We start from the raw sequence: 264955 nt of genomic DNA on the forward strand, positions 1-264955 counted from the left end.
TGCTCCACCACCTTGTAATATGCTGGAAAACTAAAAAACGTGTTTGTACAATACAAGTCTTATCTTATACGTATACTACATAAATATACGAAGTAGTGGTTGCGACCTCGGCGATGATTTGTAAGAAAAGGGTTTGCTCCCCACACCGGAGCTCGCGCTATTCCGCCGACTTTACTTGACACTTGACTGACTCACGACTGCCATCCAGAGCACACGAGAAGTCCATCGAACCTTCGACTCGGCAAACCTGCAAGAAAGCACCACTCCCTGCTCAATACACAGTGTTTCGGGGAATTCACCCCTCATCAGTTGAGCTTGAGTAGGCTGAGGAAGATTGTGCCTGAAGAGCACCACTTATATAGTGCTCTCCAGGCACGACCATCACCAGGGATACAAACTTACAGAGACGCTCCGTTTTCAGCGCGACAAACACCTCGTGAGCACCAGATAGCAGCGTGAGTCAGTGTCGCTCCTGGACGGTGAGACAGACGTCGAGGACCCTCGGTCATTCGCAACGCTGTCACCTCCAAACCAACTGATGGACTTCTCGTGTGCTCTGGATGGCAGTCGTGAGTCAGTCAAGTGTCAAGTAAAGTCGGCGGAATAGCGCGAGCTCCGGTGTGGGGAGCAAACCCTTTTCTACATAAATATGTCCTTTCTTTCCTTGACCGTGTCAGCTGACCTGGGGCCTGTTTCCCAGCACAGTATATTTTGGCTCAGTTTTCTTCTGTTCTTCTTTTGCTAAACATCAACACAAGCTGTATCACTTTGTTTTTGCTCGTAAAAGAGGGGGTTGATGTTCTAAACAAAAAATCCAAGAACAGTGACCATGTTACCATGGCAATGTTCTTCAATGTACACATACCTGTACACTAGCTAGGGGTGTGCGGATAATGCTTGAAAAGGTGGCAGATTCTGCTCGAAAAGCAGTGAAATTGGCATAACCATACAAACCTTATGGCGGGCAATTCTTCGAATTCTGCTCCATTTCTTTATCCACATACCAAACATGCATGAAACTTACCAGAAAAAGTACCGAATTCTGCCAATTTTTTAGGTCCAAGCATCAGCAGCCATTCCTTACGCGCCGGGGGAGCCACACACATGGCGGATCGAGGTGCACCAGAGTATGCCCTGATGGCTGCAGGCCGCTGGTACAGCAGGGCATATCGCACGTACATTCTCAGGCATGCCACAGCACTAATAGAGCCTGCGTGTCGCAAGCCATTCGGTACCTTTATTGGAGGCATGGGTGCTGCCGATGGGCGCTGAATAGTGCACGCACATCGGCACCATTGAACTATTCATGTTTACTAAGATTTAGTGTTCCGCTGCCATAGCAACCTAGTAGTACACATAGCTGTTCTGACAGCGCAGGACCCCGCGTGTCGCTTCTGCTGTCCTTGCCCCTCTAATGTTTGATATGTGTACATCATTTATAATCATAACCTCATACTGAGTACATGTACGTCATACTTGATTGCCGATCACAGGCTCATGATTATTCACGCTGGAATAAACGCTTGCGACGCCCCACAGGCTCGTCTCTGTTGTGTGGCATGATGGTTAACTGTCACTTGTCACGTGTCACTTGCAACTGAGTACCTAGAGGCTAGACCTACAACTAACCTGCAAGTAGTAGTGTACAGTGGTCATGTACATGTGAATTCTGTACTAACTCTTACAGTTCTAGTCAATGTCAGCTCACTGCCTCACAGGCACAGCGTCCCAGGGACTTCCCCTATCTAGCCCTGCTACATTTGCATGTGTCTACTTCCTATACTGCACACGTACAATGTCTACACGTCATGCAGTCTGCCATCACGTGATCACTACAACCAATCATGCAGCACCTCCTTGATCCATTATGGATCACCGGTGCGATTCACTGCTAGTGCTGCAATCTGGAGACAGAGCCTCAGAGGTAGCCCTTTCCCAATGGTGCTCGCTCTTTTGGGCCCTTTTTGGAATAGCCCGTTTCTTTCGCCCTTTCTTGCGTTTCTTTGTGAATATCGCCCTTTTTGAGCTTTTTTAGCTAAAAAAGTGCTACAATCTGTTTGCTCATGCATGCGATCACAGTTTCCGGGTGCTCGATGGGCCTTGGCACGCCGGTTTTTGGGGGGGGGGGGGGCAACAAGTATTAGTTAGTTGGTGAAGCTTGTACCCGGTGTACACAATGCTGTAAAAAGTGGGTTTTTGAACTTTACTTCCTGTTTTGCCTTTCGTGGACCCATAAATAGAAGATTGCGTATTCATTTGCATACGTCCACACCCTCAGTTCTTACTATTTCGATAAGTATGTCCGGCTATTTAACAGGTGTCTAAGAATAGTTTTTGGTTTCGATAACTTTACCAGTGCCTCTCATATTCTTAGCCTATACAATCTCTCTCACATTTCTGTCCGAGTCAATTTGAAGCTTTTTATTCTTGTATTTCGCTCTGTCCATAGCGGCACATGTAGCTCCCTCCTAAAAGAAATTTTCCATACCCGCTCCTCCAGTGCACATACTACTTCCGTCACTAGGTCCCAAATCTCTTTTTCTCTGGCCTTGCCTTCTGCCCACACTAAAGCTGGTTTTTCTCGTCTTGGCTACATAGGTTCTGATCGGTGGAATATGCTGCCTTCCACTGTTCGCTCTTGTACAGATTATCGCCCATTTGTTCGTTCATGCTTAACCTTTCTAGGGGCTCCCGTAAGAAGACCATAGGTCTGTGGGAAACACCCTAGTAAAATAAATAAAATAATAATAATAATAATAATAATTTCTCAGCTTGGGTTCATATCTGAATATGTATCATGGCTATGCTTCACTGAAAAAAGAGCACTTTTGCCTGTTTTCACAGAAAAAAGAGCACTTTTTCAGCATTTTGAGGGACGCGAAAAGCACTACAGTCCATTCAGAAAAAGATGGACTTCTAGCTTTTGGCCATAAATGGGTCAAACTTTGAGTTTTTTTAGAATTTTTTCTGCAATCCCCTATGGAATCCTCTTCCAATTATGTTTCTGAAGTTTTTTTGTCCAAAAAACAAGCCATAACAAAAATAGGATTTTGGCCAGGTTTTGCCCCAAATGCACTGAATTGGGAAACACCATAAAAATCCAGGCCGTTTGACCCCGCCTGCAACAGCCAACAGTGCATTGTGTGGTTCGAAACCCCAGTTCAGGTACCCTTTTTGGACCCTTTTTCAAATTTCAAATCTTGCAGCACTGCACTGTGTACAATGAAAATCACGAAAAATCGCCAAATACGGGAGCTCACCAGAGCCCATCTTTTTATGAATGGACTGTAAGTGCGAATTAAAAGAGCACCATAGCCATGATACATGTTCAGATATGAACCCAAGCTGAGAAATGAATACGCACTCTTCCATTTATGGGTCCACGAAAGGCAAAACAGGAAGTAAAGTTCAAAAACCCACTTTTTACAGCATTGTGTACACCGGGTACAAGCTTCACCAACTAACCAATACTTGTTGCCCCCCAAAAAGCGGCGTGCCAAGGCCCATCGAGCACTCGGAAACTGTGAATGTGATCGCATGCATGAGCAAACAGATTTTAGCACTTTTTCAGCTAAAAAAAGCTCCAAAAGGGCGATATTTAGGCCCCGGCGGATAATGCTAGCATTATATCTAGCATATTTAGCACTTTCTGGAAACTAGCATTGCACTAGCATAATCAGCAGGTTTTGCAGAAAACTAGCTGTTGTGAACCCTCTAAGATTCTCTAAATTGTCAGGATCGTACGACCACACGGCACGAGGACAACTCTTTTCCTTTAGACAGTATATTTCACTTCATCGAATAATTAAAACAATGAACACTAATAACACCAGCTATTTATAGCATGCAAAAACAGCGTACATGCAAAAACATACGCATATAAAACTGGACATAACAGCGTATACAGCAAAACACACACAGCGCATATAGCGTATGCCATGCAGCAACATCAGCGGTACGGCGGAGTCGAAAGACAACATTGCGACGAATACAATGCCATAAGCGCGAAGGCCTTTCCCAATTGAGAACTGGTGGTTTGCAACATTCTCCCCACCAAAGGGCTTCTCACCGCCGTACAACAATGCACACAAGTCAAAAACGATCCGGGGCTCTGACTATGCGCCCAGAACGTGTCATCTCCTGCTGCCGTGGTGGTGGTAACGGTGCTGACGGTTCATACGCTGGCTGCTGAGGGACGATAGCAGGTTGAGCGGTATCTGCAGGCCCAGGAGCCACGTCCTGTGACGATACTTCTAACGGCACTAACCTTTGGATCGGCCTCAACAGGGTACTGGTACTCAACTTAACCTTGGCAACACGACGCTTACCATCTCGACCAGGGAATAACTCGATGATCCGTCCCAAACGCCAGAACTGTTTGCGCTTGGTATCATCGAGAACAAAGACCACATCAACCACAGCTAAAGGGCGCGACATGGTCTGTTGGTGTTTGTTTAGCTGACTTAGGTACTCCACCTCCCAACGATTCTTGACATGCTCCAGTGTCCGACTGAGGTAACGCAATCTCGATGACATCTGCGCAGCGTCCAGGGTGCCTCCTGGCTTCTCTGACGACATCCAGATGTCACCCATCATCATTGCAGGGGTTACTGGTGGCTCATCCAGGCTATCAGACACATAAGTTAGCGGACGACTATTCACCACTGCTTCAACCTCATACAAGAGGGTCTCAAGCTCCTGGACCTTCAGAAACGCTGTTCCCATTATACCTTTTTCAAGGCACTCTTCACTGTACCAACCATTCTCTCATAGAAGCCTCCATGCCATGGTGCAGCTGGAGGATTGAACATCCATGGCACACTCAGTTTGTCAGATGCCGCCTTGAACGTTGTAGCGTTGTCAGACCTGATCCGAGACGGCAAACTACGTCTCGCGACAAACTTCCGAAATGCTATCAAGAATGACTCAGTACTTAAACTATCGACCACCTCCAAGTGAACTGCTCTGGTGGTGGCACACACAAACAATGCTATCCATACCTTCGGAGATGACTCACCACGGCGCACGTACAACGGACCAGCATAGTCGATGCCGGTAGTTGCGAACGGCCTCTCGTGAACAACTCGGTCTTCCGGCAGCGGCGGGCAGACTTCTGAGGCAGCCTTAGCCTTGTAGCGGCGGCATGTAACACATCGCTGAGTAATGTTGCGTAGTGCCCGTCGACCACGGATAATCCAAATTTTCTGACGGATGAACGACAAGACTCCTTCTACACCTTGGTGCAACCTTTCAACATGCATTTTCTCCAACAGCAACTCGGTCAGATGATGTTTGCCTAACAGGACTGGGTGCTTGGCTCCATACGCCAACTCGCTGTGCTGAAGTCGTCCCCCGGCTCTGAGCACTCCATGCTCATCCAGAAACGGTGCAAGCTGATACACCTTCGACCCAGGCTTCACTGGTTGACCTTGCTTGATCAGCTCAAGATCCTCAGCGAAACATGCGGCTTGAACGATGCGGTACAATACGTTGTCTGCTGCAAAATAGAGTTCAGCACGAGGCTCAGTGTGCTTCCACTGCAACATCCGAGTCACCATGCCCTGTGCCCTCGACCATTTACTGAATCGGAGCCACCATTCCTTATCAGATTCTCGACTACAGGTGGTGGCTGACACTCGTACCTCTACACTGGACTCATCTGTAGCTGCGGTTGAGGATGCGGTGGGCCAGTCATTGGGCTCCGTGATCCAGGTTGGTCCGCCCCTCCAGAACGGACTACTGATCTGCTGTGCACTACTCCCACGCGACGGTAAATCTGCTGGGTTGTGAAGGCCCGGGCAATGGTTCCACACAATGCCGACCTTCTTCGATATCTCTTGGACTTGACTGATGCGGTTAGCCACAAATGTTTTCCATTTGTACGATGGATTACTGATCCAATGAACGGTAGTGAGACTGTCAGTCCAGCCATAGACTTGCGTGACGGTCACACGCAGCTCCTTCACCACAAACTCAGCGTAGCGAGCCGCTAGACATACTGCTTGTAACTCAAGGCGGGCTAACGTGGGCGGAGACACAGGTGCCACTTTGGCCTTGGCAAATACCAAGTGCGACTGTCCATTGACGACGGCATACAAACAACATCCAAACGCTTTCTCACTGGCATCGGCGAAGGCATGAAGCGCAATCGGCGTGTCAAGATTGCAGCAAATCCAACGTGGTATGTCAATGCTCACCACTTCGGCCAACTCTCCCCACCATTGCGCACATGCGGCTGCGATGCCATCAGGCAACATATCATCCCAGTCGCCTCCGACTTTCCAGGCTTGCTGTAGCAGTATCTTTCCCGGCACAACTGCCGGTGCTGCTAGACCTAGCGGATCAAACACTGATGCAACACACTTGAGGAGGGATCGCCGGGTCCAAACAGACGGCCTATCGGACTCGCCTAGCGCTGCTATGCTGAGCAAGTCATCACTGGTTTTCCATTTCAGACCGAGGACTTTATCTCCGGCCCCTGGATCGCACGGGATTTCGTTGCCTCGCCACTTGCGTAACTCCATGCCAGCATCCGTAAGCACACGCACGCTGAACTCTTGCATCTCCTTGGCTTCCGAGGCATTTGAGACACTAGAGACCAAATCGTCAACGTAGAAACTCGTGAGCAAGAGATCAATACGATCTCTCTCTTTGGGTGCAGACAACGCCCGTAGCTCCTTCAAGTGATGCTGAATCACCGCAGTAAGCATGTGTCGTATCCGGACGGCCCGGGGTTAGACCCCAAGGCTGCGGTCGTCGACATGAACTAACTTACTAATAAACCTTCACATTACAAGGCCGTGCAGTGGTGGCCACTTGGAGAGAGTCCACCAACAGAATTACTCTTACGCACGCACGCACACATACCTAGACATATTCTCATACACACACTCAGGCATATACAGACACGTACACTCACACCAGCGTTCAGCTCAGGTTGACTCACATCTTGAAAGGAGCTAACTGATACTTAGTTCAAGAGCCGATCTTGAGAGCACAAGGCAAGAGAGACGGAAGCCGAAGCTTCCGCCTGAAGGCGGAAAGCAAGAGAGAGAGAGAAAAGCAAGGAGAAGGCAATATGATCTAGTTGCGGCCATGGAAGTCCATGGGCCATGGCCACGAGATTGCTGGTCCCGCATGCAATAGCGTATCACCGTAATCAATATGCGTACGAACTGTTGCGGGAGCCATGTGGGGAAGTATAAAATAAAGAAGATTATGAACCCGTTTATGGGAGATAGATAAATAATAAAACAACTAAATAAGGCATACTTGTCCCGTAGAGGCCTAAAAGGCACGTGCCAATCGTATGGATACGACATATCCCCCCGCTTACACGGAAAAGAACACGTCCTCGTGTTATAAGTAACGTAATAAATTAGACTAAGATTATGGCTAACAATTTAACTAAACGAGTGCAGGTCACAATTTGAGTTCCGATCAAAAACTGTTCAAAGACTAGCTGTAATATTGGCCACAACCAATCCAGTCAATACCACTGAAATCCTTACTCATGCCAGACGGGACTCCCAAACAGCTGAGGTGGATGGCGGGAACGCGGGGTTTGCCTTTCCATCACGCCAACTGGCGGAGCACTGTCGAATACCCGAGCGGTGTCCTCCTCGTCTCGGGCGGCGGCATCAGTGGCATCAGGCTGGTAGGACGGAGTCAGGGTGGATGCCATGGGCTGCGGTGGGTCCGACTCATCTTGTTCGTGAACCTCCTGCAGCCGACTCGGTCGATGATGACAACCTTTCAGCCGGTTGACGTGCACTATCAGCCGACGTGCCGTGGGCTCGGACAGCTTGATGCGGTAGGTGACGGCGGAGAGCTTCTCCTCGACTAGGTACGGTCCGTGCCACAGTCTAGAAAACTTGGCGGTTGTACCCGTCGGAATGGCCGGCACCAGAAGCCACACTGCATCACCAGCTGCAAACACGGCCTTAGCGTTACGATCACGGATATGCGCTTGATAGCGGTGCACGTTGCCCAAGTGCTCCCGAATCTGCGCATGAGCGTCCTCCAGGCGTCAGGCGGAGAGCACTCACGAATTCCGGCTGGGACGCTACTGCGGATGCTGCTCCTGGCGGTAATCCAAATGCCAAGTCTTGAGGTAGGCATAGCTCCCGACCAAAGAGCAGATAGCTTGGACTGTAGCCGGTACTAGTCTGCGGCGTCGAGCGGTATCCCATCAAGAAGGCTGGCAACTTGATGTCCCAATCTCGATGATTCCGGCAGACATAGTGCGCCAGGCCACGCTCAAGCGTCTGGTTGAATCTCTCAACCAGACCGTCACTCTGTGGATGGTACGCAGTTGTCCTGGTCTTATCTATGCCAAGCAGAAAGCAAACACTGCGAAACAGAGAGCCATCAAAGTTTTTGCCCTGATCGGTATGCAACCGATCAGGAGCACCAAAACGTGACACAAACTCATTAACAAACACCAAAGCAATAGTGGAAGCATCCATTCTCGAAAGCGGAAAAGCTTCCACCCATTTAGTGAAATAGTCAACTACAACCAAAATATGGCGGTTCCCTTCCGCTGTCTCCGGCAAATTGGGGATCAAATCCATTGCTACTCGCTCAAAAGGATACCCCGTCCAGGAAGACTGCATTGGAGCGCCAGACCCTCTGCCAACAGGACGCTTCAACTGGCTACAGGAAGAACAACTTGCAACCCAATCCAAGACACCTTTCTTCATGATAACCTTGAGATCTCGTAGAAGTCCGGTCATTCGCGGATCGGGCAGCGGAAACTCCATACTGCCCGTCCATTCGAACAACCGGGGCATCACAATGTCTTACTCATCAATGTCTCTCTCGTTGACAGCACACAAGGTGTCGGATCCTGTTCACTGCGCCAAATGTCGTATCCGGACGGCCCGGGGTTAGACCCCAAGGCTGCGGTCGTCGACATGAACTAACTTACTAATAAACCTTCACATTACAAGGCCGTGCAGTGGTGGCCACTTGGAGAGAGTCCACCAACAGAATTACTCTTACGCACGCACGCACACATACCTAGACATATTCTCATACACACACTCAGGCATATACAGACACGTACACTCACACCAGCGTTCAGCTCAGGTTGACTCACATCTTGAAAGGAGCTAACTGATACTTAGTTCAAGAGCCGATCTTGAGAGCACAAGGCAAGAGAGACGGAAGCCGAAGCTTCCGCCTGAAGGCGGAAAGCAAGAGAGAGAGAGAAAAGCAAGGAGAAGGCAATATGATCTAGTTGCGGCCATGGAAGTCCATGGGCCATGGCCACGAGATTGCTGGTCCCGCATGCAATAGCGTATCACCGTAATCAATATGCGTACGAACTGTTGCGGGAGCCATGTGGGGAAGTATAAAATAAAGAAGATTATGAACCCGTTTATGGGAGATAGATAAATAATAAAACAACTAAATAAGGCATACTTGTCCCGTAGAGGCCTAAAAGGCACGTGCCAATCGTATGGATACGACACATGTACGGCGAGCAGTTCACGCCAAATGGCAGTTTCGTTAGCCTCCAGGTTAACAGTTCATCGCTGTCGCTTCGACCGGGCCACAAGAAACGCAGGTACGGACGGTCTTCGGGATTAACCGCGACCATGAAGAAAGCCTTGCGGATGTCCGCTTGCAGCGCGCTCTTATATTCACGGAACCGTAATAGCATACCTGCGAGACTCGGCAATAGCGACGGTCCAGGGTCAACCATGTCGTTCAACGACTTGCCATCTGGAGCCGTCGCCGAGGCATTGAACACCACTCTTAACTTCGTGGTTGCAGCGTGCTCGCGGAATACACCATGATGCGGTACATAGTACCCGGCATCGCTCTCACATGGCTCCAGCTCAATTGCTCCAAGCTCGCGGTACTCCCTGATCAGCACATCATCATAGAGCGCACGCTTCCCATTCCTCTTCAGTTTTTCAAGAAGCCGCGTTGCGATGACTCTAGCTTGAGCAAAGTTATCCGTTGGGCGACGCTCATTTCGCCACAAGAGACCCACTTGGTACCCGCTGCCCTGGCGACATAGCGGGAACGATGGCAGGTGCTGATGTTGTTCTGGAGGTTCATCCAACTGCCATAGTTGTTCAATGTGGGCTGTGACACATGACACGGTCACCGGCTGACTGTTTCGACTTGGTGCAGACGCTGGACCAGATAATACATTACCTATCTCTGTGTTCCACACCGTCTCACCATTAACTTCCTTCTTGCTGTGCAGTACCGCGTTGATATAGTCTGCACCAATCAGCATATGTATTTCGTCTGATGTCCCTTGTTGAGGCTTGTCACTCAGCTCGACTCCCCAACTGTGCCACTGCGCAATGTTCTGCGGACTTGCGCACTTCAGGTCCAGCTCAAGCGTTGGTTTCACGAACGCGCGTACCCGAATGCTAGCGGAGCTACCCTGGATCGTGATGGCGTACTTATCCATGCGCTGTTGGGTTGGTTCCGCGCCGAACGGCTTTACCTCTACATTTTCAACCCCAACGTGTTCTGCATCGATTGCTGACACCAACGCTGCAGTCACGAATGACGCCTCAGCACCCGAGTCCAGGAACACGCGAACCTTCGCGTTTCGAGTTCTTCCCTCAACTCGTGCCACTCCGGTCATCAGCCGCACACTTGGCGAGTGTAGACAGCACGACCCAACATTCTTCTCCGTAACTATCTCAGTCGGTTTCTCCCGGCTGTAACCTGCTCTATCCAACACATCATGTATTAGCAGGTGGTGTTTCCTCTGGCATTTCGTGCATCTCGAGCCTGACCGACATTCTCTGGCCATATGGCCATACTTAAGGCAGTTCCAGCAGAGTCTCTCTCGCTGCAGAAAACCCTTTCTCCCTTCCTGTGGCAGAGACTTTAGCTGCTTCTCTGCATCTGCGACCGATATCGCCATGCACTGTGCCGACGCCGTGGGCCTTGGCACGGATCGTTCTACTGGCTTCCTGGCAGTATCACCCTGTCGTCCGTGCGCGACCTGGTAAGACGCGCCGTGCTCCTGTACCTGGCGCAGTGACATCCCGTAGCACTGCCGTTCGACCAGGTACGTCTTCAGCTCAGGTCTGCATTGCTCCAAGATTACCTGCTTTGCCATTGCTTGCAGCACCGGGGACATTTTTCCTATATCGGCGCTATACTTGGTGTCCACCTCGCCATCTTCTGTCATAGCGAGTGTGGCCCACACCTCTACCTCTCGGTAAACACGGACAACGTATTGATGAAACGACTCATCTGACCGCTGCTTGCCTGTCAGCAATGTCTTCCACGCTTTATCCGGAGTCTTTCCGAGCGAGGCAAGCAACTCTCGTTTTGCTTCCTCGTAATTATTGCATCCAATACATATCCTCTCCGCTTTGCTACCCGCTAGCGCGATGCGCAGTCGCAGCAGCCATTCACTTTCTTCGAACTCGTTCTTGGAACAGATGTCCTCGAACAGGTCAAGATAACGCTCCAATGGCTGCGTTCCATCATATGAGGGGATTTTCATCAACGGTTGACCCCCACCGCTGTGACTGGGAGATTCCTCTGTACCTCCCATCGCGGCTTTACCATCACCCTCATGCGCATTGGCGATCCGCTCGTTATTCTCCTTTAGTGTTTTGGCAAACTCGGTGCGGAGCGCCTCCTCTCGCCGTCTGGCACTGCGCTCCTCACGCTCCGCGTACTGTTGGAGCCTCTGCTCCACATGTACCTTCAACAACTCGCCTTCTAATCCTAACCGCTCTCCATTGTCGATAAAGCTGGCTTCCAAATTGTTCCATAGTTCCTCTGCCATGCTCGCTCCAATCCTGGCGTGGTCGCCAAATGTTGTGAACCCTCTAAGATTCTCTAAATTGTCAGGATCGTACGACCACACGGCACGAGGACAACTCTTTTCCTTTAGACAGTATATTTCACTTCATCGAATAATTAAAACAATGAACACTAATAACACCAGCTATTTATAGCACGCAAAAACAGCGTACATGCAAAAACATACGCATATAAAACTGGACATAACAGCGTATACAGCAAAACACACACAGCGCATATAGCGTATGCCATGCAGCAACATCAGCGGTACGGCGGAGTCGAAAGACAACATTGCGACGAATACAATGCCATAAGCGCGAAGGCCTTTCCCAATTGAGAACTGGTGGTTTGCAACACTAGCATATTCTTGCGAAAACTAGCATATTGTTGCAAAACATAGGATTTTCAACTGTGTTCGCATCCGAAAACACTGGTTCACTTCAAATCTTCAATGTCTAGCCCTCTACTACTTGAACTTGTACTTGTAGTAGATCTTTGACTCTGGCTGGGAGTCTGGGCACAAGCGTTGGGAAAATAAACTTGTGATGGGTGTACATGAGAAGGCGGTGAGAATGTGAGGGTTTTGTTTCCACCAACGTTTGCCGCTTATTATTCTTTGTTAGCTGATGAAGAACACACGTCATGGCTATGTCCGAGCAAGCAGCCAGAGACATTGTTGATCTAGTAAGCAGTAGCGATGATCACTTTGATTTCGAGTTTGACGATGAAGACGCCTCAGAATCAGAGTCCGAAGAGGACGAGGTCAGGACAGCGTGTGAACGTCTTCCCGAACCAGCCAGAGTAGCGATTTCCCGAAAACGATCTTTCCAGAGAAGTGGGAAAGAGTCCGTCGCTAAGCGTGGGCGAATTGCCGGTGGAAGTTCCACATTGACACCTCGTGGCAGCGTCCACCATCGCGTGCAGCAATTTCCAGGGGAATATTTGACCGTGTCCAGTGGGAAGATTTACTGCAGTGCTTGCAGCCAGACAGTTCAACCGAAGAACAGCATTGTGAAATCACACATTTCGAGCCAAATCACAAGACGGCCAAAGAGCGAAAGGCACGAGCCCAGCTACACCAGCAAGCCCTAACAGCTTCGTGGGAGAAGTACACTACAGACCATAAGAAGGAGCTGGTAGGAACAGGGCTATCTGGTGATCATACGGTAGCCAATTATGTCCTCATTCGAAGAGCCAACGTTGTAGAGTCTTTCCTCAAAGCAGGTGTGCCTCTGAGTAAGATAGACCACCTTCGTCCGTTGCTTGAAAGCAACTACTGTCGCATGACGTACAGCACTCACATGGCACATTTGGTGCCATTCCTGTTGCAGAATGAGCAGTCTACCATCAAGAAGGAGATTGCATCTGCAGCTCATCTCACCGTTATTTTCGATGGTACTTCACGCCTTGGTGAGGCACTTGCTGTTGTCCTCCGCTACGTCGATGGCGATTTCAACATACACTGTACACCAACGCCTTGTACGTTTCTCTATACTGTCCAAAAGCCTAGCTGGTACCGAACTAGCTCGAGAGCTCATCACAGTTTTGTCAACACAGCTGCAAGTTCCAAGCCACACGGTTCTTGCCTTGGTCCGAGACTGTGCAGCTGTTAATGGTGTTGCTGTTAGGGTGGTAACAGATCTTTTTGACCCCATATATAGTGGCATTAAATTGAGCATAACGAGCATTAAAACTAGCATAATGTGCCACTTTTACTAGCAGTGCTAGTAGCATAATTGCCGAAAATAACTAGCATTATCCGCCGGGGCCTAGCGATATTCACCAAAAAACGCAATAAAGGGCGAAAGAAACGGGCTTTTCCAAAAAGGGCCAAAAAGGGCGAAATAAAGGGCGAGCACCTCTGTGCTTGTTGTCAAGCCACATGCCTCCGACGACGCTGTGCGCCTCTTTGCTGATACTTTTTTTCTTTTTTTTACTATTATTCACAAGCCCAACTCGTAAAATAAATAATTATGTGGACAAAAACAAACAGCTACTGAGCAGGGGCTGCACTGGGCAGCAGTGTTGGTGAGGTACCAGGGGCTCCACCGACCAAAGGTCTCGACTTCAATGCCACAAGCACCCACCAGGAAAAAGAAGCAGCAATGTAAAGCGAAGCTAGATCTAGCAATGGGGAAGTAGAATGGGTAAAGGTACCGGTTGGTGTTTAGAAAAATAAAAACAAGATGAAAAGAGAATGTAAATTATCAGTGTTTGGACTGATGTACCATGTACATGTCAACCAAAACTTATGAACTTTTTCAATAGATCTGACACGAAACTCGCACAAAGAAGTGTCAAGAAAACAAGCTAAATAACAGAAAAATAATAAGGCACCCATTTTGATAGTCCAGGGGATGGCCACGCCTGGTAAAAGAATAAACAGAGTAAAGAGAAGAATCATAACAAGGTTTTTTCATGTATGCAAAACACAGCTGAGCACTCTGAGCAAGGCCAGGTACGCGGATTAGCGGGTCCGGCAAGCGACGAGCTCGAAACATTACAGGGAATCTGTTGCCCAGTACCAGTTGTTGTCTCTCAGGTGTCGGTAGACCTTTGTCTTGAATGACTGAAAACGTTTTTTGTGTGGGCACTGCGACAGCAGCCTGTCAGGAAGGGAGTTCCATGCGTCAATACAGCAGTACGGGAACGACCGCTTCACGACGGATGGAGCTGAGACAGGGAGCGTGTCTGACAGTTGATAGGCGTGGCTAGTGGCATTATTGTGCTCGTTCCTGGTTCTGGGGTTGGCTGGAGAAACGCGATGCGGTGGCAATACAGCAAGTAGCTGAGGAGGACCAGTGATGAAATGCAATTTGTACATGCACGAGAGAACAGCAACAGTCCGGCGGACAGCCAGACTGGGGAGAATTGCACCAGGGCCAATGATGCGCAGTGCGCGGCGTTGAACATTATCCAGACGTTGGATGTGGCTGGCTGGCGCGCCCATCCACACAAGCGGGGCATACTCCATAAGGGGTCTCACGAATGCCGTATAGACGGTCGTTCGGCCAGGTGGCCTTAGAATGTGAGCCGCTCGTCGGCGAAAGCCGAGGCGCTGCTGGGCGCGGATGGCCACGGTCCTGAGGTGACTAGCGAAGGACAATTTGGAGTCAAATCGAAAACCATGCAGTGATATGCTGGTTTCCTCCGGTACAGGGGTACCACCAAACAGGATTTGGGGTAGGTCTAGGTGAGTGCGTCGGAGGGTCGCAGTAATAGCCTGTGACTTGGTGGGCTCGAAAGATACTTTCCACCGGCAACCCCACTCATGCAGGCGGTTTGTAGATACCTGCAAGGTGTGTGCAGCGTCCCGAGGGCACTGAGCTGAGGATACTAGACTGTATAGTGTTGTATCGTCCGCGTAGGCCTCAAGCTTAGCATTACCATCAAGAACATCGGCAGCGTCATTTACGTATATAAAAACAGCGTAGGGCCCCAAGATACTGCCCTGGGGCACCCCTGCAGAGATTTGGTAGAGAGAAGAAATTTGCCCGCCGACTAAGCACTGGAGTGAACGGCCGTCAAGATAAGACGACAGCCAGCTATGGAGAGTGCCAGTAATGCCGAGCTGCTGGATCTTGTAGAGGAGGCCCACGTGGGAGATCCGGTCAAATGCCCCAGCTATTTCGACTGCGAGAATTCGTGCCGCGCCACCTTGGCCAACGATGTCCACCCAGGCGTTATGAAGCGCCTGTAGTGCGTCTGCCGAGACCTCTACGGAACCCAAAATGGTGGGGAGTGAGGAGCTGCTGGCGCTCGAGATGGTTCATCAGTTGGCGATTGACAATAGTTTCCATTACTTTGGACATTATGCATAATAAGGAGAATGGGCGGTAGTTCTTCAGAACAGAGCGCGAGGACCGTTTGTGGATCGGCACCACGTTAGCTGTCTTGCAAGATTCTGGTTGAACTCTGCACCTGAAACAGAGGGCGAACAGCTGGGACAAAGGCTTCGAAAGTTCTTTGGCACACTCCTTCAGGACCCGGGCTGAAATACCGTCAGGAGCAGTCGCCTTTGATATGTCGAGTCGCGCTAGCAGACGGTAGACAGTGGCGGGGCGAAAATGAACGGCTGCGAGTGCCGGTGCTCCGGTTGCAACACGGCCAGGTAAATCGTCAGCAGTAAGATCCTCGCCAGTGACACTGCACTTCCTGGAAAAGGTGGCAAAGGCCTCCGATTTCCCATGGCTTGTTGCCAACTTCCGTCCGTCCGAATCAACAATGAGGGGAATGTCCGTGTTACGTCCGTTCCCACTAGCATACTTTAACTTGGTCCACCATTCTTTGTCCTTGAGTGAGCCCGTGGACAGGTTGTGACGGATACTGGCCTCTTTAGCTTCCTGGGATCGCCTTAGGATGTTGACGGCTGTGGTAACGGAGCGGAGGAAAGCTTGTTTGAGTGAAAGATCGTTCGGGTGTTTTCTCCAGGAACGCCAACGTTTGTCCTTTTCCCTCATAGCAGCTGCACATTCCGGTGTCCACCATTTTGGATCACTCGGCCTCGTGGTAAGTATACTGGCATCCAAGTAACATCTGACGGCAACCGCTACCTGGGTTCCGCTATTGGTACGCCCGACTACATCCACGGATACATCCAGGAGAAGGCCAATGAATGGTGCAAGCAGATTGAGACACTCTCATCTTTCGCTCGTACCCAGCCCCAGGCAGCGTACACTACTTTTGTTCGTGCTCTCTCATGCCCCTGGACATTCTTGTATCGTGTCCTGCCGGATGCGTCCAGTGGTCTTGATCAATTGGAACACGCCATTGTTAACAAGCTGCTGCCAGCCCTGACTGGAGAAGAAGTCAGTCTGGAGCTGCGACGGCTGTTTGCCTTCCCTTGCCGGGATGGTGGCCTGGGCATCGTCAATCCAACATCTCTGACAACCCAATACGCCTCATCCCGCGCAATCACAGCGGCGCTCGCCACCAACATCCTCGACCAAGATTTCAGTGTGACGGAAGCTCTTGCCAGCGTTGCCTCAGCCAAAGCGTCACAGCGTGTAGATCACCGCCAGAAAGCGAAGACCGACATCCGTGGCTTCGCTGCCGACGCATCGCCCACTTTGCAGCACAGGATTCAGTTGGCAAGTGAGCCTGGCGCTTCCAGCTGGCTCACTTGTCGTCCGCTATCCCGTCATGGATTTGTGCTATCCAAAAGCGAGTTCCATGATGGTTTTGCACTGCGCTATGGCTGGCGGCCTTCTCGCTTACCGTCAACCTATGTCTGTGGAGCCAGTTTCACAGTAGCCCATGCCCTGACATGCAGCACTGGAGGTTTCCCGTCACTTCGACACAATGAGGTGCGGGACATCACTCCCTCGCTATTGAAACGTGTCGCCAATAGTGTCGCCATCGAGCCACCCTTGCAACCGCTCTTTGGTGAGCAGCTCCGCTACAAGACTGCCTCAGAAGACCAGGCTCGACTTGATGTTGCGGCGAGTGGTGTTTGGGGAGGTCGATTTGAGAGAGTCTTTCTGGATATTTGGGTTTTCAATCCCTTTTCTCCCTGAACTCGATCCTCTTCCATCACCGCTTGCTACCAGCGTCAGGAACATGAAAAACGGAGGCGATACGAACAGCGCGTCAAGGAGGTCGAGCGCGAAACCTTCATCCCCGTGGTTTTCGCAGCAACCGGTGGTACTGGTCGAGCTGCTGCCGCTCTCCTCAAAAGAATAGCTGCAATGGTCTCCGACAAATCTGGTGAGCCATACTCTGCAGCGATGGCATGGATCCGCTGCAGGTTCAGCTTTGCCCTTCTTCGTGCCGGCGTGGCTTGCCTGCGTGGTGCACGACGGCTGTATTCGCACCCGGAGGTGGCTGAGTCATCCGCTCGACTCGCGGTCTCGGATGCTGCCATACAGCACTAGACACTTGCTTATGACTCGTCATCATTGCGTTTCTGGTATGGCCCATGTTTTTATTGCACCATTGTGATTTTTCTGCGCGTGCAAGAGGCCGGCCAGATAAATATTTTAAAAAAAGGAAAGGGCTAACGAGCGGGCGTTTTCTCACAGACTCCCACAGACCCGATTCAATTTTTGAATTTTCTTAGGTTTAGAGCGTGCTACGAGGTCGTACCTTTGATAAAACATCCAGTGCTGGGACCTCCACAGCAAGCCATTTTCACAGCGCTGCAAACCAAATCCAGGATACCCTCAAAAATCGGCAGACTACCACTCACGTTCCACTACTGCATAGTACTGAATCCTACCTGACTTCTTGACACGACTCAATCTTGCCAAAGTCACTAAATCAATGTCAACTACAAGTTTGTCTCGATCTGACCAGCCGTTCAAGAGTTATGGCCGAAAATGTGGCCTTGCAAGGAAATATTTTTTTGTTGCACGCTGTCATTTCTTGGCAGCACTGTATTTGAATGTGGGCAGACCGTGCGCAACTTGTCGTATAATGGAAAGACGCGAAAGTGTGCAGAATTTAGCTCCAAGTCCAAAAAATCACGTTTTTTAGCCACGTATTGGTTCGCCCCGCCGCCGTGCAGCAGGACTTTTGCCAGCACCCTCGTGACGTTGCAGGTATGTGGCTTGATTATTGTAGTTGACGTTGATTTAGTGACTTTGGCAAGTTTGAGTCGTGTCGAGAATTCAGGTAGGATTCAGTACTAGGCAGTAGTGGAACGTGAGTGGTAGTCTTTGCCGATTTTTGATGGTGTCTTGGATTTGGTGTGCAGCGCTGTGGAAATGGCTTGCTGTGGACGTCCCAGCACTGGGTAGTTGTATCAAAGGTACGACCTCGTAGGACGTGATAAACCTAAACAAATTCAAAAATTGACTTGGGTATATGGGAGTCTTTGAGAGAACGCCCACTCGTTCCGTTGTGACAGATTCCAGGGCCACCTTGAGGGGCCCTACCCCACCACCCATGGCTGCTTCAGGACTTGTTTTAGGTTTGGATCCCGCGCACGGACAGGATGGGCACGAAAATGTGAAAAAATTGTTAATGCCTTTTTTGGCTCCTGGATGGCTCGCACACCGTGGTACTATGCCGGAATTTTGCGTTTTTCCGGCCTGGAAAGCCTGTCAGTGAGGCGCAAGAACTTTTAAATCATGTTCAGAAGGCCAGCATCGTGGCAGGAGTGTGTGGTCAAAATTGCACTCAAATCCATTGAGAGACACCAAAGTTACGGTCAATTGAATGCCATATGAAATTTTTGGGTGATATGCCACCTTAAAGTTTCATGCTTTCACTATCATCAGGCAAGGTTGCCTAATGATAACTTTATTAAGGCGATAAATAGTATAATTGAAGCGGACATTAGGAAATGATCAATGAGAATACATGTACATGTATGTAAGAAAAGAGAGAGATTGGAAGATTTGTTACAACTCTGAGTTTCACGTATTACTACCAGCATCAGGTAACTGATGGATCCAAAACGGGCAGACAGAACATAAGGGGGAGCAAGGTGGGAAATTCTGGGGGTATCATAGGCGACGCGTATCATAGCGCAAGAGTCAGGTGCAGGCGTGAAGTTGCCAAGTCTTCAGACTTGGGGCTATGCAGCAGCAGCTCCGGCGCGAATGATAATTATAGAATAGAGCTGGGGACTTAAATGCCAAATCCACATATGCCCACACCATTACACACACATACACCCACACTCTCTCCCTTTTCTCACATACACATACACTTGTACGCGCATGCACACACACATACACACATTATCTAAATATCTCTCTCTCTCTCACACACACACACACACACACACACACACACACACACACACACACACACACACACACACACGCTAGGCTCCGGCAAATTATGCTAACGAAATCATGGAATTATGCTTTATGAATTCTCGCATTATGCTCGCAAAATCCTCATATAACTCTTCGACATGCGGGGATACATATCCACTTTGTTGTACTTATGGATCCTCAAAGTTCGCGAAATTGTGCCTTTTTCGTACTTCCAGGTGGCCATACGTACAACAAAATACGTGAGTATCCCCATACCAAGGTACTAGGTGTCCATGCATGCTAGAGATCAACATGGAAAATAGAAAACATTACTTCTTAAATTCATTAGTTGACTCCTTTTTTTGTAAAAAGATTTTTTCATTGCCGAATTAGTTTGAGTTACCTTTGAAAATTATTATCACGGTTCAACTGTCTTCGCAATCCTCATACTCGCCCAAGCGTTGTCAACCTCACCCTGCGATTAATCAGCTCTTCTCTCCCGGAGCTCCATCTGTACTTCCATCATGACCGAACATCAACTATACCTCAATTTAAAGAACTCTTCCTCTCCTCTCCTCCATGCGCTCTCACAGCCGACTCACTGCTACCCTCAGTAGCCATTACACACACACCAAACCAAGGAAGGGTTGCAGGTAGATACTGAAATTCCTCCTGACAGCTGTTTCGCCTTCATAAGGCTCATCAGGTGATGGTGATATTGAATAGGATGAAACAGCTGTCAGGAGGAATTTCAGTATCTACCTGCAACCCTTCCTTGGTTTGTGTGTGTGTAATGGCTACCGAGGGTAGCAGTGAGTCGGCTGTGAGAGCGCATGGAGGAGAGGAAGAGTTCTTTACATTTTATGGGCCGAATAGTACCGTTCACCATTTGAAATAATACCTTAATTTGTTAAAATTATTTGAGCTACATTGTATATCCGTCCCGGCTGCGCAGTCATGGCTGCTAAAATCCAGACTGAGAGGTCATGACTTCGTAACATGCAGAACGTACACCTACACGACTGCATGCAGCGTTTTGCCGACTACCCGTCAATGTCTCGTTCACGCCGGGCCGCGGGCTTGATAAAGGCGGATTTACTGGCATCTTCTGCTACATTTAGAGCTACTGTATCAGTGTGAGAAAGAACTTTGAAGGAGACGAGTTCGAGCATACAATAATGTATTGCTATGATTTCTGCCCTGCTTTTCATTGAAAACACTATCTGCATGGCCTCCAAAACCTTTACTGAGTACCATGCAGACCACCAGCACTACTCAAGTGCATTGAACACAATTGTGTAGCCTACATACTAGAACTGTAGTACAATCCGAAGTAGTTATGCTACTACCTCCGAAAGGATGCCAAATTATGCTCCAAATTTTCAACCACCAAATTATGCCAATAATTATGCCGGCATAATCCGCCAGTGCCTAACACACGCACAAATGCATTCTCTAAATCTCACACACACACACACACACACACACACACACACACACACACACACACACACACACACACACACACACATTCTCTAAATCTCACACACCATGTATCCACACACACACTCATTCTCCAAATCTCACACACACATTCTCTCTCTCTCACACACATACACACAAACACACACACACACACACACGCGCGCGTACGCCCACAGTACTCATCCGTTCATTCTCACATCTAAGACACACATACTTGCACCCGCACATAGGCAGCGGGACTACCAGCTAGATTCACGTGACCTTGCGGACAAAGTTACAGCGGTAGAACTTGTTTTCATGACGGCACTTGGACACAAGCTCTGACCTCTTGTTGAGGGAGTGGTGTAACAGGTTTAATCGAACTTGAAAAGTAAGAGGCCTTGTTGAGCGTGCCTCGACCAGTTATATGCAAAAGGCGATAGTATACATGTGGCAATGACGCCAATGAAGGTGCTAATAGACAGGCGTAAGACGCATGAGGTGCGAGGGAGTGTAAAGTTATAGCGAACAGGGGAAAACTGTTACAAGCGGGTCTTGTCGGCCCAGGCAATCTCTAGCTTCTTGGCCAGACACAGTTTGCAGCGCTTCGAGATGTTAGAGTATGGTGCGGCTCTCCTCACAACGAACCACCTGATACTGTAAGGTTTGTTTTCAGCCTTAAGTCTCCAGATGTGTCTGGACAGTCTCGTTGCGGTTTCATGCTTCTGTTGGCGAAAGGTATGTTGATGACCATTGAATCGTGTCTTGAATGTCCCTTCCGTTAATCCAGTGTTGTATATATTATGTTATAATGGTATACTTCCCACTATCCTAAGAGGGACTAAGACGTATAAGTAGTTTGTTTCTCCGCATAGCTTCTATTGTGAGACGATTTTTCCTCATGATAGTCTCAAGAAAATCGATGAAGAACACCAATTTTGACATACATGATTGTATTCTCATTGATCATTTCGTAATGTCAGCTTCACTTGTACTATTTATCGCTAAAGAGTATATCTAGCAGATCTCTGCAACCAGTATATCTAGCAGATCTCTGCAACCAGTATATCTAGCAGATCTCTGCAACCAGTATATCTAGCAGATCTCTGCAACCAGTATATCTAGCAGATCTCTACAACTAGTATATCTAGCAGATCTCTGCAACCAGTATATCTAGCAGATCTCTGCAACCAGTATATCTAGCAGATCTCTGCAACCAGTATATCTAGCAGATCTCTGCAACCAGTATATCTAGCAGATCTCTGCACCCAGTATATCTAGCAGATCTCTGCAACCAGTATATCTAGCAGATCTCTGCAACCAGTATATCTAGCAGATCTCTGCAACCAGTATATCTAGCAGATCTCTGCAACCAGTATATCTAGCAGATCTCTGCAACCAGTATATCTAGCAGATCTCTGCAACCAGTATATCTAGCAGATCTCTACAACTAGTATATCTAGCAGATCTCTGCAACCAGTATATCTAGCAGATCTCTGCAACCAGTATATCTAACAGATCTCTGCAACCAGAATATCTAGCAGATCTCTGCAACCAGTATATCTAGCAGATCTCTGCAACCAGTATATCTAGCAGATCTCTGCAACCAGTATATCTAGCAGATCTCTGCAACCAGTATATCTAGCAGATCTCTGCAACCAGTATATCTAGCAGATCTCTGCAACCAGTATATCTAGCAGATCTCTGCAACCAGTATATCTAGCAGATCTCTACAACTAGTATATCTAGCAGATCTCTGCAACCAGTATATCTAGCAGATCTCTGCAACCAGTATATCTAGCAGATCTCTGCAACCAGTATATCTAGCAGATCTCTGCAACCAGTATATCTAGCAGATCTCTGCAACCAGTATATCTAGCAGATCTCTGCAACCAGTATATCTAGCAGATCTCTGCAACCAGTATATCTAGCAGATCTCTGCAACCAGTATATCTAGCAGATCTCTGCAACCAGTATATCTAGCAGATCTCTGCAACCAGTATATCTAGCAGATCTCTGAAACCAGTATATCAAGCAGATCTCTGCAACCAGTATATTTAGCAGATCTCTGCACCCAGTATATCTAGCAGATCTCTGCAACCAGTATATCAAGCAGATCTCTGCAACCAGTATATCTAGCAGATCTCTGCAACCAGTATATCTAGCAGATCTCTGCAACCAGTATATCTAGCAGATCTCTGCAACCAGTATATCTAGCAGATCTCTGCAACCAGTATATCTAGCAGATCTCTGCAACCAGTATATCTAGCAGATCTCTGCAACCAGTATATCTAGCAGATCTCTGCAACCAGTATATCTAGCAGATCTCTGCAACCAGTATATCTAGCAGATCTCTGCAGCCAGTATATCTAGCAGATCTCTGCAACCAGTATATCTAGCAGATCTCTGCAACCAGTATATCTAGCAGATCTCTGCAACCAGTATATCTAGCAGATCTCTGCAACCAGTATATCTAGCAGATCTCTGCAACCAGTATATCTAGCAGATCTCTGCAACCAGTTTATCTAGCACATCTCTGCAACCAGTATATCTAGCAGATCTCTGCAACCAGTATATCTAGCAGATCTCTGCAACCAGTATATCTAGCAGATCTCTGCAACCAGTTTATCTAGCAGATCTCTGCAACCAGTATATCTAGCAGATCTCTGCAACCAGTATATCTAGCAGATCTCTGCAACCAGTATATCTAGCAGATCTCTGCAACCAGTATATCTAGCAGATCTCTGCAACCAGTATATCTAGCAGATCTCTGCAACCAGTATATCTAGCAGATCTCTGCAACCAGTATATCTAGCAGATCTCTGCAACCAGTATATCTAGCAGATCTCTGCAACCAGAATATCTAGCAGATCTCTGCAACCAGTATATTTAGCAGATCTCTGCAACCAGTATATCTAGCAGATCTCTGCAACCAGTATATCTAGCAGATCTCTGCAACCAGTATATCTAGCAGATCTCTGCAACCAGTATATCTAGCAGATCTCTGCAACCAGTATATCTAGCAGATCTCTGCAACCAGTATATCTAGCAGATCTCTGCAACCAGTATATCTAGCAGATCTCTGCAACCAGTTTATCTAGCAGATCTCTGCAACCAGTATATCTAGCAGATCTCTGCAACCAGTATATCTAGCAGATCTCTGCAACCTGTATATCTAGCAGATCTCTGCAACCAGTATATCTAGCAGATCTCTGCAACCAGTATATCTAGCAGATCTCTGCAACCAGTATATCTAGCAGATCTCTGCAACCAGTATATCTAGCAGATCTCTGCAACCAGTATATCTAGCAGATCTTTGCAACCAGAATATCTAGCAGATCTCTGCAACCAGTATATCTAGCAGATCTCTGCAACCAGTATATCTAGCAGATCTCTGCAGCCAGTATATCTAGCAGATCTCTGCAACCAGTATATCTAGCAGATCTCTGCAACCAGTATATCTAGCAGATCTCTGCAACCAGTATATCTAGCAGATCTCTGCAACCAGTATATCTAGCAGATCTCTGCAACCAGTATATCTAGCAGATCTCTGCAACCAGTATATCTAGCAGATCTCTGCAGCCAGTATATCTAGCAGATCTCTGCAACCAGTATATCTAGCAGATCTCTGCAACCAGTATATCTAGCAGATCTCTGCAACCAGTATATCTAGCAGATCTCTGCAACCAGTACATCTAGCAGATCTCTACAACTAGTATATCTAGCGCATACGCCTTGTCTATTGCATCTGTAAACGCGAATATATAAGAGATGGAGATTTTCGGTGTTTCGATGGTGCTTGGACCATCTCCATGGTAACCAACAAACCGACAAACAAGCTTTGATTTCCCTTGTTGTTTTAAGCAACGAATGTTAAAATAGAGGTACTTCGAATTACAAGTAACAAAAATATTACTTATCACTGCCTGTTTGGAATAGGCACCGGCTGACTATGGCGGCAGAAATATTAGCAAAATGTCATGCATGTTTGGTATGTGGATGAAGAAATGAAGCAGAATTCGAGGAATTGCCCACCATAAAGGGCGATCCACTATACAACTTTCTGCGACGCTACACACGATTTGCGACAGCTGCGACAAGAAACTGCCTGTCGCAAGCTGTCGCAAACTGTCGCAAGGCACCTGTCGCAGAAGTTGAAGAAAGTTCACCTTTTGCGACATGCGACACGCGACATACACAAATGGAGTACAGTTTCGACCATGGGTGTAGCCCTTTCCCAACGATGCCAGAATGTTTCGCAACTTTTTTTCTTTTCGCAACCTTGCCAAAACAGGTGCTAGTTGCTGAAATCGCTACCATATTTTCAGAAAAAGCTCAAAAGTTGCTAATATCGCAACTTAAAATTGGAGAGTTCTTGTGCAAAAACCACCAAAAAGGGAGCAGAAATAGCAGAAGTCAAACTTGTACATCCCTTCCTGCTATGAATCACCACTTTACACAATGCCAGTATCCTGTTGCATGTTTCCTACATCACGGTTGCAGTGCAAGGCAAAGGGAATGCACATTATCCTACCTACCGTTCATCTACTGTTTCTCTGAAATGAGCATTTGTCCGACATGCAGTCCGTGACTTGACCTTTTGACCACATGCCATGGGGCGAAGGTTGCGGAAAAATTGCGAAAATTAATAGTTCGCGAAAAAGAAGGAAGTTGCGAAAGTTGCGAAATTTTTGATTTCTTCCTAAACAACGAAAAATTGCGAAAAAAGTGGCGAGCATCTTTGGGAAAGGGCTACCTGGGTGCACGTGCAGTGCACGTGCATAGTACTACTTGTGCATGGGGATGTTGCAAACAAGAAGAGTATTGTGAACCGTGTGTCGCTGTCGCAGCTCGTCGCATGTGTCGCAAGTCGAATGTCGCGTCGCAAGTACGTTGTATTGGGATTCGGCCTTAAGGTTTGTACGGTTCTGCCATTTTCACTGCTTTTCGAGCAGAATCCACCGGTGCCTAGCAAGCACTCCTGACAGACACCGTTTCACCTCCGTAATCATTATTCTACTATTCTTCATTCTTTCACTTCAGCAGATTGTGAGTTTCTGTTCGTTCTGCATTCAAATATTCTGGCTTTTCTTTTCGTTGCACCTGCACTCCGCGCTGCACGCGGACTTTAGCAGTCGCCATATTTAGTATCTCTATGGCTACGATGATTCATGCATTTTCTGTACGCTGCATTTTCTCTCTATGCCACGTACCCCCTACGTTGTGTGCATGCATGTCACACTGCAACACTGGCTAAAAGCGAAGGGTCCCTGGTTCGAGTCCTGTTGGTGACGGTCAATTGTTTCTTCAGACTTTTCCCGTTTGTCTCTTTCCCTCAAACCAGTTAATATGTTATGACTTGGGGCTCCCATCGTGCTAGTTTGTACGTGAAGTGTGTGATTGTCTATTAACTGGTGGTGTTAGTGGTAGGCATGGGCGGGTAATGCTAGCATTATGGCTGGCATTATAGTCCCTTTTTTCCAGGTGACATAATGCTGGCATTATAACACCATTTCCCATGCGAAATTGGCATTAGAAGCATAATTGCCGGTCGACAACGGTGTCATGCATGAAGCTGGCTAGGTCCAGTTCCGAAAATCGTGCATCTGAACCCGAGAGTTGACGTTCCAAATCTACCTTCTCAGTGGATTGTGTCAGACAACATGCTCACTGCTGTTAAAGTTTTTCTTCTTTTATGCTTTGGGCTTGATCCGAGACGGCCTTCTTAAATCGACTTTCCAACTTTCCAACTGGCATTTTGGAGTAGTGTGAGCATTATAAGTGGCATTTAGTCCTCGGCGGGTAATGCTCGCATTGTAACTGGCATTACGAGCATCGTTTTGAGAACTAGCAATGCTCCAGCATTGTACCCGGATTTGGAGCCAAAACAAGCATTAGAGCCCAAAAGTGTCATTTTCTCACTTCATGAGTGTGTATTGCTGAATAAAACAGGAGCTCTACAATGTAACGTACACACTGTACTTTGTACCAGCGGCTTTTGGCAGTTTTGCTTAAACGTTAGCCTGCGACTTCGCAACATGCGACTCTTGTTGCGAATCTTAGTGGCAGCTGCTAGGTATAGACGTACCACGTTGATGCCATCATGGGAAACGGAAAGAAACCTTGTCTTTCCTTTTCACAGAGTCATGCAGTGCTGGCTTGCTTGCACCATGAGAACTTCAAATGGAAATGTATTGGAAGTCTCTGATTCTTCGGAGGAAGATGAGTACGAGACAGAGGAGGATAATAAGGAAGACGAGAACGAGGCAGAGGTGGAGGATGAGCCCGGTGAGGCATGCGCACGACTGCCCAAAGCCAAAGGAGCAAGCATATCGGGGTTAGATCACTCATATTGTACTTTTTCATACCACACAATATACTAAATTTCCAAATTGCATTCCGTATGTACCCTCAAAGTACTTTGAAGACTGTCGACGTAGGGTTCTGATTTACAATTATTCACTGCTAGTTCATGATAGCAACTTCAGTTCCACATCATTTTGAAATAGCATCACCATTATAATCTACTTTCAAAATACTAGGTACTTCCAATAGCAGTATTCCGTGCAGTGTGACTTACATTATGACACAATGCCATATGAGTGGTTCACATTGCCTTTTCAACTAGCATTACAAGTCCAAATTAGCATTCTAACGAGCATTATATGACCGAATAACTAGCAATGCTAAAAGCATTTTGAGCTGAAATAACTAGCATTACCCGCTGAGGGGCCTAGTGCCAGTATATCCTCAAATGATGAGCATCAGCTGTGCTACATACTAGTAAGCCCTGGCTGGCATGGCCCAGTAGTCCAGTAGTCAGTACTGTACTGTACTGGCAGTATAAAACAGTAGCCGGTGTAGCCCAGTAGCCCTGTAGTCAGTACTGTACTGGCAGTATACAACAGTAGCCGGTGTAGAACTACTTTTCCCAAGTAAAGGTAGAGCCTAGAGGTTGCAACTACTACAGATTGTTACTATTAGTACTTGCAACAAGCCTGCAAAACAACTCATCTCCCAGTGATGACGGTGCGCTGCCTGGAATTTTGACAAGCAGCTGCCAAAAGACAGACTTTTCATGGTGTGATGTTCGCACCTGATCAGGAGGAGGGGCAAGCCGGTTGGCAGGCAGAGCGGTACGTCGCATGCTCAGTCACGTACAGTCAACTTCGCTAATAACGACTGCGGATATAACGACAATTCGCTAATAACGACTGCGGATATAACGACAATTCGCGAATAACGACTGCGGATATAACGACAATTCGCGAATAACGACAGAATTTACATGCCCGGAGCAAAGTCCCATCCAACTGTAATACAATGGGACTTCGGGTATAACGACACTTCGCGAATAAGGACACTTTTCTGATGCCCCGCCGCCGAGTGTGGTTATAAGCCAAGTTGACTATACATGTAGAAATGTAAGTGCGGGGGAGCCATACCAATACTGTACAACTTGAACTGGGACAAGCATTTGGAAGGATGCTGACCTAAGTCCTTGTATTGGCCTTTCATTCGTGTTTGGAGCGGGAAAGAGACTAGTGGAGTCACGGCCGCTAGCGCTCCAGTGCCGCGATTATGACATGCGAAAGGCAGGAAAGCAATAGTGACCAGGGGTGAGGATCTGCCTTCTTGCGGCTTGCGGTGTGAGCAAGTGACTTTTTTGATATCAGCGAAGCACACGCCGTGTACTGGGTCTGTACATCATGATCGTGTGACCAGTGGTGACGGGTCGTATGTTGTTACATTCTTCAGTCCTAGCACAGGGCACAGGGCACAGGGCACAGGGCACAGGGCACAGGGCACAGGGCACAGGGCATGTGTACAACTACAAGACACTGCACACAGCAGGGAGTCATAACCCTGGCCTGGTATTATCAGTGGTAAGGGTAACAGCAAGAGTAAGTACATGCACAGTACATGCCAATGTCAGCGTATTATCTATTGTGCTATGACAGTCTTGTGTTGCACCTTCTCACTCCACTAAGTCTTGGACAGTACAATGGTCATGTACAATCATAATAGAGTAAGTCAGTGCCAGCGTTGGACAAACTACGGATAACATCAAGACTAGCTCGACAAGAGTCCATGCGCAATGGCAATAAGGAGGACAGAAGAAATACATTGTCATTGCACAGTAACCATGGTTACATGTATCCGGGGTAAGGAGAAATAGCGATGGAAAAAAGAGGATTCGAACAAGTTTGCGTACTGTTGTACGAAAACTTGTTCGAATCCTCTCTTTTCTTCTTCAGAAATCACCGGTTTACTAACGTTTTTTTATTTTTTTATTTATTTTTTTATTTTTTTATTGAAAACCACAAACCTTCAGACATGTGAATGTGCACATGATATACAGTGTACATACGTATGTATCGAGAAGGCAGCACGGAAACGGCAGTGGTGGTGAGGCCTGGGCAGCTCGTCCGACCATGGGTCTCCGAGTCAACACTGGGCAGACGCACCGGGGGGGGGGGGGGGGGGGGGGTGGTAGCTTAGGAGATAAGGGATGGAGCCAGCATGATCATAGTATGTAATGCATTATGCAGAAGTAATAATTATGTGAATCTTAAAAACAATAGTGCGGTCGACCTGCGCAGAGGAAAGGCACCATGGACATGATCTACGTGTATAACATAATAATAATTCTAAGTGAGCTAGGGCACATCATACACACACATATGCGCATGTTCAAATAGGAGATCAAGCTGATAGGCGTTCGCCGGCGTTGGGTAATCTAAATAAAGATATTAATATTATTGAAGAGATTATTATCATACGCTCACATAAACACCACATACCAACCATGTGCACCCACCCACCCACACACACACACACACACACACACACACACACACACACACACACGCGGGCACACACACACGCACACACGAACTCGTATTGTTCAAAGTTCTTTCCCAAGCTGATACCGATCATACCATACATGTAGCACTGAGAAGTTCGAGTGAATCAGCCTTTATCAGGCATTTCGGGGCGGCGGACGAGATATCGACGGGTAGTCCGCAAAACTCCGCGTACATGTACATGTACATTATGCATGATACGAAGCCATGGCATTTTGAGTTTATCAGGCATGACTATCCAGGCTATAATCTTATCGACAAATACACGTATCATTGCAAACATCGATACCGGTGTATGCACTTGATCTAGTAAGTGGATATTACTCTAAGAGTAAGAGATAATTTAGGAGGCACAGTTGATGTTCGGTCATGATGGAGGTGGAGCTGAGGGAAAGAGGGGCTGATTATTCGCAGGGTGAGGTTGACTTGTTGGCAATGAAAAAATCGATTACAAAAGAAGTAAACTAATGAATAGAAGAACTCTCATTACACTGGTATGCAGTATTACCTCCCACATAGTCATTAGTCTAGCATGGCGTCATATATTTATCTCAATTCAGTGTTTTCCGAAGAATAAAAAAAAAGTAATGTTTTCTCTGACAGAGTACTGAGACACTCGACGTCCTGACACCTAGCTTCAACACATCGCCGTAGCGCTAACCGACAGCCTTCAAACTTGGAAGGTTCAAGTTTACCGAAAGACCAAAGAGGGGAAGGCAAGCGCAACGAAAACGAGCAAATACTACAGTCCCAAGGGAACAAAGAATGTCGATTGTTACTGGTTTCAGGACCTCGAGTGTATCAGTACTCTGTCAGTTTTGTGACTAGTTATTGCACTTTCCGAGTTTCAAAATGTTTTCTCTGTTCAAATATATAGCTATGAATAGGATGAAGGCCGCAGACATCACGCAACTACGTTACTTGTTTCACATGTATTACTGTGTATTTTATAACAAAAATATTATTGAAAACCCAGAATCGATTTTCTCGTTCCTATCATCAGTGGGAAAAACGGAACTAAGGATACAACCAAAGAAACTGAAGTTAAGTACTGTAAATAGAAAGGTGGAAGAAATAACATCAAGATACAAGTGCAGTAAAACCACTAGAGGAAACGAAAAAAAGGTAACAAGATTACATGACCAAAGGCGAGAAGGCACTGAACGAAGTGTCAACCTTCGAATACAACTTCAGTGCAACAATGTGCTCTTTCTGCTTACACAAAACAGGCTTATGAATACGTATACAAACTGCCTCTAGGACTTGTTGTTGTTGTTGTTTTTTATTTGAATTCGCAATACCAAACGGGCAATAAGCCCAATTACATGGAAGCGAATAAAAGAATGCTAAGAATGAGGCATTGGGGTGGATGTTATTTCAAGTGGAAAATACTGATCCCGGGAGGTACTACAAATACGTACAATGAAAATCTGAAAGGCCATGGTACTGTCGTGTACCATGCTGGAAGCAGCTACATGGAGAAGGAAAAACAACAAGAAAGACGTTTTATCTCATGTATTGGACAAACAGAGCTAACAGGAAAAGACCGTTCGTTATATTATCCCTATACATACTGTCCGTGTGTGTGTGGGGGGGGGGGATGTCACTGTTTCTCTTCTTTTAAAAACGTTTATGGCCTGAGAGTGTACGGGTACACGGCTGCTGCGAAATCGGCCACGGCTTTGCAGGAACGTACACTGGCTGGCAGAGTGTTCCACAGCGCAGGTCCACGGAAGAACGGTCGGCGAGTGCCTGTATTCCTCCAGGCCAGCGGGAGAATGAGCCCGGCGTTGGCTTGATGTCTAGTTGGGGCCGTGGTTGCGGGCGTCAGCTGCTTTGAAAGCGCTGTACTACATTGGCCGTTCAGGCCGCGCCAGATGAGATCGAGGAGTCGGTGGTGTTGTGTCTCCTCGATTTTCCGGAGGGATATGCTCTCCCTTTGGTGGCTTACCGAAGATGTGGGTGGTAGGCTGAACACAGCGCGGACGGCACGGTTCTGAAGACGTTGGAGTTTCCCTAGAGCAAAAGCTGAGAGGGACGTGCTATAGGCCACACTTCCATATAATAGGTCGGGCATCACAACGGATTTTAGGTATTGGACCCTGGCCTTCTGGGAAAGGGATCGCCGGGCTCGCCACAATGCTCCGACTTTCCTGTTCACCTTCGCTGTAACATCGTGGATATGATGGTCCCAGGTCAGTTGCTCGGTGATGGTTAAACCCAAGTACTTGGCCGCAGTACAAGCAGGTAAGCGGGTCTGATGGCAATTTACAGCGATACTGGTTTGCGCATCCCTCCCACAGATGGACAGAACTTGACTTTTGCGTTCATTCAATATCAGGCCGCGGTTTTCGAGCCAGTCGGCCAGCGCAGTGACGGATGACGAGAGTCCCAGTGAAATAGTTGCCGTGTTGGAACCACTTTGGTACAGTGCAATATCGTCAGCAAATTGTATGCTAGGGGTCGGGTGAGCTACTGCACCTACCGCTCGGGTGTATATATTGAACAAGATGGGCCCCAATACAGATCCCTGGGGTACTCCACTTGTGCATACTGTGATGTTGCTCAGTTCGCTACCGATGCGGACTTGTTGTGTCCGGTTTGTAAGGTAGCTAACGAGCCATTTCATCACCGTACCGCAAACTCCAATTTCAAAGCAGTCCTGGATCATAATTGCATGCCGCACTTTGTGGAAGGCCTTCGACATGTCAAGGAAGCACACTCCAGAGGAGTCCTTCTTGTCGCGAGCCATTTGCAGCTGATCAACCAGTAAGGCTAGTGCATCACCCGTCGAGTGCTGCCGGCGAAATGCAAACTGAGTTTCGGGGATAGCGTCGGTGTGGTCGAGGTGCCGTACAAGCTGCCGCTGGACCAGCTTTTCCAGCAACTTTGACAAAATCGGAAGTAGCGACACTGGCCTATAGTTTGTCGGCTGAGACGGATCCCCAGACTTGAACAGCGGGCTTACAGCCGCCAACTTGAAACCGGCAGGCACTGCACCAGATTTCAGTGACGGGTTGAAGAGTGTGGTGACAGATGGTGTGAGGACCTCGGCACAGGACTTCAGGAGGAATCCTGGGACACCGTCGCTGCCCGTTGCTTTCGCAGGGTTGACTTGACTTAGTAGACGGACTTTCAACTGTTGGACATAACGCGCAAGACACAGTACAGAAAAATGAGAGTCATCATACACACCAAGACAGTCAGGACGAGATGACAAGTGTAGATACACAGCTGACGTCTTACGATCAACACATTCATCCGCCTCATCTCGCTCCTTCCCACCCGACTCCTCCTCGTCCATCTCATCGTCCTCAGCCTCCTCGTTCCGCTCGTCATCCTCACGATCATCATCACCACCATCATCTGCCTCGTCCTCTGTCTCCTCACCAACCGTTTCGTCATCCAATTCCTCTTCCATCCTTTGATCATCCGTCTCATCCTCCGTTTCAGTACAGACCACTTGTCTCCCATTTGCTAGCTGCTCGTCCCGTGAGCGGAGTTGTTCCTCCAGATCCGCTTCACTCACTGGCTCATGATACTGCTCGACCCTCCTCCTGTTGGTACTGTCCACAACGCGCGGTCCTTGGCCGTTTCTGGCATAGATCTCTGTGGAGTAGTTTGCTGTTGCCCTCCGAGGTCTCTGGATTAATGTGGGCGGCGTGGCAATTCGTGTGAGAGTTGGTGATGCCAGCGCGAGTGTAGGTGGGTCCACCCCAGCCCCCGCCACAAGAAGAGCCGGTGGCGGTTCTGGTGGTGGCAAGGGCGACGGTGGTGCTGCTGGAGTTGGCAACTTGGGCAGCCTAGCTCTCCCACACGGCACCGCATTTTGTGTTGGCTCAGTCTGTACCACTGGCACAGGGGGTGGGTTCTTGCGCGGTCGTCCACGCTTCGGCCGCTTGGATTTAGCTGCATCCGGTAGAATATGCAGCGGTACATGCTGTTTGATACGTGCGGTCAGGTGTTGAAGGGTCCTACCAACGTACCGGCTACCACAATTCCGGCACTCAAATTGGTAAACCAAATGGCTCAAAAGATGGGATGGTAGGACGTCCTTTCTCACCATGAACGCACGTATCGTCGTGAATACAGGAATGAAATGTGCTGCGAAGTATGTTTTCATTACTAGCGGCTTGACTGCGCGGCACATGGTCAGCGATGTGTTTCCTTTCCAAGGCAAACAAAGATAAATTGGGCATCGAGCAGGACCAACACTCACTTCTTTCGATTTGTCTGCTGTTTTCATTAGTTTATTGAGTACATCTTCAGGGTGTCCGTTCTTTAGAAACACAGACTTTAAGTATTGTAACTCCTCGCTGAGTTTACTTGGCGAGCAAATGCGCCGTGCCCTGTCAACTAAGTTCCGCACCAAATTCACTTTGTACTGGTAGGAGCAGTACGAATCATACACAATATACTGCCCGGTGAACGTGGGCTTTCTGTATACGGAGGTAATGATATCATCATTCTATTTCTCAACCAATACGTCAAGAAACGAGAGTTTATTGTCGTGCTCATGCTCGTATGTGTATTTTAGAGACGGATGTAAGCTATTCAGATGATGAAGGAAGTGGTCGCACTGCTCCGTGGAATCAAAATACGTAAACGAGTCGTCAACGAACCGGACATACAGCGCTCAGCTTTCTATTTACAGTACTTAACTTCAGTTTCTTTGGTTGTATCGTTAGTTCCGTTTTTCCCACTGATGATAGGAACGAGAAAATCGATTCTGGGTTTTCAATAATATTTTTGTTATAAAATACACAGTAATACATGTCAAACAAGTAACGTAGTTGCGTGATGTCTGCGGCCTTCATCCTATTCATAGCTATATTAAAATTATTATCTCCACGTAGGTTATCTGTTCAAATATGTTGATCTTTAGCAGGCATGGGCAACTTGGTATGGTATGGGGATGCTCATGCATTTGCTGCACTTGTGGCCACTTGCAAGTACGAAACATTTTCCGAACCTTGAAGCTCCATAAATACTTGTACGGTACTTGTTCATGATTGTACAACAAAGTGAATACGTATCCCCGAATCCCAAAGCATAATAGTATGAGGATTTTGTGAGCATAATGCGAGCATCCATCAAGCATAATACATGTACTGTACAGTACAGTACAGTACAGTACAGTACAGTACAGTACAGTACAGTACAGTACAGTACAGTACAGTACAGTACAGTACAGTACAGTACAGTACAGTACAGTACAGTACAGTACAGTACAGTACAGTACAGTACAGTACAGTACAGTACAGTACAGTATAGCACAGTACTGTACTGTACAGTACTGTACTGTACATGTAGCATGATTTCGTGAGTACAATCCACGGGAGACTTGTAATATTGTCGGCCAAGAGCGCAATGTGGAGAGGTGGAGTGTTTCAAAAAAAAATTAAATGGCCATGTTCGTAGCGGCTTCTACTTTATTGAACGTTTCCAGTACTCAATAGTATTAATATTAATGCAGACTAAAAGTACGAGTACTGTACCTTCAGTGTAGGTCGAGCCACTGGGTGAGCTTTCCACGGAGCACCAATGATTATGTGGTATGGGAGCACAATCATGTACATGACATTGTACATGTACAGTCATGTACATGTACATGTACATGTAAATGTACATTGTACATGTACATGTACATGTACATGTACATGTACATGATTGTACATGTACATGACTTGTACAATGTCATGTACATGTACATGTAAGTAGAAAGTATTATGGGCATACCAACTCACTGACGTCATCGATGACGTCATAGCGATTTAACCCTAAAAACCGGGGCGTTTTAACCCTAAATTTTTGCGATTTACGGTAAATTTTTGCGATTTAACCTAAAATCGGAGCGTTTTACACATGACGTCATCGATGACGTAATGCGATTTAACCCTAAAAACCGGGGCGTTTTAACCCTAAATTTTGCGATTTAACCCTAAATCTGCACGTTTTAACCCTAAAAATCGGGGCATATTAACCCTAATAATCCCGGTAACCCTAACCCTATCACCATGACGATAACCCTAACCCTAGGGCTATCACCATGGCGATAACCCTAATATTCCTGACGATGATAACCCTAACCCTATCACCATGACGATAACCCTAACCCTAGGGCTATCACCATGACGATAACCCTAATATTCCTGATAACCCTAACCCTATCACCCTGATGATAACCCTAACTCTAGGGCTATCACCATGACGATAGCCCTAATATTCCTGATAACCCTAACCCTAACCCTATCAACATGACGATAACCCTAACCCTAGGGCTATCACCATGGCGATAACCCTAATATTTCTGATAACCCTAACACCATGACCCTAACCCTAGGGCTATCACCATTATTATTATTATTTAAATTTTGAACACCATGGCAATAACCCTAATATTTCTGATAAGACCATGACCATAACCCTATAACCCTAACCCTATCACCATGACGATAACCCTAATATTCATGATTATGATAACCCTAACCCTATCACCATGACGATAACCCTAACCCTAGGGCTATCACCATGGCGATAACCCTAATAATTCTGATAACACCATAACCCTAGGGCTATCACCATCGCAATAACCCTAATAACCCCATCACCATGACGATAGCCCTAATATTCCTGATAACCCGATCACCATGAAGATAACCCTAATATTTCTGGTGACTATAAACCCGACAATAACCCTAATATTTCGAGAGACGATAACCCTAGTAGCCCTCGTAACCCTATCACCATAACAATCCTATTGCCATGTCAACCCTACTCTTTTTATGTCTGCAGGTACTACAGATCACAACGACAACAACAACAACACTCAGCAAACCCTAATAATCATCTTATGTGTGTACAAGTCCTATATGCCCTATTAGCAAATCTTGTTGTTACGTACACAGATCCTATTGTTATTCATCTTATGTGTGTACAGGTCCTATATACCCTATTAGCAAATCTTGTTGTTATGTATACAGATCCTATCGTTATGCTAACACAATCACCATCGCAACCCCCATCAACACTTTGATGACGACCGTAATCACCCAATCACCATCACATACGGGTCTACAGGTACTGGAGAGTTGTGGAAAAACATCCTCCCCCCGATTTACCTAACAGCAAGACTTAGTAAACTATTTTACTTACCTTGCACGAATTCATACAACAATTCAATCGGGGGGAGGATCATGCTCATCACCAGGTAAGATGCACATGTGCATTCACACGCGCAGATGTATGACGATAGTGTTGTAGCTGCAAACGACGAAAAATTACGAACAAATAAATCAAACGCTGCAAAATTACGAAAAAATAAATATGTCTATATATGGAATCAGACTACGAGCAAGAATTGTGTACGATCCTAATCGGATAGACATGCAATGGCCGACGATCACATACCTTGTACGAAGCAATGCTGCAAGGAGATGAAGAGGGATGTCCGTCTCTTGGCCGACTAAACGACTAAGCGAAAATAACTCCAGGACTACATGAAAAAAGGAACACTGTCACTACGAAATGATTTGAGGAAATGAAGATTGCTTCCATATACGTGCACACCACTTGCTCCGACGAGTTTGAAATTTTCAAGTTCGTACGCATCAAACCACAAAGCCAGGCAAAACAGGAGTCGCGTACCGGATACGCATCAAAAGCTCGCCCGAGCCCTCGCGTACGCGGGTCAAAAGGTTAAGAGGAGTGCGTCGTACGCGCGCACGCGCTGTCTGCATCAGGGAGTAGTAAAATACTATACCTTTACTACTCTCCGGTCTGCAGCAATCAGAGAGAGTAGCAAAATGCCGATAGTTTCCTACTCACTCCTACTCTACTCCTACTCCTCGCGATGCTCAGAGTACGCGCAGCGTACTCGGATCAACTAGAACCGACGACAAGTTTGAACGGGTTCAAACAGAACGCGGGCGAAGGACTCTAGATGCTTTTCCTTTTACTTGCTCATAATTTATTTTCCTTCGATGAAGAAAGGTGAAAGTAAGTTTGTTTAGTTGAAAGTACATTTAGCTACAAGATGTCCCAACCAAGTCGAGTGATGCGAGTGTTCGAGTTCGAGCTCGAGCATAATGCGAGAATGCTCAGGAACTACGTCTGCAATCTTGGTGCTGGAGAGTACCAGGATGCTAGCGTTTTGTTGCAGCTGATGGACAGGAGCCTCAGTGAGCTGCTTCGCGATGACGTCCTCGAGTTTGGGAGATACAAAGTAGCTATTGTCCTTCAACTGCGTTTGTTGAAGCAGGATGGTGTCACCGGTGACAAGGTGTTCATCAGCTTCTTCGTGCGCACGCGAACCACCATCATCCTGAATGATGATGATGTTCGTTACAAATTGGATAGTGCTGCAGCAGAGATCGATGCTCAAATCGATGAGTTTGTCCGGAATGGATCGGGGTGGATCGTGGATCACGTCGAAGCCGTATATCTGGAATTGTCGAAATTTGAGCCGATGGGAGGTGGAACGTTCATCCATCTCCCCCAGCACATCAAGGCTAAGACAGCCTGCCTCAACGTCATCAACAACGACGATCGGTGTTTGCAGTGGGCTCTGCTGGCCGCAAAACATCACGAGGATGTTGGTCCAAACAACACTCGAGTATCGAAGTACGTTCCATACGTCGACGAGCTGAACTTTGCCGGTGTAGAGTTTCCAGCTAGTATGTGTGCCATCACGACGTTGGAGCAGAACAATGTCGATCTCGCCGTCAACGTTTTCGGCATATCGGATGATGGGAAGACTGTCGTTCCGCTTCGTCTGACCAGAAAAGGCGATCCTCAGGAAGCCATCAATCTGCTCCTGTTTTCTGGTCAAACTGAGGACGAACGTAACGTGCAGCACTGGGTGTTCATCAAGAACATGAGTCGTCTGGTACACAACAAAAGTCATCATTCACGGAAGGTGTGCTACCGGTGTCTGAACGTGTTGAGTACTCAGACGGCTCTGGAGAGTCACCAGCTGCATTGTAAAGACCATCTCATCGCGCGGGCGGTGATGCCGCAGAAGGGTGAAAAGCTGCGTTTCACGCAGTACGAGAAGCAGCTTCGTGCACCGTATGTGATTTATGCTGATTTCGAGAGCATCATCACACCTCATGCTGAGCCTAAAAGCATTGGGGGGAAGACGAAGCAGCACTCGGAGCACATACCCTGTTCTGCCGCATACATCGTCGTGCGCAGTGATGGCACCGTGACGGATACGTTCCAGCATACGGGCGAAGATTCAGTAGAGCAGTTCCTGACCTCCCTGGAACTGCAGGAAGTCTCCATTCGTGAAGACTTGGAGAATCGTCGCCCTATGAACCTGACGCCTGATGAGGAGGCTGGTTTTCTCAGCGCCAGGGATTGCTGGATATGTAAACGTCGTCTCGGAGGGGATCGTGTGCGTGACCACGATCACATGACGGGTGCGTTTCGCGGAGCAGCGCACAACTCCTGTAATCTTCAGCTGCGCATCGTACCCGGCAAGGTGAACATCCCGGTGGTGTTCCACAATCTCAAGGGGTACGACGCGCATCACATCGTCAGTCATCTCGGTAAAACGAAGATTGACGAAGTGACGTACCAAGATGCTGGAGACAAGGAGCACACGGAGCAGCGCGGCTCCATCAACATCGTTCCGTCCAACACGGAAAAGTACATCGCTATGATGTGGCGGCAGTTCGTGTTCATCGACTCGTACGCTTTTCTCAGCACTTCGCTGGATAAGCTTGCGAAGGCAACACCTGGAGAAGCGTTCGTCCGCATGCGGGATCTGCATGGGGGGGATCCCGAGAAGACGGATCTTCTGCTTCGGAAAGGTGTATACCCGTACGAGTACATGGACTCGTTCAGCCGCTTCGACGAGGAGAGTCTCCCCCCACGGGAGAAGTTCTACTCGTCGCTGTCCGAGGCACACATCACCGATGACGAGTACCGTCACGCGCAAACCGTCTGGAGCAGGTTTGATTGTGTCACTCTGCGTGATTATCACGGTCTTTACCTGAAGACGGACGTGTACTTGCTGGCGGATGTATTTGAGAACTTCCGCACCACCGCCATCGCCACGTACTCGCTAGATCCGGCCAACTACTACACGCTGCCCGGGTTTGCGTGGAGTGCGCTGCTCAAGGTGTCCGACGTCAGTCTGGACCTGCTGTCTGACGTGACGATGCACACCTTCATCGAGCACGGCATCCGCGGTGGAATCAGCATGAGTGTGCAGAGGTACGCCGAGGCTAACAACGATCTTATCCCAGACGGGTACGACCCCTCGAAGCCTATGACGTATCTGCAGTACGTCGATGCAAATAATCTGTACGGCTGGGCCATGCAGCAGCCCCTGCCCATCGGCGACTTCAAGTTCGTGGAGGACATCAGCGATGATCTCGTGGACGACATCGTCATGACGCACCCCCACGATTCGCCTGTGGGATATATCGTGGAGTGTGATCTCACGATTCCCGATGGTGTGCACGATGCGCTAAACGAGTATCCTCCTTGCCCCGAGAACATGTGCGTGACGGACGACATGCTGTCGCCGCATCAGCAGCAGCTGGCGCAACAGCTCGGCTTGGGCAAGCAGAAGGAGAAGAAGCTGATGCTCACTCTGCTGCCAAAAACCCGCTACGTGTGCCACTACGTAAATCTGCAGGCGTACGTGGCGCTTGGCGTGGAAGTGAGTGAAGTGCATCGCGTCCTCCAGTTCACGCAGCGTCCGTGGATGCGCTCGTACATCCAGCTGAACACCGATCTGCGTACGAATGCTGCATCGGAGTTTGAGAAAGATTTCTACAAACTCATGAACAATGCAGTGTTTGGCAAGACGATGGAGAACGTCCGGCGCCGCTTGAACCTGAAGCTTGTCCGCTCGGAAGAAGAGGTGGACAGGCTGCGGCGCGCCATCGTCAAGCCAACGTACAAGCGCAGTATCGTGTACGACAACGACCTGGTGGCGGTGGAGTTCTTCAAGTGTAAAGTTCACTTGAACAAACCTATCTACGTGGGTTTCTCCATCCTAGAGTTGTCGAAGGTGCTGATGTACAGCTTCTTCTACGACACTCTGAAGCCACGCTATGGTCAGAACGTACGGCTGTGTTACACGGACACCGACTCGTTCATCCTGCAGTACGCCACGGCCGACCTGTATGCGGACATGAGTGACATGATGGGTCAGTACGATACGTCCAACTATCCGACTGACCATCCTCTGCACTCCCTCGCAAACAAGAAAGTCGTCGGCAAGTTCAAGGATGAGCTGGGTGGACGCATCATGAGCGAGTTCGTGGGGCTTCGCTCAAAGATGTACGCGTACACCGGCGAAGAGTCAGCAAAGCGTGCGAAGGGCGTGAAGAAGTCCGTCGTGAACGATACTCTGCAGTTCTCGACGTACAAGAACTGCCTTCTACGCGATCAGCAGAGCATCGAGAGAGAGATGAATGTGCTGCGCAGCCGGAATCACCACATCTATGGTGAGACCATCCGCAAAGTGGCGCTATCACCGTTCGATAGCAAGAGGTACATCCTCGACGACGGTGTGAGCACACTTGCGTATGGCCATTATAAGATACCGGCATAACACATCTTAGCGTAGCGACCGACCATTCGCTCACTTCATGAAATACATAGTGTTCTCATAATATTTGATTCTCACAATATTTTATTCTTACGCAATCGATTAACTTCCGATTTTCTTAGCCATTCATCCACCTTGGCCGGATAGCCTTTGAAAGATACTAGAGATGTATTGCGCTTCGTTTTTATCACTTTGTTCAGTCTCAGTCCGGTTTCTTTAGCTCGTTGCAATTCATTTTCATAGAAACCGCCTGTAAGTTCCTCACCTTTTAGATCTTCCAACTGATACGTAACCGGATCTGTGAATAGAACCTTCCTGATCTGAAACACTTACTCACTCCAAAAATTGCATGCAACCTTAACCCTGTTGACGAGCATAATGATGCATGACGAAAGCAAGCAGAGTCTTTTTATACCGACTCCTACGGCCAATGAACACTCGTCGGCTCTGCATTATAGACGGATGCAGACGGTGCATCGACGCCATTTCTCGAACATCATGGACCTGTGCGATCAATTCGATGCGCTCATCAATTACGTTCGACAGCCAAAGGGCTCTCCGGCACGTGATGATGGTTGCAATCACGTGACCGAGGCAGTGATAGATGGACACTACGTGTGCACGTCGTGTGCGCACGTGATCGATCAGCACGTCTACGCACCGGAGCATGATTTTCAAAAGCGGTGCATGCCAGAAAAAAGATGCTATCAATCTCGACAGCGCCTTCTAGGCGTCGACAGGCATCTGATTAGTTTTCTGAAGAAAACAAACATTGGTGACTTTCTCTCAGCTCACTTCAACCTTCATCCCCTGCAAGAAACGTTACATTCTCTGAAGAAATCCTGTTTGTACAAAAGTCTCAATTATGCTATTGCACTATCGTGTTTCCTATTCGATTGCAATTATATCGTTCAGAAGCGTTTACGCGCCTTCCTTCCACGCAGCAACGTTTCCTGGCTACGGTTTGCGCGAATGTTCAAACCCTTGCCGGTGAGATTTTCTCTCCTTTGGTGTCTTCATTTCATGGAGAGCTCGCGCCAGCTCACACCGCAACACGCGACGACCGCTCGTAGAAATCTACAAAACCTGAGCGACGGTGATGCTAAAATTCTAATGTCTATCGTCGGTGCCTATTGCTGGGAGACGTACCCTCTATCCCATCTGATCGACAACTTTCACTCACAGCATCAAGACTTGCAGTGTATCCTATACGACTATGCGAAAATCGCATGCGATCGACAGCCATCGGCACGACAGAGGCGCGTTCGAGCGTGCCGGAGGCACGTCCGGGCAGCCGGGAGCCAGGCAGCCAGCAGCCGGACAGCCAGGCAGCCGGGGGGAGGGGGGGGGGCAGCAGCCGGGCAGCCCAGCCAGAATGGGGCCAGAATGTGCTTTAGAACGAGAAGTCGTTTCTTCTTCGGTATTCTGAACAACCCCTTTTTATTTATAGCTCTTATAGTGCTCGGTAACCCCGATGAAAATTGTAAGAGTAAGTGGCCCATGACTCGCACCGAGCGTACTCAAAATGTATATGAGGTTTATTTTATTATTTTTATTATAATTTTTTTTTTTTTGAATTGGCCAAAATTTGCGCTAGATTTTGGGGTGGTTTTCAGGCTAAATTTTAGGCTAAGTTTTAGGCCAAAAGTAAAGGAGTTTACAAAATAGACCGACTCATTCGAAATTAACTTTATTGTTTTCTACATCACAATAAGTTGAGTAGGTGTTCTTAGAACAATCTATGGCAAGAATTGGCCTCTGACACATAGTCAACAGTTTTTCATAAAGTTTGAAAGTCAGCGCAGATTTTAGGGTTAGGGTTAGGGTTAGGTTTAGGGTTAGGGTTTGGTTTAGGGTTTTGTTTAGGTTTAGGGTTAGGTTTAGGGTTTGGTTTAGGGTTAGGGTTAGGGTCCTGGCCGCCCGGGCGTGCCTCTGGCACGCGCTGCCCGGCTGCCGGGCAGCCGGGCAGCTGGGCAGAACACCTACTCAACTTATTGTGATGTAGAAAACAATAAAGTTAATTTCGAATGAGTCGGTCTATTTTGTAAACTCCTTTACTTTTGGCCTAAAACTTAGCCTAAAATTTAGCCTGAAAACCACCCCAAAATCTAGCGCAATTTTTTTGCCAATTCAAAAAAAAAAAATTATAATAAAAATAATAAAATAAACCTCATATACATTTTGAGTACGCTCGGTGCGAGTCATGGGCCACTTACTCTTACAATTTTCATCGGGGTTACCCAGCACTATAAGAGCTATAAATAAAAAGGGGTTGTTCAGAATACCGAAGAAGAAACGACTTCTCGTTCTAAAGCACATTCTGGCCCCATTCTGGCTGGGCTGCCCGGCTGCTGCCCCCCCCCCCCCTCCCCCCGGCTGCCTGGCTGTCCGGCTGCTGGCTGCCTGGCTCCCGGCTGCCCGGACGTGCCTCCGGCACGCTCGAACGCGCCTCTGTCGTGCCGATGGCTGTCGATCGCATGCGATTTTCGCATAGTCGTATAGGATACACTGCAAGTCTTGATGCTGTGAGTGAAAGTTGTCGATCAGATGGGATAGAGGGTACGTCTCCCAGCAATAGGCACCGACGATAGACATTAGAATTTTAGCATCACCGTCGCTCAGGTTTTGTAGATTTCTACGAGCGGTCGTCGCGTGTTGCGGTGTGAGCTGGCGCGAGCTCTCCATGAAATGAAGACACCAAAGGAGAGAAAATCTCACCGGCAAGGGTTTGAACATTCGCGCAAACCGTAGCCAGGAAACGTTGCTGCGTGGAAGGAAGGCGCGTAAACGCTTCTGAACGATATAATTGCAATCGAATAGGAGACACGATAGTGCAATAGCATAATTGAGACTTTTGTACAAACAGGATTTCTTCAGAGAATGTAACGTTTCTTGCAGGGGATGAAGGTTGAAGTGAGCTGAGAGAAAGTCACCAATGTTTGTTTTCTTCAGAAAACTAATCAGATGCCTGTCGACGCCTAGAAGGCGCTGTCGAGATTGATAGCATCTTTTTTCTGGCATGCACCGCTTTTGAAAATCATGCTCCGGTGCGTAGACGTGCTGATCGATCACGTGCGCACACGACGTGCACACGTAGTGTCCATCTATCACTGCCTCGGTCACGTGATTGCAACCATCATCACGTGCCGGAGAGCCCTTTGGCTGTCGAACGTAATTGATGAGCGCATCGAATTGATCGCACAGGTCCATGATGTTCGAGAAATGGCGTCGAAGCACCGTCTGCATCCGTCTATAATGCAGAGCCGACGAGTGTTCATTGGCCGTAGGAGTCGGTATAAAAAGACTCTGCTTGCTTTCGTCATGCATCATTATGCTCGTCAACAGGGTTAAGGTTGCATGCAATTTTTGGAGTGAGTAAGTGTTTCAGATCAGGAAGGTTCTATTCACAGATCCGGTTACGTATCAGTTGGAAGATCTAAAAGGTGAGGAACTTACAGGCGGTTTCTATGAAAATGAATTGCAACGAGCTAAAGAAACCGGACTGAGACTGAACAAAGTGATAAAAACGAAGCGCAATACATCTCTAGTATCTTTCAAAGGCTATCCGGCCAAGGTGGATGAATGGCTAAGAAAATCGGAAGTTAATCGATTGCGTAAGAATAAAATATTGTGAGAATCAAATATTATGAGAACACTATGTATTTCATGAAGTGAGCGAATGGTCGGTCGCTACGCTAAGATGTGTTATGCCGGTATCTTATAATGGCCATACGCAAGTGTGCTCACACCGTCGTCGAGGATGTACCTCTTGCTATCGAACGGTGATAGCGCCACTTTGCGGATGGTCTCACCATAGATGTGGTGATTCCGGCTGCGCAGCACATTCATCTCTCTCTCGATGCTCTGCTGATCGCGTAGAAGGCAGTTCTTGTACGTCGAGAACTGCAGAGTATCGTTCACGACGGACTTCTTCACGCCCTTCGCACGCTTTGCTGACTCTTCGCCGGTGTACGCGTACATCTTTGAGCGAAGCCCCACGAACTCGCTCATGATGCGTCCACCCAGCTCATCCTTGAACTTGCCGACGACTTTCTTGTTTGCGAGGGAGTGCAGAGGATGGTCAGTCGGATAGTTGGACGTATCGTACTGACCCATCATGTCACTCATGTCCGCATACAGGTCGGCCGTGGCGTACTGCAGGATGAACGAGTCGGTGTCCGTGTAACACAGCCGTACGTTCTGACCATAGCGTGGCTTCAGAGTGTCGTAGAAGAAGCTGTACATCAGCACCTTCGACAACTCTAGGATGGAGAAACCCACGTAGATAGGTTTGTTCAAGTGAACTTTACACTTGAAGAACTCCACCGCCACCAGGTCGTTGTCGTACACGATACTGCGCTTGTACGTTGGCTTGACGATGGCGCGCCGCAGCCTGTCCACCTCTTCTTCCGAGCGGACAAGCTTCAGGTTCAAGCGGCGCCGGACGTTCTCCATCGTCTTGCCAAACACTGCATTGTTCATGAGTTTGTAGAAATCTTTCTCAAACTCCGATGCAGCATTCGTACGCAGATCGGTGTTCAGCTGGATGTACGAGCGCATCCACGGACGCTGCGTGAACTGGAGGACGCGATGCACTTCACTCACTTCCACGCCAAGCGCCACGTACGCCTGCAGATTTACGTAGTGGCACACGTAGCGGGTTTTTGGCAGCAGAGTGAGCATCAGCTTCTTCTCCTTCTGCTTGCCCAAGCCGAGCTGTTGCGCCAGCTGCTGCTGATGCGGCGACAGCATGTCGTCCGTCACGCACATGTTCTTGGGGCAAGGAGGATACTCGTTTAGCGCATCGTGCACACCATCGGGAATCGTGAGATCACACTCCACGATATATCCCACAGGCGAATCGTGGGGGTGCGTCATGACGATGTCGTCCACGAGATCATCGCTGATGTCCTCCACGAACTTGAAGTCGCCGATGGGCAGGGGCTGCTGCATGGCCCAGCCGTACAGATTATTTGCATCGACGTACTGCAGATACGTCATAGGCTTCGAGGGGTCGTACCCGTCTGGGATAAGATCGTTGTTAGCCTCGGCGTACCTCTGCACACTCATGCTGATTCCACCGCGGATGCCGTGCTCGATGAAGGTGTGCATCGTCACGTCAGACAGCAGGTCCAGACTGACGTCGGACACCTTGAGCAGCGCACTCCACGCAAACCCGGGCAGCGTGTAGTAGTTGGCCGGATCTAGCGAGTACGTGGCGATGGCGGTGGTGCGGAAGTTCTCAAATACATCCGCCAGCAAGTACACGTCCGTCTTCAGGTAAAGATCGTGATAATCACGCAGAGTGACACAATCAAACCTGCTCCAGACGGTTTGCGCGTGACGGTACTCGTCATCGGTGATGTGTGCCTCGGACAGCGACGAGTAGAACTTCTCCCGTGGGGGGAGACTCTCCTCGTCGAAGCGGCTGAACGAGTCCATGTACTCGTACGGGTATACACCTTTCCGAAGCAGAAGATCCGTCTTCTCGGGATCCCCCCCATGCAGATCCCGCATGCGGACGAACGCTTCTCCAGGTGTTGCCTTCGCAAGCTTATCCAGCGAAGTGCTGAGAAAAGCGTACGAGTCGATGAACACGAACTGCCGCCACATCATAGCGATGTACTTTTCCGTGTTGGACGGAACGATGTTGATGGAGCCGCGCTGCTCCGTGTGCTCCTTGTCTCCAGCATCTTGGTACGTCACTTCGTCAATCTTCGTTTTACCGAGATGACTGACGATGTGATGCGCGTCGTACCCCTTGAGATTGTGGAACACCACCGGGATGTTCACCTTGCCGGGTACGATGCGCAGCTGAAGATTACAGGAGTTGTGCGCTGCTCCGCGAAACGCACCCGTCATGTGATCGTGGTCACGCACACGATCCCCTCCGAGACGACGTTTACATATCCAGCAATCCCTGGCGCTGAGAAAACCAGCCTCCTCATCAGGCGTCAGGTTCATAGGGCGACGATTCTCCAAGTCTTCACGAATGGAGACTTCCTGCAGTTCCAGGGAGGTCAGGAACTGCTCTACTGAATCTTCGCCCGTATGCTGGAACGTATCCGTCACGGTGCCATCACTGCGCACGACGATGTATGCGGCAGAACAGGGTATGTGCTCCGAGTGCTGCTTCGTCTTCCCCCCAATGCTTTTAGGCTCAGCATGAGGTGTGATGATGCTCTCGAAATCAGCATAAATCACATACGGTGCACGAAGCTGCTTCTCGTACTGCGTGAAACGCAGCTTTTCACCCTTCTGCGGCATCACCGCCCGCGCGATGAGATGGTCTTTACAATGCAGCTGGTGACTCTCCAGAGCCGTCTGAGTACTCAACACGTTCAGACACCGGTAGCACACCTTCCGTGAATGATGACTTTTGTTGTGTACCAGACGACTCATGTTCTTGATGAACACCCAGTGCTGCACGTTACGTTCGTCCTCAGTTTGACCAGAAAACAGGAGCAGATTGATGGCTTCCTGAGGATCGCCTTTTCTGGTCAGACGAAGCGGAACGACAGTCTTCCCATCATCCGATATGCCGAAAACGTTGACGGCGAGATCGACATTGTTCTGCTCCAACGTCGTGATGGCACACATACTAGCTGGAAACTCTACACCGGCAAAGTTCAGCTCGTCGACGTATGGAACGTACTTCGATACTCGAGTGTTGTTTGGACCAACATCCTCGTGATGTTTTGCGGCCAGCAGAGCCCACTGCAAACACCGATCGTCGTTGTTGATGACGTTGAGGCAGGCTGTCTTAGCCTTGATGTGCTGGGGGAGATGGATGAACGTTCCACCTCCCATCGGCTCAAATTTCGACAATTCCAGATATACGGCTTCGACGTGATCCACGATCCACCCCGATCCATTCCGGACAAACTCATCGATTTGAGCATCGATCTCTGCTGCAGCACTATCCAATTTGTAACGAACATCATCATCATTCAGGATGATGGTGGTTCGCGTGCGCACGAAGAAGCTGATGAACACCTTGTCACCGGTGACACCATCCTGCTTCAACAAACGCAGTTGAAGGACAATAGCTACTTTGTATCTCCCAAACTCGAGGACGTCATCGCGAAGCAGCTCACTGAGGCTCCTGTCCATCAGCTGCAACAAAACGCTAGCATCCTGGTACTCTCCAGCACCAAGATTGCAGACGTAGTTCCTGAGCATTCTCGCATTATGCTCGAGCTCGAACTCGAACACTCGCATCACTCGACTTGGTTGGGACATCTTGTAGCTAAATGTACTTTCAACTAAACAAACTTACTTTCACCTTTCTTCATCGAAGGAAAATAAATTATGAGCAAGTAAAAGGAAAAGCATCTAGAGTCCTTCGCCCGCGTTCTGTTTGAACCCGTTCAAACTTGTCGTCGGTTCTAGTTGATCCGAGTACGCTGCGCGTACTCTGAGCATCGCGAGGAGTAGGAGTAGAGTAGGAGTGAGTAGGAAACTATCGGCATTTTGCTACTCTCTCTGATTGCTGCAGACCGGAGAGTAGTAAAGGTATAGTATTTTACTACTCCCTGATGCAGACAGCGCGTGCGCGCGTACGACGCACTCCTCTTAACCTTTTGACCCGCGTACGCGAGGGCTCGGGCGAGCTTTTGATGCGTATCCGGTACGCGACTCCTGTTTTGCCTGGCTTTGTGGTTTGATGCGTACGAACTTGAAAATTTCAAACTCGTCGGAGCAAGTGGTGTGCACGTATATGGAAGCAATCTTCATTTCCTCAAATCATTTCGTAGTGACAGTGTTCCTTTTTTCATGTAGTCCTGGAGTTATTTTCGCTTAGTCGTTTAGTCGGCCAAGAGACGGACATCCCTCTTCATCTCCTTGCAGCATTGCTTCGTACAAGGTATGTGATCGTCGGCCATTGCATGTCTATCCGATTAGGATCGTACACAATTCTTGCTCGTAGTCTGATTCCATATATAGACATATTTATTTTTTCGTAATTTTGCAGCGTTTGATTTATTTGTTCGTAATTTTTCGTCGTTTGCAGCTACAACACTATCGTCATACATCTGCGCGTGTGAATGCACATGTGCATCTTACCTGGTGATGAGCATGATCCTCCCCCCGATTGAATTGTTGTATGAATTCGTGCAAGGTAAGTAAAATAGTTTACTAAGTCTTGCTGTTAGGTAAATCGGGGGGAGGATGTTTTTCCACAACTCTCCAGTACCTGTAGACCCGTATGTGATGGTGATTGGGTGATTACGGTCGTCATCAAAGTGTTGATGGGGGTTGCGATGGTGATTGTGTTAGCATAACGATAGGATCTGTATACATAACAACAAGATTTGCTAATAGGGTATATAGGACCTGTACACACATAAGATGAATAACAATAGGATCTGTGTACGTAACAACAAGATTTGCTAATAGGGCATATAGGACTTGTACACACATAAGATGATTATTAGGGTTTGCTGAGTGTTGTTGTTGTTGTCGTTGTGATCTGTAGTACCTGCAGACATAAAAAGAGTAGGGTTGACATGGCAATAGGATTGTTATGGTGATAGGGTTACGAGGGCTACTAGGGTTATCGTCTCTCGAAATATTAGGGTTATTGTCGGGTTTATAGTCACCAGAAATATTAGGGTTATCTTCATGGTGATCGGGTTATCAGGAATATTAGGGCTATCGTCATGGTGATGGGGTTATTAGGGTTATTGCGATGGTGATAGCCCTAGGGTTATGGTGTTATCAGAATTATTAGGGTTATCGCCATGGTGATAGCCCTAGGGTTAGGGTTATCGTCATGGTGATAGGGTTAGGGTTATCATAATCATGAATATTAGGGTTATCGTCATGGTGATAGGGTTAGGGTTATAGGGTTATGGTCATGGTCTTATCAGAAATATTAGGGTTATTGCCATGGTGTTCAAAATTTAAATAATAATAATAATGGTGATAGCCCTAGGGTTAGGGTCATGGTGTTAGGGTTATCAGAAATATTAGGGTTATCGCCATGGTGATAGCCCTAGGGTTAGGGTTATCGTCATGTTGATAGGGTTAGGGTTAGGGTTATCAGGAATATTAGGGCTATCGTCATGGTGATAGCCCTAGAGTTAGGGTTATCATCAGGGTGATAGGGTTAGGGTTATCAGGAATATTAGGGTTATCGTCATGGTGATAGCCCTAGGGTTAGGGTTATCGTCATGGTGATAGGGTTAGGGTTATCATCGTCAGGAATATTAGGGTTATCGCCATGGTGATAGCCCTAGGGTTAGGGTTATCGTCATGGTGATAGGGTTAGGGTTACCGGGATTATTAGGGTTAATATGCCCCGATTTTTAGGGTTAAAACGTGCAGATTTAGGGTTAAATCGCAAAATTTAGGGTTAAAACGCCCCGGTTTTTAGGGTTAAATCGCATTACGTCATCGATGACGTCATGTGTAAAACGCTCCGATTTTAGGTTAAATCGCAAAAATTTACCGTAAATCGCAAAAAATCGACGTGGAGACAACAATTTTATAATAGCAATAAAAAGAACAAATTCTGCAGTCATCGCCACACTACAACGAAGTCATGAAAGTTTACCAGAATTAATTTTCTTGTCACATTCATCAGTGGGAAGTCGTGACTGAAGAGTAACCATGCTGAACAATGATTAAATATACATTCAATGATGTGTTACGAGAACAAAATACAGTGCCAAAATAGAAAGAGGGAAGGTGAGACAATAGCAGTGAAGTGAGAGCTAAGTGCAACGGTGGGTGAAAAACTAATAATTATAACGCTAAAACTGTGTAGTGAGACAAACAATCATGCTGTGCACCTACGAAAACAATTTTAACGCAACTACATGTTTCTTCTGCTTACAAAGATCAGGCTTATGCAAACGAATACAAACAGCCTCAAGTACTTTCAACTGACTAGCATACCGTGCACGACAAAGAACAGAAAAACTAAAATCATCATACACCTGCAGGCCACGTCTCTATGGGCTACCAAAAATACATAAACCGAACTGTCCGTTGCGCCCCATATTATCCATGGTTGCATCACCACAATATAATATCTCTAAATGGCTGTGTGGTTGGCTTGACATCGTGCAAACGTTCTATTGCAAACATACAGTTAAAGACACCTTCGAATTCATTGACGTCCTTCGCTCCCACCCGGTTCCGGCCTCCGCGCATATGTGCTCGTTTGATGTTGTTAGTCTGTTCACGAACGTCCCGTTGGAAGAGACTATCAATATTTGCCTAGATGTGTTGTACCGAAATGATGAAGTTGACACGCCATGGATATCGGAGGCGGCGTTCCGGGAACTGATGTTGCTCGTGACGACTGGTGTGGAGTTTTCCTTCGGTGACATTATGTACAGGCAGGTTGATGGGGTAGCCATGGGCTCTCCATTGGGTCCAGTTTTAGCGAATGTGTTCGTTGGTTACTGCGAGTCACTGATTGCAGAACAGTTGTGGCCAGCATTGTACGTTCGTTTTGTTGATGATTCCTTCACCTGGTTTGATTCTCTTGAAGATAGCCAAATCTTTCTTGGTATTCTAAATGACCTACATCCTTCCATACGTTTTACGTGTGAACACGAACAAGCCAACAAACTTCCCTTTCTAGACGTCCTTGTGGAAAAGTCTAGTCAGGGTACCGTAACATCTGTGTACAGAAAGCCTACATTCACCGGCCAGTACATAATGTTTGACTCGTATTGTTCGTACCAATACAAGGTGAATTTAGTGCGTAACTTGGTGGATCGAGCAGAGCGTATTTGCTCCTCTTCCAAACTAGCTGAGGAACTGGACTTCCTTAAGTCCGTTTTTCTAAAGAACGGGTACCCTGACGATCTACTGAAGGAACTCATGAGCGAAAGGCTGGATAAAAAGGAAAAACGTTTTGGCCCGGACAAATGTCCCACGTATCTTTCTCTCCCCTGGAAAGGTAACCTCTCATTATCCATGAGTCGCTTGGTACGGAAAATTGTACAGCAAACTTACTACGCGGTACATTTTGTACCCGTTTTCACAACTGTACGTGCGTTCACGGTGAGGAAGGATGTCCTACCAACCCAACTTGCATCTAAATTGGTATACCAATTTGAGTGCCGACAATGTGGTAGTCGGTACGTTGGTAGGACTCTTCAACATCTGAACGCACGTATCAAGCAGCACGTCCCACTGCATATGCTGACTGGCTCGGCACGGGCACTGCGACCAAAACGCGGCAGGCCACTGAAGAACCCTCGGCCACAGCCATCGTTAGCACAATTTCCGTCATCGGCAATAGTGCCTCCATTACCCGTATCGAGAGCCTTGGAGTCGGGTAATGGGCATATTGTCACCACAACACAATGCACCATAACAACACAAGATAACACACCACAACAACATTCAGCTCAAGACCAAAGTGGACGCTGTGATGAGGTAATGCCCTCATCGCCGTCTTTGCCGTTGCCTCCCCCAGAACCGCCACCTACATCTATCATCGGCGGTGCTGGGGCTGAGTCTGTGGTGTCGGTGGCACGTGCATATATGGATGAGGCAAGCACTGATTGTGAACAACGAGAAAGAAGGCTGAAGGGAACGGAATTAAACAAAGAAAGTAACACAATCAACATTCAAAGACCTAGACGATCAACGGCTAATTATTCAATGAATTATTACAGTACTGGAGATCAAGCACCGGCGAGGACACTGGGAACACAAGATTTAACAACAACAACAACAACAACAACAACAACAACAACAACAACAACAACAACAACAACAACAACAACAATGGTAACGAGTTGCCATCAAGATCAAAGGAGGAGTCAACGAACAGAGGTTAAACAACGTCAAACGAGCCTAGGACCGATCAGTGTTGATGAGGAGAATGACACGGAGGACGACACTGAGGACGAGTTGGGAGATGAAACGGAGGACGAGGTTGCGGTTGTTGGAGACGAGGAATCAGATGGTGATTGTGATCGTAAGAAGTCTGCCGTTTTTCTTCACTTGTTGTCTCACCCTAAGTGTCTGCAGGTGTATGATGATTTTAGTTTTTCTGTTCTTTGTCGTGCACGGTATGCTAGTCAGTTGAAAGTACTTGAGGCTGTTTGTATTCGTTTGCATAAGCCTGATCTTTGTAAGCAGAAGAAACATGTAGTTGCGTTAAAATTGTTTTCGTAGGTGCACAGCATGATTGTTTGTCTCACTACACAGTTTTAGCGTTATAATTATTAGTTTTTCACCCACCGTTGCACTTAGCTCTCACTTCACTGCTATTGTCTCACCTTCCCTCTTTCTATTTTGGCACTGTATTTTGTTCTCGTAACACATCATTGAATGTATATTTAATCATTGTTCAGCATGGTTACTCTTCAGTCACGACTTCCCACTGATGAATGTGACAAGAAAATTAATTCTGGTAAACTTTCATGACTTCGTTGTAGTGTGGCGATGACTGCAGAATTTGTTCTTTTTATTGCTATTATAAATCGCAAAAATTTAGGGTTAAAACGCCCCGGTTTTTAGGGTTAAATCGCTATGACGTCATCGATGACGTCAGTGAGTTGGTATGCCCATAATACTTTCTACTCATGTACATGACATTGTATTGACTATGACTGTAGTGTAGTGTAGCCCCCCCCCCCCCCCGCAGCTACATGTACATGTACATGTAGCTGTAAAACCTGTAACTAAAGACCACTCTGACTAGCGACCAGCCTGGTACTACAGACCACTTCGCCAGGCACGGACGGTCTCACATTCATAATAATTATGGTTGTCTGGTGCAAACCTCTATTAGATACTTAGTATGGTTGTCTGGTGCAATGTAATAATAATTATATTCGCGGGATCCGCGTTAGCATCACTTGAATGTTCAGAAACACACGAGCTATAGCCTTCGCTTCCGCAGGCCACCACTATGCCTTTATACCTTAGTGGCGAATGCAGACCTCACAAGTCTGGTGCAAACCTCTAACTTAAGGAGCACCTGCCACGAAAGACCGCTTTCACAATAATATTTACATCCCTGAAACTGTATTCATAATTGCATGTATATGTACTGGTAAACACGCACCTCGCAATATGACCGCTTTCTCTGGTCCCAAAGGGTGGTCGTTAATCGTAGGTTCTACTGTAGTTGAACTTCTCACGCTTGAGGAAAACCCTCTTTGTCAGTCACACCTGAGCATCTGCCACCGATGGTCAAGATCTCCAGGTGCTGATGAGTTTTAATAAATGACCACATGCGTGGGCCCCTCGAAGCTTATGTTTGGTCTGTGCGATCACGAGCTACCGATGAGTAGGGCCCGCGATCCGGCGGATTCTGCCGCCAGAAAAATTGGCAGAATTCGGTCCTTTTCTGGCAAGTTTCATGCATGTTTGGTATGTGGATAAAGAAATGGAGCAGAATTCGAGGAATTGCCCGCCCTAAGGTTTGTATGGTTCTGCCAATTTCACTTCTTTTTTAGCAGAATCTGCCACCTTTTCGAGCAGAATCCGCCGGTCCCTACTGATGAGCCGATGGCCACGCGCACTGTTGTCATGTAACCAGAAGTACAATTAATTCATGTACATGACATGATTGTACTTCCGCAGCCCCGGCCCATTACCTACCTTTAAGTCTTATTCATTTCTTACAGGCAGTGTCGGAAGCCCACTTCTCTCGAGATTAGTTGCCATTAAATTTTCTCGCTTCCCTCCTGTGCGTTTGTTGCTTACCATGTTCTTGTTTGTATTCAATAAAATTAATATTTGTTTTGTCCGTTTTCTTTCATTTATTTTGGGAACACAGCCACCCCATGCTGTGTGATCAGTGGTGTTGAGTAGAACTTACAATGGCATTAGGCTGCTGAATCGGGGAGCCCTCCTACATGTACATTGCACATGTACTTGTACATCAGTGTATTGCTAACGTTATTTTGTAGTGCTCCCTGGTTTGTGTATTCTACTCTAGTCCCACTGAAAAGTCATGGTCCTGTTGAATTCGAAACAGGACGACTGACGACACATTATCCAGACATTACAACGGGAACAGGTAGGTTGGGGGAACGACATTTATTATAGACGACGAGACAAGAGACTAAGACGAACGAAACGACTACATTGAAGAGTGAGAAAAGAGAGAGAGATCAAGTCTGAACGGCAAGATAAAGGGCCTGGGTAGCTATGGCAAATATGGGCGCGCAAGTAGCTACCCAGGCCAACGGAACAAAAGGAGACAAAAGGTGAGTACGAAAGTGCATGCAGGCCAGCTACAAAAGGTACGGGAGGAGGTACCTAACATACCACCCCTCCATGAAAAAAAATCCCGCGTCCTCGCGGAGAGAGAAAAAAAAGAGAGAAAAAGATTTAAAAAAATGACTGGAGAAAAAACACACACACACACACACACATATTGCACGCGCGCACGGATCTCACGAAAGTGTTTACTAAAAATGCACTACAGCTCATTCCTGTACTACTTACAGTGTGTAATAACTATTGGAGTTTGACGAGGAACGTGAATTACTAGTATTTTGCACGGCTAATACAGCCTAGTTACACTTTTGCTAAACATCCAAAAATTAGAGCGTGGCTCACCATGATCGGACCCCTAACTTGGTAATGTTTTACGAACACACGCGCGCGCACACACTACAAAAAAATTCAGGAAAATAAATTTGACGAAGAAGCATACAAAAAAAGAAAGAGAGAAAGGTAGCTGACCTGCATGGCTTGAACGAGACGAGGTGGACATAGACGAGACGAGGTTGGCGTAGGAGAGACAAGGTTGATAGAGACGAGACGAGGTTGGCGTAGGAGAGACGAGACTGACATGGACGAGACGAGGTTGACATAGACGAGACGAATGGCGGTTGAGGACGGCTGGGCATGGGATGATCTCAGGGTCGTGGGTCGATCAATAATCGGGCACCAATGTTGAATTCGAAACAGGACGACTGACGACACATTATCCAGACATTACAACGGGAACAGGTAGGTTGGGGGAACGACATTTATTATAGACGACGAGACAAGAGACCAAGACGAACGAAACGACTACATTGAAGAGTGAGAAAAGAGAGAGAGAGATCAAGTCTGAACGGCAAGATAAAGGGCCTGGGTAGCTATGGCAAATATGGGCGCGCAAGTAGCTACCCAGGCCAACGGAACAAAAGGAGACAAAAGGTGAATACGAAAGTGCATGCAGGCCAGCTAGAAAAGGTACGGGAGGAGGTACCTAACAGTCCTTTAGATTCGTGACTTTTCACACCGACTCCACTGTCTGTGAAGTGTGAGCTTTCACACTAATTGGTTGAGTAGATAGTTCCGGAATTAATTCTGTGTTCGATATTGTTTATTTTTTACATATTTTTATTTTATTTTATTCGTGTTCGATATTGAATTTTAATTTTAATTTATTTATTTTTAAAGAGTCGGCGTGGAGAAAGCAATTTTATTAGTGCAATTAGGAGTATAATCGATGCAGACATGGCCAGACAACAACGAGTTCATGGAATTTTTAAGGATTTTTATGTTATTCAAAATCGATTATCGTGTTCCGCTCATCAGTGAATAGTATCGGAACTGAGGGTACTGTGTACAACAATAGAACATTTTATAACAGCATAATTAATTAAAAGTGTGAACAACAAAGGAAGTGCTACAGCATTACATAATAGGTGTCAAACATAGTGCTAACGTATAACTGAGTGCAGCCACAAAGCAAGAGGTGATACAGTGCAACATGACACAACATTTACATCTGATAACCAGCTACGAGAACAACTTTAGCGCGACTACATGCTTCTTTTGTTTACAAAGAACAGGATTATGCACACGAATACATACAGCTTCCAGAACCTTCAACTGCTTTTAAAACATAACTTGCACGGCACAAAACAGAAAAGTGAGAATCATCGTACACACTAAGACAATCTGGACGTGATAACAAGTGACAAAATACAGCTGACTTTTTGCTCACGTCGTATCAGACAACATGTGCCGTTGCACTTATTACCGCCAGCAGCCAGAGCAAAGAGGCCAAAGCGTGGTAGGCCGTGTAAGAACCCAGTTAGCTCAGTAGACAAACACGCTGTGCCGACAGCGCCGCCTGTTCCCGTGCCACCACCGGCCCCACCACCTGGGGTGCCGTGGGTGGCTGGGGCTGGGGTGGGGTTGCCATCATTGACCTGGCCACCACTTCTCGACCCACTGCAAACGGCAGCGGAGCCTACTCTAGCACAACATCATCGTCCTGGAATGGAGGAGGGGCCACCGAGAGACACTGAACCTTCACCTCGGCAGTTGCCCTTGCCTCCGCCTGAGCCACCCCCTTTACCTTTGGTGACTACCGAGACGGTGGTCCCCCCCGGTGCTGGGATCCACGGTGCCGACTGTGTCTGGACAGAGAGGGAGATCATCGACAAACCAAAATGAAACCAATATCCTCACCCATAGACCCAGAAGAAGCACAGCAAACTATTCACTTGAAATTTATGCACGGAATGGACTTGGCCCACGCAAAATGGACAGTGGAAATGGGTGTGCAGTAGCAGAGAACCCAGCAACGGTGACGCGGAGCAGCGGTCAAACGACTTGTGATGCTGGTGGAGATGATGGAGCCATGTTGGAGGCTGATAAGGAGTGCAGTGAGACTGAGCATCAAACGGATGATGAGGAAGTGACTGATGATGATGATGGTGGTGATGAGGACGATGATGATGAAGATGAGACGGAGGACGAGGATAAGGCGGAGGAGGTCGAAGGAAAGGAGCGGGATGAGACGGAAGAGAGCGACGTGAGCAAAAAGTCAGCTGTATTTTGTCACTTGTTATCACGTCCAGATTGTCTTGGTGTGTACGATGATTCTCACTTTTCTGTTTTGTGCCGTGCAAGTTATGTTAAGCAGTTGAAGGTTCTGGAAGCTGTATGTATTCGTGTGCATAATCCTGTTCTTTGTAAACAAAAGAAGCATGTAGTCGCGCTAAAGTTGTTCTCGTAGCTGGTTATCAGATGTAAATGTTGTGTCATGTTGCACTGTATCACCTCTTGCTTTGTGGCTGCACTCAGTTATATACGTTAGCACTATGTTTGACACCTATTATGTAATGCTGTAGCACTTCCTTTGTTGTTCACACTTTTAATTAATTATGCTGTTATAAAATGTTCTATTGTTGTACACAGTACCCTCAGTTCCGATACTATTCACTGATGAGCGGAACACGAAAATCGATTTTGAATAACATAAAAATCCTTAAAAATTCCATGAACTCGTTGTTGTCTGGCCATGTCTGCATCGATTATACTCCTAATTGCACTTATTTATTTTTTTACAAATATTGTTTTGATTCCATTTCACATTTTTCATTCGTGTTGGGTTTAACTACTCACTGTACTGATACATGGTGATGATTGTGCTTTGCTTTGCCCGTAAAAGAGGCCTTTCCTACCAGCTGTATTTCGCACACTAATTACGGTGTCCTGAAGGAGTTGCATAGACCTACATGTACGTGATTATATGGAACTCCCTGAGTGTCCTCAATCGCCAGGTACAGGTGTCCTTACACACAGGTTCCACTGTATACATGTACAGTGATCCCTCTATAATCCGGCACCATTTGTGCCACGGAAAATCTGCCGGATTAGGGAGGGTGCTGGATTAACAAATCTGATTCACTGCTGCAATGTGCATGAAGAGGACATTTTGGCTACTGAAAATCGTGCTGGTTTTTCGAGGGTGCTGGTTTATAAAGTGCTGGATTATAAAGTGCCGGACCAGAGAGAGACGACTGTACAATGTACAATGTTCAATGTACAACGTACAATGTACACACACTGTACGTGAACAATCACAGTCTACTGTAATATCGACATGACAGTTGACAGTGTCTTCCTCCATCAGCCACCACTCTAAAACTGCGCTCTCCAGGCGACCTTGACACGTGTACATGTACACGTACTGTCGTTGTTATGCCACAGACTCCACAGTTGGCTTTTGGCCGTTACTTTATCGCCATCACAATATTGGGCGTCATTGCCCGTTTGGTCTGCGATACAAAAATAGAATCTCAACAACATCAATAACAACAACAACAAAATCAACTCCAGACGGGATTTCTAAGCAAACATCCTACCACTTGTCATCTCCTCCGTATGTACTTGCTCACATTGCTCAGCACATCTATAGCTCCATTGCGCCCAGATTATGTGATAAACTCCCCATTGCCATCGCTACTGCCTCAGCAAGCAGCTAAAATTTGATCTCTCTGTATCTGATCCCCGTGCCTGTAATTATTTTTCTCTTATTGGCCACAGGCCATCGTGAGAAGAAAAGATTTCAAACAGCAACAACAACAACTCAGCAGCCGCCGTACCCTCTCCCATATCCTTCTTGCACATAGCCTGCATCATAGATATGAACCACCACATCTTCTTGCAATTCACCTCCCCGGATACAACCCATTCGCACGCTCAGGTTCCCCCGAACCGTTGAGCTACCCACAACACGTACAAACCGGCTAAGAGACTCCCCCATCTATGCTTCTCTTGATCTCTTTAATAGCATTCCACTCCGACTCCGGCAAATCCACCCCAGACGATATTTCAAAGCAAACATCTTACCACTTGTCATCTCTTCCGTATGTACTTGCTCACATTGCTCAACACATCTATAGCTCCATTGCGCCCAGCCTATGTGATAAACTCCCTATTGCCATCGCTACTGCTTCAGCAAGCAGCTAAACTTTGATCTCTCTGTATCTGATCCCCGTACCTTTAATTATTTTTCTCTTATTGGCCACAGGCCATCGTGAGAATAACAGATTTCAAATTTCAAACAACAACAACAACAACAACAACAACAACAACAACAACAACAACAACAACAACAACAAAAACAACAACCAACAACAACAACAACAACAAGACAATCTTCTGCAATCTCAATGTGCAAGTCGCAACCTCTGGTCGCTTCCTGGTTAGCTACGTTGGTGATCCAGGGGGAGTCTCGTCCTTCGTGCGTAGCAGAGTGAGGGGTTGGGCGACGGTGTCGTTGATCATGACTGTCTTGCCAAGGCAGCAAAGGCGTACCCCAGCCAGCACAGTCTGCGTATACGAGATCCGTCTCGTGCTAGTAGTGGACGAAACTGTAGCGTGTGTTGGAAGGCAACGGGTCTGACTCTGAGTCTGAGTGCACCCCCATGCGGGACACTATCCGGCATGTCTTATCCCCTAGCTTGCTCAGTACTAGTAGTGTGGTGTTGGACATCGAGCAAGATTTGTTGGAACGTAGTCGAGTCCTCCACGCTGCACTTCCGCCTCACCAACAGCGGACCATCAACGGCATCGTTGACGGCAACGCGTCCGGCTGGTTGACTGTGCTTCCTCTGGGGCAGGAAGGGTATGACATGGAGCTGAATGACCTCCCGTCGCATTGCGATGGCTGCGGAGCTGCTTTCTCTCTACAGCTAGCATGGGCTGGACTGTATTATTTAATCAAGGGTGGGCTCATCAAGCGCGGGTACAACTATGTCCGGGACTTCGATGCCCCGCTGGCAGACGTTGCCTGGGGTGGTGTGGCTGCATGATTGTCGAGCCCGTGATGGTACTGGTGCAGGATGGCAACAACCGTCCCACACTACAGACTGATTGGCTGGTCCGCGGAGGTTAGGAGGGAGACAGGGTGGCGTACTTCGATAACCGTTTGCAGCATCGTGGATGCTGCCTCACCCAGTTCCATGTACGTTCGCTCAACCCTTTCATGGAGCGCCTTGTCCAACAGTGCTGCCTCTAGCAAGAAGAGAAAGTACAAGGCGGCCGCAGAGGAGCTGAGAGCGTCCTTCAGCTCGCTTGTCTGCTGAACAGATGGTGCAATGCACACTGATTACTACTCTGCGTATCAACAGCCGCGTCAGCGACTCGCTATGTGGCTAGCCTCCAAAAAGGACCAATGATCCAAGTGGGACAAGTCCTCCAGTAACGTCATGTCCTGGGTGCAGATGCACACAGTTTTCCCGGCTGTCGTCCACTGTCGACCTTCGTCTTCGGGGGTCACGTTCTTGAATCTTTGGGCTGGCAATTTGCGATGGTGTCGGCCCTGTCGGCTAACTTCCATGTGTATCGCACTATAATTTTTACTGTACAAGTATACTGTACACTCTTCTATCTCCCTGCTCTCTCTCTCTCTCTCTATTTTCTCTCTCTCTCTTCTCTCTCTCTCTTCTCTCTCTCTCTCTCTCTCTCTCTTCTCTCTCTCTCTCTCTCTTCTCTCTTCTTTCTCTCTCTCTCTCTCTCTCTCTCTCTCTCTCTCTCTCTCTCTCTCTCTCTCTCTCTCTCTCTCTCCTCTCTCTCTCAATCTCTCTCTCTCTCTCTCTCTCTCTCCGAGGCTGTATCTTTGTCTCTCTGTCTCTCCCTCTCTGTCTCTCTCTGTCTGTCTGGCTGTCTGTCTCTCTCTGTCTCTCTGTCTCTCTCTCTGTCTCTCTCTCTCTCTCTCTCTCTCTCTCTCTCTCCTTCTTCCCCTCCCCCCCCATCTCCCGATAATTATTAGCTCCCCGTTTTCTTTCGACGCGATTGCTGTGCAGTGAAGCCGAGATCCTAGGTCGGTGGAGCACATCAGACCCCGTCACCACGTCCACGATTCTTTCCTGCGATGCTGCACCGCTGCTTTGCATGCCTCATTCAAGACGACTCCAAACCTTCAAGGTCAACGTATGTAAGGATCTAATCCGAAAGAGATGGCTGTGGTCCACACAGTACCTGTGACGACGATATTGAGATTTGAGACCCATTTAGTATTTACCTCTCTACTACTACTTGCTTGTTGTGATTATTGTTCTCTTTCTTCATTTTCCCTTCTGGTTTAGTCATTACACGTATTTATATTATTTGGTGCAATACTAGCGCCCCTTTCTCGCACCAAATTATTATTTTTGCTACCTGACCATGCAACCCCCCCTTTTTTTCGATGCCAGGTTGCAACGCTAACGCCGAGACCCCTGGTCGGTCGAGTTGCTCCCTGTACATCGGCACGTCGTCCCTACATCCCCTGTGTTTTGTCTTGTGTTTGTCTCCACATGTCTCTTTGTAGGGCTGTGTTCCCAATAAAATAAATAAATAAATTAAAAAATGTCATGATTGGAAGCTGTGGCCTTAGTAAAAAACAAAAACAAAACAAAACAAAAAACTCGCTTTTTAGTTTGACAGCATAATACAATGTGGTGGAACACCGTGTTGGGAAACACGCACTACTTCCCAACACGGTGCTCCACCACCTTGTTATTAATATGCTGGAAAACTAAAAACCATGTTTGTACAGTACAAGTCTTATCTAATACGTATACTACATAAATATGTGCTTTGTTTCCTTGACCGTGTCAGCTGACCTGGGGCCTGTTTCCTTGACCGTGTCAGCTGACCTGGGGCCTGTTTCCTTGACCGTGTCAGCTGACCTGGGGCCTGTTTCCTTGACCGTGTCAGCTGCCCTGCAGTCCATGCGCCAAGGGCCAAAAATCACCCGAATCTTTATGCAAAATGAAGATGACGACGCCGCTTTTTTCGACTTTTCTGTGACCAATTTTGAGCAGAATCACCATTTTGATCGTCTTCGATTTGGCATGGAAGACTTTCATGAATGCTGTTGTAACTTGGCCTGCTGAGGGCTAGGATAGTCCCTAAACAAAATCTGGAAGCCGGAACGCCAGAGATTTGTCCGTCATGTTGCAGGAGAGCCACTTTTCTCAATTTTGCGTCCTCCAGAATTTATGATTTTTGGATGCCGAAATACTTGATGGCGTGAGAACCAAAAAAGAACTACCGGACACCACCCAGACCTCAGGTATGTATAGTCCATTGTCCTAGGCTGCTCATAAAGCAAAGATTGTCTTGATAGTAACTTGCCCAAAAATTTGGCGAATTTTTCCTAATACCCTAGTTGCCAATGCACGAGAACCACGAAAACTAGTATGGCTGATGGATTTCTGATTTTCTTCTCGTAAACTTGAGAAAAATTATCTACGATGTTACAAATATTAATAGGTGTTTTGAATGTGAACAGATACACTTCAAAAGGCTGATCGCGTTCTCAAATCAGGTGCAAACGAGGGTCAAAATTGTAGCTCAGAGCGATGTCCATTGAGGCACTTCACCCGATTTCGCAGTTCATGCATGGTAGTCATGGGAATGTGTGTAGAATTAAATAAGTATGTATGCACTCTTATTTACTCCATAGACAAACACATATTCTGGAGTCTCATGGTGTTTGGCAGGCGCAATTATTACCTTCATCGTTTCTCGGTGAATTAACTCGCTCCACCATTCCACACTGCACTCTTAGCCGGCCCACGCCGCTTGCACATCACCAACACAACGGGGACATTCCTGCCCCGTAAGCCAAGAAAAAAAGGACAGCATAACAGTGAACAGACCCTGACAAGAGGACCATATCGTAATGTCCCATGCGCATACACACGCTTTTGCCGTATTTGTAACTTTTGCAGGTCGATTGGTCTCACATAGAGGTGCGCGCATGTGCTTGTAGTTGTGTTACCAGTATGAAATGTGGAAGCTGTGCATTAAACCCTGTAAAAATGGCATAATTATGGTGGTATCAGCGTGTCGTGGCCCGTGGGATTGGGTTGACCTATGAAGTACAAGTAGGGCTGAAACGATTATACTGATTACTCGGTCATTGATCAATAATTCCTCACAATCAACTCCATAATCGTTACATTATAGATTACTCGTTAGGGATGTTAAGTTCAAAACGTACTGGAAACCCCGTTTTGTGAAGTAATAGTTTGAATTAGTTTCCACCGAGAGTATGCAGTTGCCAGGGGTATGGCTTATGTTCCGAGGTTCAATTGCATTCAGAATACATTGTAGTAGTTTACATGTATACTAATCACGATGCTTATGACTTGGTGTGGCTTTTCATTTTGTTTTTGTCCATGCAGGAGTCAGGATTATGCCGTCTACTGAATATTGTCGCATGCGTTCATAGAGCAAGCTGGCTGCTCTCCATCTTGATTATGGACCTCAAGTGTGGGCCCAACTGGTCAGAGAAATGAAGGAACAATCGTCATGGTGTACTCTCAGGCCAAGGATATGCCTTGTGAAATGGGCGATATGCAGTGACTAGAGGGATTGTCTCGTTCTTTTTCAAGCTGTTCGGTCACAGGCAATACTGTCACATCCCATGCACGGCTGAACTGGTTAAGAGTACGTGCACACCCGTGGTGTCCTTTGCCGAGGAACGTGGTCGAGCGTTTCGAACACAGCACGCTGACCATTTACAGCTCGTTTGTAGTGGATTGTGTAAGTTTGGTCTGGTGGGATTCGTAGCCGTGTTTGAACAAGCCACTGGAGACAGATTTTCAGTGCCGCTGTCTTGGTTGAGGTTTTTCCAATCATATTCTGTGCACATATGGGTATCCAAGTGCCTATCGAGTATCATGGTCATGGTCACTGCATACAGATCCAGGTGGCTCTCGACAACAGTCTTCTGTTTGATGGCCAGGCCTGGTGATGTTGTCTTAATTTGGTCACTCTATCTTATGCCGACATTCAGTGTGTAAATGCTGGTGCTGGCTAGACTGTGAAGTATGGGGAATGACACAAGTGCTTTTCTCAAGATGCTCGTGTAGAATTCATTCCCTTTGACCGAAAGCTTGTGTTCCCGGATCCTGTTTGTAGCTGTACACAATTTCTCCGTTCTTCCAAGTTGTGGTTAACTTTCGCCTCTGACTATCCCTAACCATCATCTCATTGGTGCGTCTGTCCATGATGTGGCTGGTTGGCATCGGAGTTGGGCACTGCCCTGTCATCCACTGACATAGTGTTGAACCTAACTGACTTGTATGTCACATACTAGCTGGAAGTTGTTTAAAGGGTTCGGTTTCAGTCTTTTTTTATATAGTAGCTTTACCATTCCTATTACTTAGCTATTTCCTTTTCTCGGCCTTAGGACACTTTCTTTACCATACACTGTGTTTCTTTGGCCGTAAAAGAGGCAGTCTGCACTTGTATTGAGTTTCCTCATGATGAAGGAGATGGAAAAGAAAGCACACATATAGCACTTCCTGCCTGTGTCTCAGCTATAAGCACTTTTAGCTGCTACCATGTGGTTGACTGAAACCAGGGTGTGCCAGATTATTGATCAAGAATGCATGCTGCAGCTCGGCTGTTTTGTTCCTTTTCTTATGTAGATCTACAGTGAAGGAATCGAAATCGCACGTAACGTGCAATGTGTTTGCAAGTGAAATAATGTAAAGTTCCCCCCCCCCCCCTCCCCGGAATACCTGCGCTCGAATGTACTATCATGTGGTCCATGTGCATAGTCGTGATAATTAAATTGGTTCAGCGCTGTATTCCGGTGTATGTGCTCAAGTTGTTTACAGGTAGAAATTGACGGGGGGGGGGGGGCACACCAAGTTCTTTACATTACATGTACCGTAAAGTACCGTTGATCCGCCCCCTCTCTAATTCCCGCCCCCTGTCGATGTTCTCCTTGTGAAGCGACTTCGGCGTATACAACGAAATACGATGTTGAGCCGACGCATGCACTGCTGTACACAATACTTGCCAATCCAGGATCAAAATGTGCACAATCCAGCGCATCGAGTCTGAACTTCTACGTTGTTGTACATCGTACTGCACTTGACAGCCTTGATCTAATTCCCGCCCCCTGCCGAAAACCCAGCTGGGAAGCGACATGGCGTGGGGGCGGATCAACGGTACTTTACGGTACACGTACAGTAGAGCCACGTCAAAGGGGAAGTTAAGCCTAAAATCAAAATGTTCACCAGTTGTAGTCTTCGGGGTGCTGAGTCGAATGGTCTTGGTCCGAGGAAGCTGAGACGCTCCCTTCCTTCTTTATTCCCAATCGAACTCGCGCACTTCCACCGAAAATGGGTGACTGCGCCCTACTAGATGGGGATTTGTATGCGAAATGTCACTAAAAGCGCCATTTCGTTCTTATAAAAGTACGACGGACCGTGATTGGCTCATATGTTGTAGTCTTTTGGATGCTGAGTCGACTGGTTTTGGTCCGAAAAGGCTGCGATGCAGCGTTCCTCCTTTATTCCCAATCGAACATGGCTGAACAAGTGGTCACGTGCTCGTGCGTACACCAGTCACTTGGTCACCATGCCTGCAGGCTACAACTTACAGCATGTTTGAGCGAGTTTCTGTCACTCGAGTTGAACCTTTGAGTTGAACCTTGGTGTGAAAATTGTTGCCTGCTGGCGCGGTGACCAGGTGACTGGTGTACGCACAAGCACGTGACCGCTTGTTCAGCCATGTTCGATTGGGAATAAAGGAGGAACGCTACATCGCTGCCTTCGGACCAAAACCAGTCTACAACATATGGGCCAATCACGGTCCGTCGTGCTTTTATAGGAACGAAATGGCGCTTTTAGTGACATTTCGCATACAAATCCCCATCTAGTAGGGCGCAGTCACCCAGTTTCGGTAGAAGTGCGCGAGTTCGATTGGGAATAAAGGAGGAAGGGAGCGTCTGAGCTTCCTCGGACCAAGACCATTGGACTCAGCACCTCGAAGACTACAACTGGTGAAAATTTGATTTTAGGCTTAAAGGGGAAGTATACCCTAAAATCAAATTTTCACCAGTTGTAATCTTCGGGGTGCTGAGCCGAATGGTCTTGGTCCGAGGACACTGAGACACTCTTTTCCTCCTTTATTCCCAATCGAACTCGCGCACTTCCACCGAAACTGGGTGCCTGTGCCCTACTAGATAGGGATTTGTATGGAACAAGTCACTAAAACGCCGTTTTGTTCTTATAAAAGCACGGATGACCACAGTTGGTCCATATGTTGTCGTATTTTGGCCGCTGAGTCGACTGGTTTTGGTCCAGAAAGATCGCAGCGTTTGGCCCTTATTCCCAATCGAACACGGTTGAGTAAGCGGTCACGTGGTCATGCGTACACCAGCCGCCTGGTCACCGTGCCTGCAGGCTACAATTTTCACATCAAGGTTCAACTCAAAGGTTCAAAGCAAGGAGTCGTAAGAGGCTTTTGCGACTCCCTGGTTCAAAGGTTCAACTCGAGTGACATAAACGGGCCCAAACAGGCTGTAAGTGAGCACGTGACCGCTTACTCAACCGTGTTCGATTGGGAATAAGGGCCAAACGCTGCATCGCAGCCTTTTCGGACCAAAACCAGTCGACTCAGCGGCCAAAAGACTACACCAATCGCGGTCATCCGCACTTTTATAAGAACGAAACGGCGTTTTTAGTGATTTTTCCATACAAATCCCTATCTAGTAGGGCGCAGTCACCCAGTTTCGGTGGAAGTGCGCGAGTTCGATTGGGAATAAAGGAGGAAGGGAGTGTCTCAGCTTCCTCGGGCCAAGAACCATTCGACTCAGCACCCCGAAGACTACAACTGGTGAAAATTTGATTTTAGGGTATACTTCCCCTTTAAAGAACACGGAGCCCAAGAACACGCAGCCTGAAATACTAATAATTAACAGAACGCCAGAAACCAAAGCTGAGAACGGGGCATATCATTTTCTACCGTTGTATAATTCAGCTTTTGTTATACATGTACACGTGTTATAAAGTGCACACTCCAGCACAATAAGAGTCTAAGAATGTGCTATAACTCAGAACGCACACATATTGCTAAAACAATGACTCAACTGCAGTTCTTTGCGCACAGATCATACTAAGAGTCCATCATACATTTCCCTTGGGGTTGTGGACTCTTGGATCATATTCCCATTGACATTCACAATGACGGTTTAAGACCTTTGCCCTTCACCGAGAATTGAAACCTACTTCAAGCTGTCCTGAGAGTACATTACAACTTTCAGTTTCGCACGAATCTTACAAGAGAAGGTCATGAGTAATATAACATGATTGCAAACCCGAAGAACACGCCAATGCTTCATGAACTACATACAGGCTGTTGGCTAGGCCATTTTTTTAAGGGACCAAAAAATGACATTGAAATTACGGTCTGCAGACCCTGGTTAGAACTTTGTCATTTGAACGAAGATGATGTGGGCTTCTATCTCAGGCCCCTCAAGAGTGAATACGGGTGCTGGTGCGTTTCTTTGCCATGTAATACGTCTCCCACTGGTGACAACAGACAATGCATTGATTTTGTTAAGGGACCAAAAAATGACATTGAAATTACGGTCTGCAGACCCTGGTTAGAACTTTGTCATTTGAACGAAGATGATGTGGGCTTCTATCTCAGGCCCCTCAAGAGTGAATACGGGTGCTGGTGCGTTTCTTTGCCATGTAATACGTCTCCCACTGGTGACAACAGACAATGCATTGATTTTGTTTTGTTCCAAACCGAGGAGGCCACCACGACCCCATCAAGAACCGGACACCGATGAACGCTTCTGGAAGTGTTTCCACATCGGTGGAGAGTCAAAGGAAAGCATCGATGTCTACATACTATCTTGCCCAAAAATTTGGCGAATTTTTCTTTGCCACTTGCCTGATTTTTACGAATATTTGACAGCTCCCACAAGAACACTCCCAGCGACGTCGAGACAATGAGTAACGACCACTACAACTGACATCCATAAGGTCAAAGGCCCAATCAAGGTGTCCGGAAAGCAAAACTTCCGCAAACAAGCACTGATGGAGAGAAAATTGCAAACGACTCGAGACATCTAACATTTTCTTGACAATTTTTCGACGAAGATTTGAATATATTCAGCTCGGAAAAGTGGCTAATCTGCATAAAAAAGTACAACTTTTAGACGACTTTTTCGGTCTTGGCGCATGGACTGCCTGGGGCCTGTTTCCCAGCACAGTATATTTTGGCTCAGTTTTCTTCTGTTCCTCTTTTGCTAAACATCAACACAAGCTGTATCACTTTGTTTTTGCTCGTCAAAGAGGGGGTTGATGTTCTAAACAAAAAACCCAACAACAGTGACCATGTTACCATGGCAATGTTGTTCAATGTACACATACCTGTACACCCGCTAGGGGTGTGCGGAGTATGCTCGAAAAGGTGGCAGATTCTGCTCGAAAAGCAGTGAAATTGGCAGAACCATACAAACCTTATGGCGGGCAATTCTTCGAATTCTGCTCCATTTCTTTATCCACATACCAAACATGCATGAAACTTACCAGAAAAAGTACCGAATTCTGCCAATTTTTCTGCCGGCATTATCCGCATATACCTAACACCAGCCTTGCACCTTGTTGTTCTGTGTGACAAATACAGTAACACAATGTCAATGACAACTGTTCACGGATAGGGTCCAGCGGATAATGCTCCGAAAATGTTCGTATAATGCTAACCATAATGCTCCAAAAACTGCCTTTTAATGCTGATTATAATGCTTCAGCAAGGGATATAATGCTCTAGGTTTGGGACAATAATGGAAGAAAGTCTGCACATTGTCAAACTTCCAGGAAATTATGCATATCGTCGACCTGCATCTGAAGTTGCCACCTTATCTCTCACGACACGTCCACAACTAACTGTACGTGCTTCATCAGGAAAGTAAGACAGGCGCTGCTGAGCCATTGACTTGGTACTGTCAGAGTCCATGAGAAATTCTAGTTCTTTTCGAGCCTCCTGATCTGGACTCGACAAAGGCAGTTCATTTGAAACGAGCTCTTTCTGTTTATAGCCACTCCTTCATCCTGGTCCAAATTTAGCAATGCATCAGTGTTTACTTCAGTATCGCTAGAGATGCTATCGCCAGAGCCTCTGGCACAACTAGAAAACTCTTCTTCGTCTGTTTGATATTCACTTCGCGTATGTCTCCTCCATAGCTCTCCATTATTCTAAAAGTAAAAGAAACCTCGTAAATAATTTCTCCGGATTTGTGTCACTTGAACTGCCTCGGCCTCGGTTGGGCATGCTTCACAAATGGCTTGTATACATTTACCTGACCACATCGCTACAATCATAAGTTTTTTTATGTAGCAATAGTTATGTAGCGTAGTGCTAAAGGTGTTACGTGTGTACACAATCACAACGTCATGCGCCGGTACAATGCATAGTGCTCGGATGCCCGGAATGGGCGGAGCGTAGTACGCAAGAGGAAGAGACCGGCGGATTCTGCTCGAAAACGTGGCAGATTCTGCTCGAAAAGCAGTAAAATTTGCAGAACCATACAAACCTTATGGCGGGCAATTCCTCGAATTCTGCTCCATTTCTTTATTCACATACCAAACATGTATGAAACTTACCAGAAAAAGTACCGAATTCTGCCAATTTTTCTGCCGGCAGAATCAGCTGGACCCTAGCAAGAGGTACACAAAAGGAGTACAGTAGGGCTGTTTCGTTGTCACCCAGAGTTTTATGGCAAAAACCAATCATCAGACAACATCTCATGATCATGATTGTAGCCGATTGTTGCCAAAAACCTGGGATTTCCCGATATTATCCACTATGAAACTCGTTATGCCGCTCAACCCTCACATAATGCTCGTTTTGTTCCTTTCTAATGCTCTGGTGCTCGGATAGTTGTATAATGCCGAATATAATGGCGGCATTATCCGCTGGACCCTATTCACGGAGCACTTTCGTCACACACACGCACACACACACACACACACACATACACACACACACACAGTGACACCACACACACACACACACATACACGCGCGCGCCTTTACCATTATCGCAGCAAATAACTAGCATTACCCGCCCATGCCTAGGTAGTGGACAGTATAGCGCAACTTGTAGTTCCATGGTCTTTCTCTTTTGTATACGTTTGAAGTAAACACCGATCTTTTTGCAGCTTTTCCGCACTGGATTCGCCGAGAATCCATGTTTTAGGGTCTAAAAAAAAATCACGGTTCGCGTGAGACTCGGCCAAAGGCCCAGTTTCCCGCATCCGCAGGAACGCCACCACCCTCTTGGATCAAGGCGCAGATGCAGCTCCTAAGCGGTGGGAGGTGAGTAGATCAGACCCACCACCAAGTGGTCAAAGACCGAAATCCCATTCACTGCATCCATGTTTCCCTCGTGCCAGGCCACGAGTTCCCAATTAACTGTGGGTCGCAGCACGGCTGGAAAAAATCCTTCCGCTTCCAAGCAGGACTTGAACCTGGTACCCTCAGGCAGGCATAGTGGGATGGTCTAAGACCATGATTGAGAAACAGAGGGTACCAGGTTAGGACCTAAACAGCATGCAAATACAATTTCTGTAGGCATTATGATGAATATCTGCTAAAGGTGACAGCGACTTTAGGGCATTTCCGAAAACAGTCAGCAGGAAAAGACGCCGAAATCAATGGCTGTCAATAAATCGCCGACAATTGCACCGAATTTACCAATTTCGCCCTGAATTCGCCGAAAATGTATGTTCTAGAGCCTGTAGAGAGTGCGTGTAAACGTACATTTACATTCACACTGCGAGAGGTGACTTCAACTACTGCTTTGAGCCGAATTCTGACTTTGGGGCTCATAATATGGCCGAATTTGGACATTTTCTTAGCCGTTCAAAAAGCCGATTAGGCGACAGAATTGTGCAGATTTGGGAAATGCGTAGACAACAATCATGTAGTCATGCTGTGCTCCTACAGTCACGTGACGTGTAAGTGCCCAGGCAGAGGCCGCTGAGCAGAGGTACTAGTACTAGTCTATAGCAAGGATAGTATACAATGTACAGTCCCTTCACCTGATACCCATAACCATGGAAACATGACGTCAAAGTGTTTTCACGCACTCAGTCCATATACATGTATGATTGTCAGTCGTGCAAGCTGACAAAGCGCCATCACGTGATTGTGTTGTGTGGTGCGTTAGAAGAACAGGACGTAAAGCATGTGTATAATAATAATAGTTACAGTTCGCATGTCACTCATGGAAGGATCCATGGGCTTAACGCATCTGTCAACGAAATCCAGGCAGAAGAGCCGACAAAAGGCATCTCATTATTGTTAGAACGTATCGCAGTAAGAACAACTACGCAAGCGCAGCACATTTTCCACATGCATCAGCCATTCTTTCTTGTCTAGAGCCAGTTCAAAACAGTCAGAAATATCAATATTGGCGTGCTTTAGATCACTTTTAATATTGTCAATCCATCTGAGATGGGGTCGGCCACGTGGGCGCTTGATGTCCCGGGTATTAATTGCCATCTCCAGTGCTTGGTAGGACGCTGAGTTACGTCCTTCGCGAACAACATGGCCCAGCCAGAGCAGCCGACGTCTGCGACAGGTGGTGCTGACTGGGCCTTGTCGCGTTGAGGCGTACACCTTGGCATTCGACATGTGGTGAGGGTACACCACACCAAGCAGGTACCGCAATTTTCTGCGGTGCCATGCGTCCAGCCGATTACTGAGTTGCTGTGTCAGGGCCCACAGTCCGCAGTTATACAACAGGATAGGCAAATTGAGGGCAGAGAACATACAAAGTCTGGAGCTCAGTTTATGACGCTTCCACGAAATGGAGCCGAACGCTTTATTCGCAGCACCTATTCTTGTCTGAATATCCTCTGCGGACCCCAACAAAGAGCCAAGCAGCTTGACAGATCGCCAAGAGGAGTCGGCTTTAGTTACTGTAATATATTGTGTTTTCTGAATATTTAACATTAGGTTATCTTCTTTGAATTTTTCACTTGAGCATGTGTGACTAGCTGTAATCCTGGACTAGATCACATACATGACTACATGTCTGGGAATATGCTGGTTGAAAGAACAAACAACAACAACTACTCCTAGTCCTCATGATCATCCTAAATAAATTATTGACACAGACGGTGAAGAGAACAAGTTGCCCAAACACTGCCATCAGAATCAAATAATTACTTGCCTCTGTGTTCTATTTTAAAAAAGCTGTATCTTTCCGGGCACAACTGCCGGTGCTGCTAGACCTAGCGGATCAAACACTGACGCAACACACTTGAGGAGGGATCGCCGGGTCCAAACAGACGGCCTATCGGACTCGCCTAGCGCTGCTATGCTGAGCAAGTCATCACTGCTTTTCCATTTCAGACTGAGAACTTTATCTCCGGCCTCTGGATCGCACGGGATTTCGTTGCCTCGCCACTTGCGTAACTCCATGCCAGCATCCGTAAGCACACGCACGCTGAACTCATGCATCTCCTTAGCTTCCGAGGCATTTGAGACACTAGAGACCAAATCGTCAACGTAGAAACTCGTGAGCAAGAGATCAATACGATCTCGCTCTTTGGGTGCAGACAACGCCCGTAGCTCCTTCAAGTGATGCTGAATCACCGCAGTAAGCATGTATGGCGAGCAGTTTACGCCAAATGGCAGTTTCGTTAGCCTCCAGGTTAACAGTTCATCGCTGTCGCTTCGACCGGGCCACAAGAAACGCAGGTACGGACGGTCTTCGGGATTAACCGCGACCATGAAGAAAGCCTTGCGGATGTCCGCTTGCAGCGCGCTCTTATATTCACGGAACCGTAATAGCATACCTGCGAGACTCGGCAATAGCGACGGTCCAGGGTCAACCATGTCGTTCAACGACTTGCCATCTGGCGCCGTCGCCGAGGCATTGAACACCACTCTTAACTTCGTGGTTGCAGCGTGCTCGCGGAATACACCATGATGCGGTACATAGTACCCGGCATCGCTCTCACATGGCTCCAGCTCAATTGCTCCAAGCTCGCGGTACTCCCTGATCAGCACATCATCATAGAGCGCACGCTTCCCATTCCTCTTCAGCTTTTCAAGAAGCCGCGTTGCGGTGACTCTAGCTTGAGCATAGTTATCCGTTGGGCGACGCTCATTTCGCCACAAGAGACCCACTTGGTACCCGCTGCCCTGGCGACATAGCGGGAAAGATGGCAGGTGCTGATGTTGTTCTGGAGGTTCATCCAACTGCCATAGTTTGTCGATGTGGGCTGTGACACATGACACGGTCACCAGCTGACTGTTACGACTTGGTGCAGATGCTGGACCAGATAATACATTACCTATCTCTGTGTTCCACACCGTCTCACCATTAACTTCCTTCTTGCTGTGCAGTACCGCGTTGATATAGTTTGCACCAATCAGCATATGTATTTCGTCTGATGTCCCTTGTTGAGGCTTGTCACTCAGCTCTACTCCCCAACTGTGCCACTGCGCAATGGTCTGCGGACTTGCGCACTTCAGGTCCAGCTCAAGCGTTGGTTTCACGAACGCGCGTACCCGAATGCTAGCGGAGCTACCCTGGATCGTGATGGCGTACTTATCCATGCGCTGTTGTGTTGGTTCCGCGCCGAACGGCTTCACCTCTACATTTTCAACCCCAACGTGTTCTGCATCGATTGCTGACACCAACGCTGCAGTCACGAATGACGCCTCAGCACCCGAGTCCAGGAACACGCGAACCTTCGCGTTTCGAGTTCTTCCCTCAACTCGTGCCACTCCGGTCATCAGCCGCACACTTGGCGAGTGTAGACAGCACGACCCAACATTCTTCTCCGTACCTATCTCAGTCGGTTTCTCCCGGCTGTAACCTGCTCTATCCAACACATCATGTATTAGCAGGTGGTGTTTCCTCTGGCATTTCGTGCATCTCGAGCCTGACCGACATTCTCTGGCCATATGGCCATACTTAAGGCAGTTCCAGCAGAGTCTCTCTCGCTGCAGAAAACCCTTTCTCCCTTCCTGTGGCAGCGACTTTAGCTGCTTCTCTGCATCTGCGACCGATATCGCCATGCACTGTGCCGACGCCGTGGGCCTTGGCACGGATCGTTCTACTGGCTTCCTGGCAGTATCACCCTGTCGTCCGTGCGCGACCTGGTAAGACGCGCCGTGCTCCTGTACCTGGCGCAGTGACATCCCGCAGCACTGCCGTTCGACCAGGTACGTCTTCATCTCAGGTCCGCATTGCTCCAAGATTACCTGCTTTGCCATTGCTTGCAGCACCGGGGACATTTTTCCTATATCGGCGCTATACTTGGTGTCCACCTCACCATCTTCTGTCATAGCGAGTGTGGCCCACACCTCTACCTCTCGGCAAACACGGACAACGTATTGATGAAACGACTCATCTGACCGCTGCTTGCCTGTCAGCAATGTCTTCCACGCTTTATCCGGAGTCTTTCCGAGCGAGGCAAGCAACTCTCGTTTTGCTTCCTCGTAATTATTGCATCCAATACATATCCTCTCCGCTTTGCTACCCGCTAGCGCAATGCGCAGTCGCAGCAGCCATTCGCTTTCTTCGAACTCGTTCTTGGAACAGATGTCCTCAAACAGGTCAAGATAACGCTCCAATGGCTGCGTTCCATCATATGAGGGGATTTTCATCACCGGTTGACGCCCACCGCTGTGACTGGGAGATTCCTCTGTACCTCCCATCGTGGCTTTACCCTCACCCTCCTGCGCATTGGCGATGCGCTCGTTAATCTCCTTTAGTGTTTTGCCAAACTCGGTGCGGAGCGCCTCCTCTCGCCGTCTGGCACTGCGCTCCTCACGCTCCGCGTACTGTTGGAGCCTCTGCTCCACATGTACCTTCAACAACTCGCCTTCTAATCCTAACCGCTCTCCATTGTCGATAAAGCTGGCTTCCAAATTGTTCCATAGTTCCTCTGCCATGCTCGCTCCTATCCTGGCGTGGTCGCCAAATGTTATGAACCCTCTAAGATTCTCTAAATTGTCAGGATCGTACGACCACACGGCACGAGGACAACTCTTTTCCTTTACACAGTATATTTCACTTCATCTGATAATTAACAATGAACACTAATAACACCAGCTATTTATAGCATGCAAAAACAGCGTACATGCAAAAACATACGCATATAAAACTGGACATAACAGCGTATACAGCAAAACACACACAGCGCATATAGCGTATGCCATGCAGCAACATCAGCGGTACGGCGGAGTCGAAAGACAACATTGCGACGAATACAATGCCATAAGCGCGAAGGCCTTTCCCAATTGAGAACTGGTGGTTTACAACAACCCCTGTGGCAGTGGCTCTACGGTACAGGACAGGTGTGTGTGTGTGTGTGTGGTGTGTGTGTGTGTGTGTGTGTGTGTGTGTGTGCTTTCTCGTACCTGAGAGTCCAATTCAGATTTCTGTTACAGAACTCTATATTGGATAGCCAGTGCTCACGTGTTGTCGTGTCTTTGCAGCTGGCAACGGTAACTATAATGTCACATAGAGCGTAGTGGAACATAAAATGGAATATGAGAGTCATGTTGCTTATCATCCTGAACTGGCCTGGCCATTGCTTGATCAATTCCAATCGTAGTAACCACTTCGCCTTGACTCCATGTTTGTGTGCATCATAATAATTAGTATACGCGCGTGCGCGCGTGTGTGTGTGTGAGTGAGTGTGTGTGTGTGTGGTTGTGTGTGTGTATGTGTGTGTGTGCGCGTGCACGTGTCCCATATGGTGCAGTGGTATGTGCAGCGATTTCGAATCGATAGGTTGCGGGTTCGATTCCCGACCATTATGGTCACACACATCTTTCTTCTCTTTCTCATACTCTTCCTGACTTTTCTTTCATTCTCCTGGGTGGTTACCAACAGCCAGTGCATGCCAGAGTATGTGGTGTGATGTGTGTGCGGGAAAAAAAATGAAAAGACCAAAAATAGGGATTCACTGACCAGAAAAAGTCACTTCAAATAGCTGTATGGTATAGACCAGGCTGAATAGTGACGGTCAATTCTTCAGCCTTGCAAGCTGTTGAATGGTGCAATCCCAGCACAAGTTGGTATGGCTTCTGCCGTAGTATTGCTTTCATCGCCTCCGGCGATGGGCGTCAAAAGGTCAAGGTGTGTGTGTGTGTGTGTGTGTGTGTGTGTGTGTGTGTGTGTGTGTGTGTGTGTGCGCGCGCGAGAGAGTGAAAGGGAGAGTGAAAGAGGGAGAACGAGAGAGAGAGAGGGAGAACGAGAGAGAGGGAGAACGAGAGAGAGGGAGAACGAGAAAGAGGGAGAAGAGAGGGTGAAGGAGGAGAGAGAGAGTGAGAGAGAGAGATTTGAGACAGATAGATAGAGATCTTGTGTACAACAGATTTAGTCCTAGTCAGTCAAGTGACAAGTCTGTCGCCAGGGAGCGATACTGACTAACGCTGCTGTCTGGTGCTCACAATACTCAGTAGGTGATTGTGAGAGTAGAAATGAAGTGACACTGAGACCTGTCACTGTGTGTTATTACATTTAGTGTCTACGCCTAGACCCTAGTAGTGTTAAGTCTCAAAGAGCACTACATCATGTGTACAGTGTCAGTGATCCTGGAACTCAACTGATGACAGGTGTATTCACCCAAACACAGTGTAGTTAGCACAAAGAGTGGTGTTTTCTTGCAGATTTGCAATTCATGTTAGAAAATTGGGAATGAAAACTACCGCAAAAGTCGGTATGAAGTTGATACAGGAAGCCTCAACTCGTTTGTTTGAATACACCACCTCGCTATGTCACTGCTTCACCATATCACCATCGCACTGCCTCGCTTTTTCACCATATCACCATCTCACTGCCTCGCTGTTTCACCATATCACCACCTCACCGCCTCGCTGTTTCACCATATCACCATCTCACTGCCTCGCTGTTTCACCATATCACCATCTCACTGCCTCGCTGTTTCACCATATCACCATCTCACCGCCTCGCTGTTTCACCATATCATCATCGCACTGCCTCGCTGTTTCACCATATCACCATCTCACTGCCTCGCTGTTTTACCATATCACCATCTCACTGCCTCGCTGTCTCACCATATCACCACCTCACGGGATCGCTGTTTCACCATATCACCATCTCACTGCCTCGCTGTTTCACCATATCACCACCTCACTGCCTCGCTGTTTCACCATATCACCATCTCACTGCCTCGCTGTTTCACCATATCATCACCGCACTGCCTCGCTGTTTCACCATATCACCATTTCACCGCCTCGCTGATTATCATCATCGCACTGCCTCGCTGTTTCACCATATCACCATCTCACTGCCTCGCTGTTTCACCATATCACCATCTCACTACCTCGCTGTTTCACCATATCACCATCTCACTGCCTCGCTGTTTCGCCATATCACCATCTCAATGGGTCACTGTTTCACCATATCACCATCTCACTGCCTCGCTGTTTCACCATATCACCATCTCAATGGGTCACTGTTTCACCATATCACCATCTCACTGCCTCGCTGTTTCACCATATCACCATCTCAATGGGTCACTGTTTCACCATATCACCATCTCACTGCCTCGCTGTTTCACCATATCACCATCTCACTGCCCCACTGTTTCATCATTGTCGTGATCTGCATCCCGATGTACCACTTGTAGTGTAGCAGATCATCGGTTGGGAGTCGGTTGGGCGTTCTGGAGCTCTGACGGTGTGCTGGATTTGCTTGGAGGCTGGAGGAGAAGCTGGAGAAGCTGGAGAAGAAGACTCGGATGAGATCGCTACTCTGCTGTTGTTTTCCCGTGTTGTGTTGGGTTTTGTTCTCTTTTTTCTTTGGTTTCTGTTCATACTTTGTGTTAGCAGAGTCTCACCAGCTTCTGGCGTCCAGGTCTGAGCGAAATCACCAGTCTTCGCGCCTGTATGACGTGCCGGCATCCCTACTCCAGCTGGCGTCTCCTGTAGCAGTAATGCCTTGCTGTCAGTGTCAACTAACAGGGAAGTGCCAGAGATGTGCGTGCAAGATTTCTAACAACCCATGTGTGGATTGCTATCCAAGTCGCAACGTTCCATCAACGTGTCGAAACAGGACAAGAGGTGTCGCTGCCCCTCCTGGTTTCGGAGCTGGCTCTTCCTACAGCCAGAGCGATGGTCTGAGTGGCAGCGCTAATGTCGGCGCTATTATTAACAGCCGACCTGATAGTCTGGGTGGTGATAGCTCAGCGCTTCAGCCTGCCAGTCATGGTCATGGTGTGACTAGCGACCATGACCGAGGTGCTGACTGGCACAATCAGCCCCCTGCATGGCTGAGGAGAGTGTACCCCAGCAGTGAAAATTCTGAGCCGCAAACACAGCGCTATGGAGTACATGCAATTTCATCTTCGTCAGCACCAGCGTCTTCGCCAGCGTCAACACCAAGCCAGGACATGCCACCGCTAGTGGCTACGGCACCTTCAGTTGATTTGCTGGGGAGTCAGGCTAACTCTGTGCCCGATCCACCTCCGGAGAGAGTTTCCTCCAACCATTCTAGCCAGTCCGGCCCGTCGGGACCTGCACCTCGGCTAGATCCGCCCAGCCCAGCAATCAGTTCTGCGTTTGACGAGGTTGTACATTGGAGGAAGAGATTTTTCAAGATTCCAACAGGGTCCGTTGGAAAGGATTTTGTCAACCTCATTGCCGCACAACTTCGCAGTTTCGTTGACTCGGCAGGCACCAATGCGAGTGCTATGTATAATCTGTCGGTCTTGCCATCGTTGATGTTGCAGGTGACTCACAGTAAGAGCAAAGCTAAGGCTAACGCTGACCATCTTCAGAGGCGGATGGCTTTGTGGCGGGGCGGTGATTTGGATGCGAGTGCTATGTATAATCTGTCGGTCTTGCCATCGTTGATGTTGCAGGTGACTCACAGTAAGAGCAAAGCTAAGGCTAACGCTGACCATCTTCAGAGGCGGATGGCTTTGTGGCGGGGCGGTGATTTGGATGCACTGCTTGCGGAAGGCCGTTGCCTGCAGGACACCTTGTTTCGCTCTAGGCCGGGTGGCAAGAGGCAAGGAGAGAGTGACAGAGCCCGCATGTTTGCTGAACACATGAGGAAGGGAAGAGTACACGATGCACTGCGCTCATTGGATAGCGGGAATGATGACAGTGGAGTGCTCAAAATAGACGACATGGTCACTCTAAAGGACGGCACCCGAAGCTCTGTCAGGGACCTTCTTCAGGAGAAGCACCCAGAGAGGCTGGCTGCCAGCCCGGAAGTCTTGTTGAGTGGACAGCCCCCCGAGGTGGACGGCATTCGATTTGACCCATTGACCCCGGATCTCCTCAAGTCTATCGCCGAGCACACAGAAGGCTCCGCTGGCCCTTCCGGTCTGGATGCTGCTGCCTGGCGCCGCATGTGTTTGGCGTACAAAGGAGCCTCAACACGCCTTTGCGAAGCAATGGCTGATTGCGCCCGCTTGCTTGCGACCCGTGTCATACCATCGGAGGGCCTCATTCCATTTCTTGCTGGTCGGCTAATTGCACTGGACAAGAAGCCTGGGGTCCGCCCAATCGGGGTTGGCGAGGTGCTGAGGCGCATTGTTGCTAAGGCGGTACTTCGTGTCGCAGCCCCGGATATTGAGAAAGCCTGCGGATTTATCCAGAAGTGTGCGGGCCAACCAGCTGGGATAGAGGCGGCCGTGCATGCGGTGCAGCAGATTTACAATGACGAGGAGACAGATGGAGTGCTGTTGGTGGATGCTCGCAATGCATTTAACAGCTTGAACAGAGAAGCGGCGCTACACAATGTCCAGCGGCTATGTCCTGCCCTCTCCAGCGTCATCATGAACTCCTATCAAACGGCTGCACGTTTATTTGTTGCAGGTGGAGGGGAAGTCAAGTCGAGTGAGGGAACCACTCAGGGCGACCCCCTCTCCATGGCCTTTTATGCAGTTGCCACCATACCGATCATCACTCGTCTCCAGGAGCAGCACACATCAGTCCGGCAGAGCTGGTATGCGGATGATTCCAGCGGAGCAGGTAGGCTGAGACAGATCCGGTTGTGGTGGGACGAGCTGCAGGCAATTGGACGGCGATACGGATACTTCACGAACTCCGAAAAGACCCAGCTCCTTGTCAAGCCAGAGCTGGAGCAGGAAGCACGCCAAGTGTTTGCCGAGACAGGGATCCGGATTGTCACGGGGAGCTTGCGTTATCTCGGCTCCGAGATTGGATCGGAAGAGGCTGTCGCGGAAAGTGTGCAGCAACGGGTGGCGAAGTGGAAGGAAGAGCTGAAGAAGCTTACAGAGATTGCAAAAACGGAGCCACATGCTGCCTATGCTGCAATATCTCATGGTTTACGTGGTAGGTGGACCTACCTATTGCGTACAGTACCTTTCCCTGCACAATGCCTTACCGACCTTGACAAGGTGATCACAGAGGAGCTTCTACCTGCTCTAGCGGGCCGTGATTCCTTCCTACCCGAAGAATTGAACCTTCTCCGCCTGCCCTGTCGACTGGGGGGGATGGCCCTGCCGTGTTTTCAGCAAATGGGTACGGCAGAGCTCCCTGCGTCGAGAGCTGTAACGGCCCTTCAGGTGGAGGAGATTGTACACCAGAATGATCAATACACCCATAGCTCCACGGAGGATGTTCGCCAGGCAGCCCTAAGCGAGAAGACACGGCTAGCGCATGACCGTCGTCAGAGGGAGCAGAATGATTTCGTCACGATCAAGAGCAGTGCGTCCCCTGCCCTGGCTCGTCGGCTGGAGAGTTTATCCACGAAAGGCGTGTCGAGTTGGCTCGGGGTATTGCCTCTGGCAGACCATGGTCACCATCTGTCCAAGGGAGACTTCCGCGACGCTCTAGCTCTCCGCTATGGTTGGTCTCTCTTGGACACACCAGCGAGCTGTGTGTGTGGGGAGCCGTTCGACGCCACGCATGCGATGATTTGCCCCCGCGGAGGTTTCCCGACAATTCGCCACAATGAAGTAAGAGATATCGTGGCGGATCTTCTGACGGAGGTATGCTCAGATGTGGCAGTCGAGCCTGTACTTGCTCCGATCACAGGCGAGGTGTTTTTATCGGCATCAACAAACACCGCGAACGACGCCCGGGCTGATGTCCGAGCTCGTGGGTTCTGGACCCGGGCTCAGAATGCGTTCTTCGATGTCCGGGTCTTCCACCCGGATGCAGCATCATACAAGAGCAAGCCCGTCAGTGATCTTCTGAAGCAACATGAGCGCCGCAAGAAGAGTGAGTATGCCGAGCGTATCAACAATGTCGACCGTGGTTCATTTACCCCTCTAGTCTTTACCACGGCGGGTTGTTGTGCTCCGGAGTGTACTGCATTCATTAAGCGGTTGTGTGCATTGCTGGCAACTGCCGATCGACCGTATGCCCAGCTAATGGCCTATGTGCGGTGTCGCTTGTCCTTCGCTTTGCTCAGGGCAGCCATAATGTGCATTCGCGGTGCACGTTCGGCCTACCATCGTCCAGTTAATGCGATGAGGGAGTTGGCCATTGTGGAGAGCGGCCTCTAACTAAATCTAAGCATGTGATTGAGTGGTCTCTGCATGTTGATCGGGTAGCGGAGTTCCATCACTGACGCAGTGTGCGGGTATTGCATTATGAATTGGTTGAGTAGATAGTTCCGGAATTAATTCCGTGTTCGATATTGTTTATTTTTTACATATTGTTTATTTTATTTTATTCGTGTTCGATATTGAATTTTAATTTTAATTTATTTATTTTTTACAAATATTGTTTTTATTCCATTTCACATTTTTCATTCGTGTTGGGTTTAACTACTCACTGTACTGATACATGGTGATGATTGTGCTTTGCTTTGCCCGTAAAAGAGGCCTTCCCTATCTAGTCAAATAGTAGTAATAGGTTTTTCATTTGACCCGACGAGACCACACGACGCTTGTCACATGTTGATTTGTCACATATGTGAGTTAGTTGAGTGTTTACGCCTTGCGCCGGTATCTTCTCTATAAAATAGCATTATTCAGCTTAACCCCTTCATTCAACAACTGCTTCTCCTCTGATGAGTTCCCCGTCAACTTTATGGACTTGTAGTGTAATGACTGCTGTCATGACTCGGCCTGGTCTAGTCGTGCATAGCTGACTCTAGTTACTCTTGTCCCCTACTGTCGTACTGACATTGTGTTTCACCATTTAGTACACTTTGCCTCTACTCTAGTCGGTGCATGAATAGCCGTTCCTAGGGTTAAAAAATGTTCCATCGTGCAGTCCGTAGTGCACGCGACATTCTCGGCTTGACTTCCGCTGCTCTTGCGCATGCCAGTTATTATTCCTTTGTGATGGTAGAGAAAGGTTACATTGTCTTGGCTCGTATCCAGTAACTCTTTGGGAATGAGGGTACGGATTTGAGAAGTAAGTTGGAATCACTAACTGTAGTTACTTGTGTGACTGGATTGGTTGGGATTAGTAAAGTGAAACTCTCTCGAGACGTTTTGGTTGTGCGTCAATCGAGACATGGTGCTGTGACCAGGATGTCGTCACCCAACGAACAAACAACCTCTGAACAGGAACATCCTGTCGAGTCAACCGGTGCAACTGCTGCAGAATTACCGGTGACCCAAGCCGCTCAAACGAGCGTAGATCCACGAGCCGTGGATGGTACAGCGGATGAGTCCCATGAGGCCGGTAATGAGGACGCCAGCAAGGACCAGACCGATGGCACGGACGCTGGTGCAGGAGATTCGGAGCGGCTGCTAGTCTCGTCCACCCCCGAATACAAGCAGATGATCCAATCGAGGTCCAACATGAAGCGTCGACTGACGAGGGTGAGGCAAAAGATAAAAATTCACCTAGACCTGCTAGGAACTGATTGTTTCAGTGCAGACGCTCTTGGCCGCCTAGATGTTTCTGCCGCACGTTCCCTTTACGATGAGGCGTCCGGTTTGAAGTCAAACATCGAGGGTATCCAAGACAATATTAGACGGAGCTTAGAAGACGCAAACGAGGATAAGAAATTAGATGAACAAGACGCGTGGGAGAATAATTTCGAACTTGAATGCGTGTGTTTGTTGAGGCTCGCACAATGTTTACAACAATGCGACCACCATTCTCGCACTCAGTATGAAGCTGAAGACGAACGCCGCACCCGACTCCGATTACTAGAAGAGCATGGGCCACGCGCGCTAGATGTTCTTGATGCGGCCATGTCTAGCCCTCGCAGCGGACCAAAACCAACATGTCATGCGTCGCCAACACTACATGCGTGGAGTGAGAAGAGTGCCGACACGGATATCGACACTGCTACTTCAAGTGCTTGTGACACTGTTGAGCCACCGCGACAGTCCCAATGTGAGTCGGCTGAACAGTCACACGCACAAAGTGCAGTGCTTCATGACATTGTACATGTAGTAGATGCAACTGAGTCTCCTGCCAGCGCAGCAAATGCACAGGAAACCAGCGCAGCAGTCAGTGTCAGAAGCCAACCAAGATCACCAGTGCCACCAGTCCCCAAACCACGTGTCAGGCATGCCATTGGCCCTGGCACTGGTAGAACTGCTGCCACTCCAGCAGTGCATGCGGTGCCCAGCCCAAGTCCCACCTATGGCAGTGGTGAGGAGGACAGGGCCTATGACTATGAGCATTACCTCCAGCAGGAGACCCAGGACAGACAAGCAGTACAACAGCATCAACCAGATGCAGAAACATTCTATCCACCAGACCATTCTGTCCCCGCCAGGACAGCCCCTCCACCAGCCACAACCTGGCCACGCGATGCTATTGCCCCACTGGAGCAAGCTCTTCAGGGCGCAGTTATGAATGTCGCCCAGGCTTTGAGCCAAAACCAAACGCCACAACACACCAGCACATCCGCTGCAGCCGGCCCAAGCTCCGTTGTGTTCAAGCTAAAACCGATGGAAATACCGAGCTTCGACGGGCAGGTCACCAACAGGCCCGATTTTTGGGACCTGTTTGAAACTGCCGTGGACAAACAGCCAATGTCCGATGTCGTTAAGCTGAGCTACTTGAAGAGTGCCCTCACTGGCCGAGCTGCCCACACGCTCGCTGGTCTGGCTATCACCAACAACAACTATGCCACGGCCGTACAGCTACTGAAAGAACGATACGGACGGACAGATGATATTGTTGCTGCCCTGTATACCAAGGTGCAGCGATTGCAAAGCACATCGTCCAAACACCGTGATATCCGGAACACCATTGACAACATCGAACGGATACTACGACAGCTGTCTGCCATGGGCATTAGCGTTGAACAGCAGCCACTATTGGTGCAGCACATTTTGTCCAAGTTCCCTACGGAAGTACTCACCAAGCTAGAGGAATGGCGAACATCGAGCCATCAGTCGTGGACGGTCGCCACCCTGCGATCCGCCCTTCAGCGGTATGCCGAAATCCACCGGAATTTGCGGGAAGGTTCCGAGACTTCTGCCTCTCAGTCTTCAAGGACACCGGCCACACAGACACAGCACGGCTCACCAATGACCATGCAAGGAACTGGACACGCTCTTTCATCTCAGTCAACGCATAGTGCGCCTCCACGTCTATGTGTCTTCTGCAAGGGGACTCACTTCAACGACCAGTGCGTCACCTACAAGCTGGCTCGGACAAGACAACAGAAGCTCCGAGAACAAGGTCGTTGCTTCATTTGTCTGCGACGGAGCCATATGGCGTCCCAGTGCCCAGAGAAAACCAAGGCGTGTTTTCACTGCAGCAAGACCGGCCACAACCGAGCTATTTGCCCAGCCCATGAGAGACGTGAGCCCTCCAAAGGCAGCTCAAGGCCACAACCAAATGGCTCACAACCTGCCAGGGCCGTCTCCACACAGGGTAATGATGAGGAACTTGCAAATACGTGCTCCGCCAGTCTCGTGTCAGAGGGTCCCAGTGACAAGACTGGTGCAGTATTCCTCCAGACAGCACAAGTGCAGATTCAAGCTGCCGATGGTAGCTTTATCACCGCGCATGCGTTACTGGACACCGGCAGCAATCGCACGTACATGAGTACCCAGCTCAGCAAGCAGCTTCAGCTGCAGCCGGAGAGACAAGAGTCATTGACCCTCATCACCTTTGGAGTGACACACCCACGCAGTGTTGTTACATCGGTCGTTCAGACGTCCATCTCACTGTCCGACGGACAGAGGTACCCCATCAAAGCGAATGTACTCGACACCATTACACGACCTATCCAACGCTACCCTCTTCCATCTGAAGATGCGGAGTTCCTGGCAGGCGAACCATCCATTCAAATGGCAGACACCATACCATCAACAGCCGAGACAAGGGCCATTGACATTCTCATTGGTTCTGATCATTACGGAAATCTTGTGCAAGGATCACCGCAGCGTCTACCGTCAGGTTTGTACGTGATGGATACGCTCTTGGGTCACATCGTCACAGGACAGTGTTCGTCCAAGTCGGATGACAGCAACAGCTCAACGCTTCTTGTCATGACACAGGCAAGCACCGGTCTACAGCGTCCGCTATATGACTACATGGCAACCGCCGACTCTGCTCTGCTTGCTGAAGTCGAACCAAACTTGACGGAGTTTTGGTCGCTAGAAAGGATCGGTGTGGAGGACCCAGCAAGTCTCCCAACAGATGACGACACAGTTCGACAGTTCGAGGAGACCGTCACGTTTGCCGACGGCCGCTACACAGTCCAGTTTTCATGGAAGCCCGACATGCAGCTTCCACACAACAAGGACCTAGCCTACGGAAGGATGAAGTCACTGGGGAAACGGCTTGCAGCAGATCGAGACCTGCTGACCAGGTACAACGACGTGCTGCTGCAGCAGGAACGGCTTGGCATTATCGAGCGAGTCACAGAGAAAACCAAGTGCGGTCAACGCTCGCACCATCTGCCGCACCATCCAGTGTTGTCTCCTTCGAAGGCTACCACCAAACTCCGAGTGGTCTATGACGCCAGTGCGAAGATCAATAAGACAGCACCGAGCCTGAATGACTGCCTGAATCAAGGGCCGTCCCTCCTGCCTAGCCTCTGCGGCATTCTGCTACGATTTCGCCTGGCCCCGATCGTGCTAATCTCAGATATTGAGAAGGCATTCCTGCAAGTAAGGATTCAAGAGACAGACCGTGACGTCACCCGATTTCATCTACGTGGATAACATCATGCTGACGGCTGGTACTGCAGAGGAAGCCGAGGTCAAGTACCGCGAGACTCGGCAGGTGTTCAACTCCGCGTCCATGAATGTACGTGAGTGGTCATCCAATGACCCTGCTACCTCCTCTGTGTTTGACCCGAGTGTGACGGCGACGAACACGAGCCAGAAAGTTCTCGGCCTGCAGTGGGATACCGTCGCCGACACATTCCACATTCCAGGTGTGAGCTCCGAGTCGCCTGACGTCGACAGCATAGCATCCAAACGGCGTGTTTTGCACAACGTAGCACGCATTTATGATCCACTCGGACTCTTCAACCCAGTCACCTTCCATGCCAAAGTGTTTTTGAGAACGCTTTGGAGGGACGACCTATCTTGGGACGACGCTCTACCCACAGAACGACTCGAGCAATGGCAGTCCATAGAGGGTATACTTGAGCCGGTCGCAGACATCCGTATCCAACGCCGAACCTCCACTCTGAAGTCAGTCACCGATCGACAACTTCATGTCTTCTGTGACGCATCAAAGGACTCCTATGCAGCGTGTGTCTACCTCCGTGAAGCCAACGGACCTGATGCGACATCGACACTGCTCTTCTGCAAGATGCGATTGGCGCCAGCAAAAAGGGAGCTCACCATACCCCGCCTAGAGCTCATGGGCGTAGTCATTGCAACCAGAGCTCTGCTATTTGTGCGCAAAGAGCTCGGCATCGACATCACGAAGAGCTTCCTGTGGTGCGACTCACAGTGCGTTCTCCGCTGGCTTGTTACGCATAAAGACATGAGTGTGTTCGTCCGTAACCGTGTCAAAGAAGTCCAGCAAGTAGAAGATCTGTCATTCCGGTATGTTCGCAGCGAAGACAACCCTGCAGATCTAGCAACGAGAGGCGCCACTGTGCCTGACCTCAGTGACATCTGGTGGCACGGACCTCACTGGCTGCGACAAGCCGAGGACAACTGGCCCACCTGGCAGCGACCTCCCATCACTCCAGAAGATTTCAAGAATGTGATGGCCGAGTGCAGGGGACCCAAGGCTGTCTTCGAAGCATCACTTGTCGCCAACACGGAAGACACACCTGTCGTACAATCGACTGGTCTAGCTGGGATTGAGCCGGGACACCGACAGCTGTCAACTCTATTGCGAATCACTGCCAATTGTCTGGTCTTTCTACGAAAGAAGATCTGGCAGCGACTCTCCAGTGACAGCCAACAGAAGCTGAGGACAAAGCACCCACTCCTCGCAACAGTCCTGTCTGAAACGCCCTCCATTCGCCTATCTAACTGCCTTTGGGTGAGGCATATCCAGCAGCAAAGCTTCCCAGACATGGAGTCGAAGAATAGCAGCATAGTGACGCAACTCGGCATCCACGCAGATCAGTATGGTGTGCTCCGGTGCCACGGAAGACTTGGCAAGGCATATGAGGCTACGGATTCCACACCTCCCGCGCTACTGCCACGGAACCACTGGTTCACTACAGCTGTTGTCGAGGAGATGCATCGACAAGCTCTCCACGCTGGACCGGCACACACGCTCACCCTGATACGACGCAGCTACTGGCTTCCAAAGGGAAAGGCAGCGGTGCAAAGGATTCTTCGCCAGTGTACCACGTGTCGTCGCCATGAGGGCCAATCATTCCGCCTGCCGCCGATGCCGTCGCTTCCAAAGGAGCGAGTTTCAAGGTCCAACCCCTTCCAGTATGTTGGGACGGACTACTTTGGTCCGCTGCGAGTCAAGCAACCTGGAGGCACTGACAAGGTCTGGGTGTGCATATTCACTTGCTTCACTGTACGAGCAATCCATTTGGAATTGGTTTCAGACATATCAACATCGCAATTCGTCATGTGCTTTCGCAGATTTGTGTCTCGCCGAGGTGTGCCGCACATGGTATACTCCGACAATGCCAAGCATTTCAAACTCGCCGCATCTGTGTTCCGAGATTTATGGCACACGGTCATCAATGATCCCGATCTCCACAGCTACATATCCTCACAAGGGATAACCTGGCGCTTCACTACTGAGCTTGCCCCCTGGCAAGGTGGCATCTATGAACGTCTGATCGGCACAGTTAAACGGTCCTTTCGGAAGGCCATCGGTCGTAGCCTACTGACCCGTGACGAACTGCAGACTTTATTAACTGAGGTTGAAGCTGTAACCAACTCGAGACCGCTGACCGCAATACCATCAGACGAAGACTCGCCGGATGTGTCTGTCTTGACACCTGCACACTTCTTGAGCCCAGGTCTGTCCCTGATGGCACCATTCGGAGCGCTGGATGAACAAGAGGAGGAGTATAATCCCACCAACAACGAAGACACCTCGCACATTCTATTGCGACGATGGCGTCATCATACACGGAGATTGGAAGACTTCTGGAAACAATGGAAGGAAGAATATCTCATGATGCTCCAAGAGAGATCAACGCCACTACATCGACTGCAACGCCATCAGTCTGCTAGCCTAACTTCACGAATCGGCGACATCGTCATCGTGAAGCAGGAAGGAACTCCGAGAGGTTTCTGGAGAATTGCAAGGATTGAAGACCTGCCGAAGAGTACAACAGACAAAGCCATCAGAAGTGCTAAAGTTCGCCTGCCGTCGAGGAATATCGTCTCACGTCCACTGTCTCATCTGTATCCGCTGGAAGTGTCAGCAATCCAAGAGCCATCATCTCCCCAGGACTCCAACGATGCAGCGACGGAAGAGCCACAACAGCGAAAGGGCAACGCGCCAAATCGACCACTTGTACAGCGACCAAGAAGAAAGGCAGCAGAAAGAGCCGCGAAGAACATTGAATCTTGGCTCGCATGAACCCATTTCGGCAACAGGTACCCGGTATAGTTGCCTATTAAGTGAGAGAACACTCCATTAGCCTCACATGTTAACTCTGATAGTTTCATAGCAGCCTTAGCTCAAAACACGCATTACACTAGGCCCTTTCGTGAGAACCACCCCGCTGTGTTTGTTCATTAGATCCAAATTGCTTTCTATTCGTTATCACCCTTTCTTCTCTTTACCCAGTAGTGTAACATTTTGCTGGCCGGAGTGTCGTGATCTGCATCCCGATGTACCACTTGTAGTGTAATGACTGCTGTCATGACTCGGCCTGGTCTAGTCGTGCATAGCTGACTCTAGTTACTCTTGTCCCCTACTGTCGTACTGACATTGTGTTTCACCATTTAGTACACTTTGCCTCTACTCTAGTCGGTGCATGAATAGCCGTTCCTAGGGTTAAAAAATGTTCCATCGTGCAGTCCGTAGTGCACGCGACATTCTCGGCTTGACTTCCGCTGCTCTGGCAGCCAGCCAGTTATTATTCCTTTGTGATGGTAGAGAAAGGTTACATTGTCTTGGCTCGTATCCAGTAACTCTTTGGGAATGAGGGTACGGATTTGAGAAGTAAGTTGGAATCACTAACTGTAGTTACTTGTGTGACTGGATTGGTTGGGATTAGTAAAGTGAAACTCTCTCGAGACGTTTTGGTTGTGCGTCAGTCGAGACAATCATATCACCATCTCACCGCCTCGCTGTTTCACCATATCACCATCTCACTGCCTCGCTGTTTCACCATATCACCATATCACTGCCTCGCTGTTTCACCATATCACCATCTCACTGCCTCGCAGTTTCACCATATCACCATCTCACTGCCTCACTGTTTCATCATATCACCATCTCACCGCCTCGCTGCTTCACCATATCACCATCTCACTGCCTCGCTGTTTCACCATATCACCATATCACTGCCTCGCTGTTTCACCATATCACCATCTCACTGCCTTGCTGTTTCACCATATCACCATCTCACTGCCTCCCTGTTTCACCATATCACCATCTCACTGCCTCGCTGTTTCACCATATCACCATCTCACTGCCTCGCTGTTTCACCATATCACCATCTCACTGCCTCGCTGTTTCACCAAATCACCATCTCACTGCCTCGCTGTTTCACCATATCATCATCTCACTGCCTCGCTGTTTCACCATATCACCATCTCACTGCCTCGCTGTTTCACCATATCACCATCTCACTGCCTCGCTGTTTCACCATATCACCATCTCACTGCCTCGCTGTTTCACCATATCTCCATCTCACTGCCTCGCTGTTTCACCATATCATCATCTCACTGCCTCACAGTTTCACCATATCACCATCTCACTGCCTCTGTAACAGTTCCCTGTTAGCGCTAACCTTATCTGCCCTCTAGCTCTGTATTTTGCACCTTTCCCTATCCTGTCAGCACTCGCGTTATCACCTTAGGGCACGAAGTGCCCTATATCAGTTGTGTTGCCTTGAGCAAGCATTGTCTTTTCCAAGAATACCTTCAAACGGTTACACTGGTAGCGGAGGATGGTTAACTTGGTGTTCTTGGAGCTCGCCATTGTCGTGGCGATCCTTGTTCTTTCTGTGTTGCTATTCAAGTTGGCCAGCGAGGTCCGTGAAGCCAGTCGCCAAGTCAGCGCCCGTCTGAGCAACCGACAACAACCGCTCCCTGTGCCGCCCGCTTATTCGTCCGGGAAGCCTCGGCACGCTAAGGAGCCGCCGATCTTCGATGGCAAGCCCTCGCAGTTCAAGGAGTGGGCTTTCTCCATTGAGCTGGCGATTCGGTCACTGGGAATCACCGACTCGTCGGTGATGGTGGATTACGCAGCGGGCTTCCTGAGCGGCAACGCCAAGCTATGGCTCATCGCATCGTTGGATACGGGTGTGGAGTTCTCGTCGTGGCCAGCGCTGCGTGAAGCCCTCGCCAAGGTGTACGGTCCGTTGCATCATCAAGAGCGGGTGCGACTGGATCTCTTCGCTGTCAGGCAGCACTCAAGCTTGGAGAACTATGTCACCGAGTTCTTGCGCCTAAGCCTACAAGTGCCTGAGATCGACGAGCTGACCCGAGGACTGCTGTTCGTAAATGGACTGCACCCATCTGTCAAGACCCGGGTGCTGCGAGAGCACCCCACTGATCTGAGCCAAGCGATCAGGTCAGCGCAAACGGCGGACCAACAGCCGAACCCGATTCAGCACCGAAGTCAGCCCGTACGACCCCAAAGGCTAACACCGGAGGAGAGGCGTCACCTGAGTCGGCAGGGTGGATGCTTCGCTTGTCGGAAGCCAGGTCACCTAGCTCGGGATTGTCCCAGCAATCAACACCCAAACGCTGGTCGCCAGTGAAAAATGGCGTGCGCTCGCTGGCGACCAAGCGGAAAGCACCCAACGGTTACCCGGTTGACATACGCAACCGTTACAGCGTACTAGAGCTGGAAGAACCGACGCTGCAAGCTGATTCGGAAGATGTTGCCGAACAGGAATCCCATGTCAGCAACGTTGATATCGCAGTACAGGACACGGAGCTTCCTTTGGAGCATGACCTTCTCCGTGTTGAGGGCAGGATCAACGGCCGCCGGGCAATTATGCTTATTGACTCGGGATCGACGCACGACTTCATATCGGAAGCTTTCGTGCAAAGAAACGGCCTTGTTACGGAGAGCAAGGACGAAACACTGAAGGTAACCCTGGCTGATGGCTCATCGACATCATCGGGACTGCAGAGGACCGGTTCGGTAAAGGTTATCGTGAAAGACTTCAGCGACACCCAATCTTTCACAGTTTTTCCGTTGAGCCGCTATGATGCTATCCTGGGCAAGCCATGGCTGACCAGACACAATCCGAATATCAACTTTCAGACCAACGAAGTGAAACTGAACGGAGAGCCGCTCGTTGCTAAACCCCCTTCCGGCCAAAATAGTGATACGGAGCGTCAGGAGTCGCCGCCAATTGAGAGCATGCTCATATCTGGTTCTCAGGCTCGCCGCGAGTTGAGGAAAGGCGCGCAGGGTATCCTGGCGTGGGTCAACGCTACTGACGACGAGGAGGAGGACAGCAAGCCATCAGCCGCCAGACAACACCCAGATCATCAAGAGCAGCTGGCTAACCTTCTGCGGCGGTACTCGGACATCTTTCCAGACGACCTGCCGACCGAGCTTCCGCCAGAGAGGGATGTCGACCATGAGATTGTGACTGAGGAGGGTGCCGTTCCTCCATCACGGGCTGCCTACCGTCTCCCCAAACACGAGATGGACGAATTGCAAGCCCAGCTCACGGAACTCCTCCGCAAGGGCTTCATCGAACCCAGCAAGTCACCATACGGTGCCCCAGTCTTTTTCGTTAAAAAGTCTGATGGCTCATTGCGCATGGTTTGTGATTGGCGGAATTTGAACAGGATCACCATCAAAAACAAAGCTTGCCTCCCAAACATTGATGACCTGTTTGATACCATTCAAGGTAGCTCATACTTCAGTAAGCTGGATTTACGCTCGGGATACAATCAGCTTAGGATCCGTCAGGAAGATGTACCTAAGACGGCTATCAATACTCCCTTCGGTCATTTCCAGTTCCGGGTCATGGGCTTTGGATTAACTAACACCCCTGCCACGTTTCAGTCACTGATGAACAGTATTCTCCAACCGTACTTACGGCGGTTTGTGGTAGTGTTTCTGGATGATATTCTTATCTTCAGCAAATCCTTGCAAGATCATCTTGAACATATCCAGACAGTTCTTGAGACGCTCCGGAAAAATAGGCTATTCTGTAAGCAGTCGAAATGTGAGTTTGCTGTCAAGGATGTTCTGTTTCTAGGGCATCGCATCGACGGTGAATGTATCGCTCCAGATCCAAAGAAGCTTAAAGCAGTGAGGGATGGCAGCCACCGACGACAGTTACGGAGATGAGACAGTTCCTTGGTTTTGCGAACTACTTTAGAAGATTTATTGAGCACTACTCTACTATATCGCGACCATTAGAGGAGATCACTGGCAAACATGCCAGGTTCGAATGGAGTGGCCCCCGTCAGCATGCATTCGAATCCCTGAGACAGGCCTTGTTGAGTGCACCGCTGTTGAAACTAGCAAACGTGCAGAAGCCTTTCAGAGTTGCAACAGACGCAAGTGATTTTGCAATAGCAGGCGTCCTTCTCCAACAGGGGGAAAGCGATAGTGCTTGGCATCCTGTGGCATATGCCAGTCGTAAGCTGTCGCAAGCGGAGCGAAATTACACTGCTGCAGAACGCGAAACCCTGGCGGTGGTGTTTGCACTGCGATCCTGGAGAATTTATCTATTCCAGCATTTTGAAGTGTTCAGTGACAGCATGGCCGTAGTCTACTTGAGCACAAAAGCCAATCTCACTAAGCGCGAAACTAGATGGGTTGAATTTCTTGCAGACTATGACTTCACAGTTAATCACAAACCCGGCAAGGAAAATATGGCTGATGCGTTATCCCGCCGCCCTGATCTGCGCGGGTCAGCAATTGGCAATGTAAGTAGTAGGTGCGGGGCAGGTTCTGGCTCACTTTTTGACCTTTGACCTTTGGGCCAAATAAGGCACACTGTGTCGGTCGTGCTTGGTCTGGCCCCGGGACTTCCCCCAGGGTTTGACCTTTGACCTTTGGGTTAAATAAGGCACACTGTGTCGGGCGCGCTTGGTCTGGCCCCGGGACTCCCCCAGGGTTCGACCTTTGGCCCTGCCATGTCATAAATGTCGTCATGTTCTTTTCCGTGGCGACCGTGCACTTGTGCACGTTCGGTGCATTCGCACCAGGGAGTAGTAAAATACGTACTATTCCCTGATTCGCACATCATAGATGTGCATTGCATGCAGCGAATGACATATTGCGCATGCGCGCATACGCACGCGGAGCATGTGACCTTCAGTGGTCCTATGCGTGTGGAAAAGATGCAGTGCAACCGTACAAGGTGTACTAGTACACGTGTCATTATACTACTCCCTGATTCGCACTTCGTAGATGTGCAGCAAACAAGTTCACGTTCCGTGCATTCGTTTTATTCGCACATCGTCGATGTGCACTGATTGACAAGTTGCCCATGCAGAGCATGCCTAATCGGCTTTTCGATCGGTTAAGAGAATGTTCAAATTCGGCCATATTATGAGCCCCAAGATCAGAATTCGGCTCAACATAGTACTTGAAGTCACCGTTCCCATTACGTCATGTACATTTACATACACCCTGTAGAAGCACTGAAACATCGGTTTTCGGCGAATTCAACATGCGAATTTTTGAACATTCGGCGAAAAGATGGGTAATTTCTTCAAAACCACTGTTTTCGGTGAATTTTTCGCCCGGCCGATTAGGGAAATGCCTACTATCCATGCAGGTACATTAGATGCATATTTCTATTTTGATCGGGATACAGTTAGAATCAACCGGCTACGCCCGGAGTATCATGCATCAAAACAATTATTGAAGGGGTGTCACAGTGAAGCAGTGTTGCTACGCACCGCAAATCCCCTCTGCACTGCACCGAATCCATACTGGAGAATCCAGAGTGACCAGCAAAGAGTCACAACCCGCGGGTATCCAGTCACACTAAGGCATGTCCACCATTCCCCACATATTCACTGTAACAAAACACAATACTGTTTACTATAATACACTTTTATTTAAATGGACTTGGATGAGTCTGTAGAAGAGAACACAATGCACGCACACGCACGCATGCGCGGACACACACACACACACACAAACACACACACACATCTAGGTTATAGTGCTATACACGTATCTAGGGTTTAGGAAGCACGAGAATGTGTCGAAGCACCCACACATACCCCTTCATGGCGTGTACTTCAGTAGCCCAACACATTACGACCGCTCAGGACCATCACAAAACACATTACGACTGCACTGTTACTACATTACACACACAGTTACTACACTACGCCTGTTCCAAGTACTTACACATAATTTTGAAAACAAATGGCACATCCCGAAGACGGCAGCTAGCTCCAGACCTTCATACATACATCATCATCATCATCTGTAAAACCAAGCATGAGCGCACACAAACACTAGTAGTGTCACGAATACGGAAGCAGGGTAAGACAAGAGGATACGAAACAAGTAAGTATCGCTATAACGAGGGGGATAAGTATACATGTAGACAGAGCAGTGCTTACTTACAGGGTCCTGATACGCTCCATGGCGTCCCGGTAGTCGGACTGCAACAGCAGCCCGACCTGCCGGCCCTCCCAGTAACGGGCTCGATGGGCCGCACCCGCCAGGTGTGCGGCCACGGCTTGGCCCCCCACCAGCCTTTCTCCACTGTAAAAACGAAAGAAACCGCAGGAAGCACAGTGTAATAGAGCTCTTTTGTTGGGGGAGAGAGCTAGGAGCACTGCACACTTACCAAGTATCACAATATATGATAAGAAAGAGGCGGCGCTTGACGCACCGCCTCAGGTGCTGAAACAGGGGTATTACCCCTGTAAGGCGAACACCGCAATGACACGTGAACGTCATTTCTACAGACTGTTTTTCAGGATAATGATACTGAAGTGAAGGTGTGAACCGCAAAGCAAGACCTTTACCTTCTTCCTGTCGAATCCGCTCCCCAGCTGCATACCGACATCACCCGCTAAAACCCAATCATACCAAGTAACGCAAAGGTCATCAGTTGACCTTTTTGACTTTTCAACTCTTATCCAAAACCACCAAGAGGAAAAAACCAGGATGAAGAAGACGTCAGTTGTAGAAGCGTTTGTGGAGGAGTTGTTACATTATTCTCAGTAAATAGATATGGCTGATACATTCGGTGTAGACGTGGACGACCGGTCGTGGTCTCTCACCACGGGTCCTTTACTAATAGAAAGGCGGACGCCAATAAGAACTGTTGTGGAGTTGGCAGATCAAAACGCGCAGCAAGAAATTTGGCACGTCGATGGTAGACTCCATCGGGAGGACGGACCAGCTCTTGTTGATAGTAGGGGAGTGTCCGCCTGGTGCTATGGAGGTCGCCTTCATCGCGTCAATGAACCTGCTTGGATAGGACGGGGTAGCATAGAGTACTACCTCAACGGCGCCCGTCATAGAGCCGGCGGTCCTGCAGTCAGTTATTATGACGCCACATGCGGTATTCTACGGTGGTATCACCACGGAAGACTCCACAGGTATGATGGCCCTGCAGTGGAAACATTTTCAGACCTTGGTGAAGACTCTGAGGGGTTTTACCGACACCGCGAAGAGTGGTATTGGAATGGCGTCAGACAAAGGATCGGCGACGGCCCTGCTCTGACGGAGAGATTTGATGGCGCCTATTTGCTGGAAGCCTGGTATGTCCAAGGGCGTCTACACAGAGTAGACGGACCAGCCAGGATCACTCGGAGTGATGATGGTATCACCATCCAGTGGTATTATCACGACCGGCTCCACAGGGAGAATGCGCCAGCCGTGATACGCAGGGAAGGTAACAACCGTGTACGGGAGTGGTACCGATACAACCTTCGGCATAGGGAAGATGGGCCTGCTTTCATCTCTCAGGAGGAGGAGGGTATCTATCAGTGGTACCTCAACGGGGTGTATTACGGTGACCACCATCAAGACCAGGCAATACACCCCATGGAGCTGCAGTACATCAATGTAGTGCCTACTAAGGTAGACTCGCCAGCAATAAGTCATGAGTCCATTTGTGTGATTTGTCAGGATACCCTGGACCGTCCTCCATCCAAGTTGGAGTGTGGTCATGAATTTCACTTCCACTGTATCAAGGAGTGGATCAGTTCTGCCCCCAGCCCAACTTGCCCAACCTGCCGCTACTCCATGACTGCTGAGGACTTGGTTGAGTTCTTGTAGTAATACATCACACAGTTGCATGTAGGCGACTACGAATGACCAGTCATGTGCTACAGACGGACACGGACATGCCACCCTAAGTAGCCATGAGCGGCTATTTGGACAAGGGCAACAAAGCACCCCGTGGGCGGCCAAGGTTGACACTAGCCACAAGTCTGGTCGCTCAGTTGAATAAGCTGGGTGTGCTCATGAAGACCATGGAAGACCTTTCCAGGTGTCGGCAACAAGCAGAGGACAAGACAGACTGGAAGAAACTGTGCAGCTCGACGCTCGAGGACAAATCAGTATCGGCAGCTACTACACCTTGCTGTTGATGCTCACAAGACAGAAGTGGGAAAAACACTGAATTTCTTTATTTAATGCTCAACTACACGAAATGTGTTATTATTATTATACATATTCAACTGTACTCAGTCTGGCTGACTGCCATTCTCTACCACACATTACCGGACACTGTTGCGGGTGTTGTCGTTATCGTCGTCGTTGTTGATGTTGTTGTTGTTGGTTGTTGTCGTCGTTATCGTCGTCGTTGCTGATTTTGTTGTTGGCTGTTGTTCTCGGTTGTTGTCGGTTGTTGTCGTCATTTGTTGTTGGATGTTGCTGGTTATTGTTGGTTGTTGTTGGTTGTTGTTGGGTGTTGTTGTTGGTTGTTGTTGGCTGTTGTCGGTTGTTGTCAGGTGTTGTTGGTTGTTGTTGGTTGTTGTTGTTGTCGGTTGTTGTCGGTTGTTGGGTGTTGTTGTCGGTTGTTGGGTGTTCTTGTTGGTTGGTGTTGGTTGTTGTTGGTTGTTGTCGGTTGTTGTCCGTTGTTGTCGGCTGTTGCTGGTTGTTGTTGGTTGTTGTTGTTGGCTGTTGTTGGTTGTTGTTGGATGTTGTTGTCGGTTGTTGTCGGTTGCTAGTTGTTGGTTGTAGTTGGTTGTTGTCGGTTGTTGTTGGTTGTTGTCGGTTGTTTTCGGCTGTTGTCGGTTGTTGTTGTTTATTGTTGGCTGTTGTTGGTTGTTGTTGGGTGTTGTTTGGTATTGTTGTCGGTTGGTGCCGGTTGTTGTTTGCTGTTGTTGGTTGTTGTTGCCGGTTGTTGTCGGTTGTTGGGTGTTGTTGTCGGTTGTTGGGTGTTGTTGTTGGTTGGTGTTGGTTGTTGTTGGTTGTTGTTGGTTGTTGTCCGTTGTTGTCGGTTGTTGTTGGTTGTTGTTGGTTGTTGTTGGCTGTTGTTGGTTGTTGTTGGTTGTTGCTGTCGGCTGTTGTCGGTTGTTGGTTGTTGTTGTTGGTTGTTGTTGGCTGTAGTTGGTTGTTATCGGTTGTTGTTGGTTGTTGGATGTTGTTGTCGGTTGTTGTTGGTTGTTTTTGGTTGTTGTTGGTTGTTGTTGGTTGTTGTTGGCTGTTGTTTGCTGTTGTTGGTTGTTGTCGGTTGTTGTCGGTTGTTGGGTGTTGTTGTTGGTTGTTGTTGGTTGTTGTCGGTTGTTGTCGGTTATTGTGTTTTAATCATTATTTTGTTCATTATCCAGGAGGATGTTGCTATGATCCAATACTATTTTTTCGCATATATGAGACAAGTTTGTGTAGCGTTAGTGTGACGTGGGGTATGCCGATTGGATGTGAGGTGGTGAGAGTATGCTGATTGACCGATAACAATTAGTGGAAGGGATAAAGTAATGCACTGCTTGTGCAGCGTAACCAAACACATGGTCTGTGGGAAACACCTTAGTAAAATAAATAAAATAATAATAACATGAATTGCCACCGGCACTTGAGAGACTCGAGCCTCGCCGCCTTGTTCAAATCGGACTTGGTAGCTTCGTACTGGAACTTAATCTTCTTCTTTTTGAGGTATGACCGTACAAAACGCGCTTGGATTTTTTCATTTATTTTATTTATTTTATTTTATTTTTTTCATTGCAACATTTTTAGCAGATGTCCACTCGTGAAACAAAGGTGAATCTGGAACGAATAAATGGGCCATGTCAAAGGCATGACGAGTCTCGAAGTCTTCACATTCACGATGGAACCTTGTCATGATTGACGCATTCCTTGATGGTGCGCACATGAAATCACCCTGGCTCATCTTTTCCAACTCCATTCTTTTCACATCCTGCAACCCATACCCTACTAGTATCAGTGGGGACGCTAGAATCAGAAGAGGCAAGGCAGCACTCTTCCGTGGATGTATTACTCGACACAACACCACCCACACTTGTTTTCTAGAAGTTTTGACTATAATGATATATTGCAGCAGGAAGTAGTATACAGTCAAATAGGATAGGATAAGAATGAATGATCAACTGTCTGATAAAGAATGCAGTTCATTAAAGACTTATTGGAAGGTCTCTACCAGCTGATCGTCATGTTGGACGGCGACACTGCATAATGATATGAAGCTCTCAGTTAGCTGTTTCAGTTCCGTGGTAGAAAGTGTCATGTGTGCGTCCAAAGAACGATGAAAACATCTGGGGTCCACGTTGATGCAGACGATTGGAGCAACAGCAAGACGTACCTTCAACGCTTGCTCGTCAATGTCGAGGGAGACTGCCCCGGGGTAGATGAAAACATCTTGTTCCACATCCAGTTCGAACCAGCTGGTCGGGACTAGCTTGCTTTCACCGTTGATGTACACCCGACATTGACCGTAGGACGAACATGATGGGTAGAAGTTGGTCTTGATCTTCTCCACACGTCCTCTTCGGAGAGTGTCACGGAGCGATGGACAAGTCTTGATCAAGTTCGTAATGATGAACTCAGTGGACTCATTCAGTTCGATGTAAACCTGTCCTTGAGCATCTTTGCGAGCTGTTGCCGTACTACCACAGGCTGGTAGAGCTCCTGAAGGGAAGTACATCTTATAACCAGGCTTGTAGAAGGATCTACCTGATGACTTGTAGGACAGTTGCATGTCCTCCTGAAACCCATCTACCACAATCTCTTTGTGGAGCTTGGTAGGAGCAGGTGACACATAGCGACGCTTAGCCGGTACTGCCTTCGAAGAGAGCACAACTTGAGGAGGGTCAGCAGGAAGAGCGGAATTCTTCCTCACCCGCCGCTCGTATAGCTTATCCATCTTCCAGGAAGCGAAGGGAGAACAACTCATCAGCACTGTATTCGATGAACGAATGACTCGACTACAGGACAACCACCCGTATTTATACAAGGCAGAGACGGAGGCGGGTTGAAGTGATAAAATATGTGTCAGCTAGGTCAACCAATCACCATCAAGCCCGCCAAAAACATTTGACCACTCAGCATTGAGCCCACCAAAAACATTTGACCAACCAGCATCAAACCCGCCAAAAGCATTTTGTCCAATCAGCGGCATGCCCACCAAAATCATATCTCATCTTAAAGATTCCTTACATGATACCGCCACTTTAGTGAACTGATACAGTATGGAAATAAGATCAGAGTCAAACGTGTGCAAGTTCTGAATCACGTGATCAAGTGAATAGGTTTCCCAACAATAGGCATCAATCAATGATACCATAAGAGATGTATCAGATGGAGATAAAATCAGCAAATTCGTACGCAACGTGGACAGTTGAGAAGAAGACACCATCCTGGTCGACTCCATGAGACGAAGTACATATAGGAGTGGAAAATGCTGAGGAAGAGGTTTCATGATTCGACTGAACCTCAACCATGATACATTGCTACGAGGTAAGTAGGAACGCAGTTTACGTAGTACATCCACATTCGTATCGTATACTATGCAGGATAATGCTATAGCATAGTTTATACTCTTGTACAAACAGGATTTTTTCATCGCAAGTATCTGCTCCCGAAGAGTGTGTACGCAAAGCTGATCGGATAAGAGTTCAGTTTTCGAAAGAAAATGCAAAGGAAGACGATCCACACCGCTTAACCGCTCATGTACCGCGTAAGGCTTCTTCATCAAACTACATCTCCTATGCACATCATCTTCAGGGAAGTAAATCACCGCCATGACAAGTCCACACGAAGAACACACGTATCTTCCTTCATGTAAAACATGATCAAGATGTTGACACTGTTTTTCCTCCCCGTATTGCTCTTCTTCTTCTTCTTCTTCTTCTTCTTCTTCTTCTTCTTCTTCTTCTTCTTCATCCTTCTCATGAAGTCTCCTGTCACGTACATAAGCAGGTAAGATCTTAAATTCAGAATCCATCTTCACTCCTCACCAACATCCTCATTATGACACTATATCCAGCATGATATCTACTTTATATAACCAATCCTATCCAGGGCAATTATCAGGTACAACCATTGGGGTAGAGGACCTCATACCCTCTCCGACACGCGGGTGAGGAAGAATTCCGCTCTTCCTGCTGACCCTCCTCAAGTTGTGCTCTCTTCGAAGGCAGTACCGGCTAAGCGTCGCTATGTGTCACCTGCTCCTACCAAGCTCCACAAAGAGATTGTGGTAGATGGGTTTCAGGAGGACATGCAACTGTCCTACAAGTCATCAGGTAGATCCTTCTACAAGCCTGGTTATAAGATGTACTTCCCTTCAGGAGCTCTACCAGCCTGTGGTAGTACGGCAACAGCTCGCAAAGATGCTCAAGGACAGGTTTGCATCGAACTGAATGAGTCCACTGAGTTCATCATTACGAACTTGATCAAGACTTGTCCATCGCTCCGTGACACTCTCCGAAGAGGACGTGTGGAGAAGATCAAGACCAACTTCTACCCATCATGTTCGTCCTACGGTCAATGTCGGGTGTACATCAACGGTGAAAGCAAGCTAGTCCCGACCAGCTGGTTCGAACTGGATGTGGAACAAGATGTTTTCATCTACCCCGGGGCAGTCTCCCTCGACATTGACGAGCAAGCGTTGAAGGTACGTCTTGCTGTTGCTCCAATCGTCTGCATCAACGTGGACCCCAGATGTTTTCATCGTTCTTTGGACGCACACATGACACTTTCTACCACGGAACTGAAACAGCTAACTGAGAGCTTCATATCATTATGCAGTGTCGCCGTCCAACATGACGATCAGCTGGTAGAGACCTTCCAATAAGTCTTTAATGAACTGCATTCTTTATCAGACAGTTGATCATTCATTCTTATCCTATCCTATTTGACTGTATACTACTTCCTGCTGCAATATATCATTATAGTCAAAACTTCTAGAAAACAAGTGTGGGTGGTGTTGTGTCGAGTAATACATCCACGGAAGAGTGCTGCCTTGCCTCTTCTGATTCTAGCGTCCCCACTGATACTAGTAGGGTATGGGTTGCAGGATGTGAAAAGAATGGAGTTGGAAAAGATGAGCCAGGGTGATTTCATGTGCGCACCATCAAGGAATGCGTCAATCATGACAAGGTTCCATCGTGAATGTGAAGACTTCGAGACTCGTCATGCCTTTGACATGGCCCATTTATTCGTTCCAGATTCACCTTTGTTTCACGAGTGGACATCTGCTAAAAATGTTGCAATGAAAAAAATAAAATAAAATAAATAAAATAAATGAAAAAATCCAAGCGCGTTTTGTACGGTCATACCTCAAAAAGAAGAAGATTAAGTTCCAGTACGAAGCTACCAAGTCCGATTTGAACAAGGCGGCGAGGCTCGAGTCTCTCAAGTGCCGGTGGCAATTCATGTTATTATTATTTTATTTATTTTACTAAGGTGTTTCCCACAGACCATGTGTTTGGTTACGCTGCACAAGCAGTGCATTACTTTATCCCTTCCACTAATTGTTATCGGTCAATCAGCATACTCTCACCACCTCACATCCAATCGGCATACCCCACGTCACACTAACGCTACACAAACTTGTCTCATATATGCGAAAAAATAGTATTGGATCATAGCAACATCCTCCTGGATAATGAACAAAATAATGATTAAAACACAATAACCGACAACAACCGACAACAACCAACAACAACCAACAACAACACCCAACAACCGACAACAACCGACAACAACCAACAACAGCAAACAACAGCCAACAACAACCAACAACAACCAACAACAACCAAAAACAACCAACAACAACCGACAACAACATCCAACAACCAACAACAACCGATAACAACCAACTACAGCCAACAACAACCAACAACAACAACCAACAACCGACAACAGCCGACAGCAACAACCAACAACAACCAACAACAGCCAACAACAACCAACAACAACCAACAACAACCGACAACAACGGACAACAACCAACAACAACCAACAACAACCAACACCAACCAACAACAACACCCAACAACCGACAACAACACCCAACAACCGACAACAACCGGCAACAACAACCAACAACAGCAAACAACAACCGGCACCAACCGACAACAATACCAAACAACACCCAACAACAACCAACAACAGCCAACAATAAACAACAACAACCGACAACAGCCGAAAACAACCGACAACAACCAACAACAACCGACAACAACCAACTACAACCAACAACTAGCAACCGACAACAACCGACAACAACATCCAACAACAACCAACAACAGCCAACAACAACAACCAACAACAACCAGCAACAGCCGACAACAACGGACAACAACCGACAACAACCAACAACAACCAACACCAACCAACAAGAACACCCAACAACCGACAACAACACCCAACAACCGACAACAACCGACAACAACAACAACCAACAACAACCAACAACACCTGACAACAACCGACAACAGCCAACAACAACCAACAACAACACCCAACAACAACCAACAACAACCAACAATAACCAGCAACATCCAACAACAAATGACGACAACAACCGACAACAACCGAGAACAACAGCCAACAACAAAATCAGCAACGACGACGATAACGACGACAACAACCAACAACAACAACATCAACAACGACGACGATAACGACAACACCCGCAACAGTGTCCGGTAATGTGTGGTAGAGAATGGCAGTCAGCCAGACTGAGTACAGTTGAATATGTATAATAATAATAACACATTTCGTGTAGTTGAGCATTAAATAAAGAAATTCAGTGTTTTTCCCACTTCTGTCTTGTGAGCATCAACAGCAAGGTGTAGTAGCTGCCGATACTGATTTGTCCTCGAGCGTCGAGCTGCACAGTTTCTTCCAGTCTGTCTTGTCCTCTGCTTGTTGCCGACACCTGGAAAGGTCTTCCATGGTCTTCATGAGCACACCCAGCTTATTCAACTGAGCGACCAGACTTGTGGCTAGTGTCAACCTTGGCCGCCCACGGGGTGCTTTGTTGCCCTTGTCCAAATAGCCGCTCATGGCTACTTAGGGTGGCATGTCCGTGTCCGTCTGTAGCACATGACTGGTCATTCGTAGTCGCCTACATGCAACTGTGTGATGTATTACTACAAGAACTCAACCAAGTCCTCAGCAGTCATGGAGTAGCGGCAGGTTGGGCAAGTTGGGCTGGGGGCAGAACTGATCCACTCCTTGATACAGTGGAAGTGAAATTCATGACCACACTCCAACTTGGATGGAGGACGGTCCAGGGTATCCTGACAAATCACACAAATGGACTCATGACTTATTGCTGGCGAGTCTACCTTAGTAGGCACTACATTGATGTACTGCAGCTCCATGGGGTGTATTGCCTGGTCTTGATGGTGGTCACCGTAATACACCCCGTTGAGGTACCACTGATAGATACCCTCCTCCTCCTGAGAGATGAAAGCAGGCCCATCTTCCCTATGCCGAAGGTTGTATCGGTACCACTCCCGTACACGGTTGTTACCTTCCCTGCGTATCACGGCTGGCGCATTCTCCCTGTGGAGCCGGTCGTGATAATACCACTGGATGGTGATACCATCATCACTCCGAGTGATCCTGGCTGGTCCGTCTACTCTGTGTAGACGCCCTTGGACATACCAGGCTTCCAGCAAATAGGCGCCATCAAATCTCTCCGTCAGAGCAGGGCCGTCGCCGATCCTTTGTCTGACGCCATTCCAATACCACTCTTCGCGGTGTCGGTAAAACCCCTCAGAGTCTTCACCAAGGTCTGAAAATGTTTCCACTGCAGGGCCATCATACCTGTGGAGTCTTCCGTGGTGATACCACCGTAGAATACCGCATGTGGCGTCATAATAACTGACTGCAGGACCGCCGGCTCTATGACGGGCGCCGTTGAGGTAGTACTCTATGCTACCCCGTCCTATCCAAGCAGGTTCATTGACGCGATGAAGGCGACCTCCATAGCACCAGGCGGACACTCCCCTACTATCAACAAGAGCTGGTCCGTCCTCCCGATGGAGTCTACCATCGACGTGCCAAATTTCTTGCTGCGCGTTTTGATCTGCCAACTCCACAACAGTTCTTATTGGCGTCCGCCTTTCTATTAGTAAAGGACCCGTGGTGAGAGACCACGACCGGTCGTCCACGTCTACACCGAATGTATCAGCCATATCTATTTACTGAGAATAATGTAACAACTCCTCCACAAACGCTTCTACAACTGACGTCTTCTTCATCCTGGTTTTTTCCTCTTGGTGGTTTTGGATAAGAGTTGAAAAGTCAAAAAGGTCAACTGATGACCTTTGCGTTACTTGGTATGATTGGGTTTTAGCGGGTGATGTCGGTATGCAGCTGGGGAGCGGATTCGACAGGAAGAAGGTAAAGGTCTTGCTTTGCGGTTCACACCTTCACTTCAGTATCATTATCCTGAAAAACAGTCTGTAGAAATGACGTTCACGTGTCATTGCGGTGTTCGCCTTACAGGGGTAATACCCCTGTTTCAGCACCTGAGGCGGTGCGTCAAGCGCCGCCTCTTTCTTATCATATATTGTGATACTTGGTAAGTGTGCAGTGCTCCTAGCTCTCTCCCCCAACAAAAGAGCTCTATGACACTGTGCTTCCTGCGGTTTCTTTCGTTTTTACAGTGGAGAAAGGCTGGTGGGGGGCCAAGCCGTGGCCGCACACCTGGCGGGTGCGGCCCATCGAGCCCGTTACTGGGAGGGCCGGCAGGTCGGGCTGCTGTTGCAGTCCGACTACCGGGACGCCATGGAGCGCATCAGGACCCTGTAAGTAAGCACTGCTCTGTCTACATGTATACTTATCCCCCTCGTTATAGCGATACTTACTTGTTTCGTATCCTCTTGTCTTACCCTGCTTCCGTATTCGTGACACTAATAGTGTTTGTGTGCGCTCATGCTTGGTTTTACAGATGATTATGATGATGTATGTATGAAGGTCTGGAGCTAACTGCCGTCTTCGGGATGTGCCATTTGTTTTCAAAATTATTTGTAAGTACTTGTAACAGGCGTAGTGTAGTAACTGTGTGTGTAGTGTAGTAACAGTGCAGTCGTAATGTGTTTTGTGATGGTCCTGAGCGGTCGTAATGTGTTGGGCTACTGAAGTACACTGCATGAAGGGGTATGTGTGGGTGCTTCGACACATTCTCGTGCTTCCTAAACCCTAGATACGTGTATAGCACTATAACCTAGATGTGTGTGTGTGTGTTTGTGTGTGTGTGTGTGTGTCCGCGCATGCGTGCGTGTGCGTGCATTGTGTTCTCTTCTACAGACTCATCCCAGTCCATTTAAATAAAAGTGTATTATAGTAAACAGTATTGTGTTTTGTTACAGTGAATATGTGGGGAATGGTGGACATGCCTTAGTGTGACTGGATACCCGCGGGTTGTGACTCTTTGCTGGTCACTCTGGATTCTCCAGTATAAATTCGGTGCAGGGCAGAGGGGATTTGTGGTGCGTAGCAACACTGCTTCACTGTGACACCCCTTCAATAATTGTTTTGATGCATGATACTCCGGGCGTAGCCGGTTGATTCTAACTGAATTCCGATCAAAATAGAAATATGCATCTAATGTACCTGCATGGATAGTAGGCATTTCCCTAATCGGCCGGGCGAAAAATTCACCGAAAACAGTGGTTTTGAAGAAATTACCCATCTTTTCGCCGAATGTTCAAAAATTCGCATGTTGAATTCGCCGAAAACCGATGTTTCAGTGCTTCTACAGGGTGTATGTAAATGTACATGACGTAATGGGAACGGTGACTTCAAGTACTATGTTGAGCCGAATTCTGATCTTGGGGCTCATAATATGGCCGAATTTGAACATTCTCTTAACCGATCGAAAAGCCGATTAGGCATGCTCTGCATGGGCAACTTGTCAATCAGTGCACATCGACGATGTGCGAATAAAACGAATGCACGGAACGTGAACTTGTTTGCTGCACATCTACGAAGTGCGAATCAGGGAGTAGTATAATGACACGTGTACTAGTACACCTTGTACGGTTGCACTGCATCTTTTCCACACGCATAGGACCACTGAAGGTCACATGCTCCGCGTGCGTATGCGCGCATGCGCAATATGTCATTCGCTGCATGCAATGCACATTATAGCAATAAAAACTGCTTTATGGCAGTTTTCTAAAAAAGTTATTGTGTTCTAGTCACTGGACCCCGTCTAAAAAGTAAGAAATTAACGAAATGTGATAGCTGAAAATTAAAATTTCACACAAAACCTCACAATAATCACAACACTTGAAATGCTGCTTTCCTTTTTTAACTTGTACTGCACCAACAATTGGCAACATGCATGCATAGGAAAGAGGATCACGAGGGGAAAAGGTCTTTTACATGTAGCTTTTAATTCTCGGTGTGATTATTGTGAGGTTTTGTGTGAAATTTTAATTTTCAGCTATCACATTTCGTTAATTTCTTACTTTTTAGACGGGGTCCAGTGACTAGAACACAATAACTTTTTTAGAAAACTGCCATAAAGCAGTTTTTATTGCTATAATTTCTTTTGTTTTTTCTGTCACCAATCAATGGAATGCCCTATATCAATATGTAAATGATGGCCTTCACATCATATCAAGAGGTTTATGTACTCTTGATCATATCAATACCGTATTATACGCATTGATGTGCAAGCCTTTTCTTGCAGAAAATGGCACTAGCATAATGCATGTTCTTCTGCGGGGAAACATGCGAGTAGTGGTTGTGATACTTTTTTTATACGGAGGTCATTCTGTGCATGTTGCTGTTGCAGAATTTCATGACTCTGTCATAAATTTGTCTTGCCTTTCAGATATTTCAGATTTCCCCACCCTCGATCAGATTTATTTGAGAATTGTAGCCAAGCGCCAGGTGCGTGTCGCAGATGTTTTTGTTGATTCTGTGTTTATAATGGTTTATAATCATGGGTTATCGTGATAAGGTCATCCAGCATCATATTGCACTGAAATCGTAATCCTGTTGATGTCGATACAACATTTGGAAGTAGTTCAATGACTTCAAACTGTTAGTCCAATGATTTTCTAAAACAACACAGCAAAGGAGGAACAATAAACATGATTGTATTAAACAAATACATTGCTGAGTCCGACACCTCGTTCCAACAACTACACTAATCCTGAGGATAAAAGGGTCAAGGCTATGGTTGGAGGTACTGATACTGAGAGATAAACAAGGTACTCCATGATAATAAAATCCTACACATCTTTTGGTGAGTATGAATGATATCCAGTCGAACCTCTTTAGGACGATCACCAAGGGACCGATGGTATTTATTATGTGAGTTTGTCTTAACCTATTTTATAACCAGTGAATACAATTATTTCTCCAATAGACATACGAATAGATTTCTTCTACAGCGAAAGATTCTAAGCCACACCGACTCATCTCGTGTGAAACAAAAGAGTCACTACAGAGGTTCTGCAAAACGAAAATGCGTACAAACTTTTGCTCTACATCATGAAGTGCGAAACTTCGCACGAACTTTCGCAACTTTGGACGCGAAACTTGCAGGGAACGCGAAATGAACTGTCGTAGGAAATTTCGTGAGATCGCGTCATGGCGTACGTGCACTTGGCCCGCGCAAACTACGAAAATGTGCAGAACGCAAAGTTCGTGCAAAAATTCGTACACATTTTGTTGTTGTTGATTTTTATTTTACTTCGCGAGGCATTTTCGCAAGGACTGTCGCGAAACTTCGTTCGAATTTTCGTTTTGCAGAACCTCTCTTCTGAACCTTTCTTTAGCAACATGACGGCAACTGAAACAGCAACAGAGAAAGTACGACACATGTACTGCACATTCTTGCAGGTGCTACAGGTACTACAAACAGATTGCAGATCGTAATTCTTGCTTTGGCGGCACGAAACTTTATTTGGGGCGGTGCAATCTTGGCGGTACTCACAAATCAAACAGCCCAGACTCGAGTAAACAAATCCAATCATACAAGGACGAGATTTCACGAGACTGCACCCATTGGCTTGTTTCGTATGAAGCAAACAAGTTACTGAACCTCGCCACAATGGAGATTTTCCCTGATATGCGAATTTATTTGGCAAACTCGGTCAATGAGTCCTTGAACCTTTCTCTCCAGATTGGGAACTGCCAACGATAGTATGCCACTGACCAGTGCCTTACTTGTAACGTACTAATGTGCAATGAATATGAGTATTTCGACAACACATATAACATAAGCCTTACCGTCAAGAAGGTGAACTCGCGTTCTTCGCACACTGTAGGCAAGGGCAAAGAGATAAAAATGGATCTAAATCCGAATAAAATCAGCACACGTTTCCGTAAATGAAAGGGTGAGCATAAGCAAATGAATCGAAGGAAACTGGTCAACTCGGAGATCACCTGTCATTGAGTATTCCGTAAAAGCAGGTCTCGGCAGCGGAAAAGCTAAATATAGAAAGGAGATCCTGTCAGCTTTTTCCATTATTTATTGCATTCCGTCCAAAATCAGCACACTTTTCGTAAATGAAAGAGTCAACACAAGCAAATGAATCAAAGGGAACTGGTCAACTCACCTGTCATTGAGTAATATTCCGCGAAAGGAGGTCTCAGCAGCGCCGAAACGAAATAGGCCAGGCCAGGAGACGAAATATCAGAAACAGCTCATGCAAGAAGCAGTTCCAAAGAAGGAGATTCCTCGTGCATGCACATCCGAAAAGGCAACAACAAAAAGTCTGCAATGCACACGCATGCGGCCAGCCGGCCGCGCGATGGTAGGAGCCATGGGCATGGAGTAGCTCCCTGGTCCAGGACCAGGTACCGAGCATCTTACGTAGAAACTTACGTAGCTACGTAGACAACGTGTCTGAATAGCGGTGTCGTTAGGTAGCGCCATGTGAACACAATAATAGAAAAGCTGACAGGATCGCTTTTCTAAATCTATGATGTGCGAATCAGGGAATAGTACGTATTTTACTACTCCCTGGTGCGAATGCACCGAACGTGCACAAGTGCACGGTCGCCACGGAAAAGAACATGACGACATTTATGACATGGCAGGGCCAAAGGTCGAACCCTGGGGGAGTCCCGGGGCCAGACCAAGCGCGCCCGACACAGTGTGCCTTATTTAACCCAAAGGTCAAAGGTCAAACCCTGGGGGAAGTCCCGGGGCCAGACCAAGCACGACCGACACAGTGTGCCTTATTTGGCCCAAAGGTCAAAGGTCAAAAAGTGAGCCAGAACGTGCCCCGCACCTACTACTAATGTAGTTGAGGAAAAGGATTGCCCACCCATCCTACCAGCACCCCATTTGAATACGATTGAGTTTGCTTTGGAACTGAGTGATAGGATTGCTGAGATGATTTCGGAAGCATATCAGAATGACGAGCAGCTTTCCCCAATAATTCAGCGGCTGCGCGGCGATTCCTCTGATAATCTACACGAGCGGTACTATTGGGATGAAGAGTCCAGGTACCTATACCTCCGTGCAGCACCAAACAATCGCTTGTGTGTACCCAAGTGTGCAGTAAGGCTTCAGCTCCTGCAGGAGTACCACGACTGTGTTACGGCAGGCCATCAGGGACGGGATCGTACATATTTCCGGCTTCGTCAATTCTTCTATTGGCCCAAGATGGGCCTTGACGTGAAGAAATTTGTTAAGTCTTGCGGCATATGTCAGCGCACTACGGGTGGGTTGCCTAGATCCGGTTTGCTGCAATCGCTCCCAGTACCAGACACCCCCTGGAAAGATATTTCCATGGACTTTATCGTTGGCTTACCCCAGACCCCTCAGGGCTTTGATGCAATTTATACATTTGTTGACCGGCTTACAAAATGTGTCCATTTAGTCCCCACGACTTCCAAAATTGACGCTAAGGGTTCTGCTGATTTGTATCTCCAGAATGTGTTTAGATTACACGGTTTGAGTTCCACTATTGTTTGTGATCGGGACCCAAGATTTACTTCTGAATTTTTCCGGGAATTGTTTCATCAATTAGGTACCACCTTGTCGTTTAGTACTGCCAATCACCCACAGACCGATGGGCAGACTGAGAGAATGAATAGAGTAATTGAGGATGTGCTTAGAGCGTTTGTTAACCACAAACAAGATAATTGGGACAAGCTTCTGCCTCTTTGCGAATTTGCAATTAATAGTTCATATCAGTCTTCCACTTCTAGCACGCCGTTTTATCTAAATTATGGACTTAATCCCAAGTCCCCACCAGATTTCCTGGCACGGAGGGGAGGAGGGAGTGCCCCAGACTGGATCCAGGACCGGGCGGATGCCGTCAAGTTGGCAAAGGACGCCATGATTGCCGCTCAGGCTAGACAAGCTCAGTATGCAGACAGGGGAAGGGTGCCCAGCAACCTGAAGGTTGGCGACATGGTGCTGGTGTACAAAGATTTCCTAACAACCGCAGAAGCCCGGGATCAGCCTTCACAGAAGGTACGCCCTAAGTGGTTCGGGCCCTACCCAATCATCAAGAAGATCGGACCCAACGCCTATCAGCTGGATCTACCCAGCGCTATTCAGTGCCACCCTGTCTTCAATGTCACTGCTCTGCGCCGGTATGAGCAGAATACTATTCCCGGCAGGCGGCAGCCACCCCCGCCACCGTTCACTGACTTGCACGGTCAGACCAGATACATGGTGGAGAAGATTCTTGACGATCGCCAGCGAAGGCATCAGACTCAGTACCTTGTCAAGTGGCAAGGGTACCCAGACGACGAAGCCACCTGGGAGCCAGAAGGGAACTTGCTGGACGAGGCCAGTAGGCCGATAGTTGCTCTGAGGCGTTACAGGGCGTCCAGGGCATGTCAGTGACACTATGGTTACCGCGAAATGTTACTCGCTCAAATTCAATTGCACGTGTACCTTGAGAATTCCCACTTGATCCTTGTTGTGTTAAGCAATCCATTCCCCTCCTGTTTTAGATTTTTCCCCATTTCCGTTTTCTTCACTCGCCTGACTGTCATTGGTTACATTGTACGGTGCTTCAATTAGATGAGCGTTGTTGGGTTGACACGATTTCATTTTGATTATTCCCTTTCCACATATTCCTCGACTCCCTGGAGGCACCTGTGCCTCGCTTAGGAGGAAGGGATGGTGTAACAGTTCCCTGTTAGCGCTAACCTTATCTGCCCTCTAGCTCTGTATCTTGCACCTTTCCCTATCCTGTCAGCACTCGCGTTATCACCTTAGGGCACGAAGTGCCCTATATCAGTTGTGTTGCCTTGAGCAAGCATTGTCTTTTCCAAGAATACCTTCAAACGGTTACAGCCTCGCTGTTTCACCATATTACCATCTCACTGCCTCACTGTTTCACCATATCACCATCTCACTGCCTCGCTGTTTCACCATATCACCATCTCACTGCCTCGCTGTTTCACCATATCACCATCTCACTGCCTCGCTGTTTCACCATATCACCATCTCACTGCCTCACTGTTTCACCATATCACCATCTCACTGCCTCGCTGTTTCACCATATCACCATCTCACTGCCTCGCTGTTTCACCATATCACCATCTCACTGCCTCGCTGTTTCACCATATCACCATCTCACTGCCTCGCTGTTTCACCATATCACCATCTCACTGCCTCGCTGTTTCTCCATATCACCATCTCACTGCCTCGCTGTTTCACCATATCACCATCTCACTGCCTCGCTATTTCACCATATCACCATCTCACTGCCTCGCTGTTTCACCATATCACCATCTCACTGCCTCGCTGTTTCACCATATCACCATCTAACAACCACACAATACTATCTCCCTCACACAAAATCACACAGAGTCACGTGTACCGCATTCAAGTACTCGTGTGTTCTATAGTACGGGGGCCAGGGTTGAGAAATGTGAAGTTTCGTTTCCACTGAGAGCGCACAACAAAATATGTACTTTATCTTGTAGCCCTAGTCGTGTAGAGTCGCCTGATATATTTTTCACCCCTGGAATCGAGATGGAACGGTGTGGAATTGGTATTTGAAAGTTTCCCATGGGTTGCCATAGCAACCGCATAGCAACAGTATGGCAACAGCGTGTTTTTCATGTTTTTTTCTTCCACAGAAGGTCCCAATTTGTTGAGGGGTACATAACATGTATGTTTTCGTGTCAACTGGCACTGCTACTAGTAAAACATACATGTACATGGAGTATCATGCACATCGTGCACTTTATTGTATCAATGCGAATAATCATAATTATAGAGTCATGTACATGTACTACAGCATTGTATACAGTACAGTTATCATATCAGAATACAGTGTACTGGTATGAAGGAAGCAGCTGACTATTTCACCACACGCAGAGATAAAGCATACTTTATTCCGCAGGGTACTTGTACAATCATGACTTCCAGCACGGGAAGTCAGTCATAAGTACAAACAGTACAACATGTACATACACATTGGTTACGATCCCAGCAGTCATGCGCATAAAAGTAGACAGAAGGCCAGTTTCGATGGCTAACAAGAACATGACATATATATTTCATCGATAATTATGTGTACAAGAGCATGGACATAACAGATGCTGTCATCAAGTTTGCCTTCAAGTCGACTCCGGATAGTCGAATATCATCCAGAACTACCATCGTGAATGGAAGATCAGCCTGCCTTGCCATAGTAATGGAGCGGCATAGTAGGGTAAAGACAGTGAGGTTCTCCGTTGGCGATGCATTGATCACCGAACAGTAACCAATCTCCGACTTAGAAGGCACATTGTTCTTCGTCGCGAGAGAATTGAATGCTGTCCACGCAGGTATGCTCTGAGACTTGCCATCAGCTGCAGCTCCAATCTCAATGACTGCACGAGGCTTGCTGATCTGTCCATCTGGGCAGAACCAGGAGAGCTTCCAGACAAAGTCCATCAATGCAGCACCAGAGCAGGTGTCAGCAGCATAGGCGTATGATGATTCAGGCAGGCTGGTGGGAGGCGGATTTTGTCTTGCAGGCATTGCAAACACAGGCTGAATCTCCGGGACCATTGCCAATGAGCGCTTTCGCTTCGACGTTGACAGCGTAGGCAGAGAGATGGAAGTCGCTTCACTTGCTACCGATTCATCCTGCAGAGACGGCTGTACAACGATACCATTTGTACAGTGCGTAGTCGCAAGTCCGCTCAGTGTTTCCTCGCAAAGGTCATTGTTATCCCACACGAAATGGTACGGCTTGCGAGTGTCGATGGCGGCAGGCAAGAAAGACTGATCGTGCTGATGGCGTGTAAAAGACTCTGCCAAGGAAGTCTCCAGCTCCAGTACCTGGCTGTAGCTACAGCAATAGCCAAGACGATTCAACATGGTAACTATCTGCTTACTGCGGCACAGGTGATGGATTGCCATGCCCAGCACAATGTGTTTCGGAGTGCGGTAACCAGTGCCGCAAAACATAAGATCCTGGCAGATGGCATGGATGCGGCGTTGCAGAACACTTTCAAGAGACGGCAAGCGGCACGTCGAGAATTCGGCATCCTTGTCCAGGGTCCATGCAAGAAAATTAAAGAGCTTGTCAGGAATCAATCGCGCGCTATCCTCAGGAGACAGCTGTGCACCGCTCAGGTCTTGCTTGGTGGACTTGACATGGTGCTCGATGGATTGGCGGAGGATGTTTGCTGCATGATATAAGACTCTCCATTCCTCACACTCATTGGTCCAGACATGCCTACTCTCCACTTTCGCAGACTCATCCTCAGACTCATCCTCAGACTCATCCCCAGACTCACTGCAATAAGGGTCGGCGGGCACTAGGGGTTCATCTTCTGCAACTTCCTCCTTCAGCAGTGCAAATTGTCTGATCAAGTTGTCAGTCGAGCTAACAGCATATAACAATTCAGGGGCGTTGCAGCGAGCTGGCCTGACAAACCTAACAACGCCATCAAACTCTTTCAAAATGATGCTCTTCAGTTTTCGATTTCTGACCTGAGTGCAGAAGTTGCCACTTTCCTTGTTACAGCAGGTCTGGAAGATGGACTGGAGATCAGCAGAGGTCAGCAGTGCAGAATTGTCAAACAATTCTTGACGCACGACCTCAAGAAACTGGGCAACCACTTGTTCCTCCGAAGCAGCCTGTCCACCAATTCCCTGAGGGTCGTCACCAGGATCATCGACCTCCAATAGTCTTGTGTACTCTCGGAAGCAGTGCCGATGGTAGTGAACTTCACGTGCTATGAGGCAAGACAGAGAACGAATAGCTATTACAATAGCCTCGTCTTTCCGCAACTTTCTGGGCAGCGTTGTGTGACTGGCACTGCGAAGTTTTCTGATACTTGTGCTTCTTTCCCAGCTGAAATTTCTGACAGAATATGCACTCCTTTCGCCCTGGCTCTACAACTGGTACAGATAGACTTTGCCGAGTTGTCCGCTGGGGACAGTCTGCCTGTGACATCGACTTTCCAGAACCTCACCACCCGAAAACAAACTACTTACTAGTATGCGTGAGAGTACAAAAAGGCAAAAACGGAGAAGAAGCGCAGTAGTACTAGTAGTACGTGAATCGACACATCCGAGTTCACTTTTGAAACTTGACACTCCACGTGGACCGCGCTGAGCACGTGAGGTGCGAGACTAGACTCTGTACGCGTGTTTCGCGCAGCGCAGACTATGCTCAGTTCGCCGTACAATGGACGGGACAGTCCCGGGAGGAAAACTTACCGTTGCGTGACTGCTCGCGCGGAGAAGAAACTCAGCGCAAGCGACAAGCGGCAATGGCTGATCAGGTGCGAGAAAAGTAACTCGATGGAGGCCTTCCATTCGCATTTTGAAGCAATTTTTCGTGGATTCCGTGTCAGGAAGCCCACTGCTTTCATTATCTGCAGTCAAATTGTTGTGCGGACGAAGTGGAAACGAAAGTTTTTTTCAGCCACTTTTTTGATGCCTGGCCCCCGTACTACTATGTGTGCCCCACGCATGTGCATGTGACGTCATGCGTGGATTGGGTTTTGGCTCCTTGCTGGCATTTCAGGCTTTCGTTACTCAGTATGTTCTTTACGCTTCTGTTCTGGCAACTGGTGTCTTTGGTCATTGCTCTGTTCTGTTCTTACTACTCCCTGCTATTACTCTAAGTGCTGTTCACACGGCTGTAGCATTGTTGCTATTATTCTAAGTGTCATTCACATGGCTGTAGCATTGTTGCTATTACTCTAAGTGTCATTCACACGGCTGTAACATTGTTGCTATTACTCTAAGTGTCATCCACACGGCTGTAGCATTGTTGCTATTACTCTAAGTGCCATTCACACGGCTGTAGCACTGTTGCTATTACTCTAAGTGTCATTCACACGGCTGTAGAATTGTTGCTATTACTCTAAGTGTCATTCACACGGCTGTAGAATTGTTGCTATTACTCTAAGTGCCATTCACACGGCTGCAGCATTGTTGCTATCACTCTAAGTGTCATTCACACGGCTGTAGCATTGTTGCTATTACTCTAAGTGTCATTCACACGGCTGTAACATTGTTGCTATTACTCTAAGTGTCATTCACACGGCTGTAACATTGTTGCTATTACTCTAAGTGTCATTCACACGGCTGTAGCATTGTTGCTATTACTCTAAGTGCCATTCACACGGCTGCAGCATTGTTGCTATCACTCTAAGTGTCATTCACACGGCTGTAGCATTGTTGCTATCACTCTAAGTGTCATTCACACGGCTGAAGCATTGTTGCTATTACTCTACGTGCCATTATCACGGCTGTAACATTGTTGCTATTACTCTAAGTGTCATTCAAACAACTGTAACATTGTTGCTATTACTCTAAGTGCCATTCACACGGCTGTAATATTGTTGCTATTACTCTAAATGCCATTCACACGGCTGTAACATTGATGCTATCACTCTAAGCGCCATTCACACGGCTGTAACATTGTTGCTATTATTCTAAGTGCCATTCACACGCCTGTAGCGTTGCTCCTATTACTCTAAGTGCCATTCACACGGCTGTAGCATTGTTGCTATCACTCTACGTGTCATTCACACGGCTGTAGCATTGTGGCTATTACTCTAAGTGTCATTCACACGGCTGTAACATTGTTGCTATCACTCTAAGTGTCATTCACACGGCTGTAGCATTGTTGCTATTACTCTAAGTGTCATTCACACGGCTGTAACATTGTTGCTATTACTCTAAGCGCCATTCACACGGCTGTAGCATTGTTGCTATTACTCTAAATGCCATTCACACGGCTGTAACATTGTTGCTATTACTCTAAGTGTCGTTCACACGGCTGTAGCATTGTTGCTATTACTCTAAGTGCCATTCACACGGCTGTAACATTGATGCTATTACTCTAAGTGTAATTCACACGGCTGTAACATTGTTGCTATTACTCTAAGTGCCATTCACACGGCTGTAACATTGTTGCTATTACTCTAAGTGCCAATCACACGGCTGTAACATTGTTGCTATTACTCTAAGTGCCATTCAAACGACTGTAACATTGTTGCTATTATTCTAAGTGCCATTCACACGCCTGTAGCGTTGCTCCTATTACTCTAAGTGCCATTCCCACGGCTGTAGCATTGTTGCTATCACTCTAAGTGTCATTCACACGGCTGTAGCATTGTGGCTATTACTCTAAGTGTCATTCACACGGCTGTAGCATTGTTGCTATTACTCAAAGTGTCATTCACACGGCTGCAGCATTGTGGCTATTACTCTAAGTGTCATTCACACGGCTGTAGCATTGTTGCTATTACTCTAAGCGCCATTCACACGGCTGTAGCATTGTTGCTATTACTCTAAATGCCATTCACACGGCTGTAACATTGTTGCTATTACTCTAAGTGTCGTTCACACGGCTGTAGCATTGTTGCTATTACTCTAAGCGCCATTCACACGGCTGTAGCATTGTTGCTATTACTCTAAATGCCATTCACACGGCTGTAACATTGTTGCTATTACTCTAAGTGTCGTTCACACGGCTGTAGCATTGTTGCTATTACTCTAAGTGCCATTCACAGGGCTGTAACATTGTTGCTATTATTCTAAGTGTCATTCACACAGCTGTAACATTGTTGCTATTACTCTAAGTGGCGTTCAAACGAATGTAACATTGTTGCTATTACTCTAAGCGCCATTCACACGGCTGTAGCATTGTTGCTATTACTCTAAATGCCATTCACAGGGCTGTAACATTGATGCTATTACTGTAAGTGCCATTCACACGGCTGTAACATTGTTGCTATTACTCTAAGTGCCAATCACACGGCTGTAACATTGTTGCTTTTACTCTAAGTGCCAATCACATGGCTGTAACATTGTTGCTATTACTCTAAGTGCCATTCAAACGACTGTAACATTGTTGCTATTATTCTAAGTGCCATTCACACGCCTGTAGCGTTGCTCCTATTACTCTAAGTGCCATTCACACGGCTGTAGCATTGTGGCTATTACTCTACGTGTCATTCACACGGCTGTAGCATTGTTGCTATCACTCTAAGTGTCATTCACACGGCTGTAGCATTGTTGCTATTACTCTAAGTGTCATTCACACGGCTGTAGCATTGTTGCTATTACTCTAAGTGTCATTCACGCGGCTGTAGCATTGTTGCTATTACTCTAAGTGTCATTCACACGGCTGTAGCATTGTTGCTATTACTCCAAGTGTCATTCACACGGCTGTAGCATTGTTGCTATTACTCCAAGTGTCATTCACACGGCTGTAGCATTGTTGGTTATAGCTTAGACTGGTCATGTAACACACAGCACTACGCAATATCGTTATAACTAAGAGTTTCATGGCCATACTCCATAGGCAATCATCAGACAACTATCAATACTCCATCTCTTCAGATCAAACAAGAAGGGTATGCAGCAGCAGTTATAAAAAAACGAGTTTTGAAACATTTCTAAAATAAAGATACTAACAGAAAACACCACGAAAGATGATAGAAAGAAAACAGTACCTCGGACAATGTGCTCATTCTTCATTGTATCCAAAAGTGACATAAAAAAACTTTTTGATGTATTGCGATACTAAGCAGCGAGACATTTCGCTGAAATGCAATAGATTTTCAGAGAAAGGAAAAAGAGCACGCAGCTAACACAATCAATAGAATCATCCTCTGCACATCGAGAATAGGATTGTAACAATGAGAGTGATCCAAGTACCATGTATATATACAACTCAGGGCAGGAGTTTATAAGCAAATGCATGCATACACACACGCATACACAAACACACATACACACACACACACACACACACACACAAACAAATGCACACACAAACACATACACACATATGCAAGCACACATTCAATCATGCAAGCATGATAAACAGTAATTGGCAATGTTCATCAGTTCATCATCTTAATCAGACATGTTGGAACTGCTCCAGTCGGTCAGGACTTGGCTGGATCTACTGTTCGCCTGCCCAATGCATGTTAGCTACTGGGTAGGTTATGCATACTCGATGTGTCACACAACCAAAACTGAAATACTATAGTAAAGCCTGAGCAAACAAAACTGCTAATACTGGTCCTGTTCTTGTTTCACAGCAGTGAGAAACATTAGTGTAGAACAAGAAACAAGATGCTCCAGGACAACAGTTAGAACATTGTGATACGGTGTTTGCTAGTGTCACTAACATACACAGTACCACTGGGTGATACTGCAATGCCGTACGGACGAGAAAGACAACTGCTTGCACCGAAGGTAGCAACGTGAGAGAATGTGTCAGAAGCGAACACCTAACAGGGTATCACAATGGAAACACACACACACACACACACACACACACACACACACACACACACACACACAAACACACACACACACGCACACACCCCGGCGTACACACAACACACACACACATACATACCGGTATACACACACACACAAACACACCCACCACATACATACAAAGTCATATACTTCTGAAGTATACATACATTACAATAGAATATAATATACCCATCCAGAGATGATAGAATATAATATACCCATCCAGAGATGATAGAATATAATATGCCCATCCAGAGATGATAGAAGGTCCCGAAGGGACCAACAGTGTTCAAGTCACGAGCAGAATCGGGTTTGGCACACAAGAACGCGAACGTGCCCCAACACACACACATACACACATACACACATAAAAACACGCACCATGCACACACATGCACTCATGCACACTCACACACATACCGTATTTTGCAGATCACACTGGGGTATAAATCACACTGGGGTATAACCCAAATTCTTTTCCACAAAATGCAGCCATCAACCTTAGTAATTTATTACTGATCATTGGAGTATAAGCTGCAACCCACATTTTTGAGTGTATTTTGAGCGCTGGAAGTGCGGCTTATACATGTACTCAGGAAAATACGGTATACACACAATGAGACAAATTTTATCATTAACCCACATGCATGCACGCATACACACAATAAAACTTAAACAACCAAAACATCAATATGCACATTTATCCAGACACGCTCTCACATACACACGCACGCATGTGCGTGCCAAACGTACGAAACGTGGACACGTGTACACCAAGCAGATGGAATACAAGGAAGTGGGGTTTGCCATAGTTTTTTTTTTTTTTTCTCAATTTTGTCTGATAAATATTTACGAGACTTTGCATCGAGCGACACCGTGGATAACATTGAGCCAAGAATTATGCAATAAACCAGAAGAGATATCTCTTCACAAGTAGGCAAATAAATGCGTAGGTGCCCGGCAACAGCAATCGGGCGAGTCACAGCAATGTACGTATTGCAACTTCAATGATACACATACACGGTTGACCACCCATGCGTCCATTTTCGGCGGGTCAACCACATGGTGGCCCGGCAACTTCAAACGGGAACACACCGATACAACATACACAGTTGACCACCCATGCATCCATTATCGGCGGGTCAACCACATGGTGGCCCGGCAACTTCAAACGGGAACACACCGATACAATAGACACAGTTGACCACCCATGCCTCCATTATCGGCGGGTCAACCACATGGTGGCCCGGCAACTTCAAACGGGAACACACCGATACAATATACACGGTTGACCACCCATGCCTCCATTTTCGGCGGGTCAACCACATGGTGGCCCGGCAACTTCAAACGGGAACACACCGATACAACATACACAGTTGACCACCCATGCATCCATTATCGGCGGGTCAACCACATGGTGGCCCGGCAACTTCAAACGGGAACACACCGATACAATAGACACAGTTGACCACCCATGCCTCCATTATCGGCGGGTCAACCACATGGTGGCCCGGCAACTTCAAACGGGAACACACCGATACAATAGACACAGTTGACCACCCATGCCTCCATTATCGGCGGGTCAACCACATGGTGGCCCGGCAACTTCAAACGGGAACACACCGATACAACATACACAGTTGACCACCCATGCCTCAAACCGGCGGGTCAACCACACAACAACATACAGGTGTCACAACACTGAGACAGTACAGCACAACACTGAGAGGCAAATGCATTTGACCCTCCTTGGGGCCTCGTCATGTGGCACAAGATACCGACGTGTCATGTCTAAAGGGAGGGAGGGAGGGGAGAAAACACAGCCTTGAGTCACTTTGGCTAACTGGATGACAGAAATTGTTGACAAGGAAGTTGCTTTGCTGACACGAGGCAGGGCAAAGCGGCCACGCAAGATTTATTTTTTCATCCACCATTTTCGGAAAAAATATTTTTATTCATGTGCCGCGTGACGAACCGTGACAAAACACGTGCATGCGTGGGCTAACTTGGCTTTGCTGCTCAAAGCCGTCATTTAACCCACATGCATGCACGCATACACACAATAAAACTTAAACAACCAAAACATCAATATGCACATTTATCCAGACACGCTCTCACATACACACGCACGCATGTGCGTGCCAAACGTACGAAACGTGGACACGTGTACACCAAGCAGATGGAATACAAGGAAGTGGGGTTTGCCATAGTTTTTTTTTTTTTTCTCAATTTTGTCTGATAAATATTTACGAGACTTTGCATCGAGCGACACCGTGGATAACATTGAGCCAAGAATTATGCAATAAACCAGAAGAGATATCTCTTCACAAGTAGGCAAATAAATGCGTAGGTGCCCGGCAACAGCAATCGGGCGAGTCACAGCAATGTACGTATTGCAACTTCAATGATACACATACACGGTTGACCACCCATGCGTCCATTTTCGGCGGGTCAACCACATGGTGGCCCGGCAACTTCAAACGGGAACACACCGATACAACATACACAGTTGACCACCCATGCATCCATTATCGGCGGGTCAACCACATGGTGGCCCGGCAACTTCAAACGGGAACACACCGATACAATAGACACAGTTGACCACCCATGCCTCCATTATCGGCGGGTCAACCACATGGTGGCCCGGCAACTTCAAACGGGAACACACCGATACAATATACACGGTTGACCACCCATGCCTCCATTTTCGGCGGGTCAACCACATGGTGGCCCGGCAACTTCAAACGGGAACACACCGATACAACATACACAGTTGACCACCCATGCATCCATTATCGGCGGGTCAACCACATGGTGGCCCGGCAACTTCAAACGGGAACACACCGATACAATAGACACAGTTGACCACCCATGCCTCCATTATCGGCGGGTCAACCACATGGTGGCCCGGCAACTTCAAACGGGAACACACCGATACAATAGACACAGTTGACCACCCATGCCTCCATTATCGGCGGGTCAACCACATGGTGGCCCGGCAACTTCAAACGGGAACACACCGATACAACATACACAGTTGACCACCCATGCCTCAAACCGGCGGGTCAACCACACAACAACATACAGGTGTCACAACACTGAGACAGTACAGCACAACACTGAGAGGCAAATGCATTTGACCCTCCCAAAAACCAGTGTTTACGACCAAGCATTTCTCACGGCATCGCTCATTAGCATAACTTCCTGCAAGTAACCATGGCAAACCCCTAAGTGATACCCACAGAGCCACACCGGCACAAGGACTGCACAACAAGCGGAAGGCACAACACTGTACAACACTACAAATGTACCTCACTTCTGTTCTCAACACCACATGGGCGTGGGCTGTTCCAGTCTTTGCTGCTAGCCATTGCACAGAGGGTATACCGGCTGCACGCCTGACATAGTGATCGGATGCTGCACTTCGCCAGCAGCCTGCACGGCATATGGCTGCTTCACAGACACTTGTACTCCGGTGAGCGATGAGTGTGGCCCCGCCAATGCGCACAGAATGGGAGCTCACCCGGTTGCAGTTGAGGATCCTAGTCGAGAAAACTCGGGAGAAGTAGCCGCCGTCGACGAACACAAACACTGGCCGTGAGCTGCCGGCAGTAGCGGTCAGGGACTGGAACTCGGCCATAGCCGAAACTGGGTACATCAGATTATGTGTGCGCAAATACCGGGCTTAAAGGTCTGAGTCGCTCATGAGATCATTGCTGGCAGCAATCAGAGCGGCGAGTTCAGCGGAGGAGTTGGCACCAGGCACTGGTTGGCTGTGGAAGCCAGTTCTCGGAAGCGAGTAATCACAATAGGTTCATGCTGCATCTCAGCGGCCCGTTGCCCCAAAAACGATTGTCCTTGATAGAAACCGCAGAAGCAAACATCAGAGGCATCCGTGAATAGCTCAAGGTCAGGGGACTTTGAAAACTCGACATCGTAGAAGAAGGATTGGCCATTCCAGTTTGCGGCAAAGGAGCGCAACCATTCGATGTCCAAGTGAGCTTTTGTGTTGATGTTGAATACTGACTGAAGAGACTGAGAGAGTTGTCCAGCTAAGATACAGGAGTTGACGGATGAAGGTCCTGCCAGGAGGAACCACCTTTGCGGCAAGGACAAGGTTCCGATCAGAGACAGCAGTTCCCGCGTTGTGTAGCTAGTGCGCGTGGGCTACTCACTCAAAGCCGCTAGAAAGGCAAATAACTTCTTGTCAGGTAGCCACATCACCTGGTCGTCGCTGTCGACTTCTATGCCAAGTACCGTCACCACTGTTGCTGGGCCGACCACCTTGCTGAGGTTGTCGAAGACCTGCGGAACCGTTGCTTTCAGTTGAACTCATTCCATTGACCATCAAGCACACGAACATAAGCACCTTGTTAAGTGCAGCGTACTGGTTCTTGTGCTGGCCTGCACAGCTATCAGGAATAGTTTTACCCAGAATGACTGGGTTGATGATTTCTCCCTGAGAGAGGGTAATGCCACGTGCACAGCAGATGTGGTGCATAACGAACGCACAGTGGGCATAAAATCTTCATATCCACATCAAAGGCCACAAGCGTTTGACAACCACACCTGATACGTAGATGATCAACGATCGTCCCTGCACTCAACGTCGCTCCAGCAGTAGTAGCATGTTGCAAACCACCATCGTACGTTTGTCCATGTAAATGCCTCTGCTCCTTGTCTACTTCTTTGGCTAGATTTTTTGACAGGTAATCACAGCCATTTCTGAGTTGGCGTCAACGCCACTCGCCATGTCGAGGCCTAAATAACTGGTCCTCTGCTTCGAGTAGTTCTTGCTTGGCCTCATGAACTCCAGGAAATTCACTACTGCGACCATGAGCTACTCTATCTGCCCACGCAACAAATAAATATTTCAACCAAGCGCGATCGATTGCTGTTTGAAGTTGTGAATTTTCAAGCGCTTCCAGCTCACACGAGTCAGCGCTTGTCTACGCAGACTAGCACAACTAATACTCTTGTACAGCTTGGCGGAGAGACAAAGGAGAAAACGGAGAAAACACAGCCTTGAGTCACTTTGGCTAACTGGATGACAGAAATTGTTGACAAGGAAGTTGCTTTGCTGACACGAGGCAGGGCAAAGCGGCCACGCAAGATTTATTTTTTCATCCACCATTTTCGGAAAAAATATTTTTATTCATGTGCCGCGTGACGAACCGTGACAAAACACGTGCATGCGTGGGCTAACTTGGCTTTGCTGCTCAAAGCCGTCATGTAAACTTTCTTGCTTTTCCAGAGTCAATCTTGATGATGCCCAGGGCCGAAATATTTTTTATATTCTTTATTGCAGTTCAGAGACCGTATGTGTGTGTGTGTGTGTGTGTGTGTGTGTGTATGTGTGCGTGTGTGTGTGTTTGAGCAATCCTTCATTTTCTTGCAGGCCTAAAAATACAAACTTTATACCAAAGTATACGGTTTGGCCTCTTTTGTCTGTGCTGCACTGGCGAGTCCACTAGGCTGTGTTGACATGAGGCGTTTTAGCCAGGGTCAAGTTTTAACCCACCATGAACACAGATTGACTGAAGCGTTAATATGCAGCATTGCGCTTGATCCGGGTTGAAATTTCAAAGGGGGTGGATTTCAACCCTCCCCTCGGGGGACGGTTGAAATCTAGAAATCTTACTACCGCACTTCTGTGCGTATCTCGCGCCAAGTTTGAACAGCACGGCACAGGAACATTTTGCGCGAATGCTTTCACGTGACTATAATTATAGGACTCGAGAACTTAGTAGAAGTGGACTTTTGGCGGCATATCAGTATTGACGAGAGTCAACTGTCTTGATGTGAACACCCACTTATTTGTTCTCTTGTACAGACTTTCAACCCGGGTTGAAAATTCTCATGTAAAACAAGCCTACGGGCAAAACAATTCTGCCCGCAGATTGAGTATCGGATTTTCTGGGGTGTTTCGCACTTTGAAATGCATACAAAAACTGAAAAATCACCCCTGCAGCTAAGGCTGGGATAGCTAGGGATGACTACCAGCGCTACAGCACTCTATGAATATACTGCATGCATGGTGTTGTTCAGCTACTCTTCATGTACTGCAGCCCATCATTATACTGGTGCAAAGCTTCTTATTGTACATGTTGCCAGTTCTGAGTGAACGGCAAAGTAGACAACCTTTGTAGAACTTCGGTCATGTTTCTCAACCTTTTAACCATTTTATGGTTTATTCTGATAACCATCTTAAAGTTAGGTTGCCAAAACATTCAAAATCTGACGGGCGGGTGGCTTATACAGCAGATGGCAATACAAAATACAGATGGTGGACCTGGAACGGCGGGTGCGGCTTAGACTCCCGTGAGCCCAACACACCGTAATATTCGGCATTTTGCTCCTGCTCTTGTACTGCCGTACGATCGTGGACATGGAAATCCGGTCACACGTCTAGCGGCCCCAGGGCGCTGGCCATTCAGCCGTGGATAAGCAGTACACACATGCATTACATGTACATGTACATGTTGATGTATATGCACTGCAGTGCACTGGTCACTGCAGTGCACTGGTCACTGCAGTGACCAGTGCACTGCAGTGACCAGTGCACTGCAGTGACCAGTGCACTGCAGTGACCAGTGCACTGCAGTGACCAGTGTACTGCAGTGCACTGGTCACTGCAGTGCACTGGTCACTGCAGTGCACTGGTCACATCAGATCAACATGACTGTAGTACACAACGTTCTGTACGCACTGAGGACGCCGGCCCAGGTCAATCCACTGGGTTTCCATGTCCAGAACTGTAGTAGGTGAGCAATTTCGTGCGGGATAGTGCCTTTGCTGTTTGCCTGCGTTATGCACAGCTCACTGACGTGTCAATTTGAGCACTTTTGCAACGTGCTTTTGGACCTTATTTAAATCTGGCTTTGGAAAATATTTTTTCATTGCTACATATATCAGGTTCGCCCACATTTTCCCTTTGCTGCGCTGACGAGTCCACAAAGGACCACAGAGTATGCTGTCTACAGATTGAGGTTATCCGAATACTAGTATACTAGAGTAACCAGCTCACTATGAACTTGGAATGGAGGAACTGTCAACGCCATTATTTCCCTTGGGTGACAGTTTTCAGGATTTGAAATGAAGGTGCCCACAGTTGTCGCAAAGTACCCTGTGATGCCACGCCGGACTAGATCTCCACTTGTACATTCATCGTCAAAACTTAGTCAAGCCTGTGTCCTGGTCGATCGACATACACTTTAGCTGTTCCGATGTCGGGTGCACTAATGCCTTGTGAACTTGGACACCAGAGCTGCACACATGGGTATGTCGTGCAAAAGGAGAATGCCAAAAGGTAGAGAGCGAAAACAGCACCACGTCACCTTCGGTCGGCGATCACAAAACCAACCCGAGCCAAGAAGAACCGTAACCAGGTGAATTTAATTCTTCTGATAACGATGAATCCGCTAAAGACGCAGGTGACAAGCTCCCCTCATCTTTCCTTTCAGAGCCACATGTGCAGCACTGCAACCTTCGGTACAACAACATTTTTTTCTATCATCACAAGACAAGTCTAGGAATCTTTACGTGACAGTTCCTCTTAAAATTCAATGGCAAACTCCCACCAAAAATTCATTTGAATTAGATTTGCTCATGACAAGCAAGCTGGCACTGGGTTCAAGTTCTGGTGGGTCTGGCATTTTTCTCTCTTTTCAGGCAGCTTACTTCCCCGACCGATCTTTTGACTTTGAAGTTCTCCCGATCCTTTCAAAATGAATACGATTTAATCTTGCTTTTCACCCGTACAACCTGTGACATGTATGTCACTTTTTACGGAAAATTTACATTAATAATGATGTAGTTACAAGGCTGTGCTGGGCTTACAACCAATTTTCTTGCATTACAATTGCCGACGTTGCTACCACTGTTTCTTACTGATATTCCCAGTACAACTTTTTGACAAGCTGGTTTGGAGGTGACAGTGTTGTGAATGGTCGAGACTCCTCAAAGCCTGTTCTCACCTTCCAGGAGCAATACTGACTTACACTGCTATCTGGTGTTCACGAGGTGTTTGTCGTGCTGGAAAGGGAGTGTTTCTATAAATGTGCGCATCTGGTGATGGTCTGGATTGCAGAGGAGAGCTATATAGTGGTAGTCTTAAAAACAATCTTCTTCAGCCTACTCAAGCTCAACTAATGAGTATATAGACACGGTCCCTGATGGCATAGCTCACATCACGTGGTCCACAGCTACAGCAGCTATGTTGTCTATTCATGCAAATGCAACAGGGGTCATTGTGCACAAAGTCCAGGGTTTGCTGATTGGCTGAAGATGTTCTTCGCATTCCGCCAGATATTGCTTTCATTTCGCTGCTTTTTGTTCACTAAAATCTCCTGGATATGTACGAAGGGCGACAATAAAGTGTTCGACCTGGCCCAAAAGAAACCGTATATCACTGGTTTCTTGTTTCCAATTGTCACAATATCCACACTGCAAATGAATGTATTTCTCTCAGCAATGGCTCGAGTGTCATCAATCCACCTCAGTAGAAGGTTTTCATTTTGCCAGTCTAGCACATGGTGAGACTTCTCAATCTAAAATGGCCAAATGCATTGCAATTACAGCTTCACACTCTTGCAACAGGGTATGATGTATCTTGGCAACAGAAGTAGTGCTAGAAGCAAAAGGGTAAGACAAACTAATCACTAATCAGCTTACTTGAACACGGTTGTTGTAAAAATCAGTGACCAGGAAGTGTCCATGCCTATCCTCGGCAATGAACTGCGGGTTCTCGAACTGACCATCTGACTTTCCCCTTGATCCGAACATGGTAATGAAGTTTCCATCAGTAGTGAAAACCTGCATGAAAACGAAATGTATGAAAAACTCTACACTGTGATGACTATGTCCTTCAAGAGTTCAATACTGTGTACAGGTCCTCCCTCGTTACTACATAATCTATGGCAAGTTGGGACATAGAAAAAGTCTTATAACGAGACTTATCTTATTATTACACATCGACGCACACACACATACACACACGCACACACATACACACACACACACACGCATACACACACACACACACACATACACACACACACACATACACACACACATGCACACACACACACAGAACACACTCACACGCACACACACACACATACACACAAACACACACAAACACACACACACACACACACACACACACACAGGCACACACATGCACACATACAGTACTCACTGGATTAAAAACCGGGGCTTGTATTTTTTCAATACCAATTTTGACGAGGCTTATATTCAAGACGGGCTTCTAATCGAGAGGGTTTTATATTGTTTCATTCCATACCAGTATTCCAATCGAATCTCTAAAACTTTCATATTCACAGGAACTCGGCCCCGAGTTAGTTTGCACACACTACGTTGGCCAGGACATGTACCAATATGAACATACACGAGATGTTTTTTACGCAATTTACATACATGGCACTACCTGGTTACCCCACGCTTCGCGTATAGTAGTCTGGGCTTCGAGAGATGTTTTTAAACAGTGCTTGAAAGGGGGGGGGGCTATTATTCAAGAGGGGCTTTTATTCGAGAGGGTCTTCTAATCGAGTGAGTGCGGTACACACAGTCACACACTTACATACGTGTGTGAGCCCCCCCCCTTTACACACTGAGACTCCGACTCCGACATGTCCATCGTGGGAGCGATGATAGCGAACGGCTATGTTAGACATAACAACTTGTGCGGGCATTACACCATTCAGCAGGCTGCAAGGCTGATGAATTGACCGCCACTAAGCCTGGTCTACACCACACAGCTGATTGAAGTAGCTTTTTCTGTCCGGTGAACCCCTTTTTTGCTTTTTCATACACACACCACACCACATGTTCTGGCATGCACTGTATATTGGTAACCACCCAGGAGAATGAACGAAGACCTAGGTAAATGAGAAAGAGAAGAAAGACGTATGTGACCATAATCGTCAGGAATTGAACCCGGAATCTTGTAGTGACCTGACTCCTATTACGTCACTTCATACATAAGCATGCGCAAGAAATGAAATCATTCTCTTTGGCCTCAACTTCTTTGTTGTCCGGTTGGCCATTTAGCCGTCATCTAGGGCCCGACATAAAACCCCTAAATCGGTGACCCCGACGTGATTCGAACCCGCAACCTTCTGATACACAAGCATGCGCAAGAAATAAAATCACTCTCTTTGGCCTCAACTTCTTTGTTGTCCTGTTGGCCATTGTGGCCGTCTTCTAGGGGCCGACGTAAAACCCCTATATTGGTGATCCCGACATGCACTCTACGGAGTTTTTTTCCTGCCATCACCACCTCCACCGTCCGTACCAGCTCAACAGTGCACGCACGCAGGCATACGCACGGCTCACAGGACTAACAAGTGGGGCTGTACATGCCTCCATCAGTCCCCACCTCAACCGGCACACCTCGCCCCAATGCAGTGCTCCTGCTGGTACCCGCCAAGCCTGCAACATGCAGCCGCCTCTGACATGATAACACTCCTCTGTTACGCGTACGTTTCCTCTTTTCTTTCTTTCTGCCTCTGCCATGCTCTCCACCTCTTGCACGTTAACACACCTCTGACACGTTAACCCGCCTCTGTCATGCATCTCTCTGTTTTCCACTTCCTGCTCTTTGACTTTTGTTTCGGTCTTTGTTGCCACGTTGTCAACAAATTTCAAAAATACACATCGCTCTCTTGTGCATATTGTATTATATTTTTTATTGCCTTTCCGGCTTGTACATGCCACGCTTCCATTCTCTCTCTTTTTCTTGTTTATCGTGCTTCACTCCTCCCGACCTCACCCCTGGCAGGGGAGTACTGTAGCAACCCGACTCCTGTTACGTCACTTCTTATGTATGCATGCGCAAGAAATACAATCATTGTCTTTGGCCTCAACTTCTTTGTTGTCCGGTTGGCCATTTTAGCGGTCGTCTAGGTCCCGATGTAAAATCCCTAAAACGTCACGATTGGAAATTGTCTGCACATACCACTGCACCATATGGCACACGCACGCACGCATGCGCGTGCACACACACACACTCTCTCTCTCTCACACACAGCAGGGGCGTCGAAAGGTAATTTTGTGTGGTACGGTCAGCCATCTGAAGTACAATTTACTCATGGGGGAGGGTGGCCGAGCCAAAATTTTGGAAATTTAGAGCCCAAATCAGTGCATTATCTTGATCCACGGGTGCTTTGGGCAAATAGTGGTACGGTCAGTACCGTAGTGACCGTACCATGTGCGACACCCCTTCACACACACACACACACACACACACGCACACACACACACACACACACACACACAAACACACACACACACATACACACACATGTACACACACACACACCCACACACACGCATGCACGCACACACACGCACGCACACACACGCACGCACACACACGCACGCACACACACACACACACACACGCACACCTTTGACCTTTGACGCCCAACGCCGGACGCGATGGGCGTCAAAGATAGCAATGCTTGCCCATCGCCAGAGGCGATGATAGCAATGCTACGGCAGAAGCCATAGCAACCTCACACGCACACACACATACTCATACATGCCCATTGCGGAAGCTCTGATAGTGAACAGCTATGTTAGACATAGCAACTTGTGCTGGGATTACACCATTCAACAGCTTGCAAGGCTGATGAATTGACCCGAATTTGACCGCCACTAATTTTTGGCCTGGTATCCACCACACAGCTGTTTTTGAAGAGGCTTTTTCTGGCCAGTGAATCCCTATTTTTCATTTTTCTTTTTTCTTTTTCTCTTTTTAATTTTTTTGACACACACATCACACCACATAGTCGGGCATACACTGGCTGTTGGTAACCACCCAGGAGAATAAAAAAGAGGTAGGAGAATGAGAAAGAGAAGAAAGTCGTGTGCGACCATAATCGTCGGGAATTGAACCTGCAACCTCTCGATTGGAAATCGACTGCGCATACCACTGCACCATATGGGACACACATAATACACACACACACAAACAGACACACAGACAGACAGACACACATTAACTAACAAACGTCGCACGTCGCCCACACGTTGAGTGACATGTTCAATGACACGTTCAATGACACGTAGAGTGTACCGTCACTCGTGCATGCACAATGTTGTTTGGCCGACATAGTCACCGTGAAGTGCAGTGCACACGACCGTAGTCAGTAGCAAAGCATGAGCACACAGCAACAGCACTATCAAACATAGCAGCATAACTTGAGCAGTTGCACGAAGCTGCGTGCACCCATTAATCTGCATTATCACTTCCGCAGCAGGATTTTGGTGGAGCCAAGAGAGGAGTCAGAGAGGGTTCACTGCGGAGCAGGATCTTGGCAGAGCCAAGAGAGAGGTCACTGCTGTAGTAGGATTTGGGCTGAGCCAAGAGGATAGACAGGTCTGAGGGACGGGGACCGAAAAGTCCGTCATTGGCTAGGCATTATTTGTTTGTGTATTGAGACAGCATGTGATAAAGAGGATACTGAGAAGAGTTCAAGCAACACAGATGTGAACACAGCCAATGTCTCGCAGTAAGACAATTATCTTGATGAACTCCTTGCCGGTGTCCCGCATTCTACGCCGGAACATTACTCGTGCAGCAAAGGGAGCTTGCCCAAATAGAAGCACGAACTTTGCTGCAGGGATCGGCTTGACCTTGGCGTCAGGCCGCTCCGCAGCTGTGGGAGCAAAGGTTCTGAAGGCATCCAACTTGGTCTGGACAGAGCATCAGCCACCGGTATTGGAGTTGACTGGCAAGTATGATGCTCTAAACAGTAAGTGTTGCTGGACACAGATAAGTAGAGGGTGCGGACGAGTGCAATGACCACAGGAGAACTAAACGGTGTGTGCCCACCTTCAATATGTTGACAAAGTCTAGTGCCACCAGCTCAGGTCATCCTTGGCTGAGGCTGAGAGGTGCAGCATTCTGTGGGATGATATCTCAGTTGTGGCCTTGAAAAGGGCAGACAGGCAGTGTAGGGCAGATGGTGGGACGCAAATGTGAGTTGGCCTAGAAGGCAGGCGAGTTCATGCATGAGGACGCAACCCCTGCCGAGTGTGGCAGATACTAGATAACGTAGGGCCAGAAGGTTGAGCGTTATACTGGAAACCACATAGATAGTTGAACAAGAGTGGCCCAACCATATCTGCTGGCGGACGGAATTCATGCAACACGTCAACAGCTGGCTGTACAATCTGGTTGGGATGTCAGTGTCATCTGCAACAGTACTAACCCTCATCCAAACTGGAGCAGACTGCAACACCATGGGCATAGGCCAGCCTGTGACTTACTTGGGTAGTGCACCTCAATAGTGACAAGTACTAGTACTTGATTGATTGATGCACTCTGTGTGTGTGTGTGTGTGTATGTGTGTGTGTGTGCGTGTGCGTGTGCGTGTGCGTGTGTGGGTGTGTGGGTGTGTGGGTGGGTGTGTGTGTGTGTGTGTGTGTGTGTGTGTGTGTGTGTGTGTGTGTGTGTGTGTGTGAGGAGGGGGGAGGGGAGTTCCTTACCCACCAATGACAGGTAGACCGACTAGTAGTAGTACTACAGTCAACGTCGCTTATAACGACACTCGGCGGCGGGCCATCAAAAAAGTGTCCTTATTCGCGAAGTGTCCTTATACCCGAAGTCTCATTATATGTATTACAGTTGGAAGGGACTTTGCTCTGGGCATGGAAATGCTGTCCTTATTCGCGAATTGTCGTTATATCCGCAGTCGTTATTAGCGAAGTTCACCGTAGATTGATTGATGCCCGGGCTAGGGCTGTGCCTAGGTGCAGAGTAAAGATGGGATGACCACTGTGTGCATGGTACTGCAAAGCATGAGCAGTAGAAGTGACAGGATTGAAAGGTGCACTGCACTGGGTTGGATGTAACTGGTTTCACACTGCCACAAGATGGTTGTGATCATCAACAAGATGACTATGCATGGCTATGGTACTGTGCAATCAGCTCAGAGGACCAGTGCACATGACTCACAAACACAGTGATGCAGCTGTTCAAAGAATGCTATGTCCACTGTACTAGTGACTTGGTGTGGAGTTGCACAGACTGAGGTTGCAGAACTGACTTTGACAAAACAAGGATTGTTGCTGGCAATGACAAGTAGACCTATTACCACAATAATGTACTGTAATTCCACAAATTTTCGGTGTACCTTTATTTTCGGTACTTTCGGTGCATCTATTTCATACATAAAATTTCAATACACCAAACAAACAATAACACACATAATCCAATAGGGAACAGCTTCTCTGTACCTAAAATTTCTGTTCACCTAACCTGGCTTTTTGCCCTCATGCCGAAATTATTGAGTACCGAAAATTTCTGAAATTAGAGTAAGTAATTGATTGCTTGATGCCAGGGTTAGGGCTGTGCCTGGGTCAGTGGGCGCAGACTAAAGTAGGAATGACCACTGTGTACAGTACACTGTCTGTGCTGCAAAACATGAGCAGTTGAAGTGGCAGGATGGCAGTTGCACTGCACTGGGCACTGCACTGCACTGGGCACTGGGCTGGATGTTTCACACCACCTCAGTGAGATTGCCAGTGGTTACGTAGTAGTACAGTATAGCATCCTGACGACCAGAGACACGACGACTAAGTCAGTGCATGCATGCAGCTCCAGTGCATATGAGTCACGAACACAGAGAGTGTGAGTGATGTGGTTGTTCAAACCATGCTATGTACACTATACTAGTAACTATTACTTACTTTGTGTGAAGTTGTACAACGGTCTGACGGTGCACAACTTTCACCAACCAGGTTGTTGCTGGTCAACAGTTTCCTTCTCGCGAGCTTGGGCCAGAGTTCTATCGAGACTCTGAGGGAGTGACAGATCTAGTTGTAATCTCTCCAACAAGGATGTATCGGCAACTACTGCAAAGATTCGACGACGAATCATTTTCGTCGTTCAGTTGTTTGAAATCAAACCTTCGGCTAAACGGAACGAAACAAGTACCGCATACCAGCACGAGATAATATCCATAAATGGATTCCCAGCTGCTGCGATCTCTGAGGGAATCTTGCCTGCTCGCAGACCAAATTTCGTTTCCTTCCATAGTGATCCGCGCGTGCTGGGACACAAAGATCGCGTCCTGGACTGGGACTGATGAAAACAAAACTGGTGAGTAGGTTGTCAGCTTCGTCACCCATACCGACATAGCCTACTAGAGCGTAGAGGAGTGGACTTGCGCTGACTCTGGCTGCAAATGGAGGCCAAAGGCGAGCCTGCACCTGGTAAAGCATTGTGAGTTGTGACTCCATTGCTCTCAAACATCTGCGGATTTCAAATCAGACGGCGCTGTTGGCGCAAACGGTGCCAACAATTTGTGTTCTCAGCTGCCTGCCCCACTCGCCGCGCTCGGAGTAGATTCACAGGCCTGAATCAGGCGATCCACAAGGGCAGATTTCCTGCCCGAAGCATCCAGTTCCCTGGGGAGGCGCGGAACCGTCATGGCACAAATATCTTTGACCTTAAAGGGGAAGTGCATCGATTTTTCAAGTAGGGCTCAGATGAAAGACAATTGGATATCGGTTCCGATGGTATATCTCTCGCTTGCGTACGGCAAGGGAAACTTGCCATATCGCCGATTTCCTGATCCCGTTTCCATGGCGACTACAGGTGATGACGCACATTCTGCTTAGCTCCGTGAGAGAGAAGGTCGATCACTACTACACTAGTGCACTGCAGAATTGTGTCATTTTCAGTTGTCTTCTTGTATTCACGAAGTGAAAGAAGTACTGTTTTCAATGCTGTTAGTGCCGTGAACTGTTTATTAGTAGTCCTCTCCGTTGTGTACTGGGACGTGACACCGACAGGGGAAAGCTGGAGTGCGGAGACGTTAGCTGGCAAGCGAAAATCGTGACGAACCAAGTGCTGAAATCTTGGTTGGGACAAATCAAACGTTCAGCATTTACCTCAACCAAGGACCATGCCGTTTGCTCTTTCCACTTGCTGAAGATGGATGCGCTGCCTGCTGTAGACTCTCCTATCTCTCGTAACATCTTCTGAAGCCAGGTGAGACGACGAGTAGCGGAGATTAGCGAACGAAATAATGTCGTATGTTTTGAAATTTTGCTGCTCAGGAGAGATGGCATGATATGAACTTAGTCCATGTGAACTCAATCAGCCCATGAACTAACCCATGAACAAATGCTTTCCTTGCAGACGTGCATGTGTCTATCCAATCTACACGTAGAGATCATTCCATGCCCTCAGTGAATGGCCTATTTATAATTATAATATAATTATTATTTGTCCATACACTTCATCTGCATGTTGTCTCTATGCTAAGACTATGGAGAAGGGTATTGTTCATTTCATATGAAGAAGTTCGGGCAATAGATGCTTGCCTCTGGTACAATTCTGTTGACCTGATGTTCTTTCTAGCTTCATGGGTAGCTTAGGTGAGTTACCATCACCATCATGTTTACATGAGGGTCAACCACTGCACCGTTCTTTGTTGTGACATGACGTAAGTTATTGTAACTGCTCGCAGACTCCATAACTTCCAGCAACACCTAGCATGGTTTTCCGTCACCGTTGTGGGTGAACAAATTCCTGTCCAACATATTTATACAGACATGCCAGCACACACCATGCGCCATACACACACTTGCCCTGCCCTGTCGAGTCACAGCCACGTGGGCCCGGAGGGGCAGTGGAGAGAGAATGGGAGAACGCCGCCCCATGGCGCCCGGGACACAAAAACAAGAGTTTGTCCGGCTACGTAGGGAGCAACACACATACATATACATACACCACACACACACACACACACACACACACATACACACACACAAAATGAGAGTTCGGGTCATCTGCCACGAGACTGACGTACAGCCGGGGAGAGCTTCAGCAGCGGTGTCTATTCCTGCCCTGGACCGAACGGAAGCAGCGGTCGCGGGACACACAGTATTCACCACAACACGGCTCCACTGTCGTTGGGGGCTGAGCCACACACTTGTGACGGGCAAGAACGCCACAGCTAAGAAAGCAACGGCCACAGCGATCACACTGGCATGCTCCACGCTGCTCCTGCACACACTCTCTCCCTCTCTCTCTCTCTCTCTCTCACACACACACACACACACCCACACACACACACACACACACGTGCGCACATACTGCAAGAAAGAAAGAGAGCATGAGTGTCAGATTCTTGCATAGGAAATGTTTATCAGCACACACTTATACATGCACATGCAGACACTCAACGACCAACTATGCACCATGCCGTATGTTCGTCAAACATAAGATTGCAATCCAAAGAACAACATAAACAAGATCACTTACTTCGTTCTCCTCCAAGTGTGTCCTCCCCAGCCATTTCCCTAGGCGGAATGTAGCCTACGAAATGGTTTCTCTAGACTAGGAGAAGATGCTTGGTATTCGCCATCTCTCCTGAGAAATGTTCAGCAAAATTGTCAAAACATACGACATTATTTCGTTCGCTAATCTCCGCTACTCGTCGTCTCACCTGGCTTCAGAAGATGTTACGAGAGATAGGAGAGTCTCCAGCAGGCAGCGCATCCATCTTCAGCAAGTGGAAAGAGCAAACGGCATGGTCCTTGGTTGAGGTAAATGCTGAACGTTTGATTTGTCCCAACCAAGATTTCAGCACTTGGTTCGTCACGATTTTCGCTTGCCAGCTAACGTCTCCGCACTCCAGCTTTCCCCTGTCGGTGTCACGTCCCAGTACACAACGGAGAGGACTACTAATAAACAGTTCACGGCACTAACAGCATTGAAAACAGTACTTCTTTCACTTCGTGAATACAAGAAGACAACTGAAAATGACACAATTCTGCAGTGCACTAGTGATCGACCTTCTCTCTCACGGAGCTAAGCAGAATGTGCGTCATCACCTGTAGTCGCCATGGAAACGGGATCAGGAAATCGGCGATATGGCAAGTTTCCCTTGCCGTACGCAAGCGAGAGATATACCATCGGAACCGATATCCAATTGTCTTTCATCTGAGCCCTACTTGAAAAATCGATGCACTTCCCCTTTAAGGCAGCCATGGTTTGAGACAAACAGGATGAGGACAAGAGAAAAGACAACCTGTTGAAACACAACGATCTGACAAGCGTGATCCACACACAGAACGGATCGAAATATAACTACTTTTAACTAGGCAAACTTTAGCATGCCACGTCAAGTGGCACGACTCACGACGCTTACGTTGAGCGACACGCACAAAAGAATGCTTGGTTGAGTGTCACGTTGAATGACACGTAGAATGCCACGTGGCATAGAGATTACTGATTAGAGTACCATGTGTGCATGTACCATGATGTTAGGTCGGCATGGTTACCGTGATGTACAGTGCACGTGACCGTAGCCAGCAGCAAAGCATGAACATGATACAGTAACACTAACAGCGCTAGCAAACATAGCAGCATAGTTTGAGTGGTAGCATGAAGCAGCTGTGTGCACCCATTAATCTGCATTATTATAATTATTACTATAATACTACACACACGCACGCACGTGCTTGCCCCCTCGCACGCACGCACGCACACACCCACATACTAGTATATTATACACAAACAAACACACACACCGACACACACAAACAAAGACACCCACCCACACATGCATACTATGGCTGCAGCTATAGAGTCCTGGAGCATGAAATGCACTTGACCATGGTAGGGTCTGGACAGTGTGGGTATGCCACGGATCCAGGTAACAAAACAGGTCATGTCCTTGGAACTTAGGTGCGCATGTGTGCTGTGGCGCAACCTGCGCAGTCTGTGCGCGGTCCGCACACAGCCCGCGAGGACACAACGCCACACAGATTAAATAGGCCAAAAGGGGAACTCTTAGAGGTCATGGACGGGACCTCCAAGGTCACGGACAACATGTAGACTATTCACAACAACCCACATCAAATGTATCGTCAGGGAAGCACAAGCCGGGAAAGAGCAGTGCACTTCTAATTGTAAATAGCGGACAGCAGAGAGCTTTCCCTCAACAGCAGACCCAGGTTCAATACAAGTAGCAAAATCTGGTGGGAAAGCTGAATACCGTATAGCATGCCATCGCCAATGTATCATGTCTGCAACTCTGCATTCCTGATAGAACTAGTAGTGTTAGGTTTGTTTTCAAAGCAGACATGATCACGTGATACTTGTAGACACCAGTCCAAACAGTTGCCCAGTAACATTCCATTACAGCAGTAGTTACAGTAGGTATTCCTGACACGCTTCTTTCCTTTCATACATACATGTTACATGTTACATGTTACATGTTACCGTAAGTGTGAATTAGTCAAGTTATTAGTTACTTTCATGCACTCGCATACACACACACACACACGCACACACACACACACATACACGCACACGCACACACACACACTCATAGACACTCTCACAACGGATCATACACATGTAAACAAACACACATGTAATCAACACACGAAGCACAGTTGCCATAATATAGTTCCGACTAGACCATTCTTGCCATTACATTTCAAGTCGAATACAATAATTATTATCAAAGTAGCAAGTACCGTAATGTCGCGTATAAAAGCATGACCTGTATAGAAGCATGACTCGAATAGAAGCCGATTTTTCGAAGCGCGCCGTGACAGAGACGCACGATTTGAATAGAAGCCGTGCTCAATATTTAAGACGAAAAAGTTGCAACAGAAACACCATACAACTGCAGGCCGCGTAGACAGGCTGCAGAGTACAGTACAATAGTCCATCGGCCAAATCTCAGAAAGGGCCTCTTTCGACGAAGGTGATGCACTGAAGCTCCAACTAAACGCCCTTTGGCACACTAGCTCATGAGACCCCATAGAATACGAATCCGATTGTTGGACGTTGCCAATCCAGTCCAGGATAGTCGAACTGGGTCGAATACCTTCTTCCGATTTTTGTAATTTCGTCCACCATTACATCTTTCTCATCGACTTTTTTTCGCTTGGCGAATGTTCTTGAGCCGCTGAGCAGAATCTACGCACGCTCGAACACTTGAAATGCCTGCATGTTGACGGTTCGCAAGATTCTAGCGAGCTTGGTGGAAATCTATTATTTATTTTGACATTTTTGGGGGAATCTGAATTAAAACGGTAGAAGCTCATTCGGAGAAGACGGCGTGTCCCCGCTGTCGGATTGTCGCTACTGTGTTTCAGACGTATTTGCTTGAACGTGCTATTGAGGATGGACAGAAGATGAAGTGACGGCTTTCTTGAACACGGACGTTGTGTCTACATTGTAGCTGAAACATCTTATATCTCATCTGGCGTCTAGAACGCAATTATTATGAGTTGTGAGTGCCAGCTGAGCTGAACACAAGCTGGACACCATTCGTCAGCTGGGAATTTGCATCGAAGCTCTTGATAGCCACGATAAGCATAATTATACAGAGGTAACCTTGTTTGACTCAATACGCATGCAGGTGTCCGTGATACCACTTGTGGCACTACAATGTAAATGGTGCAAAATTGATGCAACAGCGAATATGTACTTCGTACAATCACGAACAATTGTAAGGCAAGTGTTCATGCCTGTCATAGAAGAATTTCAGCCTGGAAGTCTTGTTGTCATGGTCATAAATAATACAGGACTTGAGTTGGCTCTGGACATAAACACACTTGTGGTGAATACGGTCATTATTGCGAGAAAAATATTTGCCACTGTATGTTAACACCTGATACCGCACTACACGCAATATTTCATGTACATGTATGTGAGACTCAATTGCATCCACAAGGCCGTAGATGCATGTAAGCACACAATGCTGTACAGTATAAGTAGTAATCGACATGTGGTGCCTTCCTGCTGCACATGCGGCAAGTTGGCAACGACAAATGACCTATCTGCACCGCACAGCGTGCGCTTAGAAAGGAATATTGCACACATAGTGCTATTTGTGTTCCGATATCGTTAAGCCGGTATACATGTACTAGTATCCTTATACATGTACCTGGTCACTCGATAGGCGATGCCGACTGTACTAATCTTATCCATATTACCCGACAGGCTATAGCACACTGCGTCAGATCACTATGCAACAAAACAAGAGCTTTGGAGCGAATATACACTGAAGCAAAGTAGGTTTCAACGGTACAGCACTAGTCACGACGCGGGGAGTTATGAGGATGGTTAGGCCGTGACACATAGATGATGATTGTTAATGATTCATGCACGGTGGAAAATTACCACCAATGGCGATGATATTGCTTTCACAACAATGACATCAGTAGGAGCAGTGACACAACCTTACTGCTCCAAGTAGGATTTACAAGCGAGTGAAGGGAGAGCAGACTGGTCTAATAGCAGACCGGGTCTAAGCAAGGAAGTAATCGGCATCAGAGGTGAGCTTGCACACCAGAAAACAGATGATGATCACCAAATACAGAGAATTTGGCTATGTGTACGTTGTAGAATGAAACCGCTGCGCAGCTGTTGTTGCAATACCGTCGATCCTCATTCTTCCTTCGAGGATTCACTGACAACAGCTGCAAAGATGACGACACCGATGACAGGAAAGAGAAAAAATACAGCCTTACTTTCAAGCTGGCTGTCATCATGTCCGCGTAAGAAACGTCCTGCAGTGCTGCTAGTCGCCTCCACAACGTGAATGGGAGCACGGTTCGTCGCTGGAGGCCAGTCTAAAGGGAATAGAAAAATCCACAACCTGTCGTGGTCGTGCACGGGCGCGCCTAGTCAGCGGTGGCAAAATTTGCTGTTGTGTGACCTTGAAGATGAGCTGTTCGAATGGATCGTCGCGGAGCGCCAGCAATGTCGACGAGTGACACGGAAGTCGGTCCGGGCAATGGCTAAGCGGATTCACGACGAGCAAGGAGGACAGGAACCGTTCAATTTAAGTGCTGGATGGTGTAGGAATATCATGGAGCATCTTCAACTAATGACAAGAGTGAAGATGCACCAGAGCCATCGAACTCCTGCTGACCTGATCCCCAAGTTGACGGACTTCCTTGTGTTTGTCAGGAAGCTGTTCGCCGACAACAATCTCTGACAATGGATGGTTTAACAAAGAGTTGACAATTGATTGGCGTCAGAGAGTGATGGGTTCCATGGCCTTGGGAAAGAGGGTTCTATTGTGGGATTCTTATCGCTGCCATCTTACCGACTCCGTCACTGCAGAGAGGTGCCAAAAACGCATTCTGAGTGCTGTGATCCCTGGTGGATGCACCCCGCTTGTCCAAGCCCCGGATGTCGATCTGACTTGTATGATGAATGGCTGGCAACAGGTGACAAAACTCACAGTGCTGCATGTAACATCCGTGCCACTACGAAGTCGAAGTTGTGCGACATCATCGTGAAGTCAAAGCGTTCCCTGTTACAGGACCTCATCAAGAACTCCTTCAACTGCTGCGGACAGGTTCCTGGCGCCACTGTTGACCAGGTGTCCTGCTCCAAGGAAGGTCGTCCCACTGCTGATGACCGAGAACGTCTTGAACAGCTTTTCTCATTGCCGCCTGCGCAGCTGCAGCCAGCCAATGTTTTCGAAGAGTTCGAAGATGAGCTTGACCAAGAGGCCAATGTTCTTGGTGAAGTGGCTGCTGACGACGGTGCTGCTGGCGGCACATCCAGTAAAGACGACGACGACGACGATGATGTCGACTCTACTGCGACCGCTGTATCAACTGCGACTGCCGACTCTCTCTTGACTGAAGAATCTGCTCATCTTGATGTAGCTGATATCACCATGCAGATTGCCGATAGCGATGAGGATTTTGTTGTGGTATTGTAAGTGTAAATTTCCACCCTAGCTTTCCAAATCTTTGTTTTGGTTTGTTGCTGGCAGATTTCAGTCCTTGCACGAGCAAAATTGTTGTGAATTCCTTACCTTGCCATGTTCATTGCTTTTTAATACCGTCAACTTGATTTTGACTTGATTTTGACTTGATTTTGATGTGTCAATTGCAAATCTGAACAGACTTTTGCATCTCAAATATCGCCCTGCCATGTTTTTGCATTTTGTATTTCGCTTTCGTGTATTCTCAGACACTTGGCATGTCTCAGTCATGAATTTTAAATCCGAGTGGCATATTATCGAGTGATGACCGGACTGACGTACTGTGACTTTGATGTTGACGTAGAAGCATGTTTTGAAGACAAGCATGACTTGGATAGAAGCATAGTTTGAACCCCGGCTTATACGGCCGTAAGCAACTGCTTTTATACGCGACATTGCGTTATGTCCTTATTACTGGCACTTCGGCGGTCAGAACATTGACAAAATAGCACTTTAAAAGATAGCGTTAGTGGCGCCAACTACAGTGGCGTGTCCAGGACTTGGCTGAGGGGGGGGGGGGGGAGGGGGGGGGGGAGGAGGGGGGGGGAGAGATTATGGTGCACATGACTGTAACAATGTACGTCACGCTCCTAGCTATCCAACCGATTACAAATTATTACATGACAGGTATTTCTTCCAGACGTACACTAGGCTACAGACTACACTATCTCATGCTTAGTTACTACATAATTATTGTGCAATCATCTGTCATGTTACTTGTACACTACATCAATCACCTCATTTTAGTTCATCTCCATATGGCATGAATCGATTTTTCTGAGTTCCCGGTTCGGAAAGGAACGTATGGAATGGGAGCCTCAGTTCCATATCTCGTCTCCTGGTGCATTGAGAAGCGCAGCAGCGCTTCCGCATGACGATGCAAGCCAAATCAAAACAACTCTAGCCAAAAAACTAGCTCAGCGTTCGTAAGGCAAAAAGCGAAAGTCTCAAACTCAAAGTCAAAAGGTCGGGAAGTGAGAGTCAGAAGGTCCAGTAGCCCCATCTCGAACCCAGACAATCTTTGTGAAAGTCATCTATTGAACTTGCAACGACTTGATCACTACCATGGTTTCCTGTTGGAACAGGAATTACGCCGTCGCAAGAACGCTCTGCAAAAATCCATCCAGGCTCTGCGGGCCAGAGCTTGGCTTCTTTTAGTTCATGGATGTGGCTGAGACTTCGCAGAAAAGTTTTCAAGTCAACCAATTCATGATTCGAATCCCGAGGGGATCATCCTCAAAACACCGTTGTACAATGTTGCAGAAAGAGGCGCTTGAAGATCCCAAGCTTTGTTTTTGTCCCGTTTGTGTAGCGCTACATTCAGCACATCACTGCACACCTTTCTCAAACCGCATCGAGCGTGTCCTGGAATTTGAACACAAGTGTAGACATCGTGCAGAGTCGATCATTTCATCTGCAGTGCACCGCTCCACACCAACGGTCAGTGCAGCTGCTTTTGGAAGCTGCTTCCCACTGTGTAGAGTCTACCGCCCGTGCATGCAGCAGCCTGGTGTTTCTTTCAAACCAAGGTCGAACTATTTTTTGGGGAAGGGGAGGGGCGTGGGGAGAGGGGGAGGGGCGTGCCCCCACCCCACCTAAACCCGCCACCGCACCTCATATTTGGCGGTCAGAGTATTGACCAAATAGCACTTTAGAAGACAGCGCTAGTCGTATCAACTAAATAGTGCTACAATGAATTTTACTAGTATCAAACAACAATGGGGACCACAGTACTACAATGTCAAAACAGTGAGAACTTTTGCACATGCTTCTATCGCACACACAGTTCAGGCTTCAGCTTTGCAATGTACACTGCCTCCAGAACAGCAAGGTGAGATTTTGTTGAGCACACGCGCTTGAGTGGTAAAGTGACAAGGAGTGCCCTGTTGGCAATGAGTGCCATGTGTATATTTGAACTGTGTGTGCAAAAGAAGTATGTGCAAAAGTTGTCACTGTTATGACATTGTAGTACTGTGGTCCCTATTGTTGTTTGATACTATTAAAATTTAATATTATTTTCACTACGTGGTTTTGGTGCTACTAACGCTATCTCTTAAAGTGTTATTTGGTCAATGCTCTGACCGGTAAACATGTAGTTGGGGTCACAATCGCTATCTTTTAAAATGCTATTTTGTTAATGTTCTCACCGCCAAAGTGCTGGCTATAAGGACATGCTTGCTACCTTGCTTATCACCATTGTATTCGACTTGAAAAGTAATGTTACGAAAGGCCTAGTCGAAAGACTCGAAATTGTATTGCTTCTGTGATTCGTGTGCTGAATTGCTTTTCTCCAACCAAGAATCTATACACACACAAAAGGCACATAAACTCACCCTAATAAATACACAAACGTACACAAACACACACACACATATAAACACACACACACACATATACACACATTATGCTATGGACATCCTCCTAGAACAATAGCCTAACCTGGATACGGTGATTGGACTGATCCACAACCAGCAATCTGCCGTTGGACGAGATAATACCCACTGGTTTGTTGAACTGTCCTGGTCCACTTCCTTCAGTACCAAACTTGTTCAACTGCCTTCCTCCTTTCTCAAACACCTACATGTAGATCATGTAAATAGGCACAATCACATACACACACACACACACACACACACACACACACACACACACACACACACACACCATACCCAAACCCATACATACCCAGACACACGCATGCTCTCTCACGCGTGCACACACAGACACACACACACGTACACACAGACACACACACACATATACACACACATATACACACAGAGACACAAACACTTGGCTTTTGACCTTTTGACGCTGGAGGTCATGATAGCGATGCATACAGCAGAAGCCATAGCAACTTGTACTGGGACTGCACCATTCAATAGCTTGCAAGGCTGAAGATTTGAACTCCACTATTCAGCCTGGTCTACACCACACAGTGGCTTTTTTGGCTGGTGAATCCTTAACTTTTGCCTTTTGATCTTTTTTTCTCATTTCTATCCCACACAAACATCAAACCGCATACTCCGGCATGCACTGGTTGTTACCACGCAGCCGAATGAAAGAAAAGTCAAGAGGAGTCTAAGAAAATTAAGAAAGACGTGTGTGACCATAATCTTTGGGAATCGAACCCGCCACCTCTCGATTGGAAATCGACTGCACTTTGAACTGCACCATATGAGACACACACGCATGCGCACACACACACACACACAGACACACACACACACACACACACACACATACATGCCAGTGGCATAGGAAGTGGGGGGGGGGGGGGGCAAGGGGGTTGCCAGGTTACCCAAACCTTTTGGTGGATGTAGGGCCGAAACTGAGTGAACGTGTTTGCACGTTCAAGCGAGAAGCATGCAGATCAATCAGTACGAGTCATGCAATCAGCTCGATCGTAGTCCGAGCTGACCCTGCAGTGCGTTCTGTTGTCATGTACAGTGCTGACCCGCAGACAAATCCAACCTCATGAATAGAGTATCGCCGCGTTCGAGTGCACAGACCAGTATGTGTAGTGTTAGGGCAGTGTAGTGCACAGACCAGTATGTGTAGTGTTAGGGCAGTGTAGTGCACAGACCAGTATGTGTAGTGCTAGGGCAGTGTAGTACACAGACCAGTATGTGTAGTGTTAGGGCAGTGTAGTGCACAGACCAGTATGTGTAGTGCTAGGGCAGTGTAGTGCACAGATCAGTATGTGTAGTGTTAGGGCAGTGTAGTGCACAGACCAGTATGTGTAGTGCTAGGGCAGTGTAGTGCACAGATCAGTATGTGTAGTGTTAGGGCAGTGTAGTGCACAGACCAGTATGTGTAGTGCTAGGGCAGTGTAGTGCACAGATCAGTATGTGTAGTGTTAGGGCAGTGTAGTGCACAGACCAGTATGTGTAGTGTTAGGGCAGTGTAGTGCACAGACCAGTATGTGTAGTGTTAGGGCAGTGTAGTGCACAGACCAGTATGTGTAGTGTTAGGGCAGTGTAGTGCACAGACCAGTATGTGTAGTGTTAGGGCAGTGTAGTGCACAGACCAGTATGTGTAGTGTAGTGTAGTGTAGTGTAGTGCACAGACCAGTATGTGTAGTGTAGTGTAGTGTAGTGCACAGACCAGTATGTGTAGTGTAGTGTAGTGTAGTGTAGTGTAGTGTAGTGTAGTGTAGTGCAGTGTAGTGTAGTGTAGTGCCCAGCAATGCTATTCTATTCATGATGTTGGATTTCTCTTTGCCCAGCACTGTACAGTGTACTTGACAGGCGCTAGGCTCAGAAAGTCTACACTGGATGACATCTAGAATACTTCAAGTAGAAGTGAGTGCCACCGGCGTGAAGCATGATCGCTAGATCCTCGCTAGGTCGTCTTTGAATCGTAGCTGCTAATTTAAAAGGGTCGTTTTCCGTGGGCGGTTTTCTTCGAAAAGGGAAAGGCGGCAGTACTTTGCTTCAGTCAAAAACAGTTCCTCTCATTGCTATATCGCAGCTTTCTGGAGAAAACCACTCTCCAGAAGAAGTTTTTGAGACTTACTTCAAGACTTACTGTTACTTGTCGGAGAGCAAGGTACGACTGATCAGTGGTAATACATTTCAACATGTTCATGGAGAAACTGAGCCTGAGGCTTGCACCTATGACCTCTAGACGATGAATTTTCACCAGGGTCACGATAGTGTAGTCATCTACAATATCATGGAAAATTCGTTATGAACGGAACATGCTACTTATCACTGGCATGTGATGAGTCCGGGGTTCTTGTTTGTAATAGCTGAAAATAGAGGGTTTCTTGAACGTATACTTATCCCACTGTCCTTACCAGTAAGTTTTGCTCTATGGTTGCCTCTAATTCACCATTACGGATGCATTTCGCCTTCAGATAAATTTCTCCTTGGACATTGACCGGGCTGTCAGTCAGAGCTACTTATCCAGTGGTCGCTGCATGCAATCTATTGTATTCAACATACATGCACAGGACTTTCATTGTTCTTGTCCAGATTCGAGTACTACTACTAGGTTTTCACATGTCCAGTGATGAAGAGTGAAATACTTGAACAATTACAACTTTCTGTAGAAGGATAACCGGTACGACCACACCAGTATATGAGCAGGTCAGTGGCTGGAAGTCAACCCCCCCCCCCCCCCCCCCCCCAAACTAAAACATCTTCCTACGCCACTGCATGCACACACATGTATACACTTCTCGCACTTGTTCACTTCTGAAAACTTGGCTCTCCTCGACGGAGGGCAGAGAATTTCAAAGGAATCTTGGAAGGGTGATTCAATTGGCTTGGGAACCGCCCAACACCTGAAAACCTCTGAAATGTCCAAACTCTGCGTGGATTTGACAATAATCTCACTTTTGGGCTCATCACACCTTCATAAGTGGGTAGGAACAAGGTGCAAAAAGCAGATTGGCAGCATCAGGGCATCGTCCCGGACTTCAACTGCATTTGTAGAGGCTTCAGCTGCCTCTTACTTCCACTAATACATGCATGTGTTCTCAGACAACTGGTATTAAGACACCCAACTTGGCAAGCACACCAGAATTTTTATGCATAGCAGTTATCTGGCACATATGGACACAAAGAAGGGATGAAAACGGGAAAGAATGGAGAAAAGTGGCATTGTTCCTAATCTTTCATAAAAGGAGTCACGCCAAATATTGAAATAAATCAGGAAAGATTGAAAGGCTGAAGAATGTCGAGGTGATGACTAAGCGTGGCTGTGAGAAGGAACGGACTCGACACTACACCAAATTAATGGCAAGCGGCTGAATCGGTACACTACTATGTTGTCTTCGGAGACTGGTTGATGGACATTTCTGAGCCAAAGAAATCGGGTGATGTCTCGATCAGGCATCGCCAGCCCGACTTGCAAAATGCCTTCTCTACATCACTGGTTATGCCGATCGGTTTCAGATGAAATCTGACCAGAATTCTACACAGATCTGGTAGCAAGCTTGGCCCGCTTTCGAGGCAATCATTCAGGCTGTGGTTGTTGGGTTTCGTCTCGGCAGACGCATCATAAGCAACTCGAATCTTCGTTGTCGTGTTGTCAGGCTTCACTACGCAGTGGTGTGGAATGGTGTGTTTCAATGCGTCAGTGTTCTCGGTCATGTTGACTACCTCGATGATGCCGCTGTTGAGTTGTCGTTGAATGGTGCCGTTGCATTTGTCGAGGATTTCTGGGGCCTTGGACAGACGCAACACAAGCCAGCGGAGCCGGCCACTTGCAAGCTCGTAATTCTCTGGTAGAGATGTGTCAGTCGCACTATCTTTCTACGGCCATTCAACGGTATACCCCCCCCCCGTTGACAAACTTCACCGTCTCATTGAATGACTTCAACACTGCATCTTCAGGCTGCAGAGTGCAGACTTGGGGTAGATCTGCAGACGTGGTAGCCCGACCTGTCAGAACGAATCCAAGCTTGGTGTCCAGAAGAACTAGGCCATCCGAGAATCTGACATGGTCGTTTCCAATGATATCGTAGTAGTAGTCACTACCAATGAGCATGTCTATTGTCACGTCTTCTGGTCGATCAGCAATGGGTTCTGCTAAGACCATTCACTGCAGGCTGGGGTGTTTCCTCATACCGATTGGCAGGCGCCTCATTGTAGAACTGATGTTCGGGGTGATGTTTGCTGTAATGGGGACTTTACCGCCATCAATGGTCTTCACTTGGATTTGGACCCCTTTTCAAGACCTTGGTCTCCCTCTTCTTTGAACCAAACGTAGCAATCGACTGGGCATCTTCACCAATGACGTCGGCATTCAAGATGTTCTGCGTCACCTCGCTGATAAAGAACCGTGTAGAGCCAGTGAGGAAAAACACTCGCACTCGGCAAGACCGCTTGCCGTCGTTATCTGCGAGGTCAGCTAAAGCCATCTGCATAAGCACCGCCGATTGGTCTGTGTCACTCACTGTGTGAATTTCCATTGGCTCAGGCTGTCAAATTTGCAATCAGCAAGTGTTGCTGTTTCGGACCGTGCGTTTGCAGATCTTGATTGAAATGGTTTCGCATCTCCATTCCGTGCGTTCGTGCTTTTGCCTCCAAATTTCTCCGGGCACAAGGTTCTGTGGTGAGTGTCGCGTCCACAGTGATAGCATGGTTGAGGATTGTGGCAGTTTCGTGAGGTGTGTCCCGACCGAAGGCAGACGAAGCACTGGTTTTCTGTCTTTGCCTTCCTCTACTCTAGCATCACACACTTCGTACATTCGTCTGTAAAGTGGGTATCTTTGCAGTAAAAGCATCGGGGTGGTGACCGCTGTGCTGTGTGTAATAGTAGAGCTTCTTCCGATGAATGTGTGTAGCTTAGCAAATCGCCAATACTGCGTGGGCTGTCTGTGACTAGCCTACTGTCGGCGTGTGCAGTGCATGTTTCCTTTACTTATATCGTAACAGAACTTTGCATAGTGCGTGGACAATCCAGGCACTGTTTCCGCGTATGATTTCCAAGTTGAAAATTACCTTTCTGGCAGCTTTCCCATGACAATGGACAAGAAGATTTTCTGGTTCATATCTTCGCCAACAGCCTCCAGTGATCGCAAATGCCTTTCGATCTGCGTGTGTGGAGTTTTCTTAGTGTGTTGGTGTTGTTTTATGCCGTTGGAATTTCCATTAGCGATTTTAAATGAGCATTGACCGACGCGTTCCTGCTTCCCAAACCGCTCCTTCAACATTTGAAACGCGCCATCGTAATTTGCATCATCTAGGGGCATGCCCTCTAAAACATCCCTTGCGCTGCCTGTAAGACAACCTTTCAAGTAGCTCATCTTTTCTGCATTGGAGATTTTTGATTTATCCACCGAATGTTGAAAAATTCGCAGAATTCATTCCACTGTAGAATAATGCCATTGAATTTTGGCAACTCGAGTTTCGGTAACCAAACCCCAGTGGAGTTGCTAGGAGTCTGGCTGGAACCCTGAGACATTTTTGCTTTATTTAGATCAACCAGTTCCGTGAGTATGTTCTCCAAATTCCGTGTGTGGGTTCCAAATTTGTCATTTGAGTCTTTGCTTTGTTTCCCATGCACTTCATCAAATTGTAGAATTAGGCTCTTGAGAGTAACTGAACATTTTTCCATTTCAGATGTCCTCTTCCATGTCATCAAGTTCTGACAACTCCCTTTGTTTCATATCTTTGTTGTCCAGCTTCTTAGGATTGCACGAAAGCAGGGTTTCCGTGTACTTGTCTAGTGCCTCATTGGATCCCTCTAAATGTTGGTCAAATTCCATAATTACCTGCCTCGCTGAGGTAATCGCGGTCTCCGAAATTGCATTGCCAATGGCCTTGTTTAAGTCCACTTCCAGTTCTGCCACTGTTTTGAAATGGCTCCTCGTGCTCCGTTTCCTGGTTTGTAGCCCAGCCGATGGATCCGCCATATTTGCTCGTAGGATCGGGTTTTGGCACCAAAATGTGGTGAACACACGAATACACGAACTCACACTCATCCCTGTGACATTGCCATAAATAGTAGAATACTTTCAAGGTTCTATCTTTGCATCTCTCTCTCAGCAAAAGTCAAAAAGCCCTGAAAAAGGATGGCACGTGCGCCTCACAAGCGGAGCTGGGGAAAGCAAATGACGTCACGTAGAGCCGACGTGAAAAAGAAAGTAGTAAAATTATAACTAAGTAATCGAGATTCAAATCACGAAGCTGACGTATGCGACAATTGTCTGAGTCCATGAAAGCAGACTTCAAGCGATCAACAGAGATAAACTGTGATCGTCCACTGACTTCGACAGAGCAGTACTTTGGACTGTTCTTCAAAAGCGAAACAGACCCTTGGATGGCACTTGCAAGGGATTCTGCATTGTATCATAATGAACAAAAACTAACGCAAGAGAGATGGCAGGTTGACGGGTACGCAGAGAGTGGAACTGCTAGCTGTGTGAGGTGGTGGCTGCAGACGGACCATAGCAGAACGCAAACGGCACACCTACTCTGTAGTGGATAGTGGCAGCTCAGTACTGTTGGCAAGGAATGCACCCGGAATATGTGTGGCTTAGTTCCTTACACTAACTCAGCAGTTAAAGAGGATAGGCCAGATATAACAAGTTGATATGATGCCGAGGAGCACTAAGAGAAGAGCCTTACTCCAGTGTGCAGTATTTCCAGTGGCAGTGATGATGGCTTTCAGGTGACAATGCAGACGTTCCACCATGCCGTTCACAGCGGGGTGGTGAGTTTTTGGTACGAATACGTGAGGTACTAAAGAGGTGGAGTTAAGTGGACAGGAAGTGAGATTCAAACTGACTACCAAGGTTAGCAGTGGTAATGCTGAACACGCCGATACGACTGATGCAGTGTGTCAAAACTACAGTGTGTCGTACTGGATCAGTGGAATAGCTTCAGGCCAATGGTGAATGTCTGGTTAGAAGTACAGCACTGGACAGGATGATGGTGTCGGGAATGCAAACATTGACTGTATCAGCATTTAGAATTGCAATCAACAGAACTGTTTGGATAGACATACAGTGGAACTCACTCAGTACATACATGGGCAAGGCGTGAACCTGCTAAGTTTGGTTCTTCTTCGTCGCACAGATTTTCCTCCCATGAGCACATAATTATACAAATGTGGACGGATACCACATCCTCTGATAAGATGTACTTCGAGTACAACTCGTGTATGACAGACTTTTCAGCTGGGTTCCAACAGAGATTAGAATTAAACACTATTGGTCGGCTGCTTGCGATGCCAAGCAGTAGTCATTGCACCCAGTCACGGATACTATTGCCGCTCAAGCATGAGCATTTGCTTTGCCCGTTTGCAACGCCAATTGCTCCACCATGGTTGGCTGTTTGCAACTTCGATCAGGAACCTTTGCTCCCGGTCGCAGGTACTGTTGCGACTCAAGCCTAGTCTACATTCGACGGGGCGCGACGGGACGCGACGTAAGGATTGACGGGAAGCGACGGGACGGTCTGACGGCGTCCAATGTGAACACCAGGAACGGGAATTCAACCGTACTACCGTACAGATCGGGAAGCGACGGGAAGAGTTGGATCGATCCAACTTTTCATACCGTAGACGGGCGTAGACGGGGACGCAAGCGTACAAAACGGCTGCAATTCGAGTGTGAACAGGAGACGGCGTCGTGCGCCGACTACTCCCGATTCGTACTTGGATATTTTTAGCATTTTGAACAGTGCGCTTCCCATGATAACTTACAGAATGGCTAACACGACTTGAGTTGAAATTTAGCAACATAAGATCTCATGTCACCTATTGTATTTAGGGATAGTTCAGAAGCGTGACAGACGAACTATTCTATCATTTTCTTGGGCTATTATTTGAATGCCACAACTTTCAGGGGTAATTTTTCAATCTTCATGAAAAACTGGTATTATGAACTTGATTCCGCTTCTTTCAAGGACAAATAATCGAAAAGAAGTCCCGAAAAACGAGAAAATAGGTCCGAAAGTCAGCTCACCCCAGCCCTCCCGACAAGCCCTTACGTCCCGTACCGTCGGCGTTGCGTCGAATGTGAACTAGGCTTCACTCAAGAGCGATCGCCTTGGCTGTTTGCAACGCAAAATTCTGGACTGAGCAAAAATGTTCGGATTGTAAAGCTGGGTGGTGAAGTGAGGTGCCGTAAAGTCCGAAAATATCTGATTTGCGAGCATTTCTATCCGGTGGCGGGGCAAAATCTGGGAAAGAGCAGAAGTGTTTTGATTGGGGAGATGGGCGGTTTAGTGAGGTGGTCTAATGTCAGAATAGTCCTGAATTCGCACTTATGAAGGTAAACTAAGGACCGAGCGCAAGTGGTCGGGCTGGTCGGAAAGCAGAGTTCCATTGTATATCTTCTTTCATTTTTTAAAGTCATCTAACCCTAGCCATATGACAGTGCATAGGCCATGAACCGTGAAATTCACTTAGTGCGTACTTGTGTGAATTTTAACAATTTAAAAAGCGAGAGCAATCACGAGTGTGTGTGCTAACAATTAACTTGCAAATGAAAAACAAGAGAAAGAAAGAAGGACACAATGAGAACACAAAACAGCAGTACATTTCGCATAGAAAACCAAAGGCCAAGCTTGACCACACCACACCCGACACATTACGTGAACACTTTCAACCATATTATGTTATCTTTCTGTACACATAAATTAGGCGTGTACAAAGGCTGATATATGGCTTTCAAAACTTTTAACTGTAGTCCACAACACTGACGACCACGGCACAATACAGTGAAGCAAGAAATACGAATCACAACGATCAGGACTAGCTAGCAGATGATTGTACACTGAAGATTTTCCACTGCTAAACCGAAGAACAACACAAACACTCTCACAACTGCAATTTTTCAATTTTTAGGATTTCGAACAATATGCTTTCCATGATAACTTACAGAATCATCCACATGACCGAGTTGGATTGTACCAAGCTACCTGGATAATCATTTGCTGTGATTGTGGATTGTCCTGGGGTTGTTCAGATGAACTGTTTTATCCTTTACTGTTGTTCCATTTAGAATAGTGTTAGGTACATCCTCCCGTATGTTCTACAACCTTTTCCAAGCTGACCTGCATGCACACTCGCACTCACCTTTCTCCTCTTGTCAACTTTTGTTCCGTTGACCTGGGTAGCTACTTGCGCGCCCATGTTTGCCATAGCTACACATGGCCTTCATATTGCCGCACTAACTCGATCTCGCTCTCTCTCTTTCGTAATGTAGTTGCTTCGTTCGTCTTTGTCACCGTCTCTTCATCTATAATAAATGTCTTCCCAACTACCCGTTCCCGTTGTTCGTTGTTCGTTGTGTCTGCGAGTATGACTCCTCTTCCTTATCAACAATAGCAAAACTATGACTGATTTTTTGGTCTTCATACCGGACTGGAGCGTGATACCACTTAAATTGAGAAGAACTAGTAGAAAGTTCAGAAAAGTAAAGCCACATGGACTGTACTTTATGACTCGTGTCCATCGGTGTTAACAGTCACAATAACTGCTGCATGCTGGGTGTACTGAGCTAGGTGAGAGTTGCTCTGTCTTACTCACGGCTCAGATCTTTGTGCAAGTCATTAATTTTTGTTCCTTGTTTCAGTGCATACTTTAGGCAGATATTTGACTTTGTCCAATAGCCAATGAACGGAGGGTCCCTCTGCGAAAATATCATAGAGGGTGATGTAGGCCAACCAGTGAAAAAGAGATCAAACTTGAATGAAATTGGAAATTTTGCAGGTGATCAGAGGTCTAGCCAGGATTTTATGCCAGCCGGCGCCAACGTTCTAGTGAAAATGCATCGTTCTGGGGGCTGCGCCCCCAGACCCCCGCCATCAGTCACATATCCACACACACACACACACCACTACAAATCTTTCACTGCAGCTTGCATCTCCTTTCGCTTCGTCCAATTATGGACATTTATCAGGCAGTTGTGACAATGACATTGTGATTATAGGTAAATTAACAAAAATAATTAATATGAAAAAGGAAACAACCAGCTACATCAGTATGGATCATGTGTTCACTAAAACAACGTGGAGGAACTACTTGAAGTGCCACAACTAAAGCAACCCAGTGCCTGAGTGGTCCGCCAAAACAACTGGAGTAGTGTACAATGCCGATGGTCATGTGTTCCGAAATGCAGCATGCACAAGACCCAGACCCAGCCTAGCCACGAATGGCCCACGATATGACAGTCCAGAGTCTGTAGCTGTCAGTGTCACAGCCGTGTACCCACCGGAAGCAGCGAACCACCAACGACGTACATGTACTCAAGTGCATTTCAGGGTGAGTGAAGAGCTAGCACTGAGCCTGAGTAGCCACTGCTACGTAGATCTACTGACTCAAGTGCTAGTGCAGTGCACTTATGATCTACGCAAGTACAGTGCACTGTAGTGCAGTGCCAGTACAGTGGAAGTAGTTTTCGCTGCTGCCGCCTTCGCTGCTGCCGCCGTGCCGGTCGTTCTGTTTCCACGATTATTCGGACATTGTAGTGGCAGCAATTGGACCTATTTTTGACAGCTGACAGTGGTCGACTCTTACCTTGGCGGAGGATAGTGGGCTTGGTGACATGATTGAAAGAAAAATGATCCCCGAACACAGCATGCTACAAATACTTGTACTTGTAGAAACTGAAAATTTCTCTAAATCTCAATTGTTTGCCAGCCGGCCAAAATAACCCTTGGAGCTGTCTCAGCCGGCAGGTCGCCCTCCCAGCCGGCATTCTGCCGGCTGAGCCGGCTTTGGCTAGGCCTCTGGGTGATAGTTGGTCATTACAGAAATTGACTCATACACGTGATGATGAGCTAAATATCCGTATGTTGGATGTCACTAGAGCTATCAGCATTCTTCTGACTGTTTCTGACAATACAATGTCAATATGTGTAGAAACTAATATTGTGATATGTACTTCCTCCGCTAAGCAAAACTTCGTTGCGTTTTTAGTGTTCTTGTAATGAAATTTCTGTCGACATTAGACATACATGTCAGTGATCTACCCCCTACATAGGGTAGCTGACGGTTGTCGTCCATTGTTCTGACAATCTTTTGAACCTCCGAAAAGCGTGGAGTCCTTTGAAAAAAAATCGGCGAAGCAGAACCGTTTCTCGACAGGATGTCACCAGAACACAACCCCAGGCAAGCGCGCATGACACCAAAGTGCGAAAATGAGAAACAGTTTGAAAGAACGCGTGGCTCGAAGAAGTGTCCAGGAGCCGGCCAGCGCTCAGGCTGAGTCGATGGTTCGCATCCGCACACAGCCAAAATCAATGCACTTGTGTTCGCAGCGCGGGGGAAATCAAAAGCATTCGACATTCAGGTTGTTGTTCAGTCGGCGCAAAATCCTGATCTCAACGTCTACGGCTTGGCGTTCTTCCACAGCCTGTAGACAGACGTGTCACTCGTGGCGAAAGAAACCAGAAAGGAGCTTCTGCAGGGTGTGGAAACGTGCTGGCACGACTACACAGCTGTGAAGATGGTGAGCGTTTGTTTGGGTCTGTATGGCTCCTTTCATGGCATTCCGGAGAGTGGCCACAACTACCAGTGCCACCGTTGAGGTTGTCAAGCTCACATTTCGAGCGAAGAGCTTGGCGATCTCCACGACCAAAATAATCGTGTCTTGGAAACTTGTAAAGGCTGCGGAACAAAAGATTGCAGCGCTGGCGGCGAAAGTCAGAGAGGATGCAGACTCAATGTCATCAGGGAGTGAGTTGTCATCAGATTGAGACGAAGAGTGAAGCTGGACTGCTTTTAAACGAGCGGTGTGACATCTGCAAGTAAATATCGTTCATATGCTGAATTGTTTTCCACTTTGCAAAGCGTGTTCATAGCCATAGAATGATTCGGACTGAACTGTAAAAACGCAATGAAGTTTTGCTTAAAGGAGGAAGTATTTGTTGTGGTGCCATTTATCATGAGTGTGTCATGCCTCTTACTTCAATGCAGCGTCATCCGTAGTCTGCTTCAATTTAACGGCAGGCGGAACTGGTCTGTACGATCCAGCCATGGCCGGACCAACTTTTTGGCCCAGATATTTTTTCTTGGAAACATCACATCGAAAATGGAAGAAAAACTGTCGATCAACTGATAGCTGATCCCGAGCACTAAAGCGTTAGTCAGAGAGTGTTTAGAAGTCTTTGAGCCATTGAGGAGTGGTAGGAAATGTTTTGAGGAGTGTGTAGGAAGTCGAGCTAAGATGTTACGACAATGAGTCAGCGGTACATTTGTGAAGAAACTGCATTCTCCCAATGTCGGAGCTCGCGCTTCCTGTCGCCTGGCCTGACACTTAACCGACTCACGACTGCGTCTGGAGCACTCGAAAAGCCCGTCGTACCCGGGAGGTTACTGTTTTTGCTTGTTCTGCCAAAATGTCCCTGTCAGCAGTGGCTGTCTACCCAAACTCGGCGTTTGAACAGTCGTGCATACATGCTCGTCTGACTGTTCAAGATGTGACTTCTACAGGCTTCAATTGCATTTAAATAACCGGGTCAATGAACCATTTCGACTGTAAAACCGTTGTTTTTCTACTCCGTGGTTTCGATACAACCTCACAGCCAAACTCATACTGGGTAAGTGCCAGGTTTTGGCCGTTGTTCCAGTGGTGTATGATTGACTAACTATATGAACCATAAAAGATTGGTTGTGAGCCAGTGTTGCTCACAACCAATATATTACTAGTCTTATGAAGCTGCGTGATGCGTCCTACAAGATTTTATATGACCCATAATCACTTTAGGCATGGCCAGACCAATCCTTATCTGCTTCCACTCGGCCTCCATTGTTCTTGGTCTGAGTTCTGTTCTCATTTTAGTGCTAGTCGTTTCACTTTCCATCATTCTTTGAAGTAGTTTATTTGAATTTTATTTGTTTCCCTGCCACGATCGCTTGTGTTATTAATTTTCGTGCTTTCCGTGTTATCCATTTTACCAGCGCCTGCAAGGCTGCATGCGGAATTCGAGCGTGACTGATCATGTCACTGCTTATGTCTTTGTTGCGGATAGTCAGGTAGCTGCGTTGACATTTATATTTTACCACCATTATTACACTCTGTGGACGACCACATACATCCACTCGCTTGCACACAACAGCAGCAAGAGACTCCTTCCAGCAGTGAAGTTTTATTCCTTCTGACAATTGCTTCAATCATTAAGGCCTCGTCAGAGAAATTTGAGTTGTTGAATGACTGGAAAAGAAATAGTCGCCTAGTTTATACTGTGAAGAAGATGTTGGTGCGACTTCAGTGATACTTGGGTAAATGTGTGTTGCTCCTTACATGGGAGCTCGCAATTTCCCTGCCAACTTGAATTCTCAATTGCCTAACTCACTACTGCCATCTAGAGTGCACGAGATGTCCGTCGAACCGTCCACTCGTTAAAATATGTTATATTGGCACTTGAAATGAGAGATAGTGCGCTGATGAGCGTGCACTTGATACTCGAAGTGTGAATGCAAGGTGTTAAAATGTTAACCGGTTTCTGAAATCATGGGACACTCTGCAAAGAGGTGATAGTTACTGCCGGATACTGCAACACAGCACGGATACAGCAGTCATGCTAGTACTTGTAGTTCACCTGGCATCAACCCCATGCTCTCCCTATCTACACTGCACCATCGGCTCTCTCTTCTAGCGCATGTCTCATTTAGCTCACGTTCATACAGTCATGGAAGAGTCAGTATAAACTAGGTGATTGTTTCTTTTCAAGTCATTCAACAACTCAACCTTCTCTGATGAAGACTTAGTGACCAAAACATCTGCCAGAAGGAATAAAACCTCAATGCTCGAAGAAACCTCTTGTGCCTTGTATTGGGCAAGTGAGTAGATGTGTGTCATCGGCTACAGCGCACAATGGTGATGGTGAATATCAATGCAGACACTTTCAAAGGCAGAATGCTGTTTACGCTGTGGTTAGTCACGTAGCTGATCTTGTTTTGTTTCTTTGTTGGAGTTGCTGTTTTCTTCACTTCATGTTCAGATCTATTTCATGCACTTCGTGGTGGCTGTCGTTGCATTAGCTGCTTCAGCCACGACGAGATATTACTGGTTGTTCTGCCGCCCTTTTGTATGCCTTATTCCATGTGTCTTTTCCTGGACTAAGTGCTGGTGATTTTGTTCTTCCTCTTGTTCTTCTCTTTCTCTCTTCACTGCTAACTTGCATTATCTGTACTACAATTTTTTCTCCTAGAGGTTTTTGTGTTGTGCTGGTGTTGTGTTGGGAAAAGGAGGAGTTTTAGAAAAATATATGGCACCTTTCGCACCACACGTACAGATACGAAACAAATGCTGTACCTATTTACTTGCTCTGCTGTGAGAACAGAGAAAAAGTCCATGTTGGGACTAATCATAGCAACCATCAAATTAGAATTCTGAGAAATCTCAGCAATAAACACCACACAAGCACTAACTTACTCTCACACAACCGTCATTGATATTGGTTACAGCATAACAAATACCATGCTGGGGCAGAGACAGTGCTGCAACACCATACGAGTCACCGATAGCAGCGTTACCAATCGTTTTCACGTAAGACCCATCCTGATGTAGGACCTGGAAGAGAAACACATTTGATTTCCAGAACAACAAGGAATACAGTCAACAAAGAGGTGAACAGAGTGTTGCAGCAGGCTTGATAGGCAATTGGACAGGGAGGATGAGAGTACAGAGGGGTACAACACAGGAAGTGAAGGTGCAGGCAGTGAGTTGAGATAGGAGAGTGTCAGGGTGCGAATGAGAGCCTTTAAACAGGCGTTATTTCTCACTTAAGAAATTCAAAATATTAGTCCTCCGGCCTAATTTGTGTTATTTCGAACAATGTTTTCTTCCTGATGAGAGCTGTACAATAACTAGGTTTTTTGAATTTCCATCATTGTCTATCACCAACCGCTATACTATTATCCCCTTTTCTTCTTTGTCCATCACATAATTAGTGAAATTTTTCATGATTTGTTTGTTCTTCCAAGAAAAAAAGCTTTCATACCTGGCAGTTCGGCTTTTTATTATGATGGTGGTTCTACTAGAGAGGTTTTGCATACCGAATTTCGGAATGTTTTTCGACTTTGTTTTTCCGAAAAAAAGTGCGTGCCGAAAAACGGCATTTTCAGTGTTTTGCATTCCGAAAATCTGATTCGATTTCCAAGGGTTGCCATGCAAAAAAAATGGATTGAGTCGAAGGCGCCAAAACCGAAAACGTTTTACAACCGAATCTTGCATATTCGGTTTTGAGGCGTGCTGGTCCAACAGAAGCAGCGTGCGTTCATGGTGTTCTCTGACGGACTTCCTGGTGATACCAGCAAATTTTGGGTCAGACAAGGCTAGAACTTTTGCAGTCTCCTCGGATCCCACAGAGCCGCGAACAAAGGGGTTGAGCACAAAATACATGTAGGGGTTGCCTGAGCAGGATCAAATCCATGTGCAGGTCAAACTGAATCTGGGCGCGGTTCGAAGACGAGGACGGACTGATGGGGGACCGAGTGATCCAACGGCTGAAGACGAGGTTGTCGAACTACAGTCTTGTACTGTCAGTAGGCTCCATGGCAAAGGAAGATAGAGTGTGATGGAGTGTGAGAAGATCTAGTCAACATGGCGAGATCAGCGAGAGCAGCAAAAACCAAAACTACTGTAACAGGTAGCCGAGTGGTAGGCGCGGTGACTTCAACAAGAATTAGTTTTATTCTACTTTTTTCAGGTACACACCTGAGATATTATTAGTGAAAGAAGAAGCGGGAAAATAAATAACTTTCTCTCCGGTGCTCACCTAGAGGTTGATTTCTTCTTCTTCGAGTTAGCTTTCGTTGCTATCTAATCTAATCTTCATCAAAACAGAAATGCGCAGCCGCTTTTATGCAGCAGACGCCGTACGCTTACATACGGAGATACACTCAATATACATCAGGCAAAGCTCCGTATTAGTTCCGTACTGCTTCCGTATTGGTCGGGCAGGGATACTACACCCTCCCTTCCTACAGATAATCACGCCCTCGTAATTTTTCAAAAAATTAGTGAAGAGTTACAAACACAGCGTCAACCGGAAGATGGCAAATTATATCGGAAATGATAACGTTTAGAGTAGACAGAAGAAATGAACTGATAACAAATCATAAAGTAGAAGCACACCAGGTTCACACGATCTCACGGGGTCAAAAGGGGAAAAAACTGTCCTCCAAATAGGACCTGAAAAACCACAGCACTCTTGCTGCACAACGCTGGCACAACCCGCCAGGAACATCGCAGTTCAAAAACCGAACTGAATACACTATAACTATAAGGGGCGTTGTCACACACATTGTCCCACGTTAGCTGGGTAAACCGTGGCTCACCATGATCAGACGCCTACCAAACTAAACTGGATTCACACACTCGCATAAAGGAAGACTGAAGAGAACAGGGAGACTGTAGGAAGACAGGAAAGAAAATGCCATACTTGGAATCAGCGTTAGTAACCACGGCGGCGGCTGGAGCTACGGCGGAGGGCGAGCCAGGTTTTATCTTCATCTTGGTTGAGCCGGTCACTCAGAGCGGCTAGCTCGGCGTCAGACAAATAACCTCCCTCCTCGTCTTGAATCATGGTCTTCACATTGTCGATAGCATCGCTTTGCGCGTCGTAAAGAGTGATAATCTAGCCAGGAAGAGTGTTGACGAAAATCTGCATCCCATCACGGAGACGAAGTACCAAGTGAATAGTGTACTCCTGCTGAACGTTGTAGTCACTCAGGGTTCGGCCATCTGCCAACTGCGTGCTGGCGAAAATCAAACGCTGCTGGTCTTGGGGAATACCCTCCTTGTCTTGGTCAGCAGCCTGCCTGTCGTCGTCCTCATCAGCTTCGCCATCACCACCGGTAGTATACATGTAGGTAGCGGGTTGCTTGGAATCGCTATCGGAGTCTCCAGTGTGTGCGGGGCGTAGAGAAGGGTGATCTATGCTAGCACCCTGACTGTGCTGCGGGCTAATAAGCAGGGCAAAGCCCAGGAAGGCAAGAAACATGATTCTCATCTTAATTCGTTGCACGGAGCTGCAGCGGGTTGAGCCATGGGGGTCTGGGGTCGAATCGCGTTGTTTTATTTAAAAATACACCGCTGCCACCAATGTAATAGGTAGCCGAACTTTCTGGATTGAGGCTCCAGTCTCTCCGGAGTCATGGGTTCGAATCCCACCGCTGCCACCAATGTAACAGGTAGCCGAGTGGTAGGCGCGGTGACTTCAACAAGAATTAGTTTTATTCTACTTTTTTCAGGTACACACCTGAGATATTATTAGTGAAAGAAGAAGCGGGAAAATAAATAACTTTCTCTCCGGTGCTCACCTAGAGGTTGATTTCTTCTTCTTCGAGTTAGCTTTCGTTGCTATCTAATCTAATCTTCATCAAAACAGAAATGCGCAGCCGCTTTTATGCAGCAGACGCCGTACGCTTACATACGGAGATACACTCAATATACATCAGGCAAAGCTCCGTATTAGTTCCGTACTGCTTCCGTATTGGTCGGGCAGGGATACTACACTACACATGTGGAAAATTTTCAAATAACTATAATCAGCGAGAGCAGCAGAAAACAAAAATACACACATGAAAAATATTCAAATACGTGTATGCGCTCCCAAACAGGAAAGAGCCGAAAATCCATTTTCGAAAAACCATGCATTTTCGCCACCACACTTCCGAAAGTTCAACTACATTTTCGACTCCTGCCGCCAAATTTCGAAAATAATTCCGAAATTCGGAATGCAAAACCTCTCCATTAACAATTGAGCCATGATCTCAGTAAATGGACCTTAGGGGTGAAATTTTTGTTATCCGCGAATTGTCGTTATATCCGCAGTCGGTATAAGCGAAGTTGACTGTAGGACGTGAATAGAACCACACATCATTGCTGAAGCATATGAGAGGACAAAAGACTCTTGAAGTCTGGCCAATTCTCTAGTTGGGCAGCACACATTCATTGTGCTTTTCCATAGACTTCTCCACAGAGTGCAATGGCGCCCAAGGGCTCACAGCTGTAGGAGATCATTATTGCTGGCAAGTGACTTGCACACTCACATTAACATGGTGGAGCACAACCAGTAAGTTGCTTTGCAGTCTACTCCTCTAATACAACTTTTAGCGGTAACACAAGTCAGGATCGCTTATTACTGTCACGTTTTATTATACATGGTTCGTGTCTTGTAGAGTCTGTTGTTTGATGTCATACATTGTCTAGTGTACGTGTGAGTTTGGTGTGATGGGTGACACCTATCGTATGTGGTACACGCAAGAGTCCGGGTCGTCAGGGCGTGATTTGTAGGTGGTGCGGTTGCCTTGGTCTTTTGGCGTGTGTTCTGTACAATCATATTGGTCTCAGATTGTTGGTCATGATTCACCCCCACTGTCATCACTGCCTGTTCTTTGTTCTTCCTTTCTCAGCTCTTTGGTGTCCTTCTTTGTTCAACTGTTCCTCTCCTTCTGCGCCCTCGTCACTTATTAGTTATACTTTGAAGTTCGAATTTATATAACTTATCAAATCATTTATGTTGTCGTGTGGTGGAAGCCATTGGAGAAGTTGATGTGCTAAATGTTAAAAAATTGTAAAAAATGGCGATCTGTGCTAATGATGTATCCCTAGGCAGGTGAAGAGAGTGCTCGAACATTCTCGACCTCGCCTCAACAATGACCATGCTGAGTGGGGCCGTGTTGGTGTGTTTGTACAGGCTCTTGTTGCTTGTTTCGTTTCAAGATGACTTGTCAATCAACGGACGTAGTGGTTTCTGATAAAACGCATCTACTCAAGTGCTGCGAGGTCAACAGTGCCCATGTGCCTCAGGTTGAAAAAATGTTCAGTGGAATCAGCAACGATTCAGTCACCATCAATCACCGTGACATCACTCTGCTTTTCCAACTCTCACATGTACGTCTACCAGTGGCACATGACGCTATTTTATCCTTTGACTGCTACGGGGTAGAGGGAATGGTTTGATACCGGAACGGTATGAGCCATTCCTTTGTGTTGGCCCATTGCCTCCAAGTTGCCCAATTGTTCGCATCAAATCAGAGGTGGCTCCAAATCGGAAAGGTATTAGAGTGCACGTCGAATTCACTCTGATTTCTTAAATTAGGCAATTGCTATCGCTTCGCGACGGCCAGTACAGAGTAACAATAAGCCTTGTGTGTGCTTCCATTACTTTTCATTGGTGCTTTAAAGGCGAGAGGCGAGCCGCTGTTTACCTGCCCACGGCTGTTTTTTGTGCGATTTCACGCCACTTTACGATATGGCCGCCGAAAGTCTCGATCGGGCTTCAATGGCAAGAAAATTTGAATTTTCAAATCGCCAGAACCCAAGTAGGCCATAGTTTCCTCGTGGATTTTGGTGACTGGTTAGCCCGGACAGCCTTGGGAACACGCTGATAACGAGCGTCTTGTTTCAAGCTGTCCGCTCGTACTTCCAATGCCTGCCTTTCCTTCAAGAAACATTTGTTCTGCGTCGTGCAGCTTTCGCTTCACTCTGAAGTACTCCTTGTGTCGTCGCTGTCAAACTCGGCCCCGAGAAGCCTTTCCTGGATTTTTCCCAGGCTAGATGGCAATTTTCCCAGGTAGAGGACTATCCTCTGGTTGTCTTCCCTGAGTATCGTTGTTGTTCGCGCATGAACTTCTGAGTTCGCGGTGCGGGTCAGGAACCTGTTTTCTCTTGATTCGGAAGACAAATGGCGTGGCCCTTTAGTTGCTGTTGAGCCTCGAAGGCTGCTTCCTGCTGTAAATTGCTGAGTTGGCATGTGGGATATTGTAGAAGAAGACAGCAGCTGGCCAAGTGAGCTGGAAATTGTGATATCTCTCCTATTGTGCGTTGAACGAGTACGAAATGTCCAATTTGAATATTGTACACGCGAATGCCAAGCAGAGGCCGATAATCACAGGGGCGGTCAATCTCTGGACCACCAGGAGCAGTTTTGAGCAAGTTTGAACTGGAAAGACAGCTAACTTTTCTCTCTCAAATTACCTAAACGTCGAGTATCTCGCTCGAACGCTTTCAAAACTTTCCTCTTGGATTCACTTCCCAACCACGCAAGGAGTGACATGAGTTTCTTCCAAAAACGCAAACTCATCCCGTATTTGCACTATTCCTACAATGTTACATAAATCGCACCGAACGACGCCATATTGTTAAGTGGCTGCAGGGGCGGATCCAGAGATCTCTACAGGGGGGTTCCGGTTGAACCAAAATTGAAAAGCCAAAATATTATGGAATCAGATTGTTTTGAAGTTGTGTGGTTGACACATGTAGTTACGACAATCCGATTGTGTTAGTGGCAATCGCATGCTTTTAAAACACACTACGGACATATATTTTTCCATCATCGACCACACCATAACTGCGCCCTCCAGCCGGCCTCGACACGTAACGTTGCCACAGCACACCACCACCGCTGGAGCGCGCAGTTGTGGTGTGGTGGACGATGGAAAGCCTGTACAGGGCCAAATGCTGCTGCTTACCCTACATTGTATAATTATTATTTAGTACAGACACATAATCATAATTATACTTGAGTACATAAATTTATGCAATCGACTGCCCGGCACACAGGTTCAGTGAGGGCTTGAAGACCCTTTCAACTAACTTCTTGTAAATATCGAATATGCAAGCCATGGGTACGTTGAGAGCCAGGAATGCCGAAATGACAACTAAGTTACTTTCCCTGTCCATTTGTACTTTCGGAAATTTTTGGCATTTTTACGATGCGAAACGCTCTATAGTCACAGGACACTTCACTTCAGTGACAGAAACAACAACAGCGAAACAGTGTCGACAATTGCACAATCCTTCCAATGTCATCTAAAACACATCGCTGGCGCAGCACTCCGTTCCTGCGGAGGAACAATTAGTCACTACTGCATGCTGCAGCAGGCATAGATTACTGACTTTGCTTGGATGTCGGAGCCCTCATCTTCAGAGGAGCTTGAACTCTACGTGTACGATTCGAAGTTCGTTGAAGAGTGTCATCACTCGGAACATCCTTTCTCTTCTGCAAAAGACTTGTCCAAGGAATACTGACCGCACCCATCCTGAGCAGCAGTGAATGACAGCGCCAATGGAGGTAAGTTTGGATCGTTTCGAAAGATGACAAAGGAAAGTGGAAACAACCACCCATTACGGAGCATCAGCAAATCGAATATTCGAATGAAATTCGAGAATCGTCACGAAAAGCACTCAATCAGTCGAAACTAGGGCTTTGTTCGACTGAAAAATGCCCGCAAACAGAAAATACTTTTCGAATACTTTTCGAATGCTCCGCGCGTGCTCTAGTACACGGCGCACTACGAGTACTCATTCTTGCGCATGTAGCTACTAGTTCTTACTAAAGTACTAGTCCGGACTTCTTGTCAATCTTGACGCTTTCCTCTCTCTCGAACTGTGAAAAGTTTTATCAAGTGTGCATTTTGTTTCATTTCAAGTATCCTGGAATCATGGCTTTGTCACCAACTACCAGCCCCGGTATGCCTCCTGCTCCCAGTACTGCAGTAGCCCTGCTGGCGTTGTCTCGGCATCTGCGTCTATGGTGAGTTCCCCGCAGGGAGAGGGCAACTCAAAGTGTGCCAAATAGTTGAGGGTCGACCTTACCATGGATCTCATTCTGCTGAGGCAGTGTAGGGCCCACCCTCACCTATTCGTCCGCGGGTCTCCTGATATGCAAGGGATAGCGGAGGAGCTCGGCCGAGATCCGCCTTTTCAAGGGGTCTCCAAGAGAGATCCTATCGCCAATAGCCTGAATCGGATGAAGCATCCGCCGCTTCGCGTCATCCCCAAAGGCAATGAGAAACAACAGCAACTTCGTTCATTGCACATCTAAAAATCCCAGTCCTCAACTGCTCAAGCTAAAAAAAACTCGATTCGAAAATACTGGACTGCGCTACATGCTGAACCTCTTTTTCATTCGAATTTTCTCTCTGATTTTCTTTTTGCCATTCGAATAATCAAATCGAAAATTCGATTTGCTGATGCTCCCTAATGTTGTCTACAGACTGTCAGTGTCCGTTTGTAAATCACGGACGTGAACACCAGTACAGACTACTACCGGTATACATGTATATCGATCTACCGAACCGTCGGAACGCGCATGCAGTGCACTGAGTCTGTACTCCTTGACTCAGTGACTGCACTGACTGTGATCGGACGGACGTCTTTTTGTGCACACATGATATTTTTCGATATTTCTCAGCACCACACTTTGCAAAATTTAGGGGGTTCCATGGAACCCCCGGAACCCCCCCTGGATCCGCCACTGGGCTGTACTGGAACAGCGGTGTGCGACAAGAAGTTGATGTTTCGAAAGAGGTAAAGCTCAAGTCGCAGTGCGAAGCAACAGGTCAAAAACTCACCTGCTTGTTATAGCGCTTTTGGTAATCGCAGAGACATGAAATGCTGGCTCGGAGTAAAACACATCGTAGTCTCACTGTGACATAATTATTATGTTTTCTAATCAAAATACCAAGAGAGAAAGTGAATATTGAGTCCATTCCGGTTTTTAACCTATTTCCTATTTAAAACCGTCCCCTCTACTGCTGCCAGAGCTCTAAGAACCAGGGGAAACGGTTCGTTTTTACTGAAAACACACATCAAACTTAAAGTACGGTAACTCGGATATCTTTCCTCGAAATATTATAGTCTTCCTGAAAAGCTATTTGCAAGAAGGAAAATTATGAGCTGAAGCACCAATCTTCAAAACAAAGTCGAAGACAAGCTGAAGAACCAAGAAACATTTTCCCCTTTGTCCCATTCGACTCTCCTTGGTCGTATCGAGCGCAAAGATGTTTTAACACTTCTGTGAGTACATTGCTCGATTTGAAGTGAGGGTGTCATGACTGCAAGCTGGGAAAAAGAGCTAAACAAAGAATATCAAGTGTCCAAGCAATGTGCAAAAAATATTGGACCGCGTGTGGATATGCGTCTCTGTTGAGCGCCATAAGTCAATGAATAATAAATCCATTAACTCAAGGATTGTTGCAAGCGCAAGCTGAGACCATTTTTTTCGACCTACATAATATTTCGATTGTGAGAATTGAGTAAGAACTAACCACATAACAATTATCTAAACATACACCTGCCATGCAAATTCTCATCAACACACCATGTATATGACCACGTAATACTACGGGCTCAGAGCCTGGTCGTCATCTAGAATCCCGGTATAGTATGGGATCAGCAGTGATGGGTTACAGAGGCACTCCAGTCTCATTATCCAGATCATGTTTCCGATGGCTAAACAAAGGTATGGTAGGTTTAACAGAAGACCTCTCCAACAAGAACAACTATGCACAAGTATTATTGAGTGGAGTGGGAAATATTTTTTGGAATTTCCCAAAGCGAGGAAGACCTGATGACATCACATGTGCTTAGCTTGCGAGCAAAGGTCGACCACATCATATAAATGTTGAAGCATTTTTAATTGAAAAGGTAGGTGCTTGGTACATTCTGAACCCTTCAATGGACCCCGAAGTTCCTCCCGAGGAAACGAACTTGGCTAATATTTTGTGAGGATACAGATGCTAAACATTTGATAGAAGAACATGTTGAAACGGTGAGGTAATACTCATTTTTGACAATGGAGAGGGAGGGAGATAGCCAATGTTGCAGGAAGAGTGAAACTGCTGTGAGTATCAACATAAAGTTCAGTTATACTCCCATCGCCTGAGCATCCAGACTAAGCACCCAGACTAACCATCCAAACTGACCAGTCATACTAACCACCCAGACTGACCAGTCATACTGACCAGTCATACTCAGGGGCATCGGAAGCAGTTTAACATTGGTGCGGCCAAAGTATGTGTGTGTGTGTGGGGGGGGGGGGGGGGGCTGGGGGTGCGGGGTCCTCCCGCGGGGAAAATGTTTTGGAAATTGGGCCTAAGAGGCCATATTTTAATGCCACAGAGTTATATGAGAAATACGAAAACGCATGGATGATGACACACCGCATTGCTGATGCAAAACATGGTAGCTGTACAAGAGTCGACAAGCCACCAACAAGGTTTCCAGGGAATCACTAGATCAAAAAGAGTAATGAAACACGTACTAATATATGGAAACAACAAACCAGGCATACAAGGTAAGAACATAATTATAACAATGAAGCGCGAATTGAGGTTGATGTTCTGAGCATTGACAAAATTTGCAAAGCAACACTAAAACACATCTCAAACTTTCCGAAAATGCCTCTGCGATACCCGCACTCTCCAACAAAGTCATTCGCAACTGTCTTCAAGTTCAAAGCATCGCAGTCTTCCTTTGCGAACATGAAGAAGAGCACAGTGGTACGTTTTCAGCCGCCTTAGTGCCGAGAAGTTGTATTTCTCGCCGGCCGAGATAGGCAAGAAATGATTTCTGGGGAAATATTTTCATTTGCAAATATGGCATCTGGTGTGTTCTTTATTGTCGCTTCTTTTCCTGACTTCTTCAGTCAGCTTTGAGTCTCAGCAGTGTCCCTGCCCTCTCACCCGGCATAATATCATTGCTCTTTTATAACTTTTGCCGTGAAGTGCTTGCCATGCCTACATGATGCCTAATCGCCATTGGGGATATACACCCGTTTTTTTCCCTCACAACTGAGTCCGTCGGCGCGAGGGTATTTCCCCGGCTGGCTCGGTCCAGAAAAATTGATTTGACGGTCCCAAGTGGTTCTGCATCATGGCCTATTTCTGCTATCCACTGGCACGCCTATTCTATCTGAGACACTCTGTTCTCAGTTCTTGCTTCCATACCTCACTCGTTATCCGGTTCACATCTGGCTGCGACCAACTACCCTTCACTTTGTGCAGTGTCGCTATTGCTGTCTATGTCTCTAGGTGTGCCAGTATATGTGGAGCAACAAAGAGCGCTCACTGGTGGCATTAGTGGCTGGTGATATCAGCAGCAGCTGCAGCAGGACACACACTTCTGACAAGAATAACTGAACAAAGACTGCAGGTAAGACACAACACTCAGCACGGTCGGTGCATCATCACCTTCAGCAACGCAATGCGCATGAAGAACTGGCAGCTGGTCATGAACAATATCCGTCTGGATGTCATCCTTGTACAGTGAGGCAATGGCTGTTAGCTCTGTACTGTAGTCTCGCCCAGCACAGCCTTTGAGAAGAAGGTCTTCCAAATTCCGGTATTTGCAATAGCCTTCCTGGTCAAACCGCTGACGGATGGCTTGCACAACTGTGTCAACTGCAGCAAAGTACACAGGACGATTGTAGGCCTAGACTGTGGCAGGGAATGAGGGAGCACCAGTACCTTCTTGGAGCCTTGCTGTTACCTTCCTCTTTCTCGGTAGTTGAGATTCAAGCACTTCATTTGACTGCTGCAGCTCCATCACGCTCGACCAGAAAGCCTCAAAACTACTGTCAGTATGGAGAAGTAGGAGAGTGTCAACAGTAGCGTTTGCAATAGCTTGGCCTTCACTTTGCAGACAAGATGGTAGACTGCAATGACTTGCTGAGGTTATCAGCAAGTAATAGAACTTTTGCGCCGAGAGAGACACCGAAGAGGAAGTCAAAATTCGCCAATTTACTCCTCACACCATTGCACTTTGCTGACATCTCCTTATCGTTCTTTGCAAGCTCGGTAAACAACTCCAGGCACTGTTGCAGGACGCTGAAGTTGGTCTAGATGCTCTTCAGAGATGCAGCCCAAACTGTCCACCTGGTCGGACACCAGGTGCGGAATCCATGTTCTTCTGGTGCAAGCTCAGCTTTCAGGCGCTTGTATTCAGCAGTATGTTTCGCAGAATACTTATGGAGCTTGCTGAGCTCAAATGTGATCTCCATCGCATCCCTGACATGCTTGACATCACGGATCATGTCCTGAAACGCGAGATTCAGGGCATGCCCATAGCAGTGAGTATATAAGAGCCCTGGGCTCCTCTGCCAAGATCTGGGTGGCAACTCCTGTTCGGCTACCTTTCATGGTAGAGGCACCATCATAACACTGGCCTCGACAACACTCCAGCTTGAGGTTCATCCTCAACAGGGCATCCTTGATTACGCTGAAAATAGTGTCAGCAGTAGCCGTTGCGATAATGTCGCATCCCTGCGAGGTTCGTTGCCTGTCATGATCGCTCATAACCCAACCAAATCCAACCGCCAGGCGGTCGACCAATATAGTCGACGACCCAACTTAGTGTTCTGCTCACCTTGGTTAACACACGAAGAGAAGACAACCAGTAGAGGGTCTGAGAGACTCAGTGTATTTCTCAAGTTCGGGAGAGAGTTAATTGTGATTGTTATGAGGTGACAAATGTTCTTTTATGCACCAAAGAGACGAGATGGAGAAGTTCGTGCAAAGCACGGTGCGTGATAGTTCTGAGAAATCGGCAAACAATACAGGTTTGACAACGCATGCATGGCAAGGAAACAGCAAAAGATCAATAGTTCAATAACGAAAACGACAATGAATAATTAGCACAAACGGAGCGAAAAGCCGGATCGGGACGTAGGGAGCCCGCTCACCTACGTCTCCGCGGAAATCTTGGAATTATATGGATCACGTCGGGGAGCCCGCTCACCCGACGTGATAGAACAGCGTAACTCCGGCGGGATGTTGTTGCATATCCGCGTCCCTTTTCCGGGAACTTCACCGGCGGGCCCTTCGCGGGTCACCGCGGCGTCGCTGTACCGCGCTTGCCACGCCTTCCTTTTGCGCCTTCATTTTGCGCGCGGTTCCCCGCTCTTTTGCGCACGCCTCTCGTTCTTCTGCACTCAGCTCTCATTCTTCTGCACTCAGCTCTCATTCTTTTGCGCACGGCCCTTCGTGTCTTGCACGAAGCGCGAAAGGGATCATGGAAATCAATAGGACTTCTCAGTCACATGATTTTGCATGAAGCCTAGAGCGTACATTTCCAGGAAGTCAAGAACTTCCTGGAACATACCTAGAACATTCCACGCGAGAACCTACCTGACCAGGTTCCGGCGGTGAATCATACGATGTGTCATGTCCAAGAGACATGACACCACCGTGGGATATCACACCTAAACAGCATGACACCTACGCGGAACAGCGCGTGCCGCTCAACCTACATGCTCAACACGTGGGACAAGACACTGGCCAAACCACGTGATAGGATAGATTGTGACAGCTCAATCACAGAGCTGCACACTACACAGATCCTGCTGTCACAAGATCTGTCAAACCGCGAGGGTCACGTCCAGGACGTGACATTTCCCCCGCCATTAAAGAATCACGTCCCCGTGATTGTACTCAACCAACATGATAGTCAGCGAGATACCGCGGCGGCTGCCTGTCTCGGACAGGTCGTCCCCCAGGTGCCGCGACGGGTGCATCGGGCAAGTCAACTGGAGCTGCCGGAGGCACATCCAGTCCACCATAGGTTTCGGCACGAATACCGTCGTCATCGGCCGAATACAACTCATCGGTAGCATCAGGCTCATACGACCCAGAGCCGGCAGAATCATCTGCCGGTGTTAGTGGCTGCAAATCGGTTGAGTCCGTGACATCCTCTCCTACTGCTGGAAGCAGATGGTCAGGCCTCACACGGCATCTCTTCAACCGGTTTACATGCACAATCTGCAGCTTAGCTGCGCCGGCGGTGTCCCGGATACGGTACACGACCTGAGAGAGCCTATTCACAATTGTAAAAGGGCCCTTCCACAATTTAGCTAGCTTAGGAGCAGTGCCTACAGGTACTGCGGGAACCAAAAGCCAGACTAAATCGCCAATTTCAAAAGAAACTGGTTTTGCACCTGCATCATACAGATGAGCTTGGTGCTGGTGTACAGCACGGAGCCTATCACGCACCGTAGCATGCGCCTCAGCCAAACGCTCACGCAAACTCTTTGCGTGCGCTGGCTCAGTAACCCCCTCAGTACGAGGAAGGCCGTACGCGACGTCCTGCGGCAAACACAGTTCGCGCCCAAACAGGAGATACGCTGGTGTGTACCCGGTACTGGATTGCTCAGTGGCGCGGTATGCCATTAGCACTGCCGGCAACTGCACATCCCAATTCCTCTGATTTTGGTCAACGTAATGCGAGAGCAGACGCTCGAGCGTTTGGTTGAACCGTTCAACAAGCCCATCCCCCGCAGGGTGATACGCAGTAGTACGTGTCTTCTTGATGCCAAGAAGAGTGCACACATCTTTGAACAACTTTGAATCAAAGTTGCGACCCTGATCAGTGTGTAAGCTTTCGGGTGCCCCAAAACGGGACACAAACTCACCCACGAATACAGAGGCAATACTCAGGGCATCCATTGTTGGTAATGGATACGCCTCAACCCACTTAGTAAAGTAGTCAATAACCACTAGGATATGCTTATTGCCACTTGCTGTTTCCGGGAGCCCTGGAATCAAATCCATGGCGATCCGTTCAAACGGGTACCCATTCCAGGTGACCTGCAAGGGTGCTCCATGTCCACGACCGACTGGTCTAGACCTTCTAGAGCACGACCCACAAGTACCCACCCAATCCACTACATCACGTTTCATTTGGTGCCAGTAGAATTTAGTCCGAAGCTGAGTCAGCGTTCGTTGCATTCCCACATGACCCAAGTAGTCGTGGTATTCTTCCAAAATTTTGGGACGTATTGCTACGGGCACCAAAATTTGAAATGTTGTGGATTCCAAATTGTTTGGATCCCCACTCCATGTCCGACCAACCACACCCTCCCGTAAAACAAGACATTGGCGTCCTCGCCAAAACTTACGGAGGTCAGGGCTCACACCCCTCAGATCAGGGTCGGCAGGACATGCTGTCAGCCACTCACGCAGACGCGCGAGGTCAGGATCGGCTTGCTGGGCCGCAGCCCAATCGGCAAGTGACCAGTTTCGTCGTTGGACGAACAGAGTCGGAAGCTGCGATACTGAAACGGCAGCAACAGCCACAGGCTGCAACGTCTGTCGGGATAGCCCATCGGCATTCGCGTGGGCACGGCCCTGGCGATACTGCACGTCAAAGTCAAACTGACTCAAAAATTCCATCCAACGAGCGATAATCGCCGGTGGATCTTTGAAAGTCTGCAAATGCTGTAACGCTTTGTGATCCGTGCGGACCAGAAAATGTTTCCCCAGCAAATAGCAGCGAAAATGTTTGAATGCCCACACTACCCCAAGCAGCTCGCTTTTGGTAGAGGCATACCGGCGTTCCGCGGCAGAGGTCACCCTGCTCGCGTACGCGATTGGCCGTTCAGTTCCGTTTTCGTCAAGTTGTGACAAAACAGCGCCCAAACCAGTACCACTTGCATCCACGTCCACAATGAACGGTGGCGCATCGTGACCATACCTGGGGTAAGCCAAGATAGGTGCACGAGTGAAATGTTCTTTCAGAGCCACAAAAGTGGACTCACACTGGTCGGACCAGACAAAAGAATTGTCTTGCCGGGTCAAATCAGTCAAGGGTCGTGCCACGGTTGAGAAGGCACGAATGAACCTTCTGTAATAGCCGCAAAACCCGAGAAATGCACGCACCTCTCCAACATTCGCCGGCCTGCCCCACGCCACAATCCGTTGGATTTTGGCGGGATCAGTGCCCACGCCTTCATCAGACACGACGTGTCCCAAGAACTCCACCTGTCGCCGCAGGAGGAAACATTTCGAGGGTTTGAGACGTAGGTTTGCCTCCAACAGACGTTGAAAGACAGCCTCTAACCGTTCGAGGTGTTCGGCAAATGTCCGGCTGAACACGATGATATCATCAAGGTAAACCAGACAGATCTGCCACTGATAGTCCTTCAACACAATGCTCATGAGCCGTTGGAAAGAACTAGGGCCATTGCATACTCCGAACGGCATAACCGTGAACTGGTAGTGCCCGTCGGGAGTCGAGAAAGCAGTTTTCTCCTTGTCACCATCCGCCATTGGCAGCTGATGATAGCCTGAACACAAGTCAAGGGTCGAGAAATACGTAGACCCGTTGAGAGCGTCGAGGGTATCATCGATGCGCGGAAGAGGATATGGATCCCGTTCCGTAACCGCGTTCAACTTCCTGTAATCCACACAGAACCGAGTCGACCCATCTTTCTTCTGGACAAGGACAATCGGTGAAGACCAAGGACTGCAGGAATCTTCAACCACAGCCTGAGCCTTCATGTCCTCAACCAACTGACGGGCGGACTCTCGTGAAGCCCACGGCAAGCGCCGTGCGGCTTGGAAAATTGGACCTCGTCCATTAGTCTCGATCCGATGGTGGAGCACCGAAGTACGCCCCAGCTCGGCCGAGCTCATAGCGAATACCTTCCGATAGCGAGCAACGAGGGACCTCAGGCGCAACAACTCATCCTCCCCAGATGAGTCTCGCCTACCCGGCTCCTCGACACAGGGCGTCCCCTGGTCAGCCAACACTGTGCCCGTGGGGTCCGGATCCAAATCATCCTCCCCCACCACAGCCTTTCCACTTCTAGGACCTCGTCCAATATGAAGTGCAGACCATACTTCTTCGGCCCCAGGAATCACATCCTCCTGGCCTGTATGGTCACCACCGTCCCCTCCTTCTTCGTTGCTCACGCAACCCACCGCGCAAACTGGTTGCAGACGGCCGATCCGAGCGCCTCGTCCCAGAGACACACACTGCTCCGAGCAGTTCAAAACTCGGACGGGAACGCCGTCTTCCGTTGGACATACCAATGCGTAGGCCAACATAACATCATCAGGCCCCCTCAGGCAGCCGTCAGGTTCCGTAATGGCACAGGGCGGCACACCGCCATCTCCTTCGATCACGGCGTTAACCGTAATCTCTGAGAGAGGGGGTATGGTTACACGTTTCCGTAAACGGAGAACGTGAACTTTTCCGCAAACGTCTTCCGTGTCAAGTGTCGACACTTCGGCTTTATCGGCCTGAAAGTGCAAACTACCGTTCTCGGACGTGATCGCGCACGGGATTCGGCACAACACATCCCGACCGATAAGGCAAGGATAGTGGAGTCCACGAACCACCGCCGTAGCGTGCCAACATGTTGCGCTACGCAAAGTGAGGCAAGCGACTACCTTGCCGCATACATCGAGCCTCTGCCCATCCGCCCCACAAAATGTGATGTCACTGTTCGGGGGTTCGAGATCATCCAATTGGTATCCCAAATCCCGGAACAGGGCTTCCGACATCAAACTGACCGCCGACCCAGTATCTACCAGCATGGTGACTGGTATACCGTTGGCCGCGCCATCTATCATCATTCCATTATGGTTCTCCGCTGCTCGTCCCAGAGCAGCGACGAGTTCCAATCGTCCCTCATCCTCCTGAGCATCCGGTACCTTGATGCTCGGGATTGGACCTCCGTCATAATCCTGACCGGAGACTTGGTCCCCGTCTCCGGTCACTGCCCGTTTCCCTCCCGTCGGGGACGGGATTGATAGCGGGGTCCAGGCCCACGTGCCGCAGGGGCCCGTGGCCTCTGATTCAATTCGGGGCAGGTGGAGCGGAAGTGACCCATGCGGCCACATGCCCAACATGCCCCTGGTGGTGGCTGGACGGTTTGTTGAACCTGGAGGCTACGCTCCACTTGTTCGGCCAACCGTGCTACGACCTTGGTTAAGGCTTCTACCTCGGGACTCAGGCCCCTTGGCTCCACTGCTGCGGTAACCAACTGCTCCGGGCCTAATTCAAAGGTGCGGGGCAGTCGAGAAGACTTCTCAGCGTCTTCCTTCTGCCAAACCCGTTCCAGGTGGTTAGCCATAGTAACCGCCGCCTGGATCGTGCCTGGTGCATTCTCTTGCAGACGCAAGCGCAAGGCGTTAGGCGTAACTGCATCGATGAACTGGTCCCGGACCAGTTCCTCCTGGACAGGTCCGGGCATAAGTGGATATGCCCGCCCTACCAGCTGTCGTAATTCGTCCGCGAGGCGACCGAAATCTTCATTGCCGCGTCGTCGCCGATTTCTAAACATAGATTTGTACTGCCGCGCTATGCCGGCCGGTGCAAACCTATCGTTGAGATCTGCCACCAGATCGTCCCAGTCCGCCCGACGTGCGGCCGGAATTGAGGCGAGAAATTTCTGTGCGGCGTCTCGCAGCCGTACGGCTAGGAATTGTGCGCGCTGCGCATTGTTCCAGCCATTCACGGCTGCACACTGGTTGAAGTACTCTAGGTACTCCACCCAATCTCCTGTGCCGTTAAATGCTTCCGGCATCACAGCCGGTCGCACGGCTTGTGCTGGGGCCGGCGGAGCGGCTGCAGCAGGGTTCTGGCGTTGATTCATTTTTAGAACCAAGACCTCAGGAACAAGACAAACTTAAAGCACTGCTTCAAGAAGTTTCTTGACAACCAAGAAGATGGCCACTAGCTTGCTCAGAGCTTGTCGCGATCTTCAGGAGGGCTGAAGACAACTGAGCGAATTCTGTCCTCGGCACCTCCTTTTATTCCCCTCCAGCAGGATATTCGACCAATCAGCGTCGAGCACGTACCCAGACCTAGCTGACGTGGCCTAAGATTGCGCGTCACCATGGTGACCCGTGCTGCGCCGTCGGCGTCGGCCTACGTGGCATAAGGCTAGTTGTCGGAAACTAGCTGTTATCTCCTCGTTCTTTGGAGGAGCCTGGTATGGCTTGCTCCAAAACCCGTTATCGACGTCGTCCCAGACGTCGCGTCATGCATACATGCTGGTGGACCGCAGGCCCTTATTTATGTACGCGTACTGGAATCGGCGCAAGTCGACGTGCTCACAACCACCGGCTGTGTCGCGGACTTCGCACTCCGGTGACAGCTTCTTATGGCACACTGCACTGGCCTCGGGACCCCCCATCAGATTGAACTAATGGACCCGAAGTTTTTGACACGTGCATGCGGAACGGCCGCGCCTGAGCTGGGCCGTTTTCGCACCTCTGCGTGCGGGGTACAGTCAACCTGCTGTATTTAGGATTCTCCGTGCGCCAGTAGTGGTGGTCTCGAATCACCGCGCTACCGCCGAGCTGGCGCTTAGGTCCGAAGTACAGGTACGCACTAGTACTTGAGCCCTATTTGGTTCCGGGGCTGCCGACAGTTTCCTGGCTCAGCCACCCTATCACACGCTTTTCGTGCGTGTACTACGGTGTAGTTCCATCTTCCTGCTGGCGCACGTGCTTTTTAGGCCGCGTGCGCGTGCAGAAATCATATGTAGAGACTACATGCACTAACTCCGTCCCGTACAGACTAGACTGTGTCCTACAAGTCTGGCCTGATCGTAACTTGTTGAATACCATTACACTCTCTACCCGCCTCTCTAGATCTCTGCTGTGTTATTATCACTGTCACCCATATATGCATTCGAATATTATGCAGCTGCCCAAAGGATTCCCGCCTCAACCCCTGATGTCCCTGCATGCTAATTTCCACAAGACCACGGAAGTAAAAACTTCCTTGTCTTTTAGCACACCCACAGAACACGAGCAGTTTGATTTTTGTGCCATCTGGCCACGGTTCAGGATTGAGATTATGAATATGAGGGTGAATAATGAAATCAGTCCTCCATCATCCTTTCCTCTGCCGCCTTCAAATCTTCCTCGACCAGGGCTTCAGCCTTGGCCGTCGCCAGTTCCGCCTCTCTCCGTCTCAATTGTTCCTCGCGCTCCGCCGCGACAGCAGGAGGAGGCGGCTTTGGGGCCGCCTCTCCCGCTGCGGCCACGGTAGCCTTCGTGTGCCGGTCTTTGGCAGGGTGGTGAACCGGTTTGGCCGGCGGCCGTCCCGGCGTTGTCGCCGCCAACACCGAGCGTGGACGCTCGACGCTGTTGTTCCGACTGGTCCTGGGGACCCCCTCTTCCCCACGGCATGGCGGTTTGGGAGAGGGCCCCGGGGACCGTGCACCATCCCTCTGCCGGTAATTCACGGGGCCTGGCGATGAACTGCGAGACGGTTCGACTGCCGCGTTGAGTGACCTAATGGCCGAATGCAGCTGCGTCAGCCCTTGCTGCAAGCGACGGATCACCCTCGCTGAATTAAATTGCCGCATGGCCTCCAGGGCGGCGGCCGACTGTGCGAGCGCCTCGTGCAGCTCACGCAAATTGTCTGTAGGCGGGTTGTTCCGTTTGGGTGGCATCTACAACAACCAGGTCAAACAGAGAACACAGACGTTGGGATCCTGGTCACAGCACCAAATGTCGCATCCCTGCGAGGTTCGTTGCCTGTCATGATCGCTCATAACCCAACCAAATCCAACCGCCAGGCGGTCGACCAATATAGTCGACGACCCAACTTAGTGTTCTGCTCACCTTGGTTAACACACGAAGAGAAGACAACCAGTAGAGGGTCTGAGAGACTCAGTGTATTTCTCAAGTTCGGGAGAGAGTTAATTGTGATTGTTATGAGGTGACAAATGTTCTTTTATGCACCAAAGAGACGAGATGGAGAAGTTCGTGCAAAGCACGGTGCGTGATAGTTCTGAGAAATCGGCAAACAATACAGGTTTGACAACGCATGCATGGCAAGGAAACAGCAAAAGATCAATAGTTCAATAACGAAAACGACAATGAATAATTAGCACAAACGGAGCGAAAAGCCGGATCGGGACGTAGGGAGCCCGCTCACCTACGTCTCCGCGGAAATCTTGGAATTATATGGATCACGTCGGGGGAGCCCGCTCACCCGACGTGATAGAACAGCGTAACTCCGGCGGGATGTTGTTGCATATCCGCGTCCCTTTTCCGGGAACTTCACCGGCGGGCCCTTCGCGGGTCACCGCGGCGTCGCTGTACCGCGCTTGCCACGCCTTCCTTTTGCGCCTTCATTTTGCGCGCGGTTCCCCGCTCTTTTGCGCACGCCTCTCGTTCTTCTGCACTCAGCTCTCATTCTTCTGCACTCAGCTCTCATTCTTTTGCGCACGGCCCTTCGTGTCTTGCACGAAGCGCGAAAGGGATCATGGAAATCAATAGGACTTCTCAGTCACATGATCTTGCATGAAGCCTAGAGCGTACATTTCCAGGAAGTCAAGAACTTCCTGGAACATACCTAGAACATTCCACGCGAGAACCTACCTGACCAGGTTCCGGCGGTGAATCATACGATGTGTCATGTCCAAGAGACATGACACCACCGTGGGATATCACACCTAAACAGCATGACACCTACGCGGAACAGCGCGTGCCGCTCAACCTACATGCTCAACACGTGGGACAAGACACTGGCCAAACCACGTGATAGGATAGATTGTGACAGCTCAATCACAGAGCTGCACACTACACAGATCCTGCTGTCACAAGATCTGTCAAACCGCGAGGGTCACGTCCAGGACGTGACATTAGCATAAAATCCTCAGAACTCCTGATGATGATGGAGCTCCGAATCTACCTATCGAATGACAATTACACACTGCTCCGTACAGCTGGAGTCAGTGGTTTCATCCACCATGATGGCGAACTAACTTTCACCGATACTGAGTGCACGTCCACGGAGGATCTGGATTGCCATCACCTTCAACATTTCGTTCTGCATATCGGCACTCGTGTATTTTCCCTTCTTCTTCTCTAGCCACTTCTGTAGCGACAGTTGTAATTCGCTGAAGACGGTCAGGAGCTGGTGGAAATTGCTACCATGTACCATGTAAACGCCCGTCGCAAGAGAAGCACGCAAATCTGCAAATGCACTGGATGTGCACCCACAGATTTTCTCTTATAGCAACGATAGCGAACAAGATCTGAATGAGACAGATCAAGACTTACGCCAGATAACTGGTGGAAATTGCTATCTACTGGCACACTGCAATGACTTGCTGAGGTCTACTTCACTATCTACTTCACCTCCATCTTAAGATGCTCCTCGGAGATGCAGCCCTTGTCGAGCAAGAAACTTGATGTTTCGAAGAATGAGGAGGAAAGTCTCTCGATTCTCTTTACGGTCAGACAAAAACTGTGAGTTGAGAAGTTCACCAACGTGACCAGTTGTCTCAGGAGTTGTCTCCAACTTTTCAACAGCTTCCTTGTGACAGTCGCTGGAATGATATTTCGAGAATCCTCCCGGACCATACTTCCAGTTTTGAAGGCCAGTTGAAATAAACGAAGCGTCGGTCTTCGTATTGAAGAGGAGCTTTCCTCGAGCTGCCTTTACTCACGTGAAGCAAAATACTCGTTTACGCTTCATATCCCAATGCAACCAGGGATAATTGTCATACCAAGATGGCAAGAATGCACGGAACACAACTTGGCTAACCCCGAAGGTCTCGCTTTGGCTAGTAATGTGACCTGATTTGGAAAAGAGCATGTCCTATTTCGGGGTAACCATGGTAACCATCCATCTCTTCGAGTCAGAACAATAAACTGCCACCACGGTACATGATTACCGAGATTTGCCACCTCTGTCCATGCTCTGGTGCAAAGGTTCACGCAATGCACCGTACATTTTTTTATGCATGCATGAGATACCCCATACCTTTTCAGGCCTGCAAAAAGCGTAGAACAGATTTTTAGAATTTCGATTTGGAAAATTATTGCTGCGGCTTTGGCCACACCAGCCGAACCGGTTTCGACGCCCCTGATGTTGACCACCCAGGCTAAGTACCCAGACTGACCACTCAGATTAACTCAGACTAAGCCAGCCTAAGCACTCAAACTAAGCACCCAGACTCCAAAACCACGTGATATGAGTTTTTGCAATTGCATGAACCCATAGAAAGGGTATGAAGAGTTGCACACTCTTGGTAGCTTAGTTACCCTTGATCATACTGTACACTCTAGTACTATGATCATACTGTACACTCTAGTACTATGATCATACTGTACACTCTAGTACTATGATCATACTGTACACTCTAGTACTATGATCATACTGTACACTCTAGTACTATGATCATACTGTACACTCTAGTACTATGATCATACTGTACACTCTAGTACTATGATCATACTGTACACTCTAGTACTATGATCATACTGTACACTCTAGTACTATGATCATACTATACACTCTAGTACTATGATCATACTGTACACTCTAGTACTATGATCATACTGTACACTCTAGTACTATGATCATACTGTACACTCTAGTTCTATGATCATACTGTACACTCTAGTACTATGATCATACTGTACACTCTAGTACTATGATCATACTGTACACTCTAGTACTATGATCATACTGTACACTCTAGTACTATGATCATACTGTACACTCTAGTACTATGATCATACTGTACACTCTAGTACTATGATCATACTGTACACTCTAGTACTATGATCATACTGTACACTCTAGTACTATGATCATACTGTACACTCTAGTACTATGATCATACTGTACACTCTAGTACTATGATCATACTGTACACTCTAGTACTATGATCATACTGTACACTCTAGTACTATGATCATACTGTACACTCTAGTACTATGTGAACAATGGAAGACTGCTATCTGTACTGAACTTCCAGTCAACATTGTGTAATTAAACAGAAGTGGAACCACACTAATCAATCAAGTATCTTACCTGCAGTCTCTTATTGTCCCTGTCAACCACCACAAGATCACCATCGTCATCCACAGCTACATCAGTGGGGGTGTTGAATTCAGTATTACCACTGCCCTGTTTGCCTATATCACGTATGTATGTACCATCCAGTGTGGTGACCTACAGGTACATACATGTACATCACAACACAATACACCAACAGAAAAGAACAGCATGGACAAAACTTCATTTTAACATTTCAAACGTTTCCCAGTACAGAATGATACAGTATGTCTGCATCATACATAAGCTCAGTTACTCATGCAAGAATTGCACGAATTAGAAAAGATGTGGGCTTTGCGCAGGAAAGCTTAGTTGCCCACGCACATGGGTATTATAGGCACAGTGCTGGTGCTGTGAGTATATGTCATATTGCTGTCCCTGCACAGTTTACAAGTTGGCCAATTTTAACTTTTTTAAATTTTGAAATCGTGCTACAAAGTGTGAAATGGAGTCGCCATGACAAATACTGATATTAAAGAACTAAAGACTACAATATTAATGACGGGAAGTGCCAGCTTCGGCAACAACTAGAGAGGCAGAAGAAGAGACAGGTGCATGCACAGCGAAAACAGAGCAGTTACCATGCAGGCACATAGCACTTGCTCAGAGCAAAGCAAAGCTAAGGCGGCAGCGGATTAATGCCATGACAACCGAATAATTATGGTTCGCTGCTTTTCTCAGCAATGAGGGATGCAATACGCTTGTAAAGCGAGGCAGATTGCTTGCCCATGCCACCGGTTGTCGAGAAAAGCAAAGTTGGCCAATTTTTACGGGCATTTTTATGATTTCAATTCGACAGATTTGTCTTGAATTTCTCGAAACCTGTCTGGACATGGCGGAGCTGTCCTAAATTTTAGTTTCTTTCTGGATTTGCTGAAATTATGTATTACTTTTCCCCACCATTCCACCGTCTCTATTTTGTTTGTCTCTGCTCTTTCCTTCATTTGCAACCTTGTTTTCTTCCGGAATGGAGGTGGGGATGCAAGCGGGCATCAGGATTGTCGTAGGTGTGTGGTGTGACTCCTCATGCCAGGTAGTTATGTCAGCCCTAGGTGGGAGAATTCTTGGCCCCGTTGGTCGTTCGTTTGCACACGCTGGGCGGTACGAGATTGGCGCCTAGGGCCCGTATGCTTTAGCCCTTGGTGGGAAGGTCGTGGGTGTCAGCAGCTATTCCTTGGCTCTCAATAGTCCGTACAGGCATTACACATCAGCCGTTGGTGGGCGGTACATGATCGTCTCACAGCAAGCAGTATGCTTCAGCGCTTGGTGGGTGTATGTGCTACACCTGGGGGGGGGGGGGGGGCAGTATACTTCATCCCTCAATGGGATGTATGTGATAGCTCTTGGTGAGCTGGTTGCTTCAGCCCTCAATGGAATGTACTTCCTCCACATCATTAAAATTGTTGATTCCCAGAGCGATTTTTCAAATTTATTTTGTCCGCTCAACGTGAAAAGAAATCAGCTAGAAATTGAGGCAGAGCATTGTCGACAGACCAAGCTTTAGTTTTGGCCTCCCGTTTTTGCTGCACTTGCAGCTAAGGTCGATGTCTTCATCAGAGTTGGAGGCAGACCCTTCAGTACTAAGCGATACGCTGAACAAGGCGCACGTTCAAATTCAGGTCATGAAACTTCGTTTTCAAGCCATCCATGACTCCAGGTGGCAGGCGATGACATGAAAACTATAATTTTTCGAGTACACTGACATGACCTTCCAGCGGGATTGGGTAAGCAGTTCCGCACCTTCTTTTCTTGGCAAGCGCTTCGCTGATTTTGTTGATGTTTTCAGGCATGCTACCCTCACAGCATCATGCGGCACACGTCGTGTTCTTTTTACGAAATTGAGAACAATTTGTTCTTGCCATCGTCAACTTCAGCATTTCGAATTCAGGAGAGATACCCGGATTCTTATACCCGAGCTTGCAGTCTTGATAAATGCCCACGCAAACTATGTCGAAGGGCAAGAACTCCAGAAAAACGATACGTGCTCTGGGGCAGAATAGTGCGGAGCGCGATGAATATATTTTGTGTGGAAGAGGGCTTGGACAACGTCCGAGACCACCATGGCATCAGTAACAACTTGCCATTGCTCGGAAAGGGTGGCTCTAATGTTCGAACACAGAAAACAGCGATTCCAAAAGTTCGACTTTAGCCCTCAATGGGGCGTACATGTTAGCCCCCGTAAGCAGTTTGCTTCAGGCCTCGGTGGGGTGTATGTGTTAGCTCCTGGTGGGCAGTTTGCTTCAGGCCTCGGTGTGGTGAATGTTTTACCTCTAGGTGGGCAGTTTGCTTCAGCCCTCGGTAGCGTGAATGTTTTAGCTCAAGGTGGGCAGTTTGCTTCAGCCCTCGATGGGGTATACGTATTCGTATCCGGTGTGCAGGTGGCTTCAGCTGTCGGTGGGCAGGTTGTTGGCCTCAAAGGCCGTCCATGCACCCTTGGTGGGCAGATTGCTGGCAGCGTCGGCCATTTGTGCACCCTTGGTGAGCAGTAAGCTAGCAGCCCGGTGCTGACAGGATCATTATTTTAGTGCTTGGTGGGCTGCCTGTCGGCCTCTATGGCCGCTCGTGTGATTGGACCATGGTGGACAGCCGTGGGCCAGCCCTTTGGGGCCATTTGTGTGTCGGCTCTCGGTATGCTGTGGGCGGTGGGAATCACTGAAGATCATAATAATTATGTGATGATATCATGGTGCAACGGTTATCGATTGCTTCCTTAGAGCCAGTCTATAATCAAATACTATTATGTCAAACGTATTATACTGCTAACCGCTTTTCCGTTCACAACTTCCCCTCGAACTTGTGAACTGCATTCAGCATATTCTTCTAATATCCTTATCCAAAAGGAAGTGATCGCAACCCCTAACACAACGTGTCAATTGCTTGTGACTACACATGCGTTGGAACATTTTTGTATGCCCAGGTGTGCGCGCGGGAGCGTGTGTATATTGCCAGTCGAATAGGTGTGTCATGCATTAGAAGATATAACACATCCCGCAAACTAGCTTACTTCCCCATGTATCGGGGCAAGATCACATCGCCTGGTAGGTTCTTCGCGCCGGAGTGAGCTACCAAGATGCCTTTCTAAAGAAACGTGACAAAGACTCGGCAGTCTAGTTCCTTCTCCATGACATTTGGGTGGCTGAATAGTAAAGTTGTGTTTGGCAGAGACAAATGTTCATTCCTATCGTTTCAACTGTATTTTCATTTCTCTTCGTTCTCATAAAGGTCTGCTCTCTGCCAATGAGGAGTAGTTGCATAGCTGGAGATGATTTGCTACAGTCCGACTTTACATAATCTATAACTACTTCATTAGTGCAGTGAACGAGGATACATAGCTTTGCCTCATCATGGTACCAGGTGGTGAAAACAATTGGCAAGGCATACGGCGCATGCCACATGATGTCTCTCTTTCTACTTCTTCACTAGTCCACGTGCCATTGATACACCAGACAGACGTTCCTGTAGACTCCCCAGACACGAGAACCACTTGCATCTATATATTATTATAGTTGTAGATTTGGTAATGGAGGACAGTCGGAATGCAGGAAGAATGATTTACCATTCCAGTACTGCAGCAGATGCTGCCACCACCTGATATCTTCCATAGCATTAGAGTTAAGAGCTACAGTACAACCTGTATTTGCCCAACCTTGTCTGAAACAGAATCTTGTATTGACTTGATGTTTCTGCACCAAAGTACTGTGGATCAAACGTGCATCCCTGGATCAAGCGGAATTCTGATATATCATGATGGTTTTCGCTGCAGCAAGGGTGTCCGGTTAGGTCAGATTTTACTGTATCTTGTTGAGAGGCTTTTGATACCTGCTGCAACAAGACCAGAGACATTGTGGAAACTTACGGCCCCCGGGACAACCCAACGTGCTGCAGAGGAGAGCTTCACCATAAGGGACTCGAGGCTGTGCTGAGAAAAAGAGTCGCACTGGATGGTGGCAGTAATGTTGAGATCCGAAGTAAATCAGTGTGCTGAATGGTACCATATACCAGCCATAGGCATACCGTCATTGAAACTATTCCCAAGTGGCCTGGACATGAGGTGAATCACGTGCATCTTTCCATTCTTCTTTGGCACTGCACCAATGCCTGAACATTACAATGCATAAAAATAATAGGGGTGAAGTAAGGAAGACTTAGTCTCCCCTGTGATTACATGAGGTAGTAAAATGGTCAGATATAGCTAAGCGTGTGTGGCAGCAGAATAGAGATTCAGAGAAGTGACATTTGCTGGAAAGGTAAATTAGAAGCTGACAATAAACCCATGATTCAAGCCATGCAGAATAATTCATGAAAATATGAGTCTAAGTCGATACATAGGAAGGACAAAAACGGGCAACATTCAAAAGTGAGCGAAAAGTGGAAGTGTGCAAGGTTACTTCTGAGGGTAAACAAAGGAGTTAGTGATCTTACTGGGAAGTGTTAAAGGCTTTTGTACCAGTCTTGGAGCACAGTTATCGAGAGTGGTTATAGTGGAAGCGGCAGGACTTATACTGGGGCCAAAGTTGTAGTTCTGGCAGATAATTTGGGCGCAATCCGAGTGTGTGAGCATGACTCCATACTAATACTGTTAAGGGCGTTGGCTGGGATGAAAAGGAAGCTGACCTGATGGAGGGTGTATAGTATGAACTACTGGACATGCTGGACTAGCTATGAACTACTGGACATGTTGGTCTAGCTTTGAACTACTGGACATGTTGGTCTAGCTTTGAACTACTGGACATGTTGGACTAGCTTTGAACTACTGGACATGTTGGTCCAGCTATGAACTACTGGACATGTTGGTCTAGCTTTGAACTACTGGACATGTTGGTCTAGCTTTGAACTACTGGACATGTTGGTCTAGCTTTGAACTACTGGACATGTTGGTCTAGCTTTGAACGGATGGACATGTTGGTCTTGCTTTGAACTACTGGACATGTTGGTCTTGCTTTGAACATGACAAATAGCTGCCATACATGTTTTAGCAATACTTTCAAGGCTTTGCCGCTTTGCTGGAGCGATGTTGACGTCCAAAGCGAAGATGACGTCCAGCTACTGGTCATAACTGGTTGTAACTGAGTCATGCAGTGGCGAGATCCGAACCGAAAGCTTTCAATATAATTGATTGACAGGCCAGTGAATCAGGCAGAATGTGTGGTGCGTGGGTGCAGACAACACCCATGTGCAAAGTCAAGCAGTCCAACTAGGTAGCCATGTTGAGCACTCGCCATTTTACTTGGCAACTGATAGGGAGTACGGAGCTCAAAAGGCTTTGATTCTAGGTGTGGAACAAAATCGCTTAGCTGCTCTGGCACGAATGTTTTCAACGCTACGAATTCGCCTTTCACCGTGTGTTGTGAAACGACAAGTTCTCGAGAGTGAAAGGCCTTCTCGCTTGTGACATTGTGTTCGTTTCAATGCAGCTGTATCCCGACTCCGCCGTACCGCTGATGTTTACGACGTGGCATACGCTACAGGCGCTATGTGCGGTTTGCTGTGTGCGCTGTAGTTGTATGTTGTATGTGTATGCATTTCTCATATACGCTGTCATTTTAACGCTTTAACTACCTGGTGGTTTTAGTGTTAGTTTTTCAGTTGTTCATTCAGTTGTTCATTCATTGTTCATTGTTGTTAGTCGATGAAGGTGAAATATACTGTTGAGAATAAATAGTTGTCCTCGTGCCGTGTGGGGTCGTTCGTTCCTGATACTTTAGAGAACCAGAGGGTTCACAACACCGTGAAGAGAAAGCTAGACGGAGCAGAACTGTGAAAGCTACACCATGGACGTACACTCTTCTTCAAAAATGTAACACTCAAAAACACAACAGAGCTTTCAGCAAAAGGAATGTGGAGTGTGAGCTGCAACCTTCCCTCGCTACTGTGGGCGCATGGACGCTTTTGAAGCTGCACAGCCGATTCATGCACTGATTCTGTGCGATTGACTAGAGTAGCGAAACAGCCAACCAGGGTGTATTTTTTAAACGACTGTTGAGTGCGAACAAGAGACTGACAATGGGAACAACGGGAACAGGTATGTTGGTCGAACGACTTTTATTATATACGGGACGACTAAGACCAGGACGAACGAAACGACTACATGGTGATTATTGAAGAGGGAGATTATTGAAGAGAGAGAGAGAGTTGAAGAGAGAAGCAACGCCATATAAAGGGTCTGGGTAGCTATGGGAAACATGGACGCGCAAGTAGCTACCCAGGCCAAATGAATAATGCATGAACTAATGAATTATATGAATTAATATACTGTAATCACCGTATTATCTCTAATATAAGCACAGTCTCCAATAACAGCACAGTCTCCAATAACAGCACAGTCTCCAATAATAGCACAGTCTCCAATAACAGCACAGTCTCCAATAATAGCACAGTCTCCAATAACAGCACAGTCTCCAATAATAGCACAGTCTCCAATAACAGCACAGTCTCCAATAATAGCACAGTCTCCAATAACAGCACAGTCTCCAATAATAGCACAGTCTCCAATAATAGCACAGTCTCCAATAATAGCACAGTCTCCAATAATAGCACAGTCTCCAATAATAGCACAGTCTCCAATAATAGCACGTCTCCAATAATAGCACAGTCTCCAATAATAGCACAGTCTCCAATAATAGCACGTCTCCAATAATAGCACAGTCTCCAATAATAGCACAGTCTCCAATAATAGCACAGTCTCCAATAATAGCACAGTCTCCAATAATAGCACAGTCTCCAATAATAGCACAGTCTCCAATAATAGCACAGTCTCCAATAATAGCACAGTCTCCAATAATAGCACGTCTCCAATAATAGCACAGTCTCCAATAATAGCACAGTCTCCAATAATAGCACAGTCTCCAATAATAGCACAGTCTCCAATAATAGCACAGTCTCCAATAATAGCACAGTCTCCAATAATAGCACAGTCTCCAATAATAGCACAGTCTCCAATAATAGCACAGTCTCCAATAATAGCACAGTCTCCAATAATAGCACGTCTCCAATAATAGCACAGTCTCCAATAATAGCACAGTCTCCAATAATAGCACAGTCTCCAATAATAGCACAGTCTCCAATAATAGCACAGTCTCCAATAATAGCACAGTCTCCAATAATAGCACAGTCTCCAATAATAGCACAGTCTCCAATAATAGCACAGTCTCCAATAATAGCACAGTCTCCAATAATAGCACAGTCTCCAATAATAGCACAGTCTCCAATAATAGCACAGTCTCCAATAATAGCACAGTCTCCAATAATAGCACAGTCTCCAATAATAGCACAGTCTCCAATAATAGCACAGTCTCCAATAATAGCACAGTCTCCAATAATAGCACAGTCTCCAATAATAGCACAGTCTCCAATAATAGCACAGTCTCCAATAATAGCACAGTCTCCAATAATAGCACAGTCTCCAATAATAGCACAGTCTCCAATAATAGCACAGTCTCCAATAATAGCACAGTCTCCAATAATAGCACAGTCTCCAATAATAGCACAGTCTCCAATAATAGCACAGTCTCCAATAATAGCACAGTCTCCAATAATAGCACAGTCTCCAATAATAGCACAGTCTCCAATAATAGCACAGTCTCCAATAATAGCACAGTCTCCAATAATAGCACAGTCTCCAATAATAGCACAGTCTCCAATAATAGCACAGTCTCCAATAATAGCACAGTCTCCAATAATAGCACAGTCTCCAATAATAGCACAGTCTCCAATAATAGCACAGTCTCCAATAATAGCACAGTCTCCAATAATAGCACAGTCTCCAATAATAGCACAGTCTCCAATAATAGCACAGTCTCCAATAATAGCACAGTCTCCAATAATAGCACAGTCTCCAATAATAGCACAGTCTCCAATAATAGCACAGTCTCCAATAATAGCACAGTCTCCAATAATAGCACAGTCTCCAATAATAGCACAGTCTCCAATAATAGCACAGTCTCCAATAATAGCACAGTCTCCAATAATAGCACAGTCTCCAATAATAGCACAGTCTCCAATAATAGCACAGTCTCCAATAATAGCACAGTCTCCAATAATAGCACAGTCTCCAATAATAGCACAGTCTCCAATAATAGCACAGTCTCCAATAATAGCACAGTCTCCAATAATAGCACAGTCTCCAATAATAGCACAGTCTCCAATAATAGCACAGTCTCCAATAATAGCACAGTCTCCAATAATAGCACAGTCTCCAATAATAGCACAGTCTCCAATAATAGCACAGTCTCCAATAATAGCACAGTCTCCAATAATAGCACAGTCTCCAATAATAGCACAGTCTCCAATAATAGCACAGTCTCCAATAATAGCACAGTCTCCAATAATAGCACAGTCTCCAATAATAGCACAGTCTCCAATAATAGCACAGTCTCCAATAATAGCACAGTCTCCAATAATAGCACAGTCTCCAATAATAGCACAGTCTCCAATAATAGCACAGTCTCCAATAATAGCACAGTCTCCAATAATAGCACAGTCTCCAATAATAGCACAGTCTCCAATAATAGCACAGTCTCCAATAATAGCACAGTCTCCAATAATAGCACAGTCTCCAATAATAGCACAGTCTCCAATAATAGCACAGTCTCCAATAATAGCACAGTCTCCAATAATAGCACAGTCTCCAATAATAGCACAGTCTCCAATAATAGCACAGTCTCCAATAATAGCACAGTCTCCAATAATAGCACAGTCTCCAATAATAGCACAGTCTCCAATAATAGCACAGTCTCCAATAATAGCACAGTCTCCAATAATAGCACAGTCTCCAATAATAGCACAGTCTCCAATAATAGCACAGTCTCCAATAATAGCACAGTCTCCAATAATAGCACAGTCTCCAATAATAGCACAGTCTCCAATAATAGCACAGTCTCCAATAATAGCACAGTCTCCAATAAGAGCACAGTCTCCAATAATAGCACAGTCTCCAATAATAGCACAGTCTCCAATAATAGCACAGTCTCCAATAATAGCACAGTCTCCAATAATAGCACAGTCTCCAATAATAGCACAGTCTCCAATAATAGCACAGTCTCCAATAATAGCACAGTCTCCAATAATAGCACAGTCTCCAATAATAGCACAGTCTCCAATAATAGCACAGTCTCCAATAATAGCACAGTCTCCAATAATAGCACAGTCTCCAATAATAGCACAGTCTCCAATAATAGCACAGTCTCCAATAATAGCACAGTCTCCAATAATAGCACAGTCTCCAATAATAGCACAGTCTCCAATAATAGCACAGTCTCCAATAATAGCACAGTCTCCAATAATAGCACAGTCTCCAATAATAGCACAGTCTCCAATAATAGCACAGTCTCCAATAATAGCACAGTCTCCAATAATAGCACAGTCTCCAATAATAGCACAGTCTCCAATAATAGCACAGTCTCCAATAATAGCACAGTCTCCAATAATAGCACAGTCTCCAATAATAGCACAGTCTCCAATAATAGCACAGTCTCCAATAATAGCACAGTCTCCAATAATAGCACAGTCTCCAATAATAGCACAGTCTCCAATAATAGCACAGTCTCCAATAATAGCACAGTCTCCAATAATAGCACAGTCTCCAATAATAGCACAGTCTCCAATAATAGCACAGTCTCCAATAATAGCACAGTCTCCAATAATAGCACAGTCTCCAATAATAGCACAGTCTCCAATAATAGCACAGTCTCCAATAATAGCACAGTCTCCAATAATAGCACAGTCTCCAATAATAGCACAGTCTCCAATAATAGCACAGTCTCCAATAATAGCACAGTCTCCAATAATAGCACAGTCTCCAATAATAGCACAGTCTCCAATAATAGCACAGTCTCCAATAATAGCACAGTCTCCAATAATAGCACAGTCTCCAATAATAGCACAGTCTCCAATAATAGCACAGTCTCCAATAATAGCACAGTCTCCAATAATAGCACAGTCTCCAATAATAGCACAGTCTCCAATAATAGCACAGTCTCCAATAATAGCACAGTCTCCAATAATAGCACAGTCTCCAATAATAGCACAGTCTCCAATAATAGCACAGTCTCCAATAATAGCACAGTCTCCAATAATAGCACAGTCTCCAATAATAGCACAGTCTCCAATAATAGCACAGTCTCCAATAATAGCACAGTCTCCAATAATAGCACAGTCTCCAATAATAGCACAGTCTCCAATAATAGCACAGTCTCCAATAATAGCACAGTCTCCAATAATAGCACAGTCTCCAATAATAGCACAGTCTCCAATAATAGCACAGTCTCCAATAATAGCACAGTCTCCAATAATAGCACAGTCTCCAATAATAGCACAGTCTCCAATAATAGCACAGTCTCCAATAATAGCACAGTCTCCAATAATAGCACAGTCTCCAATAATAGCACAGTCTCCAATAATAGCACAGTCTCCAATAATAGCACAGTCTCCAATAATAGCACAGTCTCCAATAATAGCACAGTCTCCAATAATAGCACAGTCTCCAATAATAGCACAGTCTCCAATAATAGCACAGTCTCCAATAATAGCACAGTCTCCAATAATAGCACAGTCTCCAATAATAGCACAGTCTCCAATAATAGCACAGTCTCCAATAATAGCACAGTCTCCAATAATAGCACAGTCTCCAATAATAGCACAGTCTCCAATAATAGCACAGTCTCCAATAATAGCACAGTCTCCAATAATAGCACAGTCTCCAATAATAGCACAGTCTCCAATAATAGCACAGTCTCCAATAATAGCACAGTCTCCAATAATAGCACAGTCTCCAATAATAGCACAGTCTCCAATAATAGCACAGTCTCCAATAATAGCACAGTCTCCAATAATAGCACAGTCTCCAATAATAGCACAGTCTCCAATAATAGCACAGTCTCCAATAATAGCACAGTCTCCAATAATAGCACAGTCTCCAATAATAGCACAGTCTCCAATAATAGCACAGTCTCCAATAATAGCACAGTCTCCAATAATAGCACAGTCTCCAATAATAGCACAGTCTCCAATAATAGCACAGTCTCCAATAATAGCACAGTCTCCAATAATAGCACAGTCTCCAATAATAGCACAGTCTCCAATAATAGCACAGTCTCCAATAATAGCACAGTCTCCAATAATAGCACAGTCTCCAATAATAGCACAGTCTCCAATAATAGCACAGTCTCCAATAATAGCACAGTCTCCAATAATAGCACAGTCTCCAATAATAGCACAGTCTCCAATAATAGCACAGTCTCCAATAATAGCACAGTCTCCAATAATAGCACAGTCTCCAATAATAGCACAGTCTCCAATAATAGCACAGTCTCCAATAATAGCACAGTCTCCAATAATAGCACAGTCTCCAATAATAGCACAGTCTCCAATAATAGCACAGTCTCCAATAATAGCACAGTCTCCAATAATAGCACAGTCTCCAATAATAGCACAGTCTCCAATAATAGCACAGTCTCCAATAATAGCACAGTCTCCAATAATAGCACAGTCTCCAATAATAGCACAGTCTCCAATAATAGCACAGTCTCCAATAATAGCACAGTCTCCAATAATAGCACAGTCTCCAATAATAGCACAGTCTCCAATAATAGCACAGTCTCCAATAATAGCACAGTCTCCAATAATAGCACAGTCTCCAATAATAGCACAGTCTCCAATAATAGCACAGTCTCCAATAATAGCACAGTCTCCAATAATAGCACAGTCTCCAATAATAGCACAGTCTCCAATAATAGCACAGTCTCCAATAATAGCACAGTCTCCAATAATAGCACAGTCTCCAATAATAGCACAGTCTCCAATAATAGCACAGTCTCCAATAATAGCACAGTCTCCAATAATAGCACAGTCTCCAATAATAGCACAGTCTCCAATAATAGCACAGTCTCCAATAATAGCACAGTCTCCAATAATAGCACAGTCTCCAATAATAGCACAGTCTCCAATAATAGCACAGTCTCCAATAATAGCACAGTCTCCAATAATAGCACAGTCTCCAATAATAGCACAGTCTCCAATAATAGCACAGTCTCCAATAATAGCACAGTCTCCAATAATAGCACAGTCTCCAATAATAGCACAGTCTCCAATAATAGCACAGTCTCCAATAATAGCACAGTCTCCAATAATAGCACAGTCTCCAATAATAGCACAGTCTCCAATAATAGCACAGTCTCCAATAATAGCACAGTCTCCAATAATAGCACAGTCTCCAATAATAGCACAGTCTCCAATAATAGCACAGTCTCCAATAATAGCACAGTCTCCAATAATAGCACAGTCTCCAATAATAGCACAGTCTCCAATAATAGCACAGTCTCCAATAATAGCACAGTCTCCAATAATAGCACAGTCTCCAATAATAGCACAGTCTCCAATAATAGCACAGTCTCCAATAATAGCACAGTCTCCAATAATAGCACAGTCTCCAATAATAGCACAGTCTCCAATAATAGCACAGTCTCCAATAATAGCACAGTCTCCAATAATAGCACAGTCTCCAATAATAGCACAGTCTCCAATAATAGCACAGTCTCCAATAATAGCACAGTCTCCAATAATAGCACAGTCTCCAATAATAGCACAGTCTCCAATAATAGCACAGTCTCCAATAATAGCACAGTCTCCAATAATAGCACAGTCTCCAATAATAGCACAGTCTCCAATAATAGCACAGTCTCCAATAATAGCACAGTCTCCAATAATAGCACAGTCTCCAATAATAGCACAGTCTCCAATAATAGCACAGTCTCCAATAATAGCACAGTCTCCAATAATAGCACAGTCTCCAATAATAGCACAGTCTCCAATAATAGCACAGTCTCCAATAATAGCACAGTCTCCAATAATAGCACAGTCTCCAATAATAGCACAGTCTCCAATAATAGCACAGTCTCCAATAATAGCACAGTCTCCAATAATAGCACAGTCTCCAATAATAGCACAGTCTCCAATAATAGCACAGTCTCCAATAATAGCACAGTCTCCAATAATAGCACAGTCTCCAATAATAGCACAGTCTCCAATAATAGCACAGTCTCCAATAATAGCACAGTCTCCAATAATAGCACAGTCTCCAATAATAGCACAGTCTCCAATAATAGCACAGTCTCCAATAATAGCACAGTCTCCAATAATAGCACAGTCTCCAATAATAGCACAGTCTCCAATAATAGCACAGTCTCCAATAATAGCACAGTCTCCAATAATAGCACAGTCTCCAATAATAGCACAGTCTCCAATAATAGCACAGTCTCCAATAATAGCACAGTCTCCAATAATAGCACAGTCTCCAATAATAGCACAGTCTCCAATAATAGCACAGTCTCCAATAATAGCACAGTCTCCAATAATAGCACAGTCTCCAATAATAGCACAGTCTCCAATAATAGCACAGTCTCCAATAATAGCACAGTCTCCAATAATAGCACAGTCTCCAATAATAGCACAGTCTCCAATAATAGCACAGTCTCCAATAATAGCACAGTCTCCAATAATAGCACAGTCTCCAATAATAGCACAGTCTCCAATAATAGCACAGTCTCCAATAATAGCACAGTCTCCAATAATAGCACAGTCTCCAATAATAGCACAGTCTCCAATAATAGCACAGTCTCCAATAATAGCACAGTCTCCAATAATAGCACAGTCTCCAATAATAGCACAGTCTCCAATAATAGCACAGTCTCCAATAATAGCACAGTCTCCAATAATAGCACAGTCTCCAATAATAGCACAGTCTCCAATAATAGCACAGTCTCCAATAATAGCACAGTCTCCAATAATAGCACAGTCTCCAATAATAGCACAGTCTCCAATAATAGCACAGTCTCCAATAATAGCACAGTCTCCAATAATAGCACAGTCTCCAATAATAGCACAGTCTCCAATAATAGCACAGTCTCCAATAATAGCACAGTCTCCAATAATAGCACAGTCTCCAATAATAGCACAGTCTCCAATAATAGCACAGTCTCCAATAATAGCACAGTCTCCAATAATAGCACAGTCTCCAATAATAGCACAGTCTCCAATAATAGCACAGTCTCCAATAATAGCACAGTCTCCAATAATAGCACAGTCTCCAATAATAGCACAGTCTCCAATAATAGCACAGTCTCCAATAATAGCACAGTCTCCAATAATAGCACAGTCTCCAATAATAGCACAGTCTCCAATAATAGCACAGTCTCCAATAATAGCACAGTCTCCAATAATAGCACAGTCTCCAATAATAGCACAGTCTCCAATAATAGCACAGTCTCCAATAATAGCACAGTCTCCAATAATAGCACAGTCTCCAATAATAGCACAGTCTCCAATAATAGCACAGTCTCCAATAATAGCACAGTCTCCAATAATAGCACAGTCTCCAATAATAGCACAGTCTCCAATAATAGCACAGTCTCCAATAATAGCACAGTCTCCAATAATAGCACAGTCTCCAATAATAGCACAGTCTCCAATAATAGCACAGTCTCCAATAATAGCACAGTCTCCAATAATAGCACAGTCTCCAATAATAGCACAGTCTCCAATAATAGCACAGTCTCCAATAATAGCACAGTCTCCAATAATAGCACAGTCTCCAATAATAGCACAGTCTCCAATAATAGCACAGTCTCCAATAATAGCACAGTCTCCAATAATAGCACAGTCTCCAATAATAGCACAGTCTCCAATAATAGCACAGTCTCCAATAATAGCACAGTCTCCAATAATAGCACAGTCTCCAATAATAGCACAGTCTCCAATAATAGCACAGTCTCCAATAATAGCACAGTCTCCAATAATAGCACAGTCTCCAATAATAGCACAGTCTCCAATAATAGCACAGTCTCCAATAATAGCACAGTCTCCAATAATAGCACAGTCTCCAATAATAGCACAGTCTCCAATAATAGCACAGTCTCCAATAATAGCACAGTCTCCAATAATAGCACAGTCTCCAATAATAGCACAGTCTCCAATAATAGCACAGTCTCCAATAATAGCACAGTCTCCAATAATAGCACAGTCTCCAATAATAGCACAGTCTCCAATAATAGCACAGTCTCCAATAATAGCACAGTCTCCAATAATAGCACAGTCTCCAATAATAGCACAGTCTCCAATAATAGCACAGTCTCCAATAATAGCACAGTCTCCAATAATAGCACAGTCTCCAATAATAGCACAGTCTCCAATAATAGCACAGTCTCCAATAATAGCACAGTCTCCAATAATAGCACAGTCTCCAATAATAGCACAGTCTCCAATAATAGCACAGTCTCCAATAATAGCACAGTCTCCAATAATAGCACAGTCTCCAATAATAGCACAGTCTCCAATAATAGCACAGTCTCCAATAATAGCACAGTCTCCAATAATAGCACAGTCTCCAATAATAGCACAGTCTCCAATAATAGCACAGTCTCCAATAATAGCACAGTCTCCAATAATAGCACAGTCTCCAATAATAGCACAGTCTCCAATAATAGCACAGTCTCCAATAATAGCACAGTCTCCAATAATAGCACAGTCTCCAATAATAGCACAGTCTCCAATAATAGCACAGTCTCCAATAATAGCACAGTCTCCAATAATAGCACAGTCTCCAATAATAGCACAGTCTCCAATAATAGCACAGTCTCCAATAATAGCACAGTCTCCAATAATAGCACAGTCTCCAATAATAGCACAGTCTCCAATAATAGCACAGTCTCCAATAATAGCACAGTCTCCAATAATAGCACAGTCTCCAATAATAGCACAGTCTCCAATAATAGCACAGTCTCCAATAATAGCACAGTCTCCAATAATAGCACAGTCTCCAATAATAGCACAGTCTCCAATAATAGCACAGTCTCCAATAATAGCACAGTCTCCAATAATAGCACAGTCTCCAATAATAGCACAGTCTCCAATAATAGCACAGTCTCCAATAATAGCACAGTCTCCAATAATAGCACAGTCTCCAATAATAGCACAGTCTCCAATAATAGCACAGTCTCCAATAATAGCACAGTCTCCAATAATAGCACAGTCTCCAATAATAGCACAGTCTCCAATAATAGCACAGTCTCCAATAATAGCACAGTCTCCAATAATAGCACAGTCTCCAATAATAGCACAGTCTCCAATAATAGCACAGTCTCCAATAATAGCACAGTCTCCAATAATAGCACAGTCTCCAATAATAGCACAGTCTCCAATAATAGCACAGTCTCCAATAATAGCACAGTCTCCAATAATAGCACAGTCTCCAATAATAGCACAGTCTCCAATAATAGCACAGTCTCCAATAATAGCACAGTCTCCAATAATAGCACAGTCTCCAATAATAGCACAGTCTCCAATAATAGCACAGTCTCCAATAATAGCACAGTCTCCAATAATAGCACAGTCTCCAATAATAGCACAGTCTCCAATAATAGCACAGTCTCCAATAATAGCACAGTCTCCAATAATAGCACAGTCTCCAATAATAGCACAGTCTCCAATAATAGCACAGTCTCCAATAATAGCACAGTCTCCAATAATAGCACAGTCTCCAATAATAGCACAGTCTCCAATAATAGCACAGTCTCCAATAATAGCACAGTCTCCAATAATAGCACAGTCTCCAATAATAGCACAGTCTCCAATAATAGCACAGTCTCCAATAATAGCACAGTCTCCAATAATAGCACAGTCTCTAATAATAGCACAGTCTCCAATAATAGCACAGTCTCCAATAATAGCACAGTCTCCAATAATAGCACAGTCTCCAATAATAGCACAGTCTCCAATAATAGCACAGTCTCCAATAATAGCACAGTCTCTAATAATAGCACAGTCTCCAATAATAGCACAGTCTCCAATAATAGCACAGTCTCCAATAAGAGCACAGTCTCCAATAATAGCACAGTCTCCAATAATAGCACGTCTCCAATAATAGCACAGTCTCCAATAATAGCACAGTCTCCAATAATAGCACAGTCTCCAATAATAGCACAGTCTCCAATAATAGCACAGTCTCCAATAATAGCACAGTCTCCAATAATAGCACAGTCTCCAATAATAGCACAGTCTCCAATAATAGCACAGTCTCCAATAATAGCACAGTCTCCAATAATAGCACAGTCTCCAATAATAGCACAGTCTCCAATAATAGCACAGTCTCTAATAATAGCACAGTCTCCAATAATAGCACAGTCTCCAATAATAGCACAGTCTCCAATAATAGCACAGTCTCCAATAATAGCACAGTCTCCAATAATAGCACAGTCTCCAATAATAGCACAGTCTCTAATAATAGCACAGTCTCCAATAATAGCACAGTCTCCAATAATAGCACAGTCTCCAATAATAGCACAGTCTCCAATAATAGCACAGTCTCCAATAATAGCACAGTCTCCAATAATAGCACAGTCTCCAATAATAGCACAGTCTCCAATAATAGCACAGTCTCCAATAATAGCACGTCTCCAATAATAGAACTAATGAATTATATGAATTAATATGCTGTAATTACTTGTGGGCCTAACATACCACCCCTCCATAAAAAAAGAATGCCGCGTCCTCGCGGAGAAAAAAAGACAGAAAAAAGACAGAAAAAGATAAAAAATGATTGAGAGAGAAAAAAACAGAAAAAAACACACACACAAACACACACACACACACACACACACCGCACGTGCGCACGGATCTCACAAAAGTGTTTACTAGTATCATGCATTACAGTTATTGTTCCTGTACTTCTCTAAGTCTAAAGATAAGAAACTAGACGTGACCAGGAACCTACTGATGTGCTGCTTGCATGGCTAAAAATAGCGTAGTTGCACCTCTGCTAAACATCAAAAATTAGAGCGTGGCTCACCATGATTGGACCTCTAATTTAGTAATATTTTATGAACACACGCGCGCACACACACTACAAAAAACTTCACGAAATAAATACACTGAAAATAAATTTGACGAAGAAGAAACGCATACAAAAAATAAAGAGAGAAAGGTAGCTGACCTGCATGACGAGACGAGGTGGACCTGGACAAGCTCTAGGTACAAGCTAGAGCACCCTTGCATAAATTTTACTTTTGAAAATAATTGCCCATTTCACAGCAATTGATGTGAAGTGGGCATGGTATGAGGAGCAAAGTACGGATATAAAACAGTGTATACGAACCCTGAACCGGGTTTTCCTTTGCTCGAGATTTTGAAATTTGAAAAGAAAAATCTCGTAAAAGAAAACTACCTCACAAGTGATCCATCAGCTCAAACACGGAAACTCTGGCTTCGTCTTCACTCCTTTTTCAGCGCATTATAGATCTTACTAGGGAGGGTACCCGAGTGGGACTGTTTCATCTCCGCTCTCTGCCCCTCATACAATTTTCACTTCACATCAAAATGCATCATTGCCTGTGAAATGTGCAATTGCATGTCGGAGCTTCGAACTTCAATACTTATAACAGTGTATATTTCACAGTGCATGTCAACCGGCCAGGCCACAAGTTCCCAATTAACTGTGGGTCGCAGCACGGCTGGAAAAATTCCTTCCGCTTCCAAGCAGGACTTGAACCTGGTACCCTCTGTTTCTCAATCATGGTCTTAGACCATCCCACTATGCCTGCCTGCAGAGGGTAACATGGATGCAGCTAATGGGATTTCGGTCTTTGACCACATTGTGGTGGGTCTGATCTACTCAGCTCCCACCGTTTAGGCGCTGCATCTGCGCCTTGATCCTAGAGGGTGGTGGCGTTCCCACGGCGGATGCGGAAAACTCGGCTTCCAGCCGAGTCTCACGCGAACCGTGATTTTTTTAAATTTTTCATATCAACCGGCCTCCATGGCAGCAGTTATCTTATGCACTAATGGCTACTTCTTCTTTCAGAAACAACAACTTCGTGACTTTTTTCACTGCTACACTACTACGCTGCTGTTATTTCGCTCTTTCTCTCTGGTTATGTCAGCCTGAAACACTGACATGACATTTTGTAATTGTAGGAAAGCATGATTCATGTTCTGGAGAGCCGACAGTCGTCGCAGAGCAAGGGTGTCGACGCTGTAATCAAAGCAAAGCGAACATGTTTTTCATTTTCGTCCACCTGACGCAATGCGAAGAAAAACAATGTTGCTCACTGCTCGTCGCTGCTATTTTTTAGTTCAGAACTTGACAAAGCAGGACAATGACACCCAGGAGCAAGAAGAGTGGAACATGAATAGCAATAGCAGCTAGCGTTTTGAACTCTTCGCCATCCCCAAAACACCTGTCGGCATGCCAACAGGTCGGCAAGATGTCAAAACTCCAAAATGCAGAGAGAGAAATTTGAAATGTTTGGCTTTGCCTGTGTTTGTTGTTCTGGGCATCCTGGAGCGAGAGCGGAGGCGGTAATGAGTACCAGCGCTGCAGCACTACCATGGTCTCCGCCGAGTGTTGGAGAAGGCATTCAGATAACAGCGAAGATGATCAGGGACGCGGAGAAGCTTCTCCGCGACATACGACATTGCGTTGATCGATCTGCCACTTGGAACGGTTTCAGCGGTAATGAGTCGAGCGATGGTAAACCAGACTGAAATTCTACTCCCACTAATCTATTCTGTAGATATAGTAGATTATGTTGATTGAATGTGTTTAAGAGAGCATTTCTGAGAATACCAAAGTATGTGTGCAAGTGGATCTCTCCGATTTCGCTCAAAATTTGCAGGTAGGTTCACTTTGGGGTGTGGATCGATTGGGCAAAGCCCTTGAAAAAGTTTCTGAAGGGAACCTTGAAATTTGCATACCCCTCAAAAATGGCCGAAATATCACATTATTTATGGGTCTAGAAACGAGTCACGCCACAGCGTATACGAACAAGCTATAAACAAAACTCCATCAAGCCAACATTGCCTCACCTTAGAAGAGTTCCTGGAGCAGTACCGCTTAGCCACGCCAGCATCCCAGAAGACGAGTTTCATCACCCCCTGACGCCACAAATGATCGTCTTGAAAATAGCCAATTTACAAGCGCTGGCAAAACAGCCAGCTACGTCCTCAATTGGCTCAGGCCTTCAGTCACTTTTGCATCAACAGTCGCACAAAAAAATTATTAGTGGCGCAAGGAGAAGCTTGTCGTTTGGAGTGACAAGTGATCACCGCTGCTTTTCCTTGTCAGGGTCAACACTACACTCTGTTCTGCGGCCTTGGAAGTAGTGTTGGAGTAGAAATTGCTGAGGAGACGTCGCGGAGGGGCGAGCTTTCGCAGGTATAACTTTGGCCGTTTTTCAGCATGGTCGAGTGGAAAAATTCAAAAAAGTTTATTTCAAGAAAACCCCAAAAGGAAGATGGGGGACATGTCCTCAGCGCTAGAAGAGGTGTTCTACTATCTGCCGGTGTATAGTTCTGGCCAATTGAGGACGTAGCTGGCTGTTTTGCCAGCGCTTGTAAATTGGCTATTTTCAAGACGATCATTTGTGGCGTCAGGGGGTGATGGACCTCGTCTTCTGGGATGCTGGCGTGGCTAAGCGGTACTGCTCCAGGAACTCTTCTAAGGTGAGGCAATGTTGGCTTGATGGAGTTTTGTTTATAGCTTGTTCGTATACGCTGTGGCGTGACTCGTTTCTAGACCCATAAATAATGTGATATTTCGGCCATTTTTGAGGGGTATGCAAATTTCAAGGTTCCCTTCAGAAACTTTTTCAAGGGCTTTGCCCAATCGATCCACACCACAAAGGGAACCTACCTGCAAATTTTGAGCGAAATCGGAGAGATCCACTTGCACACATACTTTGGTATTCTCAGACATGCTCTCTTAAGTGTTTCTCTTTGAAAAGAACACTTCTGCTGAGCACAGTAACTCCTTGAAAAGTCATGTGAAAAAGTCACGAAGGTTTTGTTTCCGGAGGAAGTACGAGTGTCAGCGATATATTTATGACTCGGAAAACCAGAACACCCTGGCTGGAAAATAACACAATGGCCTAACACCAACCAATGGTGTGGCAACACGAAGCAAACTCAGGAAAAAATATTCATAAATCTAGTACAGCGAGACTCCAACACTGGCTGTCCTGTAATTACTTGTAATGCGTACACCACTCAGATACTTGTAAAACAAATAATGGATTTGTACAGCAAAGTCACTGTATATGTTTGCACACATCCACACCATCATGACGTAGATGAACAAGCACACTGTAAGCATTGTTTCAGGGCTGTGTAAATGCTGGTACAGCAGCAGTCAATACTCCAGTTGCGAGCTTCTGCCGAATGCGGACTGACGCAGCAGGCATGGGATCTCTGAGATAGACGCACTGGAGCATAGACTCTTGTTTCCAGCCAACAACGCACAGGTACTCAGCTGACAGACCAGCAGCTGCAGCCGTCGACGATGCAGCGGCTCAGGTTGAATGCCCTTGGAACACCAACGTGTCAATTCCAGCGGATAACACGGACACCAGCCAACGAGAAATCGTAGCAGCTGATACCGCACGGTGCGACTTACGAGCTAAGGTGAAGTACTGCTGAGTACCAGAGGGTCTTAAGGGGGTTCGCGACGGTTAGCGCCATGTTGGATTTCCGAATTTTTTTCTGAAAAATAATGCCTTTCGGAGTGGAAAAATTGGACGCGATCATGCACAAACCGTCAATCGAGTAAGCAGTTTGACCATGACTTCGCAGCGCGTGCTCGAGTCAAGACAAGATTTGAGGAAGAAGCTCAGCCACTAGTGGACTTGCAGATTTGTTTTGACATCGGCGGTTTTTGGATAGCTTGGTTCTCCTGCCGATGTGTCGTGGAGATGAAGACGGGGGAGAGTAATCTGTCAGTCACCCACAACGCGGCCTCGCATTCTGCGTACTGGACGATTCAAGAAGCCGAGGAGGGGACGCTTCGCAAGCTCAAACGATCGATCGAGTTCCTGAAAAACGGAAAGGGCGATCTCCACCACCAACGCCACTGGATTCGACTCCCGTGAAGAGGTCGTTCAGTGCCCTTCTTCACGGTCGACCATTCGTTCATCTCAGGTATCTGGCTGTGGGATTGTCTGCGTGCCAGAGTCCTGGATGTGGCAAACCTCTGGCGCTCATTGATTGCGTTGAAGAGAAGAGGTACGGCCTGGGCAGCGTACTTGTTATTCCGTGTCAGCAGTGTGGGATGGAGAATTTTATGCTCCACACCCTGGCCTCCGTGCTTCCACAAGCAACACCAAAGCTGCTTTGGGTAAGTGTGTTTTTCAACCTCATAAGATTTATTTATGATATTTGCGAGTCATTTCCACCCTATGGCTATGGAAATTTATGAGCACACTGTATGCGCGGCGCGCGAGCGTGTGTGTGTTTGCATAGACCTGCATGTTTGTGCATGTGTGCACCATATGCATGTATGAACATGCACATGCATATGCGCTCATGTGGAAGTGCCCTCGCACACATACTATACACGTGTGCATGACCGCTCCCAGGGCATGTTGGTGTGACATGTGTATGCGGGCATCTCCACTCATGCACATGAGTGTGCACATGCATGTGGGTGGGTACGTACACGTGCGTGAATGTATGTGTGTGTACGCTCGCGCGCGCGCGTGCGCGTGTGTTCTATTGCGTGTGAGAGCATGTGTGTGTGTGTGTGTGTGTGTGTGTGCTCTTCGCCAGTGAAAGCGGACTTCGGCGGCACAAATGCAGGGAAGAGCGACTGAAGCCGATCCATGAACAGGCCGGTGCTGTGTTGTGCGAAACGTGCCATCGTTGGTTTGCTAGCCGAGGTGGATTTGCTGTGCACAGCTGCTCTCCCAGTCTTGGTGACGCTCCAGTTCCAGAGATTGTTGCACCTCGCCCACCTGATTGCAGCCAATGTCATTACCACTGCCACACCTGTGACCGCTGTTTCCGGAGCAAAGCTGGGCACCGCCGGCACAACTGCAACTCCAACCGCAGAACATGCAGCTCTGGCTCTGAGCGCCGCACCATCCCATGCCCGACCTGCTCTCGGAAGTTCACACGTCTCCAGTACCTGGCTCAACACAAATCCAAGAAGTAACTCTGCCCTCCTTGCCTCTTTGAGGCACTGCATCACCTTTAGGTGGCAGTTCCAAGGTTTCAAGGTGTGTGTGTGTGTGTGTGTGTGTGTGTGTGTGTGTGTGTGTGTGTGTGTGTGTGTGTGTGTGTGTGTGTGTGTGTATTGGTGTGGGCCTGCATTTTGTAGTGTGTTCAATGATGAGTGTTTTCAATTCTGATTGCCGGTACTTTTATCCCATTATTGCGGTTCTATAATTGTTTTGTGTTACATGTGTGTGTGTGTGTGTGTGTGTGTGTGTGTGTGTGTGTGTGTGTGTGTGTGTGTGTGTGTGTGTGTGTGTATGTGTGCACGCATGTGTGTGTAAATGGTGTGCATTTTTGTGCTGGGTGAACACTCTGATCCCTAAACCGCGATACCGGAGCTCCCAAGCTACAGCCTCACATTGATTTATAGTTCATCGTTGGGAATGAGTTCGCTGCTCATGATGCTGTTGCGGATGTTGCGGCCCTAGCTGAAATTGTCGAAGCTCGCCCTGATGCCAGTATCCTGTAGCACTCTGTCACTTTTGCATCAGCATGTTCGGCGAAGGAGTTTGCAGAACATCAGCAAAAGCGGCTGGCCACCCTTCAACCGGTGGTCCAAGCAACGTGCTTCTCTAACTCAGTTGCAGTGCGGGCAGCTGCTAGTGGGTTGGTGATGAAGCACTTTGTCTTGTCCTACAAACGAAGTGGTGAGTCAGCCATTTCCAGACTGATGAAGGAGCAAGTCGGAGGTAAGAAGCGGGTGACAGCCTCAGGGAAGATAATATTAGCGGTGGCTGAACACCTAGCCAAGAACCAGCAGCAACCCAACTGTAAGTAACGCCCTGTGGCACAGGGCTTCACTTGTTTGTGCGCACCATAAAATACCATCATTTTTGCCAGTGTGGGGACATGTTCTAGCTCGCATAGTTGAAGAACAAGAGGACTCAATGTTGTCTGTTTCGTTCCAACATGTCAGCTTTCATTGTAGTTTGATATGGGGCTGTGCTAAGGGCTATCACAGCTACATGTACATGTATCAAAACCAAGTACCAACAGGAAAGTAATCATGGAGAAAAGTAGCTATCGATATATGCGTGCACCCAGGGTTTTCCGGCAAATTCACTAGTTCAGCTATTCCATCCTTGTATTGTTCTGAACGCCGAGGGCTCTAGCGAGTTCATGCAACACCTAACAGCCAAAAATCCAATAAGCTATGACCAAAGCAGCAGCAGAGAAGTACAAGCGAAATAGATACGTGAACTTACCAATTTTAGGCAAATTTTGGCAGTTTTTTGGATTTTTCTCCAGAATATGCACGATGACCCCCATTTTCGCCGCGGTTAACCTGTTCCAACCCACTTATAGAACGTATTTGAAGTATCCACATATGGGGCAAACTCAAAAATAAGCTTGAAAAAATATTCAAAGTATTATTTTTTGCGTCTTTTTGTTCTTCTCCAGGAAATGACGACCTGGATCCCATCGTCAACCAAAGTGTACATTTTTCGGTGTTGATATCATCTTAGTAAATACCTCGAACAGTCTGTGTAATGTTATGTCATATTTACTGTCCTATCTGGTGTTATGGACGATTTCTCATCAATTTTCGGATTTTGCGACATTGTGTGTTATCAAGGAAAATTGTGTTTTTGGCAAGACCTATTCAGGCAATTGAAAAACTGATGTTACTGAGCAAAAATATAAGGCTGTACCTATTCAAAACCGATATAATCAGATTGGGCTGATGTTGAAATAATTTTTTGGGCCTAACTGTCCTCAACCCCTTTGTGTGTTCCACGTATGCTTCCAAGTAAATTACAGGGCAAGCTGCCTCCAACTGATATCTGGCTACGAAGACTCTTAAATCTGCAAGAGCGCTCTTTCTTAGTTAATGCCCACAATTGCAGTGAGACACCTTCCGAAGAGAAACCAATGGAGTCGGCTGACAGATGCCGGAGCTCAGATGCCCTGAAATCACCCGTTATAGACAGTAGAAAGCACATGTTTAGGATGTGATTCTCCCTGGGACAGATCCTTCAGCGGGGCCCGAGACTGGAGAGTGCCTAGCGGGATTGCCGGTTCCCAAGTAACCGAATTGCGAGGCATAGGTAGATGTTGTTGATAAATTCCACACATCAACCGGGAGACAAGCGAGTGTTGGCCGGTCGCTTGCCCCCCCCCCCCATCGGCTGCAGGGTATTGGATAGCGGTACACTCCAATGGTCTGGTATGACTTCCCTACCGTCACTTGGTCCGTAAGGTACTGCAGGACAGTTGATTTGCCGGAAGATTCAAAACGGGATTAATGTCCATTTGACATCACCACTAACACCACAGTGACCAAGCTGATTTGTAATGTTTCCTCTGCCAAGAAGAACTGAGGGGCGACGACACATCTGCTGAAAGTTGTTGATGCTGCCATGTATTCCGAACAGCTGCCAAGCAACTAGGCGCAGCTGTCTTGCTTCCATGAGGGGTGGACATTTCCCTGCTCGTTCCTGAGCCCAGAGTGATGAGGCAGCATTATTGGTTGGTCGACACAGAGGCTCAGTAGGAGGAGAAACCATAGGACTCCTCTCCACATCGGGGCAGCTAACACACACTGAGTTACCTCCTCCCTCTGAATCTTCCTCAGACACCTCGTTAGGAGGCAGAGCGGAGGAAGCAGGTACGCAGGTCCGGCCATGTGAAGCTGAGAGCATCGGTCCTCCAAGATGGGATCTGGTTTTCAGCTCATAAATTGGGGTAACTGGACAGCCGTGCATGAAGGTAATAGATCCACTTCCAGAGGAAAAGCAAGTTGATTGGCTAGCCTCTGAAACACACCCCGGTGGAGCATCCACTGTGCTGCTCCCATTTGCTATTACCAAAAGTCGGCTTCCACATTCAATTTGCCTGGCCGGTGCTGGGCTCTGATGGTGATGTCCGGCTCCAGGCACCATTGCCAAAGTTGTTGGACTTCGCTGTTCAGCTCCGGGCTGGCGGTTCATCGCATTTTGTTGATGCACCATACAGCTGCCTCGTTTTCGATGTCGATGAACACTTGAGCAGACTGAAGATTGGTTGGTTGGTTGGTTTTATTTTACTTCGCACATACAAACGGGATGACGACCCAATAAAATGACGGCAAAGGCTTAGTGTTGTGAACCCTGCAAGATTCTCTAAATTGTCAGGATCGTACGACCACACGGCACGAGGACAACTCTTTTCCTTTACACAGTATATTTCACTTCATCTGATAATTAACAATGAACACTAATAACACCAGCTATTTATAGCATGCAAAAACAGCGTACATGCAAAACATAAGCAGATAAAACTGGACATAACAGCGTATACAGCAAAACGCACACAACGCATATAGCGTATGCCATGCAGCAACATCAGCGGTACGGGGAGTCGAAATACAACATTTCAACGAATACAATGCCATAAGCGCGAAGGCCTTTCCCAATTGAGAACTGGTGGTTTACAACATTCTCCCCACCAAAGGGCTCCTCACCGCCGTACAACAATGCACACAAGTCAAAAACGATCCGGGGCTCTGACTACGCGCCCAGAACGCGTTATCTCCTGCTGCCGTGGTGGTGGTGACGGTGCTGACGGTTCATACGCTGGCTGCTGAGGGACGATAGCAGGTTGAGCGGTATCTGCAAGCCCAGGAGCCACGTCCTGTGACGATACTTCTAACGGCACTAACCTTTGGATCGGCCTCAACAGGGTACTGGTACTCAACTTAACCTTGGCAACACGACGCTTACCATCTCGACCAGGGAATAACTCGATGATCCGTCCCAAACGCCAGAACTGTTTGCGCTTGGTATCATCGAGAACAAAGACAACATCACCCACAGCTAAAGGGCGCGACATGGTCTGTTGGTGTTTGTTCAGCTGGCTTAGGTACTCCACCTCCCAACGATTCTTGACATGCTCCAGTGTCCGACTGAGGTAACGCAATCTCGATGACATCTGCGCAGCGTCCAGGGTACCTGCTGGCTTCTCTGACGACATCCAGATGTCACCCATCATCATTGCAGGGGTTACTGGTGGCTCATCCAGGCTATCAGACACATAAGTTAGCGGACGACTATTCACCACTGCTTCAACCTCATACAAGAGGGTCTTAAGCTCCTGGACCTTCAGAAACGCTGTTCCCATTACCTTTTTCAAGGCACTCTTCACTGTACCAACCATTCGCTCATAGAAGCCTCCATGCCATGGTGCAGCTGGAGGATTAAACATCCATGGCACACCCAGTTTGTCAGATGCCGCCTTGAACGTTGTAGCGTTGTCAGACCTGATCCGAGACGGCAAACTACGTCTCGCGACAAACTTCCGAAATGCCATCAAGAATGACTCGGTACTTAAACTATCGACCACCTCCAAGTGAACTGCTCTGGTGGTGGCACACACAAACAATGCTATCCATACCTTCGGAGATGACTCACCACGGCGCACGTACAACGGACCAGCATAGTCGATGCCGGTAGTTGCGAACGGCCTCTCGTGAACAACTCGGTCTTCCGGCAGTGGCGGGCAGACTTCTGAGGCAGCCTTAGCCTTGTAGCGGCGGCATGTAACACATCGCTGAGTAATGTTGCGTAGCGCCCGTCGACCACCGATAATCCAGAATTTCTGACGGATGAACGACAAGACTCCTTCTACACCTTGGTGCATCCTTTCAACATGCATTTTCTCCAACAGCAACTCGGTCAGATGATGTTTGCCTAACAGGACTGGGTGCTTGGCTCCATACGCCAACTCGCTGTGCTGAAGTCGTCCCCCGGCTCTGAGCACTCCATGCTCATCCAGAAACGGTGCAAGCTGATACACCTTCGACCCAGGCTTCACTGGTTGACCTTGCTTGATCAGCTCAAGATCCTCAGCGAAACATGCGGCTTGAACGATGCGGTACAATACATTGTCTGCTGCAAAATAGAGTTCAGCACGAGGCTCAGTGTGCTTCCACTGCAACATCCGAGTCACCATGCCCTGTGCCCTCGACCATTTACTGAATCGGAGCCACCATTCCTTATCAGATTCTCGACTACAGGTGGTGGCTGACACTCGTACTTCTACACTGGACTCATCTGTAGCTGCGGTTGAGGATGCGGTGGGCCAGTCATTGGGCTCCGTGATCCAGGTTGGTCCGCCCCTCCAGAACGGACTACGGATCTGCTGTGCACTACTCCCCCGCGACGGTAAATCTGCTGGGTTGTGAAGGCCTGGGCAATGGTTCCACACAATGCCGACCTTCTTCGATATCTCTTGGACTTGACTGACGCGGTTAGCCACAAATGTTTTCCATTTGTACGATGGATTACTGATCCAATGAACGGTAGTGAGACTGTCAGTCCAGCCATAGACTTGCGTGACGGTCACACGCAGCTCCTTCGCCACAAACTCAGCGTAGCGAGCCGCTAGACATACTGCTTGTAACTCAAGGCGGGCTAACGTGGGTGGAGACACGGGTACCACTTTGGCCTTGGCAAATACCAAGTGCGACTGTCCATTGACGACTGCATACAAACAACATCCAAACGCTTTCCCACTGGCATCGGCGAAGGCATGAAGCGCAATCGGCGTGTCAAGATTGCAGCAAATCCAACGTGGTATGTCAATGCTCACCACTTCGGCCAACTCTCCCCACCATTGCGCGCATGCGGCTGCGATGCCATCAGGCAACTTATCATCCCAGTCGCCTCCGACTTTCCAGGCTTGCTGTAGCAGTATCTTTCCGGGCACAACTGCCGGTGCTGCTAGACCTAGCGGATCAAACACTGACGCAACACACTTGAGGAGGGATCGCCGGGTCCAAACAGACGGCCTATCGGACTCGCCTAGCACTGCTATGCTGAGCAAGTCATCACTGGTTTTCCATTTCAGACCGAGAACTTTATCTCCGGCCTCTGGATCGCACGGGATTTCGTTGCCTCCCCACTTGCGTAACTCCATGCCAGCATCCGTAAGCACACGCACGCTGAACTCTTGCATCTCCTTAGCTTCCGAGGCATTTGAGACACTAGAGACCAAATCGTCAACGTAGAAACTCGTGAGCAAGAGATCAATACAATCTCGCTCTTTGGGTGCAGACAACGCCCGTAGCTCCTTCAAGTGATGCTGAATCACCGCAGTAAGCATGTATGGCGAGCAGTTTACGCCAAATGGCAGTTTCGTTAGCCTCCTGGTTAACAGTTCATCGCTGTCGCTTCGACCGGGCCACAAGAAACGCAGGTACGGACGGTCTTCGGGATTAACCGCGACCATGTAGAAAGCCTTGCGGATGTCTGCTTCCAGCGCGCTCTTATATGCACGGAACCGTAATAGCATACCTGCGAGACTCGGCAATAGCGACGGTCCAGGGTCAACCATGTCGTTCAACGACTTGCCATCTGGCGCCGTCGCCGAGGCATTGAACACCACTCTTAACTTCGTGGTTGCAGCGTGCTCGCGGAACACACCATAATGCGGTACATAGTACCCGGCATCGCTCTCACATGGCTCCAGCTCAATTGCTCCAAGCTCGCGGTACTCCCTGATCAGCACATCATCATAGAGCGCACGCTTCCCATTCCTCTTCAGCTTTTCAAGAAGCCGCGTTGCGATGACTCTAGCTTGAGCAAAGTTATCCGTTGGCCGACGCTCATTTCGCCACAAGAGACCCACTTGGTACCCGCTGCCCTGGCGACATAGCGGGATAGATGGCAGGTGCTGATGTTGTTCTGGAGGTTCATCCAACTGCCATAGTTTGTCGATGTGGGCTGTGACACATGACACGGTCACCGGCTGACTGTTTCGACTTGGTGCAGACGCTGGACCAGATAATACATTACCTATCTCTGTGTTCCACACCGTCTCACCATTAACTTCCTTCTTGCTGTGCAGTACCGCGTTGATATAGTCTGCACCAATCAGCATATGTATTTCGTCTGATGTCCCTTGTTGAGGCTTGTCACTCAGCTCTACTCCCCAACTGTGCCACTGCGCAATGGTCTGCGGACTTGCGCACTTCAGGTCCAGCTCAAGCGTTGGTTTCACGAACGCGCGTACCCGAATGCTAGCGGAGCTACCCTGGATCGTGATGGCGTACTTATCCATGCGCTGTTGGGTTGGTTCCGCGCCGAACGGCTTCACCTCTACATTTTCAACCCCAACGTGTTCTGCATCGATTGCTGACACCAACGCTGCAGTCACGAATGACGCCTCAGCACCCGAGTCCAGGAACACGCGAACCTTCGCGTTTCGAGTTCTCCCCTCAACTCGTGCCACTCCGGTCATCAGCCGCACACTTGGCGAGTGTAGACAGCACGACCCAACATTCTTCTCCGTAACTATCTCAGTCGGTTTCTCCCGGCTGTAACCTGCTCTATCCAACACATCATGTATTAGCAGGTGGTGTTTCCTCTGGCATTTCGTGCATCTCGAGCCTGACCGACATTCTCTGGCCATATGGCCATACTTAAGGCAGTTCCAGCAGAGTCTCTCTCGCTGCAGAAAACCCTTTCTCCCTTCCTGTGGCAGCGACTTTAGCTGCTTCTCTGCATCTGCAACCGATATCGCCATGCACTGTGCCGACGCCGTGGGCCTTGGCACGGATCGTTCTACTGGCTTCCTGGCAGTATCACCCTGTCGTCCGTGCGCGACCTGGTAAGACGCGCCGTGCTCCTGTACCTGGCGCAGTGACATCCCGTAGCACTGCCGTTCGACCAGGTACGTCTTCATCTCAGGTCCGCATTGCTCCAAGATTACCTGCTTGGCCATTGCTTGCAGCACCGGGGACATTTTTCCTATATCGGCGCTATACTTGGTGTCCCCCTCGCCATCTTCTGTGATAGCGAGTGTGGCCCACACCTCTACCTCTCGGCAAACACGGACAACGTATTGATGAAACGACTCATCTGACCGCTGCTTGCCTGTCAGCAATGTCTTCCACGCTTTATCCGGAGTCTTTCCGAGCGAGGCAAGCAACTCTCGTTTTGCTTCCTCGTAATTATTGCATCCAATACATATCCTCTCCGCTTTGCTACCCGCTAGCGCGATGCGCAGTCGCAGCAGCCATTCGCTTTCTTCGAACTCGTTCTTGGAACAGATGTCCTCGAACAGGTCAAGATAACGCTCCAATGGCTGCGTTCCATCATATGAGGGGATTTTCATCACCGGTTGACGCCCACCGCTGTGACTGGGAGATTCCTCTGTACCTCCCATCGTGGCTTTACCCTCACCCTCCTGCGCATTGGCGATGCACTCGTTAATCTCCTTTAGTGTTTTGGCAAACTCGGTGCGGAGCGCCTCCTCTCGCCGTCTGGCACTGCGCTCCTCACGCTCCGCGTACTGTTGGAGCCTCTGCTCCACATGTACCTTCAACAACTCGCCTTCTAATCCTAACCGCTCTCCATTGTCGATAAAGCTGGCTTCCAAATTGTTCCATAGTTCCTCTGCCATGCTCGCTCCAATCCTGGCGTGGTCGCCAAATGTTGTGAACCCTGCAAGATTCTCTAAATTGTCAGGATCGTACGACCACACGGCACGAGGACAACTCTTTTCCTTTACACAGTATATTTCACTTCATCTGATAATTAACAATGAACACTAATAACACCAGCTATTTATAGCATGCAAAAACAGCGTACATGCAAAACATAAGCAGATAAAACTGGACATAACAGCGTATACAGCAAAACGCACATAACGCATATAGCGTATGCCATGCAGCAACATCAGCGGTACGGCGGAGTCGAAATACAACATTTCAACGAATACAATGCCATAAGCGCGAAGACCTTTCCCAATTGAGAACTGGTGGTTTACAACACTTAGCGTAGAAGTGACTATGGAAGAACATAGTAAAAGCTATGGAAGCACATAGTAAGAGGATATTATTACTATTATGCACTTACGATGCAATGTCAGCGGTGGTAAACCGCCCACAAATTCGCACGTGCTGAATGGACTTGGGAATTGGGAAATGAAAAATAAAAATAAAAAGAGCAACGACAACAGAAATAGAAACACAGGTTAAAGGGCATTGTCGACTCCGTTTTGAGAATAATCCAGTAAAATGGTGGCAGGTGGATGCAAATCCACGCACTACGTTAAGAGAGGAATTTTGTTGGTATTTAAAAAAGATGTTAATTATTATTACCGCAGCAGTTATGAAAAGCAGTACTGTGATATTTCGGAGCAATATTATTTGGTTTTAGTCTTAGACGCCACTATTGGACTTGCAGACGTCCTTGCAAAGGTCCTTCCACTCCCCTCTGCCCTGTGCAATCTCCTGGAGGGAGAGGAGATCAGACAACGTCTTGAGTCCCCTCCGCCCCACTCTCTGCAGGTCACGGGATAGCACGATAGGCAGAGTCGTTCTTGGCCGTCCCCTCCACACTGTTTCCTTCACCTGGTAATAGTTAATCATAGCCGCCACAGCAGGACATCCGTCAGGCATGCGCAGTATATGGCCAAAGAGTCTCCATCTGGCTAGGCGAACAAAGTTAGATATCGGTTGTGCTTTGCACCTCTTGTAGAGAGCAGCATTGCTTATTGTTTGTGGCCACCTAATACCGATGAGACTACGCAACTGCCTGCGGTGAAACGAATCCAGTTGGGCCTCGGCCACTGAAGTGGGTGCCCAGGTGCCGCTGTTGTACAGTAAGACTGGCATCACGAATACGTTGTACAGCCTCAGTCTCAATTCCTCACGCACTAATGTTCTCCGCTTCCAAAGACTGTACATTGCTCTGTAGGACGATGTGGCGAGCTGTTTTCGCCTGGTGATGTCTTCGTCGTCACCAATCAGAGAACCTAACTTTTTCGTCATTCTCCATTCTTCCGAGACTCGATCCTGCTGCCGGGTGAGTTTTGTGTATTCGGTCTTCTCTGCGTTGACATGGAGATTCCATTGCCTGAGAACTGTTGCGGCAAGAGGTTCAAGTTGAGCTAGCCAAGCAGATGAGGTACTGACAAAATCGGTGTCGTCCGCGTAGATGATGTCGATTGGTAGAGTGCTATCTGCAGGACAGCGAGGTGGGGCTGTGGCGAGGACATCGCGCAGTGCTGCGTCTAGATAGACTACAAATAGCACAGGGGAAAGTGAGTCTCCCGGTGGAGTGCCAATTGTTGTGTGGAAAGGGGTAGACTCAAAACCTCCAAGTCGAACACTCAGCGTCGTGTTAGCGATGAGCAACCTTACCAAACGTAGGTCATCCGGAAGTAGGAAGGTCTCCAAAACGGCCAGAAGTCGGTGTAGAGGAATGGTGTCAAATGCTTTTGACATGTCTATACCCAGAATTTCAATGACATACTTATATTTCTGGACTGTTGCTGCAAGCCATTTGTGACACCAAACTGCATCTGCCGTTGATCGTCCTGCCCGGAATCCACTCTGGTTGTCACTGAGAAAGGTATTAACTCTATGTGAGATGCGTTTCAGGGTGAGAAGTGACACCGCCTTCCTGAGGGCAGTTAGAAGCACTATGGGACGAAGATTTCCAGGTGGTCCCTTCTTTTTGTTAGGTTTTTGAAGAGAAATCAGTGTGCCTAGGCCGAGGTTTAATGGCTGATGGGTTTTGAAGACCCTGTTCAACAGGCGGATCATAGCCTCCAGGAGTTTCTCACCACCATATTTCAGGAGTTCAGCCGCAATGCCATCCGGGCCACATGCTCTACCATTGTTTAGTTTCTTGAAGCTATCTCGGAGCTCGGAAGTTGTGATAGGCCGATCGAGTGGTCTAGGCTCACCGATGAAGGGCTCTATGGCTGAAGCATGTTCATCTGTAAACTGGCGTTGGAAATGTTCTTTAACGATAGCTACTGCTTCCTGGGCTCTGCCGACCAGTTTGCCGTGTTGATCCTGCACTACCGGGGTCACTGCCGGCCGCCTCCGCATTGTGGCAACTGCCTTGAACATTTGTGCGCCGTTCTTCAGTTTCTCTACTTCCTTAGCCTTCAGGTCCAGTTCTGCCTCGGCACGGTCTAGGCACAGCTTCCGCACCTTGTGTTGAATTCGGTTACGTTTGGTTTTGAGGGATTCTCTCTTCTTGTCGTCAGTGACAAATGTCAGCTGTATGCGCAGCTGCCTCTGCTCCTTCGATAGGGCTTCCAGTTCTGCATCATCGTATTTTTGGTGTTTTTTTCTCTTGGTGTATCCCACAGTTGTTGCTGCTGCACTGTGAATGTGTTTTTGAATAGCGTTCCAGTTCTCCTGCACGTCGTCTCCTGCCTCCCCAGTAGGCTCTGCAAGTGAATCTGATAGCTTCTTTGCATAGGCGAGCTGTACTTCTTTCTCTGATGCCAGGCGTAGTGTATTGACACTGGGCTGTCTGCTTATGGCATATTGGCGCTAGCTAAATGAGCGTGCCAATTGTATGAATAATGTGATACAATTGATCCCAGTCCTCTGAAGTACATACAATATCACACCAACATGGGTGTCCCAATCTAGGCGATTGTCAAGGTGAACGCCGAGGTAGCGCGTAGAAGACGCTGAAGGGAGGAGACAATCGCCGCCTTTGATTGTTACTTCCTGTACATGCTGCTGGGGAGATATAGTCAAAACCTGGCTCTTGGCGGCGTTCAAGATGAGGCCTCGAGACTTCAGCCAACCGGCCAGAGCAGTTGCCGCTGTGGTGAGGGTTCTAAGATCCTTTGCTAGTGATTGTAGATCAAAGAAGGCTGCACGTAGTTCCAAGCAGTCGATATGAATGTGCTTCTCCGCCAGTGTCCAAAGTCCTGATGCATGGCGATGACCACAGACTGCTCCCCAGCCGACTGTTGATGCTGCATCCGTCTGCATTACCAGGTCTGGAACTGGCAGAGGAATAGAGCGCACATTGAATCCCTCCACGTGCTGAAGCTACCAAGACAAATCCTCCAATGCTGCTTCGGAAAGCCGGAAAAAACGAGAGCGCTGCTGAGGAAATCAGCTCCAGGATACTGGAAAGGCGTCGAGCCGTACCCTGCCTCTGGGCAATTAAGCTCCGGCAAGTTGTCAAAGTCCGATGGACCTTGTCCGTAGGTAATTCTAATGTCATGGCTATTGAACTGATCTGGAATCCCAGAAATTCCAACACCTGTAAGAGCTGAGGTTCTGACCTGCTGGAGTTTACCTGGAAACCCAGGGACAGCAACAGATTAATGAGATTAGCCGCATGCTGCAACGTCTCTTGAAATGATCTAGCCATGATGAGTATATGGTCCAGGTACACGACCAGACGTACACCCTGTAGTTGGAAACAGGTGACCACCGGTTAAAGGAGCTTGGTGAGGTGCCGTGGAGCAGATACAGGTCAAACAGGACAGGCGCAAATCGGTACTACCGACTCTGCCACAGCACCTAAAGGAAGCGACGGAGGGTTGGATGCACTGGCATTGACATGTAAGCGTTGATTAGGTCCACTTTCACCATAAAATCTTTCTTTATCAGTGCGTCCCACATGGTGGCAATACCTTCCATTACAAAATGGTGGTATTGCACAAACCGGTTCAATTCCCGCAGTTCGGCCACTGGGCCCATCTTACCATTCTTTTTCGGTACACACAGTGGACTGAGAAAGCCAGGTGTGCCAGGGGCACCTTTTCCCGGGCATTGTTCTCTTGCAGTGCCTCCATTTCCTCTGTCACCGCTGCTGTTAAATCTTAGGACATCTTCCTGGGGAGTGGCTTCCACCACTGGACTGGTTCCTGACTGAACTCCAGGCAAAACATTCGCACATATTCCGTGACTTCTGAGTCTTCGGTTAGATGACGCCAGCGTCTGGTCTGACCACCAATTAGGCCGCTCGGACGTCCCTGGACCTCCGAGGCGGCCAACCTCCAGTCCAAACCCCACTTGGGTAACTAGGTGCATCCACACTGCAGTTCTGGTGGTAATGCCTGCAAGCACACCTCTAGAAGGAAACGCATTAGGCGCAGTTTGGCTTCAGAGGGCCTTGCTTGTTGTCGGGCTGTTGGTGTGACCGGGGTTGACACTGCGGCTTCTTGGAGTAATGTGGACGGTGAAGGACATGGCTTGCGGAGGTCCACCCATTCTTGCGGGCTCCTCTCCCTCAAAAAACGGCACAGGGGAAGCCTCCGAAGGCTTGCGGCATTTGGTGTTGCTATTCCTCTGGTCTTGTTCGAAGCTTGGCGGCCGTCTGTCTTTTCCAGCCACATGGCCATGACTTGCAGGCAGCGTATGACGTACATCGGCCCAGGCATTGTCCGGTTCCGCTCACTCAGTTATCTGCTCGTTCTGGGCAGAGCCAAATATTGACTAACCAGGGTTAGCAAGATCTGCTGGGGCTAGGATAGAGAGCTTGCGGTGGATCTTAAATAAACAGATGGAACGTCGTTTTATGGTGAGTGCCTGTTTAGCATCTACCGGGAGACGCAGTGCAGCCGTAGCGGCCTCCTGGATCTCAGGGCCGGCGGAACCGGTCAGGCTGGTCCGGCCATGGCTTCACCACTTTCCCAGCTGGATGGTTCATGTGATTCGTGCAAAACCGGTGTAAAAAATGCCAGACGCCTCTCGAGTGGGCGCAAGGCTTGGCCCAGAGCCTGCTGGACTAGAGAAAAAACATCCTGAGGTGCGCATTCCATACCGAAACTCAGACAACAGAAAACTTCAACTAAGCACTTCCTCGAGCAAAGAAAAAAAAGGTGAAGAAGAAGGTAGAGTTTCCGCGTTTGAGCTGATGGATTACGTGTGGGGCAGTTTTCTTTCACGAAATTTTTCTCCCAATTTGTAGTATAACTGCTATCTCGAGCAAAGGAAAACCCGATTTCAGGTCGGTATACACTGTTATATCGAATCCCAAAGCTCCGATATGGAAATTGAATATGGGGATCCAAGAGAAAGTTTCACACCTTTCTATGGTATGATGGCTTTTAGGAGAGGAGAAACTATCATAAGGAAATGTGGGTTGATAACACTATCTACCAGACCAATGACTTACTGTAGAGTAATACAGCAGATGCAGTTTACATGTCTTGCTATACATCAAGAAGATGATGAAAATTGTGTATTGAGATAGATGTGGGTGCTGGTTTCTATAAACTAACCTTCACCCGATGATTGCCAGCATCAGCAATAAAGACCTTTCCATCATTGCTGATTGTGATGCCATATGGATAACTGAACTGCACCCTGCCATTACCCTCGCTACCAAATGATGTAGAGGTATCACGAATAGACCTATAGTGATTTTGTGTTGCAACCTGTAGATACACAGTACAGATTATATTGATAAGTTAACAATCCTGACCAGGTGAAAATCATACTAGCTTGTTGGCCAATCAGTATTCGTCATACAATCTGTTCACATAACGGGAGAAAAAATAATAATGAATGTTGAATATGTTATCCATGTGGTCTTCATAACATACCGTGCTATGTGCACAGTGTTTGATTACGTATTGTCTTAACAAGGAACACATATCAAGAAACGGTGTAGGAATTCACTGCACGGGAAAACAAAACACTTCAAAAAGCTGTGCGCTGTAAATCAGGCTGAGTAGTATTGGTCAATTCTTCAGCTTTTCACTTATCATTGTGATCAGGCTGAGCCCCATTCCCCCAGTGCTGTATTGATGAAGCCACAAAGGACAGAACCGGTGTGTGTGTTCGTTTTTGTGTTTGTGTGTGTGTGTGTGTGTGTGTGTGTGTGTGTGTGTGTGTGTGTGTGCGTGTGTGTGTGTGTGCGTGCGCGCATGCGTGCGTGCGCGAGTGTGTGTGTGTGTGTGTGTGTGTGTGTGTTTGTGGTGCCACATAGTTCGGTTGGTGGGTACACTTATGCCTGATTGTGTTGGGTGTGTTGCCAAAGGTGTGGCTGCTTGAAGGTGTAATGTTGTACCTGCCACCTTTGTTGGTTCCAGGGTTCATATACTTTCTATTTTAAGTATACATACCTGTTAACCTAGAGTTTTGTATACTTTTGGGGATTTCAGGGTGATTTCCCCGAAGTTTTAGGGATTTCAGGGGCTGTCGGCCGTTGCGCGGTTCAATAGCCAATTGAGTCATTTTTCCAAGATTCCTTTTGGGTCCCTCTCCCCTCTCCCGGGGAGACCCACGTGACCAGTTTTGGCAGTGACAACAAGTACAAGTACAAGTGTGTGTGTGTATGTGTGTATGTGTGTATGTATGTGTGTTTGTGTGAGGGGGGGGGGGGGCTCGGTGGTGAAATTACGTCCTCCGGAAACATAAAATTCATGACTTTTTCACGTGACTTTTCTGTGAGCAACTCTGCTCGACGAAAGTGTATTATTGGAAGGAAAACACTCCAACACACTCAATGGACATGTATTCAAAAATCTGCAAGACCGATTGATGGGAATAGAGTCTCAGTCTAAGTTGCCATTGGTCGATTCATCACCGCTGGAACCAACCAAAGTAGCAGGTCGATCTACGTGTTCTCGCATGTCACAGTGCAGCTTGTTGTTGTTGTTGTTTCTGTATTTTACTTCACCATATGAACAGGCAAGACTGCCTTCTCACCGGGGCTATTGGCCCACGGCTCTCACAATATGATGAAAATGTTTAAAATGTGTATGAAGAAGAAAGGAACGGAAAAGAAGATGAAATGAAAGGAAAGAAAACATTAGTTATTAATTTTATGAAGGGGAGGGGGTAGGAAATGGGTATTATCATAGTTGATGAGAGAACTTTGATATCAAATATTCTTGTTCTATAGACTATTTAGTACGGGCATTTCAAGAGAGTCATGCATGGGCAAGGCAGGATTTGGACTAGGATAGAGGACAAGAACATAATTGATGAGCATCTGTTCAGGCAAAATCTGTGAAGAAGACATAGTAGGCACAACATCGGAGAGCTAGTTGAGGACGGAGATAAGGTCATAGCCAGACAGCAATGCTTGAAACGTGTGGCGTGCGTCGCAAGCTCGAATATCAGCAGTGAGAGAGTTCCATGTGGTACTGCCAACAAAGGCGATAGAGCTACGGCCTGAGGGACCAGGTAGGAACGGGACTCTGAGCAGCTGGCTAACCTGACCACGCATGACACAACTTCTGTCCACATCCGTGGCAATGAGGGAGTAGTAGTATGTGAACAGTGAGCTAGCTCTGCCATGAAGGCAGCGGAAGACGAAGAGAAGCAGACGTTGCATGTACAACTGGTGGAGCTGAGGCAATGATAGTCTGACAAACAGGAGAGCAATGGGGGTCGTTCTGTGAAGTTGGAAGATGGCTCGTATGCCAGACTTAACAATGCGTGTCAGTTGATGTAGCAGCAGTTTGGATAGAGCGGGACAGAAACAGTTGAAGGCATAGCAGAGAACAGACTGGATCATACTCATGTACCAGGCCCGGCGGGCATTTCTCCGCGTCCCAGATCGTCTTCGCTGTTACTAGTACTTCAAAGTATATGGTTTACACATGTGCCTTCCCTAGCATCTCTCTATGTAAGTAACGCTCTTTCTTTTTTCTTCTTCATTTTCTCTCTTTGATTTGTATTTTTGTTCTCGGTCCGTGGTTGGTTTCACCTTTACTTCTTTTTTATTGGCTATTTTCATTATGTGACATGAAGTGCAAACAGTAAATACATAAATAAAAATCTAGGGGGAGACCGCGGTGACGCTGGTACTCATCGCCTCCGCTCTCGAGGGTGCCCCGGAACGACGACGCGTACAGGAAAAGCCGAACATTTTGCATGTTATCTGCATTGTAGTCGTACCATCACTTCACAACTGCAACTTGTATGTGACCAAGGAGACATCGGAGTGGAGGCTGCTGAACAGAGCAAGATCTTCCACGTTGAATACGCGGTAGCGGGCGACGACTTCGATTTTGCACTTTTTAGCTTTGCTGTGCTGAACGAAGTGAGTCACTTCTTTGCGTAATGGAGTTTTCACATCCTGCTGACCTGTTCGCACTTTGGCTGGTGTTTTCGGGGATGACGCAGATTCCAAAAAAGCTAGCTGCTATCCCTGTCATACTATTCTTGCTCCTCAGTACCTTTGCCCTTCTCTTTCTCATTGTGAACCAAAAACTGTAAACAACGAGCAGTTAGCCCAGTTCTTTTGTTGCATGGCAATGTGCCTGTTGGACAAAATGCAAAACATCGTCACTCCCATTGCTTTACAGCACGACATCCTTGCCTTGCGATGACTGTCGTCTTTCGAGAATGTAAATCATGCCTTCCTATGGTTCCAATAATGTCATCTGCCTGTCTTTCATGCCGAGAGAGCCACACAGAGAGCAACAGAACAGGAGCGAAAATTAGTCAAAAAAAGTCGGAGAAAGTACTAACATGGTTGTCATTAAAATTCTGAAATTGGTCCACTTAGCGCAACCTTAGTCTCGTCCTGACGTTTCCTTCATTCTCCTGGGTTTTTAACAATAACCAGTGCATGTCGAAGTAGGTGGTGTTATGTGTGTGCAGCAAAATATCGAGAAAAAAAGGCCAACAAGTAGGAATTCATTGGTCAGAAAAAAATACGTCAAATAGTTGTGGCGTGTAAACCACTTTGAGTAGTAGCGTACTTGAGCGATAAGTGCACAATTTTTTAATGTCCACCACAGATGGGACGCTATTCAAGATAGGGCACTATTCAAGAGAGGGTAATATGTTAAAAGCAAAGAAAGCAACGAAACAGAGCCTAAAGTTTACTGCAACCAATCAAAATCAAAAGAAAGGGCAGCAAGAACTGTGATTTTGATTCTGAAACTACCAATTCAATGACATGGACAAAAGCAGTATCAAAGGATCACCAAACTTGCACATGAGCTTGCTTCCAAGCCGGCAGGGTGGGGAGGGTGGGGGAGGGGGTGGCATTATACAAGAGACGGGTTTCTTTTTTCACTGGCTCTTAGAGACTGGTGCAAATTCGAGATAGGGCTCTAATCGCGAGAGCACGATAGTGGTCAATTCTTCAGCCTTGCAAGCTGTTGCATGCTGCAGTCCCAGGACAACTTAGTACGGCTTCTGTTGTAGTTTCGCTATCATCGTCTCCGGCAATGGGCATCAAAGATTAAAGTTATGCAGAACTGCGACAACAAGGCACAATCTGACAGTGGTACTGAGACATTCGACGACCAGACACCTAGCTCCAACACATGTACCAAGCACCAACCAACAACTTTCCAACTTGGACGTCTCAGGTATGCAAAGTTCCAAATGAATGGAGTTAAAGTGCAGCAAAGATATGCACAAGCTATGTTGCGGGGTAACAAAGACTGCCGAACATTACAGGATGATAAGTGAGACTAGTAAGATAATTAGACGTACCGATCTTACTCCAACTTGAAGACGCAAAGTAACAGACCACCCAACCCGAAGGTATGTAATAATACATGAAGAGGGGAAGCCAAGCGAAGACGATTTCTTGTTTTTACAAAGATCACAGCTCACAGACAAAGACAAAAAATTGCATAGTGGGAGCATAGTGTTGGTGAGGCTTTTGCCCTCAGCCGACCTGAGGTCTTGACGTCATGGGAATTGTGACAAACATGCAGAAAAGTTCCTAAATCACTTCACGTTGGTGCAAATATAATGGGTAAGTTACTAACTTGAAGTTAGGGTTGGTTTGAGTATTGCCGGTGCGCGATGGGAGTCACCAGCAGTGAGCCTCTTGCAAAAAAATGATCGCAAGGCAAAGGCGGAAAAGTTGGGCAGTGCTCAACTCTTGCGATTTGCTCCAGCATTGATCAAGTGCAATTTTGACCGAAAGTGGTTTGTGAACCGTTCGCACCGGGGACCATCGGTGCCGAGAGCCAGATTTTGTCAAAATTTCAAACCAAGGCTCGTCCTAATTTTTCCTAAATTGAAGGTAAAGATGAGATTTGCCATTATTGTAGTCGCTTCAAGATCGCATAGCAAGTCAGCATACCAACCCGTCCTTCACGGTTGCTCTGCTTGTCAGTTGTGCAACTTATGAGACAAAATATAATTGAAAGTAATAAAACATGTGAAGGATACATTGGCAAGTTATTGTAACATCATCGACGTTTGCATGCATAATTTCGACAACATCTCTTACTAGACTGCAATAAAAGGTGTAGAAGTAATTTCATAATCTCCAGTAAAAGTTAGCACCGAGTGACCATCACTAAAAGCCCTTGAACTACTGAAGAAACAGGGAATTCAAGATTTAGTTGACTAACCTGTGGTACCATTTGGGCGCATTATGTACTACTTTGTAGTAGATTCGGTACTCGAACCGTATGCCGGACGGATCAGGAGCTGGCTCACCGCCCGGTCGGCGCCAATTTGGCTGATATGAACCAACCCTTAGGTAAAATTTTAAAAAGATATTCCACAGATGTACGTTTCTCCGTATTGCTGGTGACGGCTGAACAGGTGTGCTTGTCTAAAAATGTATCGTGACCTTAGGAAGGCTGTTGGTCATACTTTCAGCATTTAGGCTCCTCCTCTTATACATCAATAATTATTTCCTTCATCCGTTAAGGTAAAATTTCGTTGCATTTTTTGTGTTCTTGTCATGATATTTCGGTTGGCATTAGACATTAATATGTCCGTAATCCATCTCCTACATAAGGAATCAGTGGTGTTGTCCATTGATCTTACAGGCATTTGAACCTCCGAGAGCATGGAGTCCTTTCGAAAAAATCGGTGAAGCATAACCGTTTCTGGACAGGATATCACCAGAACACAACTCCCATCCAGGCGCATGACACCAAAGTGTGAAAATGAGAAGCAGTTTGAAAGGCCGTGTGGCTTGAAGAAGTGCCCAGAAGCCGGCCAGCCACTGCTGTACCAGCACAATGGTGCAGTTCCGCACACAGCCAAAATCAACACGCGTGGATTTGTTGGGCAGGGGAAATCAAAAGCGTTCGACATTAAGGTTTTTGTTCAGCCAGCAGAAAGTCCCGATCTCAATGTCGACGAATTGGTGTTCTTCCACAGCCTGTAGACAGACGTGTATGTATGGCTTCTTCCATGTCATTCTGGAGCGTGGCGGAGACCACAACTACCAGCGCCACAGCAAAGGTCGTGAAGCTCACAGTTGGAGCAAAGAACTTGGCGATCTCCATGAACAAATCGTGTCTCGGCAATTTGTAAAGGCTGCGGAACAAAAGCTGGCAGCGCTGGAGGTGAAAGTCAGCAGGATGCAGACTCGATGTCATCAGGGAGTGAGCCGCCATAAGATTCAGACGAAGAGTGAGGCTGGACTACTTTAATTGAAATGAGCCGGGTGACATCTGCAAATAACTATCTCAGATATGCTGTTTTGTTTTCCACTCTGCAAAGTGTGTTTGCAGCCATAGATCGCTTTGGACCAAACTGGAAAAAATCAAAGAAGTTTTGTTGAACGGAGGAAGTACTTGTCTTATGTTGTAGTGCTCTGGCTCCTGATCACGATGGTCTTATTCATTTTTCTCTGCGGTGACTGGAGGTGGGTGAAAACTTGAAATGAAGGTCCCCAAAATTGTCCCGAAGTACCGAGTGACGTCACGCCGGACTTGACCACCACGAGTACATTCGTCGCCAAAAACGAAGTCCAGCCCGTATGCTGGTGGATCGTGCCAACTGTCCGATGTACAGTGCATATGTGCCTTCTGAACTCGGACACTGATGTGTACGTTGTACACAATGAGAACGTCAAAAAGGGACAAAACAAACAAAAGTCGACAGCAGTATGTCGCACTGGTACTTCCTTTGCAAAGCTCCAGTTAGCTCTTTGTTTTGTTTCTGATTGCAAAGGAGTATAAGGATGTTTGTTTGGTGTTAGTGTGACACATACCTCATACTTGTAAATTATTTTGTTGTATCAAAGGTGGCGATGCAGCCCGCGCGGCTCTGAAATGAAAGACGTCGGAGCTTGTCATCTCCGTTTTCACCAACTAGGGGTGTGAACGGGTAGCAGGGTACCTGTGCTACCGGTAATCAGAGCGGGTATTCAGGTTCCAGTTGGTTCCTGAGAACCCAATCGGGTAGTGGGAGTACTTTGTTTTTGCAACGGTGCATGGGAGAAGCATGGCTATGTGCTTAGTGTAAACTTTCTATGTAGCACAAGTGCACACTCACAGTACAAACGATGTCAAAAATACCCGATAGGGTACCCGTGCTACCCGGATGGAAATACCCGAACTCGTTACCCGACCAAACCCCTACCCGTTGCAGCCCTATCAGCAACATCGACAGATGAATCGCCTCCACGTAGCTACATTGCGTTCCTTTGAGGCTCAGGTTGTTGGGTTTATAGCCTGCCGGAGGTGAACTGTTGTCTGCACTCGCACTCATCATCGTGTTGTTGCTCACATGAAAAGTTTAAAACATAGACGTACTTTTGTGCCCACAGAATAATACTAAGATCTAGGAAGAAGTCAAAAGGTGAATGCTCGGCTCCTTTTTATTTTGATTTGGCTGCTGCACGTGGGTCTCTGCCTCTTTGGTATTCTCCTTCTGTACGACGTACCCATATGGCCATTTGTGTTGGATCATGGAGTTCAGAAGGCACACATGCACCGTACATCATGGTACATTGGAACAGCTAGCTCGATCGACCAGCACATGGGCTGGACTTCGTTTTTGACGACGAATGTGGAGGTCAAGTCCTGCGTGACATCACTCGGTACTTCGGGACAATTTTGGGCACCTTCCTTTCAAGTTTTCACCCACTTCCAGTCATCGCAGGGAAAATGATGAAGTACAACATCGTGATCAGGAGCAAAAAGACTACAAGGCAAGACAAAGAAACATTTTGGTGAATACAAGCCTGATTTTCAAGATGCACTGTTGGCACACAAGTCTGGTTTTAGCGTTGCCATACGTAGAAATACCTGTCTTATATAGAAGCCTGTCTCATGTAGGAGCCTGCAAAAATTCTCCCCAAAATTCATCTAAGCCCCGGCTTTTATACACCGTCACGTGGAATTACGCATCTATGAGCGACATCTACAGAACCTGCTGGTAGAGTAGACGTGTACACAAGTCTCGTCCTGGGCACGTTTTTTCTTCTTTTTTCAGCTCCAGTAAAGCTGTATTTTTCATTGCAAAGCCGTCCTCGATTGTTGTGTTCGTTTTTCAAACAAATTGGACATTCAATGAAGAAAGCAGCAGACATAACAGCCTGATTGAATTTTCTTGTGGCATAGGACGGCCACACAGAGACACTTTGAGATTTTCTCAATATAAAATGCCGTATGTACGATACAGACTTCAATTTGTGCGATTTCACAATTGTTCGAGATCTACCACATCGAGCAGAACGGGTTCCAAACACACGCTTACCGATGGCTAGGCTGCCGACCTGACTGGACAAATGATCCCTGGGTTCACCCGACGCCAGAAGTCGGAAACCATGTCCTTTGCCACAACGTCTATCTCCAAAATGAACTCCATCTTCGTCTGAAATACTCAATATTCAACCAAGATTCGTGGTCTCACGCTTTCTCATATTGAATCATTTGTTGTTGTGGCAATTGCAGGGCAGATCCTCTCCACTGCTTCAACAGGGTTTGGCTTCAAAGAATGCCTGGAACAAGCCATATCGAGGTTGCAAGCCACCCCTTTCAGCAAGAAATTCGAAATTTCAATGGTGGAAGATATACTTTGAAGAGAATTTCAAAAAGTATGGTTCGCGGCGCGATCGTTCAACCTACATCATTCAAACTTTGCAGGATTACCTACATGCATGGAACCACAGGGTTTGATGTCATAGCCGACACACAGAGTCACACACATAGCAAATTCGTGTGCACAGATACTAAATTAGTGGACGTCGTCATTTTCTTCCCGCTGGTCTCAAATGTACTATGACGTGCTATTTCGCCTGGTGCGACTTTACAGTATTTGGGTAAAAGTTACTTGAGAAGAGCTTGTAGCTTGTAGCTTATTGTTTTCTAAAGTTTGATTACTTTTTCATCACACTATTATACACTAGCAAGATATCCCTTAAACCCTCATACCCAGACAAAAGTTTAGTAAAAATTGACACGCTTCACGTTAGACTCGGCTTGAATCCGAGTTTTCAACATCAGCAGAAACACCACCACCCTCTAGGATCAAGGTGTATATGCAGAAACACCACCACCCTCTAGGATCAAGGTGTATATGCAGCTACTAGGTGATGGGAGGTGAGTAGATCAGACCTCACCAGACTCAGCCCAACGCAACAAAGAATTAGGTTGGAGATTGTGTGCTGCTTCGATTAGCTGGTCTTTTAATGTGAAAATCTCAAAGAGCAGGAAAGCAATTCCAGGCCACTGGCAGCAACTGGCTCGGGAGGAACGGCAATAAACCCACATTGTGCCAAAATGCGATTGCAAAGCAATGCCAATGCAAATGGCAGCAACTGGTTCATGATGAGCCGCAATTAGCGAAGCAAATCACCAGTTATAAGCGATAGAGCTACATAAAGCAGCAACACTATCCCCTCACAACCCCTGCAGCAAACAGTTATCAAGGAGTGAGATTCACCAAAGTAGGTCATTTCATGGACAGAACGTACCGATATTTGTAACTGTCCATGTTAGAAATCAGATTAGCTCACTCACTGAGGCAAGCCCAAGCTGAGATCTTTGACTTAGTCTCCATAGTAACGTGCATATAGCGTAGGCACACATCCCTCTGCCACCTGGCGGCAAGACAAATCAGTGAATCAGGTATTCTTGCCAATTAGGTATCCCTGCTATGGCGGCGGTAGTAGCGGCACAAATTCGAAATGAGTATGCCGAGTAAAGTTCGGTGTTTGGCACCGCAGCACTTTCAAGCAGGAAGTGGACAGTCCTGGTGAAAAACACCTCTGGAAAGCGGCATACCCTTGCCAAGTGGACAGTACTGGTGAAAAACACCTCTGGATAGCGGCATACCCTTGCTAAGTGAACAGTTCTGATGAAAACACCTCTAGATAGCGGCATACCCTTGCCAAGTGGACAGTTCTGATGAAAAACACCTCTAGATAGCGGCATACCCTTGCCAAGTGGACAGTTCTGATGAAAACACCTCTGAATAGCGGTATACCCTTGCCAAGTGGACAGTTCTGATGAAAACACCTCTGGATAGCGGCATACCCTTGCCAAGTGGACAGTTCTGATGAAAAACACCTCTTGATAGCGGCATACCCTTGCCAAGTGGACAGTACTGATGAAAAACACCTCTGGATAGCGGCATACCCTTGCCAAGTGGACAGTTCTGATGAAAACACCTCTGAATAGCGGTATATCCTTGCCAAGTGGACAGTACTGGTGAAAAACACCTCTGAATAGCGGCATACCATTGCCAAGTGGACAGTTCTGATGAAAAACACCTCTGGATAGCGGCATACCCTTGCCAAGTGGAGAGTACTGATGAAAAACACACCTCTAGATAGCGGCATACCCTTGCCAAGTGGAGAGTACTGATAAAAAAAACACCTCTGGATAGCGGCATACCCTTGCCAAGTGGAGAGTACTGATGAAAAACACACCTCTAGATAGCGGCATACCCTTGCCAAGTGGAGAGTACTGATGAAAAACACACCTCTGGATAGCGGCATACCCTTGCCAAGTGGAGAGTACAGATGAAAAAAACACCTCTGGATAGCGGCATACCCTTGCCAAGTGGAGAGTACAGATGAAAAAAACACCTCTGGATAGCGGCATACCCTTGCCAAGTGGACAGTAATGGTGAAAACACCTCTAGATAGCGGTATACCATTGTTAAGTACATGTAGATGAGCAGATGCATTCCGACTGCCAATCATTGCCAGGTAGTGTAGTGTACAGAGGGAAGTAAGGGCAACTAGCCGGACCAATGACAATTTGGACTCCCTTCCAAATTGTTTGTTTGCTTCTTTTATTTGAATTCGTTTAGAGCACAGGCAATTCTGCCTTCTCACCAGAGGAAAACCCTCCGGTTCCTGCTAAGAACGAATATAATATTACGAGAGAAGGAAATATTATAAAGAATCATAACATGATAATTCCAAAGCACAAAGTTTGTATATAATTCAAATGGGTGTGTGTATGTGTAAGCATGCAGTGAAGAACACACAGAGAAAACATGCAGTAATGTGTAGGGATGCCGAGCAAGGTGGTTACAAATTACAATTAATTCTGTTCAGAGCCAGTTTAAAGGCAAACGTCGCACTGTGGAGGCGAATATCGCTGGGAAGGGCATTCCAAAGAGTGCTTCCCACAAATGTCAATGACTGACGACCGGAAGGTCCAGGAAGGAAAGGCACTTGCAGTAGCCGCTGTTCCTGTCCTCGAGTAATTCGGCGATCATCCCGGGATGCTTGACCTGTATTAGCCATCAACTGAAAGTAGGTGCAGAAAAGAGGACTTGCAAGATCATGTAGGCAACGGAAAACAAAAAACAAAACCTTGTAGTTAAAAGTGTGAGTTAGGGATCGAATAGATAAGCGCACGAGGAGGGGGGCTGTGGATGCACGGCTGGAGAGTCGGAAAATTGCACGAGTTCCGGATTTGTTGGATTTGATTAAACGACTCTGCAGCTGCTGTGTCAGCGAAGGGAAGAATGCATTGGATGCGTACGTTAGTCGTGCTTGCACAATGCCAATGTACCAAAGTCTGCGGGCTCTTATGGGCAGAGATCGCCCATGGCGCCATAGCTGGCTGATGGCGACTGACGCCTTCTGCACAACACTGGAGACATGTGGCTGCCAGGATAGCTGATGCGTCAGTCCTTGATTTCTTCAACAGTATGATTATGCTGCCTGATTCAAATCTGATGCAGTCTGTCCGCAGGCCCTCGATCAATTCTAAGCATCTTGGCAACAGACGGATGTCGAAAATGCAGCAAACTCAAGAAGAACGCAGTCAAGCTCAGCCAAATTGAGGACGGGCTGGTGGGCATAAACAAACTTCCTTAGAATAAGCAGGGTTATGGGCAATATATGCTTCACTGGCTCAATCACATGTCATTGTTGGACAACCATCAACACTGCCTTGATAAGCCAGGTCTTGGCCAGGGGATCCTCTAGACCCTGTTCAACGGGTGCATTTCTTACATCTTCCAAGTAAATAGATATCACACAAGGACAGACACAGCGAGCAATAAAGTGCAAGGTAGCAAATGACAGGATCAGAAGCTGAGTAAGGTTGCAGATTGCAAAGGGATGAAAACCAACAAAAGAACATTCACAGGCAGAGTCTGGTGCATCTGATATCAGCAGCAATTGCACAGGCAGTTTACTTGGTGACTTCGATCACAAGAACACAGGAAGATGACCATGGTCCGGGTTTAGCTGGGCTACTGGAGCATGACAACGAAATTCCAGCATACGAAAAGGAGAAAGTCAATCGGCGGTGACATTCTGGGAGCTAGCAGTGTGCATCCGATTTACACTGATATTGATGACATTTCGGAGTTTGAAGCTTGAAGACGTTTCAGCAAAATCTGATGCTATCCCTTGCAGTGCAGGCTGCTACAAGGGGCATATACATTCTTCTACTCCATAGACTGCAGCATGTCACTGTGGGTGCTGTTCCATGAACCTTGAGTCAACTTCCCGTTGTAAGCACCTCATCAATGGGTGCCAGTTGCATCTGTGTGTAGTCTGAGGTCTAGTGATAAGGTTCTATTCGGAGGAATGCCATGGGCAACAAACTAGAGCTTATCCGATAGGGATTCGAGTTGGTGTTGGATATTTTCTGGCTGTTGATTGTGCTGGTCAACACCAACATGGACATCCTAGCCTAGGGCCGCACACAGTCCAGGATGATACCGAGTTAAGTCAATGATCTCACAGAACCTTCCACCTTTGCTGGCGCTAGTGACACGAATAGATAGAGGAAGGACCACAGCAGGATTACTAATTAACGCTGTGCAACAGTTTGGCCAGTTTAACCCTTTGGAGTCCATGGTTCGATTTCGAACCATGAGCATTTTGTATGCATATGGGCGCAGTCAAACTTTCGGTTCTCGGCCAAATCTTGACCCAATTCAACAATCGAATGGTCTAGATGGTAGAGAAAACTCTCAGCTATCGCCTCGAACAGGTCCGAAGTCTCTCTGATGAGGTTTGAGTGAGCGGCAAGCTATCAAGCATTTCGAATTTTCTGCGCTGCGTGCTGCGAGTCAGCAGTGCGTGAAAAAAAGGGATTTTCCCAGCTTCATGACAGGCGGCACATGCCAGGACCGGCGCGGCGCGATGTCACGGCAAGATAAGCTTCTACTCGAAAAAATTTGAACAGTTCTGAGCTAGATTCAGTGAAATGGCTACAAGAGACCGATTTCGTCTCAGATCTGGAGCTGGACTCGCGTTTGGGGCGCGTTGTGGCGGACAATGAATAGTGCTCTTGGCGAGTTTGGGCTCATTGTTTTTCTCTCATCAAGAGCTTTCCAACGAGCCCAAGATCTTCAAAATCGGTGAAGTAGAACCAAAGTTATGTTGGAAATGGAGTGCGCATTTTCGTGACTGCCACAAATTCTGCGGAAGCAAAAAAGTTACGGACTCCAAAGGGTTAAATGTTTAGAAAATCGTCCTAGGAGTTGCAAAGCGTGGCATTAGAGAAATGGTTACTGACAATCCATTCTATGGCTGAGGCAACTGAATCAAAGAGATTGGCAGAGTTCAAGCAAAGTCCAAATGCTAGAGCACGTTCGTACTATTAACTGCCTTGCCAGAATATGACAAATAGCGGGTGGTCTTCAGGACATATTGGGATATGCCGGAACACACTTTTGATCCCTAGCTTCACAAGATACACTGGCTGAGGTGGGGCCATACTAGTAGTATCTGATTTTGGCACGTTAAGATGTACTGAGCAAAGTATGGGAAAGGAAGGTTATGAACGCATGCAACAGGTATTTGCAGTTCACGTTGGGATCTCGTGATCCCATCTACTGGGCTGGCTGTTGGTGAACTTTTGCCGGAGTACTGGTTACGTGGATGATCCTTGTCACAGTGGTTGCAAATGTAGATGAGCTGGCAGATTGACCATATGCACTTGGTGAGATTGAGGTTGAGGTAGATGACGGCGCCTGCATTGTTGCGGGTGAGCAGCGAAGATGATGCTGTTTGGGCTTGGTGTGCTATTTCGAGATGAAAGAAAGGACACGTGTTGTGTTCAGACACCAGGTGAACAAGGTTTTCATGACATACATTGAGGCCTAGCTTCGCCTGGGATACAGAGTGGCCAAGTATTTACGTCAGTGGTAGCAAATTGCTTGCCTGGCTGGGAAGCGACAGGCCTTCAAAATTGTGGATTTTACAAAGCCTCTGCGAAATACTGCCTGTTGACCTGAAAAATCCATGCACTGGGATAACAGCCTTCCGGCAGTGTAATAAGAGTGCATTACTAATCACAACATTCATATGGAGATACGCTGCTGTCGACCATGTTGTGATAGCATGCAGACGTCTACAAGCCAGGCGAATGGTGCCCAGCACCGCTTCAACTGATATTGCATCCCCGGACGAACTAAATTTGAGCAAAAAAGACTTATGGTTATCAACTGCCTCCAAGGTCTAAGGCAACAGTAGGTCAGAGAAGTTCCAGCAGGATATGAACATGCTGTCATCATATTCCCAAGCACCTATCTTGATCACCCAGCCAGCAGGGTGTTGAGTATGCAGCACTCACGCCATTGTCGGCTAACACAGCTGGTGACGCTAGTACTGTCCATGGTTGCGGCAAGACAGAGGTTCCAACCTTGTCCGTTATGGCAGAATGAACTTCAACTTGAATTACTTCTCGAATCCCAGCTGGACCCAAAGTGGATAAGTGGCTGACTAGCAATTCGCACACGTCCATGGCGAGAGGGGCAGAGTCATCTGAATGCTTTGTACTCCATGTCATCCAGCGATATCTGAACCAAAGTGCACAGGTGTCACTGACGTCTGAATTTGAAGCGCACATATATTAAAATCCGATGCTGATAAAAGCAAGAAGTGCACAGTTGACGACGGCATTGTTTCAGGCACCAACAAGCGTCAATGAAGTCTGATTTTGAAGCGTGGGGATGAGAGAATAAAAATCTGATGGTAGCACAAGCTGAAAGTCGCCAAAATTATGACTTTGCAGTGTAGCCAACATCAAGAAATACAGAGAAAGCAAGCATTCACGCACATGCACGGACGACACCATGTTGGTTGGCGTTACCAGGGAAGATACATGTGACGTCAGGCTAGGTGTGCGCAAAGCTCTGCGTTGGCAATGCAAGTGCAGTACCACATAGCACTTAACCCTTTCCATGCTGGGCCCCTTTTCTCCAATCGGCCGGCTGTCCAGCGCACTGACTCGCTTTGTGTAGTTAGCGCACAGCTCTGAACGAAATTTTTCTCAATTTACTCCACCTTGATGGAATTTCATCATCCTGGCCTCGTTGGAAAGATCAGGACCAAGCGAATCCATCATGGTAGATCTCAGCGACATAGACACACCAGGGCCACTTTTTCCTCCTCTCCAAACTACTCCACCGTGCCTCGGAACGGTACAACAACTCAATTTCATGTTCTTGTTCGACATCTTGCCCAAATTCACCCGATTTTCACGATTCGAACTGCGCTGGAAAGCTGAGGTCCAAGCGCTTCATTTGATGTCCATCATGCATGCGTCGTGCCAAAGGAAAATCCCCTAGCCTGCTCCAAAAAACTGCGAAGTCATGAATAAAAAATGGAGTTGGCTCCGGGCCGTAATCTCGTTCATCCTGTCGCCAAACAGTGATTCTTTATCCTATCGCGACGAACTTTATATGACCGCAAGACATTTACAACGGTGTATTCACTGTCGCGATGTGTTTATGTTTCACGGAGTTACGATAGTTTGTACACTGGACGATGCACTGCGATATAATGAGCGTTCGCCCCGGGCAGTGATTTTGGTGTTCATCCTGTTGCCGCTCAGTGGTTCTATATCCTATCGCAACGAAATTTGTGTCTTCGGAAAGATGACCTCAAGACCTTTGCTACGGTGTATTGATTGTCGCGACGTGTTTATGTGTCACGGATTTACCATAGTTTGTACACTGGTCTATGCACTGCGATATGATGCGTGAATTATTTTCCACATATATGCGCTCATGGCTCGAAAAGGGTTAAGTAGCGGTGCGTGACAAAAGCAAACATGCCAGTATGCATTTTAACACACACTAACTACCCTAATTGCCAGAGTATAAAGCGCACCTGAGCATAATACACAGAACAAATTTTGCCAAAGTTTAACTTAAGGCAACTCAAGGTATATCGGGAGTATAATACGCAGTCCTGATTTGAGAACATTTTGGATTACAAAGACAGTACTATAGTGTGATCAGAGCCAACATTTTCATAAAAATTACATCCGTAAATGCAAGTGTAACATATGGCGTTTCATGCACATCTTGCATTTGCAGTGTAGCTGGCAAAAGACACCAGAAATGTATGAATATGTTTTGTGTAGAGTCATGGACTCAGATGTGGTAAATTTGGCTACAGGGACATCCATAGTCATTAGACTTCCTCCAAAGTGCACATATTCTCATATTTGGAGCACAGTGCTCACCAGCAACTTGTGGCCTGAAATAGCGTATCTAAAGTTGGAACTACACTCTGACAAACACGGTACAATACTAGTGTGACAAAACTCACCTTCTTGAGAGGGACTTCCACCATAGCTGATACAGCAGTAACTGATGACTGCACATCGCCGATTTTTCCATCCAAGTCACTGCGCATGTCAGATTGAACTGAAAAGTTGTCAAGAAAAAACACAAAGAAAAAAACCAAGCGAGTCCTTTACTATATCCATACTATCCCTACACACACAATATAGCTATTCTTATATCCATACTATCCCTACACACACAATATAGCTATTCTTATATCCATACTATCCCTACACACACAATATAGCTATTCTTATATCCATACTATCTCTACACACACAATATAGCTATTCTTATATCCATATTATCCCTACACACACAATATAGCTATTCTTATATCCATACTATCCCTACACACACAATATAGCTATTCTTATATCCATACTATCCCTACACACACAATATAGCTATCCTTATATCCATACTATCTCTACACACACAATAATATTATAGCTATTCTTATATCCATACTATCCCTACACACACAATATAGCTATTCTTATATCCATACTATCCCTACGCACACAATATAGCTATTCTTATATCCATACTATCCCTACACACACAATATAGCTATTCTTATATCCATACTATCCCTACACACACAATATAGCTATCCTTATATCCATACTATCTCTACACACACACTAATATTATAGCTATTCTTATATCCATACTATCCCTACACACACAATATAGCTATTCTTATATCTATACTATCCCTACGCACACAATATAGCTATTCTTATATCCATACTATCCCTAAACACACAATATAGCTATTCTTATATCCATACTGTCCCTACACACACAATAATAGCTATTCTTATATCCATACTATCCCTACACACACATTATAGCTATTCTTATATCCATACTATCCCTATACACACAATATAGCTATTCTTATATCCATACTATCCCTACACACAATATAGCTATTCTTATATCCATACTATTCCTACACACACAATATAGCTATTCTTATATCCATACTATCCCTACACACACAGTGTAGCTATTCTTATATCCATACTATCTCTACACACACAATATGGCCCAATATCTGAGAAAATCGACCTTCCGGGCTATTTTGGTGAAAATGACTTTTCCATTGTAAAATGATTTCTGACCTGTGTAGAGTATTTTGACAACGTTTCACGGATTTCAGAGCAATATTCACCATGTAGCAATGCATTTTATGAGTAGGAGTCAAATTTTGGATTTGCACATCTTAGAATTGATTTTGAAAACTCAGCATGGTTGGTACTACTGTTTGTATCCAAGTTGTAACAATAACAGAAAACAGTTCAGGACTACAATAGAGTGTCTAAGCATTTCTTTTCCAGCTTTCACTCTGTTGGTAGGGTAGCTGCGACAGCAGCAAAGGCAGTAGGAGCAGGGCAGGTGATGTCTCTGTTCTCCTCGTGACAGTGCTGACGAACCTGCTTGAAAAGGTAGTCGGCACGAGCGTGTGACATCCCGGCTGGTTGCAGGGCAGGTGGAAGGACTTCCGTCTTCAATGTGCTGATGTCAGCATCCGGCTTGATAATCGACAAGGTCTTGTCAGCCTCCGTCGATGATCCAGACATCTCCACCATCCCAGGCTTGTCAGCTGAGAAGTGGAAATTCTGGTATTTCGTGATGTTTTTCACGGGCTTGAAAACAGTGGAAAGGTATGCATCCCACTGTCTCCAATCCCATGAAAACAAAACGGCCTTGTTGAAGGCTGCTGATTTATCTGTTGCATCAGCTAGCGGCTGAAGTGTATCGACGTCGGACTTCCTGTAAGTCTGCTTCAGCAACCCAAAGCCGCCATCGACAAAGCATCGAGTGTGCCCAACGCGCATGAAGCACAGGTCGATGGATTCGTTGAGCCCCACAATGACTCGCCAGCAGAGGTACCCAACGACTGTTTTGTTTTTGTTTTGTCCGCAGCAATTGTCGGCGTGCAGACCGATGTCGTGTGCGCCCTTGGCATGCTGCTGAAGATGGAAATGGAGGAGTGAGACCACTGAGTTTGGCCCATGGCATTTGCTGCCATCAACTCCGATGGTCTCATTTTCGTCAAACAAATAGTTGTGCTGTGCTGGCACAGCCTCCGCTGCAACACCAAAAATCTGGATCCGGCGCGGAACTTTAAAATACAACGCACCTACTCCACGGGCATGGTGTGGAATGTGCGCCTGCTGGGCAAAGTCGAACGTGAAGTGCTCGTATGCTGGCGCTTGCAACTCACTGCTTTGCTGTTCAGCTATGGCATCCTTTGCCTTCGCAATGCAGGCCCTGTAATGATCTCGCGCAACATTCGCCTTCTCCATGTGCGCCTTCAACTCTTCCACTGTTTTTTGTCTGGAAATTTCCGTTCTCGCTCGGGTGATCTTCGACTGCATGTCTGAACATTCTCCACACACATCTTCCTTCGGAGTCATAATCAAAACATCTGGAGTTTCTTTCAACCATAGTTTGACAAATGTCTGGTAAGAGACAGTGCCTCCGGCATTTACGTACTTCTGGTGCACCAGCTTCTTTGTAGTGATGCATGGCAAGTAAACTGGTGCTGGAGTGTTGTGCCCCCTGGGTGCAGCAGGCTGTGGGAGACCATTCACCACAGCGTAGTTACGAATGAAATCGCGTACCTGCGTTACACCCTCCGCAGACACAGCATGCCAGGGAGAACGACCAACATTTCCATGCTGTGGAGGAGTCAGAACGCCTGCGTCGAGATGTGCCTGCACTTGATGCACGTCGTATCGACTGGCGGAATTTGCATACAAAAATACCGCCTGACACGTTTTCACACCACCGACTTCGTACCGGTATGTCACTCGAGATCGCGCAGCATGATGTGCTCCGTGATGTCCTGAATCGCCACGATTAGCCAGAGCATCCAGCTTGCCACTCAAGAATACGCGACGGTCATCGTCGCCAAGAACCTCCGTAGAATTTCGCGATGATTTTAGAATTTCTGGTGGGACACTCAGGAAACAGTTTTGACTCCCTGCGCAAGGGCAGCCAGCGACCCGGCGTGCTTCGATGTCCTCAGTGGATGACAGCTTGATAGCTGGTTGCTTGTCCCTGCCTACAGCGGCAGCAGCTAGCGCTGTGGCCGGCTCCGGTTGCCCCTGATCATACTCATCAAGGTCCTCTTCATCGTCGCTGCCGACAGGTAAGTGCGTTGTGTCAAGTGCGATCGTTTCATCCGCGCTATCAGAAGCGCTGGCGTCGCTGGAGGGGATATCGCCAAAGAACGATGCATCATCGTCGATGAGATCGCGGTTGGCCTCTTCTGTGAATCCAATAACAACCTGACACAAGGATCGCCTTCGATTTCCTTCCGCCATTGTCGCCTCCGCAGTTTGCTGTGACAGAATCGATTTTTTTGCGATCAAATTTGTTTTGGCTTTTTTCTCAAAAAAGTCGCGTAGCCCCGAAGGTCGAAAGTCTCAGATATCGGGCCATATAGCTATTCTTATATCCATACTATCTCTACACACACAATATAGCTATTCTTATATCCATACTATCTCTACACACACAGTATAGCTATTCTTATATCCATACTATCCCTACACACACAATATAGCTATTCTTATAAACATACTATCTCTACACACACAATATAGCTATTCTTATATCCATACTATCCCTACACACACAATGTAGCTATTCTGATATCCATACTATCCCTACACACACAATATAGCTATTCTTATATCCATACTATCCCTATACACACAATATAGCTATTCTTATATCCATACTATCCCTACACACACAATATAGCTATTCTTATATCCATACTATCCCTACACACACTATATTGCTATTCTTATATCCATACTATCCCTACACACACAATATAGCTATTCTTATATCCATACTATCTCTACACACACAATATTGGCCCAGTGCATGCAATACCGTGTCTAAGGGCAAATTTTTGGAAATTTTTTTCTTTCTTGAAAATCAATCACAGGGGGTCTAGAGAACACGTCTGTGGAAGATAAAGTTGGATATCACATTTGAAAGTACATAGAGACCATGATTTCTATGGCATTGTCCAAAATAGAATATGCCTTGTATTATGCATTATCTACAGTGTCGTTGAAAGCAGCAACAGTTTTGCGTGTCAGCCTTTAGTATTGGCCAAGACATTCAATGAAGGCTGCCTTGCTCTCCAGTCGAAACTGGGCAACATTGTCCAGCAAGTTCTTGTGGCGTTGAGCTAACAAGAACTCGCGTTCTTTTTGTGCAAAGACAACATGGTCACGGAGTGGTTCCGTTGCATAATCCTTTTCATCCTATGCACGAGGAGAACGAATATCGTCCCGGAGCAGCTCACACTTGTTGCACACATACATCCGTCGCGTCATGAACTCCATGGACTTGCACTTCTTGTTCTACAGATACAAAATATACGGTAACCCAGGGTTTGCGCTTCACAAGATTGCTCGACATGTTCCGAAAGGGCAAACTTGTAGGTGACAGATATAGGTAAGTTTATTGGAGATTCCTCACCTCTCCTTCTTGGTGCAGCAGACAGCGGGAGACTGAACACTAAGCTGTAGGTCAGAATAAACTGCTGCACTCTGTCTCCCACTTCTGCACTAAATTTATTCCAAGGCACATTGCCAGATTTCCATGTGCACCAGGGTGACAGCTATTGACATAGTATTGCTCTCCTTGTCCACTTGCACACAGTCATGTTCTGCCAACCACAATCATCATGATCATGGAGCTGCATAAACGCGGCTCCACACACGATGTATCCCAAAACAGTTTATCCAAACGTGATGCGCGTCCGTTCCGTTGCGGAAGCTGTCGACTGATGCCCGACAGTCGACAGGTTCGTCATGAGTGCAGCGCAGCCAGCACACCAATATAAAAATGCCGAGGTCCTTCGATTTCATCGCCGAGATTTAGTCGTCGTAATGGAGGATTGCGCTCGGCGTGAAGCTGCTGATATGGTAGTTCCAAACGCAGCCACAGCCTTCGAGGATCAGTGAGTCCACAGCGGCAATGCTCTGAAGCGCATCCTGCTCATCGTCGCTTGCAGAGTCCACAGAATCTCCGCCTAAATTCATCCGCTCTCGACTCGCCTTCAACCTCAACGCAGGAGTCTTTCACTCCCGGACGCTTAGCTGGGGCTTCGTCGGAGTTACTGTGAGCATGCAGTACAGCTGCTAGTTGCCGATTGCTCCGACTCACGACTCGCCAAATAAATTGTCGTCTTCCTCCGCGATAGTAAACCTTGCCGATCTCTACGGACGCACCGGCGATAATCACGCGAGCGGTGCAGCTCAACTAACGTGCTGCTCGGCGTCTGCCGCGAGTGTGTCTACTCAGAGGCCCTTCCTCAAGTGCTACTTCCAAGTCGTCCTGCGTCGCCACGTCCATGTTGATTGCTGCAAGTTGATCGCTTGTTGCTTCTCTTTTCGTCTTGAGATCGACTAGGAATGACAAGATCCTCGATAGAGCCACAAAAAATATAACTCTTCTTTCCGAGCGATTTTCTCGAAATTCTGAAAGAAATCGGTTTCCCTCGAAGACACGTTTTCGCATGCACTGGCCCAATTATAGCTATTCTTATATCCATACTATCCCTACACACACAATATAGCTATTCTTATATCCATACTATCTCTATACACACAATATAGCTATTCTTATATCAATACTATCCCTACACACACAATATAGCTATTCTTATATCCATACTATCCCTATACACACAATATAGCTATTCTTATATCCATACTATCCCTACACACACAACATAGCTATTCTTATATCCATACTATCTCTACACACACAATATAGCTATTCCTATATCCATATTATCCCTACACCAACAATATAGCTATTCTTATATCCATACTATCTCTACACACACAATATAGCTATTCTTATATCCACACTATCTCTACACACACAATATAGCTATTCTTATATCCATACTATCTCTACGCACACAATATAGCTATCCTTATATCCATACTATCTCTACACACACAATATAGATATTCTTATATCCATACTATCTCTACACACACAATATAGCTATTCTTATATCCATACTATCCCTACACACACAATATAGCTATTCTTATATCCATACTATCCCTACACACACAATATAGCTATTCTTATATCCATACTATCCCTACACACACAATATAGCTATTCTTATATCCATACTATCCCTAGACACACAATATAGCTATTCTTATATCCATACTATCCCTACACACAATATAGCTATTCTTATATCCATACTATCCCTACACACACAATATAGCTATTCTTATATCCATACTATCCCTACACACAATAGAGCTATTCCTATATCCATACTATCCCTACACACACAATATAGCTATTCTTATATCCATACTATCCCTCCACACACAATATAGCTATTCTTATATCCATACTATCCCTACACACACAATATAGCTATTCTTATATCCATACTATCCCTACACACACAATATAGCTATTCTTATATCCATACTATCCCTACACACACAATATAGCTATTCTTTATCCATACTATCCCTACACACAGAATAGTGTTATTTTTCGTTGCCTGAGAGTAGCGAATGAAACGAAAAATGTATTTTTTGCCAGCATTTTCACCATAGTTACGGCACCAGGATTGCGTTAGCTGTTTTTTTGTCAGTGTTCTCAAACTTTTCTCTTCATCGTGGTCTTTCTCTTTTTGTTGTAGTTTTCATTTTTGTTCGTCCGTGGAAGAGCTTGACCATGCCACAAACGAGAAGTCGAAACTCGCCGGCAATCGTTTCGCTTGCACCCGTGGTTCAAACCACAGTTCCACCCAGAAAAAAGCGGACCCGGTCCGCCTCACCTGGAGCTGTGGGTACGGCCCCAAAGCCTATCCGTGCTGGCAATGTCGAGGAGCAAGGACCTGCTCCGGATCCCGTTATGGTGGATTCCCCGGAAGTTTCCGGCTCCCCACCAGCTTGGTTCGTGCAGGCCCTCGGACAGCTGTCTTTCCCAGTGCCTTTGACATCCCCTCCGATCACATCGTCGTTGGCTCCCCCCGTGTCCCCCGAATCGCCGTCTTCGCCATCCAACTGACCAACATCCGAGGCGGACAGGTCCCCTGCGTGATGGAATCTGACACAACTCGTGGCAAGCCAGCTGTTGAAACTGCAATACCCACAGGACAAAATCCAGGAGCTGAGGACAGTGTCTGAAACGGGTCCCAACCCCAAACCCCAGCAAACAAAAACCTTGCTCGTACTCGTAGCAAAAAATGCTGCGAACAACATTTTGAACTAAAAATCGAACTGTTTGCAACCAAGGACAGCGCCAAGCCCCTGGTCCGTGCAAGACACCAGCAAGGCGCTATGTCATCCATCGACCGAGCCTGATATACACATGAAACGAACTTCTGAGAATTGTGGAGGAAACGTTTGGGATATCGTGGTGATATTTGGATGCTGGTGATGACGCTGCACGCAAAACATGCAGGACGAAGAAACATGCCATCTCCAGCAGAAGCAGTGACCACTGCAGTAGCTACAGCAGCCTACAGCCGCAACTGCCACTGGGCTATCAGCCGTCGCCAGCCGCGAAATCACGAGGCCAGAGGACGGATCGTGGCGTTCTGCCAGTGATTATCCAGATAAGTTGATTTTATTGTATGCTTTTTCTCATAGGTTTAACAGATTGGTGCCGTAGTGTACTCCAGTCGGCTCCGTTCGAGCTTCTTTGCGTTCGTGAATGAAATTACTTGTTTCGCTACTCCAAGCATCCTCTGTAATAAAATGGATATTGTCTCTCCCTTTCTCTTCCTCCGGCAAGCACCGAATAATTCGGTACCGAGAGTAGCGCCGCCAACCATGAGGGATTTGTTTATTGTGGTATAAAGTGCTTTCTTACGCGTAGCTTGTCAGGCGTAGTTTTGCCGGTGAATAAGCTCCAGCTGATGGTAATCTCGCAATTTCTTTACACCCTTGCAGGCAATGTTTGCAATTCCAGTACTTTATGCGGGGAAGGGTACTGCACTAGTTCATCTTCCAGTATATCCATTGTACAGCGTCGGTGCATTATTAGTGCGGCAGTGGATGATTCTAAAAAATTGTGTATGTGAAGCTATCTTTGTGAACGCGCGTATGGCAAACTGTGAGCTGGTGGCATAACTGTGTTTTGAAATGAGTGCGCTCCGCATAGTGTGTTGGCGGACAAGGCCTGTTGCATCTGTCTTACTGAACGCATTGTGCGTTATGGTATGTTGGAATGGTCATGCCTGATGAGTGCATCGTGCACTGAGTGTCGGCGATGATTCCTGGTGTAACTGTCCTAATTGAAAAGCACATTGTGGACTGTGCTGTAAAACTGTGTGTCTCGATGAGTGTACTTCGCATAGTGTATTGATGGACAAGTCCTGTTGTATCTTTCTTACTGGATGAACGCATTGTGCATTGTGCTATGGCAGAACTGTCTTACTTGAGGACTCGAGTGCATTGTGTGCTGAGTGTTAGTATTGATTCCTGGTGTAACCGTCTTAATCAACGAGCACATTATGCACTGTGCAATGACATATGAGTCCCGATAGAACTGTCTCTTAATTTGTCTGTCTCTCATTTTCAGTTTCTTGTTCTTTCGTCTGTTTTGTTCCCTATTTTTGTTTTTGTTTTGTTGTTAGCGTTCCCCGGCCTTGGAGGAGACATAGTTATTGGATTTTCTTTTCTTGGAAAGTAATCGTGTAGTTATATATGGTCTGGGCTTGATCCTATGTGCAAAATGAGTGCTAGCGGAGTGCTGTCACTATAGTCTGTGGAGGGCATGCGTTTTTGTGTGAGGCTCCCAGGGAGCAAAGGTGTGGAATACTTGGTGATCTGCATGCCTATGGGAGGCAGATCTGGAGCTCACTGGGAGCGTGTGAGTCATTCCCACCTGGTGGGCAGGTTGTGCGTGTGTTTTCCCAAGGGGACAATGTACGACGGGACACTGGGTTATCTGCATGCCAATGAGAGGCAGGCCTGGAGCTCCCTGGGAGCGGGTTGGTCATCCCCACTTGGTGGTTAGGTTGTTCATGTGTTTGCCCGAGGGGACAATGTGCTACGGGATGCTGTTGTCTGCGGGGGTCGGGTTTGTTTGTGGCTCGGAAGCCTACGGAATGAGCTGCAATCATTCATGGACCCTTTTACGGTGGCCATTAATGAGGATCCATGGTTGTTGTTGTTTTTTTGCTGACTGGGTTGCGTGTTTCTGCCTATTTTTGCTCCTCCGTGTGTCATTCTTATCAGGCCAGTCCACGTTCTGGGACGAGGTGGACGCTGTGACAAAGCCATCCCTGAAAACTCTGGCGAACCTGCTAAGGACAGTGATTTGGAAGGATGTTGCTAGCTCCACTGCGTCTGCGTACCAGCGTGCGTTACACCGATGGGAAAAGTGGGCCGTACCGTGTAAAGTTCCGTCATTCCCAGCGGCACCCACCAGCGTGTGCTTATACATCATGAAGGTATTGCAGTCACTGTGTACCATGGGGTCAATAAATAAATTTGTGGCGGCATTTTTTTTTTACTGAATACCACAGTACCATCAGATACTGCACAGCGGGGGCGGTGGCATATTGGATGAAAGTGGGGCGGGGCAAAAGTAACTTCTCCGACCAAAGGTCTCGGAATCATCGCTACTCCTGTGCGGCATTGCACTGGGTGCATTGTAAGGCGGATTGTCAGGATCTGACACAACATGGCGTGGTGAGACAATTGCTCACTGCTGCGACGTCTTTGTGGCCGACCTATCAGTCGCCGCTCACCCTTGAGGTCGGTGGTGTTCAACAAGGCTGTCGCCACACTGGCTACCCCTACCGCCCTGTTGCAGGACTGGCAAACCGCAGCGTTGTTTGTCCTCAGCTTCACTGCTCTGCTTCGCTGGGACGATTTACAATGCCTCACGCCTCAGAATGTCTCCATTTGCGGCACGCATATATCCCTCCACCTGCAACAACACAAGAATGACCAGTTGCGCCAGGGTGACGTGGTCATGGTGAGCCAACTGGAGCAGCAGACTACTACACCATGTCCTGTGTCGGTCATAGAGGGTTTCTTGGAGAGAGCACGGCATGTACCCGCTCAATCTCTCTTTGGCAAGGTCTCCACAGCAACCCACCAGTCATGTCTGCGGGGAAAGATGACATACGCCCGGGCGAGCAAATTGATCCACACGGCTCTCGCCCGCGTAAGTGAAGACCCCACAGGGTATGGCACGCACAGTTCCCGCTCGGGGGGAGCGACGGCAGCAGCCAATGCTGGCGTGCCAGAGCCCCTTCTTCAGCGGCAAGGGGGTTAGAAGTCATCCACATGTAAGAATATGTATGTGTAGGATTCCCTCAAGGACATGCTGTCGGTGTCTCGCGCTGTACTACACCAGTGACTGTCGGGTCGGCTATCCTTTCCGTCGTGAGTGAACAAACACCACACTACTACTGTGATCTGTATCCTTCTGTTGCGTGTGGGTGAGTCTGCAGTGTACGCAGAGGCCAGCTAGCTGGCAAAAAGTGTTATTTTTCGTTGGCTGAGCATAGAGAATGAAACGAAACATGTATTTTTTGCCAGCATTTTCACCATAGTTCCGGCACCAGGATTCCGTCAGCTGTTTTTTTGTCAGTGTTCTCAAACTTTTCTCTTCATCGTGGTTTTTCTCTTTTCATTGTAGTTTCCCTCCCCTTTATTCCCACTTCTGGATAGGTCCTACAGGCTACGTTTTCATTTATCTGATGGGGATATTCTAACCGGTTTTTCCTCAGGGATTTGCTTTCGCCGGGATCCTGGGTTTTTTCCGCCCGCTTCGGGCTGGTTAATTATCCGGCGGCCCCATTCACCACAGTGGTTCACTTTTTGCACTGGCCAATTGCCCGCCATCCTCCTGGCACCTCCACCCATCTACTGTACACTGCCTCCCCATCGCCTTTTTCCACGCTTTCATGCTCACATCTGCCTGTTGCCCGCCACCCTCCTAGCACTTCTACTGTCGCGCTTTGGCCCGCGCCAGCTTTCTAGCCATACCGTACACCAGATTTAGCGCTAAATTTGTTTATGCTCAAGTTGTGGCCCTATGTGTTTATAAGCATACTGTTGAGTAGACCCGAGTATCAGTTGTCTGATGATTGCCTAACGGCATGAAATTCAGAGTTACAACCAACCAGAACGTCCTCCGCTGACTCTGCTATTCTTATATCCATACTATCCCTACACACACAATATAGCTATTATTATATCCATACTATCCCTACACACACAATATAGCTATTCGTATATCCATACTATCCCTACACACACAATATAGCTATTCTTATATCCATAAGCTATTCTTATATCCATACTATCTCTACACACACAATATAGCTATTCTTATACCCGTACTATCCCTACACACACAATATAGCTATTCTTATATCCATACTATCCCTACACACACAATATAGCTATTCTTATATCCATACTATCCCTACACACACAATATAGCTATTCTTATATCCATACTATCTCTACACACACAATAATTATAGCTATTCTTATATCCATACTATCCCTACACACACAATATAGCTATTCTTATATCCATACTATCCCTACACACACAATATAGCTATTCTTATATCCATACCTATCCCTACACACACAATATAGCTATTCTTATATCCATACTATCTCTACACACACAATATAGCTATTCTTATACCCATACTATCCCTACACACACAATATAGCTATTCTTATATCCATACTATCCCTACACACACAATATAGCTATTCTTATATCCATACTATCCCTAAACACACAATATAGCTATTCTTATATCCATACTATCCCTATACACACAATATAGCTATTCTTATATCCATACTATCTCTACACACACAATATATATAATTCTTATATCCATACTATCCCTACACACACAATATAGCTATTCTTATATCCATACTATCTCTACACACACAATATAGATATTCTTATATCCATACTATCCCTACACACACAATATAGCTATTCTTATATCCATACTATCTCTACACACACAATATAGCTATTCTTATATCCATACTATCTCGTTCGGTTGAGGGAAATTGCGTTCTCTCTCTCTCCTGCTCCTCCACTTTGGAGCGGGAGAGTTCTGTATTTATTGGACATGACGACTGGCTAGGATACTGGGAATGGGCGGAAGAAAGCCGAAGCGCAGGCCGTTTGCCGTAGGCAGCTTCAACGTCCGCGGGTTGAACTCAAATTTCCGTCAGGACGCCTTGCGACGCGACCTAAAAAGCTATCGTATCGACTTGTGTTGTCTTCAGGAAACAAAGCTGACTGGCAGCCTTGACACTGAGAAGGACGGCTATCGACTTATCGCCCTGGCACCTCAATGTCGCCACTATGGGCTTGCATTTGTTGTGTCGTCTTCGTTATCGTCGCAAATTCAGAAATATTGGAGCTTGTCGGACCGAGTGGCTGTGCTGACTATCAACCTGCCTTCACGGGCGGGCAATGGAGGCACCAAGGCATCCACTCTCGCCATTATCAATGTGTACGCACCAACGTCTTCGTTAGTTGCCCGCGACGCTGATGAATTGGACAAATTCTATTCCGACTTGAATAGTGCATATAATCAAATAAAATCGTCAGCTATCGTCCTCTTCGCTGGAGACTTCAATGCTAAGGTTGGGAAAAAGTCGGATGCAAGAGAAACATGTTGTGGGAGGCATGGTAGAGGGAAAAGGAACCTGAGTGGCCAAAGCCTGATAGACTTTTGCCATGCTAGTGACTTGTTCATCTGTAACACTGCCTTTCAGCATAATGCACGGCATGTGACTACTTGGACAGGACATCGCAGGGATGGAGCCAGTGGAGCTACTGTTCCTGTGTATAACCAAATAGATTACGTGCTGTGTAAATCTACCCAGAGGCGGCTTCTCCTTGACAGTCGTAGCTATGGTGGATGCACCCTCTCGTCTGACCACGGGCTCGTTGTTGCGCGGTTGGACCTCCAGAGGCTATATGGAATATTTGGACAGAGGAAGAAAGATGATCTGCAGGCGCCTAAGTTCAACACATTCAAACTAGCCGAAGGACAAGTCCAAGAGGAATATGCTGAGAAGTTGGCCAGTGAGCTGCTAGCTGCCGATCAGGTCCAAGGCAATACCGGCCTGCAGGAAAGATCCCGGAGGCTTATGGAAGTGGTCAGGAGTGCAGCAGGTGATGTCCTTGGCACAGTCCAGCAGAAAACTCGTCGCAAAGCACCAGATCATGAAATTGAGCTGCTGTCCCTGGAACAGAGATCACTGCGGATCAGCATTGGTAGCACTAACAACCCTGACACCAAAGCATCTCTCAAGACGAAACGAAACAGAATCCTTCACGCTATAAGAACAAAATGCCGAGACAATGCAGAGAAAATTATGCAAGAGAGAGCAGCGGAAGTCGAGAGGTTGAAGAATGGAGCACGGATGTTCAAAGCAGTCCAGCTGATGACCAGAAAGCCAAGCCGAAAGCCCATTGTACATGACCAGAAGGGTCGCTTCATAGCCGATGACCAGGAGGCGGCATCTGCTGTCCGGAGCCACTTCCATGACCAGTTTCGTGGGAATGTGGATGCAGGCGTCGAGCCATTCACCGGTCGCCCAAGAAGCCTCCAAAGACAAATCTCATCTGCTGAGGTCTCCAACGCACTGAAAAAACTGAATAATGGAAGGTCCCCTGGCCCAGATGGAGTCCCAGGCGAACTCTTGAAATATGGAAGAGAAAACCTAGCACCTCACATTGCCTGTCTGTTCAACAGCATGTTTACAACTCACCAGCACCTTGACCTGGGATGTGGCACACTGGTACCGTTGCAGAAACCAGGAAAGACGGTTGGACCACCTGGAAATCTGCGCCCTATTGTCCTCCTTACATCATTACGCAAAACGCTCTCCATTATTACATTGCGAAGAATATCGTCGAAAGTCGGTGAGTACTTGTCTCCGACGCAGAGTGGTTTCAGAGCAGGCCGATCTACAGCGGACCTTGTTTGGAGCCACAGATGGTTTGCAGCAACATGTCAGCATTATCGGCGGGAAATGACCATTCTTGGAATCGACATGTCCAAAGCATTCGACTGTATACATCGTGACAAACTGTTGACAGTTCTCGAGTCTTTCCTGACGGAGGATGATGTTCGGCTGGTTAGAGTGCTGTTGACCAACACAACTCTGCAGGTACGCATCGGCAGGGCAGTATCAGAGTCCCTTGAAACTTCAATTGGCACCCCGCAGGGTGATTCTCTCTCCCCGGTGTTGTTTGTTATATACTTAGAGGCAGCACTGAGAGATCTGAGGAGCACCCAGGTGGCACGAAACAGACCGCCAATGGATCAAAGCATCAACATTCCATTTGAGCTTGTCTACGCAGATGACACTGATTTCATAAGCCTTAGTCGTCAATGGCTCACAGAGCTCGAACCGGTCATAGACCACACTCTCGGGCAGTGGGCCCTGAGAGTCAACAACACCAAAACTGAGTGGACAGAGCTGGGTCGATCTGTAGACAGAATTGACGAGCGCTGGAGGACATCCCGAAAGCTGGGCTCACTCCTGGGCGACCTTGAGGATGTGACACGTCGCAGGCAATTGGCCGAGGCTGCCTTCCGATCCATGTGGTCTCTTTGGAAGCGCCGAGGACTGATCCGAGAGCCGCTGCGTATGAGGTTGTACTGCGCCTTTATCATGCCGATACTTCTCTATAATTCAGGCACCTGGGGCCTGACGGTTGCTAGCGAACGCTCCCTGGACGCTTTCCATAGAAGGCAACTCAGGTCACTTCTCGGCATCACATGGCCACAAAAGATTAGTAATTTGGCGTTGTATGCCCGATGTGGAGTGGAGCCGGTGTCGGACTTGATCCGAAATTCACGCTGGAGTCTATTCGGGCATGTGCTTCGCCTGGGTAAGGACACGCCAGCACGATTGAGCATGGAGCAATACTTTCAGGCACCCGAGGGGAGGTACCGTGGGAGGCCGAGGGTGACACTACCAATAAAGCTCCACACCGATCTGTCCCAGTCGAACAATGGGCACCTGCGGAGTGTTGAGGACGTGCGCCGTCTGGAGCGGATTGCTGTGGACCGTCCAGCATGGAACGCGCTGGTGAAGAGTGTTTGTGCACACCCTCGTCACGAGTAGAAACAGCCATGGCACCCTTAAAAACTCATAACAACCATTCTATAATAGTATTACTATTTGAATCTTTTAATAATTATCTGGCAACTCAACCTCCTACGTATAATTATCTGGACACCCATTGACCATGATGCTACATGAGGAGACAATAGTGATGACATTTTTCCAATGAGACCAATTTTATGACACTCCATGTTACTGAAGGACTAACTTCGATCATTGGTTTTGTAGAGCCCCATTCTCTAGGAGCTGTCTACATCTGCTTTGTTTCAATGTCCAGCATAAGCGGACGTGTGGATCAAGCATAACTGCTTGGTTGACGCTGCCGCGGGAATGCGTATAATAAATAATAATAATAAATACTATCCCTTGCATTCCCAACTCATCACAACCACGCGCTCTTCAGCCGAACCATACAGGCACCAGCAAGGACACTTCCGTTGAGAGATAATATTGCTCCACGCCCCTAGACAGCTGTTTCGCTCCCTGTCGGAGCTCATCAGTAGAGGATGATAATGATGATAATGGAGGAATGATCATTCTTATACACCAGAAATGGCGCAAGTGCGCGCTTTCCACATATATCAATGGCATATGCAAGCTGCTAAAATGGTAAAGTGTGAGAACAGCGATAAATAATCATAGTACGCGCTCATTGGTGGAGAAACACACCACTCAAGCGACGAAAATCTTACTCGGAATACTGATGCCAATGGAAAGTACACGTATGTTGTTTATTATTATGATGTTGCAATGTCCATGTATGCAGGCGAGACGAGACTCACCGCCGAGATCCACCAACGCCACAGGCTCGGTTGCCATTCAGGATTCACACCGACCTGTCCGCCCGTCAACAGGATCGACAGCGGGGGGCCCCACTGATGCCGATGTCGATGCACACCAGGAAACTTGTAGTCGTGAGTGTGATACTAACAGGTTTAGTAGCAACCACTGACAAACGAGAGGCCAGCTGGGGCATTCACTCCAGTCAGGGATGCTTGGTCAACGCTTCGTATCAGCAGCTCAGCTCAGTTTGATCAAAGATGTTGCAGATGTGTCTTGCTTTCCTCCTTCCTTCTTCACCGACTCGTCTTGTCATCTCTCCTTCTTTCTTCACCGACTCTTCGTGTCCACTCTGCTCTGCCACTAACGGCGCATTAAAACTTCAGAACTAAATATTGCGACAGAGCTTTCGGCCATATTTTCAATTCATTGCATTCCCAACTCATCACAACCACGCGCTCTTCAGCCGAACCATACAGGCATCATTCTTATACACCAGAAATGGCGCAAGTCGATCCTGTTGACGGGCGGACAGGTCTCGCCTGCATACATGGACATTGCAACATCATAATAATAAACAACATACGTGTACTTTCCATTGGCATCAGTATTCCGAGTAAGATTTTCGTCGCTTGAGTGGTGTGTTTCTCCACCAATGAGCGCGTACTATGATTATTTATCGCTGTTCTCACACTTTACCATTTTAGCAGCTTGCATATGCCATTGATATATGGGCCAGTGCATGCGAAAACGTGTCTTCGGGGGAAACCGATTTCTTTCAGAATTTTGAGAAAATCGCTCGGAAAGAAGAGTTATATTTTTTTGTGGCTCGATCGCGGATCTTGTCTACATTCCCAATCGATCTCAAGGCGACAAGAGAAGCGACAAGCGATCGACTTGCAGCAATAGTCATGGACGTGGCGGCGCAGGAGGAGTTGGAAGTAGCACTTGAGGAAGGGCCTCTGAGTAGACATACTCGTGGCAGACGCCGAGCAGCACGTCGGTTGAGCTGTACCGCTCGCGTGATTATCGTCGGCGCGTCCGAAGAGATCGGCAAGGTTTATTATCGAGGAGGAAGACGACAATTTATTTGGCGAGTCGTGAGTCGGAGCAGTCGGCAACTAGCAGCTGTACTGCTCACAGTGTCTCTGACGAAGCCCCAGCTAAGCGTCCGGGAGTGAAAGACTCCTGCGTTGAGGTTGAAAGCGAGTCGAGAGCGGATGAATTAGGCGGAGATTCTGTGGACTCTGCAAGCAACGATGAGCAGGACGCGCTTCAGAGGATTGCCGCTGTGGACTCACTGATTCTTGAAGGCTGTGGCTGCGTTCGGAACTACCATTTCAGCAGCTTCACGTCGAGCGCAATCCTCCATTACGACGACTAAATTTCGGCGATGAAATCGAAGGACCTCGGCATTTTTTATATCGGTGCGCTGGCTGCGCTGCACGCATGACGATCCTGTCAACTGTCGTGCATGAGTCGACAGCTTCCGCAACGGAACGGACGCGCATCACGTTTGGATGAACTGTGATGGGATACATCGTGTGTGGAACAGCGTTTATGCAGCTTCATGTGGCTGGCAGAACATGACTGTGTGCAAGTGGACAAGGAAAACAATAGCTGTCATCCTGGTGCACATGGAAATCTGGCAATGTGCCTTGGAATCAATTTAGTGCAGAAGTGGGAGACAGAGCGCAGCAGTATATTCTGAACTACAGCTTAGTGTTCAGTCTCCCGCTGTCTGCTGCACCAAGAGGGAGAGGTGGGGAATCTCCCATAAACTTACCTACATCTGTGGCCTACAAGTTTGTCCTGTCGGAACATGTTGAGCAGTCAGTCTAGTGCAGCGCAAACCCTGGGTTACCCGTTAAATTTTCGTATCTGTGGACTAAGAAGTGCAAGTCCATCGAGTTCATGACGCGACGGATGGACGTGTGCAACAAGTGTGAGCTGCTCCGGGACGATATTCGTTCTCCTCGTGCATAGGATGAAAAGAATTCTGCAACGGAACCACTTTGTGACCATGTTGTCTTTGCACAAAAATAACGTGATTTCTTGTTAGCTCAACGACGCAAAAATTTGCTGGACAATGTTGCCTGGTTTTGACTGGAGAACAAGGCAGCCTTCGTTGAATGTCTTGGCCAATACTAAAGACTGATACGCAAAACTGTTGCTGCTTCCAGCGACACTGTAGATAATGCAATATACTAGGCATATTCCATGTTGGACAATGCCATAGAAATCATGGTCTCTATGTACTTTCAAATGTGATATCCAACTTTATCTTCCACAGAGGTGTTCTCTAGACCCCTGTGATTGATTTTCAAGAAAGAAAAAAATTTCGAAAAATTTGCCCTTAGACACGGTATTGCATGCGCTGGCCCATATGTGGAAAGCGCGCACTTGCGCCATTTCTGGTGTATAAGAATGATCATTCCTCCATTATCATCATTATCATCCTCTACTGATGAGCTCCAACAGGGAGCGAAACAGCTGTCTAGGGGCGTGGAGCAATATTATCTCTCAACGGAAGTGTCCTTGCTGGTGCCTGTATGGTTCGGCTGAAGAGCGTGTGGTTGTGATGAGTTGGGAATGCAATGAATTGAAAATATGGCCGAAAGCTCTGTCGCAATATTTAGTTCATACAATCCCTACACACACAATATAGCTATTTTTATATCCATACTATCCCTACACACACAATATAGCTATTCTTATATCCATACTATCCCTACACACACAATATAGCTATTCTTATATCCATACTATCCCTACACACACAATATAGCTATTCTTATATCCATACTATCCCTACACACACAATATAGCTATTCTTATATCCATACTATCCCTACACACACAATATAGCTATTCTTATATCCATACTATCTCTACACACACAATATAGCTATTCTTATATCCATACTATCCCTACACACACAATATAGCTATTCTTATATCCATACTATTACTACACACACAATATAGCTATTCTTATATCCATACTATCCCTACACACACAATATAGCTATTCTTATATCCATACTATCCCTACACACACAATATAGCTATTCTTATATCCATACTATCTCTACACACACAATATAGCTATTCTTATATCCATACTATCTCTACACACACAATATAGCTATTCTTATATCCATACTATCCCTACACACACAATATAGCTATTCTTATATCCATACTATCTCTACACACACAATATAGCTATTCTTATATCCATACTATCTCTACACACACAATATAGCTATTCTTATATCCATACTATCCCTACACACACAATATAGCTATTCTTATATCTGTTAGCTGCTCCCGGCTAATGATGCCCCCTCACACCGGAACACAGGGGTTTTATATGATTGGATTATAGAAGTATTCGATAAGAGTGTAGACAGGAGGAGAACAGGACAACGACAACTCAAGACAAGACTAGAACAGAACAGAACTGGAGCATGCGCTCTTCTATGTGAGTGGCTCATTGCCGAGGGGAACGAGCGGGAAATACGAATAGTGAGTATACAGGTCGTAGCGTACATACACCTATTACACTGTGCCCCCCCCCCTCCCTAGCTAAAATTCACGTCCACGGGAATGAACGAAATACCTAGGAAACAAACAAAAGAAAACAAACCAAATAATAAAATCAGTCCAGGACATAGTCAGCTAGTCGAGCAGGTGCAGTGCGAACACGGCCAGAACGACGAGAAACAGGAGAAGAAGTACGGACCGGATCAGACGAGGGCGGCTGTAGCGGCGGAACGCAGCGCGGCAAATCATCATCGGGCAGCGGCAATGTAACAGGACCGGACACAGTTACAGCTTTCTTGAGGCGGTTGATGTTGACTTAGCCTGATGCCACGCAGGAGTCCATTGTGGGACAAGACAAAGACTGATTTATTTACAACGAGCATGCATAATTATAGATCCGAGAGAGACAATACGGAGAGGGACAATACGGCGACAAACACTATACACAACATCTCCCTTTCCGGGAAAGGAGGGGAAGAGAGAGAAAAGATGAATCTACACAATATATCCCTTTTCCGGGAAGAAAGAGGAACATGAAAAATTAGATTGAGAGACGAGCTAGGGCCTACACGTACACCAGTACAGTTCTGTCAGTAGCAGTGCATGCCTAGCATCTGCACAGAAGAGAATTTTGTTTTTTTTGAAAACTGAAGAAGTTCGAGGCAAAAAAAATGAGGAGATCGAGAGTGAAGAGAAAGAATAAAGAAGCACACAAGGTCAAAACGAAAACAAATGAAACACAAAGAGGGAATGAGCTACAGCTAACCGGCATACGCCTGGCAGTTCCTTCCGTCACGAGCCAGACTTGGTCGATCCAGAGCGCTCGTACCGTGACACCTCTATCTCTCCCAGACGGATGGGTTGAGCACAGCATGGGGACATGGCGATCAGTGCTCAACAGCAGGCTTATCGGAGCTGCCGAGAGATTGAGCATGCGAGGACGACGAACTGGCTGGACAGGGACGACAGTCAGCAGAGACAAGGAGCAGTGGCGTGACTGCTGCTGAAGAGTAGAGTCCACGAGTAGGACGAAACGAGTAGAGCGTAGTGCATGCCGGGCATGACTGGACTAACAACCAAACTTCTCAGACTGACGACGATGACGAGACTGTCCCGGAGCTGGGGATGCTCGATTGCGGGCTAGAGGCGAAGGGTTCTTTCCTACAGTCGTAGAAACCACAGCTGCCACCATGCTGAGTTAGCCTGATGCCACGCAGGAGTCCATTGTGAGACAAGACAAAGACTGATTAACGTATGATTGAGGCGTTCAACAAGTCCATTGCCCTCGGGGTGGTAACTGGTTGTGCGGGATTTCTGGATGCCAAGGATAGTGCGTAACGACTGGAACAACCGAGCTTCGAACTGAGAGCCTTGATTAGAGTGGAGGCGACGTGGCGCACCAAAATGAGACACCCAACCATGAACAAATGCCAGTGCGACAGCCTCAGCAGTAATGGCAGACAAAGGAACGGCTTCAGCCCAGCGAGTGAAGTAGTCGACGATGACAAGGACATACCTGTTACCGGTTGGAGTCACAGGAAGTGGACCAACGACATCCAATGCCACAAACTCAAACGGAAAACCAGCAGCCATGGACTGCAACGGAGCACGGTGCACTGGATTCTTAGAAGCCAACTGAGCACAAGTCGGACAACTCTGCACATAAATCTGGACATCGGATGCCATACCCTGCCAAAAGAAACGTTGACGGGCCAGATGTAACGTTTTCTCAATGCCAAAGTGACCAGCACCGGGCAGAGAATGAACAGACGCGAGCGCAGCACACTGCAAAACGACAGGGACAATCAGAACAGGATGTTCGACATCAACATCATGAGCGAACGGGGGATCAAGATACAACACCTTATCGATAAGACGCAACTGAGAAACAGAAGACCAAAGGAATTTCTGAAGACGGCTGAAGGGACGGATATCCTCTTCAGGTGGACGGACAAATTTCCCACTGGCAGCATCGTACCAAGACAAAACCGCAGCGAGATCAGGATCAGCAGACTGGGCACTCAGAATATCCTGCGGCCGAAAACAATCAGGCGGCGGATCAGGAGAACTGACGAAAGTGGCTCCAGCAACTGGCACTTCAGCAGCAGCTGACAGCGGAACATCACGGGCAAGAGGCGGCGGACTCGGCGGAGGAGACGGCACATCGGTCACCACGTGGGACATAGCATCGGCATTCAGATGTTGGCGACCTGGACGGTGGACGACTCGGAATTCATATTCGGATTAACAGTCAAGCCAACGTGCTTTCTGTCCGCGGGGTTCCTTCAGGTTCCGGAGTGCAGTCAACGCAGTATTGTCCGTCCTGGCAACAAATGGTCGTGCCAACAAGTAGTGCCTGAAATACTCCGCAAAATAGACCAGAGCAAGGGCCTCACGATCGCTAGCATCGTAGTTGCGCTCAGCTTTCGTCAGTACACGGCTGCCGTACCCAATTGGTCGCTCAGTTCCATCCTGGATCTGGCTGAGGACTGCACCAACCGACACATTGCTCGCACCGGTGTCCAGAATGAATGCACCTGCTGAATCTTCAAACTGGGGGTACGCCATCACCGGCGCACTGGCAAGCGAACGCTTCAGAGCCTGGAACGCCGCTTCGCAAGCTTTCAACCACGCAAAGCGAGCATTCTTGCCTGTCAGAGCAGTCAGCGGAGCAGCACGCTGGGCGAACCCAAGGATGAAGCGGCGATAATATCCAGCGAAGCCAAGGAACTCGCGGACAGCTGTGACAGATTTCGGAGTCTTCCAGTTCCTGACCGCAATGAGTTTGGCCTCATTCGGGGAGATGCCCTCCGTTGACACGCGGTGTCCTAAGAAAGTGACCTCCTCCTGGAAGAAGGAGCATTTCTTCAGATTGAACCGCAGTCCAGCGGACCGAACTCACGCGAACACGGGCAGCAGAATCTGGAGTTGGCCAGACAGCGTTTTGCTGGCATTCAGGACATCATCAAAGAACAAACGGCAGAATGGCTGAGCCGGTGTGTTACATAAGCCACTCAGGACTGCTTCCATTACGCGCTGAAATGTCGCTGGGCCATTCCTGCAGCCCATCGGCAGAACATTAAACTCAAACAAGCCCGGTGGCGTGGTAAATGCCGTCTTAGCCTTTTCGCTTCCTTCCATTGCTATTTGCCAGTACCCTGACGCTAAGTCAAGGGACGTGAAATACCGACAGCCAGACAGGGAATCAAGCATGTCATCCGTCCGGGGAATCGGGTAGGCGTCAGGTTCGGTGACAGAGTTCAACTTCCTCGTCGATACAGAGTCGAAGAGAGCCATCCTTCTTTGGCACCAATACTATGGGTGATGCCCACGGACTAATCGATTCTTGTATTATGCCTTGCTTCAACAGCGTATTCAGTAGATCTTGCAGAGCCTTCCGGCGGTGATATGGAATCCGCCTGGTAGGTTGTTTAATAGGAGTATGTGTGCTTGTATCAATTTTATGCGGAAACATATCACAATAGCCATAGTCGTCTTCATGCAATATAAATAGGTCGTGATTATCAATAAGGAGTGTGGTGAGCATGCTTTTGGTTTCGGATGAGAGGTTTTGTTGTGATATAACGTATTCATGAATGGTAGCCTTGCGCTGTTCTGTGAGTTCAGGTGTGTGATCAGTGGTGACGGATGAAACGGCGGCGTCATCTTCATCATCATCATCCATAATGAGAGGAGACAGTTCGGCAATATTGGTGTTTTTATGTATAAGAATATTATGCTCAGCATGATTCTCAATAGTCATGACAATGTGTGAGTGATCGGGACCCACTGTTACAAGTGCAGGTGTCACCGACAACGTAGGAAACTTATCCACAAACGACTCTAGTGGATCAGCAACACAATCCAGAGTTTCCGAACAAGCATCCACATAGACACATGGTACTAGCACAACATGGCCAGCAGGCACAGACAACTCATCGTCAAGGCCAACACGAGAAGAATACGACGAAACAGGTACATCGTCGGAGCATGCATCAGATTCAGAATGAGGAGTATGAGTATTACATGAGGAGGAAGTATTACGCGGAACAATACGATCATAGGGCGTACGTGACGGAGGACACCCAGAACCAGAAACGTGCAACGGAACACACCCATCGCCAAACATCACAACACCACGAGCAATATCTAATACACCACCATGCTGCAACAAAAAATCGGAACCAAGAATCATGTCACAGCGAATACCAGGAGAGACAACAACTGTGTGCTGGAAAGACAGATTTCCTAGCGACATACACAGATCCATGGATCCAACGACAGTAAGTTGTGCGCCATTGACTGCACACAACCGCGGAGCAGACTCTAGAGGAGGTCGCTCTGTCAAATTAGGCAACAATTTAGAATGCACTAACGACACACTTGAACCAGAATCAACAAGAGCAACAACAGGAGACGAAGACGAAGACGAAAGACAAACATCAACGTGCACAATAATGGGTGATATCGCACCACATACCTCCTCGAGGGGCTCCACTCGGACGACTGACGGCGGCCCCGTGTCACCAGTCCCACGTAGTTTTTTGCGTGCGGGCAAGATGCAATGAAGTGGCCCTCTTCACCACATCCATGGCACACTCCACGGACAGGCCTCGCAAAACTCTGGCCACGACCACGACTAGGCGCACCAGCACCAGCACCACGAGCAACAAAACGTACATGGTCTTGCTGGGGTCGGGTGGGGCGATACAGACTCACACTCTCCATTTTCGCCTCCAAAGCAGAGAGACGCGAATCAAATCTCGACAAAAGCGAAGCCAACTGGTCTCGCTCAGATTCCGATTTCAGTGGACCGACTGCTGTGTAGGGGTCACGACCCTGAGCAGTGCGACCGGGCTTCACTTCCGGAGCAGCAGCAAATACGGGCTGTGCGTACTGGTGAGGTACGGTGCGGGCCTGCTCGTGAGCATAAATAGCACCTACCTCGATGGCCTTTTGGACCGTCGCATCCAAATCAGTGGGCCAAGGTGACGCCAACGCCAAGCGCAAATCCTTCGATGCCTGGCCATCAATAAAAAGTTGCAAAAGCATTGAATCAAGCAGTGCACCTTGTTGTCCTGGGTAGGCTCGACGAGCGAGCTGACGAAGTTCCGTGGCATACCCGTGCTGAGTTTCACTGGCCAGCTTCATTCGCTGGCGAAGACTGGCCTCGTGCATCAATGCTTGCTGGGGCGGCTCAAGACGGACATGCAGAGCCTCGACTGCGTCGGAAAAGTTTCTGTCAGGCGTGTGAGTTAGAATTTCGGTGAACATCTCATGAGCTGTACCAACAAGGCGAGCAGGTAGTAACCGTAGCTTTTGGTCGTCGTCGTACCAACTCAACTGGCATGTGTGGACGAAATGCCTCATGTACGTGGTGAAATCTTGGCCTGGCTGATTTCCGAATGTCTCAGGAAGCAAAACTGGCTTCGGCAGTGGACGTGCATGTGGTGTGTCTGTGTCCGGCAAACGAAAACGATGGGACAACCCTTGTACCGGCGAACTCTCACGCTCTTCAGCAATGCTCATGTCACAGCCAGCTTCAGCGAAGTTACGCTCTAGCTTTTCTTGTCTCTTGGATTTCGCTGAACGGCCCATTGTGGAAAAACATTTTGTTTTTGTATTTTTGAATGTTGGAAAAAAAATATCTGCGAACATTTCCCGTGGACTCGATCGACGCCTCGATCAACTATCGATCTAAATCTATTACGTAACCTATCGTGCGTAGCGGCAAACAACTATCGTGCGTAGCGGCAAACAACTAAATTTGGCAGAGACAATTCCAAATAGGCAACTACTCGTACTCTATGTACGGACACAGTCTAGACTCTACTACCCAGCTAGCAGATATCCTAACAACAGACACTGGACAGCAGTCAGTATGCAATCATGCACAAAACACGGACACAGAAAATGATCTGAAAATGTTTGGCCAGACAGGTTGGCGCCAATGCGTGACCTATGGACTGTAAACCATGGTAAACAATGCATGCAACAAGAAAACGACGAGCAGAAAGAAACACAATGCAGAAAGCAAAATATCGACGAAGAGAGTGGATGAGGATATGGTTTCACTTGCGTGGGCCTTCGTGGTTCTTCATAGTCGGCGATCTCCGAAGGCGTACATACTCCACCAGCGATGTAGTGGTGGACGTTTTCCGCTGCCAACAGTGTTAGCTGCTCCCGGCTAATGATGCCCCCTCACACCGGAACACAGGGGTTTTATATGATTGGATTATAGAAGTATTCGATAAGAGTGTAGACAGGAGTAGAACAGGACAACGACAACTCAAGACTAGACTAGAACAGAACAGAACTGGAGCATGCGCTCTTCTATGTGAGTGGCTCATTGCCAAGGGGAACGAGCGGGAAATACGAATAGTGAGTATACAGGTCGTAGCATACATACACCTATTACATATCCATAATATGCCTACACACACAATATAGCTATTCTTATATCCATACTATCCCTACACGCACAATATAGCGATTCTTATATCCATACTATCCCTACACACAATATAGCTATTCTTACATCCATACTATCCCTACACACACAATATAGCTATTATTATCTATACTATCTCTACACACACAATATAGCTATTCTTATATCCATACTATCCCTACACACACAATATAGCTATTCTTATATCCATACTATCCCTACACAAAATATAGCTATTCTTATATCCATACTATCCCTACACACACAATATAGCTATTCTTATATCCATACTATCTCTACACACACAATATAGCTATTCTTATATCCATACTATCCCTACACACACACAATATAGCTATTCTTATATCCATACTATCCCTACACACACAATATAGCTATTCTTATATCCATACTATCTCTACACACACAATATAGCTATTCTTTTATCCATACTATCCCTAAACACACAATATAGCTATTCTTATATCCATACTATCCCTAAACACACAATATAGCTATTCTTATATCCATACTATCCCTACGCACACAATATAGCTATTCTTATATCCATACTATCCCTACACACACAATATAGCTATTCTTATATCCATACTATCCCTACACACACAATATAGCTATTCTTATATCCATACTATCCCTACACACACAATATAGCTATTCTTATATCCATACTATCTCTACACACACAATATAGCTATTCTTATATCCATACTATCCCTACGCACACAATATAGCTATTCTTATATCCATACTATCCCTACGCACACAATATAGCTATTCTTATATCCGTACTATCCCTACACACACAATATAGCTATTCTTATATCCACACTATCCCTACACATACAATATAGCTATTCTTATATCCGTACTATCCCTACACACACAATATAGCTATTCTTATATCCATACTATCCCTACACACACAATATAGCTATTCTTGTTGTTGTTTTTGTTTGGCTTTATTTAAAGTGGAGTTCCAAAACAGGCCTACACCTAATGACAATGGTCCCACTGATAATAAGAGAAAAGAAAAATATGTATATGTTATCGCATGGTTGCAAGGGCCTTATGGCATATTATTGCCCCGAGAGGTTAGCCCGAGGGCCGTAGGCCCGAGGGCTAACCTCGAGGGGCAATAATATGCCATAAGGCCCGCAGCAACCATGCGATAACGAATTTATCACATGGCCCACAGAGCAGACCATTGGGCTGCTGTTGAAATTGGCCCAAATGCCAACACATTATGACCACAATGTATATTGATGTGCTATCATTATCAAAACAGGAAAAATGAAGATATTTCTCCTACACCCTAACAAAAAGTCTGCTACAGGCCATCAGAAGAGTATACAGTACTGAAAGACGGAGACAGAAAAAAGGGCCGGCACCGCATCGTCATAGCAATAGACATGGCAACGACAATAAATACAGCAGAATCATAATTTCAGTTGAAAAATTAAGAGTGCTACCACAAAGAGTTTCTTCATGTTTACATGTGTATCAGGAAGTTGTCAAATACAGTACTGCAACAAGTGCAAATAAATCAATACCAAGTATTTGACGACTCCCTGGTGTGTAATTCTGAGGACAATTTTTCTTCTTCTTTTTTCAGCTCCAGATAGCTGTATTTTTCATTGCAAAACATTCCTGAATTGTTGTATTTGTTGTTCAAGCAAAGGTGAAGGCAGAGGACAAATGAGCCTGGTAAGAGTTTTGCGTGGCACATGAAGACCACACACAGGCAGTGACTTTGCGAGGATCTGAAAACGCACGACGCTGAGTTGAATTTGTGTTATTTCAAATAATTGTTTGTGATCACAGTGCCACTTCGAGCAGAACTGAATCTTATCCAAAAGCTTACCGACGGTCAGGCTGCCAACATGACTGAACAAATGATCCCTGCAAGCACCACACGGCAGACGTCCGAGGCCATGTCCGTTGGCGGGATGTCCATCTCCAAAAAGAATTCCATCTTCGTCTCAATGCTACACTGCGACTCGTCGTAGAGTCGTACATTCTACAGAGTCGTCGTAGTCACGCGAGGAAAGCTGAGATCGCCACTTTCGACCACGCGTTCACATGCCACCCTACTCCCTAGGCCCTGCGCCGTACAGTCACCATGCCCACCATGTTCACATCCCGTAGATTTTTACGCGTACAGTCTCAGTCAGGGTTGTCACTGACGACGGGCTTTGGACGCGGGCGTTGGACTGATTTATTGCCCGCTCATACAGACCAGTGATTGGCCCGATCCAAGGAAACACTCACGTGACATGTGATAAATAATAATAAGCGGACAAACAGAGCCAAGAAGAAGATACAGCTGTAGTAAGATAACTAATATGAGCACGGCAGCAGGGAAAAAAAGTGACAAGCACGGCATCCGGGGAGAAAGGAGTGAGTGAGTGAGTGAGTGAGAGAG

The 264955-nt window shown here is 47.1% G+C and overlaps 5 protein-coding genes across 5 annotated transcripts; 3 read left to right on the forward strand and 2 right to left on the reverse strand.

Annotated features, from left to right (window-relative positions):
* Positions 1-37868: 37868 nt before the first annotated feature.
* Positions 37869-41405, forward strand: LOC135812391 (uncharacterized). The gene has a single exon (XM_065325765.1). It carries the CDS (start codon positions 37869-37871, stop codon positions 41403-41405), a length of 3537 nt encoding a protein of 1178 aa, XP_065181837.1.
* A 3702-nt stretch (positions 41406-45107) lies between these two features.
* LOC135812392 (uncharacterized) lies at positions 45108-48644 on the reverse strand. The gene has a single exon (XM_065325766.1). The coding sequence runs from the start codon at positions 48642-48644 to the stop codon at positions 45108-45110; it is 3537 nt and encodes a 1178-aa protein (XP_065181838.1).
* A 34741-nt stretch (positions 48645-83385) lies between these two features.
* Positions 83386-86997, forward strand: LOC135812393 (uncharacterized). The gene has a single exon (XM_065325767.1). The coding sequence runs from the start codon at positions 83386-83388 to the stop codon at positions 86995-86997; it is 3612 nt and encodes a 1203-aa protein (XP_065181839.1).
* A 4-nt stretch (positions 86998-87001) lies between these two features.
* Positions 87002-89800, forward strand: LOC135812396 (uncharacterized). The gene has a single exon (XM_065325769.1). It carries the CDS (start codon positions 87002-87004, stop codon positions 89798-89800), a length of 2799 nt encoding a protein of 932 aa, XP_065181841.1.
* Positions 89801-119551: 29751 nt separating this feature from the next.
* Positions 119552-236613, reverse strand: LOC135811225 (tripartite motif-containing protein 2-like). Its single transcript, XM_065324419.1, has 7 exons — positions 236519-236613; positions 220086-220241; positions 183057-183197; positions 160131-160268; positions 145727-145864; positions 129174-129314; positions 119552-120466 (listed from the first exon to the last, which is right to left on the reverse strand). The coding sequence occupies exons 1-7, from the start codon at positions 236603-236605 to the stop codon at positions 120326-120328; spliced, it is 942 nt and encodes a 313-aa protein (XP_065180491.1). The 5' UTR covers positions 236606-236613; the 3' UTR covers positions 119552-120325.
* Positions 236614-264955: the final 28342 nt, after the last annotated feature.

Source organism: Sycon ciliatum, chromosome 3, assembly GCF_964019385.1.
Source record: "Sycon ciliatum chromosome 3, ocSycCili1.1, whole genome shotgun sequence".
NCBI lineage: Eukaryota > Metazoa > Porifera > Calcarea > Leucosolenida > Sycettidae > Sycon > Sycon ciliatum.

What these genes read in the sequence shown, in the direction of transcription:
- LOC135812391 (XM_065325765.1), top strand. Translation starts at nt 37,869, where the DNA reads ATGTCCCAACCAAGTCGAGTGATGCGAGTGTTCGAGTTCGAGCTCGAG.
- LOC135812392 (XM_065325766.1), bottom strand. Translation starts at nt 48,644, where the DNA reads ATGTCCCAACCAAGTCGAGTGATGCGAGTGTTCGAGTTCGAGCTCGAG.
- LOC135812393 (XM_065325767.1), top strand. Translation starts at nt 83,386, where the DNA reads ATGTCGTCACCCAACGAACAAACAACCTCTGAACAGGAACATCCTGTC.
- LOC135812396 (XM_065325769.1), top strand. Translation starts at nt 87,002, where the DNA reads ATGCTGACGGCTGGTACTGCAGAGGAAGCCGAGGTCAAGTACCGCGAG.
- LOC135811225 (XM_065324419.1), bottom strand. Translation starts at nt 236,605, where the DNA reads ATGCGCAGTGACTTGGATGGAAAAATCGGCGATGTGCAGTCATCAGTT. An exon ending in TGGAAGTCCCTCTCAAGAAG is followed by an intron (nt 220,242 to 236,518) that starts GTGAGTTTTGTC and finishes GTGTATCTACAG; the next exon opens with GTTGCAACACAAAATCACTA. An exon ending in TCAATGACGGTTGTGTGAGA is followed by an intron (nt 145,865 to 160,130) that starts GTAAGTTAGTGC and finishes ATCTACATGTAG; the next exon opens with GTGTTTGAGAAAGGAGGAAG.